A 269,667-nucleotide genomic window follows, 5' to 3' on the forward strand; every position below is an offset into this window, starting at 1 on the left:
AGCCACGACAAGCGTTTTTTTGCTTCTTTTTTTTACCAGTGGCATTCAATTTTTAAAGAACGGCAGTGCGGTGTGTGTGTGATCGTAGTCTTATTCCTCCAATCTAAAACATGCTCACAAAAATGTACTGAAAACAGAGGGACATTGTTTCACTGTATTTGGCAATGTAGAAAAATGAAAATATTCTGGGAGGAGGAAAGAGTTATAACTGAGAAGATTATTTCAAAAAGAATCTCACTGGACTCTGGTAATGTTTCTCTGGATATAGGCAACAAAAAAAAATTATAGTAAAAATGAATGAGTACTCGTAGACGTCAGCTTTATGGCAAAAAATTTATTGCATTTTTATAGAAAAACATTCACAGACCAAGCACGACTCAGTGGATAAGACAGACGTTATCAAGCCTCCCATTAGAAAGGATAACTTACATAGAGAGATGCAATATAAAATACCACACAGGCTTGATCGTACACCATTACTGAGGGGCAGGATTGGTCTGAGCTCTTCTAAATGTATTAAATACAATTCAGAAGTTGGCACGCATGCACATATGTTTTGTGTAAAGATACAGAAATTTTTGGAAGAAGTGAAAAATGAAGTGGTTGCCTTGATAGGTTATGATATGGAGCAATCACCACTTCACTGTATTCTAGCAGCCGAAATGGACGATGCAAGGAGCAGCCGTAACGCTTAACTGATTGGGATTCTTTTGCACGTAACAAGGAGGACTTCTCAAATTTTGGATCTCTAAGGACGTCCCTGCAGTCGATGACTGGTATAAGGACATATGGAGAACTGTCACTCTGGAAAAATCGACTTACACTCTTCATGACAATATAGAGGGATTTACCAAAATATGGCAACCCGTCTTGGACACGGTGGACCACTCTGAACTGGACTTGGTTACACTCAATTGATAACGTGCAACAGACTTTAGCAGTAATTTGTATGTGAGCAAAGTAAAGTAGAATAAAGTTTTTACTCCTGATGTTTTTGTTCAGCTCAAGGTGGTTCAAATGGTGAAAAAGTGGCTCTGTGAATATCCAGTAATGGAGGTATATGAAACTGTGGCTGGAACCTAATCTAAATAATTATAAAGACTAGTCCATACCCACTGAGTACAGCATATCATACCATGACTTAGTCAGTACCAAAAATTAGAAGAAAAACAACAACATTCGGCCACAGGGGGAGCCACAGTGATAGGTCGCCTTTTAGCCATTTTTAAGCATTTTTCTGTTGTTATAGTGCCACCCAGTTTCCAATTAGAGGTAAATTTCTCCAGTCATCTTGAGGCGTCCTGTTCTATATATCTACCAAGTTTAGTAAAAATCGATATAGCGGTTAGGCCTAGATAAGAAATTAGCTCTCTAGCGCCCCCATTTTGTTTGATGGGGTCAATAATGGAGGGGTCCCCTCAGGTTATGTGTGGTCATATGCCTACAAAGTTGCGTGGTGATCGGTGAAACCCTTGAGATGTTATAAACCTTTATGTGATGAGCCACGCCCTCCGCAATATTCATTGCCTTATAGAAGCTCAGTTTTAGTAAGTTTTCCAACTTTTGCCAAGAGGGAACTTTAGATATTGGTCCCTAGATTATGTTCACCGAGTTTCATGCAGATCGGTCAAACTTCCTAGGAAGAGATCGATTTTAAGTGTTTTTCAAAAAATTCAAAATGGCGGAAAATCTATATAACCAGAAGTTATAGGTTCTGCGGCAAATTTGTTCCTCATGAGGAGAGGCATCTCTGTACAAAGTTTCATGTCTCTACGACATATGGGGCATGAGATATACCCATTCAAAGTTTGCACTTTCAATCGGTTGCTATAGCGCCCCTTTTTGGCCAATTGATGTAATATTGCTTCATTCGCATCCTCCCATGAACCTCTACCACTGTGCCAAATTTCACATGGATTGACCAAGTCAGTGAGGAGAAAAACGTGGAACAGACACAGACAGACAGAGTTTTCTTCATTATATAGTAAGAAGAAAAGAAAGGATAAGTTACATATTAAAGGGCCATCAACATACATGTCAGAATATATGGTGTTAAATCATAAGTTTCCACCCCACCTGCTCTCCTCACTCGACCACTCCCCCCAAGATTATAAAACGCCACCCTGCCGGCCTGTGACTCTTCTTTTTCCCTCCAAACATGCCAGGTGGAACAAAGAGAGGACCGATGTGAGTGCATATGGACTTTGTCAATCCTGTATGTATTATTTAACCTGGGACCCTGTGTCCTCATTTAAGGACATTATATTTTGGGTTTACTGCATCTTATATTTCATTCTGCTTAACTCAGTACCTGTTGTCCTCGTTTGTGGACACTTTTTTGTGCCATCTAGTGGTACTAAGAGCACAATACACAAATCCATGTATGAGAGTAGGTGTTTCTGTGATGATCTGGAGAATGCAAGGATGAGGCCAATCACGTTCTTTCTTAATGCACATTTATTACAAGCTCGGATCAGCATTGGCTACATGCAGAAGCTATGTGTGATACATAAACAGAGAGAGACAAAGCTTATATATTAAGATAGTAGCATGTGTGCTGTTACCTACATGGTGCTTTGCCAAATTTAACTTGGCCTTCGGCCAACTAAAATTAGTCTAACTTGTAGCTGTCCTGGCGGAACATGATCCTCAGGGGTTCTTTGACCTAGTATCCATTGGTCAGTGAAGATGTAAAAATACATAGTAACAATGTAAAAACAAGATGGCAGCCGTCTCTGCCAGGCCAGTCTGCAGCCGATCCTGACACAAAAGTGGACAAAACCTGATTAAATTTAATGGTTGAAACGTGTTTATTTATGATTTAAAGCATTTGTAGTTTGATATGCCGTACAAACTTTTTTGTACTTTTTTGCCATACAAACATTTTAGCAAAGGTAACAAGCTAAGACATTTTTAATTAAAAAATACTAGTTCAAAGACATTGGGACTATTATCATCTCGTTTGAGGATTTTGGGACTTGACAGTGTTTAGTTTTTTCATACTTATCAGGTCCTACTGAGACCAAATAGCTAGCTTAATAGCTAATTACAGTTCAGGTCTCTCGAGGTTAAAGTTAACAGATTGTTTTGTGTTGTTGTTTTAAGATTCCTGAGTTTAAACTGTGGTTAGATGAAGAAAAAGAGTAATACCATAATGGTTGCATTAATGAATGCATTTAATAAATGATATCTAATTTACTAATATTATTTTCATTATTATTACTGTTGAACAATATGCAGAGCGGTAACATTTTCTTTTAATATTCCTTATTATAGAAAAAAGAAATCATCCGACAACCACCACAGAACTGTTCAATGACCCTGTGTCTGCAATAACATGTTGAAATGGCTCCCTTGATCCTGAGTGTTTGAATGTGTACCCCATCTTACAAATACTGGTTACCTTTTGGATTTAATGCATTTACTATACTTCATTTTTTGTAGATGACCATTTATTAACATAGGAGGAACATTTTTGTTAGTTCATGTGTTTTTTTTTTGTCTTCTTTTTTTCTCACTCTATCTTTGTTCTGTATTAAGGAAGCAGTTTTATGTTACATTATGTGTTATATAAATGTAAAAAGCTGTATTACAGCATGAAAATTTAAACAAAATATTGTAGAAATAAGAAAAAAAACATGCTCAAGTGATGACACTCATATTGCACATGCTCAGTTAAGCCCAGCTGAAACAGGCAACTACTTGCAATGTGCCCTTCTGCAACGTTGCAAAAACCTGCTGGTTCACAGGAAGTGACCATGATGAGACGCTATATCATCTCTAGTCAACAACTCTCTGTACTTCTGATCTGTAACATTGACAGGAAGTGACCACGATGAGACGGCGTATCATCTCTAGTCAACAACTCTCTGTACTTCCGTTCTGATTTGCAGCTTTTCAGACTTATTTTGTGGCTGAATATAATTTGTAGCTTCTTAAAATCTGAATGAGGATAGTGATAGTGAGATACTGGCTACAGTGATGAAACAAAACCAGCATCAGACTGTATTCATAACAACATTCACAACATCCTAATCCTAACCCTAATATTAGTAACCAGCGCCAATTCATCAGTCAATGAGAATGTGTGTCTGTGGGTGGGGCCTAGGCACATACAGCCAGCAGCAGCAGTGACCCAGCGTATGACATCGGCAAACCATGAGGACGAAAACAGAGGGCTCGGTGGGGACGGAGCACCTGCTGCAGCAAGCCAACACGCCGTCTGTGGTAATTTTCACTTGACCAGCAGACTTCACTACAAGCTGACTGGCTGTTGAAACAGGTGATACCGGGGATTTGACCAGCTGAGTGTCAGGTGACACCATCAGCCAGCTTGAGTCAAGTTCAGATCGGTCAGTTCATACCGCTGCAACTTGTCTCTGCAACGTTCTAAAACACTTTCATCTCGTCATCAATCTTTGGTCCGAACTGGGCTTTCGACCCCCCCCCCCCCACCAGGAAGACAGAAGACACATTCAACACCAGGCCCGCAGGAAAGCCCATAGATTTGAATAATAACTAGATACCAGTCCTCAAGATGGCGCCTATTCAGTCCAGTGGAGCTGCTCGCCTGGCACGTACGCCAACCAAGTTGTCTGGCCTTCTTTTACAAAGGTGGTCTATGAGGAAAATGCTCTCTTTTTTCACTGCAATACTGCAAGTGGCCACGGGGAACGCATGGTTCGTGTTGTGGAAAGGGCGCAGTTAGGTTTAGGCAACAAAACAATTTGGTTAGGTTTAGAAAAAAGGGCATTATTTGGGGTTAAATAAGAATGTTTGTTACGTCTCATGAGTGTCGTCAAGTGATGACTTTTGGTTTTACACAGGATGTAGGACAACAGCCCTTTTCACACAGAGATCGCGCTATAGGGCTGCAAGGAAGTCTCTTTTTTTTATGCGTCCTTTGTATTTGTACAAAGAACCAAATAATAATAGCATCATTCTGCTTCATTGTAAGATTTTAGACATCATAGCGGCATCCCAAAATCAAAAGAGGTGTGATGGGCGTGACATGTAACACAACAGTGTCAGCCTGTCACACCCGTGCCGCCCATGATCCCATCCTGCTACCTGTCCCGTTTATGCTATTATCATTTCCCATCCCCGTTATATGACGGCTGATCTCGTCCTCTGCTCGGAGAGTAAGGAGCTCTCGGACCTCATTGTTTTCACAATTTGTGGACATTTTTGGCTGTTGATCTTCTTCTTCTTCTTCTTTGACTTAGTTGCTAACTGCTACCAGCTACTTTTTAAATCTCTTCTTAAATCCCACTGATGTTGTCACAGTGCGCACTTTAGGTCAAGAAAAACATGGTACTGTTTTGGTTCCAGCTGAGAGCCAACTTTGCCACTTCAGAACCAGTTTATTTTCAAAATGCTCCAAGCGGTTGAAAATTAGGTACGGAAACACGAACGACACCATGTTGATGGGAAAGGGTTAAAAGATGTGAGAGAGGAGACGGAAAATTATGTTGAGATTTAACTTATGTACATTTATACAATTTAAATTAAGTTTTTCTGTTAAGGAAAGTTCGTTATTTATCAGAGGGGCAGGGTGGCCGGAGTGTGTCTTCTTTTTTGTTTTGTTTTTCTTGTTTGGACCCTACCCAAAGCTACACATATTTTTCCTTGAGCCTCGGAGTGACTGGTGGAAAATGCATGACCCTCCATCCACCATAAAGTTGTTATATAGTTATATTATATTTTAATAACTTACCCTTTGATGTTTGAAAGTTAAAAGTTAAAATTGGAGGTGAAATCCTGGAGTTGACAAAAAAACACGGTTCATGAAAACAGTTTATTTTTTACCAAATTTTAAATGAGACATAGAATAAAGTGACTTTGATGACATATCATTATTTTAAGCTTAGATTTGATTATGCCTTTTCTCTGACAGAAGCGTTTGTCACACATGATTTGTCCAAGCACTGTCAGAAAACTGAAAATCCAATGTTAATTTTTGTTTTTTCAGTTTATGGCTGTGATAAATGGTGTAATTTTGGCAATTTTAAACAAAATATGGCTTCCAAATCAGCATTTTCTTTAAAAAATGGTCTGTAAAATAAATACACAATACAACCATTTAAATTTGTCTGCCCCTCCCCTAAGCCAAAACAAAACATCAGTCCCTTCCCAGCACCATCGGAAGAGTGAAAAACAAACAATTTTTTTTTTTTTTTTTTCAGTTCTAGCTGTGATAAATGCTGTAATTTCAGCCATTTTTTTAGAGAAAACATGGCCTCCAACCACGCATTTTCTTTGACTATCAGTGGTAAAATAAATACATAATACAACAATTTAATTTGTACGCCCCTCCCCAACCCCCAAAAATATCAGTCCCTTTCCAGCACTGTCAGAAATTGAAAATCCAATGATTTTTTTTTTTTTTTTTTTAAATTTTCAGTTTGTGACTGTGATAAATGGTATAACTTGTTTTATTTTAAAGAAAACATGGCTTCCAAATCTGTGTTCTCCTTTAAAATTGGTGGTAAAATAAATACATAATACAACAATTTAAATGTGTAAGCCTCCTTCCTGAGCTTAAATAAAAACATATAGGCCTACCTGCCCAGTGCTTAAAAATGATTTGACATGCCTTCCCTTTCTTGCACCCCCTCCTCCCCCTCATGAATAACGAACAGTCCCTTATGAAACTGACTTTAGTGAAAGTAAAAGATTTATAATACAACACAGTTTCTGTTTGACGTCATGAGGACCAAACAGGCCACCCTCATGTCTACAAAAAGGTCTCAGACGTCAGACGACGTGCGCGTCCACGACCCATATGTAAACCGCCGCGTTCCCTCTCTGACGTCACCGCCGTCTGATCATCCGAAATCCCTGATAACGCGATGCGCGCTCCCGCTCGGCTCTGAATGGGGGGCTCAGTCCAGCTTGTGACAGCGAGTCCAGTAGTATAACCGGAGACGCCACGGTCCCGCTCAGCCAGTCAGGTCCGCTGCTCTCAGACGCGCCGGTTGGTTCCACGCGCCCCGCTCCCTCCGGTAGTCCACACTCATTCAGGTAGTCCGCTCGTGCACTGACAGTCCAACTAGTTCGGTTCAGTGTCCTGACTCTTCTCTTGTCAGCCCGGGAAGTTCGAGTACTGACGGGCGGAGCTGTCTCTGTCTGTCCAGGAATGAGAGATGATGGCCGGCTCTACAGCAGAGGAAAAAACCTTCCGACGGTTCCTGGAGCTCTTTCTCCGGGAGATGAGAATGCCTCTGCAGGAGAGCGACCCGCCGCCGATGCGCCCCTTGTCGGACCTGGTGATTGAGGAAGAGGTGGAGGGGGAATGCCTCGACCTGTGTCTCCAGCACCTCTACAAATAGTTAAGTGTCCACTTTTGTGTCATGGCATGTTGTTAATGACCGCGTGTGTAACGTCAGTGTATTAGATAAGGTCACGGCAGCAGCTTAATGTCCGTGTTTTGGACCGGGAGCTGTGTTGACCCCGGCTGGGTGCACATCAGATAAGCCGGGATGCCTCGCAGGATGCCAGCGACCTGCTCCATGCCATGCTGGGTGTGTCCAACACCAAGTTTAGACAAGTGCTGAAACATTATGAGGAATTAAAGATAAAGCAGAAGTGACAAGCTGCAGGGCTGTGGTGTGTTGCTGTGTGATCTGTTTTATAAAGCCACAGTATCTTGTGTTCTGCTTCCTTTTATTTATGTAGCCTATCTCTAATAATGACACCAATGTATGCCAGCTGTGACAGTGCTGGAGGTCCGCAAAAGGTGAACCCCTGGTTTTGCGTAACAGCACGACGTCATGATGGTGTAGGAGGGGGAGGAAGCCATCGCCATCACTGCTGAGCGCATCTTCATGCAGGCTAAAAATAACCTCACCGGTTACGTTATTAGCCTCAATCGTTACACTCTTAAAATCCGACACACAGACGGAATTGTTGGACTGAAATGATGCTTTTTCTCTGAATAATTCCACTTCGTGACATTTTGCGCATGAGTGTCTAAATCTCACTGTGTCCATTTAAGGAAAGATGCATTTAAACAACCTGAATCCACACAGATGATTAAGAAGAGATGCTTGTCTTTTATTCTGCATGATTTTAATGAATTAAACTCCAGAATCTGGTGTTGGAGATAAGTTTGCGGGCAGAGAGAGCTCTGCCCTGAGCTCTGCTGTCTGGCCTGGTTTTGAATCCAAAATAGGTGCAGAAACTGTGCTGAGAAGAAACAGGATGGAGGGACTCATCTAGGGCACTGAGTGGCAAGGGGGACTGCTGCTCGCATGTATGTCTGAAAATGACTTTTACTGGCCAGGTTTGCACATAGATCCTATAGGCTGGGGATACTCAAGCTGCTGTGGCTGGGGGCCACTTTAGCTGAGTGACAGGAGGCAGCAGCCCCACACAGGTCAGGTGTGTGCAGGGGCGCCTCTAGGAATTTAGGTCATTTGGAGCATTGAGCTGTGGGATCCTCTCCTGCCACAAGTACAAAAAATATCCCAGTGTGAATCAATTAATTTTCATGGTTGGGGGGGGGGGGGCACCCAGCACCCTGTCAGGGGCCAGATTTGGCCCCTGTATTGCTGCTATAGGCTCACACTGTGTACACCTCAGAGGGTCAGGATGCGCTCCGGCGGGGATGGAGAGCATATGTTGGTGACAGGATGGATCACATGCAGCCAGTGGTGCTGTCAGGTGTCTTTACAGAGCTGGAGAGCAGGAAGCGTTCACCACACGTTCATACTGTCTTTGTCACGATGTCCAGGTTTGATTGGCCGGCGAATGGAAGGTCATTGAGCATTCAGCATCTTGCACAGCTTATCCTACCCTCCCCCTCAAATTCTGTGCTAACAGCATGCACACGCTGCCTGTTCACTGTTGACGACAAACTGTGGAACAAATTAGAATAGATGCTGAAATGCAGCATTATTGGTACGTTTAATATAAGGGACTGTTCTTTATTTATCAGAGGAGGGGAGAGGCTGGGGTGTGACTGTTTTTGTTATTTCATTTTGACCCTCCCTGAAGCTACAAAGGTTTTTTTCCTTGAGCCTCCCTGAGTGACTGGTGGAAAATGCATGACCCTCCCTCCATAAATTAGTGAGATTTTTAGAACGTACCCTTTGATGTTTGAAAGTTAAAAGTCAAGGACGAAATCCTGGATTTGGAAAAAGCCCCTTTTTTTCCTGCATGCTGGTTAGTTTGTGCAATCGTTTTTGGCTAAATATTCAAATTAAGTGATTTTGATGAGATATCACCATTTTAAGCTCATATTTGGTTAGATTTTTTTTCTGACTGAAGTGCTTGTCGAACACAATGTGTCCAAGGACTGCCAGATATTTGAAAACCTAATGATAATTTCAGTTTTAATAGCTGCTGTTTATGATATATGGTGTAATTTTGGAAAACTTTAAAGAAAATATGCATGCCATTTTTTTAACAAACACATCTTCCATTTAAAAAAAACATTTCTTGTATTAAAAAAGTCTGATTTTTAAGAAACGTCTTCCATTTAAAGAAATCATTTCACATATTCCATTTAAAAAAAGTTTGATTTTTAACAAATATGTCTCCCATTAAAAAAATTAGATTTTTAACAAACATTTCCTCCATTTAAAAGTTTGAGTTTTTAACAAACAATTCTTCCATTAAAAAAGTTTGATTTTTAAGAAACATCTTCCATTTAGAAGTTTGTTTTTTAACAAACATGTCCTCCATTTAAAAAAGTTTGATTTTTAACAAACATTTCTTCCATTAAAAAAAGTTTGATTTTTACGAAACGTCTTCCATTTAAAAAAGTTTGTTTTTTAACAAACATGTCCTCCATAAAAAAATTCAATTTTAACAAACATGTCTACCATTTAAAAAAAGTTTGATTTTTAACAAACATTTCTTCCATTAAAAAAAAGATAAATTCAGTTTTAACAAACTTGTCCTCCATTTAAAAAATTTTTTTTAGCAAACACGTCCTCCATTTGAAAAAAGTTTGATTTTTAACAAACATGTCTTCCATTTTTAGGCAATTTTTTTTTAAATTGTCTGTAAAATAAATATAAAATACAACCATTTAATTTATAATGCCCCACCCCTAAGCCAAAATAAAAAAAAGTCCTTCTCCAGTGCTTAATTACTTAATTAATTTTTTTCAACATGCCTCCCCCATTTATCACCACCCCCTCTCCCCTCATAAATAACAAACAGTCCCTAAGCATATAGTTTTGTTTAATTAACACAATGGCCACAGAAGCTTCACAGGGTACAGTCAGAGGTCTGAGAGGATTTGGAAGGAACGTCTTTCATGCTTTTAGGTTGTAGAAAGAACTCTTTACAAATATAAAGGGTTTATTTGTACATGTTATGCTCTACGCTGGTTCAACCGGACTCACGACTGAAAGTGCACAAAGAGACAAATTATTTTCTGAGCAACGGTTTAATGTGAAGAGACTAAATTAGCAGTCATGGGTAGCATCAGAATGTGTGCAGATTTAAACAGGAACAGGTTCCTGTTTCAGTGTCAAGTGCACAATAATGGCTGTAACACGATGGTTTAATCCGTACACAAACAAAAATGTAGAAACATGAAGTGATTTCAGGAGGTGTTTGTGACGAACATGAGTTAATCCAGCAGCCCAGTACCTCGGTGCACACTCCAGCTTCAGTGGTGGTGAGTAGATACAGTGGTCACTTGTTTTTCAGAGCTGGGACAAAACCTTGTTTTGGGGGTTTTAAATTTTTACTCTTCAAATAGGCTGGAAAATACCTTTTAAAAGATCAAAGCTTTGACTATTAGACCTTGTAATGGGCCTTTTTTTGGAAAAGCATACATGATGAATGTCAGAGGTAAGGTAAGCTTTGTTAATTTTACAGCACTTGAAGGGAGTAGCCATTTTATTTTTCAAACTTGCGAGTCCTCTTAATGCTGATCAAAATACTAATTCTTATTTAGTTTGGATTAAGAAGCTACAGAGTTGACCTTTTATGGTTGAGACACATCTGATAGCAATATTATTTTAATGAATTTATCAAAAAACAGAAAAAATATCAGAACTTCGGCAGCATTCCTGTCTTTTTGGAAACCAGGAAGTGAGATAGGAGTCCTTGTGATGTAGCTAACCTCTTTAATGCCTGATTAAATGACGTCTTTGTAGAAATCTGACAGATTCGACAAACATCTGGGACACAACTTTATAGAACCAACATTTTATTTTAAAAAAATGTATTTTAAAACAAAGACGATAATAACAGTACATTTTGACAGTTATCAGTAGGCACTGTTAGTTTTAGATTTTGGAGGCTTTAAACACATTTTTTAATAGTTGTGTATTCTCGTCTGGAACGAGACTTTTTCTGACACAGGCAAATAAAAAAATGAAAGCAGATCAAAATGTTTTAGAAATCATATATTTTTCATATAAATAAATCCTTTACAAACAATGTTTCGTCCCAGAAACAGAGTTACTGTGTTGATAAGTTATAATTTTAGGTGTTTTTTTTTTTTTTTGGCAGGACATGTTTTGTCCCAGCTCTACAGAATGGGTGTGGTATGTTTCTCTGTTCAGGCATGATGGCACCAAATCTGGCATCCCACTGTGACCTTAACACTCCTGAAAGCTGCACACAGTCACTGCACCTGACAAAAAATAGCCCTGAAACTTGAGTGTCTCCATTTTGTGCTCCCTTGTACTTCTACTCCACTATGCTTCAAAGAAAAATGCATGTTGCAGTTGTAAGCAGTGGTGTAGTGGTGGGTGTATTACTAGGAAGATGGAGGAAGTGGGTTGTTCTCCAGTATATTCAGATGGCTTTTTGGCTGATAGGTGGGTTTGCTGTAAATTACAGATTAATAGTTTACACACAAAAGTTATATGGAATTTAAAAAATGTTTAAGATGAAGTGTAAATAATAAAGGAGCAGTGTGTAGGGCTCCTGGTTAGAATTCCTTCAGTGTTCATTGTTCAGAAGGTTTTCACTGGGAGCTGAATTATTCTCTTCCTCTCCTAAACAAATGGATCAGTTGATTCAAACCAGTAAAAACACCCAATAAAGTAGTTTCAGATTAAAAATAGTGTTTTTCTGAAACTGCTTGTCACAGAGGGGCTGCTAACTACGGTGGCCAATAATGGGAATGTAAATGTCCCGAACTAGAGCCAGTCAGTACATTTACATGACATTAGAGAAAATAACTTGCTTTTAAAATACACGTAAACATGTTAGTCTGACTGAAATCGTACTTAATAGAATTTCTCAAAGTTGCACTAAGGAAAGTTCAACATGTACTGAAATGTTTGCACTTTGCCTTGCAACATGTAAAATAGAGATTTTTGAAGTCCAGGCTCAAGTCTGAATCTTTTTTTATTCTGTGTGCGAGTCTTTCTTTGCCATATTGTGACATTTCTTTGACTTCCACACCTGAAAACAAGACTAACACAGGACAGTTTATTAAGCTCTCCCCATGCCTACCAGCACCCAGATAATGTGATCCGGAGTTAGATTCCTCCTGCATGTATACAATCAATCAGACCCAAACTGGCTGAGGTGCTCTGAGCATGCTCCACAGTTTCCAACCCGGGCTTTGACCTGGAAGTCCAATAGCATGAAATGTTAACAGAAGAAGAAGCCGGTAACAACGTGGAGAAATCTACATCCAGCTTGCAACTCATCTGTACAAAATGTACAGAGCTGTTAAGTTGTCCACCATGGTACCAGTTAGCAGCTAGCTAACCATAGCTAACTTCTTTGGTCTGTGACATAATAGGTCAGCTGGAAAAATGTCCAAAACTAACAAGCTGAAAGGGGGCATATCTCCACCTATCGTAGAGGACTCGGACATACTTGGGTCAATAAAACAATTCCCCTCCTGTGCTTGTATACTGGGACAAGGATAGTAGTCCAGTTGAATGGCCTAGTCGAGCTGTAACTGTAGCTCCACTTAGCTGTGCATGAAAATGTAATATGCAATGTAGAAACATGGCAATGCAACATGGCGGCCTCTGTAGATGAGGACCTGCTCCCTATGTAGATATAAACAGCTCATTCTAAGGTAAGAAAAACACAACGATTCATATTTTCAGGCGATTAAACACTAAAGAAAACATTCTTGTAATATAATATTACATTTCTGCCAACACATCCCCCTAAATCCTGCACACTGGACATTTAAGTGTATAAAGATGTTTAAAGTAGCTAAACCTCAACCAGCTGCTGCAGTAAAATAATAATTAACTTCATAAAAGGAGCCATTTAGCAAAATACATATCTGATACTTTGAAATATAATAAGCTGATGATGCTTTTGTACTTTGTATTCTAATGCAAGACTTTTACATCTGATGGAGTAGATTTTACACTGTGGCATTTCTACTTTTACCTTATTAATTAAAGGATCTAAGTACTTCTTTCTTTCAACAATGGAAAATACAATTTTTTCACTTCTGTCTGGGCGTCCTGACAACTAAAAGCCTTCTGATGTTGAACAAAGCTGAAACAAGGCAGAAACATGTTGGTATTTGGTGGACAGTGAGACTGGAGCCTCTCCTCCTGCTCTGCTCCTCACCAGGTTGCCACACAGTCATTTAAAATGGACTTCATCCAATCTGGCTTTGTCAAACGGTCATTAGCCAAACTTACCAAAATAACTGCAGCTCACCGCCTAAGTAAAATGTCCCCGTGTCTGTGTCTCCTGGCCAGGGTAGCATCTTAAAGAGTGCATTTGGCTTGGTGGAGTGTATGAATCACTCTTTGGCTCCTGTCCACGGAGCAGTTTATCTTAAGAGACCCTACCAGGAGCTGAGCGTTCAAGCTGCTCGCAAGGTCAAGATGGGCACTCAGTTTTGCTGCTTTATGTGCACGACTTTACACACTTTCTGAGCTGGTGGATTTATATATGATGCTACAGGAATGGTACAAAATCTGGAGGAATCATCTTCTGAATATCCCATAGTATCCTCCCCAGAAACACAAGAGCATTAGCCATTTCAGCGACAACAAGGGGACACGCAAACTATGACTCTGTACAGTGACGTTATTATTAAAGAAGTACAAAGTCTGCACATGGATGGATATGTATAGAGGTCTGGGTAGATGGATGAGCCAACAAAACATCGGACTTTAACACGGCAGATTGTTGTTCTTTTCCTAATTTCATCTGACAATCAATGTTGGTTTCTTTTATCCATGACTGTGATTATTACTGATCCTGAACCAAGGAGTTATTTTAACCCAAAACATAATGTTTCCCCAAACTTAAATGTATACTCTGTAGGATTTTCCTACAATAAATAAATAAATAAATAAAAAAGGTAATCCACCTCAATTATCACTTATGACCAACTATGTGTGGTGGTGTATTTATCTCCAGAAACTCTGCCCTCTGCCTATGTTATCTTCTTATTTTTCTGTGTTCGAGATGTTGCGAGCATGTGAGGTCAGGACTTCATAAAAACGAGGTGACTAGGTGCCGACTGTAAGCAGCAAACCTCCAAGACAGAGCTATGAAAAATGCAGACACAGCGCCAAAAAGACGCAAATAAAGCGAGGCGAAACACCAAGTGGAGTGAATCTGGGATTGGCTTTATCTTTCATTTGCAATACTGTTCACAAACAGTAACAGACATTTCCCGCATAATACATTCTTAAAGTGGCTTTAATCAGTATATTTCTAATAACAATGTGACAGTGTAAAAGAGGTGGTTCATAGTGATGGCTTTACGGAGTTTTAAAGTCCAGATACACCGAGCTGACATCAGAGACCTAGCGGTGTCAAAAGCCATTGCATTGCCTCACGTCGCCTGCATCTCAGCCAAAAAGTTGCACATGAACACACCACAAAGACCACAGCTGATGGCCTACCAACCAAACATTCTGCATCTGCGTGAGAGGAAATAATTTTCCACACCAGCAGATGGCAGTAGTCTGTAATTGTCATTCAAAAAAGGGAAACTGGAAGACCGACAGCACTGGACGCTACTTAGCCAGTTAGCACATTGACAACACAATCCAGTGTTGAAAGAACAGAGCATATTGACTGTGCGCCAGTGAACAATAACACAAACCATCAGGAAATATTTCTGCTAAAGAGCTCAATAACTAAAGAAAAATAATTTTACTTTCGGTAACAACTTTGTTTTGGTCTCACTCCCTCTTGACTTCAGCTGTGTGTTTACTTTGCTTACTTCTGTTTCTCTTCTTGTGCACTGAACTGAATGGCCAATCAAAGTAATGTTATTCACTCAGCTGTCACCAACGCCAATTCAACACACTGAATCAGCTTAAAAAAAGCCAACAAGGCTGACAAGGGCCAACTAGTGCCAACAGTGGGACACACACTGCAAAAACTAGGGTGAGACTCACTGACACTTACTGACGGCTGACCGTCGCCTTGGTCTGTCTGAGGGCCTTTGTAGTGAGTTTCAGCTCATTGTTTATCTGACTGACCCGCAAGTTTACTGTTTTGGTTCACTGTCATGGCTCTCATAGTGTAGTTTTCAGAGAAGAAAAACTAAAAACTCACTGTACACTACCTGCTCAGCAGTAAACTGCAGACAGACAGTCAGAGACCAGCTATCACCTTACTCTGCAGTTCCCCTAAGCTCTACAGAGCATTTCCGCTTCTTTAAGCTCATTGCTTTGGTTTTATAGCCCACGACTTCATTGAAAAGACAAGTGTTCCTCTATTAAGCTGTGAAAAGAGCCCTATCTCACTCCGAAGTAATTGAAATCCAGTTCTTGGGCAGTGACTTGCACCGTCAGAAACCAATGAAAAAAGGCATCCTTTAACATCGGCATAATACACAGCCAGTTGCTGTTAGAGTTTAACGGCACCGGCAGTGTCAGGGGGAAATGCGGCGGGACAAAGTTAAGGAGGCCAATGTCCAAATGGGGTAGGCAGGAGGGGTAGTTGATGGGTCCAACAAACACCTACTTTCACCCAAGAGAGTGGTGTTCCAAAACACTCCCAGCTGGGCGTTTTCTGAGGAGCGCCTGGTGTTTTTAGTTGGGAAAAAAAAAAATGGTTTGGAGGACACAGAGCCTTAGAGACAAGCTAATAAACACAGTGGAGAATTTAGCAGCTAAAAAGCTAAATATATCCCTCAGGAGCTGGTGGAGACCAAAAATAGAGCTAAAAAAGAGCAAATATTAGAAGTACATTCATCAGGTGGACACAAATATGACTCCAGATAAATGATCATGTTGCTCTGTAATTTTTGAATGTGGAAAACCGCAAATGTTTGCTAAGGAGTTCATCATATCAACAGAAAAGATGATGCCGTGTCGTTTCTGCTGCACCCAAGTGGCCAAAATATCTCAGTTATTGCAGATTTAACCAAGTAGGTATTTTACCTGAAACATGATGTTTTCCAACCAAAGCAAGTATTTTTGTGTCAAAGCCTCAGCAAAACTTAACCATGGCAGTGTAAAATCAGAAAACGGACTTGGACATTTGTACTGAAGGAACAAACACGTTGACTGACTCGCATACGAAGCTGCAGGATCTGATTCCATCACTTCAGCAGCTGATCTCACAGATTTGACTGCTGTCATCTCAGAGTGTTTTAATGAGTTGAAGGGAGCTGCTACAGTCAAACTCAGACAGACTCCTTCCCTCGGTACAGCAGTTACAGGGAACACAGATCATGTATCAACTCTCATTCAAGTGCTGTTACACGATCTAATGTATCACTTATGCTCCCATTAACATGGCTGCCTGCTGCCAGTTAAAGCTGGTGTTCTCTGAGCTCTCAGCCTGCAGTGGAAAGGTACATGTCCACAAGGTCTGATCTGTGTGTGTGTGTGCGTGTGCTTGACACTTCTTTACATATACAGTACATCAGTTGTCATGGCAACAGCACAGGCGTCCTTGCACAGAGTAATAATGGTGTTTTTGTAGTCGGTCTGAATACTGCAGGCAGCAGCAGCAGCAGGCCATGTTTCAGTCAGACTTCTTTATCAGAGCTTCAGACACCACCAGAACCGGTGTGAGCTGCACTTTGGGTCATCTGCTGCTTATTTTGGCTCAATAGAGTTGGAAAACATGGCTTACATTTGTCAGCCATCAGAAAATGCTTTCTAACTTTAATCTGTCGGCTTGTCTTATTAAATGTGGGCAATGTCGCTAACAAGTGCATCAAATGCTGGGCTGAGTATTGTAAAATAAATACACATTTTTCTACAACCCCTTTTAATTTAACACAAGTTTTTTGTCTTTAGAGAGACACAGTGGAGAGATGACAGGTAGTGAAGGGAGAGAGTCAGAGAATGACACATACTGTATCCCCAGCAGAGCTTTGATTCTCTGTCCGAACAGGACTGGGCCCGACCCACTTGTTACAGGCTGTGCCAGGCTGTGATTTACCAAAAGTCCCTTGTGCTTGAATCTGTTGCGTTTACTCCACTTTCATTTTGTCTTTATTATCATTGTTTCTTTGTGTGTGTGTTTAAATGCAGAGCTTATAGTCTGTGTAATGTCATGAATAATGTAGGGGCTGTTGCCATCAAGTCATACACAATCATTATTAGGGTTGCAGCAATATACCAGTTTTAAAGGGCCAGTGTGTAAAATGGGTTGAAAACAGTGACATCAGTGGTCAAATTCTAGATCGCAGGGCTCACTCGCTCACCCCTCCTGTTGGGTAAATGACAGTGGCCTCGTAGGGACAAAAAGCCTTGCGCAGACAAGAGTTTTTCAGGAGTTGGTCTATCTAGCGACGAGGTGAATATTTATTTAGAAATCTAAACCATGTTACGATATTGTAATGAATCCCTCACGAGCAGGAGACCAGAGTAGCATTCGGGGAAAAGGCCAGTTTATTTGAGCACTCCAAAAACTCCGGTAACACTCCAGGGGGTAAAAGACTCCATCCCAAACTCTGACTCTTCTGGCGTAACACACACACTTCATACACACACAGTCACTTACAATACCTAGCGGGGACCCCCTCCCCTCTCTGCTCCACCAATCTCCAGCCCGCACACTGACTGACAGCGTAGCCTGTAAACAGAGCTCAGCTGTTTATTTAGCCTAGCAATATCTCCGGACTATAGTAGCTGCAATGGACGACTTTGAACGCGATTTTGAAGAGTTTCTTGTAGCGGACACAGATCCAGAGCCATACCTGTTTGAGCCAGAGCATACAGACGAGGAACTCCATGTGTTTGATGCTGAGCGGGCAAGAAGAGAGGCTGAATGCACAGAATGGGATTCAGTGCTACCATCCTTGGGGAGATTTATCATCAGGAGGAAAAGCGCCGCAGAGAGTGCATCACAAGGAGTGAAGTTGCGTCTTCTTTTCCTCGCAGATGACGGTTCGGGTTCATTCCCTCCTGTTGCGTGGTAAGTGTGGTCCATTCGCAAACTTTATAACTACAAAAACTTTTCACTACTCTCCATCGATGAACTACTAACACTCTCTGTTGTTTCCTCCTCCTTCTTCCTTCCTTCCGCTGTCTTCGTTGGTTCATTTATACACGCGAAACGCGTTCTCTGGCTGGCTGGATTGACCGCTCGGTCTGCTGTACATACATGGCGGCGCAAGATGGCAACCTCTCTAAAGCAAGGCCCTTGCTATATATATATATATATATATATATATATATAAAAGCATAATTATAAGGCTACGAAAACCAAACAAATTTTATTTTATAGCGATTATACACTTGTATAAACATATTAATGGGTAGAATATTCAGATTCAGATTCAGATTTGACAATAAACCATGCCAAATATTACACACTGGCCCTTTAAGGTAAACTGTGATTTAACAGTTGATGGTTGACATCATGTACATTTGCTTATCTATGATATATTGAAAAAAATACACGTGGATGTTAAATCTTCCCTTTATTTTAGTTATTTTCAAAGGGAAGACTTTTTACTGAAACCTCCATTTACAAAATGGTTTCAAGATTTAATTATAGTTAAAAAAAAAAACAAAAACGTTTGATCAACCAACAATAACCCTTCTGTTTTCATTCCTTCAAGGGTCATTCTGACTGATAGTGATAATAATATAAATTCTGTAATACTGTGATACTGTCTAACCACAAAATTTCCCGAGATGCTTATCGTACCGTGAAAATCTCATACCGCTGCAAACCTAATCTCTGTTTAATTTATACGGCATATAACAATTGTTGGGATGTGTTCAACATTCAGTCGGAGAGGGCATATGTCCGAACAGGGTTTCCCACACACTTTATTTGTGGCGGCCTGCCATGATTAAAACATTTGCTACCACAAATAAATTATCTATTTTTGGTGCTTGACTGTTCATTAGGAAAGCTATTGAAATAAATATATACATGTGGTTACAGCACCCCAGACAGAGACAGAGCAGCAGAACGTTCATTGTGCCGGGTCTAACTGTGCGTTCACACCAAACGCGATGGACGCGATGAACGCCACAAGTTTCCATTCAAAATCAATGTAAATGACGCGATGACACGCGATGTCGCTTCGGGCGATGCGTTTCAGGCGATAAGAGCGAAGCGATGACGCGTCCATCGCCTCATCGCGTGTGTCGCTTGAAGTTGAAAAATGAACTTTTCAAGCGACATTGCGTGACGCTGTGCCGCGACATCCAATCAGCGTTGATATCTAACCATTCATAAAGAAATTATAAGCAACTAACCGGAGACAGATAGACAGGCGCTCCGCAGCTGGGATGGAGCGCCTGTAGTTGGTGTCCAGGCGGGAGATCCTCGCACCAATACGGGCCAACAGGTCCTCAAACTGGGCCAGCGTCAGCCTGAAGTACCGCTGGAAACGACCGTCATCCAGACGCAGCTCTTGCAGGAGGTGATGATATTCACCCAGCTGTGTGCGTTTCTGGAGGATATTGTAAACCCAGACATGGCGGCGTTTGGGTCTCCGATCCAAATCAGATGTCCACAACAGATAAAGAGCAGCTACGGTAGTTAGCCATGGTTGATAAGAAAATAGCGGGAGGTGAAGAAAATTGCGGGAGGAGGGTTGCGTCATCGCGATTGAAGCGACGAAGCGATGATCAAAAAGGTGACATTTGTGATCAAGTGACGCGATACTCGCGTTACGGGCGATGACATCGTGTCCATCGCGTTTGGTGTGAATGCACGGTAATAGTTTGCATTCACTTGCAGCAGCTGCAAGTAGCCACTGGAAAAAATTGGAAGCAAGGCCGAGCAGCGTTCCAGGGGGCCTGGGTCGGGCCTGAATTTTCTGGGCCGATCAAATCCAACCTTTATGAGGTTTATCAAGGATATCAAGCTGGCGTGTGCGTGAACTAATGCAGTAAAGTTTTGGGCTAGAAAACCAAAACACATTATAAATACTGAATGTTTTTCTGGACTACATTTATCTGACAGCTTTCTTTACTAGTTACCTTAACCATGGCAGGGGCCATTTTTCTACTTTGAGATTTACTTAAGTCACATTTACAATGCAGGACAAGAGCATTTTTACAGTCTAATATTGGTACTTTTATTTCAGTAAAGGATCTGAGTACTTCCTCCACCACTGTCTGTAAGAGTACTGAGGTAAGTTCAGATAAACGCGGCAGTGATACTGACTGATACAGAATAAAACGATGGGTTCTGGACGTCAGATACAGTAAAAGGGGTTTTTGGTATGTGTTGGAGGAAAACCCGGCAGACACGTGGGCCTCAGATGTTCATGGATGAGAACTTTTGCTGCGTCTTGAAGCAGACGGACAGTATGAGTGTGTGTGTGTGTGTGTGTGTGTGTGTTGATGGCCAGCATCCTACCTACATGGCTGTCTACTGTAGCAATGCTGTGAGTGTAATGATAGTTGGAGGCAGCAGCTCTGGTGATTCATCCCAACGTGTCATTAGTTTGTCTCTGGGTTGAACAGCTAATAATAGACTTCTGCAAGAAGAGAGATCCCCTCTGTGTGTGTGTGTGTGTGTGTGTGTGTGTGTGTGTGTGTGAGCATGTTAATAGGGGGTGGGTGAAGCACTTGGTGTGCTCGAACGAGTTTGGGGGTGTGGACGGAGCTTGTGTGTGTGTGTGTGTGTGTGTTAAAATGATGCCAGTTAGGTTTTAATCCATTTTCCTCCAGGCAGCTGGGAGTCACATCTGAACAGAAGAGGATGCAGTCGACTCCCCCTGAACACAGCATGATCTCAAGTGTGTGTGTGTGTGTATGTGTGTGTGTGTGTGTGAAGGCTTTCCTCCCAAGCATGATTAAAATTATGCTGCCGTGTGAATAAAACAAGCAGACATATATAGACAAATCTGGGTTGTAGGCAGAAGCACAGAAGATGCTGCCATTACTGCTGTTGCGCCTCATTTGTGAGACATTTAACACCGTTGAAGGTTTTCACTTTTAAGTGTTTCGCAAAAAATAAATAAATAAAAATAAATTGAAAATTGAAAAAAATCTAGAGCCTCCACTTTATGGTTGTATGCATCTGCCAACCAGTCAAGTTTCTTACAGTTTACATCCATGTCTGTGAAAACATGGATGCTTTACACACATCTTCGCCTCGGTAGCAGAGAAGAGCTATAAAATTATCTGACCAAATGTCTCCCCTTCTGTCTCTGAGATATGACACTGAGTAATGACCAAAAAAGTGTTTTTATAGAAAATTATGATGTCACAGTGAAGTCAACCTTTGACCTTTTGGATATAAAATGTCATCACTTTATCATTTTATCCTGTTAGACTTTTGTGTGAAGTTTTGTCAGAATTAGTGAATGAATTCTGGAGTTATGCCCAAAAACATGTTTTATAAGATCACACTGACCTTGACCTTTGACCTCTGAACATCAAATTCAAATCAGTTCATTGTGAATGTGTACTAAATTTGAGGAAACTGCCTTAAGGACTACATGAGGTATTGTGTTCACAAGAATGAGATGGATGGAAGGTCACAGTGACCTCGACCTTTGTGCACCAAATTCTATTCACCTCATTGTTGAGTCCAAGTGAATGTTTGTGCCAAATTTGAGGAATTTCCCTCAAGGTGTTCTTGATATATCACTTTCACGAGAATGAGACGTGTACAAGGTCACACTGACCTTGATCTTTGTCCCCCAGAAATCAAATTGTTGAGTCCAAGTAGATGTTTGAGCCAAATTTGAAAAAATTCCCTTGAGATATCATGTTCACCAGAATGTAACAGACAAGGCTACAGTGACTTTGACTTACCTAACCACCTAACCACCTGATCATCTAATTCTAATCAGTTCATCGTTGAGTCCAAGTGAATGTTTGCACCAAATCTTAGGAAACTCCCTTCAGGACTTAATGCAGTATTGCGTTCACGGGAATGAGACAAATGCAAGGTTACAGTGACCTTGACCACTGACCACCAAAATCTGATCAGTTCATTTTTCCAAGTGAACATTTGTGCCAAATTTGAGGAAATTCCCCTTTGGTGTCCTTGAATATTGGATTCACTAAATTAGACATACAAGGCCACAGTGACCTTGACCTTTAACCACCACCACCATTGTTGAGTCGAAGTGAACATTTGTACCAAATATGAAGACATTCCCTCAATCCGTTCTTAAGATATGACATTCACAAGAATGAGATGGATGCAAGGTCACAGCAACCTTGACCTTTGACCACCAAATACTAATCAGTTCATTGTTGAGTCCAAGTGAATGTTTGTACCAAATCTGAGGAAACTTCCTTCAGGACTTAATGAGGTATTCCGTTCAAGAGAATGGGACGGATGCAAGGTCACAGTGACCTTGACTTTTGACCCCAAAAATCAAATCAGTTCATTGTTGAGTCCCAGTAGATGTTTGTGCCAAATCCGAAGAGGCATTTTGAAATATTGCGTTCACAAGAATGGAATGGACAGACAACCTGAAAACACAACGCCTCTGGCCACCGCTATCGCCAGTGTGGAGGCAGAAAATTGGATTAGAAGGTGTAAAAAAACGTAGCATGTGTACGGGGCCTTAATCAGCATCTCCACACTTTCACATCCACACTGAGGACGTCAAACTGAAACAGTCAGTTAATGTTATTTTGTTCCCCAAAGCCTGTGTCAACCAGTTCCAGACACTCACACAGACAATCTTCATCTGTCGATCGTTGTTACCCCAACATCTCTGCTTCCACCATCAATGTAAATAAGCTCAGTTCTATTCTGCCACAGCAGTGATGGAGGCAGCGCTTCAGGACGCAGCACATAAATCAGCAGCCTGATCTGTCTTTACGAATTAGAGGACAAGAAACATCAGGAGTGCAGATACTGTTATACATGACAGGAGGGCTCACTGAATTATTTGACGAGTGTTTAAATAATCTGATCTCAACTAAACTATGGGAGATCTTTGGCGCTAGAAGCACCACGAACATCAAAACACCAATAGATGCTTTTTTTATGTTGGTTTTTCTGTAAGTTCTTATTTACCTTTTTAGCAAATTCCCATTTGCCATGTATTGATACGGGTGTGAGACTGGCGTCACTTTCAAGTCATTTCAGATTTTTTAAATGCCTCTAAAAGGCCCAGGAGACAATTAGTAAAATAATTGTTCTTTTCCATTTGGCAGACCTATTGTGTGCTTAAAAGGCCTTGTGGGTTTTCATTGTTTAAAGCTGAATTTGGTCCTGTCAGCGGTGATAAATTGACACAACAATGGTTTAGATTCTATTAGATGTGACTAATGTGGGTTTCTGTTGTAAGGCCAGATGACTGTTGCAACTTGTCTCCAGTTTTAAGGTGAGTTAAAGGGACATTGTGGAGTTTTGGACAGCTAGTAGCACAATAGAGCAAAGTTTTTACGAGTTTTGTTCGTAGCCTGCACGAGGACGCAGGTGGTGCCATTCACATCTAGTTATTAGTTTGACGTTAGATCAACAGTTGGGGGTGGTAATTTGCCAATAAACATAGAAATGCACCAACAAAGACAGTGAAAAAGAAAACTGTTAGTTTTAGTCAGCAACAAAACATATTTTAAGAACCATTTCCACCGAACACTATCAGTACAGTACCTCTGTAACCAGTAGTAACCCTTCAGACATGGTACCTAGACCCTCGGTCTGTTTAGTGTTTCCACCACAGACAGTCCTCTTAAATGTGGGTGGGGTTGTTGTCACTCACTGCTCCGTCCAGCACTCGCTGTATTTCCTCATCAGCGGTGACACAGATGGAAGTCTGCACCTGGTTTATCGTCCACAGAACGAGGCTGCATGCCGACATTTTCAGAACAAAATAGAACAGGCTGCAGTGAGAGTCTCTCTCCATGGGATATTTAAAAATAGCAGCTTTGTGCATTTAGTCCTTCTCAGGCAAGCTCAGGGGTTTAGTGTTGCTGGAGCCCACAGGAATGACGCTTAACTTATTTTTTTTTCTCCTAGTGAAGATTAGAATATATGCCGTTCACATAATCCAGCCAGAATGAATATATATATATATATATATATATAAACGCGTGAAGATCCACTCATTACTAAAAGTGTCATTTAAAAACTAAAGTTATAGTCAGAGTTGTCACAGTGAAATTTAAGGTGTGTTGATGGATTCACTCATGGATTGATGGAACTCATGCATTGAGTAACATTACAGATTAGCATTCCACCTTAAAAGTCACCGGCAGTCTGTCCAGTAAATTAAGTTATTTAATCTGACTCTGCTGTGAGAGGACAAAAAACCTCCTTTCATTTTATAGTTATAGTTTACTGATTTAAAACTTACTGCGATATGAACAGAGGTTACAACACCAGCCACAACTCAAATTGGGACGGTACAAAACGGTTCCATTGGTACCATCCACAACTTTTCAAGTAGGAAAACGGAAAAAAGGCATACCGAACTGAACTGTACTGCTCGGTGGAATTGGTGCTTTAGCCACCTAAATAATGTCCCAATTAAAAAAATCAGTTTAAATGTACACTGTATTGAGAGTATTTTTAACCCCTTTACCTTTCCTGTCAGACAGCCCGTTCCGACGGTGGCTGTTAACTGCTTCAGTTCCCATCTATCCTCTCGTCAAAGTCACCAGACTCCATTGAGAAAAACAGTAATGTTAGCTCGCTGAACACAGGAGCTGCTGGTCTATCACTGCTTCGATCAGTTAGTTAGTTTGTTATTGTGTGACTTTGGTGAATCCAAACTAACCCTTTTAAATGCCAAAGTCAAACAATAACACAAACAAATTAACTAATCGAGGCAACAGTAGACCAGCAGCTCCTGTGTTCAGCAATGTTAAATCCCTGTTTTTCTCAATGGAGTCTGGCTTTGAAGAGAGCGATATAACGGCTCTATTTTCTAGCTGGAAATCACTGTCTTACATTCAGATAAAGCAGTGAAAATATTCTAAATATAGCATACACTTAACGTTAAATACATTTTGTTGCTGTCTCCTCCACAGCAGTACATTGCTTCCGTGTCAGACTCCAGCCTGCTTCTCCAAACTGGGGGTGTGCGGACTGACATCTACTGTATGTAACGTACTGTCAACAACCCCAATTCAGTAAATCTGAACTATGCCTTTAAGTTTATTTATTTAAAATATGGATCAAAACACGCCTTACTTTATCAAGTTGAAATTAAATCTGATGCATAATTATATCTGTCCAGAGTGAACAAACTTGTCAGTGGTCTGACATCACTGACAGTGTTTGTACCAACTGCTGATGAATTGATTATGACTTGAAGAGGAGTAAGAGGGGGAGTTAAATGACCGTCCACACACACACACACACACACACACACTGAGAGCTGATGGATAGTAATTGAGGGGAGAGCCTTCTAGACCTCATTAAACAGAAACGTCTCACACAGCTGTAGAACTGGGGGGTAGATCCGGCTTCCTCCAGCACGCATGACACACACACAATTACAAGAGTAGGTGGTGTTAGCTGCTGGTGACGGATTTCTAAAAGGGTAAACCACAGACTATAAAAATGACTGTTGCTGTCTTGTCCCCCATTGATTCTTTGCCTTTCTTTGGTACTAGGGAACAATCAACATTATAGATAACGTCAAAGCCGTAGCTGAATCTAAATCTAATCAAGCTTAGTTTCACATGAATTTTGTATCAAAACATTTGTTTAACTGATTAGACAATAAACAGAAAATCAGTCTATTTTGATAATTAAATGTTTCGGTCATTTAAGCAAGGACGTCAGATTTTAGCTTCGCATGTGTGAGGTGCTGCTTTTCTTTCTTATAACCTAAATATCTTTAGGTTTTGGACTGTTGGTCGGATGTAACAGGATTTATATTGCCTTTTTTTATTCAGATATTTTATAGACGAAGTGATTAATCGATTGATCAAGAAAAGAACAGTTAGTCGACAAAGGCGAAAACCACCTCAAGTGAGTGTAAAAATGTTTTGCACAAGTTTTATATGATTTTTCTGTTTACAGGTATCTTTTCTGATTTGATACCTTAAAATGGGCATAAAAATATGTTAAAGGTTAAAATGGCTAATGGGAGAGGGTAATTAAGAACGTTTACTTTTATGTACCCCGGGGTAGGGGGTTTGAAGCCCCTCTGTGCAGAGTTTGCATGTTCTTCCCGTGTCAGCGTGGGTTTTCTCGGGGTACTCCAGCTTCCTCCCACAGTCCAAAGACATGCAGGTTAATTGGTGACTCGCTGTGAATGTGAGTGTGAATGGTTGACTACACCTCTGAGGTACTTGTACCTAATTTGAGTATTTCCATTTTATGCAACTTTATACTTTATTCCACTACATTTGTCTTTTCAGATCACAAATTTTCATACCTTTGTGTCTCTTTGTGTTGAGAAACTTCTCATATAAATTCTTTTTCGCACAATTAGCACAATAAACTGTCATAGAAACATTTCTGACGCATCTGAAGACAAGTTTCTTCTGCTTTCAGTGATTAAAAAAATAATTTGATAATGATTAATTTATTTATGGATAATAAACTTCTCAGGAAAGCTTTTTAAAAAAATCACCTTGACACAGATATTTAACTTTAGAAAAGGTGATTTCTGTGACTTTAGTCAGACTAAAGGCAACAGTACAGCTGTGTAGTACACCGGACCTCCCACAGTCATCACCACATTACAGCATGTTTTATTAAGATGATCAACCACATCAACATTCACTGACTGTTGAACCATTATTAGTCATGTCCTGTAGTTCAAGGTTGAGCGCATTGCTTTGTTTGGAACAAGCAAACCCCTCCAGGGCTTCATTAATGAGGACTTCCCTCAGGCCGTCCTGCAGAAGTAGGATGCTGCACAGGAGAGAGGAAACACTGCCAATACAGGAGTGTGTAGCAGCAATAATGTCCACCTGCCCACACACTCTTATCACTCCTACACTCCAGGGGCTGTATTCACACGTAGCTGCTGCATCTCGAAAATTAGTGACCATTTCATCCATAGTAACATGGAGCCATTTGTGCAGGATAAAGGCTGTTAATTAATGAGTGGCAAATACATTTTGAGCAGTTAAATGTCATTAAATCCGACGAAAAAACACTCAAAGCTGATAAATGATTAAATACATCATTAATGAAAAATGAACTAAACAGGGGCGAACATTTATTTCTCTATGGGAGATGTGGTGGTTTTAATAGTGAGGGTGCTATATAATTTTAATCTTCTGTGGAACGTGTGATTTTTGTCCTCCTACCCAAAAATTAAAGGCCCAAACTTGTTGTAGTTGTTTTTTTCTTTTTATGCCTCTGTGCCAGCAGCTGTGGGCTGACATTATGTGTTTTAGGTTGTCCGTCCATCCATACGTCCCATTCTTGTGAACGCAATATCTAAAGAATGCCATAAGGGAATTTCTTCAAATTTGGCACATATGTCCGCTTGGACTCAACCATGAAGTGATTAGATTTTGATGGTTGAAGGTCAAGGTCACTCTGACTTTACGTCCATCCCATTCTCGTGAGCACAGTATCTCAAGAACACCTTGAGGGAGCTTCCTCAAATTTGGCACAGACATCCACTTGAAACCACAAACTGATTAGATTTTGGTGGTCAAAGGTCAAGGTCAGTGTGACCTTGCATCTATCTCATTCTTGTGAATGCAATATCTCAAGAACACCTTGAGGGACTTGCTTTAAATTTGACAAAAATATCCACTTGGACTCAATTAAGAACTTATTCGGTTTTGAGGGCTGACCGTCAGGGTCACTCTGACTTAGTGTCTGTCTCATTCTCGTGAATGCAATATCTCAAGAAGGTCTTGAGGAAGCTTTCTCAAATTTGGCACAAACGTCCCCTTGGACTCAACCATAAACTGACATTTTAGTGGTCAAAGGTAAAGGTCAGTGTGACCTTGCACCCATCTCATTCTCGTGAACACCATATCTCAAGATCACCTTGAGGGAGCTTCTTCAAATTTGACACAGACATCCACTTAGACTCACTGACGAACTGCTTAGAATTTGGTGATCAAAGGTCAATGTCAGTGTGACCTTGGATCCATGTTATTCTCATGAAAGCAATTTTTCAAGAAAGCTTGAGGGATCTTCCTTAAATTTAGCACAAATGTCCAAGAATGAACTGGTTAGAATTTGGTGGTCAAAGGTCAACATCAATGTGACCTTGCATCTGTCTCATTCTCGTGAACACAAAACCTCAAGAACACCTTAATGGAATTTCTTTAAATTTGACACAAACAGCCACTTGGACTGAAGAATAAACTGATTAGAATTTTGTGGTAGAAGGTTAAAGGTCAAGGTCAGCATGACCTAATAAAATGTATTTATGCTAACTATGACAAAATGTCACACAAATGTCTGACAGGATAAAATGATGAGGTGGTGACATTTTATATTCAAAAGGTCATAGGTCAGCTTGACTGTGACATAATCATGTTTTAACATCATATCTCAGGAACAGAAGGGGAGACATTTGGTCAGATACTGAATTGGTGACTCTAATCTTGAAACTGTGCTGATTGTATAGATCTTCTGTGTGTGAAGCATCGATGTTTTTACTGACATGGATGGAAACTGTACATGCATATAACCACGAGGCACTAATTCTAATTCCTGCAGTAATTAAAGTTAAATCGACTCTGGCAGCTTTTGTTTTAAAAGGCCACTGTGCATAACTGTGAATGTGGAGTGTAATGAAAGAATACACATACAGTCTTACATTGGTTTTATTATGATTATTGGAGTTGAAGGTTGGGGACTGTGTTCAGTCTCTTCAGAATCATCTCTTGTAATTTGGAGCTGGCTCACACACTTTAGTTACAGAGGGACAGTGTGTTTTATTACTCACATCCCTCTGGAATATTAATCGTGTCCCACTTGTGCACTGCTTTGTCATTATTTATGATTCTGTTGTGGTCTTATGAAGGCGAACACTGTGGGAAAGACATTCACAAATCATCTTATGCCTTTAAGATGGCTGTCCATGTGTAATAAGACTGCTCAAGGTGTAGGGAAGATGACTTTAAGAAAGTTCCCTAAGCAAAGGAGGAAGTGGGTGTACTGGGGGAAAGTTACACAAAATCTTCCAAAATCCAAAACAAAATCTTCTGCTTGCCGTCGTTACTGATCTTGTCAGCAAGCTTTTCGTCCTTCACAGTCGACTTCATATTGAAAGCATTTGACTCCAGGTTGTTAGGCTGGATGTCGTCTTCAGGCAAAATTATACTTACAATGCAACTGTAGATGCTATGTATCTATAGCTGTGAGGGTTAATGTGACTGAAGTCTTGTCATCTGCTCTAAGGAAACCAGACCCATGAGAAACCTACCTAAACCCCAAGACCATACCTTTTTTTAAAAACAGAGGCCAGATCTAAACAAATCCCTTATCATTGGACCTCTCACTGTGTGATGTAGGACCACTGAGTTAGAGCCACGACCAAAGATATCGCCACGTTTCCTTCGTGTTGGTCATCTCTAGTCAGCGACAGCCCAAAACCGCACAGTGTATACCTGGCATATAGAAGAACCCATTAAATTATGGAGGGGATCCGAATCATGGGGCGGATAGACTTATTATTTTTCACTTTCAGGAACACAATGAGAAGGGGCATTCAGCCTTGGCGCAAATCTACACTGTTATGATAGCTTCATTGGTAGTTTAATGTCTTGTGGGTGTGATATAGGCAGGTGGTGGGAGGCAGGGTCAACACTGACATTCTGAAGACAGAAGAGCCTGAGAAAGCATTTGACACCACAAATAATCCATGTAAATACACATTCACTCTGAACAACCACTAAGAAGAGCGAGCTGGTCGGCCGACGGGTCCAACGGAACGACACCCAAAGGTGTCCCGCAGAGTCCTCCGGTCCGAGCAAGCTGGTCGTGAGGATTAAGAGCAGTGGCCTGGTGGTGAGTCAACCACACACACCCTCCCAGATAGGGAAAGTCGCACTCATTCAGGGAAGTCCAGGCACATGTCTCAAGACTAATGCAACACTAGGGAGAGGCACTAAGTTACGGGCTTGCTAGCCTTAGTTGATGACGTTTTACGAACCAGGTTTAACATGGCAGTGTAACAACACTCTCTGAGTACCCTTCTTTTTGCTTGGATTTGAAAGGTTTAGGAAGGAAGGTAGTGAACCTGGAAGGTGGAGTTTCCCTGCCTTATTTCCTCAAACCTTTTATTCTATAATTAGAGTGCTGACAGTAGAAACATGACAGGAAATAATGGGAGAGACAAAAGGAATGACATGCAAAGGCCTCCAGTGTTGTGGGATGTAGTGCATCACAGTATGGTGCCTTAAGATTTTAATTCAGTAAAGGAGGTACGTCAGTCTCCAACCAGCAGGATGAAGCTGTATTCATGGCGTTGGCTCTGATGATATGTTTCCACCTTTCTGCTTTAATTAGAACATCAAAGGTCAAGGCCTGACCAGACCCAGCAGATGCTTCTATAGTGAGGCGCTGCAGTGTCACAGAGAAACATACTGTGTGTCTGACCACAGCAATGATCCAGAATAAAGCTGCAGTCCACAGCTCAAAATGGATTTTGTCACTTCACAGCAGACAAATCAGACCATCCACTAAAGTCCCACATGTACTGTCTCAGAATGAAGTGACCTCCTTTCAGAGCTGAACTAGTTTCAAAGACAATGGATACAGCTCTCATCATCACATTCAATGTACATAAAACAACATCAGACGCCGCTCTGGTGAAAGCTGCCTCTTGCCACGAAAAACTCAAGCAGACACAGCTTTAAATGAAAGTCAACACGCGCTCTGTTTGCATGGAATTTTTTGAAAGTCCTAGTTTTTCACGCTACCATCTGTCTGTCCACTGGCTTTTCACTGTTTAATCAGAGCAATATGAAGCCAGGAGAGTTGATCCCCCTGGAGATATACATCCTCTGAGGCTTGTGGGAAGTAACTGTATGGCTTTCTAGAGCACCTCTGAAAATTGAGGCTGCTTGAGGCTCCATCAGCCTCGTTTAAAAGGGGGTTTTCTTTGACTTTGAGGCATCCTGTGTCAAAGAAAAAGAAAAACGCTGGCCTGGTAAAGCACTCAAAACAAATGTGAAGGTGCATATGTTCTACATGTTTTGGGGTGTTTTAACTCCTCGTCCTTGGTTTGGCTGTTTTTTCTCAGTCCAGTCATCCATTAATAAAACTTCCTCTCCTCTTGTGCCCCGTAGCTCTGGTCTGGGCTACCCAAGCCTTTGAAATTAGTTGCAGGAGTAATCCCTTAATCAGAGTGTCTCGCTGGGATTACCACAGAAGCCAGCCTCAGTTACTGCCCTCCACCACCACTGGCAATTGTTGAGCCTGCAGTATTTGATTTACATCCTCTGACTAGAACAACCATGAAACGATTATGTTAAACAATATGTTCTAATGTGACCTTGCCTGCTGCAATGTCAGTATAATGAACACTTTGTTTTGTGCCATCAGAATCAAAATAGTTTCCCCTCATAGAGAAAGACAATTGTGGTGTTATATTTATTTGTAAATAAGTGTTAAATAGTGATAGGCAGTGGGGTTGGGTGACATGACAGTATATACCATGCTGGGATAGAAATGTGTTCACCAGTAGAGATTTGGCAGTATCGTTTCCTTCCTTCTATCGTGGGAAATATTTGGGGTAGGCTATGATGCAAATCAGGGCCGGATTCTCCCGTGAGCTTGTGAACTTACAAAGCCAGCTACCTTGCAATGTAACCAGTCCCTCCAGGATTTCGCAGGCCGTTATCAGGACTGTGGTGGCCTGAAATGCCTCATTTAATGGCAGCTTTTCAAAAATATTGCGATGCATGCTGCATTGTTTAAGAAGTAGCTATAGCAGTTAGCAGCTAACTCAAAGGGGAATGGCGGCCGTAAATGTTTAAAGTAAGGCTGTAGTGGTCAGTCTCAACTTTATTTTACATTTTACACTTTACACATACTTCCATTAAAAAATGGAAAAGTTTTTTTATAGTAATAAAACATTTGTTCAGCTAAAAATAACCTTGTTTTCATACCTTTTAGGGTCATTTGACTTATAAGGGGCATGCTGCGTTTTTTGCACCCTCAAATTTATTGCTTTCAATGAGGATGAGGGCGCGATGGCTGCACCCTGAGATAAACCAAGTTCAACTTTTGGAATGAAGCAGCGCTTACCGCATGTCATGTGACGAGGAACAACCAATCACAGCCGACAGATATCTTTTCCGTCTTCTGTAAATATCAGTCTGTGGTAAATACGGAAAAGTTGATCATGTTAGTGCAGGGCACAGGGCTACCCAGAGCTTTACATCTTCCAAAATGTTTAAAGACACGGCATAATAATAATATATATATTATAATAATAATAATAATTCTGTAGTGCCATGATACTGTGAAACCACAATATTTTCTGAGATGGTTATCTTACTGTGAAGATCTCATACCGTTGCAACCCTACTGCTGATGCATCTGTTATACATCACTCTAAAGGCTGACGCTGTTGTGTCACAAGTCACGCTTGTCACGCCTCTTTTGCTGCTGTTTGGTTCTGTGACAAAATGCAAAGGCAGCATAAAGACAGGACTTCGTAGCAACTCTATGGCGCAGTCTCTGTGTAAAGTTACTGACAGTCATGAGCATTTCAGAGTCTCCTGTTCACCTGAGCTGTGGCAGGAAAGCAGAGCACCTGGAGGCAAACCATGCAAATAAAAACAGAACATGCAAACTCCACACAGACAGGACAGGGACTTTAAACCAGAGCCCTTTTGTGTGTTACACGCCATTATGCTGCTTCAATAAGCCACGGTTTCTTTTTAACAGATCTTCCTGCTTAGTGATGTCGTCATATCCAGGCTAGCTTTTGTTCCATGTCTCATTTTGCTTTTCTTTTAAAGTATGAAAGCATCATAGGGCCCACAGAGCAAGCACACTAGTAGTGAATTTTACAACTTTGTGGCCACAGTGATTTAAATAAGGGCTATTTATGGGTTCATACATGGAACTTGATGTATCTAAACATTACAGCATTCTCTTTCACAATGTTAGAATATGAGAAAAGTATTTTTGGACCCAATAGCTTCACGTGATGGACCCTGAGATTGTAATTACACAGTTTGGCCACTATATGAAACTGCTCTGCTCTGCTCTGCTCTGCTCGGGGACTTGAAGGAGGAGCCTGGCACAATCTTTGTCCATACTTTCAGCGGTCTTTCTGTTCCTGGGGTTTACTTCACATAATCTAGTTGATCAGCATGAACTACAGCAGTTGCAATGAGAAACTGAAATCTTTGTGATATCAACACAGTTAAATTGAATAATATGCAGCTTCCATGAACACAAGTGTCAGTGTGGGTACTTAAGTCATTGTTATGTGGTTTTACTCATCTTCTAAAGGGATTTTTTCTTTGAACTCTGTAGTTGTAATCTCTGCTGTCTTAAAGCTTACTTGTCGAGCTGTGATGTTTAAGTTAACCTGTGTTACTTAAAGATATAATGCACATGATTCTCTTAACAAAAAAAAAAAAAAAAAAACTCATACAGGAGTGTGTGGCGGTGTTGTCTGCAGACTCTGCCCTCTGCCTGTATTTTTTTATTTCTTGTTATTTTGCTGTGTACAGGACGTTCCTGGGCACAGCACGCAGTTGAGGCCAGGATTTTGTAAAAAGGCAGTGACCGGCTGCCAGACGGTACGCAGCACACATCCAAGAGGAAGCTATGAAAATCATGGACAAAGCACAGAAAAAAATGCAAATACAGAGAAGTGAAACTGGGGTTGGCTTTTACTTTCACTTTTACTGGCAATATTGTTAACAAAGAGGAACTGACAATTCCTGGATAGTAAACATTTTAAGGCCGATAAAAAACGTGACTATTAAGAGGATTAGTCAGTCAACTATATTATCAGCAATGATAATTAGTTGATCGTTTGAGTGCATATTTCAGGCTAAGAAAGCCACAAATTCTCTTGTTGCAGCTTCTCAAATGAGAAAATTTGCTGCTTTGTCTTAATACAACAATAAATTTAATTTGGGCTGTTGGTTTGACAAAACAAAATATTTAATCTCATTTTTCATGATGGAAAGAAAATAAGTGCTGAGGTCCTGGTGCAGGTAGCTGACAATAAAACCAAGAAATTAAAACACAATAAAACACCCATTAAAAAACTAGAATTACTGCCCCAGGGTTGTACACCTCCACGCACCAGTCAAGTTTCTCTGACAGTTTACATCCATGTCTTTGAAAACAATTCAGTATCTGACCAAATGTCTCTCCTTCTGTTCCTGAGATATGACGCTGAATAATGGACAGAAAAGTGTTTCATGCACATTATGATGTCACAGTGAAGTTGACCTTTGACCTTTTGGATATAAAATGTCATCACTTCATTATTTTATCCTGTTAGACATTTGTGTGAAAGTTTTTTTATGCCTGTCCTATAGGCCCATTGAGTGTAGTAATTTAAGCAAATAATAGCCCAGGTTACTAATTTAAGTTTTATTGTGCATCAAAAGAACAACTTTGTCAACATCTATTTTATCTAATAAGATTACCTGAAAAACACATTTTTCTTATTACTCTATTTTATTTTATGACTCTATTGGGCTACCAAAAGTTGTATTTATATTTGCAATATTAATAACTTATAAATATTTTAAAAATAATGTGTCGTGTATCAATACAATATTGCCATGCAAAATATTGCAATATTATGCTCTATCAGTTTTCCCTGTGGTTATTATTTATACAGTAGAATGGAAATAATCAGAGGGAACATTTTGTGTATGTTTAAATCATTCGGTGTGTTTGGTACATTGTCAATGTATTGTATGATTGATGGCTCAGTACCAATAATGTTGCATGTGTTGCACAAGTTATTGTAAGTTGCAGGTTGGCAGCAGCAGCAGCAGCAGCAGCAGGAGGGACATTTACAGTGCGGCTGGTTCACGGTTTAGAGCTCTGTAACACTGGACTGTAAAGAATGGAGAATCACCAGTCTTTCCAGCAGTGGCTCACATTGATGTCTCTAAAACAGGCGCCTTAATTAATTTCAGCTCTGGAGAGGCCCCATTTTTGGAAGTGCAATGACCTTCAAAAGTGTGCAGTGTCCTCCTTTCCCTGTTACAGCTTTAATGGATCGACACTTTGCAGAAGCTTTTCCACTCTGCTGCTGCTGCTGCTGCAAAGTGCCAGGCTGTCTTTGTTCACACAAGGTGCCCATAATTCAAATGATGAGTCATATGTTTGTGGAACTGAATGCAAAGCAGTTCAGCTCACATTATGGTCCAGGATCCCTACCTGTCTGACCTTGAAAAGGGATGTGAAAGCTGCTGAATAGGTGAAGAGAAGGGCAAGTTGAGCCTAAAGCAGCCACACAAAGAATAATTAATTTATCTGAATGTGAATGAGCTCCGAGAGGAAAAAGTCAAAAAGTCAAGTCACAGTGTTGGATTCCAGCGTGGTAAAGACGTCGCTGGAATTTAATACAGTTCAGGTTTTATTGTAAATTAATGCATATAACGTACGTCAGCCCACTTTTTTTTATTATGAATAACTGCCACTTTCTGGGGTCAGTTGTTCAAATACAGACTCTAAAATACTAAAAAGATTACATAAGAAATGAGCTGCTTAAATTTTTCAGTGATTTTAATTACAAAGCAAGGATTTTAAATTTAATTCAAGTTTGTTAAGCATTTATTATTTATTTATTTATTTATTTATTTATTATTTATTATTAATTCAAGAGGTTACATTTATCTGGGAGATGTTTCACAACAGCTGTTTTCTGCCAGTATGCAGGGAGCGGTTCACAATCAACCAGCATTTTCATCCTCTAAGCAATTTAATACTCTGTTAAAACAGATGGTCGAGACGGGATCAAGTCAGCACGCCGAGGCTTGAAGTGACATTTCTTTATACACTGAAATATTTCCCTTTTGACGGCTCTGAAGGAAACCTCTAGACTGTGGTGGGCCGTGCCGTAGAATATGAAGGAATGATGAATGATAAATGAGTCAATTACAGAGGATGTGTTTGAATCTTTCCAACACGGCTGCAGCAGAGTGGATGAACAGGCGGAGGGGGAGGACAGTGCAGCTGTTCAGTACATCTTTAACGCATAAGGCTGCAGATATTCTATATTTTATTATCATCAAATAATCCCAAAGTAAAGACAAACAATGGATTTATTCTTCTAACACAACCTGTCCTGGGTGTACCCTCCCCCTCGCCCAGTGTTAGCTGGGAAAGGCTCCGGCCCCCCCCATGACCCCTGTCAGGACAAGCAGTTACGGAAAATGAACGAATAAGCAATTTGGCAATTTCTATGGATGGATCATGTTAAATGTTAAACAACAACGACAGCGATCATTTCACATCCAAACAGAGTTAATAGTATACAGCTGTTTTTTTATTTTTTACACAGTGGTATTGTTTCTACTCGGCAGATGCATAAGTTCAGGCATCTGAGTCGGTATCTCGGAGGTGAAAATGGCATCTGAGCATCTCTAGAAAAAACACCTCATGAAGCAGATGCAACATTATTGCTTTCGTTTTACGGCCTGCAGCTTTATTGACTTTGGTAAGATAGAAAAAAAAACAACTTCCAAACCCACTGTACACCATTACTGGCAGGGGAGACACCATGATCAAGAAGGTGGTTCACCTTCACCTTTTACATTGTATAAATTAGCCTAGCAGCTAGCAGAGATTTCCTCTACTCATATGAAGCCAGGATAAATCACACACAAGACTTAAAATGTTATTTTTGTGGAGGTTTCTTATCTGTGAAATTAAAGTAAATCAAAGCTTTGTTTCCACTGAGGGAAATAGTTTCAGTATACATAGACAGACAGGAGATCTGCGTCATTGTGACGTGTTGTTACATGTCTGGGGAGGTGCACGTCAGGTTACAACGTAGGGTACATCGATCCGACGCGGAAGTATAAATTCCGCCTCAGTCGCACTCTGATTGAGCTGCTACGAATTCTCCAAATGTGGGAATCTTGACTGCATATTTGTGAGTGGTGAGTATCCCCACTTGTCACTCAGGAGGCTGAGGATCGGTTTCCCGACGGGGAGGCTTATTAGGGGACCGCGGTAGTAACTTGACTTCGGACCCAGAGGGTTGAGGTTCAAGTCCCAGTGCAGACCAAGTATGGAGTGTGGCCTGGTAGCTGGAGAGGTGCCAGTTTGCCTTCTGAGCACTGCTGCGATACCCTTGAGCAAGGCATTGAACCCCCAACTGCTCGGGGCGGCATTCCAAGGCAGCCCCCTTGCTCTGACATCGCTCCTTTAATGCATGTATCGGTCCTGTGTTCTCATCTTCTTCTTACCCAGCGTCAAAACAGCACAAAAGCACATTTTGAGACTAGCTGGTGATCAAATGGTCCTTTGTGGAGCTTTAGATGGGTTGGAAATATGTATTTTTGCAGAGAGCCAGGCTAGTAGTTTCCACCTGCTTACAGTCTTTTTGCTAAGCTAAGCTAATTCCCAATAGAAAGTGGTATTGATTTCATCATCTCTTGGCAAGAAAGCGAATCAAACTATTTCTTTAAAGCGCAGTGACTGAAAACAGAAAAATGAAACATCAAATGGCTGAGAAGAAACTGGATTTTTTGTTTATGACTGTATGTTCTGTAAAGGTGAAGTCTGAATGGGGAGCTCTGACACTTTTACTGCTCAAGATGTGGCAACACTAACATTTCATTGCTGACACAGTTAAGACTATTGTTTATGTGAAATTGGTCCAATTAAAAGGAGGTTCTAGAGATAGTTCAGGTCAGGGCACGATGTGGCTCTCACCGATCCACCAATGATCCAGCTGGTAGATTACATAACACTGCCTTAAGGCTTTGTGCAGAGCAGCACTGGGCCTGCTCAAAAACCTCACAGGGAATTACATGCAACTTCCCCAGTCTATCTGTGGAGGCAGAGCAGAGGCTGGAGGCTTATCTGGAAACTGACTACACTACAACAGACACACAATCATTTTGAAAACATGACACATTCAAACACTCTCCAGCTCTTTCTTCTCGCAGTGCGTCACCTTTAAGTCTCCAGCTGCTGTCATGTCTTGCTGAAATAGTGGACCCGCTGCCTACACAACACTCAGAGATGTACTGCAGGTTGTTTTTTTTCTTTCTAATTTTATGACAGATTAGACACGCCTCTCTGCAGCCGACATTGTGCACTTCATCGTAAGTGGAACACGGCATCGCAAGTGCACAGAGCAGCACTCTGTGACGTCTGCAGTCACAGTCGCTCCATCATTTCCACGCTGCTTGAAGTGCACTGCGTTACATCAGCAGAGCTCTGAAAACATCCAGAGGTGTACTTAGGTTATAACTGCTGAGAGGGCAAAACACACTTTTTGTTGACATCTGCTGGTCTTCAGCTGCCGGCTAAACACACTGTTTGATGAGCTCATCTTGTGATGTAGTCAGTGAGACAACACATCTGTGCAGAAACACTTTTGTTCTGCAGTCGTCATAGTTTGGGCTGATTTCATGTTGTGTTTGTAATTTTGTCAGCATCAAAAACTACAGCTCTACTTAGTTCCCAGTAGAAACTTGGGAGGTATGAAAGAACAAGTCGTGATAATTTATGTTTTTCTTATTGTCGACAAAAAGAACAAACCCAGCAATGAGTCGATCCCACTAACAAGTATCGTCTGATTCCTCGGAGCCACAGAGCTCCATTGTTGTCCAAAAACACATCAGTGAGCCACACTAGTGCACTGGGTGTCATGTTCCTTCATTACCATGAACACACACACTGTAGTTGCAATCCCACACACACTGTCCTGCTGCTGCTGCTGCTGCTGCTGCTGCTTGATACACACAACACACTGGCCCTCATTTATCAATTTAACGAGCAAACAGGTGCAGATCCGAGCACAGAAATCACAGGGTTCATGTGTGATTCATGAAACGTTCTTATCCCGCGTAGGAATTATCGGGCGTTGATAAATGGGGCCGCTGGAAACAATCATCACTGACTAAAACCATGGTCTCGGTGAATACTTGATTCTGATTGGCTGCAGGGTGTCTGTTTAAAAACTGATGACGGACACCTACTGAGTAGTTCTGGTGAAACTGTCTGTTCACTGTTCTAAATGAATGCGCCGGCTACATGATAGTACCAGTATCTGTAATCTGTTAACAAATAATTTACAACACAGAGAGTAACGTCAGTCCATCAGTGGGTCGTCCTTTGAACACACACAGGATTGAGACTGTAACACTCTGCAGGTACGACACTGCTCCTCTGAACTTCAACAGTCATCTCTCATCCTTCAACTCCCAACTTCAGGCTGTGGCTGACAGTAACATTACACATGGGGAATCGTATGTTAGTGAAACTCTGACTGATAGCGAGCTCTCGTTGTTAAACATACTGTCAAATTATATTTACTGTTTGTCAACCATATGCCATGTTATTGACTTTGAATCTTGTCAGCATAACGTCAGCTTTCTGGCTAATAACTGGGCCAAAGGTGGGCCGTCACCAATAAATGAATGTGTGGGAAACCCTGAAATTTTTTTTTGAACCATCTGTTTAAAAACTCGGACACAACTCGTACAGTATTAACCAAGTCTCATTTTGCCATTTTTCGTTATGCTCAGACTTCCCAAACACATGCACTTTTGCTAAAACCCCACTATTCAAAACACAAACAGTGTCAGGCACAGATAGTGCTCCTGTACTGTGAAAATGTTTCAAATATTACAGCCTTAGTGAAAATGCATGTGTTTGTGAAGTACTGAGCATATGACTGAGGAATGAGACTTGGATTATTCTGCACGAGTTGTGTGAGAGTTTGTACACAGATGTTTTGATACAGTTTTGCTGCTGATAAACATGGCCCCGTGATTCCAATTCATCAAACACATTCTCCATTATTGGGATTCTTCTTTGACTGTGGAGGCATGCAAGAAAAAAAACGTCATCTTTTCGAATTCAGCATAACACGGGGTGTGTATTTGACACACAAATTATCATTTGGAGGGTGATTGGAAGGCATTACTTTAGTGCAAATGAACCAGTATTCCTCAGATAAATCTAAATTTTCCTCCAAACTGCCACACTGCACCTACATTTATATTTAAATGTTATCATTTTACAGTAATAAAGATTGAACATTAATTTCTGTTACCATGGAGAGGATAAAGCTGGTGTTATTCTGTATTTTCCTAAGTGTAAACATGTCAGTCCGTCTCTCAGAACCCTTCTACACTGTCTGTGGCTCTCAGCCTAAAGCCCTTTCATTCCTACTGAAGATGTAAATCTTTAAAAGCGGTTCATTTTTATGAGATGCTACATACTTTCCCAAATCAGCTGGGCACAGTGGATTTTCAGCATCATTCAGAGTAAATGCAGCATTTGTTGGGGCTGTCGTCAGCTGCGGATTAAGGAACATTTGGTGCTCTATTGAGTATTTACAGCGGCAGAGCAGAGGCCCAATGCATTAATGATGCATACATCATTTCCTACATGTAAACAAGTATTTATAAAATCAAAATGAGCGGTGAGACTGTGTGCACATCGAGTGTCCCTCAGACCAGTGCTACTTATTTTATTATACCACATGGATTGAGAAACTGGAAAATAAGTCAGTTTTATGATGTGACAACACTCTGGTTAAGGTTTGGTTGAGATTAGTCACAAAAACAACCTGGTTAGAGTGAGGGAAATATCATGGTTTGGGTTGAAATAACTTCTTGGTTAAGGTTGGGGCTGCTTCGCTGTTGTGGTTACAAAAATGAAAACTTGAGAGAACAGCCCACAGTCTCTCTTTTGATGACACAAATATGAGCTGACTTTGTTATCTTGAGGAGGAAGATTTTGTGGCAAAGCACTGTTCAAGACCAACACACAACAAAACCAGTTGTAAACGGATGTTTTGATCAAATGTTCAGGGTTTCCCGCACATTCATTTATTGGTGGCGGCCCACCACGATTAAAACATGTGCTGCCACATTCTGACTTCCTATTTTTGGAGCTGGGCCATTAATTAGGAGCGCTGTTGAAATATATATACCGTTAAGTTATTCCTCTATCCATACTCTCACAGCACAGAGCGCACTCTGGGCACACGTCAGGCACAGTGACAGTGAAACATATCCGTTCATTCACTGGCTCAGAGAGTTGGTCTCTGCAGCAGCTGCTCCTCTCATCCATTGATCTGATCTGATCAGCTCCGATTGGTTCAACAGATCAATAAATGGTCACTTTGCGGGTTCAGTATTCCTTTAATGTTGATGAATGCGCACTGTCCAGAAAAAATAAAATACCTATCATACATTTGAATCCACACGTTTTTATTTTAATGCCTGAAAAAAAAAAAAAACCTGAAAAAGAAACAAAGAACAAAAAGGTTTTAACCTTGATTGAGCTGAGTGGATTCCTACTGCTCACCATTAGATGCCAGAAAGCCCAGCAACAGACTAAAGCGCCACATGGTGTGTGTGTGTGTGTGTGTGGACCGAGGAAACAAATTAATTCATCAAAGTCATTTGAAAGCCATCTGAGGGGAGAAGCAGCAGTAAAATGCTATGATTTAAGGGTTACTGGCGCTCTTTGTGTTATGTAATCCTGTTCCACTCTCTTGAGAATACTGCGCTCACATAACAGCAGTTGTTAGAAACACACTAAAATTTCAATTTACTTTTGACCGCATTATTGGAAGATTGGATCAAAAAAATAAATTTGTGAGATTGGAAGCAGCTAAAGGATTTTCCCTCAGTGTTCCCAGAAATGTCTCTTCCAGGTTTCATATGAGGAATGTCTGCTACGAGACATATCAATAGAGCAGTGTGCGTTCCAGTGGATCCACACTCTCACCTCCACTTGGCACAGAAAAGGTTCAATATTTAGAATAATGAAGTGGGAGCTTTTTCAGTGGGTTTGGCAACAGAACGACTGACACCATTGACTGTCAGTCACTTGCTTCTGTATCGCTATGGAAACAACCTTGTTGCTCCACTCCGGGGCTAATTCTGTAGAAAAGAACAAGCTTGTAGAAAGCAAAGAAAAAAAAACATGGCTGCATGCATGAGTCATCTGCTAACACATACACTCAGAGCTCTCCAGTTTTATCACCACCAGCAGCCTGTCAAAGCCTCCCTGCACCATTATTGTGGCTAAACGCACCACACGAGGGAACAAAAGCAACACCAGACTGTGGCAACGGCCACGGGAGAAGGCAGCAACCACCTCGGACTCCAAATATTACATATAACAGTTGAAGCTACAGCCAGGGCGCATTTTAAACAGGCGAGCGTGGGGGATATGTTGTGAGAATTAGAGAGAAGATATCACCATTAAACGAGGAAATTCAATCCATTCTGATCATCAGGTCATTTTTCTAGGCGAGCATACCAATAGTTCTCCAATGTGACAATTTCCTTCTTTTCTCTGTTTTTTATCACTTTGAACTGAATATCTTTTGATTTTGGACTGTTTTTTTGTCAACTAATAGGCATTTGAAGACGTCACCATCGACTCTGCAACAGACAGTTTTTGATTAAATTCAACTGTATTGCTATTGCACACAGTACTGAGACAATTAAATGCAATTTAGCAACAAATCACAGGAGCAAAAAGCAGTAAAAATGCAAAGTAAAATACAATAATAATACTGTAAAACATAGATTAACAGCCCAGGCCTATATTTGGGACAGGCCTCTAATTAAGACAGGTGTTTATTTATCAAAATACTGTATGTATCCACACCGGGCTAGTTAAAGGCTTTTAATTTAAGTTTTAGGGTAATAATAAACTTTATTTATATAACACCTTTCAAAGTACAGTTATTAAGTGCTGTATAATAAACACATTTAAAGGAGAATGAAACAAACTAAAATGTTACCGAAGTAAGAGATAAAATAAAGACAGCCAAAACTAAAATCAATATAATAAATGGGAATTAAAATCAGTAAGATAGCAATAAATCAGAAAGCTCAGATAAACTCGGTATGCTCCCCAATAGAAGTTTATTTTTAGGAGACACTTAAACAAAGACAGTGAGAAAATTATTGGCAGATTAATCAATAATGACAGTAGCCATAGTAATCTATTCTAATATTCATATTTAGATCATATTGTCTTTTTGTGTCAAGGCCCTTTGAATTGGAACACTGTGGTTTCTTTGTTTTTTAATATCGAAACTGTGACTGTAGCACGAGATGGGTATCTGACCGGTTCCAAATTGACAATCTGTAATCAGTTCAAGTTGAAAATCAGTTCCAAATTGTCCGATCCATCAGAATAATTTTCCCTCGAGCTGCGCGTTGCATAACATCCATCCATCCATCCATCCATCCATCCCCAAAGCACCCCAGAAGTCCCCCCTCCCCAGCGGAGCACCCCGAGGCGTTCCCAGGCCAGATGAGATATGTAATCGCTTCAGTGTGTTCTGGGTCTGCCCCGGGGCCTCCTACCAGTGGGACATGTCCAGAACACCTCTAACAGGAGGTGCCCAGGAGGATCCTGATCAGATATTGAACCACCTCAACTGACCCCTTTCAATGCAAAGGAGCAGCAGCTCTACTCCGAGCTCCCTCCAGATGTCCGAGCTCCTCCTCGTATCTCTAAGGCTGAGCCCAGCCACCCTACAGAGGAAACTCATTTCAGCTGCTTGTATCCGCGACCACATTCTTTCGGTCACTACCCAGAGCTCATGACCATAGGTGAGGGTTGAGGCGTAGATGGACCAGTAAATTGAAAGCTTTGCCATCTGGCTCAGCTCCCTCTTCACCGCGACGGTCCAGCACAGCGGCTGCATCACTGCAGATGCCGCACCATTGCAAAACGGAGATGTCAAACTCATGCATCTGCCTTGCTGGGAACTTGCAACAAGGAGTCATGGTTGAGAGGAATAAATGATCCAAAGCTTCATTACATGAAGAAAGAAGACAACAGTGATGCTTGTTATGTCTGTAAGGTGATAATTTCAAGTTCAACTCCCAATCACATTATCTGGGTGTGTTAGTCTGACTTTGAGAAATTAGAAATTAGTACAATTTCAGTTGGACTGACACAATAAATCTGTTTTCTCTAATGTCATGTAAATGTACTGACTGTTCGGTGATGACTTCTAGTGACTGAAGGAATTATGATGGGAGAAAAGGAGGAAGTCAGGTGACATAATAGCCTATAAAGAGACTTTCACCCAGGAGGCTGCTGTTTCTGTTTCGTGTGAAATCCAATCTCAACATAACAAATGTACATATTTAATCCAAACCATGATATTTTTTCTCAACCTAAACCTACTGACGTAGTTTTGGGGTAACCACATGATTAAAACTGCAACCATCAGTACAAGCGCCTGTGGCTGGTCCTCTCCAGCGGACATATATGTTGTTTTGGGAATAACTGGCAAATGGCCAAACCTGCTATTGAGGTGTGAGGATGTGTTGCTTTTGTTGTACTGGATTATTTGTGTATGTTTGTGTACATCAGTCTTCACCGTATATTTACCACCAGTTATTTTCAAATATTAAAATTAGGAGACAGACAGAAGAGAATCCACAGAGCACACTGTAAAATGGAGCATCTACAAACAGAGTTTAGAGAAAACGCATCACTCTGAATATTTGAATCTGTCCACCAGTTGAACCAGCGCTGGCCATCAGTCGTGTTGTTGCAGTGTGATGGTGTGAACTGAGATTAAGCTCTCCTTTAATCCTCCTCCGCTCCACATGACCTCACTGTGATGCACAAGCCACAGGGAGCTGCCATTGGTGCGCCTTGCGTTCTCCTGTGTGACCTGCAGCCAATCAGAGCCTCTGAGCTCAGCATCCACCCCCACAGGGCAGCCAGTGGTGGAACGAGTGAGGAGAGGAGAGAAAGAGATCGAGGGGAAAATGTTTCTATGAATGGAAACATGGAGGAGAGGACACTTGTGACGAACAAACCCAAATACCGACATCCCCACCCCCTCATCTCTCCATCTTTATCTCCTTTTTGTCTTCTTTCATCTACTGCACATTGTTATACGTCTCTTTATTTTGATTGCATATAGTATGATGTAGTACACAACAACCAGACTTCCTATGCATCTAAAATAAAAATAAAAACCTCCTACATACACGTACCTTAAGTGTACTGCTCTGTGCAGATAGTTCACCTGTATGTTTCTGTTCATAGAGAATACTGCAGAGGTCGAGACATTACAAAAATCTGTCTGAGTTGCTGAAGATATTGTTCAGATGGGAGTGAGGAAGAATATGAGGCCCTTATATACACATCCTCTCCCACTGACTATACGTCAAACAGAAATTCCAAAAAACAGTATTATACTTAACATAATCCAGTTTAAAAGGACAGATATACATTTTCAAATCTGTTTTCTAAACAATATAAACATGCCCATGTGAATCTTAATTCAATAGGCCTGCGTGATATAAGGAAGATATGCAATATGAAGAAACGCTATTGAATATGGCAGTAATGATATTGGCCGCGTTTCCCAGTTAAGAGCGATCTTAGGACTTAGAGCGCAGTTAAGAACGTCCTTGGTAAGAAGCGTCGCTAAGATACGAGTGTTTCCCAGATGCCTTCTTAATGCCCTTCTTAGGATCGCTTTTAAGATCGCTCTTTAAGACGCTCTTAACAGGAGCTGACCACTGCCACGGTACTGAAACTAGGCCTAAATCAATTGATGTCAGGCACATCGATCACCCACCACTTCATCAGTGCATAAGTCACACTAATTCCCTGCTGCTCATGTGTAGCCTATGTGTGTTCTAATAATTCTAATAAAAAACTAAGACGATAAATAGCCTATTTGTTAATGACCTATTTTCATGACGAAAATAAGACTACAACTAAATAAGAAGTAGTCTTGGTAAGAGAATCATGAGGAAATGTATTATATTTAAACAAAAATATGAAAGACGGATGAAAGGATAAATGAACTTAAGGACCTGCATTGTATCCTGACCATATTGTATCCTACTTGCATTCATCAACGTTGTGTCTCTGCTATTGATCATCTTAACGTGACCAGTTCATTAAAGGACAAAATTGACAGATTTATGGACTATATCAATCTACACTGAGAATCAGACAAAACGCCAGTGCGGCATACATTTTAGGACATCCTCAGGTGTCAGGCTTCAGTGTCAGACCTTAGATGAAAAGGCATAAGGTCTCAGGAAAACCTCTGTCAGACGTCACACTAAACGGCCTCAGAAAAAGCGGTCACCTGCATTCACCCCAGAGGAGATGACCATCCTGGTGGATGAAGTATGGCAGCAGTGGGACACACTCTTCGGCGGAACAAAAGGGAAAAAAAATTTAGTGGCCAAGAACCGCGTTTAACGCGCCATCGCTGAAAAAATGGCTCCCTCCAGCCCCTGCAGCCTGCAAGACTGGGTGGCGGTGAGAAAGAAGTAGCAGGAGTTTCAGAGCCAAATGAAAAAGAGGGCTGCCAGGGCCAGGCGAGAGAGCCAGGGCACAGGTGGTGGCGGACCTGGCAACACTACCCTCACCCTTGACGAGAAGAAGGTCTTGTCAATAATTGGCAAGACCGCCTCTGAGGGCATCAAGTGGGGGATAGATGTCCTGGGGGACGAGGGCCTCTGGTCTGACAGTGACTCGGGTGAGGATGAGCCATTGGGGAGCGGGGCCAGAGCAGCTCAACCAACATCTCCACCCCTCAGCATTAGCCTGCCCGACGAAGACGTCCCCTGCACACTCTCAAGCTCAAGGTCTGTACCCGTGTGCCAACCCGCACCAGCAAGGCCCGGCGTCCACATGCGGGGTGGCCTCAACCGGCGGCCCTCTATTACCACCTGCACCTGCAGGTGATGCAGAACCCATGTGACGGGAGGGGTCCCACCGCTTTAGGCTATCTTGAATAAACTTGGTTTCCTTTTCAACCATGTGTTGTGTGAATCATTGCACATTATAAAGTAAGGGTGTCAAATCTACACACAGATGGTCCCAGGGAATTGATATAATTTCAAGATTTATTCCTAAAGACTACTCATGACATATGTAAAATGAACACTTTTGCACTTGACTGAACAGATTGCAGATGTTTTACATTATAAAAAATAAACCTCATTGCCTCTGTGCACTGCCTGTTGGCACCTACGTCCTATCGGACTCGAACTTTGCTTTTGGGCACTTAATCATGATGTTTTCTTCTAACTAGATCTTGCTTTTGTTGTATTAACACTCAGATGTACGTTGCTTTGGATAAAGGCGTCTGCTAAATGAAATTGTAACGTTGTTAAGTGTGCATAATGTGTGCCTCAAGCATGACGCACGTGCCTCTTCCAGCCTGATGTGCACAGCACATACAGGAACACACTTGTTATTCCTCATACTTATTTTTCTTCTTCTTATTTTTTTTCCCGCCAGATTTCGGTGCGTAATTTGTGCCACAGCTTTGAGCACACACAGGGTCTTCATAAAACATATAGATTCAAGATTCAATATGCACAGTAAGGACACGCGTTTCCCTGCAGAAAGAAATTCGTTCTTTTCTGTCACCAATTAATGCTAAACAATACAAATCTGAAGTATAAAATAGATCAAAATATATACGGTGCGCACTGTTTGTCTCCTCGCTTAGTGTAATATTAATGTGCCTGCCGGTGGCTGGAGCTGTGAGCGTTTGGTCACTAAGAAGGCTGTTAAGAGTGGGTCAGCTCGATCTTACAACTCCTTCTTAGTGAAAGATCTTCTTAGCGCTAAGAGTGATCTGGGAAACGTGGCCATTTCTTGTGATAAATCAACTGATGTTAAAGAGCACTCTTTTTTTCTGCTGCTTTCAGTGTACTGTTTTAATACAATAAACTGAATGTTGAATATAAAAATCCAACTTTCTTTTATCCACTAAATTGAACATTAAACTGAACACAAAGGCACGAATAAAAAAAATGACAGTTACATTTGAAAGTGCAGTTTTCTTGCAACAAATTAAGAAATCCCTGAGTGAAATATCACATTATTTTCTGAATAGGTTTATCAAGCAAGTCGACATGGTGATGACAAAAAAACAACAACAACAATATTGTGTACAACCGTTAACATTTAAATAGTTTTTGGTCACTGTTTTTGTTCCCTTCAAATTCTATTCCAATGTGAAGTGAAGCCGGACACAATTTACACTCCTTGTTCTGTATGGATGTCACTGCCTTTCCAGCGGCTTTTTAGCCACCAAATGTGGGTGTTTTTCAGCAACCTGTCTCTGTTTTTCCAGCAGGGATAGTGCCACAACAAGCAGTTGTTTTTTTTTACCGAGACATAGCTGCGTTTCCTGCTGGGATTGTGCCAAAAGAAGTGGTGGTTGTTTACCGAGACTGGAGATGTAACAGCATGAAAATTTCATATCACGGTTATTGTGACCAAAATTATCACGGTTATCATTATTATCGCGGTATTGTATTTGCAGGAACTTCTTGTAGAGAATTCAGTAACTTGTATGTTTTCGTACGGTACTTCAAATGTAGCTCCTGCCATCTGCTGGCGCTTTTAGGTGACTACAACAACATTTCGGCTTGAACAGACACAGTGACTGAAATAATAGTAAAAGTAATAAAAATAGGACAAGAATGACCCGATGACATGAAAGACGACCGGGGATAATTGGTGTGGACCATCGTGTAGTGTGTCATGTCTGTCCGCCAAGTCACGGCACAATTTTATGACTCCACAATCGTGTAATGTGGAGTCATTACAGAACGGACAGAAAAACCATGTAGTGTGTACTAGGCACAGGTACACTCGCTGTATAGTTGTGGTTGGTGGTCACGGAGATGGCTCATGAGATTTGAAGTGTTATGCCCCTTTTTTTTCTGCATTTCCTGCAGACAGGGCGACTATCTTCAATTAGTTTCCCCTCAGCATCCTTATAAAACCCAAAATACGTCCAGACTTCAGACTGTCCTTTTAGCGGGGGGAAACTTAAAGAAGCTTAAAGTTTCAATGTATCTGCTACACAATAATGTACAAATGAAACATATCTGTGGTTTGTAGAAACGTACAATGCCAGCATTTATTCTGGCGACTGGATTGTGCAAACCATTATATCTGCTGTAGCTCTTTTCTTTACATTCTACAGTCAGTATTTATTAGTATTTATTAGTGATGGTTAATATCCTTTGCAGTTTTAAATGTCAAACTCAGCTTACACTTTAGTTAGACAGTTTTAAGGTAAAACTTGAGCTTGTGTCTAAAACTGGACCAAATAACCCAACAGTAAAATAAAAAATAGAACTAACACTGGGTCAAAACAGCCCACTGGTACTGGCTAAAGTTAACTCAGTACTGACCCACATTTTGATGCCAGTGTTGTCAAGGTGGATTTTCTGACCTGATGGTGGCACCAGAATAAGAGGATGTCTGTGAAGTGATGGTTGAATTCATGCACTGACTTTGAATTTAGGTTTGTTACATAACTTGTCTCGACAGAGCTGTTATACTCTCTGTGATAAGAACATATTTCACCCATACAGCGGGCACATTTTCAAGGAGGTTACTATGGTTACTGCATTATGGGGGCAAGCTTCAACTCCTCCGTTCCTGATGTTTCTAGCCCTTGACCCAGTTTGAGAACAAAATCAAGGACCCGAGGAAAAAGTAAGTCTCTAAGTGAGGGAGATTTATTGCAAGACTGAATTTACATATCTCTGGTCCAGATAATCTGATCTCTGATGCCAACAGTGGCTGCAGTTTAAAATTTGGACACTTTCAACAGGAAAAATCACAACATATTGCTGCAAGCCATTTGGACCATCACTGTTTGGCGAAATGGAAATTTTCCACCTTCAAAGTCACTGAATGATGGCACTAGTCGTAAATCATGAGGTGTGGGATCGTCCAACCTAATTTCTAGGGATGCTGTTCAAATCAAATGTCAACAGCAGATGTGAGTCGGATCTTAAGTGTCCATCACTGACTCTTTATTGTTAAAATGTTGATGCAAGAGAGGAGCTGCCACGATTTGGAGAACATACGTCACAAATTGTCTGAATTATATTCTGATACAGTGTCAGGTTGGATGAAAATGAGTAATTGCCTTTTTGATACATTTAACTATTTCTGCACAGCATGTGAGATGGTCGTCAGCGGAGTTATTTGTAGTTTCAGTTGTTGCCATGGAGAGAGGAATATTCCCTGTTGTGTCTCAACTTTACATTTGAACTTTTTCCAACACTACAATGCACCGAGAGAGCAGAGGAAAAGAGACGGAGAGTACACTTCGTTTTTTTTTTTGTTACTAACAATAGTAAATGCAAAGCAACACTGTTTATATGGCATGTTTCAATTCAAGGGAATTGCAGCGCAGAGACCTTTAGGTGTGTGTTCACATGCTGAGAACACATTTAACACTCCTTATCCTGGAGAGAATATGGATGGAAAGATGTTACAAGATTCTTTATAACACCAACACGGAAAAAATATCAAGACAGAAGGTGCTGTAGATTATGCGGAGCAAATAAAGCAGATCATTTTCATGTTTTCTAGGGCTGCCCCTCCATCAGCTGAGGAAAAGTATGTAAAGTATACTGAGGGTAAAATTTCCATTTACATTTGAGACATTACATTTAGGGAAAATGAATAAAGGTCTTACAAGAATTAGAGATAAATATATGTTGAGGATTATATTAATATCAAGTAAAAAAGCTATCACCAGAGAATGGCTGAAGACAGAGGCACCAATGATTAAGGACTGGGTGGATGTTATATGTGATATATACAGTATGTGATGGAGAAGTTGATCTTTTCTTCCAGACTGGAACTGGACAAATTTCATAGATTTTGGGAAAACTGGATTGAGGACATATCGCCAAGCAGGTTGGACTTCGTATGTGTAAACCGAAGAATCCCTTGGTTCATTGCTACAGATGAATTTCTATAATTGTTCACATGTGTTGTGCATGAGGGGAGGAGGAAAAGGACAGATCTTTTTTTTTTCCTTAGTATTTTTGTTGCCTTTTTTCCTTTGTTTCCTTTTCTTTCTTTGCTGTTCTGTCTAAAATGACCGATGGAAGAGGTGTAGACCAAGGAATATGTAAGTGTAGATATGGAACAAGTTGATCAAATGCTTTAACTTAGCTTTATAATTACTGGGTGGATCTAATGACAGCTGCTTGTGTGTATATGTTGTTGAGCTAAATTATAGAACAGGGCATAACAAAATCCTGTAAATCCTCTGTGGGTTCTTTTATTCTAAAGGGTAAACATTAAAACATATTTTCTTCCTTTAAAACGTTGCTAATGTCTTGTAATCGTGGGGAGTAAATTGTGTAAAATTTGCACACCTTTCTCGAAAGAGGACTGCTTTGTTTCAACGGGAAGTCATTGTTTTGTGTGCTGTTTTATTTCCTCTTTTTATTCTGGACTTTTCTCTTGGAAATTATGCAAGGAAGACACTGTGAGGTCTTTGTCTCTCAACCCACTACAGTTTCACCAACTTTGCATGCTCAACAGATGACCTAAGAGATCTGACAGGCCCGAAATGACGAAGCATGTCAGAGAACGCTATGACACAAAGCCGTGGACAAGAATTTATAATGAATACTCAAACTAAGCAGAAGCCGGTGCAGAGATCTGCTGTGACCACATGTTGCTAAAATACTGGTGCTAGCACAGTCATAGCTGTAAACACAAACATCATCTCTCATACATCTCAGTGGTTGCAACATGTTATTTCACATAAGAGCCACACAGGCCCTCTCACACTAAATACATGCTGTTTAACTGTAGTGTGTGTCCCTGTGTTGTACTCAGCCAACCTCAGGTCATTTATTTGGATAAATTAAACACACCGCGATGACTATTTCAAGTGTGCAACATCACACCATCTAACATGTTACTGAGTGTATCTTTGAGGATTCAGTTGGCGCACTGCTGCATTTTTAATTAAAATGAACCAGCAAGAGCTCCATCTATGGTGGTGTAGAGTAAAATATTAGGAAATAAAACGGTCTGTTATGTGGGATGCACAAAAAAGGGGTTGGATCACAGAGCAGGAGGAAAGAGAAGTTCTGACAAAAAAATATCAATAAAACAGACCCTTTTATGTAAAATCTTAATTTTATCTTAGTAATTCATGTATTGTATTTTTTAATACTAGCTGCATAGCTCTATGGACAGCAAGCAGTCTGTAACATCTCAGCAACTACTGGATAGATTCAGACATTCATGGTTCCCAAAAGATGAACCCCAATGACTCTGAAGGTCCTCTAACTCTTCCTGTAGCACCACAATGAGGTTCACATTTGTGGTTTTGAATAAAATATCTCTCAAACTATTGAACAGATTTTCATGAAATCTTAAGCAGACATTCATGAGTCCCTCAGGATGAATACACCGAGTCACTGTGACCATCACGCTGTAAACAACAGCCCCTCTCAGGCAGACAACTGGCAGTTTATTCCAGTCGTAGAGTTATGTGAAATCTGCAAACCTGTTTATTTCTGTTGTCATCTTCAGCCATAACTGTAACATTTAAAGATATATAGTTACACACGGTGGAGCGACCTATCTAACGTTCCTGCTGTCCTTATTTTATGTACTGTGTTGCTTTGCTTCTGTCTTTGATAAACCAAATCTGTGAATATCTTCTCTCCTTTACCACACACACTAACCAATTCGAGTAGTGGTAGACCATCAACTCCAGTGTAAAGTAAACTGCAAAGTAAAATGACCTATTTTGTCAATGGACTCTGGTGGCTTTGTGAGAACAGCTTTCGTTCCCCGTCAGAAAAAGCTGTCTGACTGTACGGTAAAGTAGCGGAAACATTCTAATATAACATGCACTTAAAGTGATGTTGATTTTTTTTTAGGTGGCTAAAAGCTAATCAACTCAAGCAGCATTTGCTCGGTGCCAATTCAGGGTTTCTACCCAGACGTTATTGTAAACAAACAGTGTGATTCAGTCTACGGTCATAACTCACTCATGCCATCATCAGGTCAAATTTTAAACTGTGCAATGTATGACCATAACACTAATGCAAAAGTACTGACATTCCCATCAGCCTCAGCTGTACTTTGTGTTTAGTGCTAATTAACATATATGCTAACATGCTAAACTAACACATTTGTACTCTCTAAACATTAGTTTGTTAACACTGTGTTAGCATACCTGCATGAGCATTTAGCAAAAATCAGAGGTGTGGACTTTCTTCAACTTGAGAAAATCAAGCCTTGCAAACCATAACTTGCAACTTGACTTGAACCACAACCAAGTGACCTTATTTGTACTTGAGTCTTTTGACTGTAAAGTACTTGACAGGCTACAAATAGCACAAGGTTTAGTTACATACAAAACATGTGTTTGTAAAAAAAAAAATTGCAGATGCAAAAATGTAGGTTAAAAATTTCAAACATCAAAGTACAAGTTACAACTTTGTGGAGCATTTGAAGTTGCACAAAGAACAGTTAGTCACAGCTAATATCAACATTGTTAACAAGCTAATGCTTAGCTTAAAGCAGGATTGTGTGCTGACCCTACACACGTAGCCTGCACACGTCGCCTGTGCTATTGTGGGCTTGGGCGCTGGGCTTGAGTGCAAAGAGTTTAGACTTACTCGTGACTTGCACAACAATGACTTGGTCCCACCTCTGGTGTAAATCCTCACAGAGCAGACAGTGTGGCTACTCGAGTTTATTCCCACGTTTATCTGCTTTTGGGGAAGTTTTGGGGAAGTACTCTCTGAGTGTTACTCATTATCTCCCACCTGTTGTCCCAATTTAATTAATTAAAAAGTCGCAGACTTGGGTATTCTCTCCTGACTTTAACCTGACCTGCTTCCCTGACCTGATCTTTGACCTGTTATTTGACTCATGAACGAGCCATGTAACCCAAAAAGGCTTTCAATCAAAGCTCCACATTACTTTGTTGAACGTGTATCAAGAATAAAAATATTTGAGGAGAGATTATTATTCAGCACAGACATCAATAAGTATTTTTTTTATATTTCTATACTACAGCACTGCAGCATTCTTTGATTAAGGAGCCGTAACGTCAGTTCAGGTTTATTTTCAACTTAATTTGATTGTAAAGGACAGCATCCTGAAGTTGGGTTACCATGGTTACCTGCATCTGGAGGTGACCCAGTTATCTCGGTGACTCATTTACAGCCAGCCTTCAGTCCTTCAAACGACCCCTCTCTTCCTCCTCCTCCTCCTCTTCCTCTTCCCTAACACTCTCGTTAACCTTAAGAGGGGACACACCTCCCTCCTCCAGCACAGTCGCACACACAGTCCCAGCCAGATGTAGTGATGTACCGCTGCTCTCAAAAAGAGCTGTTATATCATTTTAAAATTCTCCAAGGCACAAATTACTGGCACCAGCTCGCTCCAGCTGACAAGATATTTGTGGGTCAAACAGGAAGTCCTAAAAGAGTAAAGTTAAAAAGTTTGAAATGTGGTATGCAGAGATCAGAGGGGTTTGGATTGTTCCATCATTCAGTGAAAATGTTGTGTGGTCTTTACCCACTGCTCATATTACTGTGTGCAGGTTATATCAGCCTGACTGCTGCTTATGTTTGAATACATCTTTTGTTGTTTCATAATGATAACTACACATAAAGAAAAATCGACCTGTTTTCAGCTTTGTGAGTACTAATTTTTCAGATAATTGACCTTTTGCTAAGCCCTGGCCCTTTGTGACAGTCCAGCAAGCTGTCGCAGTAAGCATGGAGCCCACACTGTAACTAACTGCACTAACTGCACTCCCTGAAGAAATATTATCATATTTTTGGAAAAATGAAAGAGTGATTCCAGAGAGAAGCAGACAGAGGGGTCTACAGTCTGTGTTTGAAGGATATATCCAGGATGTCAAACTGACTCAGCAGCAACAACAGGTTAAAAAGACAAAGATAGTTAGAAGATAAAGCCGAACTGTAGGCTACAGATCCCATGGCTTTTCATCTCATGCCATCTTCTGGTTTAATTTTTAAATTTCTCCCAAAAATTTGGTGCTTTTCAGGTTTTTATGACCAAATACCTGCAAAACTGATGACATTCCCATCAGCTGTACTTTGTAGTTACTGTTGAGTATTTGCAGACTTCTAACTGTTACATGGAAAACAGACCACATCACACCTGTACTGGCATCCCTGCACTGGTTGCAAGTCAACTACAGGTCTGAGTTTAAGGTCTTATTGTTGGTTTTTTAAGCCTTACATGGCTTGACACCCAAGTACATCGCTGAGCTCCACTGCCCCCTTTCCAACACTAGATCTCTCAGATCCTCACACCAGTTGCTCCTGGCAGTCCTGCGATCCAGACTAAGGGGAGAGGGTGATTGTGCATTTGCAGTAGTTGCCCCAAAGCTTTGGCACAACATATTCTTTTCAATTAAGTGCCCCCCTTTTGTGGACACATTTAAATCTATGCTGAAGAGACACATGATTTCTAAGGCCTTTGACGGTCCTTAAGGTTTCTGTTTTATCTTTAATATTTTATTTTCAGATCTCACTATTCTGTGCTTTATTTTCTTTTTATTTGTGCATGTTTTTGGGTTACTTACTTCTCTTACGTTTTGCTGTTACCATGTTGTGTCATTTCACTGTACAGCCCTTTGGTCAACTCATGTTTTTTTTTTAACATGCTTTATATATTTCATTTGAAGTACTTCTAATTAGCTAAGGTGTTCTGCAGGGGTCAATTTTGTGTCCTGTCTTTTTTTACCATTTTCAACTTTTGTTAAGTTGCTGATGACACAGGTTTGTGTTTTATTGCTGACAGTGTACAACTACCCATTGACAATTTGCAACTCTCCTTTTAAGGCCCTGTTTAACAAAAACAAAAGCAAATATCCATGCTGTTCTCTTGCCAGAGACATTAATTACAATAATGAGCGTATAACCTCTGCAAATAGATCTAATGTTGACAGAGTTATGAATTATAACTACTTTTGCATCTGGCGTGATGAGAAATTTACACTTTACCTCCATAATGTTAATCTTGTGAGTAAACTGACACAGAAAATTAACTTCTTGTACAGAAACAGAAAAAGGTTTTTGACCGTGGTAATGTAATTTATGGACATGCTGCTGCTTCCATTCGTAAATCCCTCAACATGGTCTATCATTCTGCCCTTAGATTCATTCCTGGTGATAGCCATGATACTCAGCATTGTTTTCTGTATTATAAGGTTGGTTGGCCCTCTCTTGCAGGAAGATATAATAAACGCTGGTACCGTATTTGTTTATTTACAAAGCCTTGTAAACCTGCCACCTTACATCTCTAAAATACTGGATTGGAACTCTGGCCCCTTTAAAACTCATTGAAATGACCGGCTTGTGCTTCAAGTCCCCCGAGTGTGCTCTGACCTTGGGAAGTCTACCTTTTCCTTTATTGCTCCTGATTCTTGGAACAACCTTCAACACACATCACAGATCCTCCAACCTTTGCACAGATCAAAACCATAAACAAAAACCACTGATATGTAACTGTTTAAGGTTATCGTCTTTGTTTTTAAAATGTGTTTTGTGTGATTGTTCCCTGTTAGGGCGACCTCAGTGAACTTTAACTTTATATAAAGGTTATAATTAGGGATGAGTATATATCTTTTCAACCAACTAATTTCTTTTTCTGGGACTAAGCGACCAATGAAATCTTGCCAACTAATTACCTTTCTGGTCGACTTATTAGGGGGCAGCCCTACTTACATGTATTTTAGAAGTCTGGTTCTAGTCACACCAACACAATAAATCGATTTGCTCTAATGTCATGAAAACGTACTGACTGTCCAACAAGTTCGCCACAAGTAGGAAACTGTATTTTAATGCAAAGAAGCAAAAAGACAAGCGGCTCCAGCTGTTCTTTCTATAGTTTCTCATGATGAACGACATGTAAGGGCTCTTTAACTGGAGACTGCACAGCTGCATGTAAACGGGAATATTAGTGAAATATCCATTTTTATTAGACATGTGAACAGCTTAGTAGGAATATTGTCTTTTTTGGAATAAGGGCAAAAAACGGATGATTATGTGCATGTACCCAAGTGTAGGCATTGTTGATCTCCGCAGAGGATTATCATAATATGATTTTTGTTTCTGACCCATTCATAACTGTGTCGTCTCTCCCCACCACAGTAACTGCCCGTGCTCCTTGGCTGCAGCCCTTGCCAGAGCCACAGCAGACAGCCTCCTGCAGTCTGACCTCTCCATCCACCACCTCAATAAGACCGTAGAAGATGGAGCTGACCCATTACCACGTGAGTCCCCGAGGAGCCCACGAGACTGCTCTCTCTCTCTCTTGCATGCACACACACACACACACAGAGGCACAGACAAATTAGGTCTCCCACGCACATACACAGCAGGCATCTAACCACCAGGGCTTTGTCCCAGTTCTCCCCCGCAGAGCTGCATTAAGTGGTATTTGACCACTAGAGGGCAGAAAGTAGATTCCATAACAAACTCACAGGCCAACAGATTATTATTAAAATAACCATCCGGCTTTGCCTTTAATCATCTTCCTATTAAAGAGGTAGTTTGAATACTATTATAAATACATCGAGCAGACTGAAGGCTGAGATAATGTTGAACTCGCAACTTTATACAGCATGCAAATATATATACAAATTATATTCAGCAGTCTGTTAAAGCTGCAATAATCAGCATGTTTGTATCAACAATTGATCAAATGATTGTGTGTGTGTGTGTGTGTGTGTGTGTGTGTGTGTGTGTCTGAAAGAGACAACAAATGCACTATTTATTTACTCCTGTGTGAGTAGTGTTTGCCAAAAACTGCAGCTGCCAGCTGTTATGGAAATTACTGAGCCTTTAAAAGTGAATTAAAAATTAAACTATATATTTGTAACCTGTTTTTAAAGATTTATGTCTTCAGTAGGAATGGGTTGGAGTGTCACAGGCAGGGCGGGGAAGTATTGAGGGAGGTTTTGGTCTTTTCATGGGGTTTATTGACAACAACAAACAGCCTTATCCTGTAAGACACGTCAAATGTAGAGCTTATGAAGTTATTAATTAAAGCGTAACTTTGGTCATTTTCAACCTAGACCTTGTTTTCCCATGGTTTTCTGTCTAAGTGACTAATGGAGACAACAATTTTTGAAATTGGTCCAGTATTGAGTGAGAGCGCTGCAGCTGGCAGCTGCGAAACGGGCTGAAATATATATAAGTGGCAATATGCACTGTCAATTTACCACTGACAGGCTCAGACTGTAGTTCTGTGTCTGACAGCATCATGGAAAGGATCCCTACAGAGACAGAGCTTTGGGTTAAAGAGAAAGATTCTTTTTGTTTAACCAGAAACAGCATTGAAATTGCAATCGCCAAACCGAAACCAAACCAAATTTGAGAGTGTATGGAACCGGCATATTTTCACATCAAACACAATTTTTGACATTGGTCCAGTACTGAGTGAGAGCGCTGCAGCCTGCAGCTGCAAAACATGCTCCAATGGAACCAATGGTGGCATGTGCCACCTCAATATACGTCCTCTAAAATTGTGTGTTTTTGTCACTGACAGGCTCAGATTGTTACTCAGTGTCTGACAGCGTTGTGGAGAGGATCCCTACAGAGATAGACCTTTTATTTGAGAGCAAGATCTGTTTATTTAACTAGAAACAGCTCTGAAATCACTATCGTCAAACACACCAATCTCCATGTAAATAATCCGTAATTTTATTAGCATTAAACACATTTCATTTAAAGTTGATAGAAACAAAATAAAACTCACAAAAACTGTCTTGATTCTTCTCTCCACTGTTGCAACAATCACTAATTCATTTTTGGCTGATATAAACCATTATTTCACTCAGTTAGATGTAAAAATATACTGGCTATATACACACTAAAATGACTGATTATTTAAATGGAGTCTGGTGGGTCTGGCAATAGCGGTTTCGGAGCTGTTCCTGGTTAGACAAAAAGGATCTTGCTCCTTTTTATTTAAACAATTTTTATCGAGTTTTCATTTGACACGTATTTGTAAGCAGTATACATTGCCAATGTGTAGCAACACAAAAACAGTGAGCAAATAGCTTCATTCTCATTAAAATCAATTACAAAAAGCCGTCTACAGCTACTGAAACGCTTTCTGTGTGATCAGGGCCCATGAGTGTATCTGATTATCTGAAGTTTGCGGTAGAGTCTCTATTCCATCTCGTGACTTTTGGGGGTATTTGTTCCTTTCAAGAGAGAAGAATAAGGCATCTGACAATCAATGAGGTGAATGCTTTGGGGCGCCTGCTCTACCACTAAGCCACTAGTGCCCCAATGTTTGTTTTAAACATCGTACAGTAAACACCAAAAGTGTTGGTCCAAAAAGTGCCAAGTCTGGGGATCTTATTTTTTAACAAAGAGCTCTATCTCTGTAGGGATCCTTTCCAAAAATGCTGTCAGACACTTAGAATAACAATCTGAGCCTGTCAGTGGCAAAACACACCTCACTGTGTGTGTGTGTGTGTGCGCGTGCGCGCTTTCTCTTAGTAAGAACTTACTGTGTTGTGTAACAGCCGATTACAGCCTGTTTGATGTTGCTTCACTGCACTCTACTGTTGTTTTTCCTTCAGCTGTTTGCGAGGTGTTATGTGTAGCTCTTGATGCCAGATGCAGCGCTCAAACACCTTCATTATGAAGCGAGGGGGTGGAGTTTAGTGTTGGGGCACTGTTTGATGTGCATGTACTTTTAGAAGGTGGAGGGGTGAGGGTGAGGAAATGGGACACGATGTAGGCTGGTCTGTATCTGTCTCGCTGATACCATATTTGGGAGAGCAGCGTGAGAGAGAGGACATTGGCAAAGGCAGGATAGACTATTATACCTGCAGCTAACATTAGTAGGTCAAGCCCATGTGCATGCACAGCCTGTGTCTTTGTTATCACAGAGAGATGAAGCCCTGATGCCACTTCGGGGCTTGCCTCTGTTCCACTAACTTCTCAATGACAGTGAATTTCATCTGCCTCTCTGAGAAAGTAAAACAGGTCACTCGGGATGGGGACTTTTCAAAATTAAATTTTTGACACAGTAGAAAAACTAAATTAAAACCTTTCAGTTTAATTTACCTCCTAAGATCCCTCTAACTACCGTCGTCTGACTGTCCAGCTGTTTAAATCCACATGAGAGAATATGAGAGACACATTTATATCTCAAGGCTACAGTCAGACTGCAGGCAAATCTGATTTGTTTCTCAAATCAGATCTTGAAGACAGACTGCCCACACTGTTATTTGCAAATGATCAGATCAGATTTGTGTCCAAACATCACCAACCTATCTGCATGGGTTGCCGTGGTAACGACCTCAGTGTCAGTAACTGCGCAGGTCCATCATTTTCACCCTCCAAACAGTTAGGCTGTTATGTTGCAGTGCAGAACTCCTCCGTTGCACAGTTTATTTTGGCGTCCTTCCACGGACTGGTATTCTCCATGTTGACCTCTGTAGCTCTGACAGGAGCAGCCGTGGATGTATTATTAGATCCTGATAAAGGACCCCAAGATGGCGGCTATTCAGTCCAATGAGAACTGCTCGCCTGGCACATATGCCAAAAAAGTTCTGAGTGCCCGGGCTACCTCTGCAATATGCAGCCCACTGAATATATACAGTAGTGTTTCTCCTGCTGGAGCTGCACACAAGCTCTTGCTTGGCTCGCAGACATTACACTGTGATGAGGTCACGGATTTGAGGAAAAGGACTTGAGGAAAAGTTTATAAATATAAAATCTCCACTGATCAGATTTCCATATTAGAAAGAGTCATAATTGACCTTGTGTGCAGTTTGAGGTGTCCTGTCAACAGTCGACACACCAAACCAACATAAAAAAAACTAGCGGCAACGAAAGCCAACTGTTGTGTCACCAAGGGGTGGCCCTAAAATAATATCACAATATTTAAAGCTCACAAATACAAAAATGTCCCCTGGGATCTATATATATTCCCACCTGGACCTTTATGCTCTGCCATTTCTCCTCTAATCATCACACTGTAACCTGTGACAGGCTGTTATGATACCACAACTATCACACATTCACATATATGGAGTTTTTACACATAGGTTTACATTACCAAAGGTTTATGACAAAATCCCTTGAGGCATGGCGAGAGAGGAGAGGGAGACACGCTGTGCTGCTGCCAGAGGAGCCGCTGAATGAGTTCCCTTTGAGCGGTAAGTCACTAAAAGAGTCTGAGAAGTCCGGGGCTGTTCATAAAACATTCAGGACGCCACAGTTTATTCCACACTACTGAAGCTGCTCCTTTTTGTGGAGCCACCGCAGAGTCGGTAATAATTTCACTTTCAGCCATACTTGGACACTTGGCAAAGACAGCCAGTACGTGCATTCTGCGCCTGCGTGAGAGAAATGATCTCTCAACACCAGCAGTCAGTGGTAGTCTGTGATGTCATTCAAAAGTGGAACCAGAAGGCCGTCTTGATGCTACCAAGACTACCCTGTCTCCCCGGCGAGACGGAATAACGGCTTAAAATTCCTGCCTTGAAGAGACAGTGTAAAAGGGGCTCGTATAACAAAGAAGTAGCGTAGTCGTATTTTATATTGGTGAAACTCAAAGTAGTCGGAACACACTGAACATACAGAAGTGGACTGCACTACTAAGTGCTATGTCTTAGTTACACTGTGCCTTGTACACTGAAGCTTTTTGACTGATTCTGTGTGTGTGTGTGTGTGTGTGTGTGTGTGTGTGTCAGAGATGGAGTCTGTAAAGCTGGCCCGACTGGTGTTCAACAGACTGTTTGAGATGTGCTGCCTCTGGCTGAAGGAGCTTCCTTTCCGCCGCCGTCCACAGCCGTACTACGAAACCTCCATCCATGCCATCAAGAACATGAGGCGCAAAATGGAGGACAAACACGTCATCATCCCTGACTTCAACACGCTCTTCAACATTCAGGTAGATAAGACCTCCTCACGCCATTAGAAACATCTTCATACCTTTTCAAGTTTTTGAATCTGTCTTCCAAGTTTGGCAGCTTGATTTCTGATGATTTCTTAAATTCAGGTAGTTTTAGGGTAGAGTTGAAGTATAACAAAAACAGCATGGAACAAAAACAAAAAGGTCTCAGTGCTTTGTGTCAGGACCACTGCTAATTGCTGCTTGCAGCAAATTACGAAGACTATGACAATATCAAAGAAAAACAAAACAATACAACACTGAGCTGCTGAGTACAGTGGAGGCAGATAAAACTAATTCATAATAAATCATTGTGACTGTCATTAAGATCAGCTTTGAGGATAATTCATAAAACCATCTACTGTAAACAGTTATTTAATAAATCACAAATCCATTTAGTCAATCTTAATAGATCTCAACCAGGTTATTCAATTACAAATTCAACTGGGCCAGATTTAAAGATGGGTCAGACACTTTCAGCAGCCTATACAACACCTTGTCTCAGTTTTTGTTAATAATAAAGAGCTACCAATGCTATCAAAGCACAGAACCATAACACACTATCTGCTGCCCAGAAGTTTGAAAAGCTACTAAGCGTGGTCAAAAAACGCTGATTTGTGAAAACTTTGACTGGCAGCGTCGCTGTACTGATTTGTATTTCCTCCCTGGTCGGTGCAGCACAGGTGTAACTCAACAGAGATTAGAAGGAAGTGAGATGGCTCACTGGTCGGCTTCCTGCAGACACTACATGGGCATGCCAGTACACACACTACCATATCATGTAGTATGCCACACAAGATTCACTGTCCCAGTACACAGTATGTCAAATGCACAGGGTTCCTGCGGACTTTTTAAAGTCAAATTTAAGACGTTTCAAGACCTTTGTAAGACCTCAACAAAGAAAAATTAATACCATTTAGTACCAACAAAAGTGAGACTGCATTACCAGTAATAAAGTAATAAAATCATATCACTAATCATATAACAAGATACAGTAATAGGTAGATTTGATTAGGTATTCAGACATGTCTCTGTTGCTCTAAGTTTCGACTTTTTAAAGACTTTTTAAGACATTTTATGGCCTTAAATTTTCAAAATCAAATTTAATACTTAAGACTTTTTAAGGAACACTGATTGCAGTATGCCAAACATACCAGGATGTTCTACATTCTGCAGTCTGCAAGCCAGCATGCTTTTCTGGTTATCATGACCCACAATCCTCAGCTCATTGACAGCTGTCAGAAGTCACAGTGATGGTTGACAGCACATTCAAATGACTGATGACCAGTCAAACAGTCGCTGTATAATAGGAATAGTAATTATTTAAGTGATAAAAAAAAATCATAAAGATCAACAACAACGGGGCACGTGTCGAAGGGCAGCCCCCTTGCTCTCTGACATCTCTCCATTTAACGCATGTATAGGTCCCATTTGTGCATGTGTGTGTATTTCAGGCCTGTGTGTGTGTGTGTGTGTGTGTGTGTGTGACAACAGGGTGAAACAATTGAATTTCCCATCAGGTGTTACTGAAGTACATCTTCTTCTTTACATTTTTGTGAATTTTCACATAATGAAATTTAAATAGTATTCAATATGCAGTGACGTAGTACTGTAGCATAACCCCAATGAGCCTATACAGTCTGTAATTGAACATTCTAGTTTTTCACATTCTTGCAAAAATATGATGTTTTTATGATTAGTGAGAAAGTGATCATATGACACTTCTTATTAAGGCTGTGGGGGAGCCTCTCTACTCAGTTTGTAACTTATCTATCTTGTCTATTTTGACGACCAGTTGCACAGAAATCCATCCTAACAGTCTGCATTGATTCATGTGCCTGTGGTTAAATGTTGTGTCCTGACCCCAGCATACCTGCCTGCAGGTGTTCTTGTATTTGTATTTGTATAAAGGTAAAACTGGAGGTGAGTGGGGTTTCTTTCATTGTGCATTCTCCTGTTGTCAGGATGTGCATTAAAGTCACTGTTACACAGCTATTATATCATTTTTAATGCAAAGAACTTTGTCATTTTCACCATGTGCATATTTGTTTTGAGTGTCTGTTTCCAATCACTATATTTCCTACCTGCAGACCTGCAGTCCTAACGGGGTAATGTGTAAATTCAACCCTGCTGACTGGCTTCAATTGTCTCTCAGGATCAGGAGGAACAGGCTTACTTTGCTGTGTTTGACGGTCACGGCGGTGTGGACGCTGCCATTTTCGCTGCCAACCACCTACATGTCAACTTAGTCCATCAGGAATCATTCGGCCAGGACCCCATCGAGGCGCTCTGCAGAGCCTTCAAAGCCACGGACGAACAATTTGTGAAGAAGGCTTCACGAGAGGTAACCTCACCTGCAAACGACAAAACACATTCACTATTATTTACGCTGAACTGCACAGAAGTCTGAGCAGTGGAGACCTGGGGATTATGAAAAGTTATCATGTATTATATTAACTGAAATGTATTTATGTACCAATATATACCACTACTACTGCTGCTTCTGCTAATGTTCCCACAGCTAGTTTTACTACTACAACAGCTGCAAATAATAACAACAATGACATGAGTACTGTTACTACTACTTCTATGGCTACTACTATTACTGAGATTACTGCCATGTCACCACTGCCACCACTGCTACAGTAAGCCTGCCACACAGTGCACAGTAATACTACAACTAAAGCCCCATTTCCACCAAACACTTTCAGTATAGTACCTTTGGAACCAACAGTAACCCTTCAGACATTTTGTCAAGACTTTTATCAGTCTGCACCTGGTTTATCGTCCACAGAACGAGGCTGCACGCCTAACATTTTCAGAACAAAATAGAACAGGCTGCAGTGAGAGTCTCTCTCCATGGGATATTTAAAAATAGCAGCTTTGTGCATTTAGTCCTTCTCAGGCAAGCTCAGGGGTTTAGTGTTGCTGTAGCCCACAGGAACAACGCTCCAAGACAGTTAGGATTAGAATATATGCACATCACATAATTCGGTCAAAATTAATATATGTAAAGGCTTAACTCATTACTAAAAGTGTCTGTCATAAAAAGTTGTCATATTGAAATTTAAGGTGTGCTGATGGATTCACGTCATCAACTCATACATTGAGTTACAACAAGTAAATGTTCCACCTTAAAAGTTGCCGGCAGTCGGCCCAGTGAATGAAGTTATTTTTTCTCAGACTCCAGCTGCTGTGAGAGGCAGCAAAACATCCTTTCATTTTATAGTTACAGTTTACTAATAAAACTCTCCACAGTATGAACAGTGGTTACATGAGCTTACTGATTAATCAACTAATAACATATTAGTTTGTAAAGTTACTTGTAACTAAAGCCGTTAGAATAATGAAGTGGAGTAAAAAGTGAGAAGAGAAAGAAGAGATTCCAACTTTAACGTCACGTTCCTTCACTGCCTGTTTGTCCACAGTTTAACGCTGAGCTGACGGAGCGAGTATCTGTTCTCTTCCCATTTTTACTTTGTTGTCCTGCTGCTCTCATGTTTGGTAATCCTCTCAGAAAGATGCTCGACATCCTGAAAGCTTGTTCTTGACCACGCATCACATCCCCTCAGATCAAACGGAAAGCAAAAAAAAAAAAAAAAAACAGTACACCCAAACAGTTGGGAAAATGCCACTGTTCCTCGAAGCTCTGGGCAACTGCTCTCCATTCAGGACTGCGGCTGCTGGAAACCTCCAGATAGTCTGGCCTCAGGAATCTGTGAACATAGATAGGAAGACAGAAGTCAGATTTTCATCCTGGTTTACACCATAGCCAACAATCCCTTCTGTTTCCTTCTATATTCCTACTTAATTTCTCAATTTAAGGGTTAAAGTGTGCTTTGGCTCAAAATATTAGACAATTTTTGTGGGGGGAAAAGACCTTGCAGGTTCACTTCACTGTCTCAATCATGATGGCAAAGATGGCAGGACCACTTTACTCTAAATGCAAAACACAGACATGCACTATGATTCCACTGTGAGCAGAAATGTGAGGGTGACAGCCAGTAAGACGGCCTCCCTCATCGCTGTGTCTGTTTTTGTGATGTGAGGTGCCGCCACACTTTGTCGAGCCTGGGGTGTACTCTGATCAGGACTCCCACACATTTTCATGGACAACAGTTCAAAACTTTTCCATGACTTCTCAAGAACTCACGATAATGTGCCCCACTTGCCCGGCATTTTTCAAACACATCAGATACAAACTCAAAATGGAGAAACGTACGTGTTGGTAAACAAAACGTTGTCACACATCGATGCATTTTAGAGCTACGTCTTCAACAACAGAAAACAAATTTACCGTTATGTTACAATATGTGGAAGTGTATCCACGAAGATTACTGCAACAATTTCGTAACACACACAACAAAACTCCATGACTCGTCCAAAACTTTCCATGACCGTGTGAACCTTGTCTGATCCATGCAGAGGCAGATTTACATGGAGGACTCAGTGGCATACGGTAGTTAGGATGGACCCCAGTGCACGTGCATGCTATGATGACAGGCCCTACTGCCAGATTTTACGTTGAAACAGCTACAGGTACAGACCTGAATACAGACTTAAATAGATTTTTTTTAAGTTAATTTAAAGCTTATATGGTTTATGTAAAATGAACATATAATTTTGTAAAAAGAAAAAAGAAAAGAAACATTGACAGAGATGGGTTTGCCTTCTCAAGGGCAAAAAACATGGCATGTGTACGGCCCTGTTTTTTGAACATAGGCGTATTTCTGAGTTGGCAAGTTGAATCACTCACAAGGGCCCCCCACCCACTGGGCCCCAGTGCAACTGCACTGCCTGCATTGTCTATATTTACACCTCTGGAAGTGCTGCAATGATTAATTAATTACCAACTAATTTAATAGTTGATAAATCAGTGTGAGTATTTTTTTTAAGTAAACCTTTGTAACCTGAAGCAACATCACTTGTGCTACTTTCTGACGCCTTTTGCAAGTATTTAAACCTTTGAACCTCGAGCACATTGGTGCAAGTTCTTTTAAGAACATTGGAATAAGTCAATGAGCAACCTAGTAAGAAATGTCCCACAAATTGCAAGAAATAAATAGATTTAGAAAATCATTTTAAAGAGCTAGGGAAAAACTATATTTATATTATCATAATTATGTATTTAAAATTATGTTACAGAATTATTATAACTTTTTCCAGGTTGGAGGTTTCACGTGTAAATAGTCAGCCTAACAAGCTAGCAGTTTGCCATTTTGTCCCGGGTAACCACGTGACGTTAAATGAGATTATTTTTACCTGAGGTCTGGTTTGTAACCGTCTCTCAGCTGCTCGGCTCGTTTTTTTTGTTTGTTTGTTTTTTAAATTGCAGATTTAAAAATTATAATTCTGTAGAGAAAAATCCACTTTGTTCAAGGCGACAATAGTTTTTATCTTCTTAAAATAAAAATGAAAAATAAAAAACTAACGTTTGCCATTGACGAGCTAATGAAGACAACAATAGGTACGTATCAAATAGCCAATCAGATTGCAGCTGGACAAAACGGAACCATCTGCATGTGCAGTCAGATTTTATTGATCTGTTTTTATTGCCAACGGATTTTGCAGTGATGGCAGAAGTATTCAGATTAGGAATACACAATCTTGTTTTTTTTATTGCTGATATCTAATATGTATATGATAGCTAATATATAACAACTCATTTGGCCGATAACTGATACAGATATATCCATATATTATGGAAAATTATGCAACTTTCTTCCATAAATCCTCTGGCTGAATATACCTCTTTATCTGTATGTGTGTTCCCTGATTTATCTTTATTTTTATATGAATTTTCATTTCTGTATATAATGTATATTTCATTTATTTTTTCAGATGTTTTGTTACCTGTGCTGTATCATTCACCTGATGTTTTGGATAGGGAGGGTTTGATGAAACACTGTCATCTGACAACTGTGCATTACAAAAGTAAAATATTTACCTTTTGAGATGTGGTGGAGTAGAAGTATGAAACTGCATAGAAAGAAATACTTAAGTTAAGTACAAGTTAATTTGTACTTAAGTACAGTTATTGAGTAAATGTACTTAATTATATCCCACCACTGATCTGAAATAGTTCAACAATGATAAATAAAAGCAGCATCTGAGGATGTTTGTCAGACATAAATACAGCTATGTTCACCTCTAAATGACTCAATATCACTAAAACCCACACCTGCTGCTGTGTGGTGTGTGAGCTGATTACTGTAACATGTGTCCTGTGTTGTGCAGCACCTGCGTTGCGGCACGACGGGGGTGGTGACGTTCCTGCGAGGTCGGACTTTGTATGTGGCCTGGCTGGGAGACTCCCAGGTCATTCTGGTCAGAAAAGGACAGGTCGTGGAGCTGATGAAACCACATAAACCAGACAGAGAGGTAACACACTCACACACATCCTCACACACCGTCAGGTCACAAATCTATCACTTCCAATTACAGCGGCCCAGATTATTACGACATGGGGTCACGTGTATCTCCAGTACAGTATGACAAAAATAGGTTTCAAGATTATTAATGTTGTTTGCACCAAAGTCCTGTTTTGTGCAGATTAAAAATAGTTACATCACAAACATCATGTGTGGCAACACCTCTATGTCCAAAGCTTCAATCTTTTTTGGGGTGATACCTGCAGCATTATGTCTGAGGTCATGAACACTATGATCAAGCCTCTGCTCATTATTCGTGGAAAGCTGAAGAAAGAAAGTGACACAGCAGCGTTTGCTCTCTTACTGCCTCATAACGGCAAGAAATTAAGGGTTTTTTCACACTTGGTCCTTTTCAGCCCTCGAAGTGGACTCAGAGCGGTGACTCAGAATTTTTTGCGCAAATGTGAACACTCTAAGAAGAGGTTCGCTTAACCTGTGCCTTGTGAACACAAAACGCTCCGGCTCCACTTCACCTTTTGCTTTGTATTGTAGCCCTCCAGGCTTGCCGTAGACAGATCACACGCTATTTCAGTGGGACGCATAATAACACAACAGAGCCATGGCCCCAGGTAACGACAGCACAACTAGTGGACGAGGAGCACTTTGGTCTGACGATGAAACAACTGCACTCCCCCAGATATAGAAGGAGGAAAACATCAGCTGTCCACAACGCAAAGAAACGGCAAGGTTTTCCTCCAATTTTAAATTCATAACCACACAACAGTGCTACATCAAAGTAAAAACAAAACTACTTCGTATATATTATATACAGGCTATCATGTGAATAGAAAGAGGACTGAGGCCCCATCAGAGCTGAAGATGGCCAGAGAGAGAACTGAGTCCTTTTTCAAATGAACTGACAATGTGAACGCAAGAAGAACTGAGTCCCTTTTCCGTCGGTCCACTTTTGGGTCCACTTTAAGAGGTCTGAGTTCATTTAAAAAGGACCAAGTTTGAAGAGGACTGGGTTCAGTTCATTTAAAAAGGACCAAGTGTGAAAACAACCTAATTCTCATTTTATGGAAGAGCACAACTGTCCCTACCCCGAGGGCTTTTTTTCACATATAGTCCTTTTTAAATGAACCGAACTCAGCTCTCTTAAAGTGGACCATCAGAAAAGGGACCCAGCTCTCTTTCTGGTCACACTATAGCCTATATATAATATATATTTATGTAGTTTTGTTTTCACTTTGACATGTCACTGCAGTGAGGTTATGAAGCCCCTCGCTGTCAGATGAACTTAAAATAGGAGGAAAACCTTAGTGTTCCTGTGCTGTAGACTGTGTCTGTTTTATATATTCTACATTCCACATCTGGAGACGTGCAATATCTTCCGTGGATCAAACTACTCCTGGTTCTGTGTCCTTGCAAGCGTTACAAGCCGATGTGTTTCGTCCGTTATTTCAAGCATCCCAAGTCAACAGCATGTGATCTAGAGGGCTAAATACAAGAGGGCAAAGAGCAAAGCAAACCTGGAGGGCTTTATTTTCACTGAGCACAGATTCAGTGAACCGCACCGTGGACTTGAAGTGAACACCTCATATCATATCTTGCAACACAAATGTAGCACAACAGTCCAAACTGTAGCACACATTGTACAACAACTGAGATGACGGAAGAGTGATGGGTCTCTGTGGGTGGAGGGAGGTGGGAGGAGTGGAGAAGTGGTCTGAAGCTAATTGTGATTTGTGATTTTGGGCTATATGAATACAATTGAATTGAACTGAAATATTAGCTCATTTGAAGGTTAAAAAACTGCGCAGCATGTGACATTCATCACCACTAAAGCCAGCTGTGCTTCATGTGTGTCTGCAGGATGAGAAGCAGAGGATCGAGGCTCTGGGAGGCTGTGTGATCTGGTTTGGCACATGGAGGGTTAACGGCAGTCTGTCTGTATCCAGAGCAATAGGTACTGTTGATACTCAGTATAACCACATGTTGCTCTTTCATGCATGGTTTTACTTGTTTTTTACTTTAAAAGAGCAGTGTGTAGGATTTAGTGGCATCTAGCAGCAGTGTTGGGGGTCGTTACTCAAAAAAGTAATGTATTACACATTACACAGGAAAAAAGTAATCCCTTACTTTACTTGATTACTCCCTGGAGAAAGTAATTAGTTACAATACTCATTACATTACTAGTTACTCTGTAAAATTGCCTGAAATGCATTGTCACGTAATTTGCCAGTTAACGATATAGCATTAAACCTTCCATATGTGTACCTCTTCAAAACAAACGGACCAGGTGATTTAAACAGGTAAAAACATTGAATAAATCAGTTTTACATTGAAAGCAGTGTTTTTCCGATGCTGTTCGGCTCATTGCAAAGCCACCAAGTATGGTGGCTGACAAGAAAACACAAATGTCCCTCTCTAGAGCCAATGTTTGGTTTGTCGGTGCTAGACTATTGTAGACACATGGAGGAACACCATAGCGATCTCCATAGACGATGACCTGCTCCCTATGTAGATATGAAAAGCTCATTCTGTGGTAAAGAAAACACAGTGATTTTTTTTTATGTGATTATACACTGAAGAAAACATACTTATTATATTATATTCCATTTCCACCAGTATGTCCCCCAAAATCCTACACACTGGACCTTTAGCTTTGCCAGCTGAGAATCTCCTTGTTCCACTTTTCTGTCCTGAATGCCTGTATGAGCAGACACTAACAGAATAATCTGTTACCTGTGTTGTCAGGTGATTCGGAGCATAAGCCCTACATCTGTGGTGATGCAGACCATGGTATCTTCCCATTGGATGGTACTGAGGACTACCTGATTCTGGCCTGTGATGGCTTCTGGGACACCGTGGGTCCAGACGAGGCGGTGCGGGTGGTCAGCGACCACCTCCAGGAGAACTCCGGAGACACCACCATGGTAGCCCACAAGCTGGTGGCCTCAGCCCGTGACGCAGGCTCTAGTGATAATATCACAGTCATAGTGGTCTTCTTGCGGGACCCACGCACCCCACCACCCACTGGCACAGAGGACGAGGAGGAGGGTGTTGTAGAGGGAGAGGTGGAAGAGGAGGAGGAGGAGGTAGCAGAGGTGGAGGAGGAGGAACAGGAAGAGGAGGATGAGGAGGAAGAAGAGGCAGTCAGAGTAGAGCGTGATGGTGGTGAGGGAGGCAGCACTGCGGACATCGGGGGGAAGGGTCGCGGAGGTTGGCCCCTGCAGCAGTGCTCAGCCCCTGCCGATCTCAGCTACGAAGACCGAACGGACTCGCTCACGGACAGAACTAGCCTCAGCCTGCTGGGGCCGTCACTGGAGGGCCGCATCACCCTGACCGGGGGCTCACAGCAGCCCTTCTCCAACTTTAGCCCCGACCTCTTCACAGCCTCCTACATCTATCGAGAAGAACGCCCACTGAGGCGCAGGTCCTGTATCCCCTTTCAGGAGGCCAGCATCTCTAGCTTCACGGACCCACTGTGGCCCCAGACAGCCATGCTGTTAGGCCAGGCAGTGAGGCGAAGCCGCAGGCTTGGTTATGGTAGTCGCCGATGGGGCCGAAGGAGGCCAGGCGCATCCAAGGAGCTGCTAGGCCTGTTACCCTCTGGCCACTTGCTGCCGCACATGCAGCGCCACTCCAACCAGAGGCCTGGAGTGGCAGTGCCTCACCTGCCCCACAATTCCACCATCTGAAGAGGTGACCCAAACCAAACCATCTCCTTCATTTATTCAGTCCTGCCCCTCAGCCCACCCACCCACCCACCTCTGCCTTCAACATGTCTTTCTTTGATAGTAGGTAGTTGTGGCTCCTGCAGTCGTTACGTGATTATTGAAACTCTGTTGGAGGAGTGGTGCTCTCTGCCCTAAGCCGAAATGTCTCCAAATGTAAGCCGGCACACTAAACACAAGCCCTGCTCCTCAGTGCTGTAGGTAAAGCGCAAAACTGCATCCTCTCCATTGTGACCACTGATCAGTCATCATGAAGCCAGAGCTGCAGGCTGATGAGATGTGTTCAGACTGAATGTAAAATGAATCTGCACCGTGCAGGACACAGTTAATTGTTGGCAGTGCAAAAAACAGAAACACCTGGAGTTCCAGCCATATTTTGATTAAATCGCCAGGACAGTGTATTGTTAACTCGCTAGAGTGGACCACGAAAAGCACCAAAAGAAGCAAAAGTTCGCTTGCATTCAGTCTGAACACAAATTTAATTTATGTGCTTGGTTGCTCCACATTCTGGCCAGCATCTTTAGACTAAAATTATGTATTTTGGACAGAAAGAAAAAGCCTTCTAGGTGAAAATTAGTCTCTTTCAGGTTAATGGAAGGAATAAATTTGATCTCATCACTTGTCAAGCTTGCAGAGGAAGTAAGAATATACACTACTTGGCCAAAATTATAGGGACACTTAAACATTACACCCTTATATGGTAGCTGAACATGTCATTCCAAACCCATAGGCATAAATGCGCTCTTATAACAGTCTCCACACTTCTTTGAAGTCTATCCTCTAGACCGATACAGGATTTATTGGATTTTTTTTTCTTCTTTTAAATATAAACAAAATTTACAGGACACATTCTTGATGAGGATTGCTTAAAATATGGTTAATGAAGAACTGCAATAAAGTACGGTGGCCCTTAGGATCAAAATGCAACATTTCAGAAAACACAGCATTTTACAAAACCAACCCAGTCTCACTCTGAAGTCATTGAAATCCAGTGCTTGGGCAGCGACTTGTGCCATCAGACACAGATGAAAAAAGCTGTCCTTGAATGTTGGCATGATACGCGTCCGGTCGACATTACAGTTTAACAGCACCTGATGGCATCAGGGGGAAATGTGATGAGACAAGAACGAAAGTTAAGGCGGCGAAAGTCCAAGTGGGGCGGGTGGGAGTGGCTGATGGATCCAAGAAACGCCGAACTTCACCCGGGAGAGCGGTGTTCGCCTTCCGTAAAATTATAAAGCCAAACCCTGTTCTTTTTTCCTAAACCTAACCACGTGCTTTTGTTGTTGAAGGACAAAAAAAACGTCAATTCACGGTGTTGTACCAACGTAGCGCTTCTATTTTTAAAGAAACTGAAGGTAAATGGTAAAGTTCCTAAGAAAACAGAAGTGTATTTTGAAAACAGACAGTGCATGTAACAGGCTGAAGTTGACACGCCGTCCCAGAACGTCAACAACCAACACACCCAGGGTACCTTGGACGTCATATGTGGACGTGGAAAGTCCATGACCAAACGTCAATATGTGACGAGGTCGGAGTGAGAGTGTGTTGACAAAACACAACATTTCACAAAACACTACAACATGTTTCCGAAATGTCGTTGTGTATTCACCCTCAGGGTTACCATAATAAAGACATGTATTGGGTTATTATTTTTTTGCTACTTACTGGATGTTGAACAAAGAATAAAATGATATATGCGCCACTACAAACATTAGCCAATAATATTGTCAATGCCGATGAATCGGTCATGCTCTAGGTGAAAAGGGAATGAGCCTTTTTATTTCCCTTACTTAGAGTTAAAAGGCAGAGACCAAAACATTGAAAAACAGCCCTAAACCAAAAGTACACCAAATAATTTGGTGTTAATCATTTCCTTTTATTTAATGTCGCCCAGGTATAAATGCAGAGTGAGATGACACATCTTTTGTTTTGAGACCGCTGTCCAGAATGTTGAGCGACCGAACATTAAAATAAACTCTAATGGCGGAGTTTACCTTTTTGTCAGCAATCCTTTGGTGGCAGATGAATGCAGTTCTTAGGGACTGAAGGCACATGCTGTTCCTTCCCCTTCTCATACAGTCAGTGACCCAGCCATTATCCAGCCACAATTTGTCTACAGATAAAAGCACTTAACAACGGATTATAAAAGATTAGCAGTCACTTACCTGAATAAATGCTCCATGTAGTCCAGTATTCCAGATGGGGATATACTCCTGAGATCATATTTTTTTTCTTTCATGATGGAGGAGAAGGGTATATTTTTTGTCATAGTTGTTAGGCCACATAGCTGTTGCAAATATTCCAAGTGTATTTACTTTTACACAAAAACCCATCTAAGAGAAGTATTTTACAGCAGGTTTGATAAGTGCAAACCATTTAACATCGGGCCAGGACGGTTGAAACCTGCAGAACACGTGCCTTCCATATGTGTTACTAAAGCCTACTTCCCTACTACACATATATATTTACTAATTACTGAATTTGTTAACAATTCAGGACAAATCTGGCTTTCACTTGGGTTGTATTTTGACTCTGTGTCACTTTAAAGGCAGGGTCAAAAGGTTTGACATTTTGGGAAATAGTTTGATTTGCTTTCTTGCCAAGAATCAGATGAGAAGATTGATACACTCTCATATCTGCACACTAAATATGAAGCCACAACCAGCAGCTGATTAGCTTAGCTTAGCATAAAGAGTGGAAGCAAAGGGGAACAGTTAGCTTAAGCTTCTAGGACCAGTTGCACAAAGCACCTTTAGTTTACTCCTTACGTATGACACTTAAGGTTTAGTTTTTCCTTAGCTGAGGAAATAACTTAAGGGTGTTGCACAGAATCTTGTAAAAGGTTTCCTTAGTCAAGGAAAGGCGTTCAGGCATTTACTGCACTGAAAGAGATTTTACAACAATGAAATTCTGCTGTTTCCATGGAGACCATTTGTTTGCTTGAACAGGCACTTGTGATAACTATCGCTTCCTGTTGTCGCACCTAAGTAGCGTCTCCAAAGTCAGCCTGATATTAAAAAAAATGGCAGAAGATAAGAAGACAAAAAACAAAATGGTGGGAGGAAGAAAAATCAGACTTCTAGAGGAGTTCAATAAAAGAAAAAACAAACTGAAAAATAAATAACATGAAGCAACAAATGTAGGAGGCAACGTTTGGACGGGAACTTCACCACACTGTTCGCCGAAGGGTGAGAGTGTTTGAAACCCGGCGAGTGACATGGCACACCATCGACTTGTGTATGTGAAATACCTCACCAATAAATGATTGAAAAAATCCTTTTGCATTAAAACCATAGGGCAATCATTAGTTGTGGAGCCTGATCTCACTCCGAAGTCGTCGAAATCCAGTGCTTGGGCAGTGACTTGTGGCCTCAGAAACCAATGAAAAAGGCGTCCTTTAACGTTGGCATGATAGGCGGCTGGTTGCCGTTATAGTTTAACGGTGCCCAGCAGCATCAGGGATGAAAGTTAAGGGCGAAAGTCAGACTGGGGCAGGTGGGTCCAACAAACACCAACTTTCACCTGTGAGAGCAGTGTTCACGTCCCGTAAGATTCTAAAGCCAAACCTTCTTCTTTTTACCTCAACCCAACCATACGACATAGTGCGTTTATTTTGAAAGAGACTGTATGTAAACGTTAAATTTCCTGTGAAAACTGAAGTGTGTTTTAAAAACCAACTAACCAGCTGCTGGCTACATAGTAGCTGCACATGTAGCGTACAGACATGAGAGAGGAACCAACCTTCCCATCAATAAAGTGAATATTTCCCAAAATGTCCTTTTAGATCCAAAATCCTTTGGATAACATGAAGAGAATCTGCACGTTAGAGAGCATAGTTTTCTATCTGTAATCTATACAGTCGTGGTGCTGATGGCCCCTCTGGCTCTGCAACAATACTACGCAGCAAACATCCCAGTCATCACCAACTGCAAGATAGCCGGGCTCCTGTGGCCCCATGTCGCCTTTAATAATTGGATCTTTCTCTGATCTGATCTAGATTCAACAACGGAGAGCCCCTTCTGTGCCGTCTAACACGCTGCTGACAGTGCTGCACTTCAGTTATGTTAGCAAGTCTTTATGCCACCTTTCATAAGACTGAACTTGTCCATGAGACCTGAATGCCAGTTTCGACATTCATTGGTTTCATATATCTGACGCCAATATGGTAGCGTTCCTCTTTAATGCTAACTCATAATCATAATTAACAAATGTAATCTAATACTAATTTGTATGATAAAGTATGACAGCACCCAGTTAACTTGGAGAGACTGATCTGTGGAAAGACGTCTGTCACTTTGCTTTAAATGTGTAACTTTTGTTTTCAAATACACACAATAGCATTACTGTATCTAACCATACTTATTGACTATAAACTAGCTGTAACACACACTTGCTATGAAACTATTAAATGATAGGTAAACCTTGACCCACGTTCCCCCGAGTTACTAACTCTGACTATAATTTTCAAAGTACTAAAATGGTTTGGTTGCCTACTAAATATTTAGTTTGTTGTGGGAGCAAATGACTGTTCGCTAAGCCTCACCCCCGCTTAGTTACTGTTGTTACAGCTGTCAGGCTTTCCGTTCTCGCATGACAAATATGCAGATTTAGCTACCACTTGAAATTGGTAGTAATTTTGTTAAACAATAAGTCCTTGATTTCACTTAAGCTTCTCTTTTCTGGTCGCCAACTAGGTAGCATACTTTTATTGTAGCTTTTACCTCATTAGAATGCTCATCTTACAGAAAAACATACTTGGACAAGCAACACAAACAGTGTGTCTCTAATCGCAAACTTATATTAGTACACTTCATTGTAGTACACCATGTACACTACGTACTTCTTGTGTGGTGCACTTATTTCAACAGGGTAGTGTTGTCTCAAACTGCGCACTAACGTTTTGCACTTACTGGAAGTGACGACGGCTTTTTTTTTAACCGCCTTTTCATCTTCATTATCTTTTCATTTTGAATTGGCGAATTGCAAATGTATGGTGGTGCATTATTGCCAACATCTCACCACTATCTCCATCAAACCGTACACATTTCTCTTGTGTTTTGGAGTTAGGAAAGGCTACAAAAGAGCCTTGAAACTCAACATACCAACTATGTGGAATCATCCAAAGTTTGACAGCCTTCCATGCCTATGTACAGTTGATATGTAAGCTTTGATTGGACAGTTGCTGTTTGAGGGTGGGTTTTACCGAACAGTCATTTTGGACACATTAATTATTCCCTAACATTCCCTAACATCGTCACTCCCCACTCTTAAGTTGATGCAGTTAATTTCTAAAGGTCAGGATGTTAGTGATGACCAGGTTCTGTAAATCGTGCCTCCTCTCTCCTGGCCCCGTCACACATGAAAGGTGTGATATGAAAACACGCGATTCACCAGACAAACAGGTACTGGTTTGAGGGCCATCGCCTCCCCTTTCAGTCGTACTAGTGAATGGGGGACTCCCTCTCCCGTGAACCATCCCATGGACTGACTAGTGAAGAGCATCAGTGGAGCAGAATGTACCTCATGTGTCCCAGAATGTCCTCAGAGACTTGGTGAAGTGTGTCGACATGAGTTGGTGTTTTTTTGGGGAGAAGATTTGTCTCTCCAAAAGGCATCTTAGCTATGAGGAATGTACTATTGAGACACTCAACAAACTAAAGCCACTGGATCCCTTTTGTGGTCGATACCCAAAGAAGATCAACGGAAATCACAGTCATTTCGAATATTCACGTAGGCACGGATGTGTATGTATATTATGAGTACTAACTGTGAGGCAAGCGAGTGCTGGAGGAGTGTACATATAATAATTCTGTCTTGTAAATCAGTAGTTTTAATCCATGCTCCACCAGGCCCGATGGTAGGGTCAGATGTTGGATCTAGGTCCCAAAATCTCCCGCCACCAGGCTGAGGTGGAGGTAAGGGTGTGATGTAACTGAACAGCCTGAGAGGGGCATCAGTTCATAAACACTGCCGCTGCCTTCGAGAGCTGCTAAAGTATTTAAAAGGTGTTGAACCAGTCTGGCTTTCACTGGAAAGTTGTAGTGTACTATCGTGGCCTAGCTGCTGTTTGTCCCTGCTTTCTTACCCTGACATGAATAAAAAAAAAACAGGGACGTAAAGATGTTAATTATTGGCTTGAAATACAGTATTTCCAATCTGCAGCTTAGATTTTAAAACATTTTTTATCAGTACCAGCCTTATAAAAACATCTTGCCAATCAAATTACGTCAGTAGTTTGTAGGTTTTCATTCCAACTCTGCAGGTGTTAGATGATTAGCATGGTGTTGATTAGAGACGAGGAACACGAGTGAACGGAGCTGCTGTGGTGTTAGAATTTAATAGTTTCACTGTGTTGCAAGTCTTTTAGATAACAGTAGAGTAGATCTTTTACACGGATCACACAGGGCAGTAAACTCTAGAGAAGCAGAGCTGCCACGGTTTGTCTCAGGATCTTGTTATAATGACAAAGTGTTTTTGTTTCAGGGGGAATGGACCCTGTAACTCCTAATAATCAGAAAGAGTTCAAGAGAATAAACAGGCTTATCCCTGCCAACATCACCTCTTCAAAGCCTGATGTCAAAACTACCGATGCTGACCTTAGACTAAGGGTGCTTTCGGACTTGCCCTGTTTGGTTCAATCAAACTTGTTTGCCCACTAAGTGCAGTTCGTTTGGGCAGGTGTGAACACAGCAATTGCACTCAAGTGCGCACCAAAACAACCGGTCAGAGACCTTCTTGAAGAGGTGGTCTCGGTCTGGTTCCAAACTTTTCTCATCTTGACATTCCAACGAAATCAAACATGTTTAATATTACCGTATTTTTTTTAGTTTGGGCTTTTGCAAATACTGAAATTCAATGATGTGAACATTCTAAACAACTAATAGCAACCAATGGTTGCAAGTTGAGGCAACAAAATCCAAAATCTAAAGTTTGTACACAAATTCAGCCTATCTTTATGGATTATATTGACGCCAAATCGACAAGAATACTGTTGACATATGACACCTTTTATCTTGTGTTTCTAGAGTTATGTGTTTTTGCAGACATGTAAGAAATCGTTAATATGTCACATTTATTAAAGGGAGTTTGGCATAATATTTTCCACCAATAGCAGGATGGAAAGTAATCTCAAAAATGAATCTAGTTGTCGTCTTGCAAATAGTGACCCTGCAAGATCCTCAGTCTTTGCAAAATCTTACGGTCTGTGACCAAAAACTGACATTCGGTTCTTCTCAAAGTCAAAGACACTCCCTTGGTAGGACGGGTCCTTCCAAGTCAGGTCCTATGGAGGTTAGGTGAGACTCCTTCCTAGCATTCGGTAAACACACACTGGAATATGCTAGCAAGTGCCCAGGTACGTGTTATTGAAGAGGCCCTGCCTTCAATTCCACCAAATCATGCTCAAGAGTTGTGGGTACTTCATGCCTGCTGACGATACACACATGCATCTTTGAGAATTCTCTGATGGAAGGACTCGGTCCACGCTAGAATTCAAAGGATCCTTGACTTTGGAATAGTCCTTCTGCAAGATATGATGATGTAGCCTCCTTGAAGTATAGCTGTTTAAGGAGCCCACATGCCAAGTTTTTTTGCACCCTCGACTTCATTGTTTTTAATGTAGATGCACTGCAGGTGCACTCAAACACCAGAATGACGGCATGATAAACTGGCTTCAACTTTTGGAATGCAGCAGTGCACTCTGCATGTCATGTGACAAGGACCAAGTAATCATAGCTGGCAGACATCTTTGCCTTCATCCTTTAATATCAGTCTGTGATAAATAAGGAGGAGAAGTTAAGTATTTTAGTGCAGGGCTGCCAGAGTTTTTCATCTGCCCCACGAACAGCAGGCTTACACACAAAGAGTGCCTGGAAGAGGAACAGCTCTGCACTCAGGATTTCAGGTAAATAAGCTATGACAAGGTGCTGGTTAAGGTTGCCTAGCAATCTCAGACGCAACCTGCCGCCATGCTCTGGAAAGGCACAAGAGTAGCACCCAACGCCTGACCTCATGTCTTTCAGGTGGTTAGAAATGCTGCATGTGTACGGCCCCGAAGGTGGGCATTATTGAAGACATGGCAAATTGTGCGCAAAGAGTTGTGGGTACCTCATGCAGGCTGAGGATACACACATGCATCCTTGAGAATTCTCCAAAGGACAAACTCTGTCCTCTGTAGAACCTGAAGGATGCTTGACTTTGGAGCAGACCTTCGGCAGAATTCAATGATGTAGCCTCCTAAAAATTCAGCCGTTGAAGGATCCTTCCTTGACTTTGAGAAGCATCAACCTTTAAATGTGAGAGGGTGTCAGACTTTAGTCCTTTAAAAGGTCATATTTCAAAGTTTTTGGGTATGGTGGGCTTTAGTCCCCAAAGATGTGCCCAAGATATTTTTTCCAATCAAGGTAAAATGAGCGAGACATGTAATATGCACCATGGTTACCATATTAGTTTGGCACATTAGCATGCTAACATTTGCTACCACTTCATGCTACCACTGTCCTATCAACAGAAAAAATAATCTCAAAAAATATCTCTGGGGACAAACCGCTCTCATCTTACAACAAGATGCTTTGTCATTGTAACAAGATACTCGGTCTTTTGTCATTATAACATGATCTTAAAATGAGACGATGACATTCTAACAAGATGAATATGAAGACCACAGACGCGTCTTTTTGTGAATGGTTGCAGATCATTGGAGCATGTTGTAGCTTGTGTCCACACCTCAAAGCAGCTGTGCAGTAGTTTTCTGTCCCCTGTGATTCACCAATGTAGTTTCACAGCAGGTCTGCAGTGTTGATGTGAACTCTCTCTGCGCTCTGGAGGGAAAGACGTACTACAACAGTGCTCAGCGACAACGATCCATGGGTTGCATTCACCAAAAACCCTGTGAATCAGTTACACAGTGTTACTCATTGTAATTTGCAAACCGCCAGAAGTTGTCACCATATGAGCAATAAAAACATCACTCCTTGTGGTAAATCCTCTACCTAAAACTCGAGAGCCCCACACTTCCTCCCTCACTCACGCTCTGCTTGCACTAAAGGTTCCTCTGAGTCGGATGTTTCCCTTCCCTGGTGATGATGAAAGCAAGCAGAAGTTCAGCTCTGCTCTCCCATAATAATCACTGTCTAACTATAGGGCCCCTCCATGAATCTGCACTGTGTGTCTATGCACACACACAAAAAAAAGCTTTTTCTTTTTCTCTGTAAGCAATAATGACGTTGCATTAAAAGGCTCTCTGAGGGTTTGTCTTCTGCTGAAGGACGCAACAAAAATGTGGTTCTGTCAGCCAGAATGAAAGGTCACAGAGCAGAAATGCTGAGCTCCTGAAGTCAATTTCTCATTCATTTTCCCCCTGTAGAGAATAGGATTATGAGTCATAATCTGCTGCCTGTTGTAAGGTTCATTTAACACACTCCTACACCTCCTGTAAAAAGTCTGTAGCCAGCTAGTTTGAGTCCAGAATGCTTAACTTAAATGATCTTCAAGTCTTTGGAAAAATGAATTTGAAGCTTTCTTCTTTACGTGATAAAGGAGGCAAGACGTTTCGGCATTCCTCTGCAGCTGGTGTACATTTGAAGAGACTGCCTGGACTTCTCAGACCTGTGCACTCTGTTCAGGTGTACACTAATGTGGATGAAAGGGAGGATGACTAAGCTCACTGAGCGCTGTGATTGGTCCCTTCTTCTTGTCCTCTGAGCTTGAAGACAAACCCCACGATTGGCTCTTCTTCAACATGCAGGTTAGATTAAAAAACATACAAAAAAAGAGTAAAACACACGTTGAGTACCTGTATTATGTGTTCCTGTAGTATATTAAATATGTGTACTGTATCTGGTGACTAATTATCATGTATATAAAGATTAGAACAAGTCTCCTCGACTGCTGCCTTTTCTTTCCTCAAGAGTTGTGATCGTTTTATCTTTGTCAGTTTGGTTTCTCTCACCCAGGATCCTTTGCATCACCCAGTGGGGGAATGTAACTAAAGCCTCGTTTCCACCGAACAGTACAGTACAGTTCAGTACGCTTTTTTTTTCTGTTTCCACTGTGAAAAGTTGTGGATGGTACCACTGGAGCCATTCTGTACCGTCCCCATGTTTGGTCCCCCCTCTGTTGGGGTACCTAGCACACAGATCTGGTACTAAAAGGTGGAGCTGTGAACACTGCAGTCTGATTGGTCAGTAGAGGATGGTCACTCTGCTCAGGGCTGAGTTGTGTCTGGTTTTGAGGCTCACGTAACCACTGTTCATACTGTGGAGAGTTTTATTAGTAAACTGTAACTATAAAATGAAAGGATGTTTTGCTGCCAACACTTTAGTTTTAATGAGTGGATCCTTAAGCGTTTACATATATTAATTTAGACTCCGATGGCACATATTCTAATCCTTACTTGGAGAAAAAAAAGAATCGCGTAGCATCGTTCCAGCAACACTAAACCCCTGAGCTTGCCTGAGAAGGACTAAATGCACAAAGCTGCTATTTTTAAATATCCCATGGAGAGAGACTCTCACTGCAGCCTGTTCCATTTTGTTCTGAAAATGTCGGCATGCAGCCTCGTTCTGTGGACGATAAACCAGGTGCAGACTTCCATCTGTGTCACCGCTGATGAGGAAATACAGCGAGTGCTGGACGGAGCAGTGAGTGACAACAACCCGCCAACATTTAAGAGGACTGTCTGTGGTGGAAACACTAAACAGACCAAGGGTCTAGGTACCATGTCTGAAGGGTTACTGTTGGTTCCACAGGTGCCATACCTAAAGTGTTTGGTGGAAACGGGGCTTAAGTACAGTATATTTACTTAAGGACTGTACCTCAGTACAAATTTGGGGTACTTGTACTTTACTTGAGGTTTTTCCACTAAATTTATCTGACAGCTTCAGTTACTTTACAAATCAAAGCAACAGATTATAAGATTTAAGGGGATTTAGTGGCATCCAGCGGTGAAGATTGTAAAATGCAACTTGCTGAAACTTCTCTCAGTTGGATTTTCTTGAAGTTTTTACTGCAGACGTCTCCTCCTCTCCAAAACAAACAGACCAGCTGATCTAAACCAGTAAAAACACTGAATGAAGCAGTTATGTGTTACAAATCAGTGTATCTCCGATGCTCTTCGGCATGTCAGATGAGAGAGCACCTGGCCAAAATTGCATGCAAAAAAATCTACATCAGCACACCTTAAATTTCAGTGTGACAACTTTGACCAGCACTTTAGTTTTAATGAGTGGTTCTTTAAGTGTTTACATATATTAATCGCCAAGGTACAAACGTATGTTTATCTAAAAAAAACAACTTTATTTTCTTTGCATACAACTTTGGCCAAGATATTATCTCCTGTGTAGGAGATAATCAGTGATCTCTTATTAGACTGTGAATAAATTATTTGACAAAACCCTAATAACTGGAAAACAAACAGCAACTATATTCTACACATTGCTCCTTGTGATATTATCTCCTAGGAGATATTATCTTCTGCGTAGGAGATAAACTTAGATTTTAACCAAAACTGCATGCAAAAAATATATGTTTTTGGATAAACATGTTTATCCCCTGTCTCCTACATAGAAGATAAAATCTATGTAGGAGACAGGGGATATTACGAAATGTTATCTCCTACGTAGGGGATAATACCTTCGAGATCGGGGATAAACATATGTTTATCTAAAAAAAACTTTAGATAATCTAGTAGTATCTTCTCCTATGTAGAAGATACTACCTCCTGCATAGGTGATAAACAATGATTGATCTACTTATTTGATTTTTGATTAATGATCTATTAATTTACGATTATTTAGACTATGTTCTTAGGAGACTTTATCTCCTACATAGAAGATAACATCTCCTAATATCCCCTATCTCCTACATAGATATTATTTTCTACGGAGGAGGTTATATCTCAGAGATATGGGATAAATATATGTTTATCTAAAAAATTTGTAATCATTTCTGTAGATTTTTCTTTACTCTAAACAAAAGCCCTACGAGGCAGGGTGAAAAATATCTGGGCAATGTTGGCCCAAACCTAACTTTATCTCTCACTTAGGAGATATTATCTCCTGCATAGGAAATATGTGTATGCCCCTATCTCCCACACAAAAGATAACATTTCCTATATCCGTGATCTCCAACATAGATATTATCTAAAAAAACAATAGAAAAACTTTTGGATCTCCTACGTAGGAGATAATATCTTCTAATATTCCCTATCTCCTACGTAGATATTATCTGCAATGCAGGAGATGATATCTCCTATCTATAGAACATAGATATATCTCCTGTAGAAGATAGGGGATAAACACATTTATCTGAAAAACCTTAAGTTTATCTAACAAAATATACTTTTTGCATGCAATTTTGGCCAAAATCTAAGGTTAACTCTGACATAGGAGAAATACATTGGCTAATCTCTCATTGAATAAATTATTTGACAAAACTCTAATAACTGAGGAACAGACAGTAAATATAATTTACACACTGCTCCCTGTGACATCTCCTGGGACAGGTGTTGGCAACCTTTACAATCAAAAGAGCCACTTCTGGCAAAAAAAAAAAAAAAAAAAAATCTGTCTGGAGCAGTAAAATATTTCTGAGCCTTATGATAAGGGTAACACAGCCTGTTCAGTGTAGTTCAACTTATCAACATTACTAATGGGTCTAAATGAGCATTCACTAATATGTTATACCACGAGGTAGCCGCTATGCAGTGGGATATTTATGATGACGAACTTTGCACTGTTGACGGTGACGGTGCACAATTAAATTCTGTATTTTCCTCAAAGATTTTTCTTTCTTTGGATTTGGAATCCACAGCCAGCCTCGCTAGGGAGACTCAAGACGAGCCAGTGCTATTTAGGTTTGGCAAAATTTAGAGGAAAAGGTGTCCTGCTGTAGAAGTATGACTCAAATTTTAGTTGTCAAAACATTAAAAGATGTTTTTAATTCTGTGTAAAGGCTACATATTTTTTACAATTGGAGAATGTACAAATCATGTTAGGCCTACAATAATAAATGAAAAGTAAAATGTGGATTGCCCCCTCCGAGTTGGGAGTGAATAGCGAGTAAGTTCAAATATCTCAGGGTCTTGTTCACGAGTGAGGGTGGAACAGAGTGTGAGATGGATCAGCGGTTTGGTGCAATGTCGCAGTGATGCGGGCACTGTGCCAGACCGTCGTGGTGAAGAAGGAGCTGAGCCAGAAGGCAAAGCTTTCGATTTACTGGTCCATCTGCGTCCCAACCCTCACCTATGGTCATGAACTCTGGGTAGTGACCGAAAGAATGAGGTCACTTTCTATATATCTATAGATAGGGTAAGGAGCTCGGAGTAAAGCCACTGCTCCTTCGCGGATCAGTTAGGGTGATTCGAGCATCTGATCAGGATCCTCCTGGGCGCCTCCTGTTAGAGGTGTTTCGGGCACATCTCACTGATAGGAGGCCCCGGGGCAGACCCAGAACACACTGGAGGTATAATATATCTCATCTGGCCTAGTAAAGCATTGGGGGTCCCCCAGGAGGAGCTGGAATGTGTTGCTGGGGACGTCTGGGGTGCTCTGCTTGGCCTGCTGCCCCTGTGACCTGGCCCCAGATACGCGGATGAAGATGGATAGATGGATGGATGGATGGATGGATGGATGGATTTAATGTTAAAAAAAAGAAGAGACGCATGTTGCCTACCCTGGTCCTAGGAGAAAAAGTTAGGTTTGGGCCAACATTGCCCGCAAATTCTTTTTCACCTTGCCTCTCAGGGCTTTCGTAACATTTAGTGAAAAATAATAAGAAAGATTACAAATTTGTTTATCTGAGCTTTCGCTTCCTCTCCCATTAATCATCTCACAACTCCACAGATTTATCTCAGGACTCTTCTGAGCTGCACAAAGGTTTTTTTTCTGGCTCCATTTACTGATGAAGACACTGACAGGCAGAAACATTCAAACCATCCCTTCAGACAGCTGTAGGTGATGTCACAGATGCTCCATCTTTGGTTTACTTACAGCCTAAAAAAAAAGAGAGCCATCTGTGTGAAACTGAAATACAAAGCAAAGGTTAGCTGGCTAACCCACTAATCCGTCTCCAGGGTTCTGAAAATCAAACAGCGGAGGGGTCAGCAGAATAATAGGAAACCTGAACAAATTTGTTTTCATGTAGCAGAGTGAAAATGCCAGAAGACAGAGTGTGAGGAGCGATGTGATGCTGTAACAGGGCTTTCATGTGGAACAGTGCTGTCTGCTGTTACATAAACAGCTTTACAAAAAAAGTGAGCAGTCCTCCACATTCTTTCTATAAAAAGACTCATCATTTCACCCCGCTCATAATCTGGCTTTATTCTCTCCGTTCCAGCAGTTTTAAGAAAAAAAAAGGTGATTAAATCCAGACAGACTGAGAAAACGTGAGGGCTCTTCCTCCAGCGTGGAGACCAGGAGCAATGTGTGGATTATGCATGCACAAGAGGGTGAGACTGACTGACAAGTGAGTCCTCCTGGTCCTCAGTGAGGTAATACAGGCCAGGGACGTACTCAAAGGTAGACCCAGGACGTAGAGGGATTTCATATCCCAGGGAGTATCTCAGGAGGAGCTGGAGGATGTGGTTAGGGAGAGGGAGGTCTGGGTTACTCCTGATAAGCCTGCCACTATCGAGAGCTGGCCCCAAAGTAAAGGGTGGGAAAATTAACGCTCAGATGGATAACACAATGCGGGTTACATGTTCTCTGCTCAGGACGCCCATATACCACTATATTGTTAAATATCAAAAAGCTTGCTGCTTTATTAACGCTCTGGATATCGTATAAAGCACCTTTAAATACCTGTATAATCTTATATTTTGTTAAAAGATACTTAAAAGTATAATAACATTCAAATTGTATTTTGTCTGGCATTTCTCTCTGAAATAAAAAACATTTCACTCACAGTTTTAATTGCTGAGATCTGAAATGAAATTTGAGGCAAACTGAGTCAAGGAACCCTCTTTTGTAAAAATCTTCATTGTACATTTAAACGTTTTATATTCGCTGTGATGAAGCATCATCTGAGTTCAGAAACTCAAAGTAGTGGGAGACAGAAGACACGACAATGTGGTCATTTCCAGGATCGTAAAACATTTTATTTATTACACAATAAGGAAATGTACACATCAAATAATGCACAGTGCATTCTGGGAACATTCAAAATAATAAAGCAGCTGTTGACACAACAAGCACAAATAAGAGAGAAGGTGAGACGGAGAGAGCTTCCATCATGTACAATGTGTAACGCAACAGGAACAAAAATTACATGATTAACAGGACTGGAGTTTTAGAGGTGAACACATCTTAACATCCACTTCATTCTAGTGAACGATTTCTGTTTGTCTTGTCATGAATGCGAACAAGACATTTTTCCTCCTTCGGTCCAGCCAGTAAAGTCATGCACTTTCAGGCACACATACAGCGAGCTCCGCAACTGAGTACACCTTAAGATATTTACAACGTAAACTAATGACTGCAGAAGTGTGCAATGTAATTTCTTTGATGCAAACATTAAAGGGTACGTTCACTTTTTTTTGACCTGGATCCTATTTTCCTATGTTTCTGTGTTTAAGTGACAAATGGAAATGACAGTTTTTAACAGTTTTTTTTTTGTCCAGTATTGAACGAGATCCCTGCAGCCGGCAGCAGTGTAACTACTCTGGGCATGTTTGCACCGTCAATGTTCCTCCAATTAAAGTGTTTTTGTCACTGACAGGCTCAGATTGTTATTCTAAGTGTCTGACAACATTATGGAAATGATCCCTACAATGATAGAGCTTTTTGTTTAAGGCTAAGATCCTTTTTGTTCACCAGAAACATCCCAGAAATCACCATCACCAAACCCACCAGACTCCATTTCAGTAAACAGTCATTTTAGTGTGTATAGAGGCAACATGTTTTCACATCTAACTGGGTGAATTAAGGGTTAATTTCAACCAAACCATAGTTGGAGATTGTTGGAACAGTGGAAAGATGAACCAAGATGGTTTCTTTGAGTTTTATTTTGTTTTAGTTGACTGTGAATCAACTGTGTTTTATGATAAAATTCTTATTATTTAAATGTAGTCTGGTGGGTGTGGTGATGGTGATTTTGGGGCTGTTTATGGTTAAATAATTAAAAACAAGGATCTTACTCTTTAACAAAAAGGTCTATCTCTGAATAGGGCTGGGTTGTAATTTCTCACAATTCCCCTAAACCTGAATCAGGTTAAATTCTCGCCATTTAATGTGGTTTTTTTTTTTAATGAAACTGGCAGTTCTTGCGCATAAACGGCAGGAGTTTTAATGGACTGAACAATGAGGGAAAGAGGGGAGGACTGCGACTGAGTGAGAGAGAAGTGATGTAACAGGAACAAGGGAGCAAACAGAGGAACCAGGGGAAAGACAGACCGCGCCTGAGAGAGGGATGGAAAACGAGACATAGAGAGGAGGGGGGCTGTGAGGTGACTTGGTTGGCAGTGTTTGCTTCGGTCTCCCCAGCAGTGGGAGAAATGTGTTTAACATGCAGCAAACAGAGGTGATGAAGGGAAACACACCAGCCCTTTCCTTGTAATATTCTAATTCTTAACCGGAGAAAAAAAAAAAGCATCACAGAGCGTTGTTCCTGTGGGCTACAGCAACACTAAACCCCTGAGCTTGCCTGAGAAGGACTAAATGCACAAAGCTGCTATTCTTAAATATCCCATGGAGAGAGACTCTCACTGCAGCCTGTTCCATTTTGTTCTGAAAATGTCTGCGTGCAGCCTCATTCTGTGGACGATAAACCAGGTGCAGACTTCCATCTGTGTCACCGCTGATAAGGAAATACAGCGAGTGCTGGATGGAGCAGTGAGTGACAACAACCCCGCCCACATTTAAGAGGACTATCTGAACGTTACTGTTGGTTACAAAGGTACTAGACCATAAGTATTTTGGTGGAAACAGGGCTTTAGAATTACTATCTGAGCATGTCAGTGACAAAAACAAAGAGTTTTCATGGACATAAACTGACGGTGCACAATTGCCCCTTAATGTTACATTGCAGCCTGTTTCCCTTGCTCCATAGTGAATTTATTTCAAATATTGTTGTGCCCATTTGTTACTTAAACACAAAAACATGGGGAAATAGGTTCAAGGTTGAAAAACACTCAACTTACCCTTTAAGTGACCTTGAAAATAAAATGTGGATTGAGGGTTCACTGTTGATCTTAGTCAATCAACAGTCTCATAAAGTGCAGAAAGGTCTGTTAAACTGCTGACATGTCGTACTTCTGTTCTACAATATGACACAGCGAGTCAGTGTGACGCTGTTCCACTCAAACACGTCAAACACTGTGTTTTCTCCCAGCTTTGCAGCAGCATATGACATGTGTTTGCTGTGTCTGTTGGGAGTATTGAGGTGAAAAATAATATATCCATGAAGAAAAGCCAGTGAATCAGTGAGCCATCAGTGCAGCACAAAGCACACATTACATAACTACACAGATTTTTAAACCTTTGCTGTCAAGTTCTCTGAGAATTAAAAAAAAGGACCTTCAGTGCACCACAGTTTCAACCTGAAGTCTATTCGCCCAATTAACACAAAACATTTTCAATCTGACATCTTGTGGTTTATAACTCTGCAGATGTTTTTACTTTCATTTGTGAAAGTTTGGAGATATTTGTCTTTGAAATTTCTGCCTCCTCACCAACACAATAAAGCCAGACTAAATTTAATTTGTGGTACAACAAAAGATGACATTCTAAAATAAAACAGAAACATCCCACAATGTCACAATGACACTGCTACTTTGGGTAATCCACAGACACACTGTCAACAAGTTTTACTAGTGGAAATACTGAAGAGAGTCCCAAGTATCTCCAAACGGATATTGACAATAAAATCTTTTTTTAAAGGCAAAAAATGTCCAAATCCAGTTTCTGAAATGTGAATATATTCATACTTTTCTATTACAGTTAATTGAATAACTGTGTTATGGACAGTTGATTGGACAAAAGACGATATTTGAGAATATTAATGAGAAAAATCACTCCTTGCGACTAAATGACAAAATAATTAGTATATTAATCATCAATAATGAAACCAATCATTTAAACCCGACATTCATCTCTGCTGTACTGGTGTGGAGGCAGAAATCTCCAAACCTGGACAAATAAAAACTATCTGCATCGATAGATACCACCACAGGGAAGTCATTTGGGTGAACTATCCCTTTAAAAAGATGTCTTTACTCCGTTTTTAGCACTAAATACAAACCAGATATTGGACATGTTAACTTGTCACAGCAGGAAAAGCACAGGTGTGTGTAATAACATTAATGATGGCTGAGTTCCATTTAGCTGCATCAGTGTCACACCAGCCCCTTTCACACTGCCTCTTCAAGGAGGGAATGTCACACCGTAATGCTGATTTGCCGTTCTGTATAAAAGGTACAACCACAGAATTGGGGGTGTGTGTGTATGTGTATGTATGTGTGTATGTGTGTGTGTGTGTGTGTGTGTCAGAGTTGTGTTGCCTTTAAGCCGGCATCGGAAGTATTAACAGCACTGAAACAATGTCTGATGTCAGCTAGCAGGGCAAGATCATGGGCAGCAGAGGTGTGACGTTTTGATGATGTGTTCAACCCACTGTGGGAGATTTAAAAAGTAGCGGTAGCAGTTAGCAGCTAACTCAATTAAGACTAGCAGCATCCAAAAAATTCCAACAATGAGGTCCAGGAGCTCCTTACCCTCCGAGCAGAAGACAAGATAAGCCGCCATATAACAGACGGTAGATAATTGTTACTGCCATGTTGTGTCACTGTAATCGTGTATAAAACGCTGCTGACGTCTATATGTCACACTAGAGGCCAGCGTTGTTGTTACATGTCGCACCTCTTTAGATTCCATGATGCCAGCATGCTCTCTTAAAATCACACCCTAGAGCGACATGATGCTGCCATTATTTGGTTCTGTGTAAAACTGTGAAGGAGGCATGAAGACGGGACTCGTAGCGGCTCCATAGTGCCATCTCTGTGTAAAAAGGGCAACTGTCACGGCTTACTGGGACACTTCAATAGAACAGAGGCATCATTAATGTTATTAGTAACACCTGTGATTTTCCTGCAACGACAAGTCAAAATGTCAGCTGTTATATTTCAGGTATTTTGTTTGACGGCTGTTTTGGCGTCACTGACTCAGGTGCAACTTATCTCTACGTTTCCAACTGAAGAGAGCACTACTCTTTGATAGCAGTCTTTATGCTAAGCTAAGATAAGCTAAGCTAAGCAGCTGAATTCTCATCAAACTCTCCAACAGAAAGCAGATATTTCCCAAAAATGTCAAACTGCTCCTTTAAATGAAAACAATGGCTGCATTGTGAGTTGTGTATAAACTGTAGTGAGGCAGCTCTCTGTGGGTGGAAGCCTTGGAGCATGCTGCACTTTAGTCAGTGATGTTCAAGCAGCAGTCGCTGTCGTTGTTACGGAGTCAGATCTGCAGCATGTTTCAAAGTTTCAGCCCACAGACATCATCAGAGCAGCGGCAGCAGTTTTATAAGCCGTGTGATTCAGTGATCATTCAACCTTTGCAAATGTCACATAAAGACAGACATGGTGGTTGCTGCTGCCGCTGTTATTAAGAGACATTTACATAAATTACCAGAAACGAGCTCTAAACGAGGTTCACCTCAGGAAAATAAAAAGCTGCGGTGTCACTAGAAGTCAGTGTTTGAGGAGTGAATAAAGTCTGTTTGGCACCGACGCTCGGAGGTGCAGGGACACGGGTGAAGGAAGTCGAGTAGGTGTGGAGACTAAAGCTCAGACAGGCTGAACTAAACATCAACAGCAAGCCGTTATAAAACACTAAGCTCTTATGACAGGCTGCAGGTTATGTACAGTTTCTCCTCAGGCTCCTGCAAATATCTTGTAGACTTGATTTACAAAAGCATTTATACACGGAGAAGGTGTGCAGACTTGTGCTGAATAAAGTGAAGTAAAGTGACTAAATGCCCTGTAGCTCAGGTAAAATGTGATGGTTCAGGTTTGCAAAATAAAAGTACACCAACAGTTTTTATGCCTTAAAGATTTTTAGAGATTCAGTCAGTGCACAAACAGCTGTGGCTGTTGTGTTTTCCTCTCAAGTGTTTACTAAACTGACCATGAAAGAACTGAAAGTACATTTATCCCTTTAAAATGACGACCAAGAAACGCATCAGGGTTAAAACACGAGGTCAAAAAATATGGTGAAAGCCCAGTTTTAGCTCTTACAGCTCCACTGTGTTCACATAAAATTAATGACACTCATGTTACGTGGTCACCCACCACCACAACCACCCCAATTACTGGCCGTCATTACCAGTGTTTCCAAATCTGAAAATATTCAAGACACAAAGAGAAATCTGTTTCTGGACAAGCAGGCGAGTCTTTGCATCGTCTTCATTTCGGCTTCATGCATAACGAGCAGTTTCTACTCTATAGATGTGTGTAACGAGCGATGTGTGTGTCGTCTCCGGGACATTATTGCATCGCCGTGCGGCCATTTCAGGATAAAGCAGCGGGTTTCAGAGGGAATCACCTGTCAGCAGGCAGACTCATGTCATCAGACAGAAGCTGCTCTCCTGGAGGAAGGAAGAGGAGGAAGAACTCATGGACAAAAATCCACATGTTGTAAGGTGGTTGATACAAGACATGTAAAACACCTGCTATTACATCATTTCACCTCTTCAGGTGAAACGTAAGGTTTCTGTTATCACAAGACAAATTGCTGATGCTGTAGTGTTGGTGAAAGAAACTGTGACGGACAACAATGTGAGGTCACATATATTTTTAGACGTGTGACAATTTTGGACCAAAAAAAAAAAAAAAAACGGACTCAGTGTTCAGAGGCCTTAAGACGCTGCAGCTCTAAGGGCCTGTACACATGCAGCATTATTTTGCACCCTCAAATTCATTGTTTCCAATGTAGACATGTGAAATGTGCGCTCAAAAGCCCGAGTGACAGTGTCACAGCACACCTGTTTCTCAGGGCTCAACAGCTGCGCCGTGAATAAACAAGTTCAAAGTTCAACTTTTGGAATGCAGTCAGTCTATAAGTCTATGATAAGCCAGAGCTTTATTTGCAGACAATATTAAAGGGTTAATACACACTAAACAACAGCTGGAAGAAGATCAGCTCCTAACTCGGGATGTCTGGTAAGTAGGCCATGACACTGAGGTGGTTATGGTTGCTCAGCAACTCCAGATGCAAGTTGATCACAAGAGTAGCACCCATCACTTGACTTCACATTTTCCAGGTGGTTAAATGTGACCTGGTTTTAAATGAGTGTCACAGAACACTCCAAGATTTCACCATGTTTGTCTGACATATGTCATGTTTTGTCTGGGACAGCCCAAAATATCAGAGAGGGGCTTTGACCACTGCTGTGTGTGCGTGTGTGTTGTCATGGACGCTGTGTGTGTTGGTTACCTGTGCAGGGAGGAGTCTGGTTGTCATAGTGAGAGTTGTTGCTCTGCAGAGCCTCGTCCTCAGTATCACTGTCACTGCTTGTTGCTGCCACCAGGACAGACGGCGACTGATCTACGGATGGGACAAGAAGACGAGACGGGATGAGGCCATCAGACCTTTGCATTTTATTTAAACGTGTTTGAGCAATTTAAGTTTAAGCACAAAACAGAATAACAGATTTAGAACCAAAAAAGCTTGGCAATAGTTTGGCACTCAACTATCCTCAGTGGACTCATGTCCTGCACAACACAGATTTACAGTTTCCTCTCAGATTCTCTTTTCCCCAAAACAAATGCGTACTTTAAATTTGAACACACATAAGACTGCATAAAATCAAGATAATATAAGATATGAAATGTGTCAGTAGAGGTCAAGAAGCCACAGGTTTATACAACAGATTGCAAGATGAGCAACTTAAAGCAAAAGTTTGACATTTTGGGAGAAACAATTATTTGCTTTCATGCACAGAGCTAGATGAGAAAATCAATATGGCTCTAATCTCTGTCCATTTGATATAAGGTGTTAGCCAGCAGCCAGTTGGCTTAGCTTGTGCTTGACTACTTCTTGGCTCTGGGCAACGAACGGACACTTCAGGAAAGAACAGGTCCCAGCCAAGAAAAAGTCAAGTACATAACTGGGATCATAAAACAGCAAATTAAGTGTTTGTAAATATTAAACAAACAAGATATAACGTGTTAGTTAGGGAGCTTCAGAGGTACTGGTAGGTTGACTTCATTTTTGTTGGACAGAGCCAGGCTAGCTGTTTCCCCTTGTTTCCAGTCTTTGTGCTAAGCTAACTGATCATTCCTGCTGCACATGCTAAACAAACACAAACACATGAACACGGGTAGACATACCCTCATTTGACTGTGGCTGTGCAGAGGGTCCCTCCAGTAGGGAATGATGGGAGTTTCCTGAGTTTTCAGATTCACACTCCAACATGGCCGCCCTGTAGACAGAACAAAATGGAAGTCTTTATGAGAGGCAGAGAAGACAAATAGAGACAAGATAAGTTCTCTGTTGTCGTTTGAGTAACAAACTGTGCGTGCTGAGGCTTTGAGACACACCCCAGGGTCCTACTGCCGCAGTTTTTGCTGGCAGTCATGTAGCTTGGTCCTCCCAAGGAGAAGATGTCGTCCCTGGGCCCTGAGGGCCCATACAGCTGCTGCTCCGACGAGTACTGCTGCTTGGAGGTGGAGGGCTGCTCTGACGAGGAGCTGCCGAGAGACACAAGGGGGCCCTGGGTGCCGTCAGCCTTCAGTACTCCTGGAGCAGAGACAGGAGCAGAGTTACATTGCTGAGAAACAATGGACTAGTTTTGTGTTGTTTTTCAGTGCAAGCGGGTGTTGAGACCTACCAGCCTAAAGATGCTGTATTTAACTCTGGAGAAAGATAGTTGATTGTTGAGTCTCATTCCCAGGTCTTTAAATACAGACACTTTGGGTGTTGGTCTGAACCACCAACCCAAAGCATTAGTATTTGACAACCTGAGACCCAACAATCGACCATCTTTCTTCAGAGTTACAAACAGCACTTTTAATTGATTTGTCTCATACACAGTTAGAAAACTAGAAGCAGAAACATCATCATGACTTACAATGAACATTGCTGCAGACTTTCTGGACAAGTAAACTGTTTGCGAACAAGCTCACTACATATGCAGAATTTGATTAACTAACTCCTGACCTTCTGCACCTCCCAGCACCTCTTTAAGATGCAGGCTGAGCTCTGTGGCCACATCGGCTCCTCTTAAGTCCTTCTCCATCTCCTCTGGACTCCTCCTCTTCACCACCAGAGAGCTGCTGCTGCTGCTGCTGTCCAGGACAGGAGACAGAGATTTCCTGGCTGCACACAGAGCAAACATAGATAAAATTATCTCAGATCTGTGGACCCTGCAGAATCACATCACAATCATCACAAAACTAGAATTGCTGCTTTGTGGTTGTATGTCTCCACGAACCAGTCAAGTTTATCTTACATATTATATCCACGTCTGTGAAAACATGGATGCTTCACACACATCTTCCTCCCAACAGCACAGCAGATCTATACAATCAGCACACTTTCAAGATTAGAGTGACCAACTCAGTATCTGACCAAATGTCTCCCCTTCTGTTCCTGAGATATGATATGTTAAACATAATTGACCTTTCGCTAAGCCCCGCCTCTTTGTGATGGTGCACCAAGCTGTCGCAGTAAGCATGGAGCCCACACTGTAACTAACTGCACTCCCTGAAGAAATATGATCATATTTTTGGAAAAATTAAAGAGTGATTCCAGAGAGAAGCAGAAGGATATATCCAGGATGTCAAACTGACTCAGCAGCAACAACAGGTTAAAAAGACAAAGATAGTTAGAAGCTAAAGCCAAACTATAGGCTACAGATCACAGTGTAAAAGTGAACCACCACATCACTGCTGATCGCCACAGAACACAACGAACATAACGGAAAACTTTGCTGATACTGAACCAGTTATGTGGCATCACCAGACGGAAGCGGATCTGCGGGGGAAGTCAAACAATGTTCATCTGTTCACACTGTGATGACACAGCTGGTTGACGTTTTTCCAAACAACTTTTTATGTCGGGGCTTCAGGACACTTGGATCACTATGGACGAGCAGTATGGAGATATTTTGTGGTTTCCATTATGTGTTTTTGGACGTTTGAATCTGGGGCACTGTAAGCCTCCATTAGGTGGAGTTGTGTTGCTACCCCCTCTCCCCTGGGATCTCCTCAAGTAATATGAGGACCCTAAAACTTCACCTGAGCCTCCCTTGGCATATGGGTGAGTAGATAATGGCTGAATTTTCATTTTTGGGTGCACTATCCCTTTAAACTATGACTAAGGAGAAATGTGGACTCTGTGGCTGCACCAGGTGGGAACACCTGCTTTAAACTAGCCTCCAGAGCCACCTGGGACTTATTTTTACACTGTGAGAAATTAGTCTGAACTGAGAGCTGACTTCTGTTATAAACTCCTGTAATATGCAAAATGTGTCAAAATTGACAGGAGCAGCAAATACTGACCTTCAATTTTCGCTTTGACAAAAAACAAACCATCATTATTTGAAACGGAAGATCGGCCAGTTACCTTATTTCAGTTGCAACAGTGAGGCAGGTTTCACAGAGCTTTTGTGTTAAGTTTGATTTCAGTGACTCACACAGTCTGACAAAAACCAAAGTTATTTATACATATTTTTGATTTCCAAATCAGCAGTGTATCATTCCTCACCAGGGCGGCAGGGCCTGGACCGAGCTGTGGCTGCTCTCCCCAGCAGGTCCAGCTCACCGGGCTTACGACAAGCTGTCAATTCTGAGTCAGCGTGGTGAGAGGGCACCTCCTCCACACTGAAGCCCCCTGAGGGCCCAGGCCTGGGCTCTCCAGTCCCCCGAGCCTCCAGCACTTGACTCTTGACATCAGACATCTTGCTGCGAACCTCAGCCATCTGAGCCTTGAGGCGGATCAGGACCCCCGAGTCTGGAGCCGATCGACGCACCACCTGAGGCCGCCGCTCTCGGTCTTTCCTGGAGTGAGGATGAGCTGGAAGAAGAGCAGGAGGCGGAGGAGTGGAATTGAGAAGTGAATAAAATAAATCCTTTAAAAAAAAAAGCTGACACTTTATATTCAAACAATCTGTCTCTGTGGTCGCTTCAGTTTCAGAGAGGGTGATTTCATTTCATCTTAGCCACATCTAGACCGGGTTTAAAACACTCGCCACACTGGAAAGTAGCCATCACTAATATCAGAGATAGTTTTAATCACAGAAGAAAAATGAAATGAGAAATGTATTAATCTTTTATCAAATGTAATGTTACAGCGTCCCTTCAAAAGATGAACCTCTGTCAGCTGTGGCTGCTGTAGAGCTGTGACCATCCAGAGGGATTCTGCTGTGGGTCACAGAATTGATTCTCATTTAAGCTGGATTGATTTGCTGTGATTTGTGAGAGTGCACAGTGTGTTTACAGACCTTGGCTGTGCAGCAGAGACACAGGAGGCCGAGGCTGGAGGCCCCACAGAGACTCCACGCTGCTGCGCTCTTTCAGGTCCAGCAGCTGGATCAGGATGACTGGGTCGATCTCCAGGAGGCTGCTGCTGCCTGGACCAACAGCACCAGCAGCACCAACTCCGCTACCACTGGCACTGCGACCGGCAGCAGCACTGCGGTGTAAGGAACGCACACTGGAACTGGATCCACCTGCAGAAGACAGAGTTTACATGGTTCAGATATTTTCTTCAGGCTTATAGCTTGTAATAATCTAAAGCAAAAGGAGTAATGTCTTTCATATAAAAAGGCAGTGGCGGTGAAGACGGTGTTGCACGAGATATAGGGCTGCACAATTTATCGAATATTGAACCTGATCATGATTTTGGCCTCCCACAATTAAATGGACAGATTGACAACGATATTAACGGTTAAAAAATGTGCTCCTCTCATAGAAAACTCTGCTGTGTATCAGATGAAGAGCTTCCTACAGATATGGCAGCTGTAGAGGCTGCTGTAGAAGAGTAACATATAACAGCAACAGACGTGCAAAATAAAAATCAAATGTCTGGAGCAGAAGGCGAAAACCTCCCTCAAAACGGATCATCATTAGTTGAAGTATTTCAGACTTCTTGTTTTGGATCAGAAAATCATAAGCACAGATAAACTTATGAAAGAAAAGGGGTGGGCTCACAATAGGGTGTTATGTTTGAGCCGGCCATCTCAAGGATGCCGCACAGTGTCGGAGATGCACTGATTTGTGAAACTGAAATGAAATTGCTTCATTCAGTTTTTAGCAATTTTACTCATCTGGTCCATTTGTTTCGGAGAAGGAGAGATTCTGCTCCCGATAAAAAACTCCTGAACAATATACTGAAGGGACTGTAGTCATGAGAAGTTTTAGCTGGCTGCAATCTGCAAACCTCACTGCTAGGTGCCACTTAAGCCTAGTTCACATTACATGATTTTCATCACAATTTTGACGTCGCAGAGGATCTTGAGAGCCACCTTGGGTCGGAGGTGAGTTGGGAGATAGTCTGCCACAACGAGTCCTCATGTGTGAACAAGCCTACGAGCAAGTCGCCCCCTCGTCTGTGATTGGGACTGGATATCTGGCATGCTAGAAAACTGTGACACGACTGACAAAGAGCATCAGCCAATGAGAGGTGGGATACGTCCCACATCAGCATGCAGGAGGACGGAAGAAATGTGATGAGGACAAGCCGCAGGGTTGCCAGGTCTGCACATTAGCTGTGACTTTGGGCTTGTTTTTTTTAAGGTCGCTTACAGTCCTGGGCTGCGTTTTTTTGGGCTGGTTTCTAAAGTGGAGTTGCTTACTTGGGCTTGCTCTCTATACATCACCTTCCTCTATATATTCTTCTTTTGGGCTTGTTTCCATAGCCCTGATTACTTGGTTCTCTCCCAAGATCGGGCAACACTGAGTCAAGCTGGCAAGCAACAACAACAATGGTGGCGTCCACAGGATCACGGGGAGCGCGTTGTGTTTGGACCCAGGCCCTGACGGCAGATCTGATTCAACACTGGGAAGAATATCCATGCCTTTACGATGTCACCGTGTTATCTGGGGCTCTGTCAGCGAGGGCTCGGTGGAGAAATCTTGTGGTGTGCACACACAGGTCGTAACGCAGTTGGTGAGACTCCCGATGACAGCAACACACGTCGCCAGGTATGAACACTCAAAAGATTACGATAGTCTCTGCGACGCAAAATCAGGGTGAAAATCGTGTAATGTGAACTAGGCTTAAATCCTGCTGAAATCTTACACACTTCACTTTTAAGTAGCAGGAATGTAGTACAATGTAAAACTGAAAGCAGTGATCTGTTTATAAAATTTGGGGGGAAATTATCATGTCTCTAGGAGATAAACTGTGATCAAGGACCAGTCTTACTTTGATGCAAAGATCTGTACATTAGAAGGAATGTAGAAAAATATGGAAGTGAAAGCAGTGATCTCTATCTCTATTTAGATGTGGCGGTGCAATAACATAAATTTTATCCCCACAATCAATAAATAATTGTGATCACAATGTTGATCAAAATAGTTCTGATTATCATTTTACTGCTCGCCCAATGTCAGCTGGGATAGTCAGCCTATATTCTCATTAGTTTTCAGCACAGGTCTTTCAAGAAAAAAAATCTTCTGTATCAAAACCTAAAACTGTAGGTTGGCTTTACGAGGCTAAACTTTATTGTTAAAATAGCAACAGAGCAAAACTGATAATAAACAAAAATCACGACACTGTGGGACGTAAAGAATGTGCAGCAACGTTGTGCTGAGTTCGACTCTGACATACACACACACAACCCCCACACACGTGCACATACAGACACCAAGTGCTTCTATATCGGCACGCTGCAAGGTGTTACAGTGCACCAACAATGACTCATGCTCTCCATGCCTTTCAACACCAACACAGTCAAACACAGCGAAGGAGCTGCTCTGAAGCCCACTATCGTATCACTATGTTCTGCTTGTACAGCTGCCAAACAACACAAATAGATTTGACTCCGTAAAGTAGTGGCTGAAGCTTTTATTTGCATCAACTGAAGAGAGAGTGAGGGCTTTATTTGAGGAAGGACATTAAATATTTGATGGCTGCAGCTTCACAAACGTCAGGATTTGTAGCTTTTCTCTGTCTGGATATCTCTGGGTTTTGCAAAATCTTCAAGAGAACATATTTCTGATTTCACAGACCAAATGATTAACTGAGAAATAATCTATAGTAATGTCATGTAATCTATGTTTGCACCAGTGCTGCTCAAACCGTAGTCAAAGTTTGTAGTTTTGTCAATGTCTCCAAAAAATATACAACATGAATGCTGTACTAAATAAAGCCAGTACAGCCAGTAATAAAAATATTAGATATTAGGGATGTAATGATACCAGAAACTCACGATACAATATTATCACGATAAAGAGTCCATGATACGATATATATCAAGATATTTATACAAGGGAGAAAAAAAAGAGAAAATTTATTGTTAAAAATAGCTATTTTATTCAAAAATAGTGCATGTAGTACTTAGCCAGCCTGGTCAACAGTAGATCTGATTCTCAGAACATATCTTAAGTTAAAGATGCCTCTGGGCAGGTGAAAATGGATAGCAATGGCATAAATAAGGTTTTTACAGAATTCTATGAAAAGTTATATACGAGTGAGCAGCCAGCAGAGGTCTCTAGACTCATGGAGGGCTTTTTCTCCAATCTCAACCTGCCCAAGCCTAGTGACCAACAAAAGACAGTACTGAATGGACCTATAACACTGGAAGAAGTAACTGAAGCAGTTGGTGTTTTACAATCAGGAAAGGCTCCGGGTCCTGATGGCTTAAGCTCGAATTTTTATAAACGTTTTAAGCTGCTATTGGTGAAACCTTTACTTGCCATGTTTAATCACTCCTTTGAGAAGAGAGCTCTTTCCAAAACGCTTACAGAAGTGAACATTAGCCTGATTCTTAAGAAGGATAAACCAGTGGATGTGTGTTCATCCTACCGACCTATCAGTCTACTAAATTTAGATTTCAAGATTTTATCTAAAATACTAGCCTTAAGACTAGAGAAAATCCTTCCATTTATCATTAATAATGACCAGGCAGGGTTTATTACTGGAAGGAACTCATGTAATAATGTTAGAAGGTTACTCAACATTATTCAGCTGTGTCAGCAAAATAATCTTAAAGGTATGGTAGTGTCATTGGATGCAGAAAAAGCATTCGACTGTATAGAATGGGATTTCTTGTTTTTCACACTCAAGGAATTTGATTTAGGTAAAGAATTTATTGAATGGGTCAAGTTACTTTATCATAATCCACTAGGGGCTGTTATCACCAATGGTAAATGCTCTGGGGAGGGGCACGTGTCAAGGGTGCCCCTTATCACCTTTGTTATTTGCGATCGCAATCGAGCCACTGGCAGAAGCCATTAGGACCCACTCTACTATTCATGGTATATTGATTAATCACAGACAATATAAGATTTCCTTGTATGCTGATGATGTTTTATTGTTTATCACGCAACCGGAAATATCTATTATGTCAGTCCTTCCTGTTATTAATGAGTTTAGTAAATTTTCGGGTTACAAAATAAATTTTAGTAAGTCAGAGGCCATGCCATTGGGTCAGGTGCACTACTCCCTTCCCCCCGGCTTATCACCCTTCAGGTGGGCAACAGAAGGTTTTGTTTATCTAGGTATTTTTATAACTCCTCTGCTGCAAAGGATGTTTAAAGCAAATTCACAATGACCTAGAGAGGTGGTCTTCCTTACCACTCTCGATGCTGGGAAGAATCTCTTTGATTAAGATGAATATTTTACCTCGATTGCTCTACAAATTTCAAATGATTCTGGTCCTACTAAATAATAATACTATCAAGACGGTGAATGGTTGGTTTAGGTCATTTATATGGAACTGCAAAAGACCACGACTTAAATTAGCCAAATTGCAATTGCCACTGGGTCAGGGAGGATTGGCAATTCCCAACATTAGACTGTATCAAGTGGCTTCTCAATTTCGATATATAGTAGACTGGGTACGGAATGATCCAGACTCTGTTTGGCTTGATATTGAAGCATACAACTTAGGTAAACCGTTACAATTAGCTAGTCTCCCATTTATCCTGATTCAGTATAAACTAGAGATTGCAGATGGTAATTTCATTGTGAAATCCACACTAAAAGCTTGGGACATGATTAAGAAATGGGGAAAAAAGAACTGATGTTTTATCTCCAATTACTCCAATACAAAGAAATACAGATTTTCTCCCAGGGATGACAGATAATGGGTTTGCTCTGTGGAAAAGTGCTGGTATCACAACTTTGAAAGACTTATTTGAAGGGGACAGAATGATGTCATTTGACCAATTAAGATTGAAATACAAACTATCACACACACATTTTTTTTAGATTCCTACAAGTCAGGAGCTTTATACAGAATCCAATTCGGCATAAATTTACTCTGGTAATGTCACCAACTGAACAACTACTGTACAAAATACATAGCAATAAGGCTATAGTAAGATGATGCTATGAGGCCTTTTATAAGTCCAATAAGGCTAACATTACAATTATGCAAACATGGGCTCAGGACCTTGGGGTGATAATAGACGAAGCTATGGAGGCGGACATATGGGAGCATGCTAACAACATATCCATAGGTAATAGAGCAAAGGAATCACAATTTAAATTACTGCATCGCCTTCAGATATCACCTGAACTGAGACATAAGATGGACCCAAATATATCAGCTCTATGTATGAAGTGTAATAAGGAAGTTGGTAGCTTTATACATACTGTGTGGACCTGTGTGCATATCCAGGATTTCTGGGTAGAAGTGACTTTGAAATTAGATTTGGTTTTTAATAAGGAGTTGGACCTGGACCCAGTATATTTGTTGTTGGGATTACCACACCCACGAATAAAAGGATCTCATTGTCAGAAACTGTGGAATGTTTTAACATATGCTGCATGTAAAATTATATTGCTGAAATGGATTTCAAATAAGCCACCTACAGTTTTAGATTGGCATAAGGTAATATTTGACCTTTTACCCATGGAATATCTGACATACTGGTCCAGAGGGAAAATTGGTTTATTTTACCATATATGGACCCCATTTCTCGATTATGCAGGACCTAGAATATCTAACATATTTTGGAAGGTGCTTCTCAGACCAGGGAATAACAGTTGAATGTTAAAGGACAGGTGTTGCTGTCTGTTTTACTATTTTTATTTGTTAGTTTATTTTCTATATCATTTCTTAATTATTGTAATGTATACTATACTTCAACTACAGCTGTCTGTTGATGGAACACAAATTGAACAAGTAAACAAGACCAAGTTACTTGGAATAATCTTGGATAATAAACTTTCATGGTCAGAACATATTGATCACATTATGAAGAAAATGGGTAAAAGTATTGTCGTGACAAGGAAATGTTCTAAGTTTGTTGAATCAGATACTCTGAATCAAGTAATCAAGGCTTTAGTGTTGTCCCATCTGGATTATTGCCCGATTATTTGGTCATCTGCAGCCACTAAAGATATTAGAAAACTTCAAATTGCACAGAACAAAGCAGCTAGAGTTGCTCTCAATTGTTCACTGCATGCAAATATCTTAAAAATGCACCAGAATTTATCATGGCTTCTGGTTGAAAATAGACTAAAATTAAATCTTCTAACTTTTATTAGAAATTTGATTAACGATAAAAAACCACAATGTTTCTGAGATCAGATAGTGTTTACCAGAAATGTAAACAAATATGCAACCAGACAATCAAGATATGATAACTTACTTACACCTAAACCAAGGACAAACTTTTTAAAACATACTGTAATGTACAGAGCCATTATAAGATGGAACACATTACCCAATAACATCAAAAATATTAATTCAAAACAAATTTTTAAAAAGGTAGTAATAGACTATTTAAATAAATTGTAAATTTAATGAATAAGAAATATAACGCAGAATAATTATTGTAGGAATTATTCGTGGGTTGAACTGTTCTGGTAATGTAATGTGATGTCTGGTGTATTCTTTGTACCTAATCATGTAGTTTTAGACTAGACTGTTTGCTTAAAGTGCAATAACAAAGTCATGTCAATTAAAACTATAGTGACAGAATATGAAAATGGAAACATTCAGTATTTTTTAACCTCCTCTGAACAAAAGTAGTGTAGTACTATTACTAGAAAGTCATCTGAATCACATCAAATTATGAGGATAGAGTAGTCTTAATATTCATCAAATATACAGAACTTAGAACAATCAGACCCTGCAACAACAACAAAATTGACAAATTAGAAATTATGTAAACTCAGTAACACACAATCCCACACTCACAGATACACAGAGAGACACAGAGAAAGAGAGAGAGAGAGGGAGAGACAGAGAGAGGTGGGTGGGGATGTGTGTAAAAGAAAACCAAAATAAATAAAGCCCAGCCATTTCCCTGAAAGTCACAGAAAAACTCAAAAACACACATTCACTCAGTTTGTTCACGCCAGGTTGACAATCTTGACATCAAGGAGATCCTAACACTTTCTCAGAACAGCAGATGAGGAGAGGAAAGCTCTGGTCCTGCGCTTTCATGTGATATGCGTGGCATTTCTGTGCGACCCTGCATTCGTGAGTAATCCATCCAAGAGTAATGTGTGTGCAAAGCTCTGTTATACATTATTTTAGTGTAAATTTATCATTTTTTTTCGCTGTGAAAACATTGGACTACCGACAAGTGCTTGGTCTTGTCGGAAGCCACAATTCCACTGTTTCACGTGATAAGTGTGGCTTCTCACTATGATGAACTGTCGTGGAGAAAATCAATAGAGAAGAACAATTAATCTCCTTACTTTTATGCGCTGTTTCCTGCAGTCACGCACAGGTCAGAGTCGGAGGCTGAGAGGCTGAGAGGCTGAGCTGCACGAGTCTGCTCTCACCTGCGCGCGCAGTTGCATGCAAAGGATTATGGGGATTGTAGTCGCACAGTCATATTACCGGCTCTGTAGGAGAACGCAACTATATAACTACCGTGGCATTCCCACGACGGTATCGAGAATTTATTTTATCGCAACACCGCGAAATCCCACATATGCCTATTAGATATATACAGTGTTTGAATTATACCTGTGGCTCCAGCCAAGTCATCAGGAAGCTCTCCTTCTTCTGTCTCCAGGTTCCCAATGAAGTCTACATCATTCTCTCCCGACCTATAAAAGTATACATCAACAACAACAACAAAAAACACAATAATTGGCTAAGTACGCAAATGTTAAATTAACATTTCAGAACATTTATTTCCTCCCTCTCTGCCACAGCTTGGCAAGAAAACTGAGGATTTTACGTTCTAACCACTGTTATACATTATTCTTTGTAAAGAGTTATGTCATGCATGTATGATTTCTTGAACTTCAACAATATGTTACATTAAGAGATGGAGAGAAGTTCTACTCACATGGTCTCCTCATCTATGTCGTTCTCCTCTGTGTTGCTGGTGGCTGTGGAGCTCCCCGAGGTGCTGCTGCCGTCCAGCGGGTTCACCTCCTCCTCCGTCAGACAGTCCACCTCTAAGTCTCCGTCCGACAGCTCCTGAACAACACAATGAAGCTAAGCTCGGGATGTAGCAGTAGACAAAGCCAGATTTCATCAAGAGTGACTTCTCCCAGTCTAATAATAAGAACGCCAACCAGTGGTTGTAACATGCTTTGTTCACAATCTATGCTGCAGTGATGCACTGTGACACTATAGTACCAAGCTACATCACAGTTGGGAGGGGTCGCGATTACAACAGACCACACCCTGCATCAGTCAGAGGTTCAACAGAACTTTTGGCCTTTAAGCCAGTGTAGCTACTATTTTCCTCTTTCCAAAATCTAATATGGACTTACTCTTTAAAGACTGTTTAAATTTCCTGAGCACTGGGGATGTTTGGAGCCAATTCATAGGATGAGGATCTGCAAACGAAGACTGTTTTTTCAATCAATCAATGTCAGCCAAAAACAATCCCATTGTTTGTTGATTAGGACGTGCAATTTGGTTAAACCTTCCATTAGAACATGTCACTGTGCTCAATTAAAACACTGGAGCTACTTCTGTCTCATAGATTTGCAACTGAGATCAGGACCCTTTAATGACGAGATGAAGAAAGGAAAACTTTCTTAAAACTATGAGTAAATGTCTCCATTTCTATTTTTGGAGACCATACAAATCATGTTCCCAACCTCTGTCTACTGCTACTCTACAAACACTTTAAAGCAGTGGTTACCAACAAGTGGGTTGCGGTCCAAAAGTGGGTCGCAGGCCCATTTTTAATTGCCCGCAAGTGACTCACAAACGTGTCAGGTTTGTAAAAAATACACTTGTTTTTAAGGTACAGTGAATTTCTGGCACAGAGCTTTTATTTTGAAGTGCTGTCTCCTGCTGCAAACTAGCTAGAATTCAGGACCCCGTGGCTAGACGAGTTGGGAAACACTGCTTTAAAGGACCATTAATGCAAAGCTTTGATGGATACATTGATGGAGAGTACAGTATGTTACAATCTCCAAGATATACATTAAATATGGGATCAGACTGTATTGGCAGTAAAAGGAGTTCCACTTTTCTGCCAGGTTCCTGCACAAATTCTGATCCGCATTCAACCAAAAATAAATTGGATCGCAACCGTTAAAGTGGTTTCCCAGCTGGAACCAAAAAACAAACAAACACACAAAAAAAGCAGGATTTCCTTGACCTGAAGTGTGTGACAAAATCAGTGGGCGGGTTGTATTCTACAGGTTGGAAACAGAGGATGGAGTCTTGCACATAATAGTCTTCTACGTCTTATCATGAGGAGTTGGTCGATATTTGGTTTTGAAATCACGTAGGAAAAAACAAGCACTCTCAAAATAAATGCACTTGTAAGGTGCACAGCCAAAAACAGTGAAAAAGGGAAAAACGCCAGCACTCTCAAATGTCCTTTTGGTAAGTTTAATAAACCAGCTTGGATGGCAGTACCAGTACACAGACGTTTCGACAGAAAGTCTTCCTCAGTGTGTAGCTATGGTTACGGAAGTGGCGTTTAAGTACGCTCGAAGCAATCAGAGCAGGTATGTGAAAAACACTTAACACTTCCGCCATAAAATATAGTACCAACTCACAGGCAAAGAATAAACAAAAAACAATCTTAAGAAAGTATGTCACAGCTAATAGCAGTAGATGCACAGAAAACAGATAAACATATGGATAATATACTCTGTTCATACAAAAAGGCACTGTGAACAACAGTAAACAATGTACATAAGACACCTGCTCTGATTGCTTCGAGCGCACTTAAACGCCACTTCCGTAACCATAGCTACACACTGAGGAAGACTTTCTGTCGAAACGTCTGTGTACTGGTACTGCCATCCAAGCTGGTTTATTAAACTTACCAAAAGGACATTTGAGAGTGCTGGTGTTTTTCCCTTTTTCGATATTTGGTTTTAGACAGAAAAAAACAAACAAAAAAGAAACCCCACAACAAAATCTGGTAGGTAATCAATGCCATCTGCCTCCTTGCTACGATTGTGCGTTTTGCAAAGCCTTCCACTGCAGACGCATCGTTGATTACAATAGTTCTGCTCAAAACTAATGGAAACGCACGGTGGTTAGCTAGATCACTTGAAGAATCCTGAACATAACTGGTTCAGGAACCAGAGATAGTTCGGTGGAAAAGAGGAACCAGAAGGACTTGACCAGGATGTTCCTATGTTTAAAAGATTGGATAAATAAATGACATGCTCTGTGAAACCACTTTATGGCCTCTGCAGCACAATAATTTATTTTCCCCCATGTGCACATACAACTTCAATTAACCAGGCAACCCAGTAAAACAAGTAAACAGTAAGAGGTCTGGTGCAGTATATTCCACCCTTACATTAGAGTCATCGTGCTGCGTCCTCTCTTCTTCTTCACCCTTTTTAGTGTTGGTCAGAGTGGTCTGGATGTCGTCGTCGCTCTTCACTGAGCGGGGGTCTCTCTCAGAGGCTGTGGTGCCTGCAGCGAGCCTCAGGTCGGGGGGCGAGGAGCTCCGTGATGTCTGACGGCGAAACAGTTCGATGGCCAACCTCTGAAATCAGAAATATCAATCAGTCCAGGAGACTGATACAGCGGTCGCAGCTTGATAACGTCTCACTCAGGGCAGAGAGGAAGAGTAATCAAGGAGGTAGTTAAGTACCTCCTTCAGGTTGTTGATCTGCTGGATGTAGCCGCTCTGGGCCGACTCCAGCTGGCTGATGTACCAGTACTGATCTCTGCACTTCTGGAAAAAGGTGGGTGAGCGGACCTGGTAGCTGTGCAGCACACACACATTAAAAACTCTCTGTTACACTGTTTGTTTCTATGATATCAGACTGGTGCAGGTGAGCATGCTCACAGAATGATGATAATGTGTGTGTGTGTGTGTGTGTGTGTGTGTGCGTGCGCGCGCGCCCACCGGAGGACCAGTGTGTCGGTCTGCATGTTCAGGTAGCCCTCGCTGGCCAGAAGGTCCAGTCTGAAGAAGCGGTTGTAGCCCCAGCACTCACCAACCTCAAAGTCAGAGGCAAACTCCCGGATGATGTTCTTGGTCGGGTCACTGGAGGCCTGATGGACCATCTCAACACGGTACTCATACCTACACCGAAACCAAGACATTACACTGCTACACAGGAAATACACGACAAGAAATGTGGTGAAAAGGAATCAAGGAGTTTGTAATCTTTTCTCTGTCATGAAAAAAGAACAAACTGTAAATGTTTGAGCTCTTTCACTGTTTGCTTTTACTGAAGACTGACTTCCTGTTAGGGATGTCACAATATGAGGTTTTGATATCATGATAACTGAGGAAATATAGCCGTTTCACTACTTTTCATAATAACAATAATAATAATAATAATAATAATAATAATTATTATTATTATTATTATTATTATTATGAAAAGTAGTGATAATAATAATAATAATAATAATAATAATAAATCACCAGTTTCATCACAATATGATATTGTATAAATTCTTTGGACAAGATACAATATTTGCCGATATTACAAAGTCCGCCATGATACGATTTTGACTCGATGTGATTCAGGGGCCTGCGATGAATATGAGACGATATTATCTGCCTGTTTAAAACAATCAGATACAGAAGAAGCTGCTGCACCTTTCTTTGTCACCTATGGCCATAAAAGATAAAAACAACACATAAATAATAAGTGCAGTAAAGTTTACATTTCTTACTTTTAAACAGCACATGGGATAAGTTAACTTTCAGGGCTTTCTGACAGAAAGACCTCTCTGGAAGATTTCTTTCATTTTAATACAAACCATAATCTGTTTCATAAAACTTCAGGACTATCTGACTTAAAGTCCTGAAGGAAAACTTCTCCAAACAGCCATAAAACTACAACATCCTTAAACAAAAGCATCAAACTCAGCTCAGTAATAACTGTCAAGGTTCAGGTTTCTCATTCATTATTAGCTTAAGCATGTTTACATTGCACAAATTAGCCTAGCAGCTAGCAGAATTTTATTCCTCTACATGGCTCAACAAATCAAATGAAATGTTCATACTTTTCTAACTCACTGTTGGTTTAAGTCACTGCATCTCCTGACAGAACAGCTCATTTGAATTTCAGCCTGCATGCTCGTTTTTTCAGCTGAACATTTTTAAACAAAGCAGCTAATGTTGCAGCAGAAAGTTAGCGGAGTGAGATGCCCATGTTTTACCTCATAAGGACATTGTTCACAGATGGCATGTGCTCCGTCTGTTGACCCTTTCTCCATAATCGAAAATATTTCCACACTGCTGATTTATTCCAGAGTAAGTAACTTAATCCTCAGCGTCTTTCTCTTGGCTGCTGCTGTTTGACGGTAACAAAGAATTTCAAAATAAAAGCGTATCCTAATGACGACGATACGAATCAATGTTTTCACTTTGTACTGATAATACTGGATCGTTGATCATTGAATCGAGATATCGATCCAGATCAATGGATCATCACACCCCTAATTACTTCCATCTACGTCCAGTTAGCTTTAAACAGTGTAACATTTAGGTACTTAATAATCTTTCATAACGGTTTAATGTAAATAAGCTCTCCAGAACATAGGCTACACAGACAGAGAGTGACAGCCCCTCTTTAAGTCCTACACAGTTGGTAATATGATGATGATCCTGGCAAGATTACTGAAGTAAATAGTGACACATTGTGAACTACTCCACGGGTGTAGTGGTTTTGTTTTGGGCTAGCTTAGTATATCAGCTAGTTATGTGTTTTTTCCCCTTAACTTGAACATACAGAGGTGGACAATTGTCTCGAAGACGCTGGAACATGTTGTTGGAATTTGTAGATATCCTAAATGCTCCAACACTGCCGATTTAAGGCACTTCGTAGGCACGTGTGAGGCTGGAGTTTAAGTTACCTCTGACATTTTCACAACTCTTCTTCTCAATGCTTCAGGTTAGTGGTTGACTCTCTCTCACACGCTCAAACTGGCACACGCACACATTATGATGCTCACGAGAGGAGATACAGCTGCACTCACAAACGTGACTCGCCAGACTTGTTTTCAAAAGGCAACAATGCAGGAATCTGGACACAATAGATCTCATAGTTTGCACAATGCTTCCAGTCTGTGTTGGAAATTAACTTTTTTGTCCACCTGCCACTGTTGCTGGTAGACTCCAAAATCTACCAGTCACTGAACAGATTACCATTGTTGTGTTTGGCTGGTGAATCAAGCAAATCTTGCAGCCACTTGTATATCTGACCAGCATTTGACTGGTGGCTGGTGATCATTTCCAACCCTGCTTACAGTTACAGTTATGGTTCAACCAGTTAATCCCTACAGACCTACTGATCCCTCTTATCATACATGTTACAAATGTTTTCATCTCAGTTCATTTAAAATGCAAGCAGATACGCTGCATCTTAAATAATGACGCAGGCAATATATAAAAAACAATAATGTGTCTATCCTTTAAATACTTTCTTGACTTCCCTACTCTGGCACTCCGCATGCACACTATCATTTGAAAAAAGGCTAAATGATTTCCTGAACAAGCCTGTCACTGTAGTTTTTAGCCAACGTTACTCATACAGGAGTAGATGGTGCATTTGGGAACTATTTTCATCCGAGGATTAATACACATTTGACGCTCCAGGGAGTTTTTCCAGCAGCAGAATCGCTTCTGTGGGATCGATTCCCAATAAACTGCAGTGTGTGTATTAAAAGGTAACGACTGAACATGTGTTTGTAATACTTTTTGGAGCAATAAAGCTCTACGGCACAGAGACAGATATCTCTTGTTAATACTTGCTAGGAGGATGAATTCTTTCAGTACAGTTACATGCACAGTTTAGTGGAGCTACAGTTACAGCTTGACTAGGGCATTTAACTGGACTACTGTCCTTGTCCCAGTATACAAGCACGGGAGGGGAATTGATTTATTGACCCTAGTATGTCCAACTCCTCTACGATAGGTGGAGATGTGCCCACTGTCAGCTTGTTAGTATTGGACCTTTTTCCAGTTGACCTATTACATCACAGACCAAACACGTTAGCTATGGTTAGCTAGCAGCTAACTGGTACCATGGTGGACAACTTAACAGCTCTGTACATTTGGTCCTTCCAACGAGTCACGACTCTGGATGTAGATTTCTCCATGTTGTTACCGGCTTCTTCTTCTGTTACGCATTTAATGCTACTGATCAAACCCCAGGGTGAAAACTGTGGAGCATGCTGAGAGCGCCTCAGCCAGTTTGGGTCTGATTGACTGTATACATGCAGGAGTCACATTATCTGGGTGTGTTAGTCCCACTTTGAGAAATTCGATCGAGTGCAATTTCAGTCAGACCAAAATGTTTACATGTATTTTAAAAGTCCAGTTTTAGTCGGACCAACGCAATAAATTGATTTTCTCTAATGTCACGTGAACGTACTGACTGTCTGTTAATCACTATCTCTTCATTGATCTTTTTGGCAAAATTTCTTTCTGTCATGATCACAAACTGCTCAATGCCAATGTCATCATTATCACAATAAAACAAACAACATTATGCTGGAAAAGACTAGAACTCCAAAAGCAGCGCTCTAAATCTGAAAATTCATTCTTACCTCAGACTTCACTTTACAGACAAAGATCATAGAGAGCGATTTAAAGGAGATTTTCTCAAAGAAATAATTCATACTTTGATGTTTCAGGGAGTCCAGCAGACAGCTCCAAGAACACAGACAGGTAGTTTCCACGGACCACACCGTTTCCATCCTGAGGAAACACATTACAACAGTTACTAACACACAGACACACATGCACTGGATTTGGAACGTTTTTAAGACTCTGTGCTGTTTTTTTTCCTGGTTTTTCAGAACTACTCTAAACAACCATCATTATGTAGAGAAGGAACTAAGCACTGTAGTGGTCTGATAAAAGGAGCGAACCAGTCCTTTTTCCAAAAAAAATAAATAAATAAATAAAAAAAAATAAAAAATCAGGCTCATATTAACAGGTCTTCATTTCTAATATTCCCCGTTTTATACAGATACTCAGATAGATATTTTCACAGATATTTTCGTTAGGCTACGTTCACATAAAAAACAAATAAAATCCTATTTGATTTTGCCCTCATGTGACACAGGTTTAATTTTTTCGAGTAGTGTGGATACAGAAAACTTGGGGGCACCTTCATATGTGGTTCAAAATCTGATACATATCCTATCACTGGCTATTTGACCACAATGAGAACCGTCATATCTGTATATCTGAAGTCATTAGTGTTTTTCCCAACCATCCGTCGGAGCGGTCTGCTGAAAAGCTGGAACATAGCCCTGGACACCTTAAGAATTTGGAGGTGCTGCTGCTCCGTGAAACCCTCAAAATCACGGCCCCACCACTCCCAACCTCACCAACACGTCTCTCTACAGAAGTCCCAGCAATAGCTGCTAATAGAGCTAGTTGACCAAAAACAAACACCCAGTGCTCCGAAGGGCCACTTTCCCAAACGAATGCATATGGCTGATTATTATGCAGACTGATGTCATCTGACATTCCTACTATGGCGATCATTCGGGAGATGAATTCACTGCTGTGTCATTCATCTCGTCCTCAAATGCCTGATTTGCGAAAGTGTCGTTTTTTGATGTTTTTTTAAACGCACACATGTGTGACGTTATTGGTTGCATATGAGGTGTTTCAGGGCAGAGATCCGTTCACACTTCAAACATGAATGTGTACAGTCTGGAGCAGCTGTGACTCAGAGGCGGAGCGCGTCCTCCCTGGCTCCTCCAGTCCACATGTCAAAGCATCCTCGGGCAAGATACTGAACCCCAAATTGCTCCCGATGGCTGTTCCATCGGTGTGAGAGTGCATGTGAATGGTTACTGAGTAGCAGGCGGCACCTTGTATGGTAGCCTCAGCTCCAAGTGTGTGAACATGTGTGTGAATGGGTGAATGTGACATGTAGCGTAAAAGCGCTTTGAGTGGTCAGAAGACTAGAAAAGCCCATTTTTCATTTTACCATTTAGGCAGAAAGATCGGATCTTGGGGAAGAAAATTGGAACTGAGCATCAAGACCTGTGATGTGAACGCAGCTTCACACATCCTGATATCTGAAGTTCTCCCATCTGACTTTGCTGTTCATGCTTATAGTATATTTTCTCCAACATCTTCTTTTGTTTAGGTGTTATAGTGCAAAGACAGCATGTACAGAAAAAAAAACCCCAACAACAATCATGTTATGCTCACCACTGTGCTGCTCTAAGTCAGTCACAACTGGGATTATCATTACTGAGCTATAGAAATTGTTTGTGACCAAACACTGAAAAGCAACGCATTGTAATGTGAATGCTAAAGCTCATTCTGCACACTGTATCCAGGCTTTAATAGAAATCATCAGTATAAGGGGAACTCACTGGGTAAACTTTGAGTCTCCAGCAGAGTCCAGATATCTGTAGAGGAGGGCTGTAGACCGGGTCAGCTCGCTGCCTCAGGGTGCTACAAACACACAAAAACACATATGGACACAACTTGGCAAATATTTACATCCAATAAACTTTGCTCTTATAGTGTATTATCTGGGACCGCTGGGACCCTTCAGTGGACAAAGCTCAGCGCTCCTCAACCACTGACTTTCTCCTCCCAGTTATTTCACCTCATGGTGATCTACTTCATTCATTTCAGATACACATTTTTGAATAAAGAGAAAGTTTACAACCTGCAGAAGTTTGTGTCACAATAACAGCAACAGTGGATACAGCTGCCAGCTACACTGTGTGCCAACTGGCATCAAATATTACTGTCTCGTAATGTAAAATGGAACAAAGTAGGGCTGCACTATAATGGAAATATTTAATGTCATAACATTGTTAAATATCGTGATTACAATATTACTTGTGATACACAGATATTAAAATGCACTCAGTTCTGCTTTCCTGCTGCATTCAGTATCTGTTTTTATTTATTCAACCAATATTTAACCAGGTAAGTCCTGTTGAGATCAGCAAGGTCTTTTTCAAGAGAGACCTGGCCGAGACAGCAGCATAACAAAAAGTTACAGCCAACAACAACACAATAAAAAACATAAAAGATATTCAGTATCCTGCTGAAATACAACAAACTGCTTGTTAAATTAAAAAAATGAAAGGAAATAACTTCCAAAATTCTTTGATTGAACAAATCGAACCTTTACCTAAACATAAAAGGCATCAATAAAAAAAAAAGAAGAAGAATGGATTCACTCCTCCACCTCATCCAAACACGGTCACTTCTGGCTCCAAAAAAGATGGCTCCAAGATGGCAATGGTTGAATTGCCAAACTCAAGGCCTCAAAACGTGAGTCCATAAACCAATGGGTGATGTCACTGTAGCTACGTCTATTATTTTTACAGTCTCTGGTGAAAGTAGCTTGAAATATCTTGATGCCCAAATGCATTGAACTACAGAATAGTTGGGAGTTGAACCAGGTCGAGGTGACAAGGTGTGTGGACAGTAGTAGTGGTTAGGTTAAAGGGTACAGTAGTAGTAGAAGTATTAAAAAAGATGTACATATAATACGCACACACAGCTGACAAAACTCTCAACAGCTCTGAGGTCCATTTTCTGTCCGCAGTAACAGTGATGGCTAAATAAGGGGAGGATTTACCTGAAGTTGACCAGAACGAAAGTGCTGGAGTCATAGGCAGGAACCAGCTCGCTGAAAGCACACAATACAGAATACACACTGAATAAAGCTGTAGTTTACTCACACTGTCTGGCTGCTCTCTTCTGTATTATCAGTCATCCATAGTCACACAGGCTTAAATACATTAAACATCACTGAACACTCAAAGCAGCATCTTTTCTATTTTTGATAGATAAGTATAAACATGGAATCCAGACATGAAGCTTCTTTATGAAAGGTTAAAAACAGCTGATCATAAGGAGCTAGTTATGTCTGTAATGTAAAAATTCACTTTAAAAATTACTTATTACATCTTGATACACTCAAACACAATTTTATACATGCTGTATTTATTCAACATATTACTGTTTATTCTGTGTGTACTGTGCATTACTTTGCATCTTACTGCTTTCTGCACTTGTGGTTAGATTCTAAACTGCATTTTGTTGTCTCCATGTTTGTATGATGTGCAAAAACTATAAAGTTGAATCTGATCTAATATGTCTATTAATAATTTCAGTCATTTATAAAGGAAAAATGCCAAACGTTCTCAATGTCAAGATTTTAAAATGTGAATATTTGCTGCCTGTGTTTTAGTATCTTTGGGTTTGGAGCAAAATGAGCATTTTAACTATTTTTGGACATCCTACAGTCCAAATGATTATTGAATAAATAATTCTAGTTAAAAGATTTAATGGACAATAATAAGAACGTGATATTTTGTGACACTACTGTGACCTTTCCTACAGCTGAGCGGATTACCTGGTGAAGTCTGGAGGGACGGGCGTGGTGACGAAGGACTGCATGGGTTTCCGATGAACCTGCTGGAACATGAGCAGGATCTCTGGGCTCTTGGAGATCAGTTCACTCTTACTGCAGGAGTGAAGCTGTTCAACACACACAAAACAAAAATAATCACGACGAGGCCCTCAACGTGAAGCTGAAACAATGATGGCACATTGTTTTTGGCCCTTAATTAAGGAAACATACTTAAGTTTTTGTCAGGAACAGCTGAGTGGATCTCATCCACCAAAATAAATTCACTAAGTATCTTTATAGGCAATGAATGATCCCGTGCAGCACAACTAGTATTAGTTCTGTAAACATGTACTTACCCCAGTAATGGAAGAAAAAAAAAACAGTGTTAACATTTTGGTTAGGATTTAATTTTTTGATTTGGAAACATTAAAGGGGACCCATTATCCTCATTTTCAGGTTCATACTTATATGTTGGATTTCTATAAGAACATGTTTAAATGCTTAATTGTTCAAAAACACTTCATTTTCCTCATACTGTTTGATAAAATTCCACATGGAGTCCCACAAGGCTCCATTCTGGGGTCACTTACTTTTAAACATATTCTTAACTGGCTTAAGGTTTTAAATTTGAAATTGGCAGTCTGTCATATTTCTTTCTTAACTGCAGAATTAATACTCACACATGACTACAGTGTATTTAATTCATTTTAAAATACGGAAAAGCAGCCTGTTTCTTTAAGCACCCCCTCTGAAAAAAGCCCAGTCTACTCTGATTGGTTAGCTTTTCCACTTCTTATCTCAGCTTCTCTGCATTGTCACTGCAGCTGGGAGTGACTGTAACTGAGAATAGTGGAACTTTTTACCATGAAAAATCACCAGTTAAAGCCACAGGAAAATTAGCAGCAGGAAAATTATCCGAAATTAGGGCTGGGCAATATGGACTTAAATTCATATCTCGGGATTTTCAGGCTGACTGGCAATACACAATATACAGTACAGGCCAAAAGTTTGGACACACCTTCTCATTCAATGCGTTTTCTTTATTTTCATGACTATTTACATTGTAGATTCTCACTGAAGGCATCAAAACTATGAATGAACACATGTGGAGTTATGTACTTAACAAAAAAAGGTGAAATAACTGAAAACATGTTTTATATTCTAGTTTCTTCAAAATAGCCACCCTTTGCTCTGATTACTGCTTTGCACACTCTTGGCATTCTCTCCATGAGCTTCAAGAGGTAGTCACCTGAAATGGTTTTCCAACAGTCTTGAAGGAGTTCCCAGAGGTGTTTAGCACTTGTTGGCCCCTTTGCCTTCACTCTGCGGTCCAGCTCACCCCAAACCATCTCGATTGGGTTCAGGTCCGGTGACTGTGGAGGCCAGGTCATCTGCTGCAGCACTCCATCACTCTCCTTCTTGGTCAAATAGCCCTTACACAGCCTGGAGGTGTGTTTGGGGTCACTGTCCTGTTGAAAAATAAATGATCGTCCAACTTAACGCAAACCGGATGGGATGGCATGTCGCTGCAGGATGCTGTGGTAGCCATGCTGGTTCAGTGTGCCTTCAATTTTGAATAAATCCCCAGCAGTGTCACCAGCAAAACACCCCCACACCATCACACCTCCTCCTCCATGCTTCACAGTGGGAACCAGGCATGTGGAATCCATGCGTTCACCTTTTCTGCGTCTCACAAAGACACGGCGCTTGGAACCAAAGATCTCAAATTTGGACTCATCAGACCAAAGCACAGATTTCCACTGGTCTAATGTCCATTCCTTGTGTTTCTTGGCCCAAACAAATCTCTTCTGCTTGTTGCCTCTCCTTAGCAGTGGTTTCCTAGCAGCTATTTGACCATGAAGGCCTGATTGGCGCAGTCTCCGCTTAACAGTTGTTCTAGAGATGGGTCTGCTGCTAGAACTCTGTGTGGCATTCATCTGGTCTCTGATCTGAGCTGCTGTTAACTTGCCATTTCTGAGGCTGGTGACTCGGATGAACTTATCCTCAGAAGCAGAGGTGACTCTTGGTCTTCCTTTCCTGGGTCGGTCCTCATGTGTGCCAGTTTCGTTGTAGCGCTTGATGGTTTTTGCGACTCCACTTGGGGACACATTTAAAGTTTTTGCAATTTTCCGGACTGACTGACCTTCATTTCTTAAAGTAATGATGGCCACTCGTTTTTCTTTAGTTAGCTGATTGGTTCTTGCCATAATATGAATTTTAACAGTTGTCCAATAGGGCTGTCGGCTGTGTATTAACCTGACTTCTGCACAACACAACTGATGGTCCCAACCCCATTGATAAAGCAAGAAATTCCACTAATTAACCCTGATAAGGCACACCTATGAAGTGGAAACCATTTCAGGTGACTACCTCTTGAAGCTCATCGAGAGAATGCCAAGAGTGTGCAAAGCAGTAATCAGAGCAAAAGGTGGCTATTTTGAAGAAACTAGAATATAAAACATGTTTTCAGTTATTTCACCTTTTTTTGTTAAGTACATAACTCCACATGTGTTCATTCATAGTTTTGATGCCTTCAGTGAGAATCTACAATGTAAATAGTCATGAAAATAAAGAAAACGCATTGAATGAGAAGGTGTGTCCAAACTTTTGGCCTGTACTGTATATCTCTGTATTTTCAATGAAATGGGCTACATGTTCAAGAACTTGTACATGAATGTTATTCCGGTTGGAATATATACAGTTGCACAAAATGTACATGAAAAATCACATTAAATAAATAGCAGGGTGAGTGAGTGAGGGGGCGGAGCTGTGCAGAGAGGAGAGATCAACACCGGTATGCGTCATGTAAAGCAACTTGAAATGGTGTTGTCTAAATTTACATCATGCTTAAAAATATATCGATATATCATACAGTTGTCATATTGCTCCGCCCTATCTGAAATCAGAGATAAATTGACATCAGCAACCAAGGTTACAAGTTTCCCTCTACATTAGCATGTAGCTACATGTAGCAGTGTCTTTAATGTGAACATTTGCAGTAGCATGCCTGGAGCAGATGACCATATAAAGAAAAGCGATAACGTCAGCTTGTCTTGAAAGAAGAAAAACAATATAAACATCTGACATTATATTATAAATATGACAGAAAATAAGGACAGGCATAATAAGAGCCCTTTTAAATCAACTCTGATTGTTAGTAATGCATTTCTGTGTAAGCTTTAAATGTAGTATTTTAAAGGGTGATTACAGGTTGATGCCTTTGCAGTATTTTCCCATGAAAAGACCAGAACCAACAGCGCATTAGTCTGACCCTCAATTCTTATCGGCTTCCCTACACTGTCTGTGGCTCTCGGCCCCATTTTTATTGGTTCCTACTAAAGGTAAGGCCTTAAAAACAAGTCATAAATATATACTTTAGTTTTTTAAAACATTAAGACTGAATAATCTCTGCTGGGCACTGTAGATTTTTAGCGACTCAAACAGCCAATATGTTACATAGCTTCTATGTTCACACTGAATTTGTCAGCTTTAAGTTCTTCTTCCTCCCAGAAATACATAAAGAGATAAAACACTGCTGTTTTACTATTAAAATATAGATTGGGGGGTATTTAAGATAACTTTTATGATTTAAAACAAACAGTGCTACATAACACACCACAGGCTTACAGATTTAGCACAGTGTTGAACCGTACAGCTTATACCAATAACAACAACATACAGCACAGCTAAATGAATGGAGGCTCTGAGCTGCTGCAGAAAACCAACCTGATGCTCCACCTCCTGCAGGAGAGACTCCAGCAGCTCCGTCTCCTGGGTCAAGGACGTCTTCTGGCCTGGTGGGGAGGAACGCATTTCTATTTTCAGTGTACTTGTGCTGAATGTCAGCCCTGATGGAGGCTGCTGAGTGTGAGTGGTTGGGTGTGCAGGTTGTGGGCGCTGAGTGAGCATGCATGCATCCACTCAGCGCAGATAAATATTTCAGATGTATATTGCTCTGTAGCTATAAAAGGTTCCTCTCACGCCTTTCAGCGGGGAGTCTGCATATTTTGTTAGGTGAAGGTCTCAACCTTTAGACACAATGTGCCCGTTAAGGTGTCTTGCATCAACAAGAGAGCTCTTAAGACGTGGATTACGTAACATTGTTGGCATCATAAAGCTGTTGAAGTGATTTTTTTTTTTTTGTCCTTTATACAGAGGTGACTTGTGCACTATTTTATGTTTTACGTCTTATGTCTCAGATTCTCATTTTAACTTTATCTATGTGCTTTTATATATACTGTAGTAGGAGTGTTGCTAACGATTTAGCGACTTCTCAGACCCTCTAAGCGACTTTATTTCTAACAAGCAACTAGCGACAAATTCAATGACTAATTCAGACCATCAGGGAAAAATAGAAAAATACATTATATTGTAATAAATTCCCATGCATGCTGCTCAGAATAATCAGTCTGCGGCTCTTCCACCAACAGCGCAGGGGTCTTTCCCCCCTCTCTTCTCTCTCCTTTGCGCAGTTGGTGTGTGACAGGCAGGAGGGAAGGAGACGTTGCTTGCAGTGGTTACGTTAACGCTCTCTTTCTCTGGATTTAAAAGCATGACAAATAGGTGCACTAAAGTAAAAGTGCCAATAGCTCTCACGCCATTCAAATGTTTCGCTGAGGATTTTTCTACTGAAACTTATTCAGCAAAGTTTGAATACTTACGTTAATGCACAACGATGTCAACAATATGTCAGTGAGCGTATGACATCATCTGGTGATTTTCTGCGACTTTCGGAGCTAGTGCTACTTTCACTGGAAAAGAGTTGGCAGCACTGATTGTTGGAGGCCTGAGAACAAGACTTTCATTTCCCATGACTGCTCCAGTGAAACTGTTATGCATGTGACAAATAAAGACTAGTTTTGAGCAATGTCTAACAAATTGGCACACGATGATGATCACAGTGAAACATCTCTGTGGACGATAATGTTGTGTGAGGGGTCTTCGTCTGGGTTACTCCTATGAAGGTACTATCATTTTTTTTTTAGAAACTCTCTTTCATACTTTTTATTTGTATGCATGTTGGATGTTAATTGTTTTTATTTTTTGCACTTTTGCGCCCAATCACAGCCCATCCTTCCTTACTTTTTCTCCCTGTATCTTAACAGCTATCTCATTAAGCATATCATGTGATAATAAAAAATATTTTAAATACTGGTGACAGTGGTGTAGTAGCATTACGGCATATAGAGGTGACTCTTGGTCTTCCTATATACCTGTGAATATTTTTTTTTTTTTTAGAAAAAGCATGAGATTAAATAGGCTGTTTTTCCTTCTGTAAATCAGGTGCAAGGAGCTGTTATGATCATTAGAATAAACCCATTCTTAATTTTTGCGCTTCCTGGCTGACACTCTCTTAAATACAAATCTATTAGTTCTAAGGCACCTGAAGTACATACCCTGATGTCCACATTCAGCTGTGCTCGTAAAATCAATGTGCACGCCGTTCATCAATCAGGATTGTTACTTGTTAATCACACATTGATGCCATGCAGCGCAATCCTGTACCCCAGCGTTGGTTTGTGTGTGTGAGGGGGGCTTTTAAATCACGACGTCATACTCAGTGCTTAATGACTGTCAGCCATTAGCAACGATGCCCAACTCTACTTAAAACTTAACACTGATGTCCCTTATAGCTTTATTCATCAGACTGACAGGATGTTTACATAAAGAGCTGCATGCTGCCGCAGTAACTCCTCTGAGTTTCCTCCAGGTACTCCAGCTTCCTCCCACAGTCCAAAGACATGCAGGTTAATTGGTGACTCTAAATTGTCCGTAGGTGTGAATGTGTGAATGTGAATGGTTGTCTGTCTCTATGTGTCAGCCCTGTGATAGTCTGGCGAATTGTCCAGGGTGAACCCCGCCTCTTGCCCAAGCAGTGATGGATAATGAATTAATTAATCTTTATATTTCTCCTTCTTTTACTGCAGCTGCTGTGCAACGGTTTTCCTCAGAATAATAAAGTTCTCTTATCTTATCTTAGTGTTGGTACCTGTCACACATTTCAAACGTTCAAGTCTCCATTAACGACCATTTTACCACGTGTCTACTTTATACTGAGCATCAGCTGACAACCTCAGTTGACACGGATCTAAAGTAATATAGTTAGTATATTATTATTATTACTACGGCTCTTTCAGTGCTCCCTAGTTTATTAAACTGATTTTAATTTTCGTCAGAAGTTAATAAAGAATGTGATACATTTTTTCTAATGATCTCCTTCAAGACGCGAACTCATAATGTCTCTGTTTATTGTGCTGCTGCAGCCGTTACTTTAATGTGACAACATTCAATTTAGACTAAGAATGACATTGTGACTTCTATGTCAGTGACACTTGTTCAGACGTGAGACCAGCGTGTACAATAACTGTAACATTTAAGTAATGAGGCGTATGTTTGAAAAGGGTTTACTGAAATTGAGACTAAATGACAAAAAACAGATTTGAATTCAAAATGAGCTGTGTTTCATCCTTTAAACTTAAATTCTTGATTAATAAAACTCAACGTTAAGATTTTAACAACTGATAAATACCACTGTACCCTGCATAAGAGTACTTGTCAGCTTGTAGGAGTGTCTTATAAAGTCAGAATCAACACAGCTGCAGTGTGACAGCAGTGTGCACAGGAGGAGTCTTACCCATGAGGGTGATGAGTTTGTTCTTGAGCTGGTTGTCCAGACGAGCGATCATCATTTCCACTGCGTTTCGGATCTCTCTGACCCTCTCGTCTTTCGCTCCCCTGACAGCCTCCACGTTCCTCTCCTGACCCCATGACAGAGTGCATACACACACAGACACACACAGCAACAAAAACACACACACTTCAGCTTCGGACATCAACTCAAATATCAACATCTTACTGCCATCTAGTGGATTCAAAAAACACCCTACATCCAAACTTCCTGAACTTTTAAAGATTTCTGTAAAATAACTTTAAAATGGAACAAATTTAATCTTGTTTTAAAAAGTTATTTTTATGTTTTCTGGTCCCCTACTAATTCAGTGACTGTTCATCTCCATCTTAATGCATCATAAGAGAGCTATAAGAACCAATAACAGAACTGATTACCAAGAACCAACCAACAGATTATTATAAAACTCACAGGCTCTCACATTTAGAGATTTGGTGGTCTTTGAAACTGCACAATGAATGCATGAATGAATTGGGGGGGGGCTAATATAATGGTAGGGGAAACACTGAAACACATCAAACATGTTAAGGCATATAAGACGGTATCACCCCGATATGTCTATCACTGGTGCGAGGAAAAAAACAACTTGTGTGCAACAACTTATCCCCACTGCTTTTAAATAGCCTCTTGACATGAACACAGACAGGGCCAAAAACATCACCAAAGCAACTGGCATATACATATCCACATCTATGCGCCCATATGCCATAGTAGAGGAGCCCGGCTTCAAGTATTTATTGAAAGCGCTTGAGCCATGCTACAGTGTCCCATCCCATGTGCACATCAGCCAGTCTATGGTCCCTGCCATTTACAAGCTTGCAGGAGTAGTGGTGTTTTATTCTGTTTATTTTTTACTTTTATAACAGGAGATGGTTTTAAGTTTTACAGTCAATTGGTGTCTGTTCAAAGTAAATGAAAAAAAGCTAGTGTAATATACAGTACAGGCCAAAAGTTTGGACACACCTTCTCATTCAATGCGTTTTCTTTATTTTCATGACTATTTACATTGTAGATTCTCACTGAAGGCATCAAAACTATGAATGAACACATGTGGAGTTATGTACTTAACAAAAAAAGGTGAAATAACTGAAAACATGTTTTATATTCTAGTTTCTTCAAAATAGCCACCCTTTGCTCTGATTACTGCTTTGCACACTCTTGGCATTCTCTCCATGAGCTTCAAGAGGTAGTCACCTGAAACGGTTTCCACTTCACAGGTGTGCCTTATCAGGGTTAATTAGTGGAATTTCTTGCTTTATCAATGGGGTTGGGACCATCAGTTGTGTTGTGCAGAAGTCAGGTTAATACACAGCCAACAGCCCTATTGGACAACTGTTAAAATTCATATTATGGCAAGAACCAATCAGCTAACTAAAGAAAAACGAGTGGCCATCATTACTTTAAGAAATGAAGGTCAGTCAGTCCGGAAAATTGCAAAAACTTTAAATGTGTCCCCAAGTGGAGTCGCAAAAACCATCAAGCGCTACAACGAAACTGGCACACATGAGGACCGACCCAGGAAAGGAAGACCAAGAGTCACCTCTGCTTCTGAGGATAAGTTCATCCGAGTCACCAGCCTCAGAAATCGCAAGTTAACAGCAGCTCAGATCAGAGACCAGATGAATGCCACACAGAGTTCTAGCAGCAGACCCATCTCTAGAACAACTGTTAAGAGGAGACTGCGCCAATCAGGCCTTCATGGTCAAATAGCTGCTAGGAAACCACTGCTAAGGAGAGGCAACAAGCAGAAGAGATTTGTTTGGGCCAAGAAACACAAGGAATGGACATTAGACCAGTGGAAATCTGTGCTTTGGTCTGATGAGTCCAAATTTGAGATCTTTGGTTCCAACCGCCGTGTCTTTGTGAGACGCAGAAAAGGTAAACGCATGGATTCCACATGCCTGGTTCCCACTGTGAAGCATGGAGGAGGAGGTGTGATGGTGTGGGGGTGTTTTGCTGGTGACACTGTTGGGGATTTATTCAAAATTGAAGGCACACTGAAGCAGCATGGCTACCACAGCATCCTGCAGCGACATGCCATCCCATCCGGTTTGCGTTTAGTTGGACGATCATTTATTTTTCAACAGGACAATGACCCCAAACACACCTCCAGGCTGTGTAAGGGCTATTTGACCAAGAAGGAGAGTGATGCAGTGCTGCGGCAGATGACCTGGCCTCCACAGTCACCGGACCTGAACCCAATCGAGATGATTTGGGGTGAGCTGGACCGCAGAGTGAAGGCAAAGGGGCCAACAAGTGCTAAACACCTCTGGGAACTCCTTCAAGACTGTTGGAAAACCATTTCAGGTGACTACCTCTTGAAGCTCATCGAGAAAATGCCAAGAGTGTGCAAAGCAGTAATCAGAGCAAAGGGTGGCTATTTTGAAGAAACTAGAATATAAAACATGTTTTCAGTTAATTCAGCTTTTTTTGTTAAGTACATAACTCCACATGTGTTCATTCATAGTTTTGATGCCTTCAGTGAGAATCTACAATGTAAATAGTCATGAAAATAAAGAAAACGCATTGAATGAGAAGGTGTGTCCAAACTTTTGGCCTGTACTGTATGTGACTTTTTGTTGCTGTTTTCCCATTGTACCGAACCCGTACCGAACCGTGACCCCCACACCAAGGTACGTACCGAACCGTGACTTGTGGTGTTACACCCGTATTATGGCAACATATAAAACTGCACACTCTCTGTGCTTTCTTCCTGCACTGAGCAGAACTCTGTCTGGAGATGATGAGACGGTGGGCCTCATCAAAGAACAGCTCATACCAGCAGATTTGTTCTGAAGTGGCTCGTACGAGTGAGTTAAAACAACTTGTCACATTTGGCAGTTTTCTCACACTTAGGATTTTCTCACACATTTTCTCACAGGTACAAAAGGATTTTAGGAACGGTCCAGACCTGAAGAAACACTTAAGAATTATTATGCAATAATCTGAATGGATTTGGAAAATGATACAGAAACCCACCGACATAAAAACAAACACAGAAATACACTTTTCTGTTCACCATGTATTTTTTTTAAGATATGATTTTATAGTCATATTTTGGGAGTGCAGCAGTTGCAAAGGAAGATCTCAGCCTGTCTGCCTCACGATGATGCAGGTTGTTATCACCTTCTACATATTATTCTCCTCCACCCTTGAGTCCCAGTGTGTGCACACTAGGAGTGGGAATCACCAGAGGATCCATGATACGACATTATCACGATACTAATGTCACGATACACTATCATTGTGATTTTAAATATGTTGCGATATGCTAAGTATTGCAGTAAAATATATTGCGATATATTACCTTTTTTCAACTGTACTTATGTCCCCACAGGATCAACATCTGTTTTATCTAATAAGATAAATTTTTCAGTGTGTTCATCTCACTACAGACATTTTTTTTTTGCAACAAAACATGTGTGGACTGAAAAAGCAATTTATTATATTATTCTGATAGGCGACCTAAAGTTTGATATGTATTTGTGATATTAATTATTTATTGATACAAAATCAATACTTGGCACTGTTCAGCAATACAATATTGCCACATAAAAATATCACGATACTGTGCTGACGCTACAACATGATAAATGTAATTTCATCTTTGGCTCAATAAAAATACTAGAGGAAGAAAACCAAATGTGTGCGACTGCAGCAAAGAGGAAAACCTTGTGGTGTTGTGCCTGCATGATGTGTCCTCCAGCTCTTACCATGATCAAGTAAGGAAGGACAAAGCATGGAAGGAAACAGAGGTGGAGTTGCAGCTGCCAGGTGAGACACCAAGGTGCTCACAAAAGTAATGACCCGTGCAACATCCTTGTGCACTCACTATGGGAGGCTATCGCATCGTAGGCGCTGTCATCGTACAGTCTGCAAACATCAGACTTGATGTCGTACCCAAGTTTATTAGATCCATGTTGCACAGTGAGGCTGCACTAAACTTATAAGACTACTGAAACCTCACAGTCTGCAGGAGGCTTAAAAGCAACAAGCAGTCCTTACCACTTCCTGCACCAGACTGATGAGCTCCATGAGGCGTCGGCGGAGCTTTGCAACCTCCTCCTTCACCTTGGTCACGTGCTGCTCGTAGATCTCCACCAAAGGCTTGAAGGTGTGGCCGCCGTGCTGGACACAACAAAAACACCAATTGTTCTCTGGTTCCAGTTTTTCTAGTGTCAAAAATGTCACTGTAAACTGAGTATTTTGGGATCTCGGACTGCTGACAAAGCAAGTTATATACAGATACCACCTTGGGCGTTAGAAGCTGTGATAGGCATTTGTTAGTATTTTCTGACATTTTACAGACAAAGATGTTAATTGATTGATTTATCGATGATGAAAATAATCCTTAGTTGCAGCCCAACTTTGACTCGCTGAAAAAGTTTTAATTAGAAGTGATTATTCAGGGTGTTTGTGCCTTTGCTTGCAAACTATATTCTAAAAATAAAAGAAGGGAAACATTACCATGCCTCCCCACAGAGCGCACTGATGACAGATGCATTTCTTACAGGTCCAACAGAAAACACTCAGCTTCTCATGGTGGTTCTCACATCTGCAGAGAGATAATCCAACGACACCAGCGTGTTATACAAAGAGACAGAGAAGAAGCTTTCTTGGGAACATTTTTTTTAACTTGGTATCACTCAGAAATGTTTGCGTGTTTTACTTCAGTGTTTCTACAAGGTTTATGAAACTAACAGACATTATAAATGCAGGTGGCAGAGGATGACGATAATGAGCGTGGTAAAGGAGAGGCAGGAGGGACAAGAACATCTGAGTGAAACACTGGGGATTGGGGTTCCCAGTGTTTTCTGGGAATTTTGGCTAAAATCTGATACTGTATCCAGGGAAAATACCTGCAGGAATATAGGGGTTTTAGCGTGTGTGTGTGTGTGTGTGTAGTGTGTGTGTGTGCATGTTTTTGTGTCTAAGTGACTAATGGGAACAGCAATTTCTGAAATTTGTCCAGCGCTGAGCAAAGAGGACTGCAGCTGCCAGGCGCCAAACAGGCTGCCATGTAATCACTCTGGGCATGTTTGTTTTGTCAATTTAAGTCCACTAAAAGTGTTTTTGCCACTAACAGGGTCAGATTGTTTTTCTAAGGGTGCATTCACACCTGTCCTGTTTGGTTTGGTGCAATCAAACTCAAGTTCATTTGCCCCCTCAGAGTGGTTCATTTGGGCAGGTGTGAACACAGCAAACACACTCAGGTGTGCACCAAAACAACCAGACCGAGACCTTCTTGAAGAGGTGGTCTTGGTCTGGTTACAAATGAACTCTGGTGTGGTTCGTTTGCGGTGAGAACGTGTTGCGACCTGGATCTGAACCAACTGCAGTCACATGACACATTGTTTGGGTTAAACATGAGCATGTTACAGTCCTGGAGGATTATTAATGTGCACCTCCTCCTGTACTGCCTTAATATGCACATTCAGCACATCCAATGCATCAAAACATTGTTTTCTAGTTGGAGCCGCGCCTCGTTTTCAAACTGTATGGTTTGACTCAAATGAACAATGACAGCAATATAGTCCACGATGAGCAGCGCTAAAATCAACCTGCGTAGTTGTCCCTCCATTGTGACATTAGAAAGTGTCACATTTATCTTGCAAGTGTACTCTTCTTCAACATTTGCTTTACTTCCTGGATTTTTCCCACATGGAAATTCTGACCAATCAAGAGCAGCTTTCTCACACAAGGCATTTGATCTGGTCCGCTTGTAAATGCTGCTGTGAGAACATGAACCAACTCTAGGCAATTATACAACTTTGGAACAACATGAGTCCCTGATTCAAACCAAAGGAGACAACTCTAGGTCTGAAAGCCCTTTAAGAGTCTGACAACATTATGGAAAGGATCCCTACAGAGATAAACCTTTTTGTGAAACCAGAAACAGCCCTGATATTGCAGCTGCCAAACCCACCAGACTCCATGTAAATTAACAGTGGTATACTGTTAATTTACTGATTATTTAAATGGAATCTGGTGGGTTTGGTGATGGTGATTTTGGGGCTGTTTCTGGTTAAACAAAAAGTATCTTACTCTTTAACAAAATGCTCTATATCTGAAGGGATCCTTTCCATAATGTTGTCAGACACTTAGAGTAACAACCTGAGCCTGTCAGTGACAAAAACAAACACTTCTAGGGGACGTACATTGAGGTGGCACATTCCTCCACTGGTTACATTGCTGCCTGTTTCGCAGCTACTGGCTGCAGTGCTCTCGCTCAATACTGGATCAACTTCAAATACTGTTGCTCTCATCGGTGATTTAGACACAACAACATGGGAAAATAGGGTCCAGGTTAAAAAATAAGTTACCGTATAAAAATTCCACGTAACTCGTGGATATACTCTGACTTTGAAATGCTGTTATGGAAACATAACTAGATCAACTTTTCAGCTGCAGGTTTTAGAGTGCAGTCTACAGACCAGCTGTGGGTTTAAATATTGTTTTCAGGTTAACAACTTTGACACTTTTGGGGTGAGCCAGGTGCTTTCTCAAGGTCTTAGCCCACCCAAGCAAATCTCATGCCAAAGATCAAGCAACAAAGCCACTCCTTGATTAAAAACATATTGCTGTAAGTAATACAGACTTCCTATGCAGGACAATGTCTGAACGTCAGATTAATCTCTGCATCTGTGCACAGAGATGGGGCCATACAGTAAATACAATTTCTATGCTTTTCATTTCATCTCCAAAAATCACAAAACACTTTTCATGCATGTTGGGTAGATTCTCTTTCACTTTGCCCTAAAGCTTTCCATCTAACGCAGTTTGAAACGTCATTTTTAATACAACTTCTAATGATTACAGCAGAGCAGATCACAAGCTGAGTCTAGCTCAAGCTAACAGATAAAGTTGTCCAAATGTCACTGAATGTAAATACAGAGCTTTGCAGAAACATCAATACTTATGTTCTCTTTGTTGCCCTCAACTTTTTATATTCTTTCCTTTGAGTTTAGTAAATACCTGCAGGCATCACACAGCAGCAGGTCGATACGTGCACCTTACATGCATCATTTTTATTTTAGGCAGAGGATCAGACAATTCCCAGCGTGTTGTTCTATGTTAAAGATAGTTTACTTTTAAAAGAAACAGTTGTCCTACGACCACATAAACTGACTAATGTGTGGGAAAATAAGGTGAAAATGATTTTTATCCTCAGTTTTGTGGTTAAATTCAGATCACACTTTAGGTCAGAAATCCCAGGAAGGGTTTAATATACCAGAAAGTAATAATTTTTGAAATCACAAGAACTCTTTCAATAATAACAAACACATGGGTGGAGAAGGAGACAGGGAGCGGAGGAGTAGCTCACTTGTCCTTGTCGTTATCCTCGTGCTTGGTGAGGCTGCAGAGCTGCAGGGTGTCCAGCTGCTGGGTGACCTCCTCCGCCCAGCGACAGTTGACCAGCTCCCTCAGCTGGAGTGGCGCCCTGTGTACACAAACACACAGATTGTAATACCTTACCTTATGTCTCCTATGCTGGTTGCATTTCTACAAAAAATAATTTCACTCACTAACTTAACTACATTTCTCAGTAGCGTGGTGATGACATCACTACCTTCTGAGACAAACAGCATTTCAGTAGTGAAGCTGATTAATTGACCAAACAGCACAGTAGCATCAACAAAAGTTACAGACTATTTTTCTGAGGAAAAGCTCTGAAGTGCAGCGGACTTTTTTTCAGTGGAGGTCTGGATAAATCTAAGGTTAATAAAACTGAGGATAAGTAACGAGACTGACACCAGCGCCACACTGAGGCATGTAGACAAGGGAAGCACTTCGGTATGAAATCACGTTCTAATCCGACCCGCCCTACTCTGATTGCCTCCAATTGGCTGCACTGCACTTATTGATGCGTCTCTCATGTGTCTCGCCCATAGACTGTCTATATTTAGTGGATTTATGGTGGACACCAGAGAAATAGACACAACAAATGCTGAGAAAAGAACTGAGAGACAGAGAACAGTATGAAGACAGGAGAGAGGAGACAGAAACATACAGATGTCATGTGTTATCTGAAGGACATGTTTATGTTCTAATGAATAAAGAAGAGTTTTCATTTAGCTCTGTTATTTTTTATTGTTTATGTAACTGTCTTTTATTTATTATGGTTTTATTGACTGAAAAATATACTTTGGAATTCAGTTTTTGAATTAGTGACAGAGTCAGACAGCCAACTGAAAGAGGCCGTGACAGAAAAATGCATTAAGTAGGATATGGAGAGAAACAGAGAGGGAGCAATAGACCGACTGTCACAAGGTCTTCAAATACAACAAAAAGAAAGAAAAGAAGACAGTTTTAATTTAAATGCTGATTTGACATAAAGTAAAAAAGTAAAAGTAGCTTTGCAAGTACCAAGTTACTTTTGCCATTTTCTCGTAGCTTAGCTTGCAACGTTTCTCTGTAGTGAAACTTTATTTTGATGTAGAGTAACTGGTTGCTTAGCTCACTACATTTTCCAAGTAGCTTCCCCGATACTGCATGTTTAATTTAAAGTTTGTACACTGACAGACAGTACGGAGGGTTCCAGATGTGTGCTGGCAGGCGCTTACCGACAGTGTGGACACTGGGCTCTCTGCTCCGTCAACCACCGCTGTCAAACAGGACATAACAGTTTAATCATTACTGCATCTAAATACAATCAGTGCAAACATGCTGCCATTGCTAAATACACAATTCTTCTCAGGATGCAGCTGCCAATACTCAATGCTCAATTAACATTTGATACAGGATGCTCCAAGACGGTTAGTGTCATACATCTATAATAAATTCATATAGGCCTACATCAGGAATAAAAGCATGGGAAGGGATATACTTACTCTATATACTATATATACTCTTCCTCCCTGCCGTATTATTAGACTTGTCTTAATTGAAGAAAAGCTGCTAATAAAGTTTCACTAATACAGTAATAAACACATTTTAATTCCTACGGAGTCTTAAAAATAAAAGTCCCCCGTTATTTTGTAATGTAAAAACTTTTATTATGCAGCAGCAAAATAAGGAAATGTTGAGTTTTCAAGCAGTAACTTCTCACAGCTTCTAATACAGCTGATAGTGAACATGAAACAGTAAAATAAAGCAGATATCTAAAGTAAAAACAGGACGAAGGCGAGAAACTAAACTCCAAACCACAGAGATTCAGTTAGAAGCTACAGACGTACTGAGAGCTGAACACAGAGACTTTTAAAAACACCTTTCTCTCTGGTCTCCTGCAGACAGAGGTGAGGAGAGTCTCACAACACACTGATAACTTGCTTGAAAATATGCCGATATATTGTAAAAAAATCCATATACCGCCCATTCCTAGTATATACACTTGAAATTTAGTCAAAGAGCTTGTCTAATGCCAAGATTAATACATAAAAATGGGACTGGTCCCGGATCATTATTGCTCCCAAATGATGACTCCCACCTTTCCCTTTTGGACAGAGCTCATAAAATCTGGCTGGCAGGCCTGAAGAAGTTTTCAGTCCAGCGTTGGAAACCCCCCTCATGATATCTCAGGTATTCACTGGCGTCTGAGCTTTTTGGACACTTCTTACCTGGAAGTGTCATCAGCAAGAGTCAATGATGCACGTCCAAATTATTTTTTAGTGTGGACAAATTTGATATCTAGTTTAAAAACAGGGAAGCAGGAGAGAAACTAAACTTCAAAACACAGAGATTTAATTAGAAAATAAGAAAAGTGCTGAAAGCTGAACAGACAGAGACTTTTAAAAACGCCTGTCTCTCTGGTCTCCAGCAGACGAAGGTGAGGAGAGTCTCCCAACACATGCTTATTAAAGGGGGGGCCTCAGGGCTCGGCACGTTTAAACTGACAATGGATAGGTGAATTGGCCCGGCACAGTTTGACTTGGCTTGGCCAAAAGTGCCAGTGGAAAAGGCCTACAGTTAATTTGCTAATGTTGTCATTAATACTCATTTGAGCATCAAATTTGTACAAATCCACTGCTGAAAATAGTTCCCAATGACTGCGCTATTTACTCTCTATGTATAACATTTGAAAGATGTGGGCATTTATCAGGCAGTGACACTATTATGCTGCACATTGTGGGAAAAGTAGTCTTCAGTGTTTTTGGAACCTGCCTCATACTACAAACTAAACAGTTGAGACATCTTTGTCTCTGATGTTTCAATTTGGACCATTTTTGTTTTTTTAACTGTCTCTTGTGACCCCCCCCATTTTACATAAGTGTGCTACCGCATATGTTCAGGCTATAAAATTGTGCACGTCTTTGCTTTAACCCCCAAAATTAAGCTCGTATCTGTTTGTTCTGCCAGAACTGATTCTGAGAAATAGAGGCCCTTGTATGTGTGTATTCATGATGACAAGATTTTGTGTGTGACACCAGAATTCACAACTAATATCAGAACGCAGAGCGGTGCTGCTGTGAGGGGAACATTTTCCAGACACTGCCAATGGAAACACACTTACTCGTATGCAGCTGAAGCAGCAGAGTTTGGAGCAGTGTGGGCACAGACGAGCATCCCTCAGTTTCTCCATGCAGATGAAACAGCGAAACACCTCTGCGATGCTCTGCATGGGGACAGGAAAGAGATGTTGAGGCTCAGTGCTACACTAACTACAGCCACAGACAAAAACCAAACATCATGCAATTCACAGAGGTTAACAGGTTAACTGTAAAGCTGTTTTAATGAGTTATGTTGGATTGTACATCTGTGCTTAATAAGTGTAGAGTAAAGCAGATTTATAATATCATTTTTTATCAGATGACACAGTGTGCACATCTCTTTTCTAACTCAAGCCATGTCTAAATTATAGTCTGCCTTTAATCCCAAACTTGTACTGAATGGTAATAAAGAGAAATATATTTTATTCTAAAAAGCCCATAATTCTATTTTACATCTTCCTGCCATCCTTACACAAAAATGTTGTGAAATTGAAGATGTTCAATTATGTAAATATCTGGAAATGTGGTTAGGTAGCGATCTTACTTTTGAACTCTGTGTGGAACAAATGGCACAAAAACTAAAACTAAATGTGTCTCATATCAGAATAAAATGTGTTTTTCTCTTTAGGACAAAAAAAAAAAAAAAACACCTTTTGCAAGCTACCATCATGTCCGTGTGAGACTACGGAGATCTCATGCAGCACATTCCATTGCGTAAGCACTTTCTGTGTTTTGTTCGTACCTCACCGTACCTCACCGTTAGTCACCTTTTGACACCCCACGAGTAAATACTGAACTTGGGGAATAATATAAATATAATATAATATAAAGGACAATAAAACTTTAAAGTCTCATTCTGTTGGATGCACTTTAAATTTTGGGCCTCTTGAGAGATGTCCGTGATTGTTTAAGACACTGTTTGTATTAGGGATAGGCCTTTTAAGTCATTTTCAAAATGCACACCTAAGCAAAAATATCGGCATGGTTTCAGTGAACACGCTTTTCTGCATTCCTCAGCCTTTAGAGATTAGTTATGATACTCAAGTTTGATGTTGCAGCTTGGACTGCACGTTCATTTTGTTTATTTTATTGAAATACTTCCAAACATCACTTTTATGCCTGGTAGGGCTGCATGATATCAGGAAAACATGCAATATGTGATAACCTTGTTGACTATTGCGATGAGGATATGACTCGCAAAAAATAATCAAGTTTTGATGTTAATGTCATTTAGCTCAAGTGATGTCTGACTGAAAAGGTTAAACATTATCGGGCTGCACAGATTTATCATTTTTGCAATATGGGTCTGTGCAGATTATCAAAGATAGAAGTGACGAATATTGACATCCAAATGGAGTGCTTAAGTTCTCATGCCCCTTCCCTGGTTTACATTTGCTTGTGCGTGACTGACTGTGTGTTGCTGCGCATCTAAATTCTCTTCTGTGACTCTCTGCTGGTCTCCCTTACAAATAATGAGCATAATAAACTGATAATATATACTGCACTTATCAAAACTAATGACCTCTGTTATCATGATCTGTTCTGATTACAGGGAGAAATTACCTCTGGCAAAGCTATACGCTACAATATAAGTGATGCTATCAGTCATTAAATCACTAAATGCTTTCCTGCCACACCAGGCAGCACCTAGTAAATGTTTTTTGGTGGTCTCATTATAAATATATTTTATATGACATTGTTAAGTTGCTCTTTATCTTTGACCGCAGTAAAAACAGCAGCTTTCAGTCATCTGCTCCATTTGTAAAAGCTCAACACCGATGGAGTCAACGTATTGAGTGTATTAGGCCCCAATCTGTTGTCCAAAACAATGCCTGAACCTTGGTTTCTCTGTTCCTGCCTCTGCAGCCGGCACAACGCTCTTATCAGGCCTCATCATCCAGCTGTTAGCCTGGCCTGCGGCGTGTGATACATACCTCAACGCTTTGTTCATCCATCTCAGCCAGTTTGAAGTTCTTGATCTCAGGGACGACTCAAAGAAGTTGTAGCCAGTGGTCTAAAAAGAAAAGCATTGTTATAAACTGAGCTTTAAGCTTCCAGGTTCACAGTTTGACATACCTGATATTTCTGTTTTGCCTCTTAGGACGCATTCACACTGGCACTATTTGGTCCGCTTCTACGGATAGTTTGGTTTGTTTGGAGTGGTGTGAACACTCATTCGAACTCTGGTGTGGACCAAACGAGCAAACCCTGGTCCGCTTGAAAACTGGGGGTCTCGGTTCACATGCAAGTGAACCCTGGTGCGGTTCCACGTTTGTTTGGAGTGGTGTGAACACTCAGACCAAACAAGCAAACCCTGGTCCGCTTGAAAACTAGGGGTCTCTGTTCACTTGCAAGTGAACCCTGGTGCGGTTCGCTTACAGTGGGAAATGCAAATGGACTATCCAGCGAACCAAAGAGAGGAAGTGACGTAGAGCGCGGTGCATTTTGGGTTGGGGAAAAAAAAAAAAAAACAAAGCCAACAGCGGGAACCGGGAGAAGCAGAGGTAAAAAAAGAAAAAGTTGGAAAATGTCTGGTGTGCAGACAAGGAGTAGTGAGGAGGTGCAGGCGCTTATTGATATATGGCTAGAGGACTATTGCTCCATTGTTTTTGTGGTGACCAAGACGGCTGAAAGGGATGGATTTCCGTTTTCTGTCCAGACCAATCGATGAGCCGGGTTTTTCTTCTTCCTCATGCTTTTTTTCTTCCTGGTCTGTGCTCGTTTTAGGTAATACCGCCCCCAAACAAGCAGCTGTTGTAACTGTGTGACGTTGTCCAGGCAGTTTAGTCCATTTTAAAAAGTGCAGTGTGAAAGTGAACCGAACCAAATGAAGGTGTGAAATTTTCCGGCATTCCCCGCCCAATCAAACCAAGTCCCCTGGACTATCCTGGTGTGAATGCGCCCTTAGTCACTGTAGTAGAGTGTCAAACAACACAAATGTGCCACTGTGCTACTACGTACAGACTCCAGTGAATGTGTTACACTACACCTTGAGCAAGGCACCAAACCCCCAACTGCTCAGGGCACCTGTCCATGGGCAGCCCCCTCACCTGACATCTCTCCATTTAATGTATGTATAAGTCCTGTTTGTGCATGTGTGTGTATGTATGACAACAGAGCTAAAAAATTGCATTTCCCCTCAGGGATTAATAAAGTATATCTTCTTTTCCTCTTCTTCAAGCTGCAGGTGGGATAGGGCTGACTGATTCCTACACAGTAGAAATAAAAGCATGGGCTAAAATCTCTAAATCTCTGTTGGGCAGGACAGATTTTAATTTTGCAAGTGACCTAAGATGGTAAAAGCCAGTGCTAACAACAGAGTCCATTTGTCCATCAAATTTTAAACCAGAAACAAAGTATACACCAAGATTTTTTGCATGTGATCAGGAATGCATGATACTGAATCTTTTACCAGTATCTGATATGTCACAACTCTACTGATATCGATATATCCACTTTTTCTGTGGTGGTATTAACATCATATCATACATGCATACTCTTATCGTGACAGCCCACCAGCAGATGGAGACATGAAATTCAATACTTTTCAGTGTATGTAATATTTATTCATTGTGCAAAATTAGAAAAAGCATGGTGGCTGATTCTGATAGTTAATTTAAAAGCCAATATTGGCTGATAGCATTGACATACCGATATTATCATGCATCCCTACATGTGATTTTAAATTTAATAACATTTAGACTGATGGAATAAACGTCTTGGGACAAGGAGTTTTGTAGGTTGTAGGTGTTACTGTGTGATACATGCACTTTCTTTTTCTTAAATCTAGACAACATGTTAGTAAAAATATTTTAAATACTATTTGCTTTGTGTCTGGGCCCGTTCTCAAGCTTTAGACAGCATATCAGGGTGTCCCATGTCACATCTACATCATGTCTCATGAACTGTACTTGTAGTTTTAACTGTTATTTTTTTGTGAATAAAGCTCCAACAGTATCGTCCCCTGACATGTGACACTGTGGAAGTTTGAGTCATCTAATTTTTCTTCTTTTGGGGCCAAAATTATTTCAAATTTTAATCGAATTAAACATTTGGTGGCTGAATCACAGTGTTTCTATCCCTGTCACAACAGCCATTGTTAAAGTAAAAGAAGAAAAACATCAATGTGACGGTAATAAACGGTAATGTGTATAATCTATTGTCAAAGATAATTTGTATGGTTTCTTAAGAAAAGCAGAGTTAATACAGAACTACCGTTAGCATGTGCCAACACAAGGCCCAGCATCAGCACACACACTGACAGCTAACTCACCTGTCAGGGAGCGGCCATGACAACAGCTATCTTTATGCTAGTAACATAAATCAGCGGTGTCAAAGTAAATAACCAGAAAATATCTACATGTAATCGTGATGCTAGCTAGCTTGCTGTCATTAGCAGGGTGGCTCACTTACCTTCCCTGAGACTCGGCTTCGTCTGTCACACCTGACAAACAAACGATTAGACTACATTTATGTGTCCTCACACACCGTTGGCGTCGTCTCGGCTGGTTAAACCACCATAAAACACCAGATTTAGTCCGGCAGCAGCTGAGCTGAGGCAGAAGTTCTGGTAAAAAACGGCAAAACGGTTTGTTTTTTGCCCTAAATTGAAGATGTAGCGGTCGCGCTTGCTCCGAGGCTGTCTGTCCCCTAGCAATAACCAATCAAATGGCTCCATTTCTTCTTCGCTTGATTTTAACTGTTTCGCGTTTGTCGGACAGCAGAACGGCTTTTACCGCCACCTACTGGACAAACAACAGACTCACAGAAGAGATGCTGGCACAGGCAGCAAATACAGCTCCTCTACTTTATTATTTGATTTGTTATTTACCTTTATTTAAACAGGAAGTCCCATTGAGATTTAAAACCTCTTTTACAAGACACAAAACACATTAAAATGCAACAACTACAAAATATAATACAAAAATCCACAATAAAACATAACCATTCAAACATAGTGGCATCTAAAGAAAAACAAGCACGTCTCTATCACCACATTCTTTATGATACCATTAAAATTTGTCAATGGATATAAGTGTTTCTTATTTTAGATCTTTTTGTAGATTGTTCTACGCCCATGGTACAGAGTAGGAGAATGCAGTTTACCCACATCTGTTAAAAACCAGAGTACATTAAAAAGCAACCACCTGGAGGAGCGTAGCTGATAACTACCAGAGCTGACACACAGAAGGGTGCAGAGGTCGGCTGTAAGTTTGCCCAATATTGCTTTATAGATAAAAAATATACCAGTGCTGCTGTCTTTGAGTGGTCAGTGACGTCCAACCCACCAAATCATTAAGAATGCAGTGATGATTCTTGGAATTTGCATTTGTAATAAAATGCAGAGATGCATGGTACACTGAATCAAAACTAAGTAAAATGGAGGAGGCTGCATGCATATACAATATGTCACTATAATCAACCACAGACAGAAAAGTATTTTCCTCAATTTTTACCATTTGTATTTCTAATTTAACCCTTTCATGCATGAATTATGACTATTTCAACCAAGGTTCTTTTTTCTAAGGGGTTTTTAATTCCTCTTTACGCATAAACAAAGTTGATCTCATGCATTTTAAAAGCAGTTTTTCACATTCCTACTCAGCTGATGAAATATAAACCAATGAAAAATCAACATGTGAAACTATATTTTTAATGCTGTTAAACTAGTGTGTTCACATATTTTAACATATTCTAATACTGTTCAATGCAATGCAAAAGCATTGAACCTTGCTCCTGACTCCTCAGACCCCCTCATCCCACTCTTCTCCACGTTGAACCATTTTTTCCATGAGAATTTTCTACAAGAATACAAACTTAAATCAACTTATCAGTCACTGCAGACAAAGTATTTTCAAGGAAGCAGCAATAGTATTATTTGTAGTTGAAATGTAGCAAGAGATGCATGATGTCCAGTTTAGTGGACAGATGGTTACTTGTAATTTCCTCCAAACATAAAATCATTTTAACAGCTATATTACTCCTCAGATGTTACTTGCTGTTACCAAATTTTATTTACCTGCAGGGTCTCCTCTTATAGACGGATTGGTAAGATATTCCTGAGCTGCACAACATTTCTTGTGTTCCGTCGGCCATCTTGACTTTGAGAGATTTGTGTTTGCATGATGTGATTTTGCCAAGTAGGACATACTCCTGGATCAGCATACCACATCACATTCCTGGATCAACCTTGCAATCATCCAAACACAGCCCTCTGACATCATCAGTGTGCTGCTCCTGTGCTTCTTCAGAGCTAAGCTAGTTTTCCAAACTGAAGTTAGTACAATTAAACAAAATCCTCAGCACCCTTATGAGCTACTGCAGGGTTAGCGAGCTAGCTTGCTAAGTAGGTTGGCTATGCTTATGAGTAAACCTGCTATAAAAAAGGCTATAATATTGTTCACTAACATAAAGAGCAAAGGTTGCTAAGACCTGTGATGGACACATTTTCACTTCTTTTCCATTGCCTATGTCAAACTTTTTTTTGTTTTGTTTTGTTTTATTCTGCAAGATTGCAGCGCTTGTGTTGATACAGAAACATCACTGCCATGTTGACCCTGGATAATTTGTTTATATCGATTAAGGATCATTGTCAACATGTTAATCCTGGATAGAGTCGCTGATGTTGATCTGGACCATCACTGCTACGCTGATGTCAACTTAAACAAATTATTTCGAATCAGCCTTATGATGATGATGGTCCTGCATCAAAATAACAAATCTATCCAGTATAAACAAGGATTGTCCTGGGGCCTGTATCACGAAGCAGGATTAATGTCTTAGCGAGGTAACTTCAGGGTTAACCCTGGGTTTTCGGTCTCACGAAGCCGGTTCAGTTCTTACCGGGGTAGATCACCATGGTAACTTACTCTGAACAGCTATCCTGCTCCAGAGCAGGGTAAGTTCAGGGTTGAATCTGATCCTATAAAAAGCACCACCCATTGGCCAATCAGCTGTTCGGAAAAAAATGACTCCGCTGACAGAAATGCAGCCCAGTCATGATGGGAAGTTTAATTCATTTGATTGATTTTGATTTGAAAGTTTATTTTGAACATTAAAAAAAAGAAAAGAAAGCAACAACAACAGACAATGAAAAGATTGTTCAAAAAGGAAGAAGTCGAAATTTCATCCCACCCCTTCATAAGAAAGAAACTGCGGACACTTAATAGCACCATTAATTAGTGCCAACATTTTTTTTTTTTGTTGGAGGAAATGCTCCCTGTTAAAGATAATGGGCCTAATTGACAGCTTTGCTGCTGGAAATGTGGAAAGCAGCCTATCATGTCTACACTTCATGGTGTTTGAGGGATTTTCCTTTTTGTTTTTTAAAGAGGGAGACTAGGTATATTTTTGCGCAGCTGTTAATTTCTAACACAGCTCAATATCAGGATGATTTTATTCAGACTATCAATTTGGTGTTGATATGATTTAATTGTGGCGTCAGCTTTAAGCTTTATTGTAGCATATATAACGTTATGACAAAGAAGACCAATTTATCAGATGCAATGATGTTAGACGATAATTGTAATACACGCAATTCATCTGCGCAGCATTGATTTCATGGGATTCAAGGGTGTGATCAGTGTCAGATGTACAGGTACAGGTACTGTAGCTACTTGAACCAGTGATGAGTAATTTAACCTACACATCATTTTATTTGCTACCTTGTTTTGTCTTGATTTTTCCCTCTCTCTCCTCCTCTATTTCTTCTTTCCTGACCCGTTTTTTCTTCTCTATTATGTGATTTCATTGATGTTTTGACAGGGGAATTTCTTTGATAAGCTTTTAGTGGCTTCTGACCTCTCCGGCACTTTTCTTATTTTAATCTTGTAAATTTTATACTGTCAGTTTTTAACATTATGTGCAAATAAACTAATCTAAACTAAAACTAAACATTATTCATCCCGTTATGCGTTGCCACGCATGTTTCCTCCTCCTGCAGCTGCCACGGTGTTGGCCTTTTCTCTAATGTTGCGTTTCTCCTCCTCATATTTTAGTAGAATTAATCTCTGATCCTCACGAGAAATACTTTTTTCCCCCTCACATACTGTGAGGATGCTCAGTGACGCTCGGTGACGCTGCGCTTCTCTCATGATTGTGATTGGTCCGCTGCGTGCGCGTTCACGGCTCTTGATAAAGCAACCCTGGGTTGAGTTACCGAGTTGATATCCAGCGTCGTGATACCGATTATCCTGATTGACAATGTTAGGGTTAGTCAACCCAGGATAGGTCTGGGTAACCCAGGAAAGGTTGATCTCACTTCGTGATACAGGCCCCAGGGTTCAACAGAAACAAAATATCCAGGGTCAACATGACAGCGTGGTCCTGGCCTGCAATCTTTCAACCCCTCCCTCCCTCTGCTCCCAAAAAGAGATTTTAATAGGCTATAAAAAAGGAGGGAATACGTGTTAATCACAGGTAGTTGCAACTAAAGCTTACTCGTTAGCATAGCCTACCTACTTAGGAAGCTAACTTGCTAACCCTGCAGTAGCTTATAAGGTTTTTGTTCAGTGTTGCTGAGGATTTTGTTCAATTGTACTAACTTCAATTTGGAAAACTAGCTTAGCTCTGAAGAAGCACAAAGGCAGGAGCAGCACACTGATGATGTCAGAGAGCTTTGATTGGTTGATTGCAATGTTGGTCCAGGAATGTGATGTGGTATGCTGATCCAGGAGCTTGTCCTACTTGGCAAAATCACACAGTGCATTTATGGTTCACTTACTACACCTGGCCAGTGGGTGGCAGTGTGAGGCATGACTCACTAGGGTCCACTGTGGTGGCTTTTATACAAGCACAGAATCCAAACCCAGGCTTATACATGAAGATGGCTCTTAAACAGCTGACCACTGCAGTGACTACTGTGCATGAAAGGGTTAATAGAGCATTCAAACATTTAGCAAATACACTTACAGGTAAGTGTGAAAGGGGGGGAGAGAGAGAGGATGACATGCAGCAAAGGGCCACAAGCTGGATTTGAACCTGGGCCGCTGCAGCAACAGTCTTGTACATGGGGCGCCAGCTCTACCACTAAGCCACCGACACCCCAAGAAAGTACAATTTTAAATTAAAATCCTTCCCCTATCACTAACACAAACTGAGCTCTCTTAGGTGGACCCATTCATAATGTGTTCAAGTTTGAAACAGTCTATATATAGCTGTGACACACCTTCATGGAAATCCTGACGGCTCGTTTAAAGGCACAGTTTCTGAATACGCACTGCATTCATTTCTCTTTGGTTTTTCTGTTGTGAGACTTTCACAGTATTTATATAACACCTATAACTGCTTCATATTAAAAGAGACATGGAAATCAGATTTTCTTTATGGGACCTTTAAATTAAAACTCTGAGATAGTGGGTCAAAAACTCAAGATAGAAAGTCAAAAATGTTGACTTTTTAAGCTAGATTTACAAAAGTACATGACCAGTTATTGAAAAAGTATATTAAAGTAAAATTTAACATAATTATTTAATGATTTTGACCTATAATCCCCCTCCGTCACTGACACAAACTGAGCTCTCTCAGGTGGTGGGAATAATACATCATCTCGTTATCCAAAGCACTCTGAAGATGACTCCTTTCAGCCTTTTTGTATGGACACACACACACACACACATGCTGTAATTTGCAGTAACCCCATTGTTGTTTTATGCAAACAGCCTGAAGCTGGATAGGACGCACTGAGACATATGCAAATCAGCCTATCAGGCAGTGCAGGGTGTACTGCAGAGGTGAACGTTTCTCCACTTAGGAAAATGCTGATGAGCAGCTGTGGATTTCCAAAACTTTTTATCCCAATACTTGCTTCATTTTGAGTCATCAGGGAGGACAGACGGCAGCCGGAGCGGCACAACCTGTTAGTCTGTCTGAGGTGAGTCACTCCTCTTCATCAATGACTTTATTTATTACCTTAATTATAATTTTAGGAGTTGAATTAAAGGTTTTTGTGCTCCTTAGTTAGATGATGGGTGCGCTACAGGAATATCTGCCTTGCTTATGAATATTACAGCTACTGGTGTGGAGGGGAGGGCGCATTAGAATAAAGTCAAGATCATTTTCCTGGGTGGCCCGAGTGCTTCATTGTCCTGGTGAACTTACAATCCTGTAGGAAAATCAGCCATATTTATCATTACAGATATTAAGATGAGCGCAGACACGGTGGAGCAGTCGGAGGCTCCAGCCGAACAGGCAGGTAAGATATATTTCACCTTTCCTCATGGTGCACGTAAACACAGCTGAACCATCTTAACACACACACACACATACATACACAGAGAGAGAAGTTCAACAGATGTGACTCAGGAAAATGTGCTGTTTATTCTGCCTCTGCTAATGATGCTGCACGTCTGCAGGGAGAGTTTGTTTGTTGACTTTTCACTGAAATACTTAATTTGATTTGTCATGTTTTATCAGCCTCAATATGCAGAGTATTAATAGGGAGCATTAATAGGGTGCTTGTTCTTAAGTTTTAATGTGTAAACAGTGTCTGGAAAAATCAGGAATTATCTGAGAGGATATTTGTTGACAGAACATTTTGAATTCTGCTTTTCATTGTCTACATTTTACTTCTTGGTTTTGTGTTTTATCACTGTTCAATGATCTGTGGTGCTGTTATTTACATCAGGTTTTAAAAACTACAGTATTATTTAAGTACAATTTTCCACAGCAGCTCAATCCAACTTCAGTACAAAGAGCACGTTTTAACCAACAAATTGTTCCTCATACAAATACAAGCAGCATTTTGACCTGCTCCTGTTTCAAAGGGAGCCGTGTTTTAGTGTGAGTGTGTGTGTGTGTGTGTGTGTGTGTGTGTATGTGTGTGTGTACTGTGGCAGTTGGTTGCTATACCAGGATGCACCTGAGGCTGTTTGCAGAGAAATGCTGGCTGCCTGGGGGCCAAGTACGCTAACCGACCAGCCACAGAACAAAACCAGGAACCAGCAACAACAGAAAAAGTGGAACTTTTATTTAGACAATGGCTGCGTGAGAGAAGTGAATGGCTCCATTTCATAGAAGTGCTATACGTCATGTGATTTTTGTCGATATACATGATCAGCACGACTCTTTTCTGTCGGTATATGATCAAATGTGCTGCAACTGCGCTGCCATTCGGAACAAACTTTCATGCAACTCTCATCATCAGTCATTGGGAGGTCTGACTGTAATAATGTCAGTTCATCCACATTAAAATATAAACATATATAATATATTTTCTCACTTGCGTCATGTAGCATCTCTCCATGCAGGTAGTTTTGGTTTTATGTGTCCAGGTTTTGAGATATCTGCCTCTGAGATTTCTGCCTCCACTGAAATACAACAGAGGTGAATGTAATATAGTGTGTGGTGCTCCCTGCACCAAAAATAATAATGATTAAAAATAATCAGCAGTAACGTGTTCCTGATAAAGTGATAATCCATGGACAGTTTTTTTTCTTTTGAAGAAGTGGTCAGTACACTACATACACTAAAATCCACTTTTTGCTGAATTTTTTCACACCGCCACAAACTTAATTCCATTGATGTCAACTGTACTGGAAAAAATCTAAGGGTGCTTTCACACCTGCCCTGTTTGGTTCAGTTCAATCAAACTCAAGTTCGTTTGCCCCCTCAGTGCGGTTCGTTTGGGCAGGTGTGAACACAGCAATCGCACTCAGGTGTGCACCAAAACAACCAGACCGAGACCTTCTTGAAGAGGTGGTCTCGGTCCGGTTACAAATGAACTCTGGTGCGGTTGGTTTGTGGTGAGAAGGTGTTCCATTGTTTGGGTTAAACATGAGCATGTTACAGTCCTGGAGGATTATTAATGTGCACCTCCTCCTGTACTGCCTTAATATGCACATTCAGCACATCCAATGCATCAAAACATTGTTTTCTAGTTGGAGCCGCGCCTTGTTTTCAAACTGTATGGTTTGACTAAAATGAACAATGACAGCAATATAGTCCATGATGAGCAGCGCTAAAATCAACCTGCGTAGTTGTCCCTACATTGTGACATTAGAAAGTGTCACATTTATCTTGCAAGTGTACTCTTCTTCAACGTTTGCTTTACTTCCTGGATTTTTCCCACAAGGAAATTCTGACCAATAAAGAGCAGCTTTTTTCGCAGGAAGCATTTGATCTGGTCCACTTGTAAATGCTGCCGTGAGAACATGAACCAACTCTGGACAATTATACAAATTTCGAACAACATGAGTCCCTGATTCAGATCAAAGGAGACGACTCTAGGTCTGAAAACACCCTTAGAGACAAACCTGAACAAATAAAACCAAACCTATCTGCGTGGAGAGCATCGACTCTTTATATATAAAGATGGGCGATGATAGATGCCGCATCTCCACCAACCCCAACAGTACAAAAATGCAGCCAAAATATCGGGACAACCTCCATCTAGGCTAAGTCCTCACAGCGGCCTGGGTTCTATTCCAGCCTGTGGCCCTTTCCTTTCATTTTCAAGCTGTCTTGTAATACAGGCAAAAAAAATGAAGCCTTATACCCTGTTCTCATTCCAAAGTTGTCAAATACCGCTGCTCGGTCACTGATTCAGACAACGACAAAAAATAGGCATCCTTTTGTGGCAGTATGTTACGCCACCAGTCGGCGTCAATCATAACATCAAACCCCTTTTAATAGCATCAAATAACTAATTGAAACCAAATTTAGCAGAGAAACAAACACTCGAACAAACATCAGCGTGATAAGAACTACCTAAAATGACAGAACCCATCTTTGGGAAAAATTTATTTAACGTGTACCTTGAGTTTTTAGTTTGGTCCATATCGCATCTGCTAATATGGCAGGGGCAGGGTTTATGACCTGTACTGCAGCCAGCCACCAGGGGGTGATCCAGATGTTTTGGCTTTGCTTTTACGGAGCTGTCACATCGTCTATCTTTATATATAGTCTGTGGTGGAGAGATATACTATAGGTCAGATCATTTTTGTAATTCTAACTCTTGCACGTTTCTAGTCTTCTGACCACTCAAAGAGTTTTTCACGCAGTCACATTCACATTCATACACTGGTGGCCAAAGCAACCATACAAGGCGCCACCTGCTACTGAGTTTTTAACACTCTCACATCGATGAAACAGCCAGGATTGAACCGCCAGCCTTCCAATCAGTGAACAACCTGCCCTACCTTCAGAGCCACAGTCGCCCTTCGCCTGACAAAGTGAAAGGTTTCACTGGCGTTTTGAAACTGTAGTGTTCATATTTACAGCTGTGTATCTGCACCTGCTCACTTTGCGCAACCTTGTCCCCTAGAAACTGTATTTGCATTTTGGCAGTAAACCTAAACCTGCTGCCTTGATTGTGTTCAGTGGAAATGTTTTTTCTGGATGTCATATGGTGTCTGGGTTGACAGTAGTGGAGTTAGGTAGTGTCCACGGGCCCTACACACACAAAGCCAAAGATATTTAATTTTGCTCCCCTCCCCTCCTGTTCTTTTCTCTCTCGTCTTTTCTTACTGCCCCTGGTATGTTTGAAAGACATGTCTCCTTGCTCGGCATGCAGATGTGCTCAGCTTGCCGGTCTTGACAGATTTTGTGGCTAAACTAGCTGGCGTGTAGCATCTCGTCTCATCACATGGTCAAAAGGAGACTTGACATTGGGCAACATCCATTGTACAAAACACCAAAGGAAAAAAGTAATTCTTCTTTTAACCACATACAAGACTTTGGATACAAACTCTAAAGCTCTGGGGTCAAAATCCTCAGCTTTATGAGCCCACCATCAACCAGGGGCATAATTATGGACAGTGCAGGCAGTGGGGCTGCACTGGGTCCGGTGGAATGGGTGGTCCCAAAGGGAAACCAGGCCCTCCAATGATGACATGGCATTTTTGGGGACTCCCTGGGAGGAACTGTCAACTAGGGAGCTCCCCCAAAATCTATATACCTTCAAGAGCCTTTTTTCTGTTTCCATTTGCACCACCAATAGGAATGCTAAATCAGTCAGCCAGTCAATCAGTCATTTATTATACAAGATACTCCTCTGCGCCTGCTCTACCAGGTGAGCTACTTTGCGCCCTGGCTAATGTTTTTTTTTTTTTTTAAAAATTGCGTTTGCTGGTGCTGCATTGACTGTGTTCAACGTATTCTCATAGAACAGCTCGTATGATATCCTATGAATTTGCGAACCACAAATGATGTCACGTCCGTTACGTAGGCCTACAGTTAAGTAAATTAACATAAAGTTACGGTTTAGGCAATAAACATTACTGTGGTTAGGTTCAGGAAAAAGAAACATGCTGAGGACTAGGGATGCGCGTGATTAGTCTAAACGATTAAATGTCCACCCCCTCGCTAGTTGGCACCAGAAATATTAGTCGATTAAACCAATTAGTGTTTTATTCATGTACAAGGCAGCTTAATTGTCATGCAGCCGCCCGCTACTATTGTGTCCTACAGAGCCGTCGGACACCCTCCCCTGCGGTAATGCTTGAGTAGACCGGAGTTTTAAATTGGAGAGATGTCCTCTCACAAAACCAGCGCGGTTTGGCAGTACTTTGATCTAGAAAATGAATTCAGCAGCAATGAATCTTTTTGAGATATTTTATTATTTGTTAACTTTACGTGAGTTGTTGTCAGATAATGTGCAGGTTTACATTCATACTGCACGGAGCAACATGCCTCTCATCTCAGCTGAAATTTGATCATAATTTACAGATAATCTGCAAGGTTCAATGTGCCCCATATTTCGGAGGCAATTTATTTATTTTAGATGTTATTTTAGTGGTTAACTTTTGACTGAGTTGCCGTCATGTTCACATTCAAAGTGTCTCGTACTTCAGCAGCATTTAAAATCCAACATGGTTGTTGAAGATTGTGATTAAAGGCTTCAAAAGGCTCTTAATGCACACAAGATTTTTTGGGACAATGTTTCAAATAATTAACAATAAACTGTGCTAAATTTTGACTGTTTTCTGAGTGTTTCCCTTTTTTAGACTAGTCGACTAGTCTTAATTAAAATTTTCGTGTAGTCGACAGGGAAATTAGTCGCCAGGATTATCCCTCATGAGAATGTACCTTAAAATAACTCAAAGTTCATGTGGATCCAAACGAGCGACTCCAGGGGAGTCCCTGGAGAAAGTCCGTTTTTTTGTGACCCATCCACACCAACCTGCCTCCCTACAAGCAATCAGGACTGCTTCCTTGTTTACTACCGATAGCGCATTCGTCTCGTGATCGCAGCCTTTCAAAATATGTGAGATATGTTCGAACTTGGGCACACTGCATTTTGTAGGAAAACATATAAAAAATTTGTGAGAGCAGCCTGCTGTGTTCAACCAAATACTATATACAACAATACTCAAGTTTCGCTTTGTGCTGGGAGAATAACTCTGAAAATACTCTGAAATACGAGCTAAAAACATCCCTGAAAATGGTGTTCTAAGAACTACGATCATTCCTCGCTCCTTTTAGTGCTTTGAGAAAAGTTCAGGCAGAGATCAGGCCCTTAGGAATGATACAGATTTTTATGATCAGATCTGATAAATACTCATGACTACTGCAGAGTCATTTGTACTGGAAGTGAATGCTGATTGTAACATTTTTCTTTACAGTAAAAGGGCCGGTGTTAGTACGTTTTTTGTGCAGTTGGAAAGTGCCAGTAGTGACAGACAACCATTCTCGCTGACATTCACTCCTACACCCAATATAGAATCCCCAATTAACTTGCATGTCTTTGGATTGTGGGAGGAAGTCGGAGAACTCACAGAAAACCCACAGTGGCGTGGGAAGAACATGCAAACACCACACAGAAGGGCCCAAGCCGATTCGAACCCAGAACACTGTTGTGAGGCAACAATGCTAACCACTGCACTACTGTGCATATCATTATTAAAAATGTTTCATCTCATATTAATTAAAAAAGCAGGATCAAAATAGCATTAACATTTCTCAAATAAATGCAAATCATTTCTGGGAATCAGGGTTGTATAGCGAGATTTATATCACATATCTGACAACAAAAAAACAAATGAACATGCGAGTGCTGCTCCACATCTTTATAAAGACCTGAGAATTTACATTTTTTTATTTGCATTTTTGCGTAGCTTTTTGCACAACGTCCAAGAATCTAACGCGAATGAATACTCAAGTTAGGATCAGGGTCAGAGTAAGCAGTCAGCTTGTTTTTGTTTGTTGATTTCTTGTTGTCAATGGAGACAGCAACACTTACCCTAGTTTACTGATTAATTAAAAAAAAACAGGGCATTTTTGTGTTTAGTTTCAAATATTAAGTGCCTAAACTCAACACTGTCTGAGCTAAAACTCTTTTTCTTTATACTAGAAAAATGACAAAATGAAGCACCTTTAAAGAAGCCGTTATATGTAACAAAAAATCTGCTATATATTTGAGGCAGCTGTTGATGTACACTACAGCTCCCATGATGCACTATTGTCAACAAATCCTACAAAACGACTGAAGCCAACGGTGAATTGATCCTGAATTGATTTTTTTAATTGTATAAACTGTTAATATTACAAAATAATACTAACAGAATAATAAAATCAATTGCTTTTTCAGAATAAGAATCAGAAACACTTAATTGATCCATGAGGAGAAATTGTGATTCATTACAGTCGCTCCGATGTAAAGAATACAGAATTATATGAAGTAAGATTAAGAGTATGAAATAAAAGTATGTAAATATACAGCAATACAATACAATAAAATAGAAATTAAAATTTGCATTAAAATAAAAATAAAATGTTCATTATGCTACAGTGTTTAACACTACACCTGAGATATTAAAAATGTTAACAATAAAATATGTATTGTCACTGCTGAGGCTCTAATTGTAAAAATGTTAACTACAATATACACATCAATAGAATAAAACAAGAGAAGATCAAGAGTTAACATAAGAAACATGTACAGTTAATGTACAGTTAAGTTTTTCAGTCCACTAGACACATTTTGTTCCAAACAAAATGGCTGAAGTGAGATGAACAGGCTGAAAACTTTATCTTGTTAGATTAAACAGATGTTGACGAAGTTTTCCTTTGGGGAAAAAATTTACAGTTGAAAAAAAGTAATTTATTGCAATTTATTTTACTGCAATATTCAGCATATCACAACTTATTTGAAATCGTAATAATATTGTATCGTGATAATATCGAATCGTGGATCCTCTTGTGATTCCCAACCCTACAAATACACTATTTCCTCATTTCTTTAATAAAAACTATAGAGACTAGATTTTAATTTTCTTTTCTTTTTTTCAAATAAAACTGTATTTTTGTGACTATTTTTTTTAGATTAACTAAGAACCAACTGTCTGAGAGCCACAAACAGGAAGTCAGAAAGTATCGAGAGACAAGCTGACAGATCATTGGTTTTGGTGTTTGATATTTGTTGACAATAAGGTAAAATATAGAATGACACCAGACATGTTTTAAACAGTTGTGGCGTTCTAGCATCCCAGTTTTTGATGTCTGTTTGCACAATATGACAATTAGTATAATAGCATATGCAGTATATTACTCATTGAAGTAGGTACATCCTCTGTAACTCCTCCAAAAGGCAATAGGCCTACTTTTTGCTCGAGTGCTTACTCATATTTGCATCCATTTCTGCACATTGAGTGCATGCACGTTTATAAGCCTACTTTTACTCATTACTTTTAACTCTTATGTCAATGCTTGTGGTATCTAATATTTGATTCTTCACACTGTTCTTGCTCAGTGTGGTTTTGTGTGTGTACACGTAATAATTCTCTCCGGGGATGAATAAAGTACCAGGTTATCTCTACAGTACTAATATTCGGCTGTAGTATGGGACTGGGACACAGCTTCCTCTGTGACTGACGTTATGTTGCAGAAAAGTCACATTCAGCCCTCGAGACTAACTGAAGTCAAACACATTACAGTGCCAAAGGGATGACATCACTCCACTTGTTTGCAGTGCAGTTTATAATGATTTAATCGCACACTTTTCAGACTAACAGATAAAGTCAGAGACAAAACAACTGGTTAAAATGGAGAATATTTTGAGTGCAACCACCGTTTCCAGTGTGTGTAAAGACAGAGCTCTAACACAGGCTTCCTGCGCTCAGAACTGATTTGCATGTCTTGGTCATTTCCATACTGGAAGTTTGGCTGTGAAGCTGGTTGTGCTGGGGGGCAGTGACGGGGCGGATGGTGGTGAGGTGAGGGGGGTGGGGGAGTGTGTGTGTGTGTGTGTGTGTGTATGTGGTAGTGGGGGTTATTACAGGTGTATTTGCATTGAGTGTCTCAGCAGCTCACAGTCTCTCTCTCTCACACACACGCACAATCCCAAATAGTCCCATTTGACATTCAAATGATGCAAGCTTATCCAGCACACCTTTGAACCCTCCTCCTCCGGCAGCCCGCTCCTCGTCATCTCACTCAATAACGACGGCCGCACACTGCAGGAGGAAAACTGCACTTCTTGAAAAGATATGTCAGATGTGTGTTTTTGTGTACACAGATACAATCAGCAGCCGGTGCAGTGAATAGCCTACACTGCATACTAGGCTACACAAAGTTGTTTGCTACTGATACCAGCGCCTCCGATACTGCCTAAAATGCTGGATCTGATACAAGCAAGTGCCTAAGTATACCTGGATCAAATGTTTACCAGAAATCAGTTCTTCTTCAATACTGTTGCTTTCACAGCAAAGCCCCTTTTCCACTGCACACATACACAAAAAACAGCCACTAACATCTGGCTCTTCAATGTAATAGGAAAGGTTAAACTCGACTTCACACCTAGGTCAAATAATTCTGCAGTAGCCACGGACATTTATCAGCTCCAGCTGCAATCGGCAGTGATGGAAAGTCAACATCTGGGTGAGCGCACTAATTTTAGTCCCTTCACAGACGAGATGCAATGACATGCTGCCACAAAAAAAACATGTCTCCACCCGAGCAGCACTCAAAGTTCCAAATTTCTCTGCACTTAGTTTGAAAGAGAGACTGAATAAGTAAGATATAAAAAAGGGGTAACCACCGTAACATTTTCACAGGCCTCCATGCTCCATTCTGCTTTTTACCAAACTGTTTTTCAGCCTGTCCATGACGTCGAACATGACACACCAAAAAACGCCACAAACACACAGACAGGCATACTCGTCTGCTGCAGAGCTGCATACACAGCTCTGGTCTCCTGGCAATAGGAAAGTTGTTTATCACCTATATTTAGCGGTTTTACCTGTGTTTAAAAAAAACCATGCACACGCTAATTTTGGGGGAGAAGGGGCACAAGTCTCACTGTGCAGCTGATGGCGACTACTGTTTTAGAGCAGCGGAAAAGAATTACTTTTCTGTAATCAGTGTAACGTTAGCCATTAGCAGGATGTCAGCAATACTGGCAGTATTTTACACCAGAAGTCCCACCAGTAAAAAGGCAACGGGTAACGTGTATGCAAGGATTTAGCTTCAGTGATAATTGTACACCGCTGTTTTTTGTTTTGTTTTTTTATGTTTTTTTCATGCAATGGTATTAGATCGGTACTCAGTGTAGGCCAAAGCGTAAGTTTAGGTATTGAAATCAGTATCAGGAAAGACAAAAATAGGCACCTTCAATAGAGTGCTCCAGGTACAGCCTTCATTGCAAGCCGAAGCAGAAGTTAGCGTCACCCTGGTTCCCTCATCAAAAAGCCAAAGGGATTTTTCAACTGGATTTTGGATTACTGCCAAAAATAAGCTCTGTGGCAAACAAATCTTGATGATGATGATGATACTTGCATGTTTTGTTCAGAGAGATAATCTTCACAAATGAACACCACTCTTATGATTATTGAAGCCTAAATGCAATCACCAGTGGTGAAAAGTTAACATTAGGCTATAAACAAACTACACCACAGTCGCAGGATTAAAGGGATAGTTCGGATATTGTGAGGTGGGGTTGCGGAGTCCGACATTGAAGCTAAGCAATGAACTGCTGTGGAGGGTAAGAGTATGCTAAATTTAGAGTATTTTCACCACTTTACCTTGACGCCAGACAGCCCACTCCCTTGGGGAAGCTGTTAACGACTTCAGTTCCCCATCTATGCTCTCGTCAAAGCCAGACTCCATTGAGAAAATCAGTAATTTTACCTCGTTGAACATGGAGCTGCTGGTCTACCACCGCTTCGATCAGTCAGCTAGTTTGTGTTACAGTGTGATTTGGTGAATCCAATATAAACGCCAAAGTCACATAATAAAAAACTGGAGGTGTGCCAACTTCCCCAAACAACCCCACTTCAAAGAAATCTAAATTATCCCTTTACCGTTGCCGTCACAACGAGGCTGTAAAGTCTCATTTAGCCACTTGTTAGCAACCCTCTTTTTTTAAGAAACATAAAAGCTTCAAAATACACAAGTGGGGTTTTTACTGGTGTCTTTTATGTTGAGGAAAAAATATTAGTCTCTTCAGTTTGTGTTCACCACAGACCTGATTTCAGAGACAGCTCGTTGTCAGTTTTTTAGAACTCATTCATTATATTCAGTTTCTAGTCAAGCTTTAGTTTTCATCATTCTGTTTTATTTGTGGAGTACATCTACATGGGGTATTAATCTGTTTTTGTTGTGTCTAGGTGTATTAATGTGGCACAATGCTTTGGTTTACTTTGCACCTATGTAATTTTGTTTTTAAGATTCAACTGTCAACATGTTTCATATTATAACTGTCACATATTTTAAGTTGTAAGTTGTTTTACTGTCACATTTTACACCCTAAAAATAAAGAAAAGCCAAAAAATTCACCTTTATTATTCAGAAATAGTTTTCTCCTGTTTGATGTTATGTGAAATAAAGTCAAATGAAGGTATACTAATTTAGAAATTATGTTACTATAGCTGTGATAAAAGAATAATTTAGTGGTGAAATAATTGTATAAGTAAACAAATTATCCGACCACAACACTGAAGCCAAGTCTCACACACACATTGACTGCTAACAGACCTGTTTATGTGATTTGATTTGTTCTGTGTGTCACTCTGAAGCAGCTGAACGTCACAGTGAGCCACAGAGCGACATTTTTAAATCTCTTTCTCTCCCCTGACATTTAGATCAAAATGGGATCAACTTCAATCGACAAGTGAGTAACAGTTTTTTAATAACTCACTGCACTTCCTGTGTTCTAATTCCCATGAATGAGGATTTCATCAGGAGGATTTGGGTTGTTTTGATAAACATGTTGTGACCTATTCCTGTTAGTCAGCATGCTGAGACACTAATGTTTGGATCCAGCACTGACAGTGGAGCTGTTTTCATGTGCACTCTTTCATGATGTATTTCAAGGGCAGACACGGATCAAATTCACTTCCTAATCTTTGACACAAATATTAAACGTTACAGTACCTTGCTGTTTCTAGATTTTAAGCCTTTGTTTCTTTCTAAAATAACCGAAAATGCCTGTAAATGTTGAGCAGGGGCATCAAGAGAAAGCAAAAACTAAAGCAAACCAAAAGGGTTCAGAGGGCTGGACCACGAAGATAGGTCAACAGAGCCAGGCTCTCTTTATTTGAGGTGGCTCGACAAACTCCAAAGCCCCAGTCGGAAATATACATAACACGTGTTAAATGACGCATTCAGCACGTCATTTGACTCATAAAATGCTGCCTACTTCCACCTTTAAAGAATATTTCTAAAAGTTTTACAGCAAAAAGCAACACTGTTGTGAGAGAGGTATGCACAGTTGGGAACATTTTTAATCGAGGTCTTTCTCCCAGAAAGGGATCTTGGTTAAGGTTATGAAAAAAAATTTGTGGTTTGGATTAAAATAAATAGATTTCTGTCAAAAAGGGGGTTTCTAGGAGAAAGCCTCCAAGGACAACTTCTCCCACGTGCGAGGAATGCAGAAAACTATTAATTGTACAGATTCACAAGTTAATATTTTTATTTCACTACTCTGTTTATTTCTAAAAGCTATATGGAGCCATTAGAGACCATATTTGGACGAGAGGATGAAGCTGTGGAGGAGTGAGGGGGGAATCTGACTCATAGACTGTAGTCACGCCTCACAGACATCCTGTCACACAAACGACTCTGCCCTTAAATATGAACTTAACTTAAACTTCAAGCCTTAATAAAATGTAAACAGGTGGGTTATATAAACATTCAACCCCCATACAGTTTTCATTAATGTTGAAATAAACTATAGAGACCAAAACTGTTTATTTCTACTGTAAACTTGGACATTTTAACATGGGGGTCTATGGGGATTGACTCTTTTTTGGAGCCAGCCTCATGTGGCCATTAGAGGAACTGCAGGTTTTGGCTTATCCATGTTGGCTTCATTTTTCAGCCTCAGCAGTTGCCGCTTGAGAAATACCAATAGACTACTTTGTAGACCGCAGTGTAAAACGGACTTCAGTAAATCAGGACCAAACATAAGAGCATAATCCAAGAAATTATACCGCATTTCATATGTAAGTAAATCTCCCGCGGTGGGTTGCATGCATAACACATCATCAGAATGTCACACCCATCCCGTCCATGATCCCTTCCTGCCAGCTGTCCCAGGGCTCAGAATCACCAAATGCTCCCCGATACGATATTATCACAATACAATGTTATTGCGATTTTTTGAAATGATAAAGTCTTTAGTCCGTTCATCTCACTTAAATCAATCTTTATTGAGCCAAATGTATCTAGTGGACTGACAAAGCAATTGATTTTATTATTCTAGTAGGCTATATGTCAGGGATAATGCTCAACAAGGTGTCCATTATCAGTTTTTAATCACTGATGTTAAGGCATGAATATGCGCCGTGAAGGCTGTTAAAATGTGATAATGGACACCTCCAAGGGCATTATCGCGCTTACACATGGTCACTTACCAAAGAAATAAAAAGTAAGAATATTCATTGATATTTATTTGCTTTTTTGCATCAAAATCTGAAGTTTTTTCACAAGCCATAACTCGGTTTCCATGGTAACATGTGAGGGTTTACCTAACACCTGGAACAATCACTGCCGCCCTGTAAGGTTCTTGCGGAAGCTATTAGCCAGAAAGCTAACATTATGCTAGCAAGTTTTAAAGTCAGTAACACTGCATACAGTTGACAAACAGTAAATATAATTTGGCAGTATGTTTAGCAACAAGACTGGTGAGCTATCAGCCATGTCACCGTCCCCAAATCAATATCAAGAGTTTCATGACCAACTGATACGCTAGGGCTGGGCAATATAAAGATATTATATCGTTACTGAGATATGAGACTAAATATCGACTTAGATTTTGGATATCATTGTTTCGTGATCAGATATAAATGGTGTTTTCCCCTCATTTTAAATGCTGCATTACAGTAAAGCGATATAAATATATCCATCTACCAGACTTTTCTGTTTGTTTTAACGCTTGCCTTAACCCACTTAGTCATTACATTATCCACATTATTGATGATTATGGATCAAAAATCTCATTGTATTGATATTTTCTGAAAAAAAAAAAAAACAAACACTCAAACAATTGTCAGACTCATCCCGACAACTTTTTGTTTCTCAGTCTTAGCATTGATGAAGTGCTTTTGAGGAGGTATAAAAATATCGAGCTATATATCGTGTATCGAGATATAGCCCAAAAGTATTGTGATATAATTTTCAGGACATATCGCCCAGCCCTGCAATACACCATGTGTAACAATACTGTTGGCCACAGCCTGAAGTAGCAGGTTGGATAGAGGATGTTCAGAGCACAAGGAGCTGGAGGTTACGAATGTTACTCTCAGTAATGTAAATGTATTGTTAACAGATTGTGATTAAGTCTCTGGCGCATTCATTCAGAACAGTGAACACACAGTTTCACTGGAACTATTTAGTAGGTGTTCCTTACCAGTTTTTAATGGCCACCCTGCAGCCAATCAGAATTGGGTATTCACCCAAACCATGGGATAATAATCATTTATATAATACCAAATTAACACACAAGAAATTTCCGATGCTGTGCTGTATTGACTTTTGCCCCCATGCCTGGTGTTAAGGGGCCTGAGGTGGTAAAACAGTCAAGCAAAGTTATAAGATAACATCTGGGCACTGTAGTTTAGTAAACGTTACTCAAACAGGAGTAAACAGTGTATTTGTTCAGGACTATTTTCAGCGGCGGATTAATACACATGTGGTTCTCTTGTATTTACAGCAGCAGGACGGTGTATATGAGACTGACTCAAAATATTCATGTTTTTAATAGTTGTTGGTCGATGATGGCACAAATGAATAAGACACATCAGGCTTTGGACACAGATAATACTTGAATACATTGTTTTCATGGGATTTGATAATAATAAGGAAAATTTAATTATCATTAAGACTTTCTGTATCTTTAATAACGTAGCTCAGTTGGAATATAAATAGCCCCGAGCCACGAGAATGGTGCTGAACTTTTACCCGAGGCTCAACTGACTTTTAGACGGCTAACATCCTGGGGATAAACTACCTGCTCGCTCCACAGATGTCAATAAAGACTGACATCTTTTTTAGAACATCTCAAATAGTTTGCAGCTATTTGGATACTTCTCCAAACACTGTTTTTGGCAAGCGGAGGACATTTCTTGCAGTGCTTGTGTTTTCAGACAGTGACATGGCTTTCAGGGGTTAGGTGCGGGTGGGTGGTTTGAGGATGGGGAGGGATATTTGCATACTGGCTTGCCCAGGGGGGAGGGAGAGAGTCTATCAGTCTTTGTATCATGTTTAGTGACCAAACTGGTCCTGGAGCGAGTGTTCACCACTGTGTGTGTGTGTGTGTGTGTGTGTGCTCTGTCTCTACACACACACACACACACACACACACAGATGTAAACATGCACTCATTTGCCCCTGACACAGATAATGTTTCCCATCTTTTTTTTTTTTTACATGATTTAATCTGTTCATAAGAAAGTTAATACTGTTTTGCTTTTGACATCGTAGATAAAGACAGAGGAGATCAACGACTCACCTCATCCAGCTGCCCCACTGAAGACATGTCACCTTACACAGAGCTCTCCAGTGCACGGAGGTCAACTGTCTGGGGTAAAATCAACAACTTTTTATTGTGCTTTTCAACACATGTACACAAACACAGACAGCTCCAACAACAACAGCACAGTGGCCACCAGAAGTAAACTCCTGACGTAGATCCCAAACATGTGAAGCACCCATTTAAATAAAACCAGATTCACAATGTTTGAACATTAAAAAAATAAACCGGTCCAAATTATGAACCAAAAATGATTATGAAAATTAATTTTTGAGGATTGTAATATTAAGGCAGACACCACATATAAATCATGTAAAGATAAAAATGTCAAAGTCTATTGTAACTTCATTACATATATCATCTCATTCTTTTATAGTTTCATACATGACCTACTGCGTGGAGCTTTGGGGAAATACAAAACAATCACAAATCCAATTTGTATGCCACAGAAGAGAGCTATGGGAATCGTAAACAGAGCTGATTATCAAGAACTGACCAACAAATTACTTAGTAACTCACATGCTCTCAAATCTAGAGATTTGGTGGACTTTAAAACTGCACAATTAATGGATACAAAATAAGATGCTTCCAGAAGTTGTTTACAATCAGTACGTTGACATGACATCAGAGAAAATCAATTTATTATGTCAGTCCGACTAAAACCAGACTTTTAAAATACATGTAAACATGTTAGTCCAACTGAAATAGTACTAAATCGAATTTCTCAAAGTCGGACACACCTAGATAATGTGACTGCATGTATACAGTCAATCAGACCCAAACTGGCCAAGGCGCTCTGAGCATGCTCCCCAGTTTCCACCCTGGGCTTTGACCCAGAAGTCCAATAGCATTAAATGTGTAACAGAAGAAGAAGCCCGTAACAAGATGGAGAAATCTACATCCAGATCTGTGACTTTTTGGACAGACAAGGAGACACAGCTCATGCTGTGTCAGCTGAAAGAGTTAAATACTGGGGAGTAAAACACAGAATGGCGATTGTTTGGTGTGTAATGTAATATATCAACCGGAAAAAGGTCCAAGCTGAAAAGGGGCATATCTCCACCTATCATAGAGGAGTCGGACATACTTGAGTGATTAAATGGATTCCCCTCCTGTGCTTGTATACTGGGACAAGGACAGTAGTCCAGTTAAATGTCCTAGTCGAACTACAACAATAGCTCCACTTCACTGTGCATGTAAATGTACTGACTAAGAGACAGTCAGTGTGAACTAAGAGGAACACGTATGATTACAAAAACAAAGATGAGAACAGTCAAAATTTGTGGAATAGTTTTGAAAAGAAAATAAAAATGTGTAACACACTTTTTTTCTTTAAATATTAAAAAACTAGTCCATACCCATTGAGTGCACAGTTGCCCATGTACAGTTTCACATGGTGTGTGTTTGGGATACAGGTCACAGGAAATTACAAATTAAATAGTCAACTGAACCCATTAAGAATAGCAATATATTCAGACAGAGTTTTTGTGAATTTGATAGTACGATTGCAGCCACAGCAATCTGTCGCATTTTAGCCATTTTTAAGCATTTTTCTGTTGTTATAGCACCACCCAGTTGCCAGTTAGAGTTAAATTTCTCCAGTCACCTTGGCTGCCTTTACACTACCATGTCTTGATGCCCAATTCCGATTTGTTGCCTATATCCGATTTTTCCTGACTGCTGTTTACATGTTCTATTCAACTTACTTTTCACTGAGACAAAACATAACGCAGCCAGCTTCCATTTTTTTGTGCGACACTTCCGGTCCAGCACTCTTGACCACTGTGTAAATGTCCCACAGTATTTGCTACAGTGACATTACTGCGCGCATGGAAATGTTTACATTACTGAAAGCAATTTTAAAGACTAACTTTAAATATTTGAAGTTAATCGTTAAAGAAAAAATCACCTGGAAAGCTGGCGCTGCTCCACATAATTTAAAAGGTAACTTAGCCTACACAGAGCGGTGGAAATGTCTGTGCAGCTGCAGACGGGTGCGGCTGGATGATTGATGTGTACATGCTGATTTGGGTGCTATCAGAACCGATCCGCGCATCACTATGGCTTAATAATCAACTCAGTCAATAAAAAAAACCCATCCTGTGTTAGGAGTGTATGTCGCTGACAGAAAGAAAGAAAGAAAAAGAAAAAAAAAGATAGAAAAGCAGCATACACCTTACATATTTATTTCTCACAGTTGCGCACACGTTTGGCTGGCATGCAGAAGCACCGTCTGTGTGTCTGTGTGTTGAGGGTGCGAGCCGCAGCTTCAGCTGCCCAGGTAGAGAGGCTGTGTAGCCCGGTGTGTTTTTTTGCTGATTCGGTTCTGCATGTTCTCTGCTGGTACACTGGAGACAGAGATCAAGCAGTTTGTCTCACTCGGGATAGATTGTGCTTTTTTTGGTTCATAGTTTTTGACTGACGTGCAATTTATTCGGCTTTCCTTCCTTTCCCTCGCTCGTGAGCACGTCATCAAAATGCGCTGTCGTCGCATTATTCATGACGAACGACGTGGATTGCCAGGAAATATCCGATCTGTCTGTTTAGATTACAGACCTATTGGCAGATATCTGATTCATATCCGATATATTTCCACATATGAAGGAGGCCTGAATCTGATCTGACAATATCCGATATCATGCGTTTTTTTCTGTTTACACGTTCATGTTACAGATCCGATCTGTGCCACTTGAGAGGAAAAAATTGGAATTGGGTCACTTGAACCATGTAGTGTAAAGTAGGCTCTTGAGGCGTCCTGTTCTATATATCTACCAAGTTTAGTAAAAATCGATATAGCGGTTAGGCCTAGATAAGAAATTAGCTCTCTAGCACCCCCATTTTGTTTGATGGGGTCAATAATGGAGGGGTCCCCTCGGATTATGTGTGGTCATATTTCTACAAAGTTGCGTGGTGATCGGTGAAACCCTTGAGATGTTATACACCTTTATGTGATGAGCCACGCCTTCTGCAATATTCATTGCCTTACAGAAGCTCAGTTTTAGTAAGTTTTCCAACTTTTGCCAAGAGGGAACTTTAGATATTGGTCCCTAGATTATGTTCACCGAGTTTCATGCAGATCGGTCAAACTTCCTAGGAAGAGATCGATTTGAAGTGTTTTTCAAAAAATTCAAAATGGCAGAAAAATCTGGGGCACCGGTGGCTTAGTGGTAGAGCAGGCGCCCCATGTACAAGGCTGTTGCCGCAGCGGCCCAGGTTCGACTCCAGCCTGTGGCCCTTTGCTGCATGTCACTCCCCCTCTCTCTCCCCCCCTCAGGCTTGTCTGTCCTATACATTAAAGGCAAAAAAGCCCCAAAAAATATCTTTAAAAAAAAAAATGGCGGAAAATCTATATAACCGGAAGTTATGGGTTCTTGAGGCAAATTTGTTCCTCATGAGGAGAGGCATCTCTGTGCAAAGTTTCATGTCTCTACAACATACGGGGCATGAGATATGCCCATTCAAAGTTAGCAATTTCAATCGGTTGCTATAGCACCCCCCTTTGGGCAAATGATGTAATATTGCTTCATTCGCATCCTTCCATGACCCTCTACCACTGTGCCAAATTTCACATGGATTGACCAAGTCAGTGAGGAGAAAAACGTGGAACAGACACACCCACAGACAGAGTTTTCGTCATTATATAGTAAGATAAGATGGTTAAAAAAAATGAAACAGAGTTAAAAGGGTGAGTGTGTGTATATAAATATATGTTTTGGACTTTCTGATATAAAGAATATATATAATTTGTTTTGATTGTTTCTTTTTCATTTGTATTGTAGAAATCTAAAAAAAAAAAAGTGCAGACACACATCGGCATGATTTACTCTTCAGTCCTCTTTTGTTTAGGGAACCAACCTATGTGTTGTCATGCCAATGACTCATTAATTCATTCTCATTTATTTGTAAACCCCTGGACTTTAATTGCTCATACGTGTTGTCATGCTCACAGAGAGAGAATAAAAAAACAAACAAACAAAACAAAACAAAAAACTAAGCGACTGATCAGTTCAAGCTTGTTTTCAGCAGTAGGCTGCAGAGCTAGACGTGGAGGTTCCCTGAGGGGTGTGGGATTTTCTTTGTTGTTGGGGTTTTTTTTTGCTTACATGACTTTTTTTGGACAATGCACATGTGTATATATACATTTCTATATTTACACTGCATTGTATGCTTTCTTGTTGTGTAAATAAACATTCCTCAAGGCATTCTTCTCAATGGTTTAACATTTCTTGGTGTGAGCTATTTTTCAGAATGTTTTTAACAAATCAGGCTTTTAAAAAGTGACGAGGACTCTTTCTATAAAACACGGCAACCTTTTATAAATTATATGGAAAATCTCCCATCCCATGTGACTGTCTGCATGTTCTGTCCATTTTCACCACACTAGAATTATAAGAGACCATGTAATTGTGGATAAGAAAACCTGATATCTCAAATCCCCCCACCCTATGTTTTTGTAGTGAAGATTTAATTTTATTAGTTACATTTTTATTTGCATTGTTATTATTTTGTTTTTTAAACGTTCGTAATGTAAAATTGGTGTTTGTGTACTGTCAATTTGTGACTGTGTGGTTTGTATATTCTGAAAAACTAAAATAAAATATACCCAAAAAAAAGTAATGAGGACTCAATTGGCCGTTTTAAAAAAGCGATGGGGTCATCTATGAGCACAAATTATGCATTTTAAATATTAAAGGGGAACTCAGGGGATTTTTACACATTAAGATCAGTTTACTCACCAACAGGAGTGCTGAAGAAAAAGGCAATTTGCTGAAACACTAAGTGAAATAATCAATTAGTCGATTGACAGAATATAATTGCCAAATATTTCAGTGACTGATCAGATCATTTATCAAGGAAAAATGTTGTAGATCATCGTAAACTGAATATTTCTTTATATTTTAGACTGTTGGTTTGACATTTGGTCACATTTGTATTTAAGAAATTGTGATTTGACAACACTTTTTATAGACAAAGAGAATAACAATAAGAATAATTCATACTGTTACCAGCTTTAACTAGTTTAAATAGCTTCGGGAAGTTTAATCTATTGCAAATCATTATATTTTATAAGCTGTCACTTTATATTTAATATCACTTTACTTCTCTTTAAAGTAAAACTTTTGTACCTCTGTGTATTTATTTACTGCCTTGCTAAGCATATTTATTTTACCACAGCATATTCCTGTTACTGTGTCTTCTTGAAACTACTGATTCATATCTCGTACTTCATATTTTATCTTCCTATTTGAACTTCTTTATGTCCCTATATTGTAAGATTTAGGTTCGCTTTTTGTTCCTACCTGTGTGATTTAAGTATTACTATTATTATTTTTTATAGGCCACATACTTAAATTGCATAGTTGGAGGGAGTCTGTGACCCAAGTTTTTTAACTGCTCTTGTAATTGTTGTTCATTTGACAATAAATACATAAATAAATAACCTTGACAATGATCATATGTTTCGTATGAAAAATAGTAGCTATAGTCATTTGATAAATGTAATGGCAGAAAACACAATATATTAACTTCTGAAATGTCATCAGTAAAGTAGCATGAAATCAAAATATACCTGTAAAAATACAAGTAGTAGCTCAGAACTAGTAGTAAGTCAAGTTTTTTGTACATTCACTTCAAACCCTGAAGCTTAGTCTGTGTTTACAGGCGACTCATGACTCATACTGGTGTTGTGTTTTGTGTCTTCTCTGCAGGAGCTCACCTCTCTCCACCCCATGCAGCAGCTGGTACTGATGCCACCATCTCACCTGTCATCTCCCTCCCCCTTCCTGCTCTCCCAGAGTCCCACCAGCCACCAAGGTGAAGTCCTAAAACTGAGACAACACAGAAAATCAGCATAGGGGGACTTATTTTCAGGGATTTAAGGCGCCATTTTGGTTTTATTTCAGCAGTACTCTAATACAAAGTCTTTCTTTATTAGACTGATGTTTTGGATAGTATATCAGATTTCTTGCTGAGAGTAAGGGAGAGTGTTAGGTGGGGTGTGACTTTGTTTTTATTATTCAATGCATGACCCACTCCATCATAATTTAGACAATAGCTCTTTAAAACTTACCCTTTGATGTTTGAAAGTTGAATTCCTGAAGTCGAAAACAAGCCATGGTTTTTCACTCTTGTTTGTGCAAATGGTTTATTTTTGCATGAAATTTTAAATGAGACATAGAAAAAAATGATTTAGATAAAATATACGATTTGGTTATGTTTTGTTTCTTTTTTCTGATGGAAGCATTTGTCGCACATTATGTGTCCAAGGACCATCAGAAGTTTTGAAATCCAACAATAATTTTTGTGTTTACAGTTTCTGGCTGTGATACATGGTGTAATAAATGGTGTAAATCTCATACTATTGCAGCCCTACTCCACAGTGCTTAAAAAAGTATTTGACATGTTCCCCTCTTTTCGCACCACCGCTCCCCCCTTACTTTGTAAAAATGATTTTAATATTTAACCAGAAAACCCTATTGAGATTTAAAATCTCTTTTTTAAGAGTGCCCTAGCCACAACAGGAAGCAACATAAGTTACAGACAGACAACACAGAGCAAAAAAATGCAGAATAAAAATGTAAAGCTCTAAAACAAGCAATATAAATCACAAAATAAGATTACTACAAGGTAAATATGCTAGAAAATATAATGTGTGCTGGAAATGAACCGTAAAAACACAAAAAAACAGCAACTACACATGAATGCAAAGACGGTGTGACACTGGCATATAGAGGATTGTGCACAAAAATCCTGCAACTTATAAATAATGAACAGTCCCTTAGATGAGAAGATCCACTCCTGTGTCTGTACGGTAAATATAAATCTGTGGACACCAGCCTGTTAGCTTAGCTTAGTTTAGCTTAGCATTAAAAACTAGAAATGTCTGAATCCATTAAAAGGCAACAAAATCTTTGTGCAGAAATATATTTATTGTTAGCGTAGACCTGTTGTCTTTAAGGAAAAGTCCAGCATCTTAAAAAAGCATAATTTTTTTCCTTACAAATATTAGTTTACAAAACTGTTTTCTTCATTGTCTGTGGGTTTAAATATAGAGCTGGAGCTAGGACATGGTTAGCCTAGCTTAGCGTCAAGAGTGAGCGCAGCTAGCCTGTCTCTCTTTGCTGTTTAAGCTAACAGGATAAAAACAAGAATTTGTGATTTTAGGGGACTTACCTTGACAAAGAAAAGGTTATCTATGTGCCCAGTGCGTCTGCATCTGTTTAAGATAAAGAAATAAACCTCTGAAGCTCACTAAAGTTTAATTTGTTAATAAACTCAAATGTAGACTAGACAGTTTGCGGTTTCTTCCCACCTAGGATAGCGGACGCCTGACCCGCCCCTTCTCTGCCTTGATTGGCTGACTCTAACCAATCTCGCCTGTCATGCCTACTCTTGACCAATCCAATCAATGATGGCAACAGGTATCAGCCAATCAGAGGAAGTTTAGGGCGGGCAATGCCTTCTTCATCCTAGTAAAGAATTCACTGGCTGAACAGTACATGTTGCATCTGTCCCTTGACCCTCAGCAGCAGCTTCTCACAGTTGTACTGTCACAAACATATAATTGATCAACACGTGGTGTTTGTCTTTGCAGCCCTTCTGCAGCAGAACCTGCTGTCTCTTCCCTGTCAGAGTCAAACTAGTCTCCTTCAGCATCAGCCTGGACTGGCTCTGACTCCACAGGTACATCCACAACACTCTCTGTCCTCAGCACAAAGTATAAAGCACAAAATTATGTCATAGTGCCTACATATGTGACCTTTGATTTATATCCTGCAACTCTACTGTTTAACTGTTTTACTGCTCTCATCAACTGAGCTAAACTGTAGACAGACACAGGCAGAGGTTGCTCCGTAGTTGCTGGATGTGGAAATAAGCAGCTGTTTGCTAACATGTTCACAGTGTTGGGGAGTAACTACTCACATGTAACGAGTTATGCCTGATTCAAGCCCGACACAGTGACATACGGTGTCGGCATGGATTGTGAACAACAATGAGTGTCATACACAATAATCCATCGTTTCATCACATGTAGTGTGTCATAGTAGATGACAACGCCACATCTGGGATGCCTCACGATGTTCCAACAGAAAGTCTAGCATGTTTGATTTTCTTTTGTGTCTTTCATGACTGCTCCCATTACTTTGACCAATAGGAAAACAGAGCAATCTGCTGCCATAAACACCTGTACGGCAACAACAGCCCAGCCTTTTAGATATTTCCTGTAGGAACGTTACCACACAGAGTAAAAAAGAAACAGCAGGCACTTGATCAACCCGCTGAGTACCGCCATTAGCATCAAGCTAGCAAAGAATGTTATTTCTTTATAATGGAGACGGACATAAAGTAAGAAAATTAAAAAATAGTGGCTTTTACTCACCACAACTGCAGAGGCTACCAGCTTCATTTGAAACAGGCTACATTAGAAATGGGCCATTATTCATTATTCCCTCTGTATTTTTATATTTTTACTTTTTATCCGCCCCCGTTTGCCTTGATAAAGTATATGCCTCGTGCCATCATTTCAAACTCAACACTTCCTGTATCTGTTTGAAATTAAAAGCCCGTTATAACTTCGGTTGAGAGAATCCCTTCATTTTCTAAATAGGCTTTTATTGTGAAACATTTGCAGGAACTTGTTGTGGAGGATTCAGTGACTGACGCATGTTTGCGTACTGTTCTGCAAATGTAGCTCTGCCCATCTGGTGGCACTTTTTCCGTTACAACAACAACATTTCGGCTAGCACAAGAACAGACACAGTGACTGAAATAATAGTAAAAGTAATAAAAATAGGACAAGAATAACATGATGACATCACACACGTTGTGAAAGACAACCGGGGATGATTGGTGTGGACCATCATGTAGTCTGTCATGTCTGTCAGCCAAGTCACGGCATGATTTTATGACTCCACAACCGCCTAATCTGACAAAGTGACTGTTGGAAGGGACAGAAATGTCTTGTAGTGTGTACCAGGCATTACATGTAATTAAATTACAAATACACACATTTGCGAGTCACTTGCAGTCCATTTAGAATGGACCTGCGACCTACTAGTTTGGAACCACTGACTTATATATCAGTGCTGCATTTACAGCTTGTTTCTGCTGCCACCAGGTGCCCAAAAAATATGTTAATTCAGTTAAAGGTACAATCTGAGTACAAAATGGTACTGTTGGCAAAAATGGCACAAAATGTTCTCACTAGTACCTGTACGTTAAAGTGCACCAATAACAAGCTTTCAAACAATACAATTCTGCTTTTTATGTGAGTGCAGCTAGCTTGGTGTACGCGGCACCACGAGCCAGGACAGAAGTGAGCTGCTGATGAATTCATACTGAAGTCGCCACCATTGTTAGCAAAGACCAAAAGCTGAGGACACCATCAGATCCATCATAGTCATTGTTTTGGTACAGGACAGTAAAAACCTGCTGTTGTTGTTCTTACATCGCCTGGAAACTGAAGATTTTTCTGTGATGTCTCTCTGATCCAGGCAATGAGTCGCTCGGGTCTGGCAGGACCGTCTATGGAGAACCACATGGACATGTCCCACCTGCAGATGCCCAAACACATGTCAATACCACCACCCGAGGAGCCCAGTGATCTGGAGGAACTGGAGCAGTTCGCCAAAGCTTTCAAACAAAGGCGCATCAAGCTAGGATTCACTCAGGTAATCCAGAGGAAGAACCCCGCTGCGTTTCTTAAGAGGCCCTAAAAACTGTTGTTTGTTGAGTTATGAATATTTAATGTTGTGGAGAAGATTTAAAGTTTTTTGTCTCCTGTATTTCTCAGGTTGCTTCCTTTAGGTTGTATTTATGGTTTGTGCTGGAACCCTGCAAGATCTGGTACTTGAGCGTTATTACAGCTTGAGTCTCGTTTATTTTGGCCATCATGTCTATCAGAATAATAACCCGGGTGGTCGGACAGGTTTTTAAAAACTTTATTTTCAAAGGTTATTGGGAAAAATATAACCCAAACTGGCCAGCGTTAACATCGGTCACAGTTTACAGACTCCCTGCATCAACTTTGATTGACTGTGCTCACCCAGGGATGGCAGTGTTGGCAGCTAGAATCAGGACAGTTTATTTGGCCCGATTCTTGGGCATCATTCATTTCAAGTCCCAGCCGAGTTCGGCAACTGAATGCAGTCTGGCTTCTTTCTTCCAGGTGCCAAGTTTGGGCTGTTGCTTGGCTAGTTAACCTTTGATAATGGCCCAGCGATGGCAGTGTCGGCAACAGGAATTGGGCCAGTTTATTTGGCCTGATTATTGGGCGTCATTCATCCTGAGTTGCTTAATTTAGCAACCGGATGCAGCTTGACTTATTTCTTCCAGCGTGCTGAGTGCAGGCCAATGCCAGGCCAGGTCATTTTGGCTACCTGGGTGCTTTAGTTGTGTGCAGACAACTGAGTATTCCTTCTAAATAAAAGAAATGAAATTCCTTCGAAATAAAAACCTAAATATAATGTTGGTTATTACTGTTGCCGTCTTGTTTTCAGTCTGTGTGATCATCTTGATCATCTTGATCATCTTGTGTTGGTTGCCCTATTGGACTTGTAGCAACGTCACTGTGTTCCCTGATCTCAGTGATTACTTTAGTGAGTGCCATGTTATCATAATGATAGAAACGATGGATCAAAATAAGACCCAGGTTGTAATAAATGAGAATTATCCTTCAACAATAACTACATTTTAGTTGGTTTAAATGAGTTTTTGTAAAAACAATTGTTGCAGTGATCTGATTTTATTTTCATGATAAATCCCAAAATCCTGGGACCGGTTGCACAAAACACCTTAGGTTTTCTCCTTAAGTATGACACTTAAGGCTTAAATTCTCCTCAGCTGAGGGACTTACTCAGTTGCACAGAATCCCTTAAGAGGTTGCCTTAGTTGAGAAAAAATGTTAACTTATTTACTGCGTTGAAAGAGATTTTACAGTAGTAAAAGTTTCCAAAGAGAGCGTTTGTTTGCTTGGACTCAGACTTGTGATGCCTGTTATCATCTCACAAAGCTGGCTCATAGTTAGTGAAAAAAGGTCAGAAGAAAAGAAGACAAGTAAAACCATACTGGTCAGAGGAGGAAGAGACTAAACTTCTGGAGGAATACAATTATGGAAAACACAAACTACAAAGTAAATTTGATCCCGAAATACCAGAGAACAGAAAACAACTGTAGGAAGAAGCAATGAAAATTAATTCAGTGTAAAATCAAAAGCATATCCATTAGGTCCACCTGGTTGCAGAGCACTCTTCTGGGGTAATTTTTTCATTTATCACCAATAACTCGATCATGTTGCAGTTAAGATAGAGTCAGAGGTACCTTAATTTTTTTTTCTTACCTTGTTTTGGTTGCTAAGGTCTTTTGTGCAATGGTCTAGGGGTTTCTTAAGTATGAGACCAAGACAAGGAGAAAACCATAAAAACTTAAGTGAACATTTTAAGGATGTTTTATGCAACCAATCTTATTTTGAAGAAACCTTAACTAGGACTTTAAGGAAAAACTTAACTTAAGGCATTTTGTGCAACTGGCCCCAGGATCCCAAGACTAAAATGGCTCTGATAGCTGATGATATCTGATCAAATACGAGCATGAGCATTTATTCATGATCTCGGAACAGCAGTTTGACTTAATATCTTAACTCAAGGTTCACCTCAGGCAAACTCCATCCACTTTTTTGTCAAACTGATCAGATATATTTTGTGCTTACATGTATATTCTGACTTTTTCATGAGAGGGTGATTTAGTCCATGTGTGTTTGTGTGTTGTCACAGGGAGATGTGGGCCTCGCGATGGGAAAACTGTACGGGAATGATTTCAGCCAGACCACAATCTCTCGCTTCGAAGCTCTCAACCTCAGCTTCAAAAACATGTGCAAGCTCAAACCTCTGCTGGAGAAATGGCTGAGTGATGCAGGTATGACACAGTGACCACCAATTTTTATTTTTTTAAATCAGTACTGCTGATTATTCTGGCTTGATGTAAAAAAAAAAAAAAAAAAAAAAGGCACCAGAAAAAAAGCTAAGCAAATGCAAATATTCAATGAAATCATCTCTTTAAGAGGAATTTTTAAGAAAAGGGTTTTTTTGACTTTGGAGAGTTTAGCAGAAATCATCTTCTGAGCATCTTTAAAACTAATGCTGCTACACAAAATCTGCCAAAAAATAAGGGTTTTATTACAACTGTAACTTACCTGATTTCATTATTGTGGATCTCTGTTATATTTTTGTTTTTACATCAGAGAACTCACCTTCTGACTCGATGACCAACCCCACCTCTCTGCCACCGTTGATGGAGGGCTACGGACGCAAACGGAAAAAGAGGACAAGCATTGAGACGAACATCAAGATGACTCTGGAGAAACGTTTCCATGATGTGAGTTTAAGGCTAAATCAATAATTAACTTGTATGTAGTGAGTGCTTTCTAGATTATAGCATTTATTGTGTTGTTTGGGTTTTTTTCAGAACCCCAAGCCCAACTCCGAGGAGATAACCCTGATCTCGGAGCAGCTATCCATGGAGAAGGAGGTGGTTCGAGTTTGGTTCTGTAATCGGCGTCAGAAGGAGAAGAGGATCTACTGCCCAGTGGCCAGTTTATCGGTCAAATCCCACAACTACAACTCCAGAATGGTTAGTTAACATCCATCTCTTTCACTTACAAACACGAAACGCTATACTGTTCTCACGTGACGCTTAATGTTTGTGTGTGTCGATGATCTCTTGAAACAACCTGCTCAAATATCTCACATCAGTGGGTCTGATATTTCAGTCTCATTTTGGAGATACAGTCATTCTCTTCCTTTCTGAGACTGAGATGAAAAGATCAATGTAACTCTCATGTTCGTCTGTTATATGCAGAGCTGGAATCAGGATGTGTTTAGCTTAGCTTAGCATAAAGACTGAAATCAGGTGGAAACAGCTAGCATGGCTCCATCCAAAGCTTAAAAACACATCTATCAACACATGATACTAACATTATATTAACACATTATATTGTGTTTAATTTGTGCACAAACTGAAGTGTTAAGTTGTGGTTTAAGGAGGAGTTATGTGCTGGTACTATTTCTTGACAAACAACGGTGTATCCATCCGCCCAGCACTTCTGTTCAGCGTCTCTGGCTAAAGCCGAGGTTGCCAGATAGGATCATAGCGAAGCAGAACCAGACAGGAGACCTGCACACTGTATTCAAAGCTCCCAGTGGTTTTAATTGTGCAGCGTTTCGATCTAACAGAGATCTTCATCAGGCATTTTGATATCACCATCACAAAGCACAACAAGAATATTAAGACACAGACGTTAGCTCAAGTAACTAACAAGTAACTAACGTTAGCTCAGGTGAGTAGCCAACAACCCGGTTTTATACATCCAAATAACGTCTTCAAAAAAGAACTGCTTGGCAACCAGACATGGATTCTCATTATAAACACTGTGTACACACAAAACAAGGTCTGAAAGAGGTGCACGCCACTTCCCACACAAAAGTTGTGATCTATAAAAACAGACTTGATGGGAGAAACTTTGACCCACGCTTAGGAGACGGGAAATTGGTGACATAGATGGTGAGGTGGAAACCTGACCGTAGACATTAGCCCCTTTGCCACTGCAGGAACTTTTCTCATTTACCCGGGATTTTGAAAAAACTTGGTATGTTTCCACCAAAATTACCCAGGGAAAAAAACTTTCCCTCAACCCCAAACTTTCCCTGAAAAAAGTACCTAGTAGGGGGATAGGACTTTTCAGATTACCCGTAATTCTTGAGGGGTGGGGCTGTGTGCTGAAGAACGCTGATTGGTGGAACACACACTTGATGCATTCCGCACTTCCTGGCAGGGGCAGCCGCTGCCGCTGCAAACCTTATTTCATTTCTACAAGCTCCACTTTGTTTGTGTTTTGATTAAGGATCAGTACCGAAACCCGGTACTAAATTAGCCCCGGGGCTAAATTATTAAAGACCATAGTATTGATAAGCGCTAACGGTATCGTTCCAGCGCTGGACTCCTCCACATACACACACACGCCTACATGACATGGTAACCGGTGAACAGCCGAGCGGCCCTGGTGGAAACAAAGTGAAGATAACTTGAAAATGACTCGAGTTGATGGCAGCTACACTCGTTACTGTAAGTGACCTTAACCCTTAGCGAGTAAGAAGCCAATACTTTATCAATACATGTGTTCAGCAGCATGAACATGTAAACATGTAGACAGGATATTTAACTCCTGCAAATAAAGGTTCTTGGAAATGTTGGTGGAAAAGGGGCTTTTGTCCAATTTTGGCTTTTGTCCATACGTACATACAGACCCCAGGCCTCTAAATGAGACAGGCGTTGATTTGTCAAAATGTGTAGCCACACCTGGCTAGTAAAAGAGACTGGGGGTTAAATTCATAACTTGGATTATTTTTGATAACAAAGAGGACTCTTATGGAAGAATGGAATATGAATAACCTACTGGGCAATCTAAAACTAGAACTATTGTGACTTTATGACGGCCTTAGAGGGAGGAAGTCACCCCTTTTTTTTCTCCGTCTGTCTTGTTTACCATGCTGGTAAATCTGAATGAATTATTCTCTGGTGCTCATGGTTTCGGTAAAATGTACTAAATGATTGAATTGAGCTGACAATGTGTAGCATCTCCATACTAACAAAAGTTAAAACATTTCTATCTGTATGTGCGATCGAAGCAGCTGACTAACGTTAGCTCAAGTGGGGAGCCAACAACCTGGTTTTAAACAACCTAAGAACTTCCATAGAAGAGAACTGCCTGGCGATCAGACCAGGCCTCTAATAGAGACAGGCCTTTATTTGTCAAAACGTGTAACCACACTAGGCTAGTAAAATAGACTGGGCGTTTAATTGGGACCAGGCTTTGAACTGAAGTAATTTTAAAATAACTCTGATATTGGCCATCCTGCATCATGAGCGGGCTACATTTACTTTTTGTACTTTAAGTGTATTTTGATACAAATGATTTTGTACTTTTACTCGATTAGACTTCCAAATGCAGAACATTAACACTGTGGTGTTGTTACTTTTACACAAGTACTGAGTACGTCTTCCATCAGTGGTTAAAAATAGAAGTTGTTGGTTATAAAGCAAACATATATTTTACAGTCTTAAAGCGAAGTTTTTTCTTTGTCTTATTTATTTTCGTTCTGTTTCAGGCTTCATCATCCAGATCCTACAGCCCTCTGGCTTCAGGCGGAGGCAAGTACTGTTTCCTACGTTCACCTGTTGATAAAGTTTGTTCTTGATGTCTTATTCTACTATCCAGGACTAATTTGCACTTGAACCAAAAACAGTTAGTGCTGTTTATGATCCATGTATGTTGGTTTCTGCATGCTCATTAATGTTTTTGACCTTTTCCTTCCAGTTTCATCAAATTCGTCTCCCAACAGTGCGAGCCGTGAAGCTTCTCCCAACAGCCTGTCCGCAGCCTCCGTCTCTTTAACGTCTCAGGTCAACCCAGCCTCCTACAGCACGCCAGGGTAAGAACATCTAAACACCCTGCACACTGATTTTTCTCACATGGAGCCTTTCAGCTGTGACACAAGGGACATTTAAAGATGCTCGTATGGGCTGATGTGTTTGCATTGGAAAGAGCCAGGCTAGCTGTTCCCACGTGTTTCCAGTGTCTACGTTAAGCTACGCTAAGGTAGCTGCTTAGGTAGCTTCATATTTATTGTACAAACAGGTAAAAATGAAGCTGCAACCAGGAGACACTTAGCTTAGCATAAAGAGTGGAAACTGAGGGAAGTGTTTGTCAGTGTTTTCCTATCATATTTGATGTTTCTGGATTAATACTCCAGCTGCATTAATGTGTATGGTGCATTTTTTTGCTGTAGATGTTTAATGCTGAGCTTATTTTAACCCCTTTACATCCTGTTGGTTGTTTTGATCTACAGCGCTAAGATCACCATATGTTTGTAGTGTGGCTGTCCTGAGAGAACCACGCATCTGTAAAAAGTCAGAGAAACAGCCTGTTTTCAGCTTTGTGATGATGCATTTTCCAGCTGATCTTAAAGGGTTTTTAAAGAGTTTATTTAGCTTAAGAAGGAAGAGAATTTTCTCAACCCATAAAGAAACAGGGTTCCTACAGCTTAGTTGGATTTGAGACTTTATTAGACCAATTTTACAATAACCAAAACTGAAGATAACAAAACATGAACTGACATGAATTACTCAGGGTTAGGGACAGGTTAAAAAGTGAGATGATCTACTTCAGATGTTGAAATTTTTTTTTACATTTATGAGAGTGGAACACATGGAAAACAACAAGGCCGCCCCCTGAACGTAGGAGATTCAGAGACCTCTCAGTCGACTGAGATTCCTCAAAGCTGAGCAGTCTTTTTTTTTTGCCAGTCAGTTTGCTGTGTGCTTCTGGGGACGTTTGGTCACCAGGGGTCTCATTTATTAAACAGTCTGTAGGACCCATACAAAAAATGTACGTACGGACAAAAGCCAAAAATGGTATACACCAAAAAGTATTTAAAACAATATAACAATTTCTACAATCAGGTTTCCACCTCACCATCTGCATCGCCAATTTCCCATCTCTAAAATGTTCGTAGGCATGAGTCATAGTTTCTCCCATCAAGTCTGTTTTTATAGATAACAACTCTTGCGTGAAAAGTGGTGTACGCTTCTTTTAGGCCTCATTTTGTGCGTACGCAACATTTATAAATGAGACCCCAGATTTTGCTGCAGGGTGAGCACTCTTAACTTTCACGCTACTCTTTGGTACAGACAGCTGCAGACACAATGCAGCAGCGCAGAGGAGGAGAAACTTTGCATCATAAGGCTCCGCGATAACATTATCTTCTTTCCTCTGCTGAAAAGTGGTGAATTTACAGCTCACAGACACTTACGACACAGTCTCTGAGTTTTATATGGTATCCAGTGTTGGCAAAAAAATATTGTTGCACATTTCCGATCCGTCGTTCACTGCTGTCACACTCAGCGTCCCGCTGAGCCTGATAAAACTTTAAAACTTTACAATGGAAAAAAAACGAATATTTGTAACAAACGGCGGATACGACTGATATAATTCTGGGTCGGGTACAGCCCTAGAAAACAATCAGCATATTAGATAAGTATCGGTTTGGTTTGAAAAAGGTTTGTTATTTGTTTTAATCAATGTATATGTTTGGTTTTGGTTCGGCTGTCCTGATCCGCATGACGTTAATGTTAGGCATTAAGCAAATTATTTTATTTATTTATTTTTAATAGATGTTAACAGTTATTTTGAGTTTATTTACAACACAATTTCAGAATAATAATACTAATAATAATAATAATAATAATAATAATTAATTACATTTTATTATTATCATTATTTTAAATAATAATAAGAAGAAGAAATGAATGAATGAATGAATGAATTAATCAAATAAATTTTATTAAAACATTAAAATAAATTAAAATGCCAGAATTAGCCAAAAGGCTTCATCTGTAGTCCCTTGGCCAGGATGTTACACAAGGCTACCTAAAATACAACAAAGCACAAAAAAGCAAACCAAAAAACGACAAAAAAAAAAGAAAAAAAAAAAAGAAAAAGAATCAGGGCATACAAAGACTTTTATAAGATTGATTGAAGATATTTTAATACCAATTAAGGCAGGTATTTTTAGACTACTTAATTCAAGTAGTTTAAGACTTTTAAGGCTTCTCGAGCAGCTGCAGGAACCCTGAAGAAACACTTCATCCTTCAGTTTATCAGAAAAAAAAAAAAAATCACATTCAGTGTCACCAGAATTGGAGATATGTGGTTTTCACTGGACAGTAAGTGGATGAGAAAGTGTAATCTAAAGAGTAACTTTTATTTGTCTGAATAATCCTCCGTCTGGTCTTTCAGGTCCTGGTACCGATGGAATCCCACTGCGTATCATCACTGAGAAACGTGAACTGTATCATATGAAGATTGTTTTGTTATGAGAAGGATTTACACTGAAGACGTGACCGAGTAACACAATGACCCCTGTTGGGAACAGGGTTACAACTGCAGGCTAAACCGTAGACGGACTCATGAGACAAAACAGCAGAGGACTGCAAACACACACGACACACATGCACACCACACAGCTGTTAGGGCAGCCTCAAGCTGTTTGATTTGTCTTCATGTGACTCTTTTCTTTTCAGAAGGAACACACTCCTGACAGAGATCACAAACACTGGTGGGGAATTTCACGCTCAATATGCTTCAGATTATCTGTTTGAATGTTGAAGGATTCAGGTTCGTTAAGAGTTTGTGCCAAGCTGTTGCCTTTTTTTCTGCTGTCTTTACGCTGGGCTGCGATCGTCTCAGCTGTTGCTGTTGTTGTAAGTTTTTATGTTCATAGTTTAGTTAGTGTTAGTGAATTTGATTCAATCCTACATTGTGTACAGCAAGCCTGTCTAAATAAACATACCAAAAATCTAAAGAATTTCATACAGCTGTTCATGGAAGAAAAAAAAAACACTTTTGAATTAATGTTTTATTACAGCTTGGGTTGTATTATTGCAGTTTTGGCCATCATGTCTATCAGCTATGATAACAACAATGATCCACAGTGCAAGACACACGATCAGCTTATGCAGATAATCACTCTGCAGTCACCAGAAGTGACCTCAAGTGTTGCTATGAATTCCTCAGTGCACTAGAGAACTATGAGTTTAGTAGGTGACAATGGAGCTACGTCTGTCTGAAAACTGTGATGGATGTTTACAAAGGACAGTGTGCTTAATGAGTTTGCTGTCTGCCTTTGTTTTCTCCTCCACACTAAATTGAAACCCTGGGGGGTTTGTTTGCAACCTGTCTGATCCCCTGCTCATGTTTCTCCACCTCTTCTTAGTGATGCTGTGCGACGTTCCCACACATCAGCCATAAACATGGTGAAAACTACAAAAATAAGAACCAAGATGTAATAAACCGGAGTTATAAGACACTTAAAAGGCCCCTGAAAACACAATTTTCTGACAAAGTTAAAACTGTTTTTGGTTGTTTTTTCACAAGAGAGATTTCTGTATTTCTGTTTTTGTTCTTGTGTTTTTTTCCACCACTTCGCATTGGACGAGGCTCAGTCACAGTCCTGATGAAGCAGAGTAGTAGCAACAATGTGATAGCCCGCCTCTTAAAGGTCTAGTGTGTGGGGATGTAGTGGCATCTAGTGGTGAGGTTGCAAATTGCAATTAACCGAAACTTCTTCCGTGTGCCAAGTGTGTAGGAGAACTATGGTGGATGACAGGAAATCTGAAAACCTGAATGGCCCTATGTAGAGCCAGTGTTTGGTTTGTCAATGATTCTTAGTTTCAGATTATTATACACTAATACATAGGCATAGATTTAAGGGGGGGTCACAGGGGACATGTCCCTCTCAGCCAATCAGACGCTGTGTTGTAGCTGATACTGTAAAATGCAGGCCACAGTTTGCAGAACCGTAATGGCGGCTCCTTAAGTAACAAACACCAACTCTAATGTAAGTGACCCCTGGAAGTAATTGCAGAAATAGAGTCAATAACAAAAATGAACCAAGAACAAGAGTACGCACTCGTAAGGTTTCTCAGTGGATAAGACGTTTTTGACGTTTTTCCGACTGGATTTGGCAAAAGTTTGATTTATCTACTGGCTCCATTAGTGATGACGAAGATGTTCCCCTGTGTTTTGTTGATGACGCCGATTGGCTGAAGGAGTTTGTCCGTAAAGGCCAGTACTCCCACCCACTGAAAGTGTTTGGGGCAACATCAAGTCCAGACTGATTCAGAGAGCGAAATAGAACATTGAGCAAGATGGTCTCACCAGGCTACTGTTTCATATATGTCCCCCCAAATGTTGAAACTTACACCCCTGCACTAATGAAAACAGTTATAAATATTATATTCCATTACTTCTAGTATATCATCCTTAATCCTACACACTGGACCTTTAATACTTAAAATTTTCTGCCTTGTCTATAGCTCTCAGCCCCCAAAACCACCAGATCCTTCTTTATATATCTAAAGGGCACTGTAGGTTTAAGCAATGACTCCTCAAACAGGAGTAAACTCTGAATTTGTTGGGGACTATTATTACTATTAACAGCGGATTAATACACATTTGGTGCACTAGTGAGTATTTCCTGCAGAGAATGAACGATGTGAGTGCAGATTTACAAAAAAATTACTGAAGCCATGCTTGTGGTAATAAAGGAACATGTCATCCAGTGCGACACTGAGTACATTTACATGCACTAATTTTTTTTACCCTTATTCTAAAAAAGAAAATACTAAGCTGTTTACAAATGAAAATGAATATTCCACTAACATTCCAGTTTACATGCAGCTGTGTATACTCTCGTGGGAAAGGTCGACGTTAAATAGTGGTAATATTTATATCTGAAAACCTGTAGGTATCCAAGTCCTTTGAGTGTTTCTTTCCTCTGGCCAGAAATGTAGGCTTCTCTTTTGGGCATCCATCTCGACCCCAGACTTGCAAAGTGTTGTGAGGTGTAAACTCAGACGCATGATTCAAATGTGCTGTATACATGTCATTTTGGAAAAGGCCTAACTGTGAATGTTGAAGCGTAATACGTTGTTGACATGACCTGTATCAAATTCAGAATAGTAGTAAAACTAGTAGGATCTGTTCATTGTTTGTTTTGGTGTTTACGTGTTGATGATAACAAAAAATTAATCTGGTTGTGAGGAGATGAGAGAAGACCTCTGCTGGTCTAACTCAGCTGCCGGGGCTTCTGTTTACTTACTTCCTGCCGTAGCTTTTTGCGCTGTTTAATACAAACTCTCAAAAAAAAGGAAAAAAACTGCCTTTCAGACAAATCGAGGTCTGACTACTCTTGTCTGTTTGGTTCTTCTCTGACCCTTTTTAAAAAATGTAATTGCTGTTTCGAGTGTCCATTGTATATCTTATTTTAGAGAAACGTTTTGCAGTGGTTTTAAAACTCTGAGCTACGTAAACGAACCACTATAATTACGTTGTATACTGTAACAGCAGGTACTTTATAAAGTGAAGTTTTTACTGATGTAACTGAGGCTGCCATGTTACGATCCTCTGAGTCTCAGGGAATCATTTGTCTTTACCTCTTAATTCCAGGGACGCTTTTTAACTTTTACTTGCTACCATTAAACAGAGGATGGCCATGTGCATTTTGTGTGTGTGTGTGTGTGTGTTTGGCTTTCTTTCTTTTAAAGGTCTACTGTGAGGGTTCGGTGACATCTAGTGGTGAGGTTGCAGATTGCAATCAACTGAAAGTGTGTAGGGGAGCTATGGTGGGTGACATAAAAACACAAATGACCCTGTGCCAGTGTTTGATTTGTCTGTTGTGGGCTACTGTAGCAACAACATAGTGGACTCAGTGGAAGAGGACCTGCTCTGTATGTTGATATAAACAGCTCGTTCTAAGGTACTAAACACAACAATTCTTAGATCAGGGGATTATACACTTCAGAAAACATCCCTTCATTTTCATTTGCTTATCTGGGCTATGTCGTGGGGGCAGCAGGCTGAGCAAAACAAACCAGACATCCCTCTCCTCAGCAACGCTTTCCAGCTCCTCCTGGAGGACCCCGAGGTGTTCCCAGGCCAGGATGCCTCCTACCAGTGGGACGTGCCCAAGACACCTTCAGCGGGAGGCACCCAGGAGGATCCTGATCTGATGCCCAAACCACCTCAACTGACCCCTTTTGACGCGAAGGAGCAGCAGCTCTACTCCGAGCTCCCTCCAGATGTCTGAGCTCCTTCCCCTATCTCTAAGGCTGAGTCCAGACACCCTACAGAGGAAACTCATTTCAGCCAATTGTATCTGCAATCTTTTGATACATAGGTGAGGGTTGGGACGTAGATGGACCAGTAAATCAAAAGCTTTTTCTAAAGATTATTACATCAATCTTCCTGAGGTATTTTCCATTTTTTTCCCAGTTACAGGTTTATTTATTTATTTTTTTTTCCTTTATCTGAATCAAGCGTCTAAAGACAGAAGCAAATTTGTGACATTGGGCTGCATGAACAAAGCCTATTTGACTTAAATCTCTGCTCTTACATGACACAACCGTTACTAAAGGCCGCTGCAAATGCCACCAAACTGTCAAATGAGATATTTGAGCTGGAATGGTGGGTGTTGTGAGGATACAGTAACTAAGGAGACAGAAATTAAGAAAATGCGCAGTATGTACACGTTTAATGATAAAAGAATAATAAAACAAACAATTTAGAATGAGCAGATTAGTCATAATAAAAAAGGCGTTGTCTCCATAAAGACATATTTCTCTCTGTTTTACAATAAGAAGAAGGCTTTGATCGTCAGTTTAGTGCCCTGAATTTTCACTGGTGGCTCCACTGGTTTCCATTCAGCTTAAATGGAGTGAGGTTGTCCACCGGTTGTCTGCTGAGGTCAGTTTCAGCATTGGGTCCCTCTTTTTCTTCGTTGGGTCCCAGTTTGATTGTGTGAGTGTTTCAGATTTCTTTGAACCTGGAATAAGAAGTTGAATTAGTAAAAAGTTACAGTTGGTTGGAGAATGAATATTAAGACATTTATAATACCATCAAACACATTAACCTTGCCCAGTGTCCATATTTTATTCATTATGTAAGGGAATAGTTTGACATTTTAAGAAAAACATTATTTGCTGACTTGCAGAGAGAGTTTGATGAGTTGAGAGGCTGTTAGCTTAGCTTAGCATAAATACAGGAAACAACTAGCCTGGCTCTGCTACAAAAAAATCAACAAACCAAGATTCTTAAAGATCACTAATTAACATGCCATGTTTCGATTAGGTTGGCGACGATGGAGGCAGTGTAAAATGGGAGTTACGTAGTGTAACTATTTTTTGATGAACAGTCGATCAGTCTCATCAACACTTTGCTCCCCACAAAATGACAAATTACAGCTTTCATATTTCTGTTTTTCTCCATGTACGGGATAAAAAACATGTCAAAAGTCCCCTTGAAATGGAAGTTAGCGTGCTTGTAGCTTCTGCACTGCGACAGTGTCACATCTCTAGTCTCCACTTCTTCATCTGTTGTTAAATGAGAATGAGCTGTACCCAACATGCCGTTCAGTTGTGTAACAGTTTCTAAGGGTCCCTTCTCAACGCACCACACGGTGTGTACAAATCTCGAGAGCTCGCACTTAACACAGCACTTCCTAAGGTACTCGGCAAAACACCCACCAGGTGTGAAGCTGACAGACAGAGACTCAGCCTATTTTAGTTTGATACTATCCTCTGATTTTACTGTTTTTCAGTTTGCTATCCTGTTAAAAACATAGGCAGTTAAAACCTCTTATATGTCCTGTAAAATTCACCCATAATGCGCATCCAATGTTTATCCCAAAAAAAAAGAAAGCTTTTCTTGTTTCATTTCAGTACATGTAGGTGCATGGTCTCATTTGAAAGGCAACACACTTGAGTTTTTTACCCCAACAGTCAATCACTGCAAGTGCTTCATTAAATTAGTTATTTAAGTGTCAACACACTGAAATAAAAGTTTTTTTCTTCATCTGAATATTTTGTGGCTGAATATAATTTGTAGCTTCTTAAAATCTGAATGAGGATAGTGATAATGAGATACTGGCTACAGTGATGAAACAAAACAAGCATCAGATGGACTGGATTCATAACCAATACGCCACAATAATATAAATAACCAGCGCCAATTAATCAGTCAATGAGAATGTGTGTGTGTGGGCGGGGCATAAGCACATACAGCCAGCAGCAGCAACACCCCCTGTCTAACACCGGCACACCGTGAGGATGGAAACAGGGGGCTCGGTGGGGATGGAGCACCTGCTGCAGCAAGCCAACACGCCTTCTGCGGTCATTTTGACACTACAACCTGATTGACTGCAGAAACAGGTGACGTGCTTTACGTTCTAAAACCAGCTGCTGGCGATTTGACCAGCTGAGTTGCAGGTGACACCATCAGCCGGCTTGAGTCGAGCGAAGACCGGCCAGTTCACACTGCTGCAACTTTTCTCTGCAATATTCTAAAACAGTTTAGTCTTGTCGCGAATCTTTGGTGTGAACTGGGCTTTAGGAGTTCAAACCAAGACCCAAAAGCCATAGCGCCGATCGCTGGCTACTGATTGGCTGTAAACCAGGAAGTGTGAGAAATCCACACGGTTTCATCACAGGCCCTCATTGACTATTAAGGCCATAGAAACAGCACTGGAAGCTCCTATTGGCTCAAGTGAGGTATCAATGAAAAGGTCAGGAGCTCACTTCCATTTAATATCTGGAGTCAGCATAGTAACATGCAAACGGCAGAATTTATGGATAATATGTGGAGGAATATTAACACTTGAAACAATGCAACAGCAGTTCCTGGATATCTATGGATGTAATAATGTGTTTGGACTAAATATTTTCGCTGGATTTATATCATCTGGACTGTCAGTGTGTGAGAACTGTGTCAGCAGCATTTCTGTTTGGATAATATGGATCTGTGGATTCAAATTATGCTTAATGGGTGAGTTACAGCAGTTTGTTTTTTGCCTGACAGAAGCGTTAATTGATCCTGCTGTGGTGGTTGTATCTTGAAATGGTCAGCATTAATGGCACCGCAAGGAGCGTAGATTTCAAACTACAGGTTATAGCACATACAGAAGTAACTGACGTATCATAATCATCAAACAAAGCCTTAAAAAAAACCCACGGACGGGCCATCGGATTTCTATTAAACTCAAGGGACTTCCCCAAATCTAAAAATAATACCAGTTTCTTTATGACCACAGCGGGTGTTGATACTCACCCTCTGACTCGAGGATTACGTCCACACCAACCCTGAGCTTCTTTATAAACAAGCCTGGACAAAAACTGAAGACAAACAAATGTGTCAGTCAGGGCATTGTTACAAAACTACAGAAACATCATTATCCAAAACATGACTGAGAGCAGTGATGGCAAAAGGAACCTGATGTCTGAAACCTGCTGTGTTTAAAGAGTAAAGATATTGAGTTGTTTCTGACCAGGCAGGCTAAGACGTCGGCAGAGATGAGCATGTAGAAGACGTTGTTCCAGCCAGTGGGAGAGATCACACCGGCTAACAGAGGACCCACTGCCGCTCCTGCAGAGAACACATGAGCATCAGCGCATGAAAACCCTTTTAGACGTTTACACGCATTCACCAGGAAACAAAATAGAGCACCAAAATGTTCTCACTGAAAATGTTAAATGCAAAAAGAGGGGAAGAAAATGGAAAAACAAAAGATATTTCATTTGTAGTATCTTCTATGGTAATTTTCTGTTATGTCTCTTGACTTTTGTACAGTATTTATCATTAAGCACGAAAACACCAAGACTCATTTCTTCCATGTGCAAACCTAATTGTCAGTGAAACAGATTCTAAATCAGAATTTTATGGCCTTAAGAGGCTGCGTTTTTTCTGAGGCCAGTGTATTGTTTTAATGTGGGAGTGGGATTGCCACATATTGACGCTGTGCACAAACGTGGCAGCATGATGAGGCGCTGGGTGTGAATTCTGCATCGAGCGCTGCCTGTTGGAGGTTTTTTCTGAGTGCCAACAGTTGATAAATGTTCAACTTTGGGTAAAAATGCAGCACTCGTCACTCAGTATGTTTACATGCACAGTTAAGTGGAGCTACAGTTACAGATGGACGAGGACATTTAACTGGACTACTGTCCATGTCCCAGTACACAAGCACGGGAGGGGAATCCATTTATTGACCCAAGTATGTCCGACTCCTCTACAATAGGTGGAGATATGCCCCCTTTCAGCTTGTTAGTATTGGACCTTTTTCCTGTTGACCTATTACATCACAGACCAAACAATGGACAAACAAGTTAGCTACGGTTGGCTAGCAGCTAACTGGTACCATGGTGGACAGCTTTACAGCTCTGTACATTTGGTCCTTCCAAAAAGTCACGGCTCTGGATGTAGATTTCTTCATGTTGTTACCGGCTTCTTCTTCTCTTACACATTTAGTGCTATCGGACTTCTGGGTCAAAGCCCGGGGCGGAAACTGTGGGGCATGCTCAGAGCGCCTCGGCCAGTTTAGGTCGGATTGACTGTATACATGCAGGAGTCACATTATCTGGGTGTGTTAGTCCCACTTTGAGAAATTTGATTTAGTATGATTTCAGTCTGGCTAACATGTTTACATGTATTTTAAAGGTCTAATTTTAGTCGGACTGACACAATAAATAGATTTTCTCTAATGTCATGTAAATATAGTGAATGTCTGACTGTCAACCATCCAGTCACAGTGGGGGAGGGACAAATACTGCGAAGACAAACTGTCACATTTTATATGTACAAGTGCTGAACAACAACAGAGCAGAAATCTATTCTTATACTGTATATATGTCAAGTTTCCTCTCATGAAACCACACAGATCTCTCTCCCTGTATGCCTCAGCTTTCCCTTCATCTAAAGCGAGTATTCTACCCTGTGCCGACATGTTTACGTCCACAGATATTCTGTATCATAGCGACCAAACCAACCAAAGCATTTAAGCTGAAAAAAACGCTGTGCATCCAAAATACTTTTAAATGCATTTTTAGCTGGGAAAAATGCTTTATTGGCCTAAACCTGACTACTGAACTATAATAATAGCTTATTTTCCATTTTAATTTCAATTCTAGGCAAATATATCCTCCACATTATCCTCTAAAAGGGTCTAAACTATCAGTTGCTCTCCATGCAGTTAGAATTTCTTCTGTTATTACTGTATTTATTTACCATCTAAAAGGAAAGTGATAAATGTACAGTTATTCTTTAACTACAAACTATTTGATACATAAGCCGTCATCATGGATTTTTTTTGGTCACTTGGCGGCAGCAGAACAAACTGTAAACAAAGCACCAACATATTATCACCATTTAAAACTGATGTAGCAAACACATTGAGCAGACATAATCATCTATTTGGAGCTTTGTTGTCAAATTTTCATTCTCCTTTTAGCTCTGTTTTTGATCTCCACCACCTGCTGAGGAAAATATACATGTCTCTAATGCTTCACGTTATTAAGCAGCTTGATGATAACTGTGTCTGTGTGATGTTTAGCGCTGGGCAGGTCCTGTACAGTGAGTTTAACAGGGCTGAAAACCTGGAAATAAGGCTGAGACCAGCGTTTGTGGGTCATAAAACCAAAACAATGAGCCAGAAGAGGCTTAAATCCATTGCACAGCTGAGGGGAACTACAAAGCTGCTGATAACACTAATTTAATCATTATTAAACTTACAAGTAAAGATTAGAGTAGCTTCAGAAGAGAAATGTAAAATAATTCCATACATACCTACTGAACCTGTGCCGTCAATAATTGCCGTCACCGTTGACAACGCCCTGGAGTTTCCTCTCAGACACTCATGTGTTCCCTGTTGCAAAGAAGACACAGTGATGAGAGACGTTTTTACTTTTGCTGCAGTAAAAGTAGCAACACTACAGTGTAGAAATACTCTGTTACAAGACCTATATTCAAAATGTTACTGAAGTATAAAAGTATCAGCATCAAACCCGGTTGTCACTAACACAATTAAGATCTGGCTTCAATTCAGGAAACAACATGGTGTACTTAAGGCTTCGATCCATGCTCCGATATTGAACAATTACTCATTTCCTCACTCCTGCTCTGATCCCACTTTTCATATATGGTCAACTAAAGGCCTCAAAACACTTAACGACCTGTATGACAGAGAGACTTTTTCATCTTTCATGTTTCTGTCAAGTACAATTTGCCCAACAGCCACTTTTTTCGATTCCTCCAAGTGAGGCATTTCCACATTTCCCATACCGCCCTCCTGAAGCAGAAAAAGACCAATTAATTTTCCTCTATCCTGATCAAAAAGGACTGATATCCACCATCTAAACCAAAATTGGCTTCCTGAATCCAGTCCCCACTATATCGCTCCAGGATTTGTGGGAGCAGGATTTAGGGACAGTGATAACTGACAACCAGTGGAGAGGCATTTTAAAACTGGTCCATTCCTCATCCATATGTGCCAGGCATGGCCTCCTGCAGTGTAAAGTGCTCCATAGAGCCCACCTCACCAATGCTAAATTAGCTAACATTTATTCTAACCACAGTGATGCTTGTAACCGTTGCAGACAGTCCCCGGCCGATCATTTGCATATGTGCATCAGATATATTCAAAACTCTCGAACAGCCCCTTCACACAAATTCAGAACTGAACCCCCTCACTGCTCTTTTTGGTCTCCCCCTCAACGGAAAACTTGCCTAATACTACAAGGTGTGGCATTGCCTTCACCACTTTGTTGGCCAGGCGCACAATTCTTTCCAAATGGAAAGATGCTACTCCAACTCACAATAGATGGATACAGGAAGTCTTACACCTTCTGCAACTAGAGAAGCTAAGGTCCTCACAAAAGGGGTCCGTGACATCCTTCTATAAGACCTGGGACCCCCTGTTAGCCTGACAATGCTGAGGTCACCCCTCAGGCAGAGTCACTGATGGAGAGAGAGGTCATTTTCTCAGAAGTATCATTTAAATATATTATACTTGTATGAAAAGACAGCATAAATCTGTCTTTTTAGAAGATCTGGATTCCCCCACAATGCATTATCTTTTACACTTCCCAGAGGATTTGACATAATGATCATTTCCATTACTGTATAAATTACACATTTGCTTTAATACACAGAAAAAAACATTACAGGAATTTCCTGATCAAAGATGAGATGTGAAAGAAAAGATTGGGTTTGATGATGATAAAATGACAGCGATAATGACACTGACTGACCAAGCACACTACATGATACAGAAAAAAAAAAACAGAAACGAATGAGTAGTATGAAATGATGGTGCACACGTGTATATTGTGGGTATGTATCTGTCCCGACACACTCACTCCCAACGCAGCAAATACCGACGCTTGGTCAGTGGCCCTACACTAGGGGCATATCATCTTGTTCACGATAATACTGGTGTAATTTTTGATATGACATGAAAAATTCGAATCGTGATACTCGGGATGTTTCGTCTTGTTGACATACTGATGTCATACTGTTACCCATGGCAACAACAAGCATGGCTGAAAGCAAAATCATTACCAACTCCACGGTGGTTCCACAAAGAGGAGCAGCTTCAGTAGTGTGGAATAAACTGTGGCGTCCTGAATGTTTTATGAACAGCCCCGGACTTCTCAGACTCTTTTAGCAACTTACTGCTCAGAGGGAACTCATTCAGCGGCTCTTCTGGCAGCAGCACAGCGTCTCTCCCTCTCCTCTCTCGCCGTGCCTCAAGTGATTTTGTCATAAACCTTTGGTAATGTAAACCTACGTGAAAAAACTCCATATATGTGAATGTGTGATAGTTGTGGTATCATAACAGCCTGTCACAGGTTACAGTGTGATGATTAGAGGAGAAATGGCAGAGCATAAAGGTCCAGGTGGGAAAAAACCCAACTCAATCATTTAGGATTTTGCTTGACAAGAAGATGAAGTCAATGGTTATACTCTTGAAATATCAGCAGACAGAGGGGCCACTCTTTGAGCTGTCTCAGCTGATGAACATGGATGTATACCACGTCTAATATTGTCACTGCTGTGGGGGTCACAGGTGTTCCTGCTGCAAAGCCATTATCAACAATAACAAACAGACAGCTGGGATGTTTCCCATAATGCCTCAGGTCTTACCAGGTCAGCTGATACAGCAGTAGTGATAAGGGCATACGGTCCGTTCACCAGGCCTCCACACACCAGCAGCATAGCTACATATGGAAAAATAATTAAATAAATAAAGAATCCACTCCTCTTTGTTTTTTTCCTACGCTGTATGTGAATAAACTCTCACAGGCTGATCATGATCTGACTCTGACTGCTCCAAACATCACAGACTAACTAACCTGTTACTCTTTGCATTTCCATAAAAGTGAAACACTACAAAAAAACTAATGTGAGTACGTTGTTTTCCTAAAATCTTTTCTTAAAAATCACAATCTTTTATCCTAGTGCCACTGAAAAAAACAATATTGGAAAAAAATTGAAATTTTATTGACTTTGAAGTGATCTTTTATTTATGTGTTTATTTTGTTTGGTAAATTTTGTTTTATTTCCCTCAGCATTAAGACATACAGAATAGACCTGTAGCTTCTGAATGAGTGGAAGAGATCTCCCTCCTTAAAAATATGCAGGGGCTGGTTGCACAAAGCACCTTAAGTGAAGATTTTCTGAGTTAAGACTTCCTTTAAATAAAATCTGTAGCACAAAACATACTTAAGTCTTCTCCTTAAGTTTTTCTCCTTATCTTGGTCTTATATTTCAGGTGTTGCTTAAAGTTTGTTAAACCATTGCACCTTAGTGACCAAAGTAAGGAAAAAAATCATGAGGTACCTCCAGAGTTGGGTATAACGAGTAGAGTACTTCGATTACTTTTTGCAGTAAGGAGTAACCTAACGCGTTAGTTTGCTGTTTGAGTAATCAAATACTTAAGTACATTTTCAAACTAGACATCAGTTACTTGCGTTACTTTTAGAACGCTGGTCCTTCAGCTCCGAAACAGCAACGGCTGTCGTTTGGTTCTAATAACGGAGATAACGTTAAACCTATCAGTCTGAAAGAAGCCACGGAGCTTGTGGCTCGTTACGTGGTCGGAGAAATGCTGCAGTTGTCTACAGTGGAGTCTAAATAGGTGGAGCAGGACTTGCTGACAGACATATTTCAGACTCAGGACTTGTATTATGCCTGGTACACGCTACACGCTGGTACTCACCAATTTCCCCCGGTCGTCTTTCACGGCGTGTGTGATGTCATCGGGTTATTCTTGTCCTGTTTTTATCACTTTGACTATTATTTGAGTCACTGTGTCTGTTCATGTGCCAGCCGACATGTTGTTGTAGTCACCTGAACTTCCTGTCCACACGTCACAGTTTCCTCCTACACTGATTGCTTCACGTTGGCTGTTATTTTAGGAGCAAATTTATTTTTCAGTTTAGTCTCTTTCATTGAACCCCTCTAGAGGTCTGATTTTTCTTCCTCCCGCCATTTTCTTTTTGTGTCCTCTTATCTTCTGCCATTTTTTTTTTTACTATCAGGCCGACTGTGTGAGACGATACTTGTGTGCGACAACAGGTAGCGTAGGTTATCACAAGCGCCTGTTCAAGCAAACAAATGGTCTCCATGGAAACAGCAGAATTACACTGTTGTAAAATCTCTTTCAGTGCAGTGAGTGTCTGAACGTCTTTCCTTGACTACAGAAACCTTTTAAGAGATTCTGTGCAACACACTAAGTTATTTCCTCAGCAAAAGAAAAACTAAACCTTAAGTGTCATACTTAAGGAGCAAACTTAAGGTGCTTTGTGCAACCGGCCCCAAGCTCTCTATGAATCATATTCAAGGATCATAAGGACCTTTCTGACCTTAAAGGACAATCTTGGACATAAAGGTAAGACGTTAAGCATTTCACCTTCACCTATGATGTTCCTGCCTGTTGTCTCTGGGTTTGTCTGCCTTGTTTTGTAAAAACGTAAAGTATAAAAAATTTTTTTATACTTTGGCTCATTCTAGCTGGAAAAACCCTAAAACCTTCTGAGAAATGAAACAAGAAATACAGTAAAGAAGTCTTACCGACTGTAGTACCCATGCTGCGTTGTCCAATGTAATTATAGAGGAAAAGCTGGAACATAAACAAAAAAACGATCAGCAGACATCAGAGTAAGCTTTAATAGTTAGTACACACACAGAATTTGACTCTAGCATCACACATTCAACTTAACGTTCCCCGTATCACAACTCATTAAGAAAAATCTGTGCTGGAAATTACATCAGTCGACTGTTAATATGGTGCATGACACATACACACACACACTGCACCAGTTTCAATGATATTTTGTTTCTCAAAATACATTTTTGTCTTATAAAATGTTTCACTCAACTGTAATACAGCACCAGATGATAAAGGTGTTTTTATTATTGTGTCCAACACTTCTACCTCTTAATAATAATAATTAATGATAATTAATGACTACAGTGGCCACTGAAAAAATACACTGTAGGTGGTGAAGTCCTGTGCTGCCCCCCAGTGGCCACAAATATCAGTTAAAGCTGGGATAGGCAGTTTTCTGGGAGAGGGAAAAAAACTTCAGAATTTGAGAATCCACCCTCCTCCTGCAGCACATCCTTTTCTGTCCTGAGCTCAGTGTTGGGTACATAACTTTCAAATTGTAATATATTACATAATGGATGAGGCTCATATTGTTTCACAGAAGCTCCAGTTTATTACAGGTCATTTAAAATCCAGTGCTGCAGGTCTGATACATACATGTGTTCAAGTTTAAGTTTAAGTTTATTCACTTTATTAATCCCCCTGAGGGGAAATTCAGTGTTTTCACTCTTGCTTATCAATTACACACAGGTCTGAAAGACACACACATGCACAAACAGGACCTATACATGCACTAAGTGGAAAGATCTCAGAGTGAGGGGGCTGCCCTTTGGTCAGGCGCCCCGAGCAGTTGGGGTTGCCTTGCTCAAGGGTACCCCGGCAGTGCCCAGGAGGTGAACTGGCCCCTCTCCAGCCACCAGTCCACGCTCCATATTTTGGTCCGGACGGGGACTCGACAGGCGACCCTCCGGTTCCCAACCCAAGTCCCTATGGACTGAGCTACTGCCGCCCTCATACACATACAGTGGTTACTGTTTGTATTAATAATAGCGTGATGATATAGTGACATTAAATCTCCTTGGACACAGGGAGGGTCAGGCAGAGGATCAAAATATGGAGCGTGGACTGGTGGCTGGAGAGGTGCCAGTTCACCTCCTGGGCACTGCCGAGGTGCCCTTGAGCAGAGCATCAAAGTCTGATAATTATGAGATATGGATAAATATTCGTGGGCCTATGATATGAAACACAATAAACAAATGTTGATGTTAGCATAACAAATGTAATGGTGTGTGATCAAGTCACTAAGACAAGCGCAAATTAAATTGCCTGTCAGCACCAGAAAGAGTTATGCATAAGAACGGGGCAGTGCGTTGGTGTTGCTGTTGTAGGAGATGTGAATGGAAACACATCCAACATATACTAACATCACCCAGATGTGGCGATCACCAGGATGAGGGAAAAACAATCTGGAGGCCAGCTCCTTATCCCTGCTGCTTCAAGGCAGCGTTAGGACGCAAAAGCAGAACAGGATATGTGGCAGGTATATGAATGGAAACACACTGGACATGATAACTCACATGATCACTGGCACCCTTCTATAACATAGCATATAATGACATGACAGTGTCAGTGACTGAAACAGTGTAAAGAGTATATGGCTGTCAACTCTCAGTTTTTCAGTCATACTCAACTTATGCAATTTCAAGGATGTTCAGGGACCACAGTATGCAGAAACATTTAAATACACCAATTCGAAAAATCCCTTTTTCCCTCGACAAATTTAGCATAACTTTGGAGCTTTATTTGGCCCCCTTTCCAACAAGATAGCATGACATGGTTGGTGCTAATGGATACCTTAGGTCTTAAGTTTAATTTGATAACTGTGTCTTTGCTGTAGCCTTAAAACTGAGCCTGATAGAGCAGGTTTTATTTGCTAAAAATGAGTCTGCCTCGCGTCTTATCTTCAGCTCCGCCTGTCACACCTGCTGCTTCTTCACATTTTTGCAGACATTTGACTATCACCTCTCTGCTCCTTTCATTTTCTCATTCTGTCTGTACCTTGACTTTTCTTGAAGGAGGGAGCCCTTGAGTTTTGGCAGGACATTCTGACTGACACGTTTACATTAGCGGCACTCGTAAGTATCAGATGGCACGTTGAAATGTGTTTTAATTATAAAATTACATTTATTTATCATGAAAATACATTTAACTTGTATTGTCAGTGATTTTAGTCAGTAAGTAAATTGTTGTACTTCATTCAAGGATCAACCATAGACCTTTTCATGGGCCCCCCTTGGCCTTGGGCCGGGGTCATCTATACCATTTGACCCCCCCCCCATAGATGGCGGGCCTGACTGAACGTCCGGCCTGTAAATCCGTTTGTGATGACATACAGTGATTCGAGGCTCTAGCTAGCTACATAGACTTTAATTAGCCGCAGCTGTTAGCCTTTAGCTCTGGTTAGCAAAAAGCTAAACTTTTAGCAACATTTTCTTTTAATCGCTGAAAGTCTTCACAGACACTTTTTATTGCATTTTTTGTCTGACTCTCTTTTATATAAATAATCTTCTTTTTTTGGGTTGCTTTGCAGTTTAGAGGTGTTGTCAGTGCTGGAACAGCAATTTTCTCTGCAGGATTCTCTGCCATTAAATTGCCAAAAAATTAAACATCTGTCATGTGCACGAGCATCTGCGCTTGTAGAACAACCGATAAGAACGCCCTCTCTCTGAAATGACCTGTGATTGGCCATCATGGGCTTAATTTTCTGAAGCTTGACAACAAGAGGAGGTGCAGAAGTTACGGAATAACATGCTGTTGGCCTCATCCTTTCAACACATACAGGCTAACCTTTGGAATGAAGCCACGGAGCCACTTGTAAAAACGGGTGACCTTGTAAATGTGTCAACAACAGTGCTGTCAATAAAGATTCATTGGATGACACTCACCATTGGACCAGCAGCGAGCAGCATGACGCAGCAAGTTGTCGCTCTCCCTCCCGTGTAGTCAGACACAAGGCCCGCCAGGATGCCTCCTGCAGACACACAGAACATTGCAGTCAGAGTGTTTGTCCTCCTGCAGCACTGTGATGATATTCATCTGTTAGACTATTTTAACTTCATGTTTTTAGTTACAACATGATGTTGGGGAGGGAGACAACATGTTGAAAGACTGATAATAACTAATAAACGTAAAGCAGGATCCAGGGACAAACAGACTAACAGACATGAGGTTAATTAGACATTTTCCTTCTTCCTTCACATGATCAGAGCTGACAGAGTCTGCTTTGATCCACTCAGGTGTTAGATATATTGATTATCAACAAGTGACAAGATTAAGCTGAAGACAGTCGAAACAAATATAGAACCTTCTTAAATTTCAAGCAGCAAAGCAACTGAATGCCTAATTGTGCAACTGAACCATTACTGAAAACTTTATGCTCAAATTTAAATACCACTAAATTTACAGCACTGATTTTATATTTATTGTACCTGACTGATATTTTACTTTGAAAACCATCTATCTGAATGTATGTGGTTTCAGTTTCCCTTGAAAAATTAAATTAAAGCTTTCAAGTGGTGCAATTTCAAACCTTGTTTTTCCCAAAAAGTGCAATATTTTTTTTTAATTAAAACACTATATTTAGGAGTTATTACAGATGAGCAGTCACGCTTGGATTGAATTGATCTGTCTGCTCAGGTTATGTTCTGTTGTGTTCACACCAAACGCATTTGAACGCTAGAATATTTTGTGTTGACTTGCTTCATACGCGCGAATAATCCGCATCATACACGAGTGAAATCACTGAATTGATGAATGAACTTCCACCATCTTCGGCATAACGTCTCAATGCTGGTTGACTATCGCGGCACGAAGTTTCGATTTTTCAACTCTAGTGAAAAAGTATGTTGAGATGGTTGAACATATTTTCTTCAGCCTGTACAGGAATTTGGGCTTGTGTTTCAGAGTTGGCTTCAGTCTAAAGATATAATGATAAACCCTTTAATTGTGATGTCAATTAAAGCTGAAAAATTTGGAGTTTGTAATAAACAATTTGATTCTGCTGGGCGAACACTTTATTCATAGATGTAAATATCTAAAGGTTACGCCTCACACCGAAGGAGGGAAGATTGAACTCAAGCTATTTGCAAAATGTCTTCATACATGATGATCAGAAATGCCTGGAAACTATTTTCCTGAACTCTGTATTTGAGGATTACGTTTCGATTTGTGTTGCATATTTTGTAAACCACTGTATCGACACAGTTAAGTCTTAAAGTATTGAAAAATTTCTGTAAGTTTGTACTTAATAATAAAAACTAGTGAAAAAGCGTATGATGTGAAATCATGCTACTTGCTTCATTCACGCCGCTCAATTCGCATATTTGCTTCATTCGCGTTGCGTCCATTGCGCAGCCCAGCGGGAATTCGTGTCTAATCATATCACTTATGAAATTAAGATATCAAACTCTAAGACAATATCTAGTCTCATGGATCACAATATGCCCACCTCAACTTTCTTCCCTCATAAATACCCTGGCAAATCAAATTTTGATTGGTCGAGGCTGAAGCTTACCCACAATTCCTCCCACATCAAATAGTGTCGACAAGTCTCCTGCCTCTTTGGCCTGAAAATGTGCTGTGAATTAAAAACAAAACAAACATTTAACGAAAGACTTTAAATGAAGTGGATCAAACAAAACCAGATGTGTGATATTCTAAAACAAAAACAAAAATCATGAATGTGTGTTTAATACTGACCAATATTTGAGATGTAGAGAGGAAGCCAGTAGAGGAACGTGTAGCTGACCAGCTTGGCGAACAGCAGGCAGAGAGAGAACTCCACCACTCCCTGTGTGAGACATAAAAACACCATGTAAACTCTGCGGGAGGCGTTCATCACCTCCAAATGTTTTCATTATGACAGAGCTGTAATTTATAATCAACCATCTGGGACACACAGCCAGGGAGATGAGAAAAGCAAATGAAAACAATCCTATTAAATGCCACAGTTTGACATGACAGGGGATCATATATCAAATGCTGATACTTGAAATTCAATATTGATATAAAAACAATACTTTTTTGACATTACCTCTCATTACGGGAAATAAAAATGTGTTTCATTTTGTCTCATTACAGAGCAGCTGTGCAGGAGCTTTACCTCAGTAAAACCCAAATGATCTAATATCAGACCCTTCTCACAGCAGACATTTTGACTTGTTGTATTCGGAGAAGCACAGGTGTTACATTAACATTTATGATAAGTAAGCCGTGACACTGGTTATATTAACATGTTATATTCCAAATATGGCAGAATTTGATACGGGTGATGTAAGTGTATTTATATGTGTATGTGTGTGGAAGCATATGTGTATTATATTCTTAACGTGGACCTTTTCTAGAGGGTGGGTGAGGGAATGACAGAGGGAGGCTGTGTTTACACGGTTGAACAAGTCTGCCACCTGTAGGAAACTCTGAGAAAATCCTATTTTGATGCAAAGAAGCAAAATGGCACAGGTGATAGCTGTTCCACTTTTCCGTATTTTGACGTGATAAACGACATGTTAGGCCACGTTAATCAGAGTATGCACAGCTGCATGTAGATGGAAATATATTCTTTTTCAGTGGACATGTTAACAGCTAAGTAGGAAAATTGTCTTATTTGGAATAAGGGCAAAAAATGTATTATTTTGTGCAGGTAAAGGTGGTCACTGTGACAGTGAGCGAACACGCACAATACCAGGACCCGGAAACTGAAGCAGGTAGTTGAAATTCAGCCATCATTTATTTTATTATTTACTCCTGTGCTTTTCTTGCTGTAACATGTCAAAATATCTGCTGCGAAAAACGCCCATCGTCTCCCTTGATTATACGCAGCAGTTGCTGTTCAATGTGGCACTTCTGCTGAAGATTACTGCTATATTTAATAACTGTGTCATAATTTCCTTTCACTGTGGCACACCCCTGTTATAGTATAAATATATATAATTGTTGATGGGTCATCTACATCCCAACCCTCACCTATGGTCATGAGCTCTGGGTAGTGACCGAAAGAATGAGATTGTGGATACAAGCGGCCAAAATTAATTTCCTCGATGGGGTGTCTGGGCTCAGCCTTAGAGATAGGGGGAGGAGCTCAGACATCCAGAGGGAGCTCGTAGTAGAGCTGCTGCTCCTTCGCGTCGAAAGGGGTCAGTTGGGGTGGTTCGAGTATCTGATCAGGATCCTCCTGGGCGCCTTCTGTTAGAGATGTCTTGAGAACGTCCCACTGGTAGGAGGCCCCGGGGCAGACCCAGACCACGCTGGAGGTATTACATATCCCAGGAGGAACTGGAAAGTGTTGCTGGGGAGAGGGACGTCTGGGGTGCTTTGCTAAACATGCAGCCCCGCGACCCGGCCCCGGATAAGCAGATGAAAAGTGATGGATGGATGGATTGATGGATAGATGGTTAAATATAGCAGTAATCTTCAGAGAAAAGTGTTGGTGCTCTTGTTTTCAAGAAACTGTCGATGCGTTCAGTGTTCAGACAGAATTAAAAAAGCTGAGATTGAATTTAAAAAACCTTATTAAGCTGAATTTTGTAAATCTTTTTTCTCTAATCAGCATTAAAGGAACTGTGGGTCTATCTTCTTATGTGGTAAGACCAGTTATCAAGTTGTATACATTTTATTCTGAAAAAAATTTAATTATACTAATTTGAACGCGTGATTCCTGATGCCGCCACTAGAGGGTGCTACAATAAAGAATTTTTAAATCCTGCTCATAATAGCTTGACATCTTTTAAACCACACAAACTCTGAATATAAGATACATTATCATTATGGTGAGATACCATACTAATAATTCAGCACTTTCAAACCAAACAAGAAAGACATCTGATGGTTAAAGAATATTTATATTAAAACTACTGGCTGGTGAAGTGAGTAACATTGATCATTTTGTTACAGCGCAATGATCTTCTGCCCCCCAGCAGCACAATGCACCATGTCACACCACAAAACTGCTCAGGAATGGTCTAGGGGACGTGAGCTCAAGGTGTCAACCTGGCCTCCAAATTCCCCACATCCCAATCTGATCAAACATCCACTGGGCATGCCCGTACCTCACCTTGCAACCCACAGGACTCAAAGGATCCGTCGACAACGCCTTGGTGCCAGACAACACAGGACACCCCCAGAGGTCCTGTCTCCATGCCTCGACAGGTCAGAGGCTCCACCATAGATCAGACTTGGCCCTGACCTGTCGAGGCCCGGACAAAGGACCTTTGGGGTACCAGTTTGTCCCACAGATGCTCGATCAGATCGAGATCTGGGGAATGTGAAAGCTAGATTGATGCCTAAAGCTCTTTGTCATCTTTCTTGGAACATTCCTGCGCAGTTTTTGTGGTGTGGCATGGAACTGCCTTGCTGGGAGGCTACTGTCATCGGGGGTGCTGATGCAATAAGTGGGGGTACTTGGTCTGTAACAATATTTAGGCGGGTGGAGTACGTAGGCATCCACATGAACACCAGGACCAAAGGTTTCCCTGCAGAACATTGCACTGTAATGAAATGATCGATGTTGTTCACTTCACCGGTCAGTGGTTTTATTGTTACGGCTGATCGGTGTATACATGATGGTATAAAACAGTTGTCTCCACTCACAGGTATACTGAGAGCCCCACAGAAGCTGATGGCCTCCGTGTGCTCCTCTATAGGCTCCACAGGCTCTCTGGTGATGGCACCGTTGTCGGTTTTGTCAATATGGGACGGGTTGTGCACCACGGGCTCCGTCTCGCCATTCTCCTGTCCGCTCTGACACACACACACACACACACACACACAGACACACGTGTGATGAATTCGTCTTGTTACAGGTGAACTAGAGAGATAAATGTTTCTGCTTTAACTCACGTGGTGCTGAGGAGGAGTGCAGTTGACGTCTTCAGGTTCTGAATAAAGGAGAGGAGAAGATGCAGCTGAGGACTTTAAAGCAACATTCAGGTTTGACAGGAGGTGTCATCTGAACGACAGCAAGATACGACATGTAAATATGACATATTTCATATTGTCTTTGTGTGAAGCCAGACTAAACAAGTCTCAAAGTCTTGTTAATTGTGCATCTGATTTTTTTTAGATTTTTATAGGAATTTGCATTAACATGTTATTAAACCATGAACTACGACAGCCCTAGAAAAAAATAAAATAAAATCCATACATCAATCAGTGATACAAAAAGCAGCTGGGAGGCCAGACAGAGCTGAAGGCTCACTCTGAATGAGCTGTAGGTCAGTTAAACATCAACCTTTAAACTTACAGCAGCTGAAAGGACTTTGCATTACAAACACGAGGTCAAGCACGATCCTGTAAGTGCAGGCGTGTCTGTGATTTGCTCAGAGAAACACACTCCAGATAAATGAACTCTTCGGATTTACACCAGTCGTTCAGGCGCCATAGTTTTCACAAGAGCAAATTTGTGATCCAAATTGATCCAACATCAAACTGTCTGATGCTTGGTGCTTTGTGTGCTTTGTGTGCTTTGTGTGTGTGTGTATGTGTTTCTCTGATGAACAGAAACTCACTCTCAACCAGGAAGAAGAAACAGAGGATGCCCGTGGAGGCGATGATGAGTCCAGGGACGATGAAGGACATTCCCCATGCCGTGGACACGAAGGCTCCTGCAATGAGGGAGCCCAAGATGTTTCCCACTGAGGTGTGGGAGTTCCACACACCCATGATAAAGCCACGCCTGATGATCAAAACACAAGCACACAACAGGCCATGAGCACTTCTCTTTTCTCTTCACACTGCTGCAACATCTATTTAACATCATATTATGCATGCATGCTGTTATCGTGATGACCCACCAGCAGATGAAATAAAATTATTTTCAGGGTATGTAATATTCATTCATTGTCCAAATTAAGAAAAGGCACCTTAGCTGATCTTTTTAGTTCATCTTAAAGCCGATATCGGCCGATACAGATGACGTGCTGACGTATATATTTATTATATATATTATATTATATAATATATATTTTATTAAAAATCCCACAAATTGTGCTCATTTGTGAAGATTATCTTGCTGAACAAAATGTGCAAGAATCATAAAGGTTTGTTTGCCACACAGCTTTTTTTCTGCAATAATACCCCCGGGCTATTTGTCGAGGGAACAAGGGCGATGTAAACCTCTGGTTTGGCCTAAAAAAGTGTTATCCCTGCAGGGCTCTATCAGTCGTCAGCCACGTTAAATAAGTAGTTTAACATTTTAGAAAAAACATTTCTTTCATTCTAATATTCTAACAATAATACATTTTATTTACAGGCGCCTTTCAAGACACTCAGGGTCACCTTAGGGGCGGTGGGAGGGAATTCCAAAGGCGAGGGGCAGAGCGGCTGAAGGCTCTAGACCCCATGGTGGTCAGGCAGGCTAGCGGGACAGGGTGGGGGTGTGGATGTGGAAGAGTTCGGAGAGGTACAGAGGAGCTAGGCTGTGGATGGCCTTAAGGGTGAGGAGTAAGGTCTCAAAGTTAACATGGTATTTATCTGATCCAGTCCCAACATGAGGCCAAACTTCTGTTTCTAACGTGAGGACAGACGTTGCCTGTTAATTCCAGCTTGTTACAGACATTATTGTGCACTTGATACTGAAACAGAAACATGTTCCTGTTTAAATCTGCACACACTTTAGCCCCGTTTCCACAGAGCAGTACCGTTTGGTTCAGATCAGTGCCATATACTTTTTTTTCTGTTTCCACAGTTAAGAGTTATGGATGGTACCAATGGAATCGTTCCGAACTGTCCCCAAAATAAACTTTTCATACAAAATAAAAGCTTTTGTAAAGAGGACTTTCTGGAAACTAAAAGCAAGGAACACCATTCAAAAAATACAGAGTAGTCCTCTCTGCTGTCTGAACGGTGTATCTATGAGGGGCAGTTTAGATATATGAAATACAGGATTTGCTGTTTGCGGTCTGAGATAAATCAAAGCCTGAGTCTCACTGTGCTGTCAAAACGTGACAAATGTGCATGTGTGAGTCAGCCAGTTTCAAAAAAAGGCATCCAATGCTGCATTGTCAGCAGGACTGCGTCCCCGCTGCACATCGCTCAGTACTCACTTCCCCTTTCCGAACCAGTTGCCGACACATGCCACCACTGCTGGCCAACCGGTGGTCTGCATCAGCCCGTTCATGACCTGCAGAATGAAGCAAACAGCCGGTGTTAACTTAATGCATTAAAGCCTCTTAAGTCTGGTACGACCCTGCGAACTCTACATAATGAGGAGACTGAGAGGAGACCAGTGAGCACACCATTCCTACACCTTAACATTCCCACACCAAACCGACACAAGCCCAGACACACTCCTGCAGTCATATGATGCAGCTGTGAGTCATGTGATATGTGTGTGAGGAAAGCCTGACTGAGCTACTGTGAGATCTCTGCTTTTTCAAATGGAACATATGATAAATAAGGTGTGTACCCACCCACAGAGCTCACAGTGATCACACCTGTAATGGGGTAAAAGGATTATTAATCAGTACAATAAACATAAAGCAACTTCCGTCTTTAAGAAATCTCCTTTTCAGGATTTATGTGTTGTATTTTGAGCTCTATTATTTCAAAGAGGACTGTTTTACACCTCATAATCTCATTTTAATTTAAATGAGTGTAACGTTGATTTAATATTTATAGCATGTGTACCAGTTCTAATTATAGTTTCCTATGGGTTGGGAATGTGACTCCCGGAGACGGTCATGTGATGGTGTGAGGCTCATCTGACACTTCACAATTACATTACAGAGTAGATTCTAACTTACTAAAGTGCACATGCACCATTACAGCAGACTTTTGGATCAGTCAAGTGCAGCTTTAACAGCACTGAAATTTATCTACAGAAAAAAAACTTCAAAAATCTGAAAGAAAGAAAGAATCTAAGTGGTTTTTGTCGTCATAAAAATCTCTGTTTCCAGTCAATACATTTAGTTTTTGGATAAGATAAACAAGTCTCATCTGCATCTTTCACAGTTTTCCAACATTTTAGAGACTAAACGAGTAAACTGGCAAAAAATATATATAATAAAGGCTGCAGCCTTAAAACACGGAAAGGGAAAGTAGCTAGTGTCCAAAACTGGTGTCTTCACTTGTTTATAAGGTAAACCAACTCTTACACAGCTAAAATCTGATCATGCAGGGTGTGTGTGTGTGTGGTTATTATTGGCCAAAGGTACTTCTGAAAAAGACTGAAGTGAAACATATCTCTTCTGACAAGTGCCTTCACATGCACTGAGGCAATGAGGAACCAATGCACATTTACTACAGAGTTCAGCGACTAATGAAACCTGGCTGTGTGAGTGTGTTGGTGTAGATGAACGAGTCAGCAGTAACATCTTATCTTTGTGCTTCCCTCTTTCTCTCCTAATGTGATTTTGTTGTATGCCGTAGTTCTGCTTCGGAAACTGGACGAGAGGGTGGTTAGAGCTGCTCAAAGCTTTATGATTCTGTAAGAGGTTTGAAGGTACATTTCAAACTTTAACAAAGACGGGAGGGCAGAAGGATGCACACAAACTAACAGTGTTTAAAGGACTAGTTTTAGTTCAACAGGTTTTTGGGGAAATATTTGCTCTCTTTCAGAAGGTGAATTAACATCCATGCACAAACAGAAACAGAAAAACAACCATTTTACAACAGCTTTAAGGGAAATTATGTGCTGTAGTTAATTTGTGACAAACGTTAGCTTATCCAGTCAGGCAGAACTTCTGTGCAGCGTCTCCAGCTATGGTGTGGGTTACCAGATACGGTCAGTGAGCACAGCTGTTGGTCTCTGCTGAGGCATGATAGTACCATAACTGTGAAGCTGTACATGCTGCCCAGCTACCAAGTAACTTCCCCTGAAACCACAAACTGTTTTTATGTTTCTGTTTGTGTACGGCTCAAACAAACAAGATAAAAGTAAGTTTTAGAGGTTGGACAGAGCCAGGGTGGTTGTTTCCCCTGCTTCTAGTCTTTATGCTAAGCTAGATGTGCCAAAACCAGTACGTGTACCGAATTAAACTTCTCTTTACTCTAAAAGAAAGCAACAAATAATCATCAACCTTTAGTTTCTTCTGATGATCACTGAGTTAGAGCTGCCCTTTGAGAGTCAATTCAAATCATCAGTCGGAGATGCCTCAGTCAACTGCTTCAAGTTAAGCAGTCTTTTCTTTTTTTTGCAGTGTGTTTCTGGGGATGTTTTGGTCCCCAGATTTTGCTGCAGAGTGAGTGTTCTTGGCATAGATGCTGCTCTTTGATACAGACAGCTGTGAACGTGATGCAGCGGCACAGAGGAAGAGAAACTTTGCACCATAAGGCTGCGAGGAAACATTATCGTTTCTCTTCTGCTTAGAAGTGGTGAATTTACAGCTCACAGATATTTAATATGACACAGTCTCTGGCTTTTCTCTGATATCTGGTGTGGGCAAAAAATGTTGTTGCACATCACCGAACCATCGTTAGCGCCGTTAGCTTGTTTACTATATTAAATGAATGCGACCGTCACGCTAAATGTCCAGCTGGGCCCTGTTCAAAATTTAAACGTTTATATAGAAGGGAAAAAAAAAAGAAAAAAAACACACCCAAAAACGAAACTGTTTTGATCCTTCTTTCTTTTTTTTTGTTCCGCTTATGTCCATGCACAGCAATCAGATTCACGATCACAGCAACCCTAATACACATTGCATGACCGAAGAGGAGCAGGGAAAGAAAACAATCTTATTTTACCTCCCCCTCTCTCAAAACACTAATAATTGGAAGAAATAGATGATCTGTCAGTTACAGTTAAAAACCAGTACTTACAGTAGCTTCAGAAAGAAAATAAATAAACAGAGAAGAATCATCAGCTATACACAATGCCCTCTCCATCAAGGGAACAGCTTTTACACGACAGCTTCATATAGTCAATTTATTCTGAGTTGGGTACAGCCCTAAATTGAGTTTTGTTTACACTATCAATGTTTTTAAACCCAGTGATATGGACAGGTCTGCAGAGAAATATAAAAATGTGCATTTCTTAATCTATAACTCTTTACTTACACATGTGAATAATTCATATGTGTCTATGAACAAACCGCCATGAAACCTGATCTGTGGTAGAGCACTTGACACTCTTAATGAAAGTCTCGACAGAAATTATGTATTTCCGTGAGAAAACGGTGTTGCTCGAAACTTTTCGTTCAGGACGTCACGGACAACGTCATATTTTGTTGTGCAATGTGGTTCCAAGTGTGACGTCACTGTGGAGATACTTTTTTATACCTACACCAACTCCAACCTGCATTTGGAGTTTTCGTCCACAGAGGCAGCTGTCTGTCATCAGCAGTGGTCGGCCGAATTGCCTTCACCAGGCTGACTGACAGCAGACATTCACAGAACCACTGTCAACTCCAGGTGGCAGTGTTCTTGTAATGTATTTCATATTCAGAGAACAGACATTTGATTCATGGGATTCAAATTACGTCATACGTACAAGTGTCTTTCATCAAATGGAGCGCAAGCCTTTAGGTGCTTGTCCTGCAATGTTACTGCTTTCATTCACAACACAGTCGTACCAGCATTTTTTCTGAAATGTTACCAGGTCATGAGGTTGAAAATTGGTCGTATAGATTTCCCTGAATATTGATCCCTGCTCCCATTCACACAGGACCCCATACTATCCCTGAAATGTTCCTGAACATTTCAGGGATAGACTGCATGTGTAAAAGGGGCCCTAGTCATAGTGTGTCTTTACCTGGATGAAGGCATAGTACCCTAATGAGTGGATGCCCCAGTAGTAACCGAGGCCAAAAAGACATGTGAACAATCCACTCGTCAACATCCCAAAACTCAGGTAGTACCGAAGAGGCAGGCGCTCGCCAAATATCCCACTGTGAACACAAGACATGATTATGACTCAACATGACACACACATACACACATTCAGAGACAAAACATAGCCAAGTCTGCAGGCAACAGAACATACAAACCTGAAAAACATGCCGATGGCGTAGGCAACCAGGAAGGAGTTATCCAAGACCCCAAACAGAGTCTGGTAGTTGTCCTGGTCTGGAGAGACGACAGATAAATCTGTTAGCTTCCTCTATGTCATCGTTTAGAATTATGGATGTTTTTCTTTAAATAATTATAGACAAAGTACATGACATTATGCATCACAAAATATAAATGAACCCCCCACCCTAAACCCCACAACTCATCATCACCACATACACAAGTGGCCTAGTTGTCAACAAAAATACACTCCATCATATGCAAAACAAGGAAGTACATAACAAATACATATTTTTGTCAATGCACAGACAAACATGCAAATCCCACAGTGTAGCCCATGTCAGGCACGGCAGTATTTGCCCCAGCAGTTTATAGGACATCGTACCCTCACGGTCTTCGACACTGTTTTAACGTTCTTACAAATCCTATCCCACTCCTCATCAGAATTCTGCACGTTATATCAACTAGTAAGAGTTGTGCAGCATCAAGAGCCCTCGACAGCTTCCCACCCACCAACACAACCACTTGTGTTTGTTGAAATGCGTGACTGAGCCAGGGACTCACACTGCTAAATTAACCTTGTGATGATGGGAGAACAGAACCTGTACCTTAATATCCATATCGTGCCTACATGTTGAGGTTCACAACTTTTACTCTCAGCGACCAATACTAAGCATAGACAGTCTTTGACCTTTGAGCTGTAATGTGTTCGTTTCTGTTTTGTCGACAATAAATGATCTGTAAGTGCCAGTGTTTTGTTTGTTGTGTGATATTTACTTACCAAAAGGTGCCCAGTCACACCACGTCTCATTATTGGTAATGTTTAAGTCTGCTGGTCGAATGACTGAGGAACAGTTTCTGTGCAGCTCACTCTGAGAATCAGACAGAAACACATGGAAGGAAAAAGGTGAAACCAATCAGCCTTAACTCTCAGCACCACAAATGTTTAGATATTAGTATTATTACACATCACTGTATCCTGTATGCTCAGGTCGGCTGGCTCTGTTTAAAGTAGTAGTAGTAATGTCATTAAGTGTTTTGTGTTGTTTGTTTTAGAGCTGTATATTTTTATTCTGTATTTTTGTTCTATGCTGTCTGAACTGATGCTGCTGCCTGTCTGGGCCAGGTTTGCCTGGTTACATTAAAGGTTAAATAAATAAATAAATAAAATCTATCTATCTATCTATCTATCTATCTATCTATCCACATATCTATCCATCCATCCATCGCTTTTGATCAAATTATCTAAAGCACTGGTTCCCAACTGGTGGGTCACGCTCCAAAAGTGCGTTGCGGGTCCATTCTGAATGGACCGCAAGTGACTTGCAAACACGTTTAGTTTTTAAAAAACATTCTTTATTTTTAAGTACAGTGAATTTCCAGCACAGAGCTTCATTTTTAAGTGCTGTTTCCCACTGTAGAGTGAGTGACTAACGGACAGCTACTTCAGACAGTACGTATACATGCAGCTTGAGAAATTCGAATTATTGGCTTAGTCCGACTGAAATTGGACTATCTGTAGCTTGACTTTTGTATCTTTATATGCTGTGGTGTGTGGCATTTACATATGCAACATACTTGTCCCTATACAAATAAACATTAAATAAAAGAAAGCAATTGTTTACTTCTCTCACCTCTGTGGTTACTCTACCTTTACTTCAGGAATATGCGCTTTCAATCTTTCAATCAAACTGTGAGAGACGGAGAGCAATGGCTTGGGTGGGTGCTAAGATTTTCTCTAACTTTCTGTAGAAGATATTTAGATGTTTTTATATGTTCATTGTTCCCCTTTTTAATCCTGTTGTGTTGTTTAATGAGGAGAGGGGAAGACTTGAAGCTAAGATTCCCCATGTTGGGTGAAGAAATCAAACAAAGTATAGATATCAGACAGTTTAAAAACAGGTACAGAATAATTAGAGGGAATGTAAAGCACACTCAGGGTGATACTATTGTCGGTACTCTCAATTCCTATTTTTGTATTGTTGTAGAAGAACAAGTGGAGTTGTGTAAATGTGTCACTGATCGATGGTGTAATTATTCAATAATTTCATTAGTGATGGATCGGTATAGTTTGGGATTGGGGGTAGGGCTGGACAAGCATGTTGCTTCTTTCTACTCCCTTTGGGGCATGAAATGTTAATTTATGTTTCTCACTGTAAGTCTGTTCATGATTTATTGTCTCTGTTTTTTAGGTGTTGTTTTAAATGTTCAAAATAAATCAAATGAGTTCCTCTTTTGTTTATTCTCCTATTGACGTGAAAATATCTGAGTGCCTCAGTTGTATTTATGTAAAACACCCAAATTAACCCAAATTGTTTTTCATGATTTCCAAACTCATATGAAGGAGCTCCAGAGATCATAATTTACAGGCAGTATTTGACCCGAACTTGACAAGTGCCTGCAAAAACTGTGACAAAAAGAAATGGGGTTGTCCCCGGTTACCTTAACAATGCTGATAGGTTTCCGTGACAGATGGTAGGCCGTGTAGAAGAGGAAGGTGAGGAAAAGAATGAAACCGCGATACCTGCAACAGAGAGATAGAAAGATTTGGTGGTCAAATTCTTTCTGATAAGACAAGAGGCAGTTATAATGACGGTGTAACTAATTAAAATACTGGCCCTTCAGAATCTTCTTTATTTGTGTGTTGCAAAAACGGAACAACAAATAACGAAGATTTTTGCTTGTCAATCTTTAAATGAATCACACCAACTCACCAACTTTGACATAAAAAAAAAAATGACTGAAAGAAAACAAAAATGAGAAATCTTAATATGCTTAAAACCTCAACAAAACTTTTTTATTGATGGAAATCAAAAATCAGTCAAGTAAATATTATTTTTAATGCATATAAACTATTTAAAAACATCAAGTTTGGATATATGTGACACCAGTGGTGGAAAGTAACTAAGTACATTCACAAGTAACAAACTTCTGTCTGATTTTGAGATACTTTACTTGAGTATTTACATGTTATTATGACTTTATACTTCAGCTGAACTACATTTCAGAAGGAGAAGTACTTCTACTCCACCTCACTTCTCCTATGAACATTACAAACTCCACACAGACAGGATTTACTGCCGGGCTGTTTGTTTGCACTAGATTGCACAGGTGTACCTAACAGACAGGTTGGATGTGCAGTGAGTCCACACAGCGTCGGCCATCTTCAGATCTCTGTTGTGTTTTCATCACATACACTACAAACCTGGCGTGGCACCGTGACAGACGAGTTTCAATTAACACGCACCGTTCATTACTCGGAAAATTTTCAAGTATGTTGCTGTAACAGGCTGCTGTAAATACTGAGAAATGAATAACAAGTTGGTAAATGTGTCAGAGCGCAGGTACGACAGTAAGTCAGGTGCTCATGTTAAAGAAACAATAATAATCTTCACAGTCAGTTATTTGTAGGTTTCAGCATCTCAAATGTGTGGATTTTATGTTTTTTCCTGTCTTACATTATAGTAAATAAAAAAATATTTGGATACGGGACTGTTGCTCTAACGACAAATGCTATTTGAAGACATTCCCCTTTGGCCTCTGGGAAAATATGACGACCATTTTTCAGTTCTAAACATTTACTGACACTGAAACTAGTTATTAGATGAAGTCCTGCTCAAAATGTCTCACAATTATGACCCTAAAATTTTGGCGTGGCCTAAATAAATAAAGTGACGAATTATCCTCACAGTGTAAAGTGATATTAGGAACAGGAATGCTCGTAAAGTAGGGTGACCCTAGTCTTTTTCCAAATTCCTTAAATCCTTCATAAGTCGATGACCGTTATTGTTTCGTTAAAGGTCAAATCTGTGTCGACAAGGCAGGTAGCTCAGAAATGACAACTTTCTGAATGGAGTTTGGTGTGGCTCCTGATTCTTTCTTATTGTTCCGACTTAATATGACATTGATACAAGATACAAAGTGATTATTTGGACTTAATTAGTCCTATTTTTTAATTTCTCATTAATTTATCTCTTCTTCCTGGTGGGAATGAACTTTCTCACTAAACTGTCGGGGGTCTTGATTGATGCAAAATCAGCAAAAAAGGTAATATAAAGTCCGCTCAGCGTGAAGTGATTTTAGAAACTGAGATGTTATTAAAATAGGGTGACAATAATATTTTTCCAAGTTCCTTGAATTCTTCATTTGTCCACTACTGCATTGATTCGTTAAAGGTCAAATGTGTGTCACCAAGGCAGTTAGCTCAGAAATGCCAATTTTTTTTAATGGAGTTCAGTGTGGCTCTTGATTCTCACATCAGAACCCAAATGTACCTGGAGCACACATCCCAATGAAAACAGGCAGTGGTTTTGAGTTTGTAACAGGTAGTAAGATATAGAAAGTAGGGGTCGACAGATAATCAGCCTGGCCAATTATTGGGGCCGATATTATGAGTTTTTAGGGTTATCAGTATCAGTGATTTTTTTCCACCGATATGCCGATATACAGTTTTGTTTTCCTTAGTTGCGCTGTTTTGCCCCTGGCGTGCTTCTCACTGCCTGCACGTACCACTCTAGGCTCTTAAAAGCAAACTCAAGACCTACCTTTTTAGCCTCGCTTTTAATTGAGCTCTTCTTTATTTTATTTTATTTTACTTTATTATTTTTTACTGTTTTTCATTTTCTTTTTTAAATTTTGTATTCATGATTATTGTGTATTTATTTAATAATTTTTATTAATCTGTTTTTATTTAGCTGGCATTTTCTTCAACTTTGTTACTCATTTATTTATTTTTAACTTATCTATTTTCCTATTTATTGAAAGATCTAAAATTTCGTCCTTTATTCTGAGTTTTTATCCTGCCTCTGGTGTTTTCTTACTCATGATAGCGTTTCCTCAGTTACCGTTTTTATGAGTGCTGTTATAATAGCCTGCTACTGTTCAGTCCTTACCATTACAGTGCTTTGTCAGTGGTTTTTTTTTATTTTTTATTCTCTGTCAACTGGGATTTTTACAGCAGACGTGTATTGGTTGTAAATATCTGTATCGGCATTGGCTGTGAAAAAAACATATCAGTCGATCCCTAATAGAAAGAAATTATTAGTTGCAGTCCTGGTCAGATTATCTTATAATTATGACCCTGTCTTATTATTCTGACTATATTAAGTCATACTTACAAGATACAGAGTAATTATCTGGACTTAATTAGTCCTACTTTTTAATTTCTCATTTTTTTATTTAGGTCTTTTTTCTCCTGGTGGGATGTAACTTTCTTACTAAACTGCAAAACTGCCCAAATCAGCAAAAATAAATAAATAATTAACAGTGTTAAGTCATATGAGATGCTTCACATTCCTTAAATTCTTCATTTGTCCAGGACTGTATTGATCCATTAAAGGTCAAATCTGTGTCGACAGGGCAGGAAGCCTTTGGTGTAACACTTGATTCTCACATCCGAGCCCAAATGTACCCTGTGCACACATCCCACTGAACACAGGCAGTGGTAATGAGTGTGTAACAGGCAGTAAGATATAGAAAATGAGGCCATTATAAAGTGAATCACCGGAATTAGTGAGCCCAGTACAGATCCAGTGTGTGTGTTCATTGATGAGGTTAAGACAATCATTGACAGCAGAGGAGATAACAGGAACACATGTAGAGCTGTGGTTGTGCTGAGGATGTTATTAAGTCTGGAGAACAATGGGAATGGACGACGATGGAAACTTACCAGCTATCTCTAGAGAAGGCGGTGATGAGCCGGATCCCGGGAGCCAGAGACGACTTCATGTTTCGATGAACACTGTGTCAAACTTTAACACTGAAACAGTCAGATCCCAGGCATGTCTCCGGAGTCTGCTGGAAGCACTGCTGGTCCTGGACTGTTTGAGGCGGAATAACTTCAGTTGTATAACGGGGTTGTAACCACAAAAAGCGTGTCAAAGAGTCGCTATCCCGGGACAAAACACTGGGTTTAGACTACCTCACGTGAAGACACAACGGAGCTTTTAAACCTGGTCAGATAAAGCCACCGGTTCACATCAGAAACCAGCTGCTAACTAAAAGAATAAAGCAGCAGCGGAACAGCCCGGTGGGTGCAGATGGAGTCCGTTAACGTCCAGCAGGGCTCCATACTGAGCCGCTCACAGTTTATATCCTGCGGGTCCACAGAGCCAGCCTCCCCGGGACACCTCTCACACACACACCGGTGCAAACAGGCGGCCGGTATTATTAAAAACACAGATTATTATTAGCCGTGATTTGTTATTCCATTACATTTTCCAGACGGAGCCTCCCGTTGGCCACGTGATCGCCTGCTCTGACGTCAAACAGGAAGCAGCTGAGGTGGAAGCGGCTGTTATTCAGAGAGGGCCGGTCGCAACATGATTAACTTGATGGTGTTTGATTAGAAAACATAATGCAAGTGTCTCAAATGAAATCTAAAATAAAATGAAATAAAATAAAAAACGATAAAATAAAATAGCATGAAATAACAAAATGACACAAAATAAAATTGCATAACATAAAATTAAACAAAATAAAATAACATAAAATTAAATAAGATAACAAGGAAATAACGTCAAATGAAATCAAATACAATAAAATAAATTAAAATAAAATACGATACAATAGAATGAAATAACAAAGTAATTATATTAAATAACAAAATAAAATAACATAAAATAAAATACAATACAATAAAATAATGAAATGACAAAAAATTCAATTAAATCAAATAACAAAATGAAATAACAAAATAAAATAAAATAAAATAAAAACGTGTCTCTCTCTTGAATTAAAACTATTCAACCTTTACTACTGACTTCTGTTCAAACTTAATTACAGACATACGCAGTTTTGATGTGTTATAATTCCAAGTTGGCACATCCATAGTGTCATTTTGATTAATAGCAAGTGAGTAATGATATCTACAGCTGCAATAACAGTTAGGACATTGTGTATTCAGTTGAACACAGTACAGTGAAAGTAATAACAGCAATATATACCTATCAGCCAAAACATTAAAACCACTGACAGGTGACGTGAACAACATTGATCATCTTGTTACAGTGCAATATTACATTTGGAAACCTTGGGTCCTGGCATTCATGTGGATGCTACTTGACGTGCTCCACCACCCAAACACTGTCGCAGACCAAGTACCCTCTTATGGCAATGGCACTTATGGATGGCAGTGCCCCCCAGCAGGACAATGCACCATGCCACACCATAAAAACTGCTCAGGAATCAAGGTGTTGACCTGGCCTTCAAATACCCCAGATCACAATCTGATCAAACATCTGAGGGACAAGCTGGTACCCCAGAGGTACCCCCGATCCACAGTGTGTCCTCCTTGGAGCTGAGGCATGAACACAGGACCTCTGGGGGGTGTCCTATAGTGTCTGGCACCAACGCCTTGGCTTCAGATCTTTTGGGTCCTGTGGGTTGTGAGGTGGGGTAACAACATGTCCCACAGATGTTTGATCAGATCGGGATCCAAGGAATTTGAAGGCCAGGTCAATGCCTTGAGCTCTTTGGCACGTTCCTCAGACCACTCCTGAGCAGTTTTTGTGGTGTGGCGTTGTGCATTGTCCTGCTGGGGGGCTACAGCTACTGGGGAGTGGTGCTGCCATAAGGGGGGGGGGGTACCTGGTCTGCACTGGTGTTTAAGTGGGTGGAGCGTGTCTGGTGGCAACCACATGAATGTCAGAACGGTTTCCCAACAGAACATTGCACTGTAACAAGATGATCAATGTTGTTCATGTCACCTGTCAGTGGTTTTAATGTTCCGTTCATTACTCACTTGCTATGAATCAAAATGACACTGTGGATGTGCCAACTTGGAATTACAATGTGTTACAACTGTGTATGTCTGTAATTAAGTTTGAACAGAAGTCAATAGTAAAGGTTGAATAGTTTTAATTAAGTTACAGATAACTATAATAAACATTCCCACAAGTCAGAAATTATCTGATGATATCAAGAATTAACTTTTTGACAAGTGAGAAATAAACTGTACATCTCTTTAATTAAAAATGCTGCTAGTCAAAATTACATTATGAATCAGTTGGCTTGGAATTCTCACTGGTCAAAAAGCAGTTGCTGATATCTACAGTTTCCATTACTGCTACTGATTAAATATTAAAAGGGTATATGGCTTCTGTTCCTATAAAGAATGAATTCAAGTGACATCTAATTAAAAAGATGAAAGAGTTTAAGAATGTTGACGTGACCTGTAGATTCTTTAAAATCCCTTACAACCAACAGCCAATCCTCAAAAAGCACATTCTCAAGTTTGTACTGATGATTTAACCAGCATAGCTTTGTGGAGATTACACAGGCCTGCATATTTCTGCACAATGTTTATAGTAGACAGCTGTTGAGGTTCATCTTGTTTAGCTCTGTTGTCCTTGTTTGAGCTGTATGTCCATTCATGGAGAGCAGCACAAATCTGGAGTTGGATTCCATGCATGTGCACACACACTTGGCCAATAAAGCTGATTGTTGTTTCTTTATTATCAATAAATAAACTAAAAGTAAATTCCTGTGAGGTTTTATAAAATTTTAAATACATTTAACAATCCAGTCTTTATGCTGAGAATTGACATCTAAGAACCACGTGTGTTTCTGGCACAACGTCAGTGTGCTGCTGCTCCAATCTGACAGCAGACAAAATACTCGGAGCAAATGCAAAGCAATGACAAAATACTGCTTAAAGGAAAACGAACCCCACAAAATCATCATTTGTAAACTAATTACTCACCCCATGTTATGCTTAACTCGAAAACAACTTTGTTTTTAAGTGCCTCCCAAACAAATCCACTATTGCTAAAACCTAATGACTTAAAACACTTACACATGAGCAGCCTCATGCACAGACGAGAAGCACCTGATGCCTGCATTTAAACTCTGCTTACACAGGAGTGCTCCTCATCCCACTCGTGCATGAGACTGTTCATGTGTAAGTGTTTAAAATATTAAGGTTTTAGCAAAAATGCATGAGTTTGAGAAGTACAGTGCAGTTAGATGGTAAATGGACTGCACTTGCACTGCAATTCACACACATTCACACACATTCACACACTGGTGGCCGAGGCTACCACACATGGTGCCACCTGCTACTCAGTAACAATTCACACACCGATGGAGCAGCCATCGGGAGCAATTTGGGGTTCAGTATCTTGCTCACGGATACTTCAACATGCAGACTGGAGGAGCCAGGGATCAAACCACCGTTCTTCCAACTGGTGGACAAGCTGCTCTACCACCTGAGCTACAAATAAACTAAAATATGGATTATATAGTTGTGTGAGAGTTTGTAAACAGAACATTTTGATATAGTTTTGCTGATTTTGAACACAGGCCCCTATGACTTCAATTAATCATGAATTTTCTCTGATTCTGGATTCTTTGTTCACCGTGGAGGTGTGAGGGAAAAACAAAGTGTTCTTCATGGCATCAAGGTAACATGGCGTGAGCTTTTATGGGTGACATATTCCTTTAAAATGTAAATAAACAAAAACTCAGTAGAATATTTCCAGAAGTCAATCCTTCATGTGAACGCTGTGGACCTGCAACAGCATCATTGGCTCATATGTTCTGGAGTTGCCCGAGGATATTAAACTACCGGAGCATAATTTCTCAGACATTACTGAGAATTATACAAAACCTACTGACTCAGATCCTCTGATGGTTGTTTTAGGAGTTATAGACCCAAACATAGTAAAGATCAGTGTGGAGCACATCATGGTGTCATTTGTCAGCCTTCTAGCACGAATATGGATCTTTCCTAACTGGAAAAGAGAGCTGCACTGACACATTCAAATCTAATGATATAATGAAGGGCCTGGACTGAGAGAAAATTAAATTCTATTAAAAAACAAAATCTGGCAACCTTTCATAGCCTATTTTAATTCTATGAAATTCTCTGATAAGGGTTTATTAAGATGACATCCATCCCTGCCCTTTTTTTCTAATCTTTCCTTTATAGATTTTATTCTAATCCCCCTTCTTTTTGCTTTTTCTTTATTAATTTTATGCTGTACATTGATATTATTATTATACTTTTGTGTGTGTATAAAAGTTTGTATATTTTGTGTATTGCTGTAAAATAATAAATACAGTTTAAAAAAAAAATGTAATCAAACAATTTTAATTAATCACTCTCCAACCAGTAGACAAGTTTAAATCAGCATAAAAAAATGTATGTTTAATGTGACTAAAGCAGGAATGTTGGTGAAACCGTCTGCATTTATCTTAAAGTTAATGTGAGAGATTCTTTAAGTATCTGTAGTCATTAGTTTTACAGGTAAAAAGTGAAATTATGACCTCATGATGGCATGGCCGAGGATCACCAAAGTCTTCAGGATACCATCATCTTGAAGCCATAAATGTCTGTACAAAATATTGCCCCAATCCATCACATATACTGGGTCCTGTGGTAGCACTAGATGAAAAGTCAGGGATCATAAAAGTCAGTTGGATTCATCTTATGGAAAACATGGGTGCTTGTAGAAAATATACATCCCATATTTGTTGAGATATTTCAGCCTGGAGGCTAAACACATCCTGGACCTCTCTGTGCCGGACAGTGACCAACCTGATATCACAGTCATCCACATCAAACCAGATAAAGTTTAGGTTTACATTTTAGATTTTCTTCAAACCTTACGTACATGTAATGTTTATTTCTTGGTGCCAGATGGCAAACACCTCCGTCTGATTTGACACACATCAATCTTCATCCGTATTACCCAAAATGTTGGACAGCAAGGAGTCTACTTCATCATCATCTTCGTTTACTGTACCTCCAAACTCAACAGTGTTGAATGTAATGCCTTGGCGTACGCTGTGAAGAAGACAAATAACTGTCAGTGTTTTGACTGATTTCATGTATAGTTCCTCTGAAGCTCAGCGGCAGTGTGTGAGGCAGGTGTGTGCAGAGAGTACCTCTGGGATTGTTGTGGAAGACACAGTTGTTAGCACAGGTGTCGGGGTGAGAGTCCCAGAACGAGGACGCACAGCAGCAGAGAGGAGGCGGCTCCAGCTTCTCCTGAGACAGTCGCTCCTTCATCTGAGCTCTCAGAGCCTCAATGTACCTGCTGAGAGCGACAGTCAGCATGTTCATCAGAGCAGATCCAGATTGAGGAAGGTAGTCACATATTTTAGGGTGCATGTGTAGTTTAGTGTGCAGTTAGTCCATGTTGTCCACAGATCGCTGTACTGAACTATGTGTGTTTATCCTCTGTAGTGTCACAAAGAGCTCATGGAACTAAAACTATCAGTTATCTGTTGAAATTAGTGCACCACGCAACTAGTATGTAGTGTACAAAGTGTAGTACACTGAAGTGTACTGACAGAAGTATGCGATTTGAGAATTTGAGACACACTCGTAGACCTTTTTATTCAACACAACCTTCTTCCTTGACAAAAGCTGGTGTCTACATTACCCACGATGCACCTTAACCACCAACAGCTCTCCCTCCCCGGAGTTGTGTTACGCATGTAGCAGATCATGTAGCCTTGATGAGGAGCAGCTACAGAAGTCTGGTCAGCTCACTTCTTTCTAACTCTACACCCCCAGATTTCTTTCTCACTTTTAAACTTGTAGTCTTCAGCTCCAGCTGATACGGACTCACGTGACATATTTGAGTCAATTCATCAAACTTCACCCAGAGAGGCTTTATACAACATTTTTCACTTCTGCAGTAGTACACTCCGAGTCAAGTAAACAGACTTCAATATGTAAAATCAGGGAGTTCCCCATTAATTTTGTCAACTGGATCATCACTAATTACCTCACAGCTACTTTCCCTTTTTCCTCTCTTCTCCTCCTCCTCTGCAGCTCCACCGCTCTCTCCTCTTCCTCCAGCTTCAGCCGCTCCAGAATCAGCAGCTCTCTCTCCTCCAGCTTCTGTCGGGCCTCCGCCAGCTGCCGAACTCTCTCCAGCTTTCTCTCTTCCTCCAGACGGCTCTGTTCTTTCTCTGCTTTGATCCTTCAGTGACGACAGGGACAGTTGAGAGGAGAGTTTCACTGAGACCAAGGCTTAGGAATCACATGTAATTTACACTCATATGTTAATCTCTTAATTATTCTGAATGTTGAACACAGAAGCAAAGTATTCAGCCATATTTTGGTAAAATATGGCAATGTTATAATTTTTTTCAGTTGTGAATACTTGTCATTACTGTTGCATGTTATAAATGACTCAAACTCATTCACAGAAACATTTAACAGCCATCTTTAAAAGCTACAGATTATTTGATGCTCTAAAGACATCGATCGTTCAAATGATGCCAGAGAAAATACTGCGGTCTTGTCACCTTGCCGTCCTCTTCAGGTGTTTCCTGTTCTGCTTGTTCTCCTTCACTTGCTCTCTCTCCATGTTCATGTACAGACGGCGGTGCATCAGGAACTGAGACTGACGCTGCAGAGAGAGACGTGCTGTCTGTAACATCTGGTCTGACAGGGCAGGGTTGGAACACGTAGAGTCAAAGCTTCATACACATGTCTGATTGTGTCTACCTGTCTTTTCAGTTCCTCTTGGTTAGTCAGAGGCCACAGGGCCTGTGAGACTCTGAGGCTGGATTTGAAATCAGGATCAGGCTGTGATTTGTCAGCATCCCACGACACAGGTCCGCTCACCTGAAACACAGACAGAACAGAGTCTTATCTAACAATATATGTTTTATATATCTTCAAGCTCACCACTTTTTCAATACAGATGTTATGGAAGATGTCTGGTGATATTCTATAATTCCCTTATTGTCAACAAATCCCATTAAAGAACTCGACAAAGAAGTATTGTCTAACATATTCCTCTCTGTGCCTTGGAGCTCCATCCAAACACATAAGTGAGCACAGGACTGTTGCACTGTGACATGTTCATTCTACAAAGGCACACACTATAGTTTATTTCGGATAAATCCACTGTGAATGCACTGTCCTGCTGCTGTAAATACTCTCTAAAACATCCAACCCAAGGCTGAAAAAATGTCCTTCACTGTGTATACTGTGAAATACAACTACAGTACCAGCTGTTTCAGGAAATTATTGAGCCTTTATGTAAAGTTAAAGTTGTACGCCTTGAGTGGGAACTAACAGATTCATGCAGGGATGAGTACTAAAACTGAAAAATGAGTTAGCTTTTGTGCACCTCTGGGTGTCAGACGCCTGAAATAAGGTCTGTGGTTAACACAAGCTTAAGAGACTGTCACATTTTGTTTTGTACTACACAAAATTTGTCTGTAGATATCCCACCGCTGTACTCTGAAGGTTTTATGTATTTCCAAAAAGGTGGTTGTTAACAAGTGGCAAAGTGAGACCACAAAAGGTCATTATTTCTGACACACTTGTCCGACTGAGCAAGTGAAAAAAAGAAGAACTGGAATTACAGCCTTGTGTTTGTATGCCTCCACGAACCAGTCAAGTTGCAGTTACAGTTTCCATCCATGTCTGTGAAAACATGCTTCATACACATCTTCCTCCCAGCAGCACAGACGATCGACACAATCAGCACAGTTTCAAGATTTGTATCATTGATTCACTATCTGATCAAATGTCTCTCCTTTCTTTTCCTGAGATATGATGTTAAATAATGGACAGAAAAAAATATCATGTCAGAGTGAAGCCGACCTTTGCCCTTTTGGACAGCTAATGTCATCACTTCATCATTTTATCCTGTTAGACATTTGTGTGAAATTTTGTCAGAATGAACGTATAACTTCTTGAGTTATACTTTAGTATAAGGTGGACGTTTGTGCCAAATCTGAAAAAAAAAAATTCCCTCAAGGTGTTCTTGAGATATCACATTCCCAAGAATAGGACTGACATACGTACACACAACCTGAAGATATAATGCCTCCGGCCAGAGTCCTGAACCATGTCGGATACCCGCAGGTACAAAAAGCTGTGTGACAGGTGCCAAAATATATATATATATATATATTTATATATATATATATATATATATATATATATATATATATATATATATATATATATATATATATATATATATATATAAAGACACACACACACAGGGCGGCATGGTGGTTAGCACTCTCGCCTCACAGCAAGGGGGTTGCCGGTTTGATCCCGGGCGTGGGAGCCCTTCTGTGCGGAGTTTGCATGTTCTCCCCGTGTCAGCGTGGGTTCTCTCCGGGCACTCCGGCTTCCTCCCACAGTCCAAAGACATGCAGATTGGGGACTAGGTTAATTGGTAACTCTAAATTGTCTGTAGGTGTGAATGTGAGCGTGAATGGTTGTTTGTCTCTATGTGTCAGCCCTGCGATAGTCTGGCGACCTGTCCAGGGTGTACCCTGCCTCTCGCCCGATGTCAGCTGGGATAGGCTCCACCCCCCCGTGACCCTCAAGAGGATGAAGCGGTTAGAAGATGAATGAATGAATATATATATATATATATATATATATATATATATATATATATATATATATATATTTGCACCTGTCACACAGCTTTTTTATACATATATATATTTTTTTTTTTTCAGAATAAAACAAAATAAAAAGATGTGCAGTATGTGTGTAATATTTTAACATCTAAATCACTATTATCAACCCACAGTTCCTTTAATTTTGAAAGTCAATGACACAAGTGTAACCTTTGACCCCGTGCTCACACTGGTCACCGACGTGGAGGACTCCAGCCATCAAACTTTGCAGCCCGAGGATGAGGTGGCAGCCTACATGGAGTTCAAGACACCCAAGGGGGATCCTTTGGAGGTTTGATGGTGGTGGAAGGAGCATGCTAAAATGTTTCCTGACCTGGCAGTGATTGAATGTTTTCACCATCCAGTCAAAGAGACATCCAATTCAAGAATGGAGAATCAGCTTAATGTGAGAGGCTGGAGCCTGGGGGGGGTTTAATCACGGGTGCAGGCGGGTGCTGCTTTGACTTAGACATGATGACAGGTAACAGGTCGGGTCTGGTACCGCGCTTTAGGGGTATAAATGAGTGTGGGTTTTTTTTTATTTTACTTATCTTTTTTATATATCTTTTAGGACTTTCTTGCCTTTAATCGATAGGACAGATTATTAGTGTGAAAGGGGGGACAGAGAATGGGGCTGACATGCAGCAGGGGGCCGGGTGGTTGGAATCGAGCCCGCCGCCACTGCAGCAAGGACAGGGCTTTTGCACATGGGGCGTCTGCTCTACCAGGTGAGCTAATGGGTTTTTAAAAAATGGACCCATACAGGACTCTGCCTCCAGCGACAGATCTCACCGGCACGGAGGCATAAAAACATCAGCATTAAAGCCTGTGTTGGTGAACGTCTACATGTCATGCACCCCAGATGAGTTTATAAACAACGCTTTGCAATTAGAAAGCCATTAGCATGGCACACAGACTGAACCAAAATGAAAGGTGCCACTGCTGCATCATGGGTAATCATTAACCTTCTGCTGAACAAGGGGACATTCGTGTTGACTGGTAAAGAGATAATGATCCTCCTCTTCCTCTTCTTCTTCTTCTTCTTCTTCTTCTTCTTCTTGAACATCCTCCTCCTCCTCCTCCTCCTGCTCTGCTCTCAGCACATGAGATCCGGCTCTCTGTTGGGTGTAGAGAAGTGATATTACACGCTGGCTGTGCATGAATACACACACGTATAGGAACAATGTGTTATTTAAAAAGAGGAACGAGTGTGAGACACAGACGCTCACATGTGTGCTGGGAGAGATGTTCCATTCGCCTCCAGGAAGATCTGACTTCATTTCCCCGTGCGAGATCATCCGACAGGCGGCCAGTCTGAGTCTGACCTGCCTCATGCCCCCACTAGACTGGAAAACAATGGAAATAAATCATCGTCCAGATTAATCATTGTCACATTATTCTATCACTCACACAAGGAAACAATGCAATCATCCCACCCGCCAAAAACAACACACACTGCTGATTTGGAGAAAAAGGACCACAGACATGAACACAACAAAGGGACGATAGAAGATAAAAGTCTGCCGAGTCCCTGAGCTGACTTTGACCTTCCTCTGTAAACACAAGAGCCTGACAAATACTGGGGTTTTGAGGCCAATGCCAATATCGATTTTGAAAGTTCAAAAGATCTTAGACAAATATCTGCTAAGAATATTATTGGTGGCAGGTAAGTAATCCCTCACTAAGACATGGCTGAGAAAATAAATTCCACGTGTTGACGAACGGATCGACTTGGTGTGTTTAATATTTATGTAATGTAGAGAATGACTTTTAGTTTGAGAACCCAGAGGGAAAGTTTTATAGAGAACTGGACAAAATTGATAGTGTATGTCTCAGATAGACCTGATTATGTGTGAATAAGCATAAGAAACACATTAAAGTGTCTCTGTTTGTTTGTTTTGAACCAATATCTCTGTTTACAGAACATATTCATTCGTCATTTTCCTGGGTAATGCTTTGTTTTACTAATCTGTGATTTTGCAATGATTTCTACATTTCTTGAAAGTTTTCTGAGAAGAAGAAGAAAATTCTGTAACTAAAATGACTCCATTTAGACCGCAGTAAATGTTTATTCATCATTCATCATTACTGGAAACTTTATTCTTCATATTTCACAAACTCTGACACATTTTTAAACGGCTCATTTTTTTTGTTCCATTTCTTTAAGATATCTTTTGCATCTACTTATTTTCTATTCTTATTTTATTTTACCATTTTTCATTCATTTATTCAATTTTACTTGTGTATTTTACTTACTTTTTTTAACGCTCAAAAGGTCTTTATGTTCATCTGGTTGCGCATTTTATTCATGTATATTTATATTGTTTTTATAAACTAATTAAAAAAAAGAATTATAATAAAAAGAAAGTTCAAAACAGCAATAAATTTGAATCCGTTTAAGAACTGTGACCAACACATATACTGAGCAAGACATGATACAGCTGAAATACTCACAAGTGCTCTCTGGTGGACAAAATATGAAATAAGGACACTGTTTCTGAATCATCTCAAATACATCTTTAAAAGGGGTAATAGGGATTCTTTGAAATCGGGTTGTATGAGGTACTTGTCCACAGTCAGTATGTCACATACAGTAGATGTCAGTCATACACCCCCAGTTTGGAGAAGCAAGCTGGAGTCCAACATACGTGATCTACTGCTGTGAAGGGGTAGCAGCAAAACCAATGTAAGCCACCCTAAAAAGGTTCTATCTGAAAAGATCTATATTAGTTTAAGTGTACAATATATTTAGAATATTTTAAGCCCAGTTTCCACCAAGCAGTACGCTACGATTCAGTACAGTTCAGTATGCATTTTTCCCATTTCCACAGTGAAAAGTTGTGGATGGTACCAACAGAACCGTTCCTTACCGTCCCCATGTTTGGTCCCCCCTCTGTTGGGGTACCTAGCACACAGATCTGGTACTAAAAGGTGGAGCTGTGAACACTGCAGTCTGATTGGTCAGTAGAGGACAGTCACTCTGCTCAGGGCTGAGTTGTGTCTGGTTTTGAGGCTCATGTAACCACTGTTCATACTAGTGTTGCACGGTATACCGGTACTAAAATAGTACCGCGGTACTAGAGTATTCCAAATGGTACTATACTGCATTCGGAAAATACCGGTACTTTGAAACTGATTCAATTCATTAATTTAGTTAATTTATTTTACTCAATTATGCACACAAACGCCTTTCTTGTTCCTATTGGAGCACAGATTGCGCAAGTGGTGTGTATGACAACACCTGTATCAACATTCACAGCTGGCGCACGTGAAAAAAGACAAGAGAAAGTCTGCCTCACAAAGGGAGACAACACAAACTTGGTGGAACATTTGAGTTACCAAACCATGACGTCTGTACCGAGGTACTTACCGAACCATGATTTTTTTTGGTACCGTTACACCCTACTATTTATAGTTCTAAAGGTTTGTATCCAAAAGGACTTTTCCTTAGGAAAAGTACCAAAGAGTATCGCAAAATAATCGAAATTCATATTGGTATTGGTACCGAAACAAAGATTTTGGTATCGTGACAACACTAGTTCATACTGTGGAAAGTTTTATTAGTAAACTGTAACTATAAAATGAAAGGATGTTTTGCTGCCTCTCACAGCAGCTGGAGTCTGAGAAAAAATAACTTAATTCACTGGGCCGACTGCCGGCAACTTTTAAGGTGGAATGTTAACTTCTTGACGACGTGAATCCATCAACACACCTTAAACTTTGACCATTACTTTAGTTTTGTATTGTCTCTCTTGGATGACAGACACTTCTAGTAATGAGTGGATCTTCAAGACTTTAAAAATATATAATCATTTCAACTGGATCATGTGAACTGCATATAATCTAAACTTAACATGGAGAAAAAAAGTGTTGTGTAGCATCGTTCCTGTGGGCTACAGCAACACTAAACCCCTGAGCTTGCCTGAGAAGGACTAAATGCACAAAGCTGCTATTCTTAAATATCCCATGGAGAGAGACTCTCACTGCAGCCTGTTCTATTTTGTTCTGAAAATGTCTGCCTGCAGCCTCGTTCTGTGGACGATAAACAAGGTGCAGACTTTCATCTGTGTCACCGCTGATGATGAAATACAGCGAGCGCTGGACGGAGCAGTGAGCGACAACAACCCCGCCCACATTTAAGAGGACTGTCTGTGGTGGAAACACTAAACAGACCGAGGGTCTAGATACCATGTCTGAAGGGTTACTGTTGGTTCCAAAGGTACTGTACTGAAAGGGTTTGGTGGAAACGGGGCTTTTTTTTTTTTTTTTACTGTTTTACCTTTCCTGCAGTGTCACCATTAACGGCTTCAGTTCAGTTTTGTGCTCTTGTTAAAGCCTCTAGACTCCAGTGACAAAAACAGGAGCTGCTGGTCTACCGCTGCCTCCAACAGTGAGTTTATTTGTGTTATGGTGTGACTGTGGTGAAACCAAATGAATCCTTTGAAACATTTACTTCAAAGTTTTCTGGAAGGAGCACTCATCAAAACACTAACAAAAGCTGAGATTAATTTGCTAAAACTTCAGTTATATAATAATAATATGATGCCCTCTCTCTCACCTCCTGAGATCTCCTCTCTGTCACTCGCTGTTGTGCAACTCCTCCTGCAGACATCAGTGTCTCACCATCAGACACATGCTGGGTCCAGCCCTGATACTGCTGTTGTGGGGTTCTCCTGTCAGGTTTCATCTGGACATAAACACAGCATTTTACAATGAAGAGGTCAATCAGACAGGGAACACAGCAGAATGGGCGAGCCGATGGCTCAGTCATGCTTCACTGTCTCCATGTAGAGGTGGATTTGCTCCGATTCTTTGTTTTACATCATTGTAAATCTAAGGTCCCCAAATTGTCTACTGCTGGTTGAATGAAGCCATTCAATGAAATGAAAAATGGTGATATTTTCTGACACTTTACAGACTAAATGTTTAACCAATTAATTAAAAAACACCCCATTAGTACTGCACTGTCAGTCATAGTAATGTTATCTTTACCACTGAGTCCATCTGAGGCTGCCATCTCTTCTTGCTGACTTGAGCCTGCTGTGCCACACGATGGCGTACTTCATCCTGAAATCGTCGGAGGCTCTCTTCATTCTCCCTCCTTTTCTCTGCCTGGATCTCCTCGGTTAGCAAAGCCAGAGCCTGAGCAAAGACATGGGAGAGTATTTGGATAACTTTGGAAAAAAAATCAGGACACTGAATTCATGTGACTTTTGCAGAATCAGCCCATCAAAGCTGCCAGCATTTTCACCTGTGACACATTGCTCCTTTTTGAGGTCTCAGAGACCAGAGCTATCAAAATGCATGTACTTATTTACTATCAATCTGATATTTACTGCCAGTATCTCAGCTGTTCCTAGGACTGCACTCTTCTGGACAGAGACATCAAATGTTGTACCTTGAGTGTGCTGGAGCCACTCTCCCAGTTTGGGGGTCGCAGCCCTGAGTGCTCCAATCACCACCGGCACCACTGTTGCCTTTACTCCCCACATCTTTTCCAGCTCCTCTTTCAGCCCTTGGTATTTTCAAGCTTCTTGTGTTCCTTCTTCCTGATGTTGCTGTCATCTATCACCACTGCCTTATTCTGTTGTTTGTCGATCAACATGATGTCTGGTTTGCTAGCCATCACCGGTTCATTAGTCTGGATCTGGAAGTCCCTCAGGATCTTAGCTCGGTCATTCTCAACCACCTTAGGAGGTGTCTTCCATTGTGACCTTGGAAATTCCAGCCCATTCTCAGTGCAAATGTTCCTGTATGCTATGCCAGCCACTTGGTTACGGCATTCCATGTACGCTCTTCCTGCCTGCATCTTACACCCTGCTGTTACGTGCTGAAGGTCCTGTCTACTGTGGTAGACCCCTGCTTCTATTGATCTTGTACCAAGTGCCTGATCCTGTGCCGCCATGATTAGTGCCTCTGTGCTGTCCTTCAGTCCAGCCTTTTCCAGCCACTGGTAGGATTTCTTGATGTTGGCCACTTCTTCAATCTGTCGGTGGTACATACCATGCAGGGGCTTGTCCTTCTATGTTGGTTCGTCCTCTTCTGCTGCCTGAGGTATTCACTTAGCAGCACATCTTTGGCAGCCATGTTCTGGATATATTCCTAGACAGTGGCACCAGTCCTCAGCCCCCCTCACTACGCTTAGTGTACAGTCTCACATAGGAGGACGGGGTTTTAATCCCGGCCTAGGCGCACATCATCCAGTAAGGGTCCTCAGGCAAGATTCCTAATGCTATACCTGCCTACCTCAGGAAAGAGCGATTACAGTCCTGATAGAGTCATACTGGCTCGGACGTTGCCCGGGTCAACAAGGTCCGCATCCTTTGCTAGGGAACCAGGGCAATCTGATGACAAATGGGCTACTGGAACAAGTCATACATGGGCAAGGGCGGAGAACATCTGAAGTGTGCAGTCCTAGGAAGAGCTAAGATACTGGGCAGAACCTTCAAACTCCCAGGCCTCTGATGGAGGACCTGAACTTGAGGATGATACAGATACCACCCTAATGTGTAAAATATAATGGGTTTACTACATTTTCAAAGCAATTCAAAGTTTTAGATTATTAAGACAAAATATAAATCAACTAATGAATTGTACGCTACACAGCAGTATATAAAGTAACTGAAACAGGCTCCACCTTTACCTGCTGCAACGTGTAAGTAATGAACACATTAATGCGTCAATAATTATACAGTACTATAATATATATGATATTGAAATGGACTATTCTGCATAATGAGTGCTTTAAACTAAACACTTAAACTTGGTTTTGATGCCAATACTTTAGAGAAGAGGTAACAGTATTTTTAAACTGTAGTATTCCTACTACTTCTACTGAAGTTAAAGATCTGAATATTTCTTCCATCAGCGTTGATTATAGTAAAACATTACTTTGTTAACCCTGCTGGTTGTTTGGTCATCACCAGTGACGGTTTCTAAAGAGCCTGGCAACAGAGCCGAAGCTAACTTTGGTCATTAGCGTTAAAACTCACAGACGGGTGCTCCAGGAAGACTTGTCCGCCCTCCACCCAGGCTCCCACCGCCACCACCGCCGGGTTCCTCTCAGCCAGCACCTTGTTGGCTCCTCTGGGGACTGGGGGCTCCTTCGTCCGGCTGACTGAAGCTTTACATCTGCAGCTTGTCGCTGTCATCCGCCGGGTGGCACTCATTAGTGACGTTAGCCTCGTTAGCTAGGATGCTAACTCACTGCTTTTTTAAATACTTTGTCCGTGTTCAGTGGGCCTCGTTATAGATTGATATTTACGTAACAATATGGCGGTTTTAAGGACTGTATAACGCACGATATTCGCTGAATGTTTGAACAATAAAACAAAGAAATGTCCCGCTAACGTTTGTGAACAGTTGCTGAACACCAACAGGTTTGTTTGAGTTTCGCTCATTTAATCTTCTTTTAGTTTCCGGCGTTTCACAAACAGCTCACTGGCGCAGTGCTGCCCCCATCTGGACAGGAGGAGGAATAACATAACATAACAAAAAGAAAAGAAAAGAAAAGAAAAGAATAATATGAAATAAAATAAAATAAAATAAGATAAAATAAAAAATAAGTTATAATTATTATCATTATATATATATATTTTTTTGAATATATTTATTATTATTTGTACTTATGTATATATTGTGATGTATGTAGCATTACACATATACTGATGATTTTATACCTACTATTTATAATTACAATTTTTGTCCAGTCGTTTTATTAACTTTTATTGTATATTATGGAATTGTTTGATTTTATGATTTTACGATTTTTTTTCGTAGCTGTGTCTTGTAAGGTGTCCTTGAGTGCTTTGAAAGGCGCCTATAAATAAAATGTATTATTATTATTTTTATATTTCTAACTTTACACACTAGCTTTATACACTTTAATGTAGCATTATATTATTTTTATACATTTTACACTTAACAATCAGCACATTATACTTTTAAATATTTTACATACTGGTGTTAACATTGCAGCATATTTCATTTTTATATTTTTACATACTTCATATTTTTTATGTATTTTTCGATAATTCCCTGCAATTTACATCTGAGCGACTGTAACAAACAACGATTTGTCCCTGGAGATCAAAAAAGTATTTATAATTCTGATTCTGAATCTGACAACAGCAGGTAGAGTTATCAATTATCCCAATGACACCGGAAATTAACTAAGGACATTTACTCAAGTACTGTACTTAAGTATAAGTTCCATTTCCTGTTATATTTCTACTTCACTAGAGAGTAAAATATTGAACTTTAGACTCCACTACATTTATCTAACAACTTACTTTATTTAGGATAAGAATACAAAATTGAATCAGTTCATAAATTATGATGTATTATAATGGATAACAGTATGACTTTACTGATCCCTTTATAAAATGCACATGCTACCAGGCAGTATATATGGTATTTAAAAAAGAGAAATAAAAGAAAAAAGCTCCAAATTTACCAGCTGCAGCATTGAAGTGTTGCACACATTAATGCAGCTTTATATCATTATAATTCAATAATATAATAAACATCTGAAAAGGGGACATTTTGCAAAAGATTTGTTTCCCTTTTGGTGCAAAATGTATATTTTGATGCAAATATTTTGTACACATGGATGCATTACTTTTACTTGTAACAGAGTATTTCTACACTGCAGCACTGCTCAGATTATAACATTAAATACTCCTCTCATAAGCAGCAGTGAACTGGTGAAGACTCAAAAGACGGATAAACCCCTCAGAGTCAGCTGAATGGGATGAGACAAATTGTTGTGTTCTCTCAGGCTCTGAGCTGTTCTTCAATGTCACATTGCATTGTTTCAGCCTCACTGTGCTGCTCTGGATTCACTGCTGCCACAATACCATCACTGTATGCACGGCTGACTGGAGATCAGTGGGAGAAAGCTAAAATATAAAGTGATGAAATGCCTCCTGAATATCACCGACGCTATCAGGGAACTTCAGTGTAACACCAGGGGCGGGATGTTCTGCATGTGGGTCATTGTAAAAGGATTAATGTGACAGAGATTATAGTGTGACGGAAACTTGGAGGTCCAGTGTTTAGGATTTAGTGGCATCTAGCAATAAGGTCGCAGATCTGAAACTTCGCCTGTGTGCCAAATGTGTAGGACAACTATGGTCATTGACAGGAAATGTGAGTGTTTGCCCGTTCGCAATTTTGCAAATCCTAGGATGGTGAAGGAACCACCTACCCTAGTCTCCCTATGACTTGCCAGCCATCGTTGCCTTTGTTGGTTAGACTGGTTAGGTTTAGGCAAGAGGAGGATTGGTTAAGGTTAGAGTAAGAATGTCAGAGTAAGCCACTCAGAGGCAGAGTAATTCAGGATTTATACTTCTGCGTCATATCAACGCAGTACCTATGGCGCTGTACCCAACACTGTAGCCTGACATGCACCTCCCCAGAAATGTAACTACACGTCGCAGCGACGCAGACCTCCTGTCTGTTTCTGTAAGCTGAAACCATTTCCCTCAGTGGAAACAAAGCTTGAAATTTACTTTAATTTCACAGATAAGAAACAATAAATTGAAAAGACAATAAAGCCTCCAGGAAAATAGCATTTTAAATCGCGTGTGTGATTTATCCTGGCTTCATATGAGCAGAGGAAATCTCCGCTTGTCGCTAGGCTAATTTATACAATGTAAAATGCCATAGGCTTGTGCTAATAACGTTAGCATGTTGTATTTGTATGGAAACACGTTTGGTATAAGACAGTTGTTTTGTCGGTGAACCTTGTGAGTTGTAATGGAGCAGAATTTTGTAACGTTACCTTTGTTAAATGTTGCTGTTGTCCCTGGCTGAAATATGAGTAGAGGAAAAGTTCACTAGCTGCTAGGCTAATTTATACAATGTAAAATGCCATAGGCTTGTGCTAATAACGTTAGCATGTTATATTTGTGGGGAAAATGTGTCCAGATAAAGACAAGTGTTTGTCTGTGAATGCTGCGAGTTATAGTGAAGCTGATTTGTGGACTTGTCTCTATTAAGCCATGTTTAATGTGTGTTTGATGTGTGCTGTTAATCAACCAAACTTTACAGCACTTCATAGAAACCCTGCTGCCGACTTTGGGAGGTGTTACTGCAGCGAACACACCCCTGCACAATTTGAGATGCTCACAACGGTGAATGGCCCACCTTAAGGTGTAGCCAACATACTGTAGCTTACACAGCTATGGTGGCTACACCTTAAGGTGGGCCAATCCTTCCCCATCCTAAGATTCCCATACTCGCTGCCCATTCTGGGCTACTGTAGAAACAACATGGCACACTGTGGAGGAGAAAAAAAACCTCTATTGAACAACAATAGGTTCCTGCAAGAATGTTGGGCCCTGGCACTTTCGTGCTTGGGCCCTAATTAAGTAAATCATTAAACTACTGACATTCAGACAAAGGCTTTACTTACTTAATTTCTTTATTAAAAAATTACAGTATTTTACCAAAGGAAAACAGAATTACATTGCACTGCACAGTCAGTACGTTGACATGACACTAGAGAAAATTGATTTTTTTGTGTCAGTCTGACTAAAACCAGATTTTTAAAATAAATGTTAACATGTTAGTCCCACTTAAATAGTACTAAATTGAATTTCGCAAAGTCGGATTAACACACCAATATAATATGATTGGGAGTTTAATTCCTCCTACATGTATACAGTCAATCAGACCCAAACTGGCCGAGGCGCTCTGAGCATGCTCCACATTTTCCGCCCCGGGCTTTGACCTGGAAGTTGAAGGCATTAAATGCATGAGAAAAAGAAGCCGGTAACAACATGATGCAATCTACATCCAGAGCTGTGACTTTTTGGACGGACCAAAACCAGTTAGCTGCTAGCTAACCATAGCTAACTTGTTCGTCCATTGTTTGGTCTGTGACGTAATAGGTCAACTGGAAAACGGTCCAATACTAACAAGCTGAAAGGGGGCATATCTCCACCTATCGTAGAGGAGTCGGACATACTTGGGTCAATAAATGGATTCCCCTACCGTGCTTGTATACTGGGACAAGGACAGTAGTCCAGTTAAATGGCCTAGTTGAGCTGTAACTCCACTTCACTGTGCATGTAAGCGTACTGAGTGTGCCACATGGTCATTTTCAGATATAAAGGTTGCTCTGAATGTTGGTGGTTCTGACAAATTTGCGAAGGACGTCTGTGCTCGGAGACGTGTCCAACTGAGGGGACAGAGAGAGAAAACAGGAGATCAAAGTGTTAACAATGAGGAGAACATGGAAAGACTTCAGATACATTTTAGTTGTTCTCTGACGTTTAAATATAAAAAGAAAAGCAGCTCACCTGTATGGACTTGCCAAGGTTTGTAAGTGCAGGCTTGAAGGTCTCCATGGTGACAGAGTCAGGGCCGATGACATCACTGTAACACTGGTAAACAACAGTGGCGATGCGGTGGACCTCGCAGTGGTTCAGTACTGATGAAACAGCATAAAAGAAGAAGAATGCAAGGTTATCCAACGACCAGAATATGAATCAGAACGGCTGAGGCCTTTGAGTATCTGTAAGTGCACCAGCACCAAAATGACCAAATCAGGATAAAGGACTGTGTGAGCTCAGAGAGTGGAGAGGACCACTAATGGCACTACATTTCATTCAGTTGGCAGATGCTTCTGTCCAAAGAGACTTTTCCCCCCACATACACACATCAGGAGCAATTTGGGATTCAGTGTCTCGCTCAAGGACAATTGAGCAAAGTAGAGAATCAAACCCAGCCAAAGCTGGATTTATAGTCCACACAAGGGGTTAACAGGTGTCCCCAATATCCTGCTGTGTGTTTACACTCTGTCATTTACATCCAGGTGACATTATGTCACTTTCAGGATGACTGCTCTGCAATTGCAGCATTTTAGCTCATAAATTCATAGTGAGCAGTGATCAGAGTGAGGTCTGCAGTGTCATACTTTTGCTCCACGTGTATACTGAAAAGATGAAGCCTACAGAGTCTTCTGTCAACTTGCTTTATGTTGGCATAAGTATCAACAGTCTGTGCCGGTGTGTACTTTAGATCACGCCTAATAACCTCGGTGAAAATGAAGTTTCTACTTTCCTGGCAGACGTTATTGGAGGACACACATTCTTTCAGACTGCATTTTAAACCAGCCACAGAACACATCCCCTCTCTATCATGCACAGACTCTGCCCTACTATCAACAGGGTTCCTACAAACTTTCAAAACGTTACCATGACTTTTCAAGGAATCACAGTGGTGCAGTCATGGCACTGCCGCCTCACAGCAAGAGGATTCTGGGTTCATATCCACCGGCTGTCCAGGGCCCTTCTGTGTATAGTTTGCAGGCTTTTCGAGCTCTATCCACTTGCACTGTTTCCACGTTCACACAGAGTGTCCACCACATTAAGAGCAGTCCCAAACCAACCAGCGAGGACTGGAAGTGGGTTATAAAACCCTCCAACACAGGCCTGCACCGATGCCGACTTACTGACCATGTGCAATGCAAAACTGTGTTTGTCATGGAAGAGGCTCCGTACAAATCAAGTTCCAAGCGAATACCCTGAGAAATGTAAACTGTACAAACTAAGACAGACATTTGATATTGTCGTAAAGATGTTGTCAATGTAAGGCTACGTTGAGGATCAAATATACACCTCTCTGGTCTCTATAAAACAGTAGTCATGTTTTCTTTACAGTAAAGTGTAACGAACTGTTGCAAAAGGAGCAGCTTAAAAACATCAGAGTGAAAAACAATAATATGTTCAAGAAAGTAAAATACAAGAAATGTCACAAGTACATCTCGGGGATACATTTTATATTCCTTTAGAGCTGCAACTAACAATTATTTTCATTGTCAACTAATCTGTCGATTGTTTCGATTAGTCGACTAATAATTTTATCGAAAATTGTGTTAAAATGTTGAAAAATGTCGGTCTGTCTCCACCAAACCCAAAAATTATGTCATCTAATGTCTTGTTTCATACTCACGCCAAAGAGTTTTTAATTCACCGTCATGGGAGAGTGTGTAAAGCTGCAAATATTTGAATGTAAGAAGCTGCAATAAGAGTATTTTGGGGTACTTTTATAGTTCTTTTCGAGGAAAAATGACTCAAACCGATTAGTCGACTACTAAAATAGTCACCAATTATTTTAATAGTTGATTAGTCATCGTTTAGTCGACTAATCGTTGCAGCCCTATACCCCTTTATGTATTATTTATTTCTTTGTTTATTACTTTATTTGCTTATTTATTGATTAATTTATTTATTTGACTGGCAAAAGGATAATATGCACTACCAAAATTCTGGTAAACAGCAGCAGGAATCAAATAAATGTGATACAAATACAAATAAAGAACTTTAAATGGGAGTTCGAATAATGGGAGTATTATTACTTTTCTCCATGGTTACGACAGCTCCTTTTTCTTTCTCAGAGCGGCAAAGCGTGTCCCAAGGCTTGCTGCTGTGTTTACACTCTACACCTGAATGTAGGGAGCTTCATTAAGCTGTGAAGGTGACTACAAATGGAGTGACACTCTGAGACAGAGTGGGAGTGGTTACAGTCTGGTTTTGTAAAGGCCCTGCATGTTTTTTCCGTGTCAGTGTGGGTTTCCTCCAGGTGCTCCAGCTTCCTCCCACAGTCCTAAGACATGCAGATTAATTGGTGACTCTAAATTGTCCGTAGGTGTGAATGTGAGTGTGAATGGTTGTCTGTCTCTATGCATCAGCCCTGTGATAGTCTGGTGACCTGTCCAGGGTGAACCCTGCCTCTCACCCAATGGACCAGGATAAGCAGGTACGGAAAATGAATGAATGAATACAAAAGGAAAAGCCTGGCCGATGGATCCCAATTAATAATCCTTTTTACACAGAGAAGGCGCTATAGAGACGCTAAAAAGTCCCTCCTTTATGCTGCCTTTGCATTTTTACACAGAAGCAAACAACTGTGGCATCATGTTGCTCTAGTGTGTGATTTTAGACAGCATGCCGGCATCACGGAAGCAAAAGAGGCATGACATGTAACACAACAGTGTCGGCCTCTTGTGTGACATATAACATACATGTCAGCAGCGCTTCATGAACAGTAACAATGGCATTAACATGACAATTACGAACATTTACCGTCTCTGTTATATGGTGGTTGATCTTGTCCTCTGCTCAGAGGGTAAAGAGCTCCTGGACCTCATTGTTTTCCCAGTTTGCGGACATTTACAGCTGGTGTTTCTCTGCTTTGAGTTAGCTGCTAACTGCTATCAACTACTTTTTAAAATCTCCTGCAGTGGGTTGCACGCATAACATGTCGTCAAAATGTTACACTTGTGCCGTCCATGATGCCATTCTGCCAGCTGTCCCGTTTATACAGACCTTGTTTCGGTGCTGTCTATTACTATCTCCGATGCCGCCTTAAAGGTGAGACAACTCTGTCCCCTCATTCCGCACTTGTACTTTTTATACAGAACAGCAAGGCGACATAACAACACGATACTCCTGCCATGAACAGGCAGTGTAAAAGACGCTTTTGGTTTGATGCCATCTGCTGCCTTTTGTTGTGGTGTGCTTAGTTAAAGATCTACAGGCTTCAGTTGCAGAATAATAATCCTCGTTTTTCCCAATTTGCAGATATTTTCAGCTACTGTTCTTCTTCTTTGAGTTAGCTGCTAACAGCTGCTTTTTTAATCACCCACAGTGGGTTGCACACATAGCACGTCAAAACGTCGTACCCATCTTGCCCATGATACCATCCTTCCTGCTGTCTTGTTTATACAGACAATGTTTCAGCACTGTTACTACCTCACGTGGCAGCTTAAAGGTGAGACAACTCTGTCCCTCCACTCCGGGATCGTGTCTTATAGAACAGGGAGGTGGCATAACAGCACAATGTTCCTGCCGTGAACAGGCAGTGTTTAAGGGGCTAATGTGAGTTTTCAGACACCTGAAACACAGAAATTTGAAGTGTGGAAAATACCTGCAGCTGGAAGTCCAGTAACTATGTTGGGCTGCTCCAGTGACCTGCAGACAGGCTGACCACTGAAGGCACTGGTGTGGAGAGAGCGCAGGAAGGGAGCGGAGCTACTGCACACATAGTTTGCTGTCTTGTACTCAGCCACAGAGCTGTCTGACAGCACCGTCACATTCAGCTGTCTGTGCTGCAGACAGCCAAATACCTACGAGAGACAGAGACACACAACATCACCTTCACCACTGTGATCACCCCGAGAAATGCCCTGAATTTCTCTGCATAACAACACAATTTCATCACAGAGCCATCAACATGGTTCTGCTGTATAAACGTACCTTTTCTGTCCACTGGAAAAGCTGGTCCTCAGCTATGTAGCAAGTCACCTGGCAAACCAAAACCTTCAAAGAAAGAAACACAAGAGACATTTTACGCAACAGTCATAGATTAAAGACATGCTTAACTTTGTGTGAAACATACAGGTGTCACTTAAAGACAGGAAAGACTGATAATACAGATGGATGACAAATTAAAAAGTAAAAACTAACACATGAAAATGTTCTCATTTCACAGTTTGTACATCCTTGATTCCTTTCCTCTCCTCCTCTCCTTGCTTCTTAGTCCTTCCCACCTGAGATGCAAGCAGAGGAGGCAGAGAAGAGACACGAGGAGAGAGGAGTCCAGGAAAAAGGCATTTATCAAAATGGAGCTGTCATTTTAAAGTGGCAGAAATAATGTATATTCAAAACTTTTCCAAAAATTCTCTCAGGCCATAGAAAAACAGTTTTTCTAATTTTACTAATACATTTTTCAGGAATTTCTTGACTGTGGGAACCCTGATTGATTGCAGCCCTAAACCACACATACATACTCATACTGACAACCCCAACATAGCCCCTTTGTGTCCGGACCCCTTTTACATGTAATTTATACTCACCGGCCACTTTATTAGGTACACCTTCCTAGTACCGGGTTGGTTCCTTTTTAATTCTACGGGTCATAGATTCAACAAGGTGCTTAGGGTTGGGTACTGTTCATAACTGAACCGATACAGTACCGGTACCAGTATCTGGAATTCGGTACCGGTACCAAACGGTACCTTATTTCAGTACTTTTTAAAGTCTAAACTTCTCAGTTTCAACATTTTATTGAGAACATTTAGGAACAGTACTGCACGTTAACTTTTGTCTGCACATGCATTTATTTTGAAAATTCAATAAAACCATTTAATTAGAAATAAATACAATTCCTTAAATTGTGTTTCCCCTGCCTGCCTTGCACGTTGCGTCGCAAATATTACAGCGAGCACTGTCTCTGTCGACTGGCGTGAAGTGCAGCCAGACCTTGGACCGCTTTCGGCTCGCCATTGTTGCTGAGTCTGAGGTGCGAGTCATGTGCTCTCGCTCCACCTCCACCTCAGGTACCGAAATTTGGCACCGATTCATTTTAAGTGAATCAGTACTTGGTAGTACCGACGTGAATGTAAGTACAAAAAGTACAGAGTTTCGGTACCCAACCCTAAAGGTGCTGGAAACATTCCTCAGAGATTGTGGTCCATATTGACATGATGACATCACACAGTTGCTGCAGATTTGTCGGCTGCACATCCATGATGAGAATCTCCCGTTCCACCACATCCCAAAGGTGCTCTATTGGACTGAGATCTGGTCACTGTGGAGGCCATTGGAGTACAGTGAACTCATTGTCATGTTCAAGAAACCAGTTTGAGATGATCTGAGCTTTGTGACATGGTGCGTTATCCTGCTGGAAGTAGCCATCAGAAGATGGGTACACTGTGGTCATAAAGGGATGGACACGGTCAGCAACAATACTCAGGTAGGCTGTGGTCTTTAAACCATGCTCAGTTGGTACTAAGAAAATCTCCCCCACACCATTACACCACCAGCAGCAGCCTGAACCGTTGATACAAGGCAGGATGGATCCATGCTTCCATCTGAATGTGGTTTTTCCAATCTTCTATTGTCCAGTTTTGGTGAGCCCGTGTGAACTGTAGGCTCAGTTTCCTGTTGTTAGCTGACAGGAGTGGCACCTGGTGTGGTCTTCTGCTGTTGTAGCCCATCTGCTTCAAGGTTGGACGTGTTGTTCGTTCAGAGAAGGTCTTCTGCAGTAACCAGTGGTTATATGACTTCCTGTTGCCCTTCTATCATCTTGAACCAGTCTGGCCATTCTCCTCTGACCTCTGGCATCAACAAGGCATTTTGGCTCACTGGATATTTTCTCTTTTTGGGACCATCCTCTGTAAACCCTAAAGATGGTTGTGCTGAAAATCCCAATAAATACTCAGACCAGCCCGTCTGGCACCAACAACAATGCCACGTTCAGAGTCACTTAAATCAACTTTCTTCATCATTCAGATGCTCCGTTTGAACTTTAGCAGCTCGTCTTCACCATGTCTACATGACTGAATGCATTGAGCCACTGCTACGTGATTGGTTGATTAGAAATTTGAGATAATGAGCAGTTGAACAGGTGTACCTAATGAAAAGGCCAGTGAATGTCTATCCCCCTTGACTCTGAGTAACCTCTCTACTGTCCACTGTCAATAATAGGTTCATCACGATACAATATTATATCGATTCTTTGGACAAGGTTACAATATTTGCTGATACCACAAAGTCTGTGATGATATGATTTCTGAGATGAAAATGGTGACACAGACATGATCCAACTCAATGTACTGTTACACCCTGAGTCAATACAGGCAAACATGCACAAAATACACAGAGACACACACTCTCCAACCTATAGATGCTTTTAAATCATCATTAAACATTGAGGTTATGATAACGGGAATTTGAGTCCATCAGTACATTAATAGCTGACAGGTGTTGCAGTATGTGTTGTTCACAGCTGCTTCACACTGAATGAAAATCTTCTCCTTCCGCTCATTAAAACGCTGCAGCTGTCTGAAGGCAGCAGAACAGGAACGTGTGATAAATCTGACGCTTCACACACAGCCGTTAACTATGTTTATCTTGATTAAATCACGTGCAAACGACACCAGGCTGATAGAAAATAACCACACACACCTCCACACACACCAGACTGGTCGGTTATAACTCTGTGTTCTGACAGTTTGTGGAGGAGACTGCAGATTACGGCTCATTAATTCTGGATGTCACAGACTACTTTTTCAACTTCTGTAACTGAAGTGGGGTTTCATTTTATTCTTGAAACAGCTTCATTATGACATGATGTGAGAGGATTCATGCATTATATAAAGTGCTTCAACAAACTATTACTGTTTCTATGATTAATTCTTATTGTCATCAGAAGCATCTGCATTCCTTATGATGCTCCAATTAATTCAGGCTTGCTTTAATGTGTCGTCTGTTTGTAGCTTCACAATAAACTGTGCACAGCCATTACGATGCGCTCGAATTACACAAGGAAATAAACAAACAATTTACATAGACGATCAGGAGCAAACTCATTAAACTGAACGATTATTATTGAAGTTTACAACAGGTGCTTTCTGAGGCATTAATCAAACAGCACAAACACACGCTGCTCTGCTCAGTGTGTCACTCACTGATGGGTTGTCCTTGTGTCGGTAGAAAACGCACGCTGACTCCTCGCTGGTTTGCCCAGTTACAGCCCCGCTCCTCTCGTTCCACACGGATGCATGCCCCACTGCGTCCCAGTTTTCAGAGGTGAGGACGTACGCTGACAGACACCCTGTGGAGACAGACCGACATTAAAATTACACACCTCTTCTCACAGCAGACATCGGGACAGGTCTAACTACTTTCATTTAGAGCTGATACAATTCATAGATTGATCATCTGACAGAAAATTAATTGGCAACTGTTTTGATAATTGATGATCGTTGAACAGAAGAGATAGTGGTGGACTTTTAGGAGGATGGCGTATGATCACTCTCGCTGTCCATAAACGGCTGCACAGTGGAGAGGGTCAGGACTACTAAGTTCCAGGGTGTGAACATCTCTGATGACCTCACCTTGGGTCTCATTTACAAATCTATGCGTAGGATCCATGCTTAAATTGTATGTACGGACAAAAGCCAAAAATTTCTACAATCAGGCTTCCACCTCACCATCTGTGTCTCCAAAATGTCTGTAAGCACGGGTCAAAGTTTCTATAGATTGCAGCTTTTGTGCGGGAAGTGGCGTACGCCTCTTTCAAGCCTCGTTACGGCATACACAATGTTTAATGAGACTCCTGGGCACTATTTCAGAAAGCAGGATTAGTGAAAACTCTGAGTATGTTGAGCCTTCACTCATCTCAGTTCAGTGTAACCCAACCCGAGTCAGTTACTATAGCAACATACTCAGTAAAGCAAACCTACTGGCTCACTGAGCATGAAGCAGGAAGGAGAGACATAGCATGTGAATAAAGTTGTCGTGTTTTAAGGATTTACGGCAACAGATATTAAGTGTAACGTCGAGCTGCTTTAATGCTGAACAACATTATAATTGACGAAGCTTTTCCACAGCCAACAACACAAGATACAGAACTTCAGCTCAAACTACTTCCTGTTACCAACCTTTCAAAATAAGAGCATGATGCAATGTATTGAATACCACCACAAAAGTTGTGAGGGACAATTTATTCAGAGGCTGTAGCATCCAGAGAAGGTGATTAGACCCAGTTTGGACGTCTTATCTTTCCCGGAGGAGTGTCTATATGAAAAATACAGTTTCACCTCACACTCTATCATTTATCTAACAATCTGTTCCACCCACATGTATCAAATATTACACAGTGGATTTACATTATCATTGCAGCAAATTTTATGCACTGCTCTTTGATTCTTTTCTTTATAAAATCACAGACACTGAAAACATCAGCGAGGCAGCGGTGTGTCGGGCTGTAAGAAAAGTGTTTCTGGCTCTGAAAAGACTTTTGCCCGTTTTTGTGGTTTTCCCTGAACATAAATCAAAATGGATCATCAAAGAGGAATTCCACAGAACTGCAGGTTTGTCAGTGTTAATAAGAAATTAATCTACGTGGACACATGACGCAGTGATTCATGAATACTTTTCATATATTCAAAGATTCCGCAGTGTAATTGGCTCATTTATGGGACTCAACATCCCATAATAGCTCCATCTGAGCATAAAGGAGATTGCGTGAATTGGAAGTCATTTCACAGCGATTCAATTAACCTCAGCCTTTTATTGACAGAATATTAGTATAAGCAAAACTTTTACCAGTCTGTACAATATCTTTGTGTTTGATGTTGAGTCACTGCCCAGTGTGTTTGGGCTCCATCCGATTACAGCTGAATAAGAGGACATAGCAAATGATATTAAAATACATGAACACTGTTACGATATAAAAATGTTCTATATTCTCTGTATATTAGACGCATTAACGCATCACATTATATAACATCATTTTCCCATGACAACTCACGCTGTTTAGCTGCAGCATTAGATGTTTTGGGGTTATTTGAAGACATGTTCAAAGTCTTTATTCATGGTCAATAAAATTCAGTTGGGCTGAAACAAGTGGCTCTGCTTTTAACTCCACTTTCTGCCACTGAGAATCATGTTACCTGCACTCCACTGATGATGGCTTGTGGTGCTCACCGTGAACGAGCTTCCCTCAGGCTGAACAAACTCAGAGCTGATTGAGCTAATTCTGATCACCTGTTGTGGAACTGAAAACTCAGAGTTTCCCAGCTCAGGCTCCGTCAGCTCGGAGATCAGGATTAGGCACAGAGTTTGTTGAGCCTGCTTTCTGAAACTGAAACCAGGGCCTTGGTCTCTTAGCTGTGTGAAAAGCTCAACAACGCCTCCACTTCCTTTGAAGACTGAAGAGAGCCAGCTTACCGCCGCCTGTCCTCGCCATGTTCTACAGAGGCACTGTGGAACGTCTCCTGACCTGCTGCATCACAGTATGATATTGAAACAACAAAACATGTGAGTGAAAGACCCTGCAACGAATTGTTAGAGCTGCAGAGAGGATCATCGGGGTTTCTCTTCCCACCATCCAAGAGGCGGTGCACACGCAGAGCCTTTGCAACTGTAAAAGACCCCTCCGTCTGTTCTCCCCTCTGCCATCAGCCAAAAAGTTCCACAGCATCAGAACCTGTTCCACAAGGTTCTGCAACAGCTTTTCCCCACAAGCTGTTAGATTTTTTTAACACTTTGCTGCCATCCACATGATGAGGGCTCATACACAGCATGGATATTTACTGTATGACCACTACTTTATTATCCTGCAAAAGTGTTTTTAATAAACTCTGAAACAAATTTTAACTGTTATCCAGATCATCATTTTGCTGATTTATCAGTTCATTACTATGCAATTTATTTCTCCACACTTACCTATCTTTATTCTTATGAGTATTCACAATGTACTTTATTGCACTTTAATGTTGTCCTGTCCACGTTAAATGTTGTGTTTGCTATGTGCTCTTTACTGCATTCATGGATTCAAAAATTAAATTGTTCCAACTTCTCAACTGTGAGGATTTTCTGCTTTAATTTGATGTATGCGGTGGTAAAATGAATACATTAAGGTTTTAGACTATAACATGTCTTCCTAACACACAGCGAGCGAGCGAGGTCTGACAGATGGAGCCCGAAAATTGTCCAGATATACTGTTAGTGATGTCACAGCATGAGGAGTTTATTTAATCTAAGATACTGGGTGTTAAGGCCCTGACACACTAAGGCCACGGTCAGTGTTTTCCTGCACTGTCGCCCCTTGTTGGCTTTTTTTCAGTCGATTCAGCATGTTGAATCAGCGTCAGAGACAGTGGAGCCTGTAAGTGAATAAAATCACTCTGATTGGCTCTTTGAACTCTTTAGCAGAAATGTTTCCTGGTGGTTTGTGTTATTGTTCAGTGATGCACAGTAAGTATGTTCTGTTCTTTCAGCGTTGTATTGTTAATGTGCTAAATGGCCAACTAGGCTAACTAACTACAGACTACTGACACCTGCTGGTGTTGAGTTATTCATCCTTTATCTCACGCAGTTGCAGATCATACATGCTGGTTGGCCAATTGTTATAATCTTTGCAGTGTGTTCATGTTAAGGCTGTGCACTTAATCGTCTGGTGATCGCGATTATGATTTTGAGGTCTGGAGATGTTATTTTGTCTTCTACAGAAGCCGTGCATGCGTAATACCGCCTGGTGAACTACGAATAATGCGAGGGGCAGGTGATCGCGGAAGATTTCAAAAACAGCGTGCGGAAAATGGCAGAGGGAGAGCGAGAGAGGTTGCGCACGTGTCTGTGTGTGTGCGCACATCGGGTCCGAACTCCTCTGTGCGTGATACAGAAAGCAGAGGAGAATTGTAAACGTGCGACCACGTAGAGACAGAAATGACATGCCATCGTGTAAACAATATAAGCCATCACGTGCGTCGCATAATCGTTTGCATAATCAGGGTTTCAATTTTAACCAAAATAATTGTAATTATGATTTTTTTCCATAATTGAGCAACCCTAGTTCATGTGCAACTTTTTTGGCCGAGACACAGGCGACGTGAGGCAACGCAACAGTTGGCTTTCATTGCTGCTAGTTCTCTGATGTCAGTTTGGTGTGTCTCATCACAGGTAATGTAGCAGACAGGAGAGTTGCAACACTGGAAGCAGCCACTTACTGGAAGCGTTGTGTCCCACAGCGAGGATGAAGTCTGAACACTGCAACTTGTTTCCGGACTTCAGCGACTCGGAGACGTCAGGGCTCCAGTGCAAATGAACCTCCCTGATAAAAGACGTGCGTTAGAGAAGAAAGAACAGTTGTGGAAAAACACTGTGCACCTAAAATATTTATTAAATCCATCAGGGTAGCAGGTGCCTGAAAATAACGCCATTACGTCCTTGAATCAATTATTTGCAAACAGGTTTCTTCAGCACTGTTCACCTTACCAACATTGTTATGGTCTTATTTCTCAGGTTTTTACTCAAACTTTAATGTTAACACAACCTCTGTCTACTTAAATTAATCTTCTTGACCACAATAACCAGAACACCCTCCCCTAAACAGTGGTGTACATTTGTTCAAACATTAAGTAGGAGCATTTTGAGGTATCTGAACTTGTTCATGTAATGCTTCTTTGTACTTCTACTCCAGAACAATTCAGGTGGAAATATTATATTTTTCACTCCACTATATAAAAATATTTGACAGCTGCAGTCAAGACAGGACTGCCAACCGTGCAACCTGAGGCCCATAAAGCTCAGGGTTCACTGTGTGTGATCATTCAACTGTAACTTTATTTGGAAATATGCACCACTGAAGTACTTTATCAACTGCCATGATGACGGCCTTATGGTGAAACTGTTTTAAAATAAGTGTGACATGCCTTTTACATTCAGAAGAGGTGCTAATTCAACTTTATGATCACTTTATGATCGTAGTTTGTGGTGCTGTTGAGCTGTCCTGCATTATACAGAGAGGTATTTCTGTTATTACACCTGCCGTAAATGGGGTGGACAAAAAAACGGAAACACCCGTCATTATAGCAGCACAAACCACAGCCCCAAAAATGAAAGTAAAGATGCATCAACACTCTAAATCAGCTTCAACTACAATTACAACATTATAACATTCAGGTAGGATTTACTGCAATACTGGTGCCTTAGACTGTAGTAGTTCAAACTGAGTGTACCTAATTAACTGGCAACTGAATGTATGTCTTTGCTGACAAATGCTGATAAAACCTGTAATAACACAGATCCATTACTTGGTCTTGGTTTTATTCATTTGTCTTTTTCATTTCCTGGTGTGTGTGTGTGTGTGTGTGTGTTTTACTGCCATTGCTGTCATTAGTTTTATTATATCATTATCATTTATTTTATTCACGTTGGTCTTTCTTGTTTATCTTCCCCCTGACTTTTCTTGTTTTTAACTTCCTCACTTTTATTTTTTTCTAACGGGATTTGCTGCCTCAATCCTCAGTGATGTCCTCTTTGAAAAGACCAAACTGATTGGAAAAAAAATAAAATAAAATAAATTAAAATATTAAATAATAAAATAAAACATATCTACCATTGTTGCTGTTAGTTTTATTGTCATATAATTAATTTACTTTGGTTGTTCTTGATTATTTTCTACTGCCTTTTCTTATTTTTTAACTTTGCTTTTTTTAATCGTCTGTTATATTATCTTTGCACACACTGAAAAGAGAAAAGAAAAGAAAATAATAATAATAATTATAATAATAATGATAATAAATTAAAAAAAAACAAAAATTCGACCATTGTTGCTATTAGTTTAATTTCATCAATATCATATAATTAATTTGTACATGTTGAGGAGAATATTGCTTTGGAATAAAATAAAATAAAATAATAAAAGATAAAATAAAATTAGTACCTACCATTGTTGCTATGAGTTACATTATCATATAATTAATTTATTTTGGTCTTTCACATTAATTTCTTTTCTTTTTTTTAACTTTTTTTTTTTTTACTAATTAAAATTGTCTCTCATAATACTTTGTCATTATCCTCTTGTACACCTCAAAGAAAAAAACAGATTGTAAAAAGAAGAAACAAATAAACAAAATCATAGAAAATAATAATAAAAATGAAAGATAAAAATGTCAACTGCTGTTATTACATGATTATCATATAATTATTTTATTTATTTCTAATTTATTCTTCTCCTACCTTTCCTAATTTTTAACTTTGCTTTTATGTCCTTTCTACAGATTGGAAAAAACAGAGAAATAAATAAAATAACAAAAAATAAAATAAAAAATATATCTATCATTGTTGCTATTAATTTTATGACATCATTATCACATCATAAATTTACTTTGGGTTTTCTTTTTATTCTTCTCCTACCTTTTTCTAAATTTTTAACTTTAACTTTGTTTTTATTTTCTTCCAATAACAAAGTCTGTCTTAATTAATTAATGTCTTATTTCCTCTTTGTACACATTGAACATAATAAACAGATTGGAAAAAATAAAGATATAAATAAAATGATTTTTAAAAATGATTTTAAAAAAATATCCCTGTATCTATAACTACATTATAGTATGTTAGGTGGTGTAATAATAGGGATGGGCGTTAAAGTGTTAACGTTATTCAAATATCATGTGTCATGTTAGCTAGCTACCTCAGATGCTAAATAACGTTATATCAAAGAGTGGCGGGAGATATTAACAAAGGGAAATATAAAGATGAAGGCCACATATAATTTCACGTATTAAAAGTAATTTCTAAATCTTTATTGAGCGTTAATTAATATAATATTTCCACGCTTTCTGACTCCCTGTCTCCATGCTAACGTTAGCATGCTAACATTATTTACCTCTTTTCCTCCAGCTCTCTGCGGATTTCTTCATCTTCTTCGTTTTCATCGAGCTCCTCTTCATCTTCCTCCACGGCCCGAGAGTACACCGACAAAACTTCACCGAAAAACGTCGCCATAATCACGAGGTTTCCTGGGGAAAACGAAAGTTTGGCTAGTGGTTCAGACCTGCAGCCATGACACACATCCGCCACTTCCGCCGGAAGCGACACCCCTTCAAATTAAAAACCTCAAACCTGGAATCCTTCAGAATAAAAAATTCAGCAAAACTGGACAAAAGCTAATCTCTCAAAACAGATTCTGCAATTTACATTGGAAGAAAAAAATTTTTTTTTCTTTTTTTTTTTACCGATGGATTTCCAGATTGGACAAAAGCAAACAATATAATATAATATAATATAATATAATATAATATAATATAATATAATATAATATAATATTTTAAAAATCTCTCTTTCAAGAGTGTCCTGGCCAGGACCGGCAGTAACATCAGTTAGACAACATAGCACAAAAATACAAAATCAAAATATGCAAATCCAAAACAAGCAATATAGAACACAAAAAGAACACAAAATCAAATGACTACGAGGAAAAACTCAAAAGAACATTGATATAAAACAGGGGCAACTACAAAAAAATTAAGAAGTCCAGCTAAAATACACCCTGACATACAATCAGTCAAATCAGTCAAAAGTCCAGCTGTCAGGGAAAACTAGACTGAGCATTAAGCTCCTTTACAGCAGTGCCCTAAGTTCAGATTCAGTGGGCTAGAAGGACATGAATATACATTAGAAATCACAATAAAATGATGAAAAAAGTCCATAAAAATAAATAAGTAGCAGTAAAGTCTATCAAGAATTATAAACAACAATGAAAAATAGTAAAAACTGTAACTGCCGTGAAGGATGGATACATAACAATAACAACATTTTTAAAAAAAAATGAATTTAAAAAATGTGGAGGAAAAAAAACATTGGCATAAAAATGATAACATACAAAATATCTGAAACAGCCTACAGAAACCAGCGAGTGCAATTAGAAGTCCTTCCACATGTATATTTAGTTTATTTTTAATATTTATAGCATATTTTTGTACAACAAAAATCAACAATGACATTTGTAAACAGTGGGACAATAGTGCACTGGTGTACAGTGCAAAGGGCACTGGAATAAAATGTGAAATAATTAATGGAACAGGTAGTTTATATACACTGTACAAGAGGTGGGTGGATCTGACATTATCAACAGTAAATACATCCTGCTTAGGTTTATATTTGACAGTTGTGATATCTGCATGTTTAAAAACTGTGTATTTAAACCATAAAAATATATAATTTACTGTGCAGTTTTACAGGGTAATCACACCACTTTGAATGTGCCTATGGACTTGTGTGTATATTGTGTAAAGACACACATAAGATTAGCATATGCTTTATTGTGAATCAAATTCCAGCACATAAGATCTGACTAAATATTTAAAATGCAGACAACATACAGTCCATGCAAATGGAGACGTGCAACACCAGTCGCTCTCCACAATCCCTGTGGGGAGCTCAGAGCCCCGGCTGCCTGCATGAGTACTGCCTGTCCAACGCATTTCTGTCTGAGCTCCTCACTTAAATCAATGAATGATTTAAGGCCGTGTCTCTCCAGTGGATTCACATGGTGTTTGGTTATACAATGCATAGGGGCGCGTATATGACTAACAATTAAGCGTAGGAATGCTTCATGTGCTATTTCTGGCCCTTGTGCCAATTAAGGGCAAAGCTGACGTACCACATGACTCTACCAGCTTCTTAGTGGTAATATATAATTAACATGAGTGGCAGAAACAGGAAAACATAATTCTTAGAGGATGCTGGCAGGTCGTTCGGTTGTATAGCTCGATGGAAACACAAGCCAAGTCATGTTAGGGCAAATTGGCCTCAAGATGACTGCGGAACATCCATCCTTTCCATTGTGTTGTATAATTCATTTTCCTGTAAGCGGTGCCCCGGGAGATGAGGGACAAACAGAAATGTGATGACATCAGCACGGCCATAAAAATGCTTCATTGTCACCAGAAAAAATGTCTAGTGTTGGAAAGACAAATTGGATGGTGGGGCAAAGCCTGGAGTAGAATAGAGAGTAAGCTCTATTACCAGTGCAGTGCGATAATGTAGCAAGAGGCCATAAAGTAACAGCACAAAGGTTTCCTGTCACAACATGGGGCAACATGCTAGGAGGAAGCTTCAGGCTGCTGTTAATATAATTGATAGTGGAGGGAGAGATAGAGGAAGAGTAGGAGGGAAGTTCTGCAGCTTAGCAAACACGAAAGCCCCCAGGCTCCTGACAACAAGAGAGGGACGTCAACAACAGGACAAACAGGGAATGTCACAACACTATCGACTTTAAAAAACCAAACGGGACAGTAAGAGGACATCCACAATGAGCCTGTCTGTCTTTATCTTGCCCCAGCAGGACCTGAGGATAGCGTTCGTCTTTCCTACTGGCCAGACTGCCATGCTGGTTGGCACGCACAGATATTTTAATAGGAAGTGGTTCAGTTACAAAAAGACCCCCCCCCCCTCTTCTTGCACAAATTAAGTAATTCAAGGGCACAAATTCAGAAGCGTACAAGGTTTATTGCCAAGTGGGTTTTCGTATAAAAGAAATTTGCCTTGGGGTTTTGGTGCATATCAATTAGCATAGTAAGAAAAATATGTAGGAGTTCTACAACAGTCTAGTCTGTGTCGGTGGGGGTCCTGGGCTTTGTTGACGAGACCGTTCAGCTGCAGTTGGGAAGAAACTTGTTACTGTGCAAGGTTTTGGTCCTGGACCACAGCCAGTGGTTCAATCTGGAGATGTTCCAATACCACTGAATTTGTGTATTGGACGATACCGAGTACCGATCCAATACCATGCCCCCTAAAAATATAGCTGTATACTATTAACCCTGTATGAATGTGAAATGATTGCTTGTCTGGCATGGCTCAGGTTAAACCATACGCTGTAAAAACACTGGACCAAGCTACCGTGATGTCGCCCTGTGATTTGTGGACTCCCATTCTGAAGCCTCAAGTTTGGTACTTCGGCACAGATGGCAGAAATTTTCCTCAAGGGCTTTCTACCAGAACGGGATCTCTTGGTTAAGGTTAGGGAAAAAAGTTGTGGTTGCGGTTAAAATGAATAGATTTCTGTCAGAAAGGGCTTTGTTGGGCTTTGATGACGAGGCCATTCAGCTGCAGTTGAGAAAAAACTTATTACTGTGTGAAGTTTTGGTCCTGGACCGTAGCCAGTGGTTCAATTTAGAGATGTTCCCCTGATACCAATTCTGAAGCCTGAACTTGTGTATTGGACAATACAAATTGTAAAACCACTGGACCAAGCTACTGTGATGTCCCCATCGATTTGTGGACTCCGATTCTGAAGCCTCAAGTTCAACACATTCTCACTCCGACCGAAATGTCACATATTGACATTTGGTCATGGACTTTCCACGTCCACATAAGACGTCCAAGGTACCCTGGGTGTGTTGGTTGTTGACGTTCTGGGACGCCATGTCTGCCTGTTACATGCATTGTCTGTTTTCAAAATACACTTCTGTTTTCACAGGAAATTTAACATTTACATACAGTCTCTTTCAAAATAAAAGCACTATGTTGGTACAACAATGCAAACTGACTTTTTTCCCCTTCAACAACAAACGCATGTGGTTGGGTTTAGGAAGAAAGAACAGGTTTTGGCTTTAGAATCTTATGGGACGCGAGCACCGCTCTCGGGTGAAAGTCGGCGTTTGTTGGACCCATCCACCAACCCTCCCACCTGCCCCAGTCGGACTTTCGGCGCTTTAACTTTCATCCTTGTTCCACAGCGTTTCCCCCTGACACCACCGGGCGCCATTAAACTACAACAGCAACCGGCCACGTATCATGCTGATGTTAAAGGTCAACTTTTTTTGTTGGTTTCTGTCACTGGTCAGTCACTGCTCAAGTGCCAGATTTTTGACAACTTCGGAGTGAGACCGGGCTCTCAAGTTTGGCACTTCGGCGCAGCTGGGAGAAATTTTCCTTGAGGACTTTCAACCAGAAAGGGATTTCTTGGTTAGGGTTTGGAAAAAAGTTGTGGTTTGGGTTAAAATGAATAGATTCTTGTCAGAAAGGGTCTTCCCGGAGAAAGCCTACAAGGAAAAAATCTACCATGTGCACATTTCGGCCCTCGCCATCTTGTTTCTTTTGGAGCCAGAAGTGACCATATTTGGGCAAGAGGCTGGTGTGGTGGAGGAGCGAGGGGTGGATCAGAATGAGAGGCACAGGACACTATTGGCAGAATGCCTGTCACTCAAAGAGGCTCATCCTTAAATATGTGTAACAAGGCAGATGATATGGACAGAAAATAAAAACATGCCCCCTCAAAAAAAACGTTCACAGTTGTTTTCCCTTTCTTTAATTTTTTTAACCCAACCCCCTAGTATCGAGAAATGCTCCCAGTACTGCCTAAAATGCTGGATCGGGTACCGGCAAGGACTTGAGTCTATGCACAGATCCGATACCACATGATTTATTAATTTTATTTTTAAGTAGTTTCACACATACAATGATAGTTTTCCTGGAAATAAATTCTTCTTCACTGCTCTAAAACAGTAGCCTCCACACAGCAAGTTACACTGTAGCTAAAGCCAAAATAGATTTCTGGTAAAAATTGTAACATTAGCTGTTAGCAAAAAATGTCAGCTGTTCATGCTCATTTTCTGTATGTATTTTTTCATGTTTTTACAAAGGGTTTCCACCAAGCGGCAACCTCTGTGGCTGTTATGTCCTTTTGTTGTTGCTTATCTTTATGATTACTTTGTTCACTTAGACAACTAATATTAATTTTATTACTATCTGACAGGTCATCAGTCACTTGAATGCGCTGCCATCCATCATTGCGGCTTCCGTCAGCTGTCACCTGGCTGTCAGTCTGTCTGCGGCTCAGTCGATGTGATGATCTTCAGCTCCAGTGGCAACCTCTGAGGCTGTAAAATCAACACATTCTCACTCCGACCTCGTCACATATTGATGTTTGATCATGGACTTTCCATGTCAACGTATGACATGTGACGTACCCTGGATGCGTTGGTTTGAGTGACAGGCTGTCTGCAGATAGTGTCCTCAGCTTCTCAGTCAGATCCTCCAAAAAAAAAACAAAACAGCGTCACACTGAAACCTACGTTAGTACCAGGTCTAAATGGGCTCATTGAGGTACAAATGGTAATTCTGTGGGTGAAGAAGTCCTTTCAAACAACGCCAACAACTGATGATGGACACGAACAGGGAGCTCAAAATCAAAATCTCATAACAGAAGAAGCAGGACAGCAATAATACCAGCTTATTATTTCTATTTCTATGTCCTGGGGAGCTTCTTCAGCTACAGAGGGCACAGAGGCACGTCCTTGACATGGTCTGGAGTTAAAGATTCCTAATTATCCTGTTAATCAATCCCCCCAACCTTTCCACCAGTGCCACCATTTCCATCTAAGATCTAACTGGCAGATTATGAGATTTATTGAGCAAAGCCATGCTCCCTCACGGAGAGGGCAAACCTTTTATTTTCAGCTGATTAAAGTATGTTTCTTGTGCCGGGCATAATGAGCCCTACACCCTCGAGGGGACATCAGCAGGGCTTTAGAGCTTCTTAAGGTGGGAGATTATTTAGAAACTGTTACCCCTGAAATACAGCTGTATGAAAACTGAAGGGGTTATTCAGAAAAACATGCTACACAACACCTTTCAGTGGTCCCTCCATTTCATTTCCATATTTATAGTTGTCATAAAGGGATGGAGCCTTCCACGCACACTCATATAGCCATGCACCCACTCCATCAGACCACCTACTCACACTCCCATTAACTCGTAGGGGTAATTTAAAGTGTTCGCTCCAGCTGAGCTGCATGTCTGTGGACTGTGGGAGGAAAGTGAAAGCGCCTGGAGGATTTCCCACGCAGACACACGGAGAGAACATGCAAACCCCACACGCAGAAAGGATCAGTTGCTTAGGAACAGAGTTGTTCATCAACTGGGGGTGTGATCACTTCTGAGCAAAGTGTGGGGTTTAATCATACGAACTTGTGTGTGAATGCGAGCAGGGCTCTGATGATGCTCGGAGTGCCTGGGGGTGGGTGGAAAAGGTGAGCGGCTGATGATGATGTACCATCCAGCAGATGAAGAAAAGATCGATATAACGACGTCAGTGAGCAAACTGTGAAGAGGAGGATGTTTATAGAAGTTTAAGTTTTTATTAAATATATATAAATAAGCTCACTGACTGACTGACTGACTGACGATGATGTTTTTCAGTAGGAAATATAACCTTTAATGGTCTGCTTGGGAGAGCGCGGTATTGAAAAATGTGATTCACTCGATCTCATTGAACCATCTCCAGCACGCTGTTGAAGTATGTTAGGGCAAAACAAAAACATCCCAGGGTGCCAGACCTTTAGGCGGCTTCCTTCCAAGAAGTTACCATTCGATAAATCACTCTTGGCATCTGTTCTGTCATGAAGTATGCACTAATACTTATATAATTCATCAATTATTTTTTTTTTATTAGTTTAGTTTTAGAGTTCTTAATGCACAAAAAAGTCCTTTAATGGTAAAAGTTATATACAGTCTCATACAAAAACTTTCTAAGGCCCAGATCACACAGAAAATGCAAAACGCAAAACTTTTTTATTGAATGCCACTCGTAAGGAAAAGACACTTGCTGCACCTTTTTATTGTTGCTAGGCAACCACCCCATCACCTCCTTACACTAACCTCCCCGCGTAATCCATCTACCGTTTATTTTGGCTAGCTAAAACTACCTACTTATTTCACAGTAATCTGTGTGTAGTTGCTGACATGTTGAGGCAGAGGGTACTTGCTGTAGCTCTGGTTGAGGGTGAGAGGCTGTCAGCAGATAAACAGAGATCTGTGTGGGTACATGAGACCCTAAAAAAGAGGCTGGATCATGGGGAGTACCACCAGTTGGTCCAGGAGCTTCTCCTCCATGATGGGCGTTTCCAGACATATTTTAGGATGACTCAGGGGCAGTTTGACAACCTGCTGTCTATCGTCAGGTCATATAGCTCTGGCTATCCAGCAACCACTACCACCAGTTTCTCCTCCATTGTTTACCAACTGTAAACTTGTTGTCGTGACCCCCCCAGAAGGCCCGCCACTCAAATCATCCAATTGGACAATGGGGAAAAAGCAGAAAGGACATGGGGCACTGTTCTGCACTTTTGAAGTTTTTTCAACTCGATTAAGTTCAGAGTGGTCTGGTAAAAACTCCAAGCACCGAGAGCGCAGAAATACGAGGTGCGTCACAACGTAAAAACAGCGAGCAAAAAGCTTCATTCTCATTAAGAATTACAAAAAGGCGCCTCCAGCTGCTGAAACACTTACTGTGTGATCGAGGCCTACCCAGCTGGCATTCTAATGTTCATTCACTGTTGAATCAATGTTGAATTATGTTTTGATTTTGAAACTAAAATCTAAAATTAATCAATGTTGAGCATTGTTTTATCAACTTTAAATGTTGTTTCAAAATTGTTTCAACATTGAAACACATCTTTCTAAAATTTCAGTGTTGATTTATAAGAATTTTTTTAACCATTTTACAACCATCATGACAATATTGGTAATGAGTGACAAACAGTGGTGGAAAGTAACTCAGTACATTTACTCAAGTACTGTACTTCACAACTTTCAGTGACTTTTACTTCAGTATTTCAATTTTATGCTACTTTATACTTTCACTTCACTACATTTCTGTAAAGCAAAAATATTGTACATTTTACTCTACAACATTTATCTGACACACAAAATGTGACACTGTGCTACAAACTGTGTCCTCGACAGGGGGGGTCTGTAACCCTTGGGGGGTCCCCAGAGTTATTGCAGGATGGCACCAAATTGACCTTTCAGTAAGCCCCGCCCCTTTGTGACATTCCAGCTAGCTGTCACAGTAAGCATGGAGCCCACACTGTAACTAACTGCACTCCCTGAAGGAATATTATCATATTTTTGGAAAAATGAAACATTGATTCCAGAGAGAAGCAGACAGAGGGGTCTACAGTCTGTGTTTGAAGGATATATACAGGATGTCAAACTGACTCAGCAGCAACAACAGGTTAAAAAGACAAAGATAGTTAGAAGCTAAGGCCGAACTATAGGCTACAGATCACAGTGTAAAAGTGAACAACTACATCACTGCTGATCGCCACAGAACACAATGAATATAAAGGGAAACTGCTGATATTGAACCAGCTGTGTGGCATCACAGTGTGTGCAGATGAACGGTGCTTGGCTTCACCCCTGTGTCGCTGCCAACACCTGGACCTCTGCCACCGGATGGGCGGGGATCTCCAGGGGAAGTCAAACACTGTTCATCTGCACACAAGAATACAGTATATGTGGTTGAGGGTCTCTGCTCTGTCTGTCTTTCAACTAAGGGGTTCCTTAAAAAAGGTTGAAGATGTCTGGATTAAACTATCCCGTTTTGCTTGTAACAGAGTAAGTTAACAGAGCAGTGTTAGCACTTCTACTTATATAAAAGACTTCTGCCACCACTGGAAAGCACAAGGTGAGTTGATGCTGATGCATGAGTGAATGTCTTGGTTGAATAAGTGCATGGTGGAGCTACAAGAAGGGTGTGAACAGTGTTAAAAAAGTGAGACCAGTGTTGAGAGATGTGTGTGACCAATTAGTGGGACAGACCCCCTGTGAGGAGGCGAGGTCAATCAACACCTCTCACACAGCTCCACCTTTTAGTACCAAATCTGTGTGCTAGGTACCCCAACAGAGGGGGGAGCAAACATGGGGATGGTAAGGAACGGTTCCATTGGTACCATCCACAACTTTTCACAGTGGAAACAGAAAAAAATGGTTACCAAACTGAACTGAACAGGACTGCTTGGTAGAAACAGGGCTATAGACTCTGGGTTCGTCCCGCTCAGGAAGATGGAGGCAGGTAGGAGTGGTTGGGGATTTTCCATGCAGGTAGACGGACACAGGTAGAGAGGTGCCTGGGGATTTTCCACACCAAGTATTGATATGTTATCATACAAATTAGTAATATTGCAAGAACACTTAAACTTTTGGCAATTGTGATTGTCCACTCATTCGGCCCTTTTGGAGTAAGATTCTTATAAGACACATCAGTAAATGGTTCGGTAAGACATTGCCAGTGTCTCCAGGACTGTGTTTTTTGGGGGACAGATCACAAGTATATAATGTGTCAAGGGATGAATTCTCACTTGTTATTGCTGGAGTCATTATAGCTGCTAGAACAATACTCAGGTACTAGAAGTTAACGAAACCCCAAGTACGAATCCATGCTGACTAGGATGATTAAACGTACTCAAGGACCAATCTGGGGGATTTTTGGAATTATTTTGCATTGTTATTTTTAAATTTTATCATTATTTATTGTAATGTGTTTATTTATTCAAATTTAATTTTGTTATTTTGATTATTTTTGGCAGACTGGGCCTGGTGCTGTAACCCCTCTTGCACAGATCTCTGTTACCCTGTTGGTATCGTACTCTTATTTTTGTTCGTCAAGATCGAATGTCTCATTTGACATGTAGAACTGTCATGCACCAACCTTGCCAAAATCAATAAATCATAAGATGTTGACAAACTTTTCCTTCGAGGACATAATTTATATATTGATAAAGTATCGTGATAAAGTATCATGATAATATCATATTGTGGGGCCTCTGGTGATTCCTAGTCCTGCCATAAATGAGGCCTTGGAGTGACTCTAGTGTAAGAGATTATCTTTTTTTTCTAGCTTTCCATGACTTACGTAGACATAAAATATATTCAACCTCTACAGGCAGGTGTCCTGGTCACCTCGTGCCCAATGTAATGTCCGTGTTGCAGTTGATGCTGAGGATGTATTAACCCTCGCTCTCTCCTCATGTTTCCTGTTCTCTGCCTCCACTGTCACGATCCAATAAAGCCATTTACAAAAGGAACAAAGCAGGGAGGTTGTGTGTCTTCATTTAGGAATGCACGAATGTAAAATCGTCATATTATAAATCCACACACTCTATCACACACTGCTGCTTGGTGACAGGGTCATCATTAGCAAAAAAAGAAAAATCAATTTGTGGAAGACATTTCCTCTCCTCGTGCCTCATTCATTCTTTCCTAAAGCCATTTCTGTTTAGCACAAAAGGAAAGTTGCTCCATATGTGTGTGTGTGTGTGTGTGTGTGTGTGTTTGCGCGCGCATGCATGAGTGCATGCATGGTGAAACAGCTTTTGTGCAGTTCATTATAAATTCTGCTGACAGAGACTTGCAGTGAAAGCAGCGGTGTGTGCGTGGAGGGAATATCAAGAGGATGGCTCCAGCCTGGAGATGGCCTGCAGCTTTAAAGATATCAGCTCATTTCATATGAAGATGCCACACACACACACACACACACACACACAATGAGAGGGCAGCGGCGTGTACATCAATATATGTTTAGCATTCAGGCCCACAAAGCTTTCTCATTACAGTTAATAATCCTGATTAACACAGGCTGCAGTCGGAGCGTCCTGGCACAGGAAGAGGACAGAGTGGCTCAATAATCGGCAGATACATAATGTACAGTGTCATTAAGGAAGACAAAAGCGTAGCTTCAGTTATAGTTTGGATTTATAATGAAACTCACAGTGATGGAAAGTACCTGAGAACATTTATTTACGTACGATTTGGAGGTACTTGAGTATTTTCTGCTATTCTCCACTACGATTCAGGGGGAAATATTGTACTTTTTACTTCACCACATTAATAACACAAAATAAAATCAACGCATAAATTGTGATGTATTATCATAAGACTTTATTGATCCACAGGGTAAATTCACAAGCTACCAGACAGTATATAAAGTACTGAAAATTATCTCTATCTTCGCCATTAAATTCAAGTAATGTGCACATTAATGCCTCAATAATTTTGATCCATTGGTTTACACACCGATCAGCCAAAACATTTAAACCACAGACAGGTGAGGTGAATAACACTGATCATTTTGTTACCATGCAGTGTTTTGCTGGGAAACACTGGGTCATGGTATTCGTGTGGATGCCACCTGACACACTTCACACACCCAAACACGGTTAAAGACTAAGCACTCCCCGATGGCAGTGGTACCACCAGCAGGACAATGCGCCATGTCACACCGCAAACACTGCTCAGGAATGATCCGAGGAATGTGACAAAGAGCTCAAGGCAACGACTTGGCCTCCAAATTTCCCAGATCCCAATCTGATCAAGCATTTGTCGGACATGCCAGTAACCCAGGGGTACCCCAGATCCAAGGTGGGGCCTCCTTGGATCAGTCTTGGCTCTGACATGTCACGGCATGAACCAGGCTTGTAAAGAGGGAGGTTGGGGTGGTGGATGGGTCACGAAAAACTGGACCTTCGCCCAGGACTTTCCCCTAAAATCACATGTTCAGATCCATGTGAACTTTGCATCATTTGGATTGGATTGGATTGGACTGGATTTTAAGGTACGTCCTCACCATGTTTCTTTTCCGAAACCTAACCTCAGTAACTTTGTGTTAATTACATAACTGTACGTTAAGGACGTAATGTCATTCGTGGGCGCAAATCAGTTGGATATCATACGAACCATTCTGTGAAAATACGTTGCATCAACACAAGACCTTTTGGGGCTGTCCTGTGGTGTCTGGGTGTTAGCAGTGAGTCTTTCTTTGTTATTATTATTTATTTTACCTTATTTTCATACCTTATTATTATCATTATACTATTATTATATTACTTTATTTTCAGAGTTATGTCCTTTTGTTTTTGGTGATCTTTACGATTATTTTGTTCACTTCAACAACTAATATTAATTCTATTACTATTTAGTGCACAAATTTCTTGTGTTTATTTGAAGTTCTTACTATTTTACAGGTTGTTAGTCACGTGAATGTAGCCGCTTTCATCCATCATTGTGGCTTATGTTGGTGAGTAATGACTGTCGGTGTCTGAAGCTGGAAGTAAATGACCAAGCGGCAGTATTTGATGACAAAAAAATGGCTCTCTGAAGGGACACTTGAGGCTGGCTCTAGAAGCCAGTCGGTCCCCATAGACCTCCATGTTAAAATGCCCAACTTCAAAGCATGAATAAACATGTTTACAACGTGGTACAAAAACAGTTTTGGTCTCTATAGCTAATTTCCCCATTCATGTCAACTGTACTGGGGTGAATATCTAAATAACTCACCGGATTACATTTTGTTAAGGCTTAAAGTTACACATAATTAAGGGTGGGATGCTTTGAGTGATGGTGTCCTCAGCTTCTCAGTCAGATCCACCCCTCTCTCCTCCACAGCTCCACCCTCTAGTCCAAATATGGACCAAGAAAACCAAGATGCAATGGCTAAGATGACGAACTCGAGGTTTCAAAACTTGAGTTCACAAATCAGTGGGTGATGTCATTCTACCCACGTCTGTTATTTACAGCCTCAAAATGCTTGTTCTTGCTGGAGCTCCAGAGTAAAGTGTCACAGATGGGATGGAAAACTATAGTGAGGTGGTTTTTGGTACTTCAGTATATCTTCATATAGGTATCAAAGCTTTGATTAAAACACCAGAAAAGTGTAAAATGTGGGAGCTATAAGCTTAAGATCTGAGTCCTTCTTCCACCACTGGGATCTGAACTCAAGGAATTTTTGTAAAGATCCATAACAACACAGGCAGGTGAACACAGCGCAGAAGCAACAACAAGGCGTTTAAAGAAATGAAGCATTTAACTTACCAAACTTAGTTTATAGCAGACCAAAGAAAACAGAACTGGCTGGCTGGATAACACGAAGATCAAAACAACATCTTTAAACAACGGGATGCAAAGACCACCAACTGACAAGAAAAAACACACATACACACTGAGAACTAATCACAGCAACAGGACACAGCTTGAGTAGGCGGGCACTAAAGAAAGGAGGGAAACACAAGGATGGCGACCATGGTCACTATAGCCCCTCTGACACTGCCGCTTCAAGGCAGGAATGTTACACCGTAATGATGCTCGTCGTTCTGTTTAAAAGGTGCAATCATGGAATGTGGGGGTTATAGTTGTGTCACCTCTGAGCTGGAAAGAGAGGTAGTAATAGCGCCAGGAGTTTATATTCCATAAACTATAAATCAGCTATTAAAATTGTTAAATTAAATGAATAATTTCTTATTTTCTCACATATCACAGATATGCAATGATGATTGCTGGGTAATATGTATACTGATGTTATCCAATGTGAATTCTCTGATCATGTGATGAGACAATGTGTGCATGATAGTGTGGACTTGGGCCCATCGTAACTACCTTACGCCACTGATGTTTATTATATGTTGAGTCGATATTTACATTCTAGGGATGCACGCATTTATTTGTCTAAACGATTAAACGTCCGCCCCCTCGCTAGTCAGTACCAGAAATATTAGTCGGTTAAACCAATTAGTGTTTTATTCATGGACAAGGCTGCTTAACTGTCATGCAGCCACCCACCACTGGTGGGGGCTACAGAGCCATCAGACAGCAGTCCCCCTCCCTGTGGAGTTATAAAACAGCATGGTAGGAATTTGGAGAGATGTCCTCTCAAAAAACCAGCACGGTTTGGCAGTACTTTGATCGAGAAAATGAAAACAAGGTAGCATGTAAGCCGTGTCAGAAATAAATGGCATATAATCACTCGACTGGAGAAATGCATATCCACATTCAACTCAAGCATTTGTATTTTAACCTGCACGGAACGACGGCTGCTGCTGGCAAAGGTGCTCACCACACTCAGTCCAAATTGACATCATTCACCCGGAGTCGCTGTGATCCCACCTGGTCTGAGAAGATAACGCAGCTCATCATGACAACAACCTCGCAAGGTACCACTTAACTTTGTTGAAGGTAAAGGCCTCAGGAAGTTAATTGAATATTTTGAGCCTGAAAACACCGTACCAAGACGCAAAATGATAACCTCGAGGCTGGAGCACATTCACCATAAAATGAGTGTTCTCCTTTTTTAGATTAGTCAACTAGTCTTAATTAAAGTTTTCATTTAGTCGACAGGGATTTTAGTCGCCAGGAACATCCCTAATACATTCAAGAGGTCCTGATGAGAATAAATTAGTATACTGCAGAATGTAGCCGCTAGCAGTTAGCAGCTAACTCAAAGAAGAAGAACAGCAGCTGAAAATAACGAGGTCTCCGAGCTCCTTATTCTCCATTCTCCTTCACGCCTCTTTTGCTTCTGCGATGCCAGCATGCTCTCTTAAATTATGCACTGCAGGAGCATGATGTTGTTTGGTTCTGTGTAAAAATGCAAAGGCGGTGTAAAGAAGGGACTTCGGGAGGCTCTATAACACCATCTCTGCGTAAATGGGGCTTATGTATAATGTGAAAAATGTTGCTTGTACTAACAAACCCAGAGTGTTTCAGCATCTTTCAGCTCATTGTAGTTTTTTATAAAACCAAAACAAGGTGGAGACAAAACACAGAGCTTGGAAGAGAGTGAAAATGGGACTTGCTCTCACCAGGCGACCAGAAACACAACTCCAAATGAATAATAATGTTGCTGTGTAACTATTGGATGTGTATATCAGCTGCTGTTTGCTAACTTCAGCGTTTCAGCGTGTCTTAGCTCATCATTTTGGTTTTACAGCCCACAGCTTCACTGTTGTGGTTCACTCTCTCATCAACCTTGTTTCCAGCCTCAGCAGGCCGCGGAAAAGCACCAATAAACCAACTGCTGCTTGGTGACGGGCAGGTGGCACGCAGTGTGCAGAGGTGTGAAATTGGACAGGGTTTAAACTTCTCTCTCAAGCTCTTTTTTTTTTCATTCTGCACACAGCTGCTCTGTCACTTTTTGTGTGTACGACAGCATGAAAGCCTTCAAAGAGAGGCAGTCTGAATGTGTGCACCATTATCTCCATTTCTACAACTCATGACTGACTACAAAGATACACTTGGTGCAACATCATCTGTTTGAAGAGGCCTTGACTCTTTCCAGAAAATACAACAGCTTTTTTTTTTTTTACATTGCCTGTTTTCAACCTCCAGGGCCCCAAAAAAGCTTTGGCTTGGGTTTTTTTTTTATAAGTTATTCCATTTATTTGAAGATTAATTGGCTCCTCTGTGGTTGGAGTCGGGTCTCTTGTCTAATGTGGGTCAGTCTGACCCGTAAAACTGAGCGGACCTGTATGAATATTAAAATAAGTGCTATAATCACTCTCCATTTAACAGCCCTAAAACATATGCCAGGCCTTAAACTGTGCATGAATAGTTGTATAAATCTTTCAGTATGCACTCATCTTCAGTGTGTTCATCATCCAGGGACCCTCTCTCCCTCCGAGGGCATTCATTTTTCATGGAGCCCTGCTGGTGATGGAGCATGTCCACAAGTAGGAAATTACTGTGAGAATCTTAAACGCTCTGTGGTACCAACACAAAATGGCACAGAGACTTCTTCTTTGCTTTTACCTGTTAGTACACATCATGCTGCTACACAGTCTGCTTTAATGGAGGCTCTAAAATGCACAGTCTTTTGAAATGGTAGATTATTTCAGATTAAAAATCCATTCTAACATAAATTTTAAGGCATCGGTGGAGATTTCAGGGGGACGTAGGAGACACGTCCCCTTCAGTATTTAGAACATGTGCATTTGTCCCACCCACAATGAAAAGGTACAGAAGGGCTCCCCAACCCTGGGGCTCAAACCAGGAACCCTCTTGCTGTGAGGCGACAGTGCTAAACACTACACCACTGTGCTGCCTTTTTTCAATTTCAGTATTAATTCATTTTATGTTCTTATTTGTGTAATGTTGTTTTTGGGTCGTGGCACCTCTGTCAGTCCTGTCCTGATTTTCTATGTCTCTATTGTACTCACTATTTTCTCCTTTGCTTTATCACTATTGTACTGACAAAATATTATTGTCTGTTCTGTTTTTGGAAAAAATATCAATAAACAAGAAAAAAGTTCAGTCTTAGCCTAACCGATGTCTTTCTTTTTCAGTTTTCATAGGACTGTTGAGATGATTTAAATCAGATCTAAGAAAGGCTGTGAGGACAACAGCGATGACGAAACAAACACCCCACAGGGGACAGTCCTGCATGTTCACTCTTCACAGACTTCAGATATTACACACAGTGTTTTCTCAGCTCTCCGATGACTCTGCTGGTGTGGTGTTTGTCAGCAGGGACCAAGAGGCTGAATACAGAGGTGTTGTGGACGGGACTGTGGAGTGGTGTGTGGGCTGAACCACCTGCAGTTAGTGGTGGACTTCAGGAGAGACAAGACTCCCCTGTTCTCTGTCTCCTTCAAAGGAGATGATGACTACTAGTACCTGGGAGTCCCCCTGGACAGCACCGAGGCCCTGAACAAAAAGTGCTGCTCAGAGCCGACTACTTCCTGTGAAGGCTCTGCTTGTTCAATGTCTACAGTATCAGGCTGCAGATGTTTTATCATCCCAGCCCAGTACCCTGGAGAATTACATCCACATTAAACAATCCTGCATCTCCTGATTTACAATCCAACGCCAAAGCTCAGAGCCAATGTTCCCATCTTATCACACAACATTACTTTCTCGTTAACTGTAGCCATGATGTTTCCCTTACTTTTAAGTGATATAATCAATATTTTTACATTAACAACCAAGCATGCAAGCAAAACTGTATTTGTATAGCCCATTTCATTCCAGGTGGAAGCACAATATGCTGCATGAGCTACCATGAAATTTACAGCAACAAACACTATGTGGATTGTATAAAGATAGAGACATACGTAAACAAAATTAAAACACACACATAAGTAATGTGGCTTAAAATCATTAATTAGTAGGAATAAAAAATACAAATAATTAGAGGAGCTCTATGCAACGTTAAGAGTATTAGCAAACCAACCTGGTCTTGCTCTGAAATTGATAAATGCCAGTGCTTGGTCAGTGACTTCTGGGTGTCAGACACCAACAAAAAAGCTGTCCTTTCATGTTGGGCAGGGGGAAACACGGCAGGACAACAGCGTAAGTAAAGGGGGCGAAACTCTGAGTAGGACTGGCGGGAGGGGTGGTGAATGGGTCCAACAACCACCAATTCTCACCCGATGTGAAACAGAAGTGAGGAAAGTAAACAAAAAGCTAAAGTCAAGAGGAAGTGAGAATAAAACAAACTTGTTACATCAGGTAAGATTATTTTTCTTTAGCCATTGAGCTCTTCAGCAGAAATGTTTCCAGGTGATTTGTGTTGTCATTCACTGACGCACAGTAAATATGCTCTGTTCCTTCAACACTGGATTGTGTTGTGTATGTGCTAACTGGCCAGCTAGCATCAATACAGTCTTCCTGTTTCCCTTTTGAATGACGAATACAAACTATGGCCATCTGCTGGTGTGGAGAGTTATTTTTTCTCACGCACGTGCAGAATGTACGTGCTGATTGGCCATCGGCTGCGGTCTTTGCAGTGTGTTCATGCACAACTTTTTGGCTGAGACACAGGTGACACAGCTGTCAGCTTGTGTCACCGCTAGTTCTCTGAAATCAGTTTGGTGTGTCTGGGTCTTAATCTGAGCTTGTCTGTTTTTTTGTTGTGGCAGCCAGAACTAAAAGAGCTAAAAGAAGAGTGCATTTTGGACTTATAATGACCAGGTGGCCACAACTCCAAATCAATGAAAGTGTTGCTCTGTAACTGCTGAAATTTAAAAAGTTACACAGACACAGACACAGACCACCAGAGAGTTAATCACTCTCTGGTGGTCTGTGTCTTCCTCTGTATGCTGTGGCAGCAGACTGAGAGCAACTGACACCAGTAAAATCAACATCAATATCAGGAAGGCTGGCTTCATCCTGGAGGTGGGAGGTGCATCTCTGGTGGAGGTGTCAAAGAGGCACTCAAGCTGCTGAGCATCGTGGACAATACTTTGGATCACTGAATGCCACGGCAGGCCCTTAGTGGGTGTTCAGTGTGTTTGTCAGCATCAGGTGCTTGCAAGATGATGCAACTTGATCCTGGAATTCAAATTTGAGTAACAGATCCATGAGTTTGAAAGATTATCAGAAGCCAAAACCCTACATTGTGGTTAATTATATTATTAGGAAGGATTTCACTGCTTTGGAAGGTTACTGCAGCAGCAATCATTAGAAATAAGGTGTTCACGTTTCAAAAGAATCTACCAGGAATGTCAGCTGGCACACTACTGGGTGGTTAATGACTCCGGGTCAGATGAGTTAAAAGGTTACTACCAATTAAAGGAACAGTGTGTAGGATTTAGGGGGATTTAGTGGCACCTAGTGGAGAGGATTGCACATTGCAACCAGCTGAAACTTCTCCCAGTTCGGATTTCTTCAGAGTTTGTTGTTTAGGAGGTTTTTAGACAAATTATCCACAGAGGTCTCTTCCTCTCCAAAACAAACGGACCAGGTGATATAAAACTGGTAAAAACAATAAATATAACAGTTTCACGTTACAAATCGGTGTTTCTCCTACACTGTTTGGCACGTCACAGACAGGCCGCCAGCCCAGCACCTGCTAATGTGGGCTCAACTTTTTCTATGATGACTTAAGATGCAGATGTTCAGGAGATTTTTTCTGGGAGCTGAATTATCCACAGAGGTCTCTTCCTCTCCAAAATAAATGCACCTAGTTATTAAAACAAGTAAAAACACTGAATGAAGCTGTTTCATGGTACAAAAAAATAAATGTTTTCGCAACATTCTTGTCATGGAGGGTTTGCTGACTATAGTGGCCGACGCATAGAAGTGAATATCCCTGTCTAGAGCCAGTGCTTGGTTTGTCTGTTCTGGGCTGCTGTAGAAACGTGGCGGTGCAACATGGCGATCTCGGTAGGCGAAGACCCGCTCCCTGTGTAGATATAAACAGCTCATTCTAAGGTAACAAAAACACAATAATAATTTTCAGGTGATTATACACCAAAGAAAACATACGCCCTGCTAACATATCAACCTAAATTCACATACTGGACCTTTAAACTTCACAAATAGACACAAAAAAAGATTAATTGTTTTTATTTTGGTTTGTTTTCTGCTGTGTTCATTCAGCTGTTTTATCTCTGTCCAAATTTTGTTCTGTTTTACAGCTGTGAGCATGCCCTCCTTTTCATCTGTGCAATGCATAGTGAGAAAATAGAGTCATCAATCAACACCACACTCAAAAATCTGCCTTTTTTTAGTTTGCATATTTTACCACTTTTCCAGTGTGAACACACTACATACTGAAACCTACTCAGAATTAGTATGTAGTGTGGAACTGGGCTGCAGAACATCAGCTGTATGACACCAAGATACTTTGGTGCTGCAGACATGATCAGTCATAACAGCACAAAATGGAAAATGATTTTTTTTGTCTGGGAAAGTACAGTATGTTTCCACAATGCTTTAAGGTAGGTCAAGGTGTGGCCTCATTGTAGAAACATCTCCACGCTGCGCTCTCCTTCACCCACACTTCTATATTTGGAGTATATGTCACATAGCCTGCAGCAATCTTCCAGTCAGGGAGGAGCTGAACTCGATCTGGTGGAGGTCTAAATTGGTGGTTTTCTAACTTACTTCCATGGGTGGATTACGAGACAATGGGCCCCTGGGCACAGATATGCAAAAGGACCCCCACCTCTCCTACACAGGAGCAAGACACATTGACTTTGTGGTGGTTTTGACTCTATTTTTGTTGTTGCTGCTGGAACTGAAATGCGTTATTTATCATGATCCGAGTGAAATCACATACTGAAACAAAATAAAGTAACAATTTCCATGGACATTTCTGAGTAGGATGGAATTAAAACAAGTTATAATAGCTTAAATAAATTAATTTGACCCCTAAATATCACCACAACTTTTGGATTAATATTTAGTTGGTTTAACTTACATAGATTTGTCAAGGTCAAAACAAATCATGTTAATTGTAAAAAACTGATAAGTATCTCAGACTATAAATAAAAACAATCAAAGGATTTACCTAATAATACCAGAGTTGTAACTACTTATAAAGATGCATGTAAATTGTTTTATTACTTTTTTTTAAAGCTGAACCTGTTGATTCTTTTTTTTTTGTTTTAAGATATATTTATGGGCATTTTTTGCCTTTAATTGATGGGATAGTGAAGTGTGAAGGGGGGAGAGAGAGAGAGAGCGAGGGAGAGACATGCAGCAAAGGGCCACAGGCTGGAGTCGAACCCGGGCCGCTGCGGCAACAGCCTTGTACATGGGGCGCCTGCTCTACCACTAAGCCACCGACGCCCCCTGTGGATTCTTTTAAGATTGTTTTCCGTCTTTCTTTAGTCGTTAAGCATCTTTTTTGTGGTTATGTGGGTCTTTGGGGTAATTTTGTGTTTATTTTGGTCATTTTTTTGTCCCATTTTAGTGATTTTGTGTCTCTTTGTGGTTGTTTTTGTAGTTATTTTGTGTATCTTTGCAGTTTCTTTGCATCCCTTTGTGTTTTTTTTTCCCTGTTTCATTGTGTTAACTCAGCTTATTCTCATGAATTCTATGAATTTGTGCCTCACCCTCACGTATGACGTTACGCCCTCAACATACAGTTATGATATTAATGTAAAGTTACTGTGGTTAGGTTTAGGAAAAGAAACGTAGTGAGGATGCACCTAAAAATGATTCAAAGTTCACAAGGATACGAACCCGTGACTGCAGGAGAAAGTCTGTTTTTTGTGAAATTGTGCCTCACGAGTAACGTAACGTCCTTAATGTACAGTTATGCGTTTAACGTAAAGTTACAGAGGTTTGGTTTAGGCAATAAAGTTACTGTGGTTAGGTTAGGAAAAGAAACATGGTGAGGACAAACCTTAAAATGACTCAATGTTCACTCAAAGTTCACATGGATCCGAACACACGACTCCAGGGGAAAGTCCCCGGTGAAAGTCTGGCTTTTTTCGTCAGTGCATCAGTCACTTGATTGCAGCCTTTGGTGGGAGTAATTTGAGTGTAATGCTTTTCGAAGGAAAACATACAAAAAAATTTGTGAGAACAGCCTAGTCCATGCCTTGACATGTCAGAGCCAAGTCTGATCCAAGGACACCCCGCCGTGGATCAGGGGTACCTCTGAGGTACTGGCATGTTCCATGAATGCTTGATCAGATTGGATCTGGGGAATTGATATCCTACAAATTTGCACCTCACAAATGACATTATGTCCTTAATGACATTATGTCCTTAACTGTACATTAAGGACATAATGTCATTTGCACCTCACAAATGACATTATGTCCTTAATGTACAGTTACAATGTAAAGTGATGGAGGTTCGGTTGAGGCAAGAAAGCTACTGTGGTTAGGTTTAGGAAAAGAAACATGGTGAGGACAAACCTTGAAATAACTCAACATTCACTCAAAGTTCACATGGATCTGAACACACGACTCCAGGGGAAAGTCCCAGGTGAAAGTCTGTTTTTTTGGTGACTCATTCACCACCCCAATGTGGCTCGTCACAAGCGCTCGGGACTGCTTCTTTGTTTACTGCTTTCAGTGCATTGGTCACGTGATCACAGCCTTTCAAAAAAACGTGGGACATGTATGAACTTGGGTGCACTGCTTTTCGTAGGAAAACATATGAAAAATTTGCGAGAAGAGCCTGGTCCAAGTCCGATCCAAGAAAGCCCCACCATGGATCAGGGGTAACCCTTGGGTACTGGCACGTCCCTTGAATACTTGATCAGGTTGGGATCTGGGGAATTGATATCCTACGATTTTGCACCTCACGAATGACATTACGTCCCTAACATACAGTTACATAATTAATGTAAAGTAACAGAGGTTCGGTTTTGGAAAACAAACATGGTGAGAACGTACCTTAAAATGACTCCAATCCTGGTCGATAATTTGAGAGACATTTTTCAGATGAAGGCCAGAGGGGCCCCTGACACTTTGGGCCCCTGGAACTGTGCTCGATGGGCCCATGTTTACTTTAAGTGACTTTTTTTGTAAAATATTTAATCTCCTCACCAAAAGTAAAAGTGAGGGTGTTGTGTGTATTATTCAGGAGTAGTTTTAATGTGAAATCAAGTGCTCGACAGCTATATTGGGGCTTTTTATCTAGAACATTTCCTTGCTGAATTTCATAACTGCACTGAGTCTATTAAGATCACCAGTTATCTAAGTGATTTGGGCTCATTACTCATCACCATCAGAGAGCCAGAAAATCCAAATTTGGTCAGGAAGGAAGTCTGTGTGGAGATGGGGAAGTGGCAACATCACTGCTGACTTTTCAGACTCTGAAGTGATTTTGAACGGTGTTCAATAAAAGCTGAGATTGTGTGAAGTGCTGGCTGCTTTAGGCTGACATAAAACTTAAGTAATATTATATTAACAGCATTTATTATATCAAACGTTTGCCCCTGGAACTGACTGTAGCCACGGGTCCCCTGCAGATACAGCTGTCAGTGTGTTTAATGAACATAGAGGCAGTATTTAGACTGGCTTAATTAAAAATGCAAGAAATTTTTAGCTCCACAGTTGTGATAAATATAGTACACGGCTGTTCCCCATTATGGGTGTTGGTTTCCTGTCAACATTGTGGGGGGCACATTTGAGATGGGGGGTCTGGGGGTCATCTGCCAGACAATTTTGAGCATCAAACACGTATTTCCTGCATTCTGATTGATTGTTATGCACCAGTTTGTGCCTTTTCTGCATTGATTAATGGTTTAACACACAAAACACGCTGCCTGGGTGAGCAGCCCGTGACCGCAATCTCGCTGGACTGCTACAGCTTGTACGTGTTCCATGTTCACACAAACAGTGTTGCTGCTGGGACTCTGCTATAACTACTGTATTTTCATAATTAAGAGCCGACACTCCACTAATTTATGGAGTCGTGCAAGCCTCTGCATTGTCAACAACACGATCCTTCAAATATTTCACAATAAAAAGCCTTGTGTTAACAAATGAAGGGATTCTGTCCACAGAAACACTGTCAGAGGGCTTTTATTTTGAAACAGAGACAGGAAGTGTTGAGTTAAAGGAAGAATTGTATTTTTTCATGTCGGTGCGAGGTAATGACATCGAAACTGTAGTGAAAGGTGGTATAAGGTGTCAATATGATCAGCAAAAGACCATTTTCAGAGTCTATTTTTTGCTGAAATCACACGTCACACAGAAAAAATATCAACTCGATCTCACTCTGAAGTCGCTGAAATCTAGCACTTGGTCAGTTACTTCTGGTGTCAGACACCAACGAAAGAAGCTGACAGATAGGACAGGGCATATTGGGGGGGGGGGGGGGGGATGTGTCCAACAACCACTGACTTTCACCCGAGAGGTTGGTGTTTGCTCCCCATATGACTGTAAAGCCGAACCCTGTTTTTTATTTCCCTAAGCCTAACCACAAACCAAAATTCACAGTGTCGCGCTGATGTAGTGCGTTTATTTTGAAAGAGACTGTATGCAAACTGTACATTTCCTGTGAAAACAGAAGTGTATTTTGAAAGAAGACGATGCATGTAACAGACATAAGTTGACACGGCGTCCCAGAACGTCAACAACCAACACACCCAGGGTACCTTGGATGTCGTATGAGGACGTGGAAAGTCCATGACCAAATGTCAATATGTGACGAGGTCCAATATACAGAAATGGTTGTGTAAACTTAAATAATAGCAGAACCTATATATGTCATATAAACACATTTTTAACAAATATAAATATGTACTTAAGTGGCTCTTACAAGGGGGATGTGTCCCCTGTGTCCCCCCTGAAATCCACACCTGTGTATACCATGCACATATTCCACAGTACCTCTGAAACTGAAGTAGATGTCCAAGAACATGTGCTTCATACCAACTTTTCTTCTCTAAGATTCTGGAAAAAGGCAAATAATTGACACATACCTTGACTTAATGTGGCCCAAATGAACGAATGGCAGCTGGACATTATTTATAACCATTATAATAAGGGTTAAACGCTTCAAATCATGCAGCATTTGACTGACCACACCCTCAGGAATGCGTGTGCTTACCGATCAGGCTCTAATATTAAAACTCTCTGACTTTATTCATGATTTGATTCAGTTGTGAAGTGAATAAGCATTTGTTAATGTAGAGATCAGAGTGGAACAAAGGCACTCTGGTGTTTGTAATACATAATCTGAAGAGGAAAAAAAACCCACAGCCCTGCCAGCTGACTATACGGGACCTTTAATGCAGCTGCAGCTCTTCATTCAGATGCTGAGTGGAGCAGCGGATGACCGGATGAAGGGACGCTTTTCTAGGAAAAAACAGACCACAGCTTTTTTCTAATCGCATTTTCAAAACCCACTCTGATGCACACTGAGGGATTCCCCCCCGTTACTTATAGTGTTTAGCTGTGGAAGCGCTGCCCTGGATGCAGACTGAGCGGATTGCGGCAATCAAAGCGTCCTGAGTGATCGGAGCTCAGCGGCAGCAGCAGCATCTCATTGTATGAAATGCGTCACCGTGATCCTGTTCTCCCATTTACTCATCTCAGCTCTCACCTCACGGACTGTTCCCCGCACTGACAATTTCATCAGGTAAGAATTGCCTTTATTTGAATTTATTTGACTTGAGATGCAACAAATGCAGACATTATCCTCGGACATTAGAAACGCTGCTGCGTGGAGTGCAGGAAAGGATGGCTTCAGTTTGGCTAAATCTTGTAGGCCTACACATTACAATAGATGATGTATTGTCCCGACTTCTACTCCATTTTATATGCACAGTAGCGTCCGTGTTTCTAACTGAGCACACGCTCTGTGAGGGCTGGCAGCTTTAATCTAACAGTGATGTAGTGTGAAATGGTGCGCACTGGCCAGGTATATGTTTGATAGTGGTCTTACTGATGAAGCCTGGACCGGTTAATAAGGGCTGGTGGGCGGGTTTGTTCTGATGGGCAGTCTCCTCTGGAGGAGCTGGAGGAGCGGCTCTCATGTGTCTTCTTTTCGGTGCAGGTAACCACATGCGCGGGCCGGTGTCACCGCGCTGAGCCCGGAGAGCACGAAGGGTACTGGGGTCAGAGAGACAAGAGCGGCCGGGAAAGGTGGACCGGATGTCAGCCAGAACCTCTGAGGCCTCGGGACTGTCGGTGCCGCTGCACCGCTGTCACGGGGTTTTCCAGGCCAATAACGGCACCTGCGCGGAGCAGCTGAGCTTTTTTCCGCCGTTCTCCTCCACCCTCGCGCTCCTCGTGCTGGTGGCCGTGCTCGTGGGGATCATCCTCGTTTCCCTGGCAACGTTCCACTTCCACAAGAGGAAGCTCCGGAATAGGAAGATCCAGCGCGCGCAGGAGGAATACGAGCGCGACAGCCGCAGCCCCGCGCGCGGTGCCGGGGCGAGCGGGGAGCCCGCGAGGCCGTGCGTCATCGTCCGGCCGGTGAGATGTGAGGAGAAGCTTTCGTGCCAGAGCGCGGAGCCTGAGAGCGGGGACGCCACGGAGGTGGCGGAGGGCGAACAGGCGCTGCACGAGACAGTTCCTCTTGACTGTTAACTTGGTGCAACTTCAGGGAATGAGACTGTGGAATAAACAGGAAAAGCAATAAGGCACAAAGAACTCCCACACCCATCTCTGCTGCTTGTAGATGACTTAGAAACATTAACGCAGAATACTGAGCAGAATAGAGGTAGATCTACAGTGGCATAGGTTAGCTATGTGGCCACACACCTTCCTAATACACTAGTATTTAGCCAACCAATTCCTTATGGCACTGTATAAAGTATTTGCCTGCTTTGACTTTTGGACCTCCTCCTCTTCCTCAGCCTAAAACGTTGTTTAAACCTCAAAGATGTTTAAACTTTAAATCCTCCCTGGGATGTGACACACGGTTGTGTTGAATTATTAAGAGTTGGTGACACAACACAGACCATAATGGCTCGCTGATCTTCCTTGGCATGTCTCTCTGACACACTACCAGTATGTAGTTAGACTATAATGGATGTTGTGGTGCTGTTAGGCAGTGCAAAGCTGCATATAGGCTGTAGAAAAATGGCTTATTTGTTTGCGTAGTATTTTTTCCTTCAATTAAGTGACTTAGCATATTTGCCTAAAGTACTGTCCTCCAATGTCTGGTAGACATATAGCTCTAGTTAGCCTGACAGGATGCAAGACTTTTTTGCCGTAGTATTGCACATAAGATTTTTTTTTTTTAAAAAAATGTGTCAGTAAGTTTTAGCGCTGATATAGTATTTTCATTTTTGAGTATTTATAATGTATTCTCTGACATGTAATAAACTGAGGATCGGTTTCAGTTCAAGCCCGTCCTTTTGTTTTTTTCTTTCTTAATCCTTCATATTGTATCATCGTGGGCCTAATAGAAATTCTGTGTCATTTATTATGATATGAATTCACTGTAAATGTATGCCATTATGAGAGCTGGAATGTTTTACAGTAACATCATCTTTCTGGAGTTCATATAATCTGCCTTATCAAAGGAAAATATGTAATATTCTAAGTTTATAAATAAATAC

The 269,667-nt window shown here is 40.7% G+C and overlaps 7 protein-coding genes across 11 annotated transcripts in view; 3 read left to right on the forward strand and 4 right to left on the reverse strand.

Moving 5' to 3' along the window:
* The first annotated feature begins 5,860 nt into the window (after positions 1-5,860).
* On the forward strand, positions 5,861-82,100 carry ppm1e (protein phosphatase, Mg2+/Mn2+ dependent, 1E). 2 transcript variants are annotated; one of them, XM_033644829.2, is made up of 8 exons: positions 5,861-7,023; positions 7,137-7,330; positions 57,342-57,463; positions 61,910-62,109; positions 64,265-64,453; positions 68,347-68,490; positions 70,356-70,449; positions 71,241-82,100. In XM_033644829.2, the coding sequence occupies exons 2-8, from the start codon at positions 7,146-7,148 to the stop codon at positions 72,182-72,184; spliced, it is 1,878 nt and encodes a 625-aa protein (XP_033500720.1). In that variant the 5' UTR covers positions 5,861-7,023; positions 7,137-7,145; the 3' UTR covers positions 72,185-82,100. The 2 variants fall into 2 exon arrangements, with proteins under 2 accessions (XP_033500720.1, XP_033500730.1); XM_033644839.2 differs by having other exon boundaries at positions 5,861-7,004; positions 7,089-7,330.
* A 9,812-nt stretch (positions 82,101-91,912) lies between these two features.
* On the reverse strand, positions 91,913-137,850 carry trim37 (tripartite motif containing 37). Its single transcript, XM_033648661.2, has 25 exons — positions 137,623-137,850; positions 135,144-135,223; positions 133,233-133,334; positions 131,347-131,387; positions 130,107-130,223; positions 127,250-127,337; positions 126,788-126,910; positions 122,729-122,852; positions 119,821-119,888; positions 116,098-116,222; positions 115,318-115,368; positions 114,089-114,170; positions 112,369-112,445; positions 108,633-108,812; positions 108,375-108,489; positions 108,075-108,266; positions 105,636-105,769; positions 105,308-105,390; positions 97,655-97,882; positions 96,919-97,227; positions 95,371-95,529; positions 94,752-94,950; positions 94,542-94,633; positions 93,646-93,756; positions 91,913-92,797 (listed from the first exon to the last, which is right to left on the reverse strand). Exons 2-25 carry the CDS (start codon positions 135,162-135,164, stop codon positions 92,751-92,753), a joined length of 2,868 nt encoding a protein of 955 aa, XP_033504552.1. The 5' UTR covers positions 135,165-135,223; positions 137,623-137,850; the 3' UTR covers positions 91,913-92,750.
* A 5,092-nt stretch (positions 137,851-142,942) lies between these two features.
* On the forward strand, positions 142,943-179,225 carry pou2f3 (POU class 2 homeobox 3). Its single transcript, XM_033636958.2, has 13 exons — positions 142,943-143,080; positions 143,345-143,401; positions 154,224-154,252; positions 158,065-158,166; positions 163,822-163,927; positions 165,708-165,796; positions 167,608-167,784; positions 169,885-170,026; positions 170,352-170,485; positions 170,576-170,740; positions 173,275-173,317; positions 173,484-173,598; positions 175,965-179,225. The coding sequence occupies exons 2-13, from the start codon at positions 143,353-143,355 to the stop codon at positions 176,002-176,004; spliced, it is 1,191 nt and encodes a 396-aa protein (XP_033492849.1). The 5' UTR covers positions 142,943-143,080; positions 143,345-143,352; the 3' UTR covers positions 176,005-179,225.
* A 1,018-nt stretch (positions 179,226-180,243) lies between these two features.
* slc37a2 (solute carrier family 37 member 2) lies at positions 180,244-209,929 on the reverse strand. The gene is made up of 18 exons (XM_033650090.2): positions 209,327-209,929; positions 206,101-206,182; positions 204,440-204,530; positions 203,637-203,715; positions 203,402-203,537; positions 199,758-199,834; positions 198,222-198,388; positions 197,554-197,591; positions 197,305-197,454; positions 194,419-194,509; positions 194,234-194,296; positions 192,606-192,691; positions 189,624-189,672; positions 187,695-187,768; positions 185,337-185,415; positions 183,046-183,143; positions 182,829-182,893; positions 180,244-180,549 (listed from the first exon to the last, which is right to left on the reverse strand). Exons 1-18 carry the CDS (start codon positions 209,383-209,385, stop codon positions 180,534-180,536), a joined length of 1,500 nt encoding a protein of 499 aa, XP_033505981.1. The 5' UTR covers positions 209,386-209,929; the 3' UTR covers positions 180,244-180,533.
* A 4,038-nt stretch (positions 209,930-213,967) lies between these two features.
* On the reverse strand, positions 213,968-225,354 carry ccdc15 (coiled-coil domain containing 15). 4 transcript variants are annotated; one of them, XM_033639282.2, is made up of 10 exons: positions 225,042-225,354; positions 223,042-223,191; positions 222,608-222,736; positions 219,279-219,395; positions 219,015-219,167; positions 216,122-216,241; positions 215,920-216,023; positions 215,394-215,591; positions 214,546-214,697; positions 213,968-214,444 (listed from the first exon to the last, which is right to left on the reverse strand). In XM_033639282.2, the coding sequence occupies exons 1-10, from the start codon at positions 225,216-225,218 to the stop codon at positions 214,395-214,397; spliced, it is 1,350 nt and encodes a 449-aa protein (XP_033495173.2). In that variant the 5' UTR covers positions 225,219-225,354; the 3' UTR covers positions 213,968-214,394. The 4 variants fall into 4 exon arrangements, with proteins under 4 accessions (XP_033495173.2, XP_033495156.2, XP_078028406.1 ...); XM_033639265.2 differs by having other exon boundaries at positions 219,273-219,395; XM_078172280.1 differs by having other exon boundaries at positions 214,250-214,444; positions 214,546-214,694.
* Positions 225,355-228,457: 3,103 nt separating this feature from the next.
* psmg1 (proteasome (prosome, macropain) assembly chaperone 1) lies at positions 228,458-243,447 on the reverse strand. Its single transcript, XM_033610846.2, has 7 exons — positions 243,241-243,447; positions 240,578-240,681; positions 236,531-236,676; positions 233,316-233,378; positions 232,987-233,185; positions 229,356-229,486; positions 228,458-229,234 (listed from the first exon to the last, which is right to left on the reverse strand). The coding sequence occupies exons 1-7, from the start codon at positions 243,357-243,359 to the stop codon at positions 229,157-229,159; spliced, it is 840 nt and encodes a 279-aa protein (XP_033466737.1). The 5' UTR covers positions 243,360-243,447; the 3' UTR covers positions 228,458-229,156.
* Positions 243,448-267,251: 23,804 nt separating this feature from the next.
* The window catches only part of LOC117261840 (uncharacterized protein C11orf87-like), a 2,430-nt gene continuing 14 nt past the window's right edge, over positions 267,252-269,667 (forward strand). Inside the window, exons 1-2 of the mRNA XM_033634381.2 lie at positions 267,252-267,737; positions 268,155-269,667. The exon at positions 268,155-269,667 is cut by the window's right edge and continues 14 nt beyond it. Of these exons, the coding sequence (XP_033490272.1) occupies positions 268,253-268,690 (438 nt within the window). The 5' untranslated portion in view covers positions 267,252-267,737; positions 268,155-268,252 and the 3' untranslated portion in view covers positions 268,691-269,667. The remainder of the gene's footprint in view (positions 267,738-268,154) is intronic.

This window comes from Epinephelus lanceolatus, chromosome 11 (genome assembly GCF_041903045.1).
Source record: "Epinephelus lanceolatus isolate andai-2023 chromosome 11, ASM4190304v1, whole genome shotgun sequence".
Classification (NCBI taxonomy): Eukaryota; Metazoa; Chordata; class Actinopteri; order Perciformes; family Serranidae; genus Epinephelus; species Epinephelus lanceolatus.

What these genes read in the sequence shown, in the direction of transcription:
- trim37 (XM_033648661.2), bottom strand. Translation starts at nt 135,164, where the DNA reads ATGGATGAACAAAGCGTTGAG. An exon ending in GCGCTCTGTGGGGAGGCATG is followed by an intron (nt 126,911 to 127,249) that starts GTAATGTTTCCC and finishes TGTTGTGTCCAG; the next exon opens with CACGGCGGCCACACCTTCAA. An exon ending in CGCAGCACGATGACTCTAAT is followed by an intron (nt 105,770 to 108,074) that starts GTAAGGGTGGAA and finishes TGTGTTGTTCAG; the next exon opens with GAGCTGTCGGACGGAGACTT.
- ppm1e (XM_033644829.2), top strand. Translation starts at nt 7,146, where the DNA reads ATGATGGCCGGCTCTACAGCAGAGGAAAAAACCTTCCGACGGTTCCTG. An exon ending in TGAAGAAGGCTTCACGAGAG is followed by an intron (nt 64,454 to 68,346) that starts GTAACCTCACCT and finishes TGTGTTGTGCAG; the next exon opens with CACCTGCGTTGCGGCACGAC. An exon ending in CACATAAACCAGACAGAGAG is followed by an intron (nt 68,491 to 70,355) that starts GTAACACACTCA and finishes GTGTGTCTGCAG; the next exon opens with GATGAGAAGCAGAGGATCGA.
- pou2f3 (XM_033636958.2), top strand. Translation starts at nt 143,353, where the DNA reads ATGAGCGCAGACACGGTGGAGCAGTCGGAGGCTCCAGCCGAACAGGCA. An exon ending in GGCTCCAGCCGAACAGGCAG is followed by an intron (nt 143,402 to 154,223) that starts GTAAGATATATT and finishes CCTGACATTTAG; the next exon opens with ATCAAAATGGGATCAACTTC. An exon ending in GCCTCCTACAGCACGCCAGG is followed by an intron (nt 173,599 to 175,964) that starts GTAAGAACATCT and finishes CTGGTCTTTCAG; the next exon opens with GTCCTGGTACCGATGGAATC.
- ccdc15 (XM_033639265.2), bottom strand. Translation starts at nt 225,218, where the DNA reads ATGAGTGCCACCCGGCGGATGACAGCGACAAGCTGCAGATGTAAAGCT. An exon ending in CAGAGAGGAGATCTCAGGAG is followed by an intron (nt 219,396 to 222,607) that starts GTGAGAGAGAGG and finishes ATTGTTTTCCAG; the next exon opens with TCTAGTGGGGGCATGAGGCA. An exon ending in AAGAGGAACTGAAAAGACAG is followed by an intron (nt 216,024 to 216,121) that starts GTAGACACAATC and finishes CTCTCTCTGCAG; the next exon opens with CGTCAGTCTCAGTTCCTGAT.
- slc37a2 (XM_033650090.2), bottom strand. Translation starts at nt 209,385, where the DNA reads ATGAAGTCGTCTCTGGCTCCCGGGATCCGGCTCATCACCGCCTTCTCT. An exon ending in GCACTCCTCCTCAGCACCAC is followed by an intron (nt 197,455 to 197,553) that starts GTGAGTTAAAGC and finishes TGTGTGTGTCAG; the next exon opens with AGCGGACAGGAGAATGGCGA. An exon ending in TCTCTACATCTCAAATATTG is followed by an intron (nt 194,297 to 194,418) that starts GTCAGTATTAAA and finishes TTTAATTCACAG; the next exon opens with CACATTTTCAGGCCAAAGAG.
- psmg1 (XM_033610846.2), bottom strand. Translation starts at nt 243,359, where the DNA reads ATGGCGACGTTTTTCGGTGAAGTTTTGTCGGTGTACTCTCGGGCCGTG. An exon ending in TACTGGACTTCCAGCTGCAG is followed by an intron (nt 229,487 to 232,986) that starts GTATTTTCCACA and finishes CTGTTTCATCAG; the next exon opens with TACTGAACCACTGCGAGGTC. An exon ending in ACCTTGGCAAGTCCATACAG is followed by an intron (nt 229,235 to 229,355) that starts GTGAGCTGCTTT and finishes CTGTCCCCTCAG; the next exon opens with TTGGACACGTCTCCGAGCAC.